Source organism: Loxodonta africana, chromosome 25 (assembly GCF_030014295.1).
Source record: "Loxodonta africana isolate mLoxAfr1 chromosome 25, mLoxAfr1.hap2, whole genome shotgun sequence".
Taxonomy (NCBI): Eukaryota; Metazoa; Chordata; class Mammalia; order Proboscidea; family Elephantidae; genus Loxodonta; species Loxodonta africana.
In genome coordinates this window covers 37,525,374-37,813,731 of record NC_087366.1, presented here as the reverse complement: position 1 = coordinate 37,813,731, position 288,358 = coordinate 37,525,374, and the positions used below count along the sequence as shown (strand labels likewise).

The following is a 288,358-nucleotide window of genomic DNA, read 5'->3' as shown; positions in this document are numbered from 1 at the left end:
GCAATGTAGAAAGAGGAAAGATCTAGAGAGTACATGGGAAAAATCCCTAGGACCTAATAACAACCACAACAGTAATAATAACAACTACTCCTACTACAATTTATTGATCTAGGCCCTGTGCTAAGTCAACTTATTAATGAACTACTTGTAGTTGGCAAAGACGAGCCCACTGGAGCCCCAAGTAATGACCAGTATTTGTCTATTCAGGATCCAGTATTGACTGGGTACCTGGCGTGAGCCTTAGCACTAGACTGAAAATGCTCCCTGCCCTCAAGTACTTCACAGATGGGGAATGGGGGTGCGTGGGAGGAGTAGAGGAGATGAAAGCCCAGGGGTCGGTGGCAGAAAGGCCCACTAAGTCAGGAACAGAGTCACAGGGGAGGTGATGTTTGACCGCGGCCTTGGAGAGTGAGTACAAATCTGCTGGGTTTTTACAGTGACAGGAGGCAGCACTGTGCATTTGAGAAATAACAAAAAGCCCAATGTGACTGCAGCAGCAGGTGTGAGGGGTGGACAGGAAGATGAGGCTGGAGAAGGAAGCTGAACCCAGAGCATAGAGTGGAGGTAGGATGGTTTGTATATCATGCTAAGGAATTGGGGTACTACGCTGTAGGGCATGGGGAGCGACTAGAGAATTTTAAATTAGCAGAGCCATAATCATCATATAGTAGCTAACTGAATCTGAACTGCCAACAGTGGTAAGATACATCATATTTTATGTATGTACCACTAAGAAAGAAAAACACTGTCAATTAAGCTATGACATGTCATCAACTGTAAGATATTTAAGAGATATTAAAATTTGAGGGGAAGTGAGTCTTAAATCAATGAGCTATGGTAATGGAAAAATTAAGAAAAGGTGAATATTTGAATTGATAAGGGAGTTAGGTCTTAAAGAGGACAAGAGATGAGCAAGGTATCCTTCTCTTCCCAAAGCCCCACATTCCACGATAGTTAGACACAGGATATAGAGAGCAGCAAAGTGTCATCAGGCACAGAATGCAGAATCAAAAAGCAATGGCCTTTCAGAAAGGAAGGGATTACATGGGGTGGGGTTAGAGGTGGGGAGATCTGAAGTAGACTAACCAGGGAGGCTGGGTGTGTTAGTCAAGGTTCTCTAGAGAAAAAGAAGCAGAGAAATCTATCTACACCCACTCCTCACTTATCAACATGGTTAGGTTCCAAAGACCAGATCGTTACATGAAAATCAGCATTATGCAAAAATGGAGGATGGCCACATCAGATCACAAAAATGGAGGATGACTACATCATTACATAAGGGCTAAATTACATTACATAACTGCCAAACCACTTAGAATCATGGCCCAGCCAAGTTGAGACATAACCTTAACCATCACAGCCACCTTTACTCTCACCTTGAATCTAAGCGTTCATTACCGCCAGATATACGTCATTAATGTGCAGAATAGTCAGATAGTAGATCTTTTACTGTTGCGAAATGTCGTATAAGGAGATAGGTGATAAGTGAGGAGTAGGTGTATCTATCTATTGAGAAATTGATTTACTTCAAGGGATTGGCTCATGTGATTGGGGGAGCTGACCCGTAGGTGAGGTAGCACGTTGAAGACTTTGTATGCTTTGTGTCCCAAGATACATATGTCAGATGACAGAAAGAGTGCACAGTGGAGACAGCAAGTTCTGAAAAAATATCTATTTATTGTCTGGAGACACAACAAACCCTAAGGAAACTCCCTTTTCAACTGATTGATACATTACATTACAATACATTACATTACATTACATCAAGTCACATCATGTCACATCATGTCACGTCACATCACATCACATCACATTACAGCAACTAGTCTAGTGTTTGGCCAAACCACTGGGAACCATAGCCTAGTCAACTTTACATAAAATTAACCATCTCTCTGGGATAATTGACAAACACAGAGTTGGGGTTGAATTTAAGTATAATAAGAGGTAGCCAGATATACCACGTTAGACTGTCTACAATAGTTCACTTAGAGATCTTAAGTCTCCTCAGTAATTCAAGTTGTTTTTCATTGCATCTTGGACGGCACATTTGACTTAGACATGATTTATTCATGATTATTTGTTCACTCATCAGAAATGTTTCTTAGATTCATCTGCACACAAAAAAAAGATTTCAATAGTCTGTTGGCATCGTGTTTGTGCATTAAACTACTGGAAAGAGAACAGATCAAAAGCTAGACTAATCTGACCCCGCAGGATAGGTAAGAGTTCGCCTGACTGGGAGTAGAGTGGGGGAACAGAAGGGATGAGTCCCTGTCATATAGAAGGGCCAGAGATGAGAAGACCCCTCTTGGACAGACTACCAGAAGAGAAGAGCAGAGGGTACTGAAAGGCTCAGCTGTGGAAGCCTTGCCTGGGCTGACACTGGGAGTTGTACAACAGCTAAGCACCACTAAAACCTTCTTTAGCGCTCACTGCCTGTCACACCACCTGTCCCTCATTATAGTGGACTGGCCTCCCCCTTCCTTGCTTAGTGTTATTGATGTCCAACAGAAGTAATGAAGGTCAGCACCCTGTGGCTTTCCACGGCCCAACTCAGTACATTTCAAACTTCTGAAACAGAGTGTGACCCTTGACTCCCAAAAAGTGGGAAAGTGGAGAGGAAGGAAAAGATCCAAAATCCAAACACAAAATAGAACTAAACCAGCTCAAAGTTCCCCCATGAACTGAGACAGTGGTGAAACAGCCCCAGACAGTAATAAGTCCTTTTCCTGTTTGAAACTTTGACAGAGCAGGAGGAACCATCATCAGGTACTTCACCTCCTGAATGCTCTCTTAATTGTTGCTGCTCATCAAAGGCAGTGTATCTTCTTGAGGATTAATGGAATCATGATGTAGAGTTTTGGTATTACCTGGGCAGCTGGACGCTTCATCAGCTCACACCCAGCATAGGCCGGCAATCTGCAAGGACTTTCCATTTCCCGCCATGGCTTCTCACTCTTCTGGGGATGCTGTTCTTTCCCACGGGCACCCAGGCCTCTCCTGACTGCCCAGAGCACTCATGGTGGTTTCCCAAATGTGATCCAATTTATTGTTGCTGACTCTTGTTATCAAAACCTTAATGGTGAAAAGTCATGCACTATGGTGTCAGTGGTTGTAATGTGTTCATTTTCTCTAAGAATACAGTATTTTAAATTGGGACACTTTAAGCCTAAAACAATTAGTTAACAAATTCTTCTGTCTACAATGTGAATAACAGGTAATTTCATAATAATTTAATTATCATTTCATTAAAAGGGCTTATTCCCTACCTCAAGAAATCAACATATCCATGGGAAGACATACACAGACATAACTGCAAATCAGTCCAGGGAGACTAAGATCACTCACTTCTGATGCCAAATTATGTGGTGGATAACAAATTCCACTTCACGTGCCAACTGCGTGCTATAGAAATATCAGCTTCCTCTCCCTGCTTAGTTTAATCTTCAGCTGCCCATGTAGCCTTTTTCTTTCTCATCCCTAGCCACCTGGGGCCAGGTCAGTGAGTATCAGCTGCAGGCTCAGGAGTTCACATGAGTCCCTCCATTTCAGACCAGCCAGCCCCAAATTTAGAGTTTTCCTCTACCCCATCAGGGTACCAACTCCAAGCCTGAGAGTCTACATGACTCCTTCCGCTTCATAGCAGCTGGCTCCTCCTGCTCCTTTGGGTCTGATAATTTGTTGGGACAACTCACAGAGTTCAAGGGAGACACCACACCTGTGATAACAGCTTTAATATAACAAAAAAAGATACAAATGAACAGACATATAGGGTAAGGTCTGAGAAGGGTCACAGTATGGAGCTTCCATGTCCCAATGGGCTGTGCTTCTTTTCCCTGTGCATAGTCACCAACCAAGAAGCTTCTCTGAGCCTCAGCGCTCAGAGGTCTTATCAGCCTCACCATGTGGCTATGACAGATTATATCACACCTTGTGAAGCTAAGTCAGTATTGGGCCCCCAGGTGGTCCCTTTTGGTCTGCTCAGCCTCCACCCATTTGCCTCAGGTATGGTCCAGCTATCAGGAACCAAGATCAAAGGCCAAATGGCTTTCTGCAAGGTGATTCCACACCTCGCAGTAACCAAATAAAAATATACAGCTGGCTAATGGATTGTCAAATGACTGATACAAAGAGTAAGTGGTACCAAGAAAAGTTCATAGAAATATAAGAGAAAGAAATCCTTTTGAGCTGGAAAGTTCATAAGAGACTAACAAGAGCTAAAAGTGTTGCAGCCTTTGAATGACTGGATAGGGGTTTTAAAAAAACCTATTGCTTTCAAGTCAATTCTGACCCATAGCTACCCTACAGGATAGAGTAGAACTGCCCCATAGAGTTTCCAAGGAGTTCCTGGTGGATTCAAACTGCTGACCTTTTTGTTAGCACCCAAACTCTTAACTACTAAGCCACCAGGGTTTCTGGATAGGGGTTAGGAGGTGAGAATAAAGATTATGCAAACAAGGGAGACAATGTGGACAGTCAATAATGAGAAATCAAAAAAGAGTGGATAGAACATTTGGTTAAAGTAAAGATTTCTATGGGAGATAATGTGGATAGACATGGAAGGGCATAACTGAAAAAGACCTCAAATAACAGTCAGAGGTCATGTTTGGCTGTTGAAGGATAACAGTCAGAGGTCATGTTTGGCTGTTGAAGGATAACAGTCAGAGGTCATGGTTGGCTGTTGAAGGATAACAGTCAGAGGTCATGTTTGGCTGTTGAAGGATAACAGTCAGAGGTCATGGTTGGCTGTTGAAGGATAACAGTCAGAGGTCATGGTTGGCTGTTGAAGGATAATAGTCAGAGGTCATGTTTGGCTGTTGAAGGATAACAGTCAGAGGTCATGGTTGGCTGTTGAAGGATAACAGTCAGAGGTCATGGTTGGCTGTTGAAGGATAACAGTCAGAGGTCATGGTTGGCTGTTGAAGGATAACAGTCAGAGGTCATGTTTGGCTGTTGAAGGATAACAGTCAGAGGTCATGGTTGGCTGTTGAAGGATAACAGTCAGAGGTCATGGTTGGCTGTTGAAGGGTAACAGTCAGAGGTCGTGGTTGGCTGTTGAAGGCAGTCAGTATTATGGGCTATGTGGTGAATTTTTTAGATAGCACATCTAGTTTCAGCATTATTTCTCTAACGATAATATGACCTGGTTTTACGTGATAACCTTTCTGTACAGCATGTGCTACTGTGACAGAAAACCTGAATCTGCAGCAAGAGCTTATGGATAGGAAAGGTAGAATTCTAAAGAGAGAATAACATCTGGGTTTACGCTATTCAATTTTAAAACCAAATGGACCATCAGTTTTTATGATGGGAATCTTACTTCATGTGAATATGTTTTCCTATTTATTTTCTATCAGGATCAGTTGTTATCTACAGTAGTCTATTATGAGTGGGCCTCTTCTTATAGATTAATAAGCCAAAAATTCTTAGCCCAAATCCCCCAATTTGGGGTTTGAAAAATATTGCCATTGTTTCTACATAGAATTTAGTATAAACTTAGATATTATCATCCCTGATACCAAGAATATAAAAAAACAAAACAAACCTAATGCCATCAAATCAATTCTGACTATAGCAATCCTATAGGACAAAGTAGAACTGCCCCATAGAGTTTCAAAGGAGCACCTGGTGAATTCAAACTGCAGACCTTTTGGTTAGCAATCGTAGCATTTAACCACTACACCATCAGGGTTTCCACCATGGTTCATGCCTCAAGCCTGCTGAAGAAATGACCTGCTTAACTAGTCACTATGTATATACATATACATATACCAAGAATATAGTTACTATATATATATATATATACACACACACCAGGAATATAGTGACTATATTATATATATACACTAAGAATATAGTGAATGTATGTGTGTATATGTATGTATGTATATATATATATATATATATACACACCAAGAATATAGTGACTAGTTAAACGGATCATCTCTTCAGCAGACTGTAGACATGAATCTTGGTGCACTTGTGTTTTTCTAGGATTTTGATTTGTTGATTTCATAAAATGTGTAAAATAGTATCTTAAAAAAAGAACACATTCTTAGTTTCTGCTTCCAGCCAAGATGGGATAACAGGGACTAGATTTATTGTCTAGCCTGAAACAACCCCTCCCCCCAAAAAACAGAGAAGTTACACGAAACAATGGCTTTCAAGATACTGCACATCATAGATGCAAAAATTCTCAACAAAATTCTAGCCAATAGAATACAGCATCATATAAAAAAATAATACACCACAACCAAGTGGGATTCATACCAGGTATGCAAGGATGGTTCAACATTAGAAAATCAATCAACATAATCCACCACATAAATGAAAGAACCACATGATCATCTCAACTGATGCAGAAAATGCATTCAATAAAGTCCAACGCCCATTCCTGATAAAAACTCTCAATAAAATAGGTATAGAAGGGAAATTCCTCAACATAATAAAGGGCACCTATACAAAACAAACAGCCAACATTATTCTTAGCAGATAGAGGCTGAAAACATTCCCCCTGAAAACAGGAACAAGACAAAGATCCCTTTATTAACACTCCCATTTAACATTGTGCTGTAAGTCCTAGCTAGAGCAATAAGGCAAGAAAAAGAAATAGAGGGCATCCAAATGGGTAAGGAAGAAGTAAAGCTATCTTCATTTGTGGATGATATGACACTATACATAGAGAAACCAAAGGACTCCACAAGAAAACTACTGGAACTAATAGAAAGATTCAGCAGAGTAGCAGAATACAAGATAAACATACAAAAATCAGTTGGATTCCTACACAACAACAGAGAGAACTACAAAAAGGAAATCAGGAAAGCAATACCATTTATAATAGCCCCTACAAAAAAAAAAAAAAAAAACAACTTAGGAATAAATCTAACCAGGGATGTAAAAGACTTATACAGAGAAAACTACAAAACACTACTGCAGGAAATCAAGAGACCTACATAAACGGAAAAACATACCATGCTCATGGATAGGTAGACTCAACATTGTGAAAATGTCAATTCTACCCAAAGCAATCTACCAATATAATGTAATCCCGATCCAAACACCAACAACATTTTTTAATGAGATGGAAAAGCGAATCATTAACTTTATATGGAAAGGAAAGAGGCCCCGGATAAGTAAAGCATTATTGAAGAAGAAGAATAAAGTAGGAGGACTCGTATTAGCTGACCTCAGAACCTACTATATAGCTGCAGTCATCAGAACACCCTGGTACTGATATAACAACAGACACATTGATCAATGGAACAGAATTGAGAACCCAGGTGTAAATCCTTCCACTTATGGTTACCTGATCCTTGACAAAGGCCCAAAGTCCATTAAATTGGGAAAAGACATTCTTTTTAACAAATGGTGCTGGCAAAACTGGATGTCCACCTGCAAAAAAATGAAACAAGACCCATACCTCACACCAATACAAAAACTAATTCAAAATGGATCAAAGACCTAAGCATAAAGCAAAAAACTATAAAGATCATAAAAGAAAAAATAGAATCAATGCTAGAAGCCTTAATACACAGCAAAAATAGGATACAAACATAACTAACAATACACAAACATTAGAAGATAAGCTAGATAACCGGGATCTTCTAAAAATTCAACACTTAATGCTCATTAAAAGACTTCACCAAAAGAGTAAAAAGAGAAGCTACAGACAGAAAAAATTTTGGGCTATACCAAATCCAACAAAGTTCTAATCTCTAAAATCTACAGGAAAATCCAACACCTCTACAACAAAAAGACAAATAACCCAATTAAAAAATGGTCAAACAAATGAACAGACACTTCACCAAAGAAGGCATTCAAGCAGCCAGCAGACACATGAGGAAATGCTCGGGATCACAAGCTGTTAGAGAAATGCAAATCAAAACCACAGTGAGATACTATCTCACCCTGACATTACTGGCATGAATCAAAAAAACAGAAAGTAACAAATGTTGGCAAGGATGCAGGAAGACTGGAACTCTTATGCATTGCTGGTGGGAATGTAAAATGGTACAGCCATTTTGGAAAATGATATGGTGTGTCCTTAAAAAAGCTAGAAATAGAAATACCATAGGATCTAGCAATCCCACTCCTAGGAATATATCCTAGAGAAATAAGAGCCATCACATGAATAGAAATATGCACATCCGTGTTCACTGCAGCATTATTTACAATAGCAAAAAGATGGAAACTACCTAAAAGCCCATTAACAGATGAAGAAATAAACAAAGTATTGTACATACATACAATGGAATATTACACCACAATAAAGAACAATGATGAACCTGTGAAACATCTCATAACATGGATGAATCCGGAAGGCATTATGGTGAGTGATATAAGTCAATCACAAAAGGACAAATACTGTATGAGACCACTATTATAAAAACTCATGAAAAGCTTTACACACACAAAGAAATAATCTTTGACAGTTATGAGGGAGGAGAGGGTGCAGAGGGAAAAACACTAACTAGACAATAGATAAGCGGTAACTTTGGTGAAGGGCAAGACAGTACACAATTCTGGGGAAGTCAGCACAACTTGACCAAGGCAAGATCATGGAGCTTCACAGACAAATCCAAATGCCCTGAGGGACTGAATTACTGGGCTGAGGGCTGGGGACCAGGGTCTTGGGGGACATCAAGCTTAATTGGCATATCATAGTTTATAAAGAAAATGTTCTACATCCTACTTTGGTGAGTGGGGTCTGGGGTCTTAAAATCTTGTGAGTAGCCATCTAAGATAGTCCACTAATTCCACTCTGCCTAGAGCAAGGGAGAATGAAGAAAACCAAAGGCAAAAGGGAAAGATCAGTCCAAAAGACTAATGGACCACAACTACCACAGCCTCCACCAGACTGAGTTCAGCACAACTAGACGGTGTCCAGCTACCACCACCGACTGCTCAGACAAGGATCATAATAGAGAGACCCAGACAGAGCCAGAGAAAAATGTAGAACAAAATTCTAACTCACAAAAAAATAAAAGAACAGACTTACTCATCTGACAGAAACTACAGAAACCCCGAGAGTATGGCCCCCGGACACCCTTTTAACTCAGTACTGAAGGCACTTCTGAACTCACCCTTTAGCCAAAGATTAGACAGGCCCATAAAACAAAATGAGTCCAACTGGGCACACCAGCCCAGGGCCAAGGACATGATGGCAGGAGGGAACAGGAAAACGTGTAATGGGGAACCCAAGGTAGAGAAGGGGGCAGCATTGACATGTCAGATGGTTGGCAACCAATGTCACAAAACAATATGAATATTAATCGTTTAATGAGAAAATAATTTGCTCTGTAACCTTCATCTAAAGCACATTAAAAAAAATATTTGGGATACACTTATACTAAAGAAAAAAAAAAGATACTGTACATCAAGCAAAGCAGAACAGTGATCCCTGAAAGACCTAAATGAAGGAAGTGAGCCCTATGATTGCCTCATCTTACTAACTTTAGAGAATTTCCAGGCCATAGCACAGGGGAGAGACCTAAGGCAGAGTTCAGCAACCTCCCTGCATTGAAGAAAGAGAGCTAAGAGTTTGGGGAGACTAAGGAAACTAGAGTTCAAAGGACAGAGTACCTGAGAGGAGAGGTCTGCACAGAGAGAAAACCTTGAAGATTTGCAGAGGGTCCTCCTTATGTACTCAGTTGAGGACTAATCACCACATGCATGTGAAAAACTGTCTAAGGTCACGAAAGAATAAACAATTACAGGAAACAGTGCCTAGTGTTCACACAGAGCTGAGAGCAGTGCCTGTTCCCACCAGCCAGACTGGAAAACCTTGTAATTCATGGGACACTGGGTAGTGTGCTCAAGAAAATTTTGTCTCAATGGTGGGGAATAATTAGTCCTTGTCTGAGCCCTGCTCTAGGCCTGCATGACAAATCTAAAACACAAGACCTGAAAATACCAGGCTGTTTCCAAGCAACTTAACTACTTATTGGAAGAAAGATCAAAAAAGATTTATAGGAATACAAAAATATTCAGCACTGAACAAGGTAAATTCACAATGTTGGGCACCCACTCAAAAATTACCAGACATGTAAAGAGGCAGGAAAATATGACCTGTAATGGGGAAAATAACAAATCAAAACTCGTCCTGAACTGATAAAAAGTCAGAATTACATTTGTTACATTTACAATTATATTTAGCCTAAATCAAAATTCTAGAGGTAAAAAGCACAATGTCTGAGAAGAATGATATGCTTAATGGGATTAAAGGGAGATTGTGTATTGCAGAGGAAAAGATGAGTGATTTTAAAGGCATAGAAACAAAAACATTCCAAAATGACAAAAAATGAGAAAAAAAATGATAATAAAGAATGAAAACAGCATCACTGAGTTGTGGGACAACGTTAAACAACTTAATATATGGGTAACTGGAGTCCCCAAAAGATGGAGGGAAGAAAAAAAATTTTTGAATAAAGGCATGTCATATTCAAATTATTTAAAACAAACAATAAAGAAAAAATCTTTAAAGTAGCCAGACAGGGGTTTGGGGACTATGGTTTCAGGGGACATCTAAGTCAATTAGCATAATAAAATCTATTAAGAAAACATTCTGCATCCCATTTTGGAGAGCAATATCTGGGGTCTTAAACGCTAGCAAGCAGCCATCTAAGACGCATCAATTGGTCTCAACTCACCTGGAGCAAAGGAGAACGAAGAACACCAAGGACACAAGGTAATTATGAGGCCAAGAGACAGAAAGGGCCACATGAACCAGAGACTATATCATCCTGAGACCAGAAGAACTAGATGGTGCCTGGCTACAACCAATGACTGCCCTGACAGGGAACACAACAAAGAACCCCTGAGGGAGCCAGAGAGCAGTGGGATGCAAACCCCAAATTCATGTAAAAAGACCAGACTTAATGGTCTGACTGAGACAAGAAGGATTCCAGAGGTCATCATCCCCAGTCCTTCTGTTAGCCCAAGACAAGAATCATTCCCAAAGCCAACTCTTCAGACAGCAATTGGACTGGACTGTGGGATAGAAAATGGTACTGGTGAAGAGTGAGCTTCTTGGATCAAGTAGACGCATGAGACTATGTGGGTAGCTTCTGTCTGGAGAAGAGATGAGAGGTCAGAGGGGGTCAGAAGCTGGCCGAATGGACACAAAAATAGAGTGGAGGGAAGGAGTGTGCTGTCTCATTAGAGGGAGAGCAACTAGGAGTACACAGCAAGGTGTATATAAGTTCTTGTATGAGAGACTGGCTTGGTTTGTAAACTTTCACTTAAAGCACAATAAAAATTAAAGAAAAATAAATAAATAAAAATTTAAAAAGTAAAAAAAAAAGTAGCCAGAGAAAAAAGATATTATATATAGCGAAACAAAGACAACGATGGCATGAGATTTCTCCCTGGAAACAATGTAAGCAAGAAACAATAGAACAACATCTCTAAAATACTGAAACAATAGCAACAATAATGACAAAAAAAAAACCCAACCCTGGTGGCATAGTGGTTAAGAGCTACGGCTGCAGACCAAAAGGTCAGCAGTTCAAATCCATCAGGCACTCCTTGGAAACCCTATGGGGCTATTCTTCTCTGTACTTAGGGTCACTAGGAGTCGGAATTGACTCGACGGCAATGGTTTTTTTTTTTTTTTTTTTTTTTATGTGCTTGGCAAAAGTATCTTTCAAAAATGAAAAGGAAATAAAGACTTTTTCAGAAATCCAAAAAGCTGAAAGAATCATCAATAGCAGACCGCACTATAAGAAATGTTAAAAGAAGGCCTCGTCCAAAACATTGAAATAGTACAAAGCATCTTCTCTGATCACAAGGCCATAAAAGTGGAAATCAATAACAGGAAAAGCAGGGAAAAGAAATCAAACACTTGGAAACTGAATGATACCCCGCTCAAAAAAGACTGGATTATAGAAGGCATTAAGGATGGAATAAAGAAATTCATACAATCCAATAAGAATGAAAACACTTCCTATCAGAACCTTTGGGACACAATAAAAGCAGTGCTCAGAGGCCGATTTACATCAATAAATGCACACATCCAAAAAGAAGAAAGGGCCAAAATCAAAGAATTATCCCTACAACTTGAACAAGTAGAAAGAGAGCAACAAAACAAACCCACAGACACCAGAAGAAAACAAATAATAAAAATTAGGCCTGAACTAAATGAAACAGAAAACAGAAAAACAATTGAAAGAATTAACAAGACCAAAAGCTGGTTTTTTGAAAAAATCAACAAAATTGATAAATCACTGGCTAAACTGACAAAAGAAAAACAGGAGAGGAAGCAAATAACCCGAATAAGAAATGAGATGGGCGATATTACAACAGACCCAAACGAAATTAAAAGAATCATAACAGATTACTATGAAAAATTGTACTGTAACAAATTTGAAAACCTAGAAGAAATGGATGAATTCCTAGAAACACACTACCTACTGAAACACAAACAGAGGTAGAACAACTAAATAGACCCATAACAAAAGAAGAGATTGAAAAGGTAATCAGAAAACTCCCAACAAAAAAAAGCCCTGGTCCGGACGGCTTCACTGCAGAGTTCTACCAAACTTTCAGAGAAGAGTTAACACCACTACTACTAAAGGTATTTCAGAGCATAGAAAAGGACGGAATACTACCAAATTCATTCTATGAAGCCACCATACCCCTGATAACCAAAACCAGGTAAAGACACCACAAGAAAAGAAAATTATAGACCTATATCCCTCATGAACATAGATGCAAAAATCCTCAACAAAATTCTAGCCAATAGAATTCAACAACATATCAAAAAAATAATTCACCATGACCAAGTGGGATTCATGCCAGGTATGCAGAGATGGCTCAACATTAGAAAAACAATTAATGTAATTCATCATATAAATAAAACAAAAGAATCACATGATTTTATCAGTTGATGGAGAAAAGGCATTTGACAAAGTTCAACACCCATTCATGATAAAAACTCTCAGCAAAATAGGAATAGAAGGAAAATTCCTCAACATAATAAAGGGTCCTTGGAAACTCTGTGGGGCATTTCTACCCTGTCCTATAGGGTCGCTATGAGTCGGAATCGTCTCGACGGCACTGGGTTTTACTGGGTTATACAAAGCCAACAGTCAACATCACCCTAAATGGAGAGAGCCTGAAAGCATTCCCACTGAGATCGGGAAGCAGACAAGGATGCCCTTTATCACAGCTCTTACTCAACATTGTGTTGGAGGTCCTAGCCAGAGCAATTAGGCTAGATAAAGAAATAAAGGGCATCCAGATTGGCAAGGAAGAAGTCAAAGTATCTCTATTTGCAGCTGACATGATCTTATACACAGAAAACCCTAAGGAATCCTCCAGAAAACTACTGAAACTAATAGAAGAGTTCAGCAGAATATCGGGATACAAGATAAACATACAAAAACCAGTTGGATTCCTCTACACCAGCAAAAAGGACATCGAAGAGGAAATCACCAAATCAATGCCCTTTACAGTAGCCCCCAAGAAGATAAAATACTTAGGAATAAATCTTACCAGAGATGTAAAAGACTTATACAAAGAAAACTGCAGTACACTTCTGCAAGAAGCCAAAAGAGACTTACATAAGTGGAAAAACATACCTTGCTCATGGATAGGAAGACTTAACATTATAAAAATGTCTATTCTACCAAAAGCGATCTATACATTTAATGCAATTCCAATCCAAATCCCAAAGACATTCTTTAATGAGATGGAGAAACAAATCACCAACTTCATATGGAAGGGAAAGAGGCCCCAGATAAGTAAAGCATTACGAAAAAAGAAGAACAAAGTGGGAGGCCTCACTCTACCTGATTTTAGAACCTATTATACCGCCATAGTAGTCAAAACAGCCTGGTACTAGTACAACAACAGATACATAGACCAATGGAACAGAACTGAGAATCCAAACATAAATCCATCCACATATGAGCAGCTGATATTTGACAAAGGCCCCAAAACAGTTAAATGGGGAAAAGACAGTCTTTTTTGACAAATGGTGCTGGTATAACTGGATACCCATCTGCAAAAAAATGAAACAAGACCCATACCTCACTCCATGCACAAAAACAAGCTCAAAATGGATCAAAGACCTAAATATAAAATCTAAAACGATAAAGATCATGGAAGAAAAAATAGTGACAACATTAGGAGCCCTAATACGTGGCATAAACAGTATACAAAACATTATTAAGAATGCAGAAGAAAAACTAGACAACTGGGAGCTCCTAAAAATCAAACACCTATGCTCATCCAAAGACTTCACCAAAAGAGTAAAAAGGCCACCTACAGACTGGGAAAAAGTTTTTAGCTATGACATTTCTGATCAGCGCCTGATCTCTAAAATCTACCTGACAGTGCAAAAACTCAACTGCAAAAAGACAAATAATGCAATTAAAAAACGGGGAAAAGATATGAATAGACACTTCACTAAAGAAGACATTCAGGTAGCTAACAGATACATGAGGAAATGTTCACGATTATTAGGCATTAGAGAAATGCAGATCAAAACTACAATGAGATTTCATCACACTTCAACAAAAAAAAAACCAAACCCAGTGCCATCGAGTCGATTCCGACTCATAGCGACCCTATAACAAGCCTGACATTAATCCAAAAAACACAAAATAATAAATGTTGGAGAGGCTGTGAAGAGATTGGAACACTTATACTCTGCTGGTGGGAATGTCAAGTGGTACAATCACTTTGGAAATCGATTTGGCACTTCCTTAAAAAGCTAGAAATAGAACTACCATACGACCCAGCAATCCCACTCCTCGGTATATGTCCTAGAGAAATAAGAGCCTTTACACGAACAGATATATGCACACCCATGTTTTTTGCAGCACTGTTTACAATAGCAAAAACATGGAAGCAACCAAGGTGCCCATTAATGGATGAATGGATAAATAAATTATGGTATATTCACACAATGGAATACTACGCATGGATAAAGAACAGTGAGGAATCTGTGAAACATTTCATAACATGGAGGAACCTGGAAGGCATTATGCTGAGTGAAATCAGTCAGTTGCAAAAGGACAAATATTGTATAAGACCATTATTACAAGAACTTGAGAAATAGTTTAAACTGAGAAGAAAACATTCTTTTGTGGTTACGAGATGGGGGAGGGAGGGAGGGTGGGAGAGGGGTATTCACTAATTAGATAGTAGATAAGAACTACTTTAGGTGAAGGGAAAGACAGCACACAATACAGGGGAGGTCAGCACAATTGGACTAAACCAAAAGCAAAGAAGTTTCCTGAATAATCTGAATGCTTCGAAGGCCAGCGTAGCAGGGGCAAGGGTATGCGGACCATGGTTTCAGGGGACATCTAAGTCAATTGGCATAATAAAATCTATTAAGAAAACACCCTGCATCCCACTTTGAAGAGTGGTGTCTGGGGTCTTAAACGCTAGCAAGCAACCATCTAAGACGCATCAATTTGTCTCAACCCACCTGGATCAAAGAAGAACGAAGAACACCAAGGACACAAGGTAATTATGAGGCCAAGAGACAGAAAGGGCCACATGAACCAGAGACTACATCATCCTGACACCAGAAGAACTAGATGGTGCCTGGCTACAACCAATGACTGCCCTGACAGGGAACACAACAAAGAACCCCTGAGGGAGCAGAAGAGCAGTGGGATGCAGACCCCAAATTCTCATAAAAAGACCAGACTTAATGGTCTGACTGAGACTAGAAGGACCCTGGTGGTCATGATCCCCAGACCTTCTGTTGGCCCAGGACAGGAGCCATTCCTGAAGCCAACTCTTCAGACATGGATTGGACTGGACAATGGGTTGGAGAGGGATGCTGGTGAGGAGTGAGCTTCTTGGATCAGGTGGACACTTGAGACTATGTTGGCACCTCTTGCCTGGAGGGGAGATGAGAGGGTGGAGGGGGTTAGAAGCTGGCGATGTGTACACGAGAAGAGAGAGTAGAAGGAGAGAGCAGCTGTCTCATTACGGGGAGAGTAATTGGGAGTGTGTAGCAAGGTGTATATGGGTTTTTGTGTGAGAGACTGACTTGATTTGTAAGCTTGCTTAAGGCACAATAAAAATTATATATATAAAAAAAGAAGCACTTAAAAGAAAGGAGAAAAGTATGAGAATAGAACTCTGGATCTACACAAAAAATGAACAGCACTGGAAATGGCAACTGCATCGGTAAATATCTAAGATTCTTTTCTTATGATTTAAATGCTTTTAAAAAGATTATTGTTTAAATAAAATTGTAACAATGTATTTTGGGATTTATAACATATGCATAAATAAAATGCATGACAGTAAGAGCATATAGTCCAGGAGGAAAGCAATGGACATATATTATTGTAAGGTTCTTATACGATAGATGAAATGGTTTAGTGTCACCTGAATGTAGACTGTGATTTAGTTAAAGAACAATTGATAGAACAAGTAAGTAGAATATCAGCAAGGATATGGCAGACTGGAACAACACTATCAACTAACTTGATCTGATTGGCATTCATAGAATACTTCACCTAACAATAGTAAGTACATATTCTTCTCAAGTCCACATAGAACATTTACTTAGATGGGTCATACTGTAGGCCATAAAGCAAGTCTCAATAAGTTTAAAAGGACCCAAGTCATAGGAAGTAGTTCTGTGATTATGATGGAATTAAAATAGAAATCAATAACAGAAAGAGTTCTGGAAAATCCCCAAATATTTGGAAATGAAATAACACATTTCTAAAGAACTTAAGGGCCAAAGGAGAATTATAAAGTATTTTGAACTAAATGAAACTGAAATATAATATCAGCGTTTGTGGGCTGCCATTAAAGTAGTTCTTAGGGAGAAATATATAACACTAATGCCTATATGAGAAAAGAAGAAATGTCAAATCAAAGACTTCATCTTCCACCTTAAGAACTAGAAAAAACATCAAGAAACAAAACACAAAGTGAACAGGAAAAAAGGCAATAATAAAGATCAGAGTAGAAATCAATAAAGAAAAACCATAGGGAAAAATCAATGAAACTAAAGCTGGTTCTTTGAGAAGACTTAAAAAAATTGATAAAGCCAGAATGATTAGAAAAATTACCTTCACTCTGAAGACAAAAATTACCAACATATAAAATGATAACTCGGACTTCATCAAAATTTAAAATTTCTCTTCAAAAGACACTGTTAAAAGAATGACAAGAGAAACCACAGACTGGGAGAAAATGTTGCAAAGCATTTATCTGATAAAGAATTTCTATTCAAAATATAGAGAGATCTCTCAAAACTTGAAAATAAGAAAACAAGCAACCTAGTTAAAAATGAGCCTAAGATTTACACACTTGACCAAAAAATACTCGGATGGCAAATGCTCATAGGAGTTGATGGTCAGCATCATTAGTTGTTAAGGAAATGTAAATTAAACCACAACGAGCTACTACTACACACCCATTAGATAGCTAAAATTTTAAAAAATGACTGGAACAACTGGGACTTTCCTATACTGCTTGTGAGAATGCAAAGTGGTACAATCACTTTGGAAAACTATTTGGCAATTCCTTAAAAAAGCTAAACATACATCTACTGTATGATCCTGCTATTCCACTCCTAGGTATTTACCTAAAAGAAAAGAAAGTACTTGCTCACACAAAAATTTTCTACATAAATGTTGATAGCAGCTTTATTTGCAATAGCCCCAAACTGGAAACAACTCAAACGCTCACCAACAGGTGAACAGATAAACCAACAGGAGTATAACCACACAAAAAATACTACTGAACAATAGATCAAAAGGAACCACTGATACCCACAGCAACATAGATGAACCTGAAAATAATCAAGCTGCATGAAAGAAGCCAGACAATGAAGAGCACATACTATACGAACGCATTTATATAAAAGTCTAGAAAATACCAAGTAATCTACAGTGACATAAAGAGTGTCAGTGGTTGCCTGGGAACTGATGGTGGTGAAGAGAAGGGAGAAGGCTGGGAAGGAAGAATTACAAAGGTTTTCGGGAAATTTTTGGAAGCAATGGGTATGTTCACCATCTTGGTTGCGGTGATGCTTTCACAAATGCATATATATGTCAAGACTTATCAAATTGTACCCTTTAAATATGTGTAGTTTATTGTGTCTATTTTATACCTCAATAAGGCTTAAAAAAAAAAAAAACCTAAAATGAGAATTTTTGGTGTGTCATTCCAGGGTCTGCTTGCTCTCAGATCCCTTCCTCATTCTCCCTATTTCCCAGGGTCCGTGCCAGCTGGCTTCTAGTTGGATTTTTTTTTTTTTTCTATAACACTGGTTATTGATCAAATAAAGGATTCACTGATATCTAAAACTTCACAAACAGCACTAAAATTCAAAATTGACATTTTACTGAACCTTTAAATTTTCTATAGTTCACCGAGACAGTTTTTACATGCATAACACACAATAGATGAAACATAACAGCAGACATCCCTAGAATACCAACGGCAAGACCACCATGATGTGTACAAAATTACCGATAAGCATTTCTTTCCCAGTTTTGTTGTGGGGAAAAACATTTATAGAAGAAATAGAAACTCAGGTGGCAAATTCCAGCTGTCATCATCTTCTTCCTCATCCCGAGAAGATCCTGCTTGATTGGGTGTACTGGCTGAGGCAGCAGCAAGCTGGGCTTATGGGGCAGCCTGCTGCATTTGAAGCCATTCCTATTGGGCCGATTCTGCTTGTTGCTGTCTAGCTTTTGCAAATAATTCCTCTTGCCATCTCAGTAATTCTTCTTCAGGAATGCCAAGGTTTTCCAAATGAGAACTGGCCTTTCTTCTTTTTAATGCTATGGTCTTGCATTCTTGTAAGAATTCTTTTACTTCACTGATATAAGAGCCAAAGCCCGAACTTTCTAGTACTTGTATGACACGCTCTGGTGATATTTGTTGCAAATTTCATCAGCTTCAGAAGATATAAGGTGAACGAATTCAGTGCAGCAGTTCGCCTCCAGTTCCCAGGCATCACTGGCCACTCAGACATTGGGGAGAGTCTCTTACTCACCTGATAGCAGCTCTGAGCTGGATGATGAAGCCATCATACATTCCTATCTCTCGTACTGGACTTTTGAAAACTCCCCAGTTCTGGTCCACTATTCCATGGAGATTTCTCAAAAGACCACTCTCGGAGAGTGACCCTGAGGGGCACTCTGAGAAGAGAGTGCAGAAAATGAGGAAGGAGAGAAAGAGCTGATTCGACAGGGCAGGGAACACCCAAGTGTGTGAGACTTAGGGCAAGGCTGGGAGGAAAGTCGGAGTGGTGAGTATTCTGGAGAGGCACTGCCCAGGCCCAGGAGGGGAAAGCTTGGCATGGTCCAGAATTTGAGGAGCTGGGGAATCACATTCATGTGTCCTTAGAGAGTTTTGGAGAGCAGGGAGAAGGGGGTCACCCCAGCAGTTCTCTCCGTCCCTCTGTGCCTTAGGCAGCGGCTGCATTGTATCTGCTCTGTGAATCCAGCTCCTGCCCGACAAGCTCAGCAAAGGTCTAGGTCTGCAGTGGGTCCACAGCCTTGGGTAGCACTGCCTCCTCCCTTGCCTCTTCAGCATTGGCTGCCTTCCTTCTCTGGCTGATCTCGGAGGAACCTCACGGTCCAGTTTGGCTTCTCAGCTCCTCTATTACCAGTGTAAAAAATTCCTGAATTAAATTTTCCCTCTTCTCAATACTTGAAGTAGCTTCTGATTTTTTGGTTAGACCCTGATGGATATATTTGGTCATCAAACAATAGTGTATACCCAAGCTAGCAGACAGATCTTTGAGTGGCCCTGGAAGAATGTCATGAGGATGCCTGTTCTCTTCTTGCAGTCTTCTGGGTGCCTGAAATCTCGACTCTAATATTACTTCTTTGTTGGCCATCTAGAGAGATGTGCACTTATTTGGGGTAAGATGTTTTTAGTGATTTTAATGGTTTTAGTTGTCAGCATCCAGCCAGTAGGGGAATTCCTTGCATGTTAATATAAATAATATATACCCGCTGCCGTCAAATCGATTCCGATTCATAGCAACCCTATGGGACAGAGTAGAACTGCTCCATAGGGTTTCCAAGGAGCAGTTTGGTGGATTCAAACTGCCGATCTTTTGGTTAGCAGCTGAATGCTAAACCACTGCACCATCAGGGCTCCAAATAATATATAAACCAAAACCAAACTCATTACCTTTGAGTCTATTCCGACTCATATTGACCCTATAGGACAGAGTAGAACTGCCCCATAGAGTTTCCAAGAAGAACCTGGTGGACTCAAACTGCCAACGTTTTTGGTTGGCAGCTGTAGCACTTAACCGCTACACCACCAGGGTTTCCAAGTAATACATAGTTTATAAAAAATAACTACATTTCCAAAAAAAAAAAGTAAGAAGGGTAACATTGTTTTACATGCTTACAAATCTTTTTGTGCCTGGTTTAAGAGAGGACAGCTGGATTTTCATATTTGCTTCTGCAGCCGATGTGTTGTGATATGTTCTTTTGGTTGAAGTACATGAAGAAGATCCAGCCTCACATAGATATGTGGTAATAGCCTTTTCAAATAACTGTGAACATTCTTTGATACTGTTGTTGTTGAGTGATATCTAATTAATTCCAACTCAGAGCAACCCAATGTGACAGATTAGAACTGCTCCATATGGTTTTTTAGGCTGTAATCTTTATGGGAACAGATCCCTAGGTCTTTCTTCAGTGGAGCAGATGCGTGGGTTCAAATCAACAACCTTTAGGCTCTCAGCCCAACACTTAATTAACTGTTTCATCGCCAGGGCTCCTTTCTTCTTTGATACCATACCAAAACTTGACAACCAAGTTTCTTAACAGTTGCAATGTGAAATGTACAACCAGGTCAAGGAAGTTTTTTTGCTATGTGACTTTAATTTCCATTAGCCTTTCTTGCACTCGGATGTATTTTTTCACCCGTGCATGATTTTGTGACATCACACACTGGTCATTTAGAAGATATAGCCTCACTGGTTTATGCAGATTTTCCAAATGCTAATACTATATTTCATTAATACAACATAAAAAAATCACATTCATTAACATCACCACCAATCTCAACAGAAAAGTCTTCTGAGTGTTAAGAAGCTGTTAGGTTCACAGTTTTTCAAAACTCTAATTTTCACTTGTAAGCTCAGGTTGAGCCACTGCCCATATTCTTGCCATGGCCCCAGCAGTTTCACCCATCACTGCTTTGGCAAATGTCAACACAGCTCAAAGGGCAAATAGTATCTTAGCATTACTTTGCAAATAGTTTTGCCTTCATGAACCCCCTGAAAGAGTCCCGGGGACCCCAGGGTCCACAGACCACACTTTGAGAATGACTGTCAGGGCGATGCCCAGGCCTAGGCTCAGGGTTAAGCCAGAGGGTCCAACAAACATAATTGCTCCAGGCAATGGCATAAACGGCTGTATTGTGCTTATCAGTGCATCTTCTCCGGGAGCAGGCTGCTTCGCTCATACACTAGTTGCTGTAGAGTCGATTTCAATTCTTTGTGACCCCATGAATTGTGTGTCAGGGTTTGCAATGGCTGATTTTTCAGAAATTAGATTGCCAGGCTTTCCTTCTGAGGTGACTCTGGGTAGACTCGAACTTCCAAACTCTCGGTTAGCAGCCAAGCACATTAACCATTTGCATCACCCAGGAGCTCCATGTTGCTCACAGGGAACCTATACTGTCCCAAAAATGCACCCTCACCCCACCCCGCTGCACCAATCTTCATCAAGAATCCAAATGTTAGAAGAACTCTGAGTTGAAAAAATTTGGAAAGGCTACTCTTGGTATCCTGAGGCAGAGTAGCTAAGCCCTGGAAAAGCTATGAAACAATTGCCTATTACTTTCTTCAGTGCCCTCCTCTCACTGATCATTCAAGTGATCTTCAGTGGCAAGTCATGGAGGGCCTGAGAGCCAGGCTAAGGAGTCAGATCAGGTGCTGTGGTCACTGATGACGCATTGATATTTCTGGGACTTTCATAAGCACAAAAGAAAGCCTGTTATTTGTAAGAGTTCAGCATACCAAAAGCCCACAGACAGAGGAGCCTTATAAATGTCCATTGACTTTGCTATGACGAAGGCAGGACAGTAATATATAAAGTCAAGAGAATGAGTGAATAGGAAGTGTAAGAATAAATGCAGATCACGTACTAGATGTATTTAGCAAAACATCTAAGAAGAAAGGTTGAAGAAGGGTAATAGGGTCTAACCCATGTATATATAAGTATTTTTTTAAAAAGTTGCTGTAGGGTGGATTCTGTCTCGTGGCAATCCCATGTGTTTCAGACTTTTCAATGGCTGTGATCTTATGGAAGTAGATCACCAGGCCATTCTTCTGTGGTGCAGCTGGGTGGATTCAAACAGTCAAGCTTTCAGTTAGTAGCTGATAGCAAACTGCTAGTGATAATTTGAGCATTTCATAATCTAGAATAAAAGAGTGGTAGAAAGGAAAAGAACTGATAAAATGAATGAAAGTGCTTTGAAAAAGATAAAAGTTGATGATAATAGAAATAAAGTAACAATATAATAATAGTAGTTACTTAGCTAGCAGCTGGAGCCCGGTGGCACAGTGGTTAAGAGCTCAGCTGCTAACCAAAAGATCAGCAGTTCAAATCCACCAGCTACTCCTTGGAAACTCTATGGGGCATTTTTACTGTGTCCCATAAGATTGTTATGAGTTGGAATTGACTCAATGGCAACTGGTTAACCAGCAGTCATTAAGGGACAACTACTTCACTTAAAGTAAATACACTAATTGTGCATCGTATTGTATCGTTTCTCACTTAGTCCTTAAAACAACTCTGTGAGATATTATTACCATTTTATGGTTGGGGAACTGCCTTAGTTATCTAGGGCTACTATAACAGAAACACCACAAGTGAATGGCTTTAACAAAGGGAATTTTATTCTCTTAGAGTTTAGGAGGCTAGAAGTCCAAATTCAGGGCACCAGCTCCTGTCAGCTCTGGGGCAAGGTCCTTGTCATCAATCTTACTCTGGTCTAGGAGCTTCTCTATCCATGAACCCCACGTCCAAAGGACATACTCTGCTGCTGGCACTGTTTTCTTGGTGGTATGAGGTCTCTGCTCACTTCTCTCTTTTATATCTCAAAATAGATTAACTTAAGACACAACCTAATCTTGTAGATTGAGTCTTGCCTCATTAACATAACTACTGCCAGTCCCACCTCATTAACATCAAAGAGGCAGGATTTACAACACATACGAAAATCACATCAGATGACAAAATGGTGGATAATCACACAATACTGGGAATCATGGACATCTTAGGCTGGGTTCTCTAGAGAAGCAAAACCACTAAAGTGTGAAGAGTGAGAGAGAGAGATTTATATCAAGGAAATGACTCATGTGGTTTGTAGAGGCTAGGTAACATCCCAAGTCCATGGGGCAGGAAAGCGGACTCTCCTGATTCACATAGCCTCAGGGGCTGGTGAACCCAAGATCAGCAGATGGGAGAGCAGGACTGTAGCAGGCTGTGAAGATCAACGAATCTCAAGATCAGCAGACAACCTGCTAGCTCAAGTCCCAAGAACCAGAGGTCAGATGAACAGAGCCAGCTGCAGGATCTAGAACAAGCAAAAGCCCCAGCAAGGCGAGCAGGAAGTAGGCAGAGAAGGGTGGAGAGATGAGGGCTGAGGGGGTGGTGACCTACCACAGGCCCTGTCCCCGCCAGTACCACTCAGCAGATTCCATCATGGGGGTGATCATGTATCAAATTTCAACAGGGAAGTGATCACATTATACAACTGCCAAAACAATGAGAATCATAGCCCAGCCAACTTGACACACAATCTTAACCATCACAGCCCACCCCTTGTCAAGCTGGCACCTGTACAAAGCTCCCCAAACCATACATAATGTCTGAGTAAAGACAATTACAAAGTCATACTTGCATCTAACATGATACAACAAGCGTACAACCAAAAATGCGCTAGCCCCATTTACATCCTGTATTTTAAAAGGGAAGGAAACAAAAATATTTGATGCACACATACAAAGCAGAAATACTCATAACAATTACGGTCCTCATTTCTGCAACTGGTCACATGGCCATAACTGGTATTTAGAACTATCTTCTTCCACCATCTATTCCGTATTCCCTTTGTCCTCAGCAAGCATCTCAGCTGGTCATGGTTCTTTGCCAGGTGGGGTGACTCAAACCTTCATTCCTGAGGGGTCTGAGCCATTAGTAGTCATGTTGGAATTGGGATGCTGTAGTTTTTCCACCGACTTTAATCACAGGGCATTGTAGTACTAAGAGACACCCTAAGGGATCTACTGCATTCCAGACATATTCTTCTTTACTTCTATTATGTAATACCAGTCCTATTTCCTTTTGGTAATCAGGATCAATTACACCAACCAGTACGGCAACTCACTTCTTTGCCTGTTGATCTGGAGGCATAAGGACCCCAAGGTGGCCAGGTGGCATCCTTAGCTTCCAGTTCAATGGAATCAGTGATGTGTCTCTAGGTGGGAGCATTTCTCCCTTTGGAACTAAGACCTCTAGACCTGCAGAGCATAAGGTCGTGGGGACAGGAAACAAAAATCTTGCAAATGGGTCACTATGGGTAATAGTGAATGGTGCCACTCCCATTTCCACCCCTTGATTTCTGGACCCATGAATGCTGGCTATGGGAGATACAGCATCATATACTGGATGCTGGTTTAGAGCATATACAGCCTCCTGGAGAACACCGCCTCCACCCTGCAAGGTATTGCCACCTAGCTGGGACCATAATTGTGTCTTTAGGAGGCATTCCATTGTTCTACCAAGCCAGCTGCTTCAGGATGATGGGGAACATGGTAGACCAATGAATTCCATGAGCATAGGCCCACTGCCACACTTCATTTGCTGTGAAATGAGTCCCTTGATCCAAAGCAATGCTGTGTTGGATACCATGATGGTGGATGAGCATTCTGTAAGTCCACAAATGGTAGTTTTGGCAGGAGCATTGCATGCAGGGAAGGCAAATCCATATCCAGAGTAAGTGCCTATTCCAGTAAGAACAAAATGCTGCCCTTTCCATGATGGAAGTGGTCCAATGTAATCAACTTGCCACCAGGTTGCTGGCTGGTCACCTCAAGGGATGGTGCCATGTCAGGGACTCAGTGTGGGCACTGAGATTGGGCACTCCGAAGTGGCTGTTGCCCGGTCAGCCTTGGTAAGTGGAAGTCCATGTTGCTGGGCCCATGCATAGCCTCCATCCCTGCCACCATGGCCACTTTTTTCATGAGCCCTTTGAGCAATGTCGGGAGTAGCTGGGTGAAGAGGATGAGTGGTTTCCACAGAATTTGTCATCCTATCCACTTGATTGTTAAAATCCTTCCCTGCTGAGGTCACCCTTTGGTCAGCATTCACGTAAGACACAAATATCTTCACTTCTTTGGCCCATTCAGAGAGGTCTATCCACATACCTCTTCCCCATAAATCCTTGTCTCCAATTTTCCAATCATGTTCCTTCCATGTCCCTGACCATCCAGCCAAACCACTGGCCGCGGTACACATTTGCACATCTGGCCATTTCTCCTTCCATGCAAAGTGAACAACCAGATGCACTGCTCAAAGTTCTGCCCATTGGGAGGATTTCACTTCACCACTGTCCTTCAGGGAGGTTCCAGAAAGGGGCTGTAGTGCTGCCGCTGTCCACTTTCAACTGGTGCCTGCATATCACACAGAACCATCTGTAAACCAGGCACTGGTTTTCTCTTCCTCAGTCAAATGATCATAAGGAACTCCTAATGAGGCCATAGGTGCAGACTGGGAGATGGAAACTAATCTGACAGGAGTGGAGACCATGGGCATTTGGGTCACTTCCTCATGCAACTTACTTGTGCCTTCGGGTCCTGCTTGGGCCGGATCTGGTATATATCACTTCCATTTAATGATGGAGTGCTGCTGTGCACATCCAACTTTACGACTCTGTGAATCAGATAACACCCAGTTCACGATGGGCAGCTCGGGATGCATGGTGACTTGGTGTCTCATGGTTAAGCATTCACCTCTATTGAGGCCCAGTAACAAGCCAAAAGCTGATTATCAAAAGGAGAGTAGTTATCTGCAGAGGATGGCAGGGCTTTGCTCCAAAATCCTAAGGGTGCTGCACTGTGACTCACCAATAGGGGGCTGCCAAAGACTCCAAAACAGCATCTCTATCTGCCACTGACCCTTTGAGCACCATTGGATCTGCTGGATCATATGGTCCAAGTGGCAGAGTGGCTCGCACAGCCTGAATCTGTTTTAGAGCCTTCTCTTATTCTGGGCCCCACTCAAAATTAGCAACTTCTTGAGTCTCTTGATAAATAGGCTGGAGTAGCATACCCAAGTAAGGAATATGCTGCCTCCAAAATCTGAAGAGGCCCACGAGGCGTTTTGTCTCCTTTTTAGTTGTGGGAGGAGCCAGATGCAATAACTTATCCTTCACTTTAGAAGGAATATCTCAACATGCCCTACACCACTGGACCCCTAGAAATTTCACTGAGGTGGGAGGTGCCTGAATTTTTGTCAAATTAATTTCCCATCTTCTGCCACCCAAATGTTTTACCAATAAGACCATAGTCATTGTCACTTCTTCCTTACTAGGTCCAATCAGCATAATGTCATCAATGTAAAGGATCAGTGTGACATCTTGTGGAAGGGAAAGACGATCAAGACCCTTGCAGACTAAATTAGGACATAGGGCTTGAGAGTTTATGTAGCTCTGAGGTAGGCAACTGAAGGTGTATTGCTGGCCTTGCCAGCTAAAGGGAAACTGCTTCTGATGGTCCTTTGAAAGAGGCATGGAGAAAAACACACTAGCCAGATCAACAGCTGCACACCAGGTGCCAGGAGATGTATTAATTTGCTCAAGTAATGAGATTACATCTAGAACAGCAGCTGCAATTGGAGTCACCACTTGGTTAAGTTTTCAATAATCAACTGTCATTCTCCAAGATCCATCTGTTTTTCATACAGGCCAAATAGGTGAGTTGAATGGGGATGTGGTGGGAATCACCATCCCTGCATCCTTCAAGTCCTTGATGATGGCAGTAATCTCTGCAACCCCTCCAGGAATGCAGTATTGCTTTTGTTTACTATTTTCCTATGTAGGGGCAGTTCTAATGGCTTCCACTTGGCTTTTTCTACCGTAATAGCCCTTACTCCATTTGTCAGACATCCGATGTGGGGATTCTGCCAGTTGTTGAGTATATCTATTCCAGTTATGCATTCTGGAACTGGGGAAATCACTAGAGGATGGGTTCAGGGATCCACTGGGCCTACTGTGAGGCTGACATGAACTAAGACTCCATTAGTAACTTGACCTCCACATGCCCCCACTCTGACTGGTGGGCTACAGTGATGTTTTGGGTCTCCTAAAATTAATTTCAGAGCCAGTAGCCAGTAATCCCCGAAAAGTATGATCATTTTCTTTCCCCCAATGAACAGTCACTTCTGTAAAAAGCCATAGATCCCTTTGGGGGAGGCTGGGAGAAAGATTAACAGTACAAGTTTTTAGCATTGTATTGGAATCCTTCCTCAAGAGGACCCAGCCTTGCCTTCAATCAAGGGGTTGTGGGTCTGTACACTCGCTCAAGTCTAGGAGTTGATTGTGGGGCCGTGACTCTCTAGTCTGGCGATTTGACTTAGACTGCTGTTCACTTGACCTAGAATTCATGCGCTTGTACTGATCAAGTGAATATTTAGTAGATTTCCTATTTCAGTCCTAGGGACACCGTGACTAAGTAGCCAAAGCCATAAGTCCATACAAGTCAGACTATTCTGATTACTGCTTTGACTCTGCTGTGCATTATCGTAACCATGCCCACCTTGTCTTTGTTGATTGAATGCCACCACTTGGCCCCTACCACTACGGGCTTGAATCAGCCCCACTGTAGTTGTGTCTTAATTCAGTTAGGGCTATTCCCACTGTCAAATCTGACTTACATAAAATAGCAATCACAGCAGCCTTCAAGATTGCTGGGGCTCCTTTCACAAATTTATTCCTCTCCATTGTGGTAAAAGGTGTGTCTTCTGGGCACTCCATGTGAGGGTCTGTGGGTCTAACCTGATAAATCCACTCTAACATGTCAATTTCCCTAAGCCTTGGATACCTTCTTCTACAGTGTACCAAGGTAGGTCTGGTAATTCCCAAGTTGGCACACCTTTGGTGGGGGACACAATTCAATCTATTATTATTTTTTTTAAGGCTCAGAGAGATTAATTAGTCCAAGGTCACACAGCCAACAAGGGAAGATGTTTTGATTTGTAGCCAAGTGAATCTGATTTCATATAATCTAGTTTTTTCCCTCATTCTGATATTTCCTCCTAAAATCACTGGGCTTATCCTGGCACTTCAATGTGTGTGAGTCATCTGTGCACAATCCAGGATTTGTTTCCTAGGTAGGTGCTGCAACACCTACTTGGCATTTGAGGTCAATGTATTATAGGAATAAATTATGGTGTGTCTAGGCTTTTAAGTACCTAAATAATTGACAGTTCTTCTTAAAAGAGGAAAATAGCAGCCTTTTAAGGCAGGATTACAAAGGCAAAGCTTATTGTCTTACGATCTTTAAGCCCTGCAACCCAGACAGCCGAGGATAAATAAATGTCTCCAGCTACAAGAGAACCAAAATGCTCCAGAGGAAAGGGCCTTTTGCTAAGCAACACCAAAAGCTGATTATCTGGTTCCTGTTCTTTGGATTAAAGGCAGAAAAGCCAAGCAATGAAAAGATGCTACCTCTTTAACAAGCATTTAAGTATTATATATTCAAGTAACTTTACCAAAATAGTCTCCATTTTAAACATCAACCTTAGTCAAACATCTTAGTCCAATATCTCCTCATGTCAGCAAGTGCCTTACCCACAGTGGGTGCCCAATAGTCATACAATCTCAGGGCTAGAAGGGTTTTAAATATTGCATAGGGCAAATCTGCTCCAAAATACCTCTTTAAAATGTTAAAAAGCAAAGGTGTCACTTTGAGGACTAAGGTGCACCTGACCCAAGCCATGGTCTTTTCAGTTGCCTCATATGTTTGTAAAATCTGGACAATAAATGAGGAAGACTGAAGAAGAATTGATGTATTCGAATTGTGGTGTTGGTGAGTATTGAATAATATACTGTGGCCTACCAGAGAATGAACAAATCAGTCTTGCAACCAGAATGCCCCGTAGAAGCGAGGATGACCAGATGCTGGTTCACTTTATTTTGGACACACCAGTCACTAGAAAAGGACATCATATTTGGTAAAGGGTCAGCAAAAACAAGAGAAACCCTCAATGAGATGGACTGATACAAAAGTCAAACAATGGACTCAAACATACCAACAATCATGAAGATGGCAAGGAACTGGGCAACACTTCATTCCGTTATACATAAAGTCTCCATGAGTTGGAAATGACTTGACAGCAACTAACAACTATAGCTGTGTGCAGATACAGAGAAGGAAAAGCAAGAGACGAAAAGCTTGCCGAAGATCACAGAACTCTTCTCGGCAGAGCTGAAACAGAACCTGGGTCTGTGTAGGTCAGAGGTAACAGCCCTGGGCTCTGAAGTTAGACTGCCTAGATTCAAAGCTGGACTCTAACATTTGGCAACCAAGTTACCAAAAAAAAACAAAACAAAACAAACTCATTGCCATCTAGTCAATACCAACTCATAGTGATCCTATAGCATAGAGTAGAACTACCCCTAAGGTTCCCAAGGTGCAGCTGCTGGATTTGAACTCCCAACCTTTTGGTTGGCACCCGAGCTCTTAACCAACACACCACCAGGTCTCCAACCAGGTTACAAGGGCCACACAATTGATCATGTCTACTTCACTGGGTTATTGTGAAGGGTCCTGTGACAATTCAAAGGACTCCCTTGTGGCACTGGCAGGTGGTGTGTTCGCCCTAAATCCACTATTCTTAGTGTTATTATTACTGACCAACTTCTCTGTGCCCTTCCACCATTGGCGCCTGCCATTGCTTTTGTTAATGTCTAATGTAAATCAACTATTTATTGCACTGACAGGAGAAACTTCTGGGCGTTTTTTCTGTACATCAGCCAAAATCAGTAGAAAGCTGCAGGCAACCGACATTTGGGATCAGAATATTTTACCAGGGCTTAAACCTGAAATGAGTTCAATCAGAGATTCTTCAATTTTGATACAATGTTGATCAAAACAAAGGTTGGGAAAAGGCAGGGATCTTCCATGCATGTTAGTGTGTTGCAGCTTCACTGGGGAGTACTTGTGAGCAAGGCAACTTGTAGGGAGGGCTTGGTGTATGTTTACAAATGCAAAAGATGTAGGCAGGTCTTGGTGTATGTTTACAAATGCGAAAGATGCAGGATGCCAGGGTTCAGAAAGCAGCCTGTATTTATGCCAGAATCCTACCAGGTTTCTCCCTAAATGGTAACCCTTACTTATATTTAACAATGTTTGTCATGATTTTTTTAAAATTTAATTATATTTGCTTGTATGTGGAAGAAGTGGTAGTAGTGAAAAGCCACAAAAGGGGTTCGAGAGTAACTAAGAAAAAGGCACCCAGAGGTCACAGTATACTTTCTAGCTATGGGTATAAGGCTTCAAAAAGACAATTCAGAGGACAGCTCACTATTTTCAGAAAACCAGTTGCCCTCCAGTCATTCAGATTCACAGTGACCCTATGTGTGTCAGAGTAGAACTGTGCTTCATAGGGTTTTCAATGGCTCACTTTTTGGAAGTAGATGGCTAGGCCTTTCTTCCAGGGATTCCAATGGGTTAGGTTCGGTATGAACCCTTGCTGAGAATTTGCTTTTCTAACAAGTCCCTACTGAGAATTTGCATTTTCACCCTAGATATATTGAATCATAATCTATATTTTAACAAGATTCCCAGGAAGTTTTTTTTTATTATTATTTTTGTGCTTTAGATGAAGGTTTAAAGAACAAACTAGCTTCTCATTAAACAGTACACCTTGTTTTATGACATTGGTAACCAACCACACAACATGTCATCACTCTCCCTTCTTGACCTTGGGTTCCCTATTACCAGCTTTCCTGTGCTCTCCTGCTTTCTAGTCCTTGTCCCTGGGCTGGTGTGCCCCTTTAGTCTCGTTTTGTTTTATGGGCCTGTCTAATCTTTGGCTGAAGGGTGAACTTCAGGAGTGACTTCAGTACTGAGTTAAAAGGGTGTCCAGGGGCCATACCCTTGGGGTTTCTCCAGTCTCTGTCAGACCAGTAAGTCTGGTCTTTTTTTGTGAGTTAGAATTTTGTTCTACATTTTTCTCCAGCTCTGTCCAGGACCCTCTATTATGATCCCTGTCAGAGCAGTTGGTGGTGGTAGTTTGGCACCATCTAATTGTGCGGGACTCAGCCTGGTGGAGGCTGTGGTAGCTGTGGTCCATTAGTCCTATGGACTAATCTTCCCCTTGTGTCTTTGTTGTTGTTATTGTTAGGTATGGTCAAGTTGGTTCCAACTCACAGTGATCCCAGGTGCCACAGAATGAAATGCTGCCCAGTCCTTTGCCATGCTCACAATTGTTGTTATGCTTGAGCCCATTGTTGCAGTCACTGTGCCAATCCACCTCATTGAGGATCTTCCTCTCTTTTGCTGATCCTCTACTTTACCAAGCATGATGTCCTTCTCCAGGTAATGATCTCTCCTGACAACATAACCAAAGTATGTAAGACATAGTCTTGCCATCCTTGCTTCTAAGGAGCATTCTGGTTGTACTTCTTCCAAGACAGATTTGTTCATTCTTTTGGCAATCCATGGTATATTCAATATTTTTCACCAACACCACAATTCAAAGGTGTCAATTCTTCTTCAGCCTTCCTTCTTCATTATCCAGCTTTCACATGCACATGAAGTGATTGAAAATACCATGGCTTCAGTCAGTTGCACCTTAGTCTTCAAAGTGACATCTTTGCTTTCAACATTTTAAAGAGGTCCCTTCCAGCAGATTTGCCCCCTGCAATGCATCTTTTGATTTCTTGACTGTTGCTTCCATGGGTATTGATTATGGATCCAAGTAAAATGAAATCCTTGACAACTTCAATATTTTCTCCATTTATCACGATGTCACTTATTGATCCAGTTGTGAGGATTTTTGTTTTCTTTGTGTTGAGTTGTAATCCTTACTGAAGTCTTTGATCTTCATCAGTAAGTGCTTCAAGTCCTCTTCACTTTCACTAATTCTTTTCAAAAGTAGACTGCTGGGTCCTTCTTCCTAGTCTGCCTTAGACTGGAAGCTCAGCTGGAACCTGTCCACCACAGGTGACCCTGCCGGTATCTGAATACCAGTGGCATAGCTTCCAGCATCATAGCAATATGCAAGCCCCCACAGTACCATGAACTGACAGACATGTGGGGGCTTGCGTCTTTAGTTTTCTTTATTCTCCCTTGCTCCAGATGGGGTGAGACCAGTGGAGTATCTTAGATGGCCGCTCACAGGTTTTTAAGACCCCAGACACGACTCACCAAAGTAGAATGTAGAACATTTTCTTTATAAACTATGTCAAGCCAATTAGTCTGGATGTTCCCAGAGACCATGGTCCCCACAGCCCTCAGCCCAGTAATTCAGTTCCTCAGGGAGTTTGGATGTGTCTATGGAGCTTTTTTTTTTTTTAATGGAGCTTACAGAAACCCTGGTGGCATAGTGGTTAAGTGCCACAGCTGCTAACCAAAAGGTCAGCAGTTCTAATCCACCAGGCCTTCTTGAAAACTCTATGGTGCAGTTCTACTCTGTCCTATAGGGTCGCTATGAGTCAGAATCCACTACACCACAGGTAGAGGTGGATGGATGGAAGGAGCTTACATGACCTTGCCTTGTGCAAGCTGTGCAGATCCCAGGGTGATTATGTATAACTTCCTGGGAACTTGTTGGAAATGCAAATTCTCAGAACGAACCGGTTCGAAGTCCTGCTTTCTTCAGAGAGACCTCTGGGTGAATTCCAACCTCCAACCTTTTGGTTAGCATCTGAGCACAGAGTCCAGGTCAAATCCTAGGGCCGCGGGGCTTTGTGTTTGCGCTGGAGAATTGACTGCATTGGAGTCTGTAGGGATGCGGTGAGAGGTCCGGGAGAAGCCGGGGTGAGCTCCGCTCCACCCACCAGCACATCCCCTCGTTTTGGAGGCCCAGATGGTTCCACCGCATTTGGAGCTCGCGGCTTTGCTCGCCCTCAGGCTCTGCCTTCCGGCCGAGGCACCACCCACGCGCACTGGGACCACAACTCCCATAAGGCTTGGCGCCAAGGGGGTGGTGTGACCGGAAGCGGAGGATTCTGGGGGCGGGGCCGCCGGGCATGAAGTAGGGGTGCTGAGCTTCTTCTCGGAGCCTCACGTGAGCTGTCCGGCGCCCGGGAGACGGTTTTCTGCCACCGGCCGGACGTCCAGATCTCTGACCCTGGAGTCGCTCACCGTCAGAGAGCGTCGCCTTGGGCGGTGCTGCATGAGCAGCCAGTGCCAAAGTGTTGGCAGGGAAGGCTAGGGGCTGGGTTTCGTCGAAGGTTCTGGTGGCCTTGCACTTCCTGGGGCGCCTTTCCGGAGTACTGGATGGCAGTGCTGGCTGGGGAACCCCTGGGGGGGTCCCGGAGCCTCTAACTGGCACCGCTAGGCGGAAGCCAACAGTAACTTTGAGAAAAAAACGCAACCGCTAAGGTGATTTATTTTTGTCTAAGAAGATGCAGGAAAAGGCAGTCCAGTTCATGGCATGTCTGTGGACCGTTGCTGAAAGTTTTAGATCTGTCCTCCATGGTCCTTGACCTCGTTTTCAGAGCTGTTGTGGTTTTATCCCTTGAGTTACCTTCTGGGAGAATTCCTTGGCTTGATATTCCAGCTGTCTTTTGCTTTTCAGCAGTGCCCATTCTGCTGTTCAGCCCATCTCTTGAAGAATTCTGGTTTTGTTTTGTTTTGTTTTTTTAAATAGCTATTTTTATTTCGAAGATCTCTGGTTAATTCTTTTCATAACTGCCTGATCTCATTTCATGGTATGATATTCCTGTTTATCCCTAAAGGATCCTAATTACACGGATTTTAGTGTTCTTTTCTAATTTTGTTTTATTTACTGTTTCATCTGCTTATGCTTTTCCTCATGGTTTGGTTTTCCTCAAATGTTAGTGATTGTTGGTATGTCTCACTCATTTTTGTACATGAGACTACGTTAGCCTTTTTTCTTACTTTCTTTGCATAGACTTGGGAGACAGGTGAGGAGAAGGGTACAACCGGGTTCTGTTTTTGTTTTTTAACTGAGAGTGGTAAAAGGCAGGATTTGTAGTCTAGAGGCTACCTGGGGCCTCCTCATTCCTCCCTAGCCTTACAACCATCAGGATTTTTCTTTTTTCTCTTACCCAAGCTCCCATACTCACTACTCACAGCTGGAAGCAGAGACTCCATTTTCTGCTTCCGGAAAGATGTATTTTGGCGAAGCTTTCTATTCCAGAATCTCAACCAGTTACCCTGTCAGTTTCCCCTGGGCCCCTTCCTCCAGGTATTCAGCTTACTTGGAATGGAAGCACATTTGGTTCTGCTTCCTCATGTATAAATGGGGATGATGGAAAAGAGTTACTGAGGAGCTCCAAGAAATTTGTTTTGGAACTTTTTTTCAGTACTAAAAAGGAAACCAAACGTCTTTACTAGGACTATCAAAGATGAATGTAAAACTTTGTTACAAAAATGACAGTATCATTCTTTGTGTTGCAGTACAAATAAGGATAAGTTTTGTTTTGCTTTTTAACATTATCTTAAGCGTAAAAGTTTGCTGGAGGTGTTCATTTGGAAATTGAAGTTTTGTACGTTTATATCTGGGCAGATCCAGGCGCTGTCGATTCATGCTGATTTTAAAACAAGTAACAACGATCATCTTAACTCACGGTTTCTGTTAAGGTAACACTTTCCTTTACAAAAAAAAAAAAAAGATGAAACTGGAACACTGATCAAGTACAATTATTAGATTAACCCCTATCTGTACTGAATTCATGCCTTAATGGGCATAATTGAAAATGCAAATATTTGTTTTTTTAATGAAGAAATCTGAGGATCAATTCTCATAAAAAAGACCAGACTTAATCGTCTGACTGAGACTGGAGGGACCCCAGAGGTCATGGCCCCCAGACCCTCTGTTAGCCCAAAATGAACCATTCCTGAGGCCAACTCTTCAGACCAGGATTGGACTGGACTAAAACAAAAACCAAACCAAACCAAATCCAGTGCCGTTGAGTCGATTCCGACTCATAGTGACCCTATAGGACAGAGTAGAACCACCCTATAGAGTTTCCAAGGATCGCCTGCCAGATTCGAACTGCCGACCCTTTGGTTAGCAGCCGTAGCACTTAACCACTACGCCACTAGAGTTTCCTGGACTGGACTATGATACAGAAAATGATATTGATGAGGAGTGGGCTTCTTGGATCAAGTAGCACGTAAGACTATATGGGCTTCTCCTGTCTGGAGGCAGGATGAGAAGGCGGAGGGGGTCAGAAGCTGGCTGAATGGACATGGGGAATACAGGGTGGAGAGAAGGTGTGTGCTGTCCCATTAGGGGGAAAGCAACTAGGAGTACAGAGCAAGGTGTGTATAAGTTTTTGCATGAGAGACTGACTTGATTTGTAAACTTTCACTTAAAGCACAATAAATAAAGAAATTTAAAAAAGAAAAAGAAGTCTGAGGATTTCATTGTCTTCAGCACATAAACACTTCCTTGACAGAGGTGTGGTTTTTGGCATTCGTTGGGCAGGTAGTAGAGCACACAAACAATTTCTAGGGCTTATGTTTAGTCATGGGCCAAAAAAAGTGATTAAATTATTATGACATATAAAGGCTTTTGAGTAACTGGGTTGGCATATTGTTCCTATTTTCAATTAGTAAGTGTTCACATTGACTAAATGTTTTCATTTCCTTAATGTATTCATCATTCACACCCTGGATATCTCTGCAGTTACCCTCACAACAGTAGGCAAGTACGAGAGTTACCAGGCTCTGCCACACTCAGCTCAGTACCGTGATGGAATCAGACTTTACCCATTTCAAAATTTAATCCTTTTGTATTTTCCATTTCCCTCTTCTCTATTAACAGGTAAGAAAACCTCGCCCAGCAAAAGTTGTGTTTTTGACCAGTTCATGAAAGACACAGTTATAAAACAGCCTAGAAATGCATAATTTCAAACCTTGGTGGAGAGGTTCATTTAGCCCAAACGTTACCATACAAAAACACAAACCAAACCCATTGCTGTGGAATCGATTCTGACTCATAGTGACCCTATAGGACAGAGTAGAACTGCCCCATAGAGTTTCCAAGGAGCACCTGGTGGATTTGAACTGCTGACCTTTAGCAGTCATAGCACTTAACCACTACACCACCAGGGTTTCCAACCCATGGAGCTGTTTTTCTCACAGCCCAGATTGAGAGGACATAAGCATTGACAGTGGAATACAGAGCTGTTTGCGCTGGAAAGTTTCCATCAATTGTGCATTGATATGATTTTAAATACTAAATACTAACGCCTTCAAAGGTTTAGAGGAGCCAAAGTTCTTAATTCTGCATAATTCTCTTATGACTTAAATTCTAGTTGAAGTCAACTATAGCCATCTCCTTTTCACAGGTAGGCATTATATGGCTTCTATGTTAAAACATTGCAAATAGATTCTGAACTTGTAAATTGGTAACATGATTTCTTCATGTTAACATGCTCTCCACTTCAGGCAGGATTCAGAGCCTTGAGTTCAGACCCTCAGTGTCAGCTTCATGCAGTACAAAAGATAGAAGGCCGCCTCCATGTCCATTCTTTATTCAGTCACGCACCCAACAGATACATGTGGAGTGCTTGCTAAGTACCAGGATTTGGATTAGGTGCTGAGGATACAGTAGTGATCACTGTAGAGGTTAAATCATTTGGATGGTTTTTCCATGTTGTACACTTTCTGCAGTTCTTATAGCTCTAAAAATGATTTTGTTTTCAGGAAGTACCATATATTGCAAATGGTCATTGGAAAAAAACTATTATTAAGAAAGGAAATGTGAGCAAAAATACCAATAGGTCAGTATCACCACATCATCAATAACAGTGCTAATTTTTTTTTTTTTTTTGTCGTGTGAGTTCATTTTATATTATTTTACCCTTGAAGCAGCCTGGCATGGTTTAAGGAGGACTAGTGTTACAGAGCCCTGCTGGCATAGTGGTTAAGAGCTAGGGCTGCTAACCAAAAAAGATTGGCAGTTTGACTCCACCACCTGCTTCTTGGAAACCCTGTGGGGCAGTTCTACATGGTCCTATAGGGTCGCTATGAGTCGGGATCAACTTTACAGTAACAGGTTTGGTTTGGTTTTGGTTAGTGTTATTACTCTCATTTAGTAAATGAGGTTATAAGGTTGGATGACTTGTCTAAAGTTGCCGGCAGTGTAGACATTGTCCGTTAATTCCAGAATTCAGGTTCCAACTCAAAACCTTTCCACCAGAGAGGACAGGGTGAGTGACTTCACTGTTCACTGCCCTCGTTGATCTGTTGTCAGTCCTTCACCTACTTCTCTTCCCAGGGCCCACTCTTCCATGCATAGAACTCCAAGCAACCCCATAAAGATCAAGTGATTTTAAAACCTGTGTTCCTAGGGCCTTTCTTATCTTGTGACCTATAATGGCTTTTCCAAAAACTAACAAATTTATGAAAGTCTGAGTTTAGGACTTTTTCCTAGAAATTTCCCCCTTGAATGGGGAAGAAAGCACAAATGGTTAAAAGAGCCTTCATCCCTGAACAGATTATATTCTGCTGTACAAAGGTCTGGTAATATGACCTACCACATACCACCCCCAGCTTACACTTCGCCCTAAGTAACAGACACTGAGCAGAGACACGCGAGATTTTATTGCATTTCTACTTCACAGATGATATATCCACATTAACAGAATTCTAAATAAAGTACAATTCCCTAACGTTACTTGAGGGAATTGCTGTTTCCTGTCTAGACTCCATGTGCATATACATATATAGATATGATATATAGTTTTAATTATGGTTTGAATTTGAAAACTGTTCACTAACTTAAGCTCTCTTTATTCTCTTGGAAGCTCTGCTGTTAATCTAAGAGCAGGAAGATCAAAGCACATTGCTTTTCATATGAACATTCTCTTAAAATAATACTATTTAAACTAATTATAAGAAATTTGTTCATTAATGGAAAATGAGAAGGAGAAGAAAAAAGATGCTATCAGATTTTCCATTCAGACATGGAATCCCTTTTGAGATTAGATTATGGGAGCTCAATGGGACTGCCTTTTTTTCTCTGGGTCTTGTAAGTTTTCTGCCTTTGCAGGTTGCTTACCACTTTTTATCACTCTCTTTATTAAGAGTTCTACCTCATAAACAAGGAGCCCTAATGGTGCAATGGTTAAGCTGTTTGGCTGCTAACCAAAAGGTCGGTGGTTTGAACCCACCCATCTGCTTTCGTAAAGATTAAAGATTACAGGCTTAGAAATCTTGTGGGCCAGTTCTACTCTGTCCTATAGGGTTGCTGGGAGTCAAGATGGACTTGATCGCAAAGTTTGTTTTTTTTAACCTCATAAACTCCCAGTGAGTTTTAATTCTCTGACAGGTTTCCACCTCATGCAGTTTCTGGCTTTTGTAGGTTTTACTGTATCATGTGAAAGTGGGACATGAACAAATTCACTGGAGGGAGCGGAGGAGATAATTGACCAGTTTAAAACGGTTCAAGTTTAAATTGGCAAATAGAAAGCGCTTTCTAAATGCCTCCTTTATATATTACAGATAATCCTATTAAAATGGCAAATCCAACAGGTGCAAAATTATTTTTTCAAAATATATACCCTTGAACTTCTGTCATTGTGTAGAAAATTACCCATTTGCCTCTATATTGGTTAGTTAAAATTTTGAGAAGGAGCTAGTGTGTAGAATCGGAGAATTTTTAACACTGAGTGCAAACAAGGCCCAGCAACTTTAAAGTTGCCTGTACAAGCTAGCAGCCACTCTCTGAGGTTACCTTCTGATTTGTGATGGCCATCCTTCCCCTTAGGGAGTAGGTGACTGTTGAGAGAATGTGTGTATTTAAAAAGAAGACAGTCAAAGCTTCTGGAGGTGTGCTTGCCAAGTCACCAAGAGGTCTACTAGCTTCACTCACTAATCAGGTGAATTAGGGCTTCAGATTTTGCACAATGGACTCTAATCAAGACCCAACTTAAGCCAATTACAAACTGCTAGAGGCGGCGGACCTTCAGAGGCCTTTGCAACAAGTCAAAATCCTGATTGTTAAAAGCATAGACTAGAACAGGGTAGTATTAGCATATACAGTGCAACAAGTTGGCCTCAACGTTCACTCAGGGTTTCTGGTAAACTGTCCACTAGATTATAAGGGTAAGAAATGTATGGAAGACTCCCAGGAAGTGGTGGATATCTTGGGAAAGGAGATGAGGTTGGGATTACCAGATTTAGGAAGTAATAAAACATGAAAGGTAGAAATGGAATCATGAGCTTTTACTGGGTTGGCAGGAGTTGAAGTGTAAGAGTGTCCTGCAGAGAGTGGCGAAGCGACTCCTGTAAAGGGAGCTAGTATTTGGATTTGGGTCTCAAGAAACCACCAATGCAATCCAGTTTGATAATCATGTTTGTAGTTTTTTGTTTTTTAAATCTCCGTGGGACCGGTTTCTTATTAATTCTTCCTACAAGGATGCTGAGTTGGATGGTTGTTGATACCCTACATTCCAACTTTCCAACAGTGTCTTTGACATCTCTGGCTGAAGCATAGGGGCACTGCTGATTCAGTGGTAGAATTCTCCCCTTCCCTGCAGGAGACCCAGGTTTGATTCCCGAAAATCAGCCGATGAAAATCCTATGGATCACAATGGTCCGATCCTCAACTGATCATGGAGATGGCACAGGACCAGGCAGGCAGCATTTTGTTCCATTTTGCATGTGGTAGCCATGAGCCAGGGACTGACTCAACACCAGCTAACAACAAGAACAAATAGAAAGATTAGACCCAGAAGCAGGGAGCACAGTGCATAGAAAACTGTACAAGGTTCTCAGAAGCCTGAAAGTGTGGGAGAAAAAACATGGAGTAAATTCCAGAGTGGGCAGATTGTGATGTTGGGAGAATAGGATGAGTGGGTACAAAAACTTTACCTCCAAGGTTCAAGTCGGATGTTAATGCTAGAGGCTGAAGGGATGGTCCTACGTCTTCCACAGTTTTGAGTTTTAGGCAGGGACAGTCCTGAAGAAAAGTTTGGGGGTCTTCTGCTATGGCTACCTCCAAACCATTGCTGCTGGTCAGTGAATATCTGTGAATATTCTGAGGTGAATATCTATCAGAACACAAGGTACTGCATAGAATCAAGAATTGGGGTTTGGGAAAGTGTGGCTCCCAAAGGTTGAGAAGTATTGTTGTATAATATAAATTACTTTGTAAATATTCCATTGAGTCAGGATATTTGAGCTCTCTTCCTTGTTCTGCTTGTAACCAGGTATGAGGCCTCAGGCAATGCCTTAACCAGGTAAATTCTGCCACCATGTAAGGGTATCACATGTCCCAGACCTCAGAGTTGGTTTGTTTTATTCATAACCAGAACCCCTGTCCTTTGGTTCCCAGTTCATTAATTTGATCGGCCATCACAACATGTAAAGTGCAAGAGCTCAGCAATTCTTCTGTTAAACCAGAGTTTGCCAACCATTGGTGAGAAGTGGCTACTCTTCCTTTCCCTTTGAGGAGGGTAGAAGGGCTCACCGCAAGGGAAGACCAGAAAGGTAGTCCAGCAAGCCCTTGGGCGGTAGACATATGGGAAAGAGGGCGCTCTTAACAAACTTGCAGAGTGAAGCAGGGCAGAAGCATTGCCGCTGGTTCTTCTTCAGTTTTGGCTGAGAGCTCTTATAAACCAAAGGAGGTGGTTGGGGGTGAAGTAGGGGGCAGTGTGGTGAGGGAGCAGCAACAGGCATAGAGAATGACTTTGTAGAGCAATAGAATGGGAGATTTTTGTTACTGTTTTTGATTTTGTGACAAGAGAGGAGGGGAGGAAGGAGCAAGAGAGGGAGAGAATGCACATAATTTTAAAACAGGGGACATAAGTACTGTAATGTTTAATTTCAGATGAGAATTTTTTTCTGAGCTATTAGAAAATTCAACATGATTGTAAATGGAGTGTCTCTGAGAGACAGCAGGCATAGGTTCAAAGAGTTGAAAAGCATTGATAACCTGGAGATCCAAGGAGCTGTGCTCTTAGGAGAGCAAGACCACAAGTCCCAGACTACACTGTGGCTGGTACAGTGTTAAACCGTTAAACAGCTACCAGTTATGGAGATTTTACTCTGTTCCAAGCACTGTACTATGACCTGGGTGTATGATGGTGAGATAAAAATAGAAATAAAAACAGTCGTGGGCTCTGTTCCCATTCTGCCTTCTCAAGGCATTGTGCAACCCCACCAACCACCTTCAGGGTTAAAAATTGTTGTCCGATTCTGTAAAATAACTGCAGTGTCCTTAGTGAGCTCAGAAGGCTTGAATGGTAGAAGAAGAGGGTGGAAATTTCTTTTCCCTTCACTGGCTGTTTTATAATCTGTTGATAGAGTCTGTCTGTGAAAGCTGGTGTAATTTTCTGGCAGTGGCCATGCTGTTATGCATGATGGAAGAGTGGAGGGGGTGAGCATGTCCCAAGTGGTCCCTCTTACTCTTGGCGAAGAAGCAAATTCCGAGACTATGGCTACTTACTGCAAAGGACAGTGATCACGTGGTATGGAGTGGTTTGGAGTTAAAAAGCAATGCTAACATCTCAGTTCTGCTACCTTACTTTCTGACACTTTGCAGTTCCGTGAAGTGCTTTGTGCTAAAGAAGACAGTCTGTGGGCAGAACGAGTTTGACCAGTTATTGAATTTGTTAAGTTTTCCATCCTGAGTATAGCACCCATTAATCTCTAGCCTACTTAATATGTTGGTTATAAAAACTACCTTTCCTCAAACGGACATTTCTCATTTTGTAACCTCTTTTACAAATGCAAATAATTCTAACTTTATAACTGCATTTATCTAATCCTGTATAGTGAAGAAAACTGAAGAGTTTCATAACTCCATAAAGAGGAACAATAGAGTCTTTCTAGTTATTTTCTAGTTACTTTTTATCCCCTTTATTTGCCAGAGAAAGGAGAAATAAATGTCAGTAAAAACCAGAAATTTTACCACCAAACAAAAATTACAATTAATCCCCAAATCAAGACGTAATCCCTTAAATAAATCATCCACCACCTCAGAAGCTTTACACACCTTGTACCCTCTCTGTCACACTGTCGTGTGGTTACCAGTGCCCGGCTGACTCATTAATCACGATTCAGCTTACTCCCAGAAGTATAAGTAAATTGTTTATTACATTTTTATCTCATTACCTTGACACTGATATAAGATCCTATAGCCGATTCCTATGTCAGAAACCCACAGAATTTTAGTAGAACAATAATATCCTTATTGTAACATGGAAACGTAAGTGCCCAATGCAATTTTGTTGATTTATACAATTGTTTAAACATTATAGTGCTAATCAAAGCCATTGTCAAACCTCTGTCAAGAAGAGTCATTAACTAGAGAAATTTCACATTGCTCTTCAGGATGATAACCCTTGAGCTGACAAGTTTCTGTTAGTTTGCCACAGCATGTCTGACAGCCTTGCAGACTTTGACAGCTGAACAGCATACTTGTGTTTAAGGTATTGTAATCCTTTTTCTTAATGGAAGACTGCCAGGCTTGTCACCTTTCATGTTATTGTCTTCTTCAGGAAAGTTCCTACTTCAAAAAGATATGAACTGGCCATTCAAAGAAATTTTCAGAGGAACCACCTCCAGATTGGCCTCCCGAGATAGTCTCCAAGCTAAAGTTGAAATTCGAAACATCAATGTTTATAAAAAAAGGTTTTCCTCCTCAACACTGTGACGCTATACATACATAAATGGAAAAAAGATAAGTCAAAATACAGAACAGCCCAATAAATTAAATTAACAGTAAATACCATAAAAATTCAGAGTGGTGACACCACTAATATAAAGGCCATGTGAGGGCAAGATCTTATTGCCCATGTTGTTCACTGTTCTATCCACAGCACTCAGAACAGTGTTGTTGTTGTGTGCTGTCAAGTCAATTCCTACTCATAGTCCCCCATGTGAGAGTAGAACTGACCGGTAGGGCTTCCTAGGCTGTAATCTTTATAGGAGCAGATCTCAAGGTCTTTTCTCCCACACAGTGTCTGATGGGTTTGAACCGCTGACTTTCTGGTTAGCAGCTCAGCTAATTAACCATTATTTCACCAGGGTTTCTTCCTGGTACGCTGTAACTGCCCCAAAATCCCACTAGAGTCCCGTTAGGATGGCTAGGATAAACAAACAAACAGAAAATAACAAATATTGGTGAGGACGTAGGGAAATTGGAACACTTATCCATTGCTGGTAGGAATGCAAAATGGTACAGCTGTTGTGTAAAACAGTGTGGTGGTTCCTCAAAAAACTAAAGATAGAATTAATGTTGTTGTTGATAGGTGCTATCGAATTGGTTCTGACTCATAGCAACTCTCAGTACAACAGAAACAGTGCCTGGTCCTGCCCCATCCTCACAATCATTGTTATGCTTATATGACTCAGCAATTTCACTACTAGGAATATATCCAAGGGGTTTTAAAGCAATAACATAAACAGAGATATGTACACCAATGTTCATTGCAGCACTGTTCACAATAGTCAAAAGTGGAAACAGCCTAAGTGCCCATCAACAAATGAATGGATAAACAATGCATGGTACATACACACAATGGAATACTACTCAGCCAGAAAGAGAAATGAAGTCTTGATACATGTTACAACATGGACGGAGCTTAAAGACGTTATAGTGAATGAAATAAATCAATCACAAAAAGACATATTTATGTCCTCACTTATAAAAAAAGACACAAACAGGTAAATGCATAGAGACCAAAGTTTATTAGTGGTTAGCAGGGGTGGGAGGGACAGAGAAAGTTAGGGGAGAGGGAGGTATTATTACTTATGGAACACTGAGTTTTGTTTTACAGTGATGGAAAACTTGCATTGATTAAGAGTAGGGTTGCACACTAATTATTGTAATCACTACCAATAAGTTCTACCCCAGCAAAAAGTTAAATTGGCAAAAGTCATGGGATATATTTACAACAACAATAAAAAGAACATCTGCTGAGGCTGCTTATATACAACCAAACACCTCATGGGATTTGATTTCTTGGTTTGGAGGTTTAGGGTCATGTTTCATGGCACATTCCAGTTAATTAGACATATATCATGTTTAGTGCTTCTGTTCTACCTCCTAGATCATTGTGTAGTGCCTGCGGTCTTAAAAGCTTCCAAGTAGCCACCCAAACTACAGCCTGGAGCAACAGAGGAAGGAGGAGAAAATGGAATGTGTAGCTAATTGCCTCCATGAACAACTGCCTCCTTTGCCATGAGACCAGAAGAACTGGAAGGTGCCCAGCTACTATTCCTGAACATTTTGATCAAAGATTCTAAAGAAGAATCTTGATCAAAAGGGGGAAAATATAGGACAGAATTTTAAATTCTTGAGGAGTCCATACTTTCTGGAGCCATGGAGGCTGGATGAGCCCCCAAAATTATTGCCCTGAGTTAATCTTTAAATCGTAAGCCTTAAATCAAAAATATGTCCTGAAGTCTTCTTAAAACCAAATAATATCTCCTTGAGAACAAGAATGAGATAAGGATGCCCACTATCACCACTCTTATTCAATATTATACTTGAAGTTCTAGCCAGAGCAAGAAAGGAAAATAAAGGGCATCCAAACTGGAAAGGAAGAAGCAAAATAATCCCAATTCACAGATGACATGATTCTACACACAGAAAATACCAGAGATTTCACAAGGAAAACTTCTAAATCTAATAGAAGGACTCAGCAAACTGGCAGGATACAAGATTAACACACAAAAATTAGTTGGGTTCCTTTATGCTAACATGGAGAACTCTGAAAAAGAAATCAAGAAAACAACATTATTTACATTAGCCCCACAAAGGATAAAATACCTAGGAACAAACCTAATCAGAGATGTAAAAAAACCTATACAATGAAAACTATAAAAACACTACTACAAGAAACTAAGAGACCTACATAAGTGAAAAAAAATTCCATGCTCATGGATCAGAAGGCTTTTAACATTGTGAAAATGTCATTACTACCCAAAGCGATCTGTAGATATAATACAATCCAGATCTAAATTCAAACAATGTTCTTTACTGAAATGGAAAAATAAATCATCAACTTTATATGGAAAGGAAAGAGGCCCCGAGTAGCCAAAGCAATATTGAAGAAGAAAAAGTAGGAGGCCTCACACTTCCTGATCTCAAAACACGCTATACAGCCACAGTTATCAAAACTGCCTGGTACTGGTTCCATGACAGACATATAAACCAATGGAATAGAATCAAGAATCCAGAAATAAATCCATCCAGCTATGGGCAGCTGCTTTTCAACAAGGAGTCGAAGCCTATTCAACAGGGGAGAAACAGTGTCTTTAATAAATGGTGCTGGCAAAACTGGATATCCATTTGCAGAAAAATGAAACAGGAAGTATGCCTTACACCGCACACAAAAACTAACTCAAAGTGCATAGTAGACCTAAATGTTACAGCTAAAACTATAAAGCTCGTGGAAGATAATATAGGGACGAAACTATAGGACCTAGTTTTTTTTTTTTTTTTCCAGAAATAGATTATGAAACACAGCTACAAATGCGTGAGCAACAGAAGACAAATTAGGTAACTGGGACCTCCTAAAAATTAAATACTTACGCTTGTCAAAAGACTATCAAAAAAGTAAAAAGAGAATCTACAGACTGGGGAAAAAATCTTTGGGAATGATATATCTGACAACAGTCTAATCTCTGAAATATACAGAAAATTTGAACAACTCAATAACAAAAAGACAAAAAATCCAATTAAAAAATGGGCAAAGGACATGGACAGACACCTCACCAAAGAGGATATTTAAGCAGCCAACAAATACATGAAAAGATGCTTGTGATCATTAGCCATTGTTTTTGCTGTTAGTGCTGTTGAGCTGGTTCCAACTCACAGCGTCCCTATGTACAACAGAATGAAACACTGCCTCACAATCGTTGTTAGGCTTGAGCCCATTGTTACAGCTACAGTGTCTATCCATCTTGTTAAGGGTCTTTCTCTTTTTCACTGACCCTCTGCTTTACCAAGCAAGATGTCCTCTGTAGGAACTGATCTCTCTTGAAAACATGTCCAAAGTATGTGAGATGTTGTCTTGCCATCCTTGCTTCTAAGGGGCATTCTGGTTGTATTTCTTCCAAGACAGGTTTGTTCATTCTTTTGGCAGTCCATGGTATATTCAATATTCTTCACCAACACCATAATTCGAAGGCATCAGTTCTTCTTTATTCTTCCTTATTCATTGTCCAGCTTTCGAATGCATATGAGGCGATTGAAAAACCCTGGCTTGGGTCAGGCTCACCTCAGTCTTCAAAAGGTGACATCTTTGCTTTTCAACACTTTAAAAGAGATCTTTTGCAGCAGAACTGCTCAATGCAACTTGTTTGATTTCTTGACTGCTGCTTCCATGGCTGTTGATTGTGGATGCAAGTAAAATGAAATCCTTGACAACTTCAATCTTTTCTCTGTTTATCATGATGTTGCTTATTGGTCCAGTTGTGAGGATTTTTCTTTTCTTTATGTTAAGGTGTAATCCATACAGTAAGTGCTTCAAGTCCTCTTTGCTTTCAGCAAGTAAGGTTGTGTCATCTGCATGATGCATAATGGAGTCTTCCTCCAAACCTGAGGCCCTGTTCTTCTTCATAGAGTCCAGCTTCTTGGATTATTTACTCAGCACACAAATTGAATAGGTACGGTGAAAGGATACAACCCTGACGCACACCTTTTCTGCCTTTAAACCATGCAGTATGTCCTTGTTCTGTTCTAACAACTGCCACTTGATCTATGTACAGGTTCCTCATGAGCACAATTAAGTGTTCTGGGATTCCCGTTCTTCAAAATATTATCCATAATTTGTTATGATCCACATAGTCGAATGCCTTTGCATAGTCAACAAAACACAGGTAAATATCTTTCTGGTATTCTCTGCTTTCAGCCAGGATCCATCTGACATCAGCAATGATATTCCTGGTTCTATGTCCTCTTCTGAATCCAGCTTGAATTTCTGGCAGTTCCCTGTGGATGTACTGCTGCAGCTGCATTTGAATGACCTTCAGCAAAATTTTACTTGCATGTTATATTAATGATATTGTTCAACAATTTCCACATCCAATATCCCCTGCTTTTCAAAAGTTCGATTTATGACACTCACTTTTATGAACGACCTACATTAGTACCTATTTTCGGTAAATGAAGAAATCCCAAGAGGATTTTTGCTTTTATGTAAAAAAATGAAAAGCAGAAATAGCATTCAACATTTGTTTTGCAGTGAACCATTAAAGAGGCAGCCTCTACCCCAAGTAGCAACAGTGGCATTGCCAAACTTCTTTCCTGGGAACTACAGCTCAGCATGTCAGCATCAAGCCGCCATAGCTTTGAACTGTGCCTGTGAGCATCTGTGCTTTATCTCAATTTGTTATGTGCATCTGTTAGCAACATGTGTCCTAAGGTGTCAGAAAGCCTAAAAGAACTTATACGATTTTACATGTTATTTGGTATGATTAAACCTGTTGCCGTAGAGTTGCATCTGACTCATAGCAACCCTACACGACAGAGTAGAACTGCCCCATAGAGTTTCCAAGGAGCACCTGCTGGATTCGAACTGCCAACCTTTTGATTAGCAGCCATGGCACTTAACTACTACTTTACCAGGGTTTCTTTGGTATAAAACGTTGGGAGTATGATTCCCATGTAAATTAATGATAATTGCTTTTTAGCTGTATGCCATTTCAGCTTATAAAAGGTTTTATACGAACACTCTACTTTCGGATAGCAGGGGAAACCTATATGTAATAAGCACACAAGGGGCACAGTCACAGATACTTCCCAGACATAACCAAACACCTTGCAGGATTTGTTTACTGGGTTTGAAGGCTTAGGACCATTGTCTCATGGAACAACTCAGTCAATTGGCACAACATAGTCCATAAAGTTTATGTTCTACATTCTAGTTTAGTAAGTAGTATCTGGAGTTCTAAAAGCTTGTGAGTGGCCATCTACAATACATCTATTGGTCTCCACTTGTCTGGAGCAAAAGAGAAAGAAGGAAACCAAAGACTCAAAGAAGAAACTAGTCTCGAGGACTAATTGCCTACATGAACCATGGCCTCATCTATCCTGAGACCAGAAGAACTAGATGGTACCCAGCTACTACTGTTGAACCTTCTGACCAGGGACACAAAAGATGGTCCCAGATAGAATGGGAGAAAAATGTAGAACGAAACTCAAATTCTTAAAAAAAAAAAAGCCAGACTTACTGGACTGGTTGAAGCTAGAGGAACCCTCAAAACTATTGCCTTGAGATACCCTTTAAACTTTGAACTGACTATCCTGGAGGTCACCTTTCAGCTAGGTAACAGATTGGCTTATAAAATAAACAATATCACCCTTGATTACTGTGCTCCTTTAAAAAAAAAAAAAGCATCATCTATATGAAACCAAACGGTAAACATTTACCCTAAAGCAAAGACAAGATTGGGGGAGTCGGAAGAAGGAGGGCAGGAAAGCGAGATTAATGAAAATGGAACAACTGGAACAGAAATTATCAGTGTTGACACAATGTGGAAAATGTAACCAATGTTACCGAACAGTATGAATAGAATTGTTAAATGGGAACCTAATTTGCTGTGTAAACTTTCACCAAAAACACAATAAAATATTTAATAAAAAGTAGGTGATCACGGAGAGAAGAAGAAGGATCGGTAGTTGGAAAATATGCCCTTGGTGATAGAAACAATGCTGGAGTCGCATGATAGAATTTTGTAAGACCAACGATTTTTTCATCGCAAATACCTTTTTTCAACAACATAAACAGCAACTATAAATGTGGACCTCGCCAGATGGGATACACAGGAATCAAATTGACTACATCTGTGAAAAAGGACGATGAAAAAGCTCAGGATCATCAGCCAGAACAAGGTCAGGGGCTAACTGTGGAACAGACCATCAATTGCTCATATGCAAGTTCAAGTTAAAACTGGAGAGAATTAGAACAAGTCCATGAGACCAAAGTATGACCTTGAGTATATCCCCCCTGAATTTAGAGACCATCTCAAGAATAGATTTGATGCATTGAACACTAATGACTGAAGACCAGACGAGTTGTGGGATGACATCAAGGACATCAAATGTGTAGAAACCAAGAGATCATTAAAAAGACAGGAAAGAAAGAAAAGACCCAAATGGATGTCAGAAGAGACTCCAAAACTTGCTCTTGAACATTGAGTAGCTGAAGCAAAAGGAACAAATGATGAAGTAAAAGAGCTGAACAGAAGATTTCAAAGGACAGCTCAAGAAGACAAAACAAAATATCATAATGACATGTGCAAAGAGCTGGAGATAGAAAACCAAACGGGAAGAACATGCTTGGCATTTCTCAAGCTGAAAGAACTGAATCAACATTTCAAGTGTAGAGTTGCAATAGTGAAGGGTTCCACCAGGAAAATATTAAACAATGCAGGAAGCATCAAAAGAAGATGGAAGGAATACACAGAGTCACTATACCAAAAAGAATTGGTTATGGTTCAGCCATTTTAGGAGGTAGCATATGATCAGGAACCGATGGTACTGAACGAAGAAGTCCAAGCTGGAACCGAAGGCTTGGGCGAAACACAAGGCTCCAGGAATTGACAGAGTATCAGTTGAGATGTTTCAACAAATGGATGCAGCTCTGGAAGTGCTCACTTGTCTATGCCAAGAAATTTGGATGACAGCTACCTAGTCAACCGACTGGAAGAGATTCATATTTATGCCTATTCCCAAGAAAAGCAATTCAACCCAATGTGGAAATTATCGAACAATATCGTCAATATCACACGCAAGTAAAATTTTGCTGAGGATCACTCAAAAGCAGCTACAGCAGTGTATCGACGGGCAGCGCCAGAAATTCAAGCCAAATTCAGAAGAGGACATGGAACCAGGAATATCACTGCTGATGTCAGATAGATCACTGAAAGCAGAGAATACCAGAAAGATGTTCACCTGTGTTTTATTGACCATACAAAGGCATTCGACTGTGTGGATCATAACAAATTATGAATAACATTGCAAAGAATGGGAATTCCAGAACACTCAATTGTGCTCATGAGGAACCTGTACATAGACCAAGAAACAGTCATTTGAACAGAACAAGGGGATACTGTGTGGTTTAAAGTCATAAATGTATACAGATGATACAACCTTAAAGTGAAGAGGACTTGAAGCACTTACTGACGAAGATGATAGACCACAACCTTCAGTATGGTTTACACCTCAACATAAAACAAAGCAAAACAAAAATCCTGATAACTGGACCAATATGCAACATCATGATAAATGGAGAAAAGATTGAAGTTGTCAAGAATTTCATTTTACCTGGATTCGCAATGAGCACCCATGGGAGCAAGAGTCAAGAAATCAAAAGACGCATTGCATTGGGCAAGTCTGCTGCAAAAGCCCTTTAAAGTGTTGAAAAGCAAAGATGTCACCTTGAAGAATAAGGTGCACCTGGCTCAAGCCATGGTGTTTTCAATCTCCTCATATGCATGCGAAAGCTGGACAATGAATAAGGAAAACCGAAAAAGAATTGATGCCTCTGAATTGCGGTGTTGGTGAAGAATATTGAATATACCATGGACTGCCAAAAGAATGAACAAAAATCTGTCTTGGAAGAAATGTAACAAGAATGCTCCTTAGAAGCAAGGATGGCAAGACTACATCTCACATACTTTGGACATGTTATCAGGAGGGATCAGTCCCTAGAGAAGGACATCATGCTTGGTAAAGTGGAGGGTCAGCAAAAAAGAGCAAGACCACAACGAGATGGATCGATACAGTAGCTGCCAACAATGGGCTCAAGCACACCAACTATTGTGAGGATGGCACAGGACCCAGCAGCGTTTTGTTCTGTTGTACATAAGGTTGCTATGAGTCATAACCAACTCAACGGCACCTAACGACAACAACAACAATCTGTATTTTATAAAGATATTTTATTTTCTGCGCAATTTTTATAAACCCAAATCCATTGCCTTCAAGTTGATTCTGACTTATTGCGACCCTATAGAACAGAGTAAAATTTCCCCGTAGGGTTTCCAAGGCTGTAATCTTTACCAGAAAAACCTGGTCGTGTAGTGGTTAAGAGCTGCAGCTGCTAACCAAGAGGTCAACAGTTCAAATCCACCAGGCGCTCCTTGGAAACAATATGGAGCAGTTCTACTCTATCCTATAGGATCTATAGAGTTGCTATGAGTCAGAATCGACTGGATGGCAATGGGTTTAGGTTTTTTTTTTTTTTTTGGTTTAATCTTTACTGAAGCAGACTGCCATACCTTTCTCCCATGGAGGGACAGGTGGGTTCAAACCACCGATCTTTCAGTTAGCAGCTGAGCGAGTAAGCACTACACCACCAGGCCTCCTTCGATTTTTATAAACAGACCAAAATTTTTGTTTTAAAAAATACATACTTTAAATATGCTAATAAAGCTAGATAGTAAGATCAGAAATCACCCGTTGATTAGGCTGGATAACTGATCTTTGGTGACAGCCTGGAAGGCAAGGGGGTAGCCTGAGTGCTACTCTCACGCTGGGGGGCACGCACATCCCAGGAATGTGGCATACCCTGGAAGTCACACACACTAGTAATACCAAGGAAAGAGAAATCCTATTAAGCGCCCCATTAGGTACCAAGTTAAAAGGATTATCTCTAAAGATCTGCAGAACATGTACTCTGCTCATCCCTCTTCCAAACAAGAGCACTGGATTTGTGTGTACCATTCCAAATACAAGCTGCCATCTTCTTAAGGAGAAGGTGAAAGTGCCTGAAAGGAAACAGAGAATAGAAACCAGTGATAAAGGGTTCTGCAAAGTCCAAAGAGACTTTAAACCTGAGTGGAGATATGATGCTGAAATGGCCACCAGACAGGAAGCCCCAAACTGCCAGGAGACAATGGATCTGACCCTTGGAGAAGAAGCCGCACAAAACGAAAATGGTGCAGCCGTATGGAATCAGTAAATGTGTTTTTTAGTGAACCAAAGGGAAAGGTACTAAAGTTGAAGAGTTCCAGGCTAGTGCAGAAACCCAATTTTATGAGGCTCCCAATGAGTTGGGGTACAGACTGACAGGAGAAAAGAACTAAGCAGAGTCACCTCTACCAGCCACATATGAACATCATGGCCATGCAGACAGCCCCCCCTGCCTTCCCCTATCTGCAGTCACCATCTTCTGTGATCTTCTCTCAGCTACTACCCATTGCTGTTCATTTCACACTGTCAAAACAGTGGTGGTCCTCACTGAGTTCCCCGGGATCCTAGGTGGTGAACTAGATTTGGAAACTTGATAAGCATTAAGAATACGGTTGTAATATGCTCTTTCTTTTACATTGCTGCCTGAGTCCTTTTGATCTCAATAAGATTTATTTGCATTATAGAAGTTAATGTGTGAAGAAATGGGGCCGAATTATGGCATGAGTTTTGCCGATTTTTAGAATATTAGAGTCTCCTAAACATGCCTAGTACCTTAAACTCTAGCCTAACACAATATATTGGTTATTTTTTAAAAGTCTTTTTTCCATACATTTAGGGTTATTGAATCATTTAGAGTTGTTAAAATGATTCTAAATTATTTCACATTTCTCTACATTGTATAGTAAAGAGAAAAACCCACTGCCATTGAGTTGATTTCGACTCATAGCGACCTTATAGGACAGAGTAGAACTGCCCCACAGAGTTTCCAAGGAGCACCTGGCAGACTCGAACTGCCAACCTCTTGCGTAGCAGCCATAGTACTTAACCACTATGCCACCAGGGTTTCCATAGTAAAGAGAAGAAAGGTTTATATTCAAGAAATATTTCAGGGAGGAAAGGATCTCTTTCACTTTGGTTGTTTTTTAATCTCTATTGGTATCAAATTCATAGGGCTGCCGAAACAACATAACAAATTGGGTGACTTCTAAGAACAGAAATGTACTGTCTCGTAGTTCTGGAAGGTGGGAGTCTGAGATCAGGGTTTTGCCTGTGTTGATTCTTTCTGAGGCTTTGAGGGAGAATCTGTTCCATGTCTCTCTCCTAGCTTTTGGTAGCTCCAGGCCTTCCTTGGCTTACAGCTACAATGTCACATGGTGTCTTTCCTGTGTCTGTCTCTCTGTGTCTCTTCTCTTATAAGGACACCACTCTGATTGGATTACAACCCACACTGGGTGGTGCAGTTGGTTAAGTGCTTGACTATGAGCTGAAAGGTTGGCAGTTCGAACCCACTAGAGGCACCTTGGAAGATAGGCCTGGCGATCCGCTGCTGGGAGATCACAGCCTTGAAAACCCTATGGAGCAGTTCTACTCTGCGCAATAGGGTGGTCATGAGTTGGATTCCACAAAATGGCAACTAACAACAAAAACCTTATGTTAACTGCTAACAATCTCAAAGACCTTCTTTCCAAACAAGGTCATGTTCACAGTGGTTAGAACTTCAACATATCTTTTTGGGAGACACAATTCAATCCATAACATGATTACTTTTACAAAGGAAGAGAAGTGTCCTTAGAAAAGGACAAGAAACCTAACATCAAGCAAATACTCATTCATATAAGTCACAGATACAAATCCTGGAAACAAATCACCTGTCTCCCCTTTAATTTGCAGTTACAGTATTTATAAGCACTAATATCCAGCTGATTCATTAATACAAATTCATTTTGCTATTAAAAGTACAAATTATGTTACTATATTTTCACCCTAATATCTTTACATTGAAATAGATAGAACTGTTCATCAATTGTTTCCTTATTCATTAAAATGACAAGTCAACCAAAACACAGTCATGGTAGAATGGCAACACATTTGCTACCCTGCTAGGGTCGTGGAAATGCAAATAATGCAATTTAATTCACACTCTCTCTCAAGCACTATAGTAATTTAACAAGGAGCTCTGAAGCCTTTAATACAAAAGACTCATTAGCCTGTTAAAATAGTGCTTCAGAGAAAACCTCCTGCTCACGAGTCCATTAATTGGTACCCATACCGTATGATACCGTATGATAACCATTTAGACAATTGGACTCTCTGATGCCATTTAGACAATTGGACTCTCTGATGATCTTCTTCGAATAAGTTGTAATCTCCTTTTTAATGAAGGACAGCCCTCCATTTTATTGCTTTTTCCAACAATACCATATTTAAGCCACCTAAAAGAAATACTCAGAATATTGAAGAAACAAGATTCCCATTTTACTTAGAAATAAATCTACTAAAATTATAAAATGTATTATTCTCAAACAGGCTTGAGAAAGAATGTCAAGACATTCTTGATGCTTTCTGCCTAGAAAGTTAATTTATGCTACATGTATACTGGTGAAGTTATAGAACAAGGTTGTAAGGTCATAGGTGGTGAGCTAATCATCATATCAATAGCGTATATATTAAAGCTTCAGTGATTAAGTTAAATTTCTACAACAAATGAATTAAAAATTATATTTCTCTATAATAAACATATTAAATACAGTATTTTATAACACACTTGTAAAATACTGTAGGTTAAGGGTTAAATACCATAGACTCAAAGTTAAGCGTTAAATTCCATAGAAGAAAGCAACACATTTTGTACTTTTAAAACATACTATTACTGGAGAATGTTTTGCCATTCATAGAAAAAAATTAACCAGAAACTCAATGTTTAGAACTTTACCCCATACGGCTAATGCTCTTTTCTCCTTTGTATTTACGGCAACTGATCAGTAAATATTTTTCGGTCTCCTTCCTTTTCTTTGTCCAACGGTAATGACAAACCCAGTGTTACCTGCTCAAAAGTACTTGCATCGTTGATGTTACCCTCTCAAGGAAGCACTATACAGGCAGCGCCCGCTTTTGCATGATACAGGAAGTATCAAGGGAATATGGAAGGTATACACAGAGTCACTGTACTAAAAAGTACTGGTCGATGTTCCGTCATTTCAGGAGGTAGCATATGATCAAGAACTGATGGTATTGAAGGAAGACATCCAAGCTGCACTGGCAAAAAACCAGGCTCCAGGAATTGACAGAATACCAACTGATGTTTCATCAAACGGATACAGTGCTAGAAGTGCTTACTTGTCTATGCCAAGATATTTGGAAGACAGCTACCTGGCCAACCTACTGGAGGAGATCCATATTTGTGCCCATTCCAAAGAAAGATGACCCAACAAAATGCAGAATGATATCTAACAATATCTAACAAATCACTCGCAAGTAAAATTTTGCTGAAGATCATTCAAAAGCGGTTGCAGCAGTACATCAACAGTGAATTGCCAAAAGGTCAAGCTGGATTCAGAAGAGGATATGGAACAAGGGATATCGTTGCTAATGTCAGATGGATCCTGGCTGATTAGAGAATACCAGAAAGATGTTTACCTTGTTTACCTGTGTTTTATTGACTAAGGAAAGGCGTTCAACTGTATGTGCCATGGATTGAATTATGTCCCCCAAAAATGTGTTATCAATTTGGCTGGGCCATGATTCCCAGTACTGTGTGGTTGTCCTTCATTTTGTGATTGTAATTTTATGTCAAAGAGGATTAGGGTTGGATTGTAACACTCTTACTAAGATCACATCACTGATTCGATGTAAAGGGAGTTTCCCCGGGGTGTGGCCTGCACCACTTTTTATCTTAAAAGGCATAAAAGGAAACGGAAGCAGGCAGAGAGTGAGGGACCTCGTACTACCAAGAAAGCAGTGCCAGGAGTAAAGTGCATCCTTTGGACCCAGGGTCCCTGTGTGGAGAAGCTCCTAATCTGGGGAAAAATTGACGGGAAGGCCAACAGAGAGAGAAAGCCTTCCCCTGGAGCTGACTCCTTGAATTTGGACTTTTGGCCGGTGAAGAAATAAATTTCTCTTTATTAAAGCCATCCACTTGTGGTGTTTTTGTTATAACGGCACTAGATATCTAAGACATTATGGATCATAAAAAATTATGGATAATGTTGCAAAGAATGGACATTCCTGATTGCTTAATTTTGCTCAAAAGGAACCTGTACATAAACCAAGAGGCAGTCGTTTGTACAGAACAAAGGGATACTGTGTGGTTCAAAATCAGGAAAAATGTGTGTCAGGGTTGTATCCTTTCACCATACCTATTCGATTTGTATGCTGAGCAAATAATCTGAGAAGCTGAACTATATGAAGAAAAATAGGGCATCAGGATTGGAGGAAGACTCATTAACAACCTGCAATATGCATATGACATGACCTTGCTTGTTCAAAGTAAAGAGGACTTGAAGCACTTACTGATAAAGATCAGAGACTACAGCCTTCAGTACGGATTACACCTTAACACAAAGAAAACAGAAATCCTCACAACTGGCCAATAAACATCATGATAAATGGAGAAAATATTGAAGTTGTCAAGGATTTCGTTTTACTTGGATCCACAATCAACGCCCATGAAAGCAGCAGTCAAGAAATCAAACGATGTGTTGCATTGGGCAAATCTGCTGTGAAAGACCTTCCTAAAGTGTTGAAAGCAAAGATGTCACTTTGAGGACTAAAGTGTGTCTGACCCAAACCATGGTATTTTTATCACCTTATATGCATGTGAAAGCCTGACAGTAAATAAGGAAGACCAAAGAGGAACTGATGCCTTTGAATTATGGTGCTGGTGAACCCATTAACCCATTGCCATTGAGTCGATTCCGAATATTGAATATATCATGGACTGCCAGAAGAAAGAACAAATCTGTCTTGGGAGAAGTAGAAGTACAGCCAAAATGCTCCTTAGAAGCAAGGGTGGCAAGACCTTGTCTCACGTTCTTTGGACATGTTATCAAGAGGGACCAGTCCCTGGAGAAGGACATCATGCTTGGTGAAGTAGAGGGTCAGCAAAATAGAGGGAGACTCTCAGCAAGATGTATTGACACAGTGGCTACAACAATGAACTCAAACATAGCAACAATTGTGAGGACGGCGCAGGACTGGGCAGTGTTTTGTTCTGTTGTATACAGAGTAGCTGTGAGTTGGAGCTGACTCAATAGCACCTAACAACAACATTATTTAACTTAAAGATGACATTCAGGAGACAGTTTTGCCTCAAAGTTTGAGGTTCAAAGATTACCTCTGGGCGATGGTTTCAGGTGGGTGGGTCATTTAAACCTCAGTGGTTCCAGAGAGTTTGAATTCCACGAGAATTTAAAAGCCTGACCTCAGTAGGTTGGATTAAGTTTGAATATATTTCAAATATACTGATTTGTGCATATTTTTACAATGTCCTTTTGTAAAGGTGAAGCCTATAGGGTTGATATAGGCCCCAGCTAGACCCACAGAGCAATTGCCCTCACTGGCCTTAGTGAAGTCACCCTAGGGCTTCTCCTCATCTTATTCTCTTTCATGTCACAGACTTTGAAGTTGACCCCTTCTCCCAGATAGTAACCGGAACCAACTAACCAGTTCGCCATTGAGTTACCCTGGGCTCATGGAGACCCCATGTATTTCACAATAGAACTGTGATCCATAGGGTCTTCAATGGCTGGTTTTTCAGAAGCAGATCACCAGGTTTTTCCTCTGATGTGCCTCTGGGTGGATTTGAACCTCCAACCTCTTGGTTAGCAGCTAAGCACGTTAACCATTTGTACTGGCCAGGGACTCCCTCTTTGTAAGGGAAACATATTAAAAAATAAGGAAAAAAATTCCCCTTTACTTTCAGAATTTACTTCAGAAAATTTGTAAATCTTTACTCTGTTTCTTTGAAACTACGTAATTCAAGGATGTTTCCTCAAGGACCTGGGAGCCACCTTCTTTGAAATGTAATCATCAAGGAAGTACGTTCAGTATGCTAACTCTAATAGTTGCATATTATTTCTAACAGTTTGCTGCTTTGGCTACTGCATACCTAGACCTACTGGTAAAAAACCCAGTACCCAAGTTAAATTATATAAGAAGATAAGAAATCCCTTGGCATAGTGTAGAGCAGTGGTTCTCAGACAATTTGGCAACATCTATAGACATTTCTGATTGCCACAGCTGGGAGGGTGCTACTGGCCTCATGGTAGAGGCCAGGGAAGCTGCTAAACATCTTAAAATAAACAGGACTACCCTTAGAAGACAACAAAGAACTATCTGGCTCAAATGACTATAGTGCCAAGGTCGAAAACCCTGGTGTAGAGGAAATACTGGATTTGAGTCATACATACGCCAGCCACTTTAATTCACTCCTTACTGTGTCTCCAATAGGAACAAGAAGATTATTTATACCCCGCTGCAGAGGAGGCTTTTAATTAAGTAGGCAAGACAACCTGCCATCTAGATGTGAGTCTCCTTTTGCCTTTGTCAACCAAGTCTGCTCATGAATAAATCAGTCTTGGTGGTAAGGCTTCAAGCTATGCGAAGCCACTACTGAATGCCTCATTCTCCGACCACCGTGACTGACACCGAACCCCCATTCTGGCACCCTATCTCAAGGTGATGAGTCAGTTACCTGATGGCATTTCAGTTACACTGGACTCTTTTCTTCTTGGAAAGGGCAGCAATTTGTGCTTCCCTAGAATTTTTCACTGAAATTTGCTTTCTACATCTGTCCTGCCTCTGCCGGCATCGTTAACTGTGGATTCTCTTTTGAAAGAGGAAATAATCAAGAGTGCATCAATGGAGCTACAAGTCATTTTGGACTGTGAAAAACAGTGGAGCGCATTAGAAAGAATGATCGAGAGATTTTAAAAGAGATTTTTTAATCAGATTTAGGAATCTGATAATTAAAAAAAAAATGTTTTATGACAGCCGAAACTTGACCACTTACGCTAATAGGAATATTATGAAATTTTGAGAGCTCTGTTAAATTGCTTAACAGCAATAATCAGTTAGCAGTTGAAGGGTTAAGTAACAAGTAAAGGAATTGTTAAGTTTCTTTTTAGTAACTTGAAAAAACAGAATTGTGCTTTGAGTAGTGTGTTTTTAAATAAATTAGAAATGAATTGCTTAAACGGGGGAATAAAAGGCTAATAACGTTATTAAATATTTAAGCTATGTTGCAGAGAAGATTGCAGACTACTTTCCCTCAAGGTCACAAGATGGCTGCTAGTAGCTTATAGTACCAAAACCAAAACCAAAACCAAACCCAGTGCCGTCGAGTCGATTCCGACTCATAGCGACCTTATAGTACAAGACACTTACGTTTCGCTTGCCTCTATCTCAATTGTAGAATAAAAGCCCTTTCCATAAGTCTAGTGGCACCAACTTTGGTCACTCTTCTATCCCTGAACTAATAGTAGTTGCCAGGGGATTGTCAAGCATTGATTGGTTCTAACTTAGGTTCCTGATTCTATTATTACAAGGCCAGTGAAATTACCAGATTTGGTTTAGACTAGTGATCAGGACCTGCTCTTGTGGCTGGGAATGGGGTTATTGTCTCTTGAATCACATGGTCTGTGAAGGGGACAGGTGAATAGTTGATGAAAAATGGGGTTCTGATGTGAAGAAGAGAGGGATGGATATGTGCTGAGGGAATAGTGTCCACACAGCAGCAATTGTATTCCCCTTGAAGACAAACCAAAAAAGCCAAACCCACTGCCATTGAGTCAATTCCAACTCATAGTGACCCTATAGGACAGAGTAGAACTGCCCCATAGTGTTCCCAAGGCTGTATATCTTTATGGAAGCAGACTGTCACACCTTCCTCCCATGGAGCAGCTGGTGGGTTTGAACCACTGACCTCTTGGTTAGAAGCTGAGTGCTTTAACCACTGCACCACCAGGGCTCCTGCCTTATAAAGAAAGTCTGGGTCAGATACACCTGGCATTGTGTTGCAGAGTATTTGTTTGGATGCTTTGGGTTTTCTGTTACTTTTTGGCCAAAACATTCAAATAGATAAACTGCCACACAGTAGGGGCCATGCAGAGAGTGGTAAGAATCTACAGAATACCCTTTTGTGAATTACTATTTCTAAAAGTAAAGTTTTGTGAAGACTACTCTTACCCTACACAAGCAGAAAGACCATGGACTCAGATCTTTCAGGAATGAAGGCTTCAGACACTCTACCAAGCACAGGTGCCTGACCAGTAGCTGGTTAGCTGTGGTAATGAAGGAGGGGAGACGTAAGTAACTGCTATATCCTTTTGGCCAACCTTAACCTTTGTCTGTATTTCCTTCTTTTCTTTGCCATTTAATTATTTATTTTTTTATTTCACTTCTCTTTCTGCTGACCTCTCCCATTATTAGCAGTTGTTTGAGCAATGGTCAAATTCACCGAGGACTTCAGAATATTAAGACAGTATTGGAATAGAAGAAGATAGAATGAACATTATTGGGATACTGAAAACTCAAAAAACATTGATTCTAAACTTAACTTTTAGATGCAAGAGGTAGGCACGATTTTTGGTTGTTTTCCATTACCAACGAAATGAGAGGGTTTAGAGTTATATGCCCACCACCAGTTATATGTCAGCTTACTGTCCTGTAGTGGCTTGCATGTTGCTATGGTGCCCCAAGCTATCCATCAGTATTTCAGATACCATCAGTGTCACGCATGGTGGACAGGTTTCAGTGGAACTTCCAGACTAAGATTAGGAAGAAGGGCCTGGCAATCTTTTTCCAAAAATTAGCTAATAAAAGCTCTATGGATCACAACAGAATATTGTCCAATAGATATACCTCATGGTGGACCCAACATGATGCTATAGACAGAAGCACCATGCTATCCCTCTGCAGAAAAGACCCGAAAAACTAAGTAAAACAGATACAAACGTCAGTCCTGGAACCCTAAGCACCAAATGAAGGAATAAAGAACTCGATCAAGCACCGAATGAAAATAAGAAACTGACAGAGAACAGAGAATGAGGAGAGCTATGGAGTGGAGGTTCCATACCAGCTAATGTGGCTGCATTCGCCATCCCTTGGGCTTCAGCCACCAAAGAACTCAGACAGGGAGTGCGGGAAGGCAACTTTATGAAGCTTCCAGCAGGAGACAGAGCACCCAGTAATCAGGGACACACGCTTTCGCACCCCCCATGCTTCTTACCTCTACGAGGACTCTGCTGCTTGCCAATGGGCCCCGGTTGCTCAGCTGGAGTGACACTAGCTCATTGCCACTGGGGCCTGCCCTGCGCCCACTAGCCAGGCCCTTCAGCCCCATCTTTTTGTTTGTTTGTGTTTTTTTTTTTTTTTTGGTTTGTATTTTTATTTTTATGTTTTGGCTTTTTGTTGTTGTTGTTGCTTCTCTAGCTCCGTGTACCATTCCCCTCCCCTTCCTGACAGGCTGTGATTGGTTTAATTGCTTTTTTCTTCCCTTTTGTGGTTTTATTTTTTGAGATTTTTTTCTTCTTTTTTTGGCTTTTTTTTTTTTTTTATTGCTTTTCTCTCTGCCTTCCTTCCCACTCTTTCTCCCACCGAGTTAGCTCTGTGTGCCATCCCCTCCCCTTCTTGACAGGCTGTGATTTTTTGGTTTGTTTGCTTTGTTCTTTGTGTGTGTGTGTGCGTTTATTTGTTTTTTTATTTTTTGGGGGGGGGAGGGGCGCTCTTTGTTGCTATTCTCTCTCCATTCCTCCCCTTCCTTCCTCCAGCCCAGCTAGCCCCATGTGCATTTCTTCCCTTTCTTGACAGGCTGTGATTTTTTCGTTTGTTTGCTTTGTTCTTCTTTTTTTCTGTTTCTTCTCTCTCTCTCCTTTCGTTTTTCCCACCTGCCTAGCTCTGTGTACCACCCCTGCCCCTTCTGGAGGGGCCATGCTGCACAGCTCAGTTGGAGAGTCACTGCTCTCGGCCTCCCCAGGTCTGTGCCACCGTCACTGACCGGCTGTCTCAGTGCCATTTCATTTATTTATTGTTTGTTTTTTGGTCGTTTTTGTTGTTGCTGTTTCTCTCTTCCTTCCTTTCCTCTCTCCCATCCACCTAGCCCCATGCAATTCTTGGTGGGCTGTGCTGTACTGCTCAGCTGAAAAGCCTCTGGCACATGGCCTCTGTGGGTCTGTGCCGCCCCCACAGGCCAGCTCCCTCAGTGCCATATCTTATATTTTTCTTTCTCTTTCCCGCTCTTCTTTTCCTTCTCCCTCCCACCTAGGCCCTTCACTGCCTCCACCCCTTCCTGATGGGCCATGCCATGCCACCCAGCACAAGAGACATCAGCTTGCTGCCACCCCAATTCTGCCCCAGCCCCAACAGCTGGCGCACCCACCACCATATTTTTTGTTGTTGCTGTTTTTTAGTTTTTTGTTCATTTGACTGTTGGTTTCTTCTAATTCCCCTCTTTTCTTTCTCCTGCCCACCTAGCTCCATGTGCCACCTACACTGCTTCTCGATAGGCTGAGCCACACTGCTTGGCTAAAGATCCACCAGCACACAGCCTTGCTAGGTCTGCCCCACCCCCACCTGCAGAATCCCACTTTACCACCATTTTATTTACTTTCTTTTTATTATTTTTTACTTCATTTTTGCCTTTGCTTCTCTCTCTTCTTTCACCCACCCATTAGCTCTGCACATCACATCCTCTCTTTTCCCTCCTGCTTATCTACACTGTGCACCAAGTGCCATGCACCTGAGCAGTACCAATGCAGTCCCCTGGACCCTACCCTGCACTGTCCCCTAGCCAGTTCTGTCGCCCCCAGTTCATACTGCAAGCTACCCATCCCTGCCTCTTCACCACCACTGGATCTGCTCTGCTGCACCATAGCTGAGTGACCAACCCTACCCACTTGGACAGGTGGTGAGAAGAATCGTAGCCTCAGGTGAGCAAGCAACAAAACACACCAAGCCTGCCTGCACAGACATAACCAAATAAAACAAAAAAGCAGAATGAAACAATCAATAAACAAAGAAAATAATTCCTGAATATCCCAGGGATACCAGACAATATCAAAACATATTTTTAAAAAAACAGGAGTGGATGGCTCCAGAAAGTGACCAAAATAAAATACCTGATGACCTTCTTCTAGAAGAAAAAGCACTGGAATGGCCTGACAGGGAATTCAGAACTCTAATATTAAAGGTTCCCAACAGATGAAGGAAAATGCAGACAAAGATAAGGAAAAAATAGAAACATCATAGATAAGGCAGACAAAATTATGGAAAAGACAGACAAAACAATGGAAGAACTTGGGAAAATAATGCAGGAATGAAATGTGAAAATAAATAAACAACTAGAAATCATACAAAAATAGCAATTGGAAATCCAAAAGATAAACAACAAGATTTTAGAAATGGAGAGCACCAGAGAAGGTTTTAGGAGCAAATTTGAAACAATGAAAGGCAAGATCAGTGAAATTGAAAACAAATCCTTAGATACCATTCTGTTTGAGGAAAAATCAGAGAAAAAAAAACAAAGAAAAATGAAGAAACCCTGAGAACATGTGGGATATAATCAAAAGCAAAATTTTTCATGTGATTGGAGTTCCAGAACAGGGGGAGAAAACGGAAAACACAGAGAGGATCATTGAAGATTTGCTGACAGGAAACTTCCCTGATATCATGGAAGACAAAAAGGCAGCTATCTAAGAAGCTCAACGAATCTCATATAAGAGACAGACCCCAAAAGAAAGACACCAAGACATATAATCACACTTGCTAAAACCAAAGACAAAGAAAGAATCCTGAGAGCAGCTTGAGAAAAATAAAAAGTCACATACAGTGGGGAAACAATAAGATTAAGCTCTGATTACTTGGCAGAAACCAAGCAGGCAAGAAGACAATGGGATGACACATATAAAATCTTGAAAGAAACTGCCAACCACAAATGATATATCCTTCCAAACTCTCACTCAAATATAATAGTGAAATTAAGGCATTTTCAGATAAGCAGAAATTAAGGGAATATATAAAAACCAAAGCAAACTTACAAGAATGATTAAAGGGAATCCTTCGGTAAGAGGAAAAAAAAATCCGACAACAACCTGCATCTAGCACCTAAGACAGCATCAGCCAGTTACCAACCTAGATAATGAATTCTCAAGGATAAAACAAAAACTAAAAAATTTACACAGGGAACCAGAGATGTCAATCTGTAAATGACAACAATGTCAAACAATAAAAGAGGGAACAAACGGTGTAGCTATAAAACGTTCAAATGGAGAGGAAGTCAAGGTGTTATTGAATAATAAAAGATGGGTTTAAACTTAGGAAGGTAGGGATAAATTTCAAGGTAACCACAAAGAAAGTTAATGAACCTACTCATCAAAATAAAGAAGAAAAACATAAAGTCTCAGTAAACACAAACTCAACAAAAATGAAAGAAATGAAAAGAATACACGAACAAAAGGATTCAGTGCAGAAGAGTAAGAGGAACAAAAAAAATGTCGGTACCACAAAAAAAGCACTATAAAATGACAGCAATAAACTCATACCTATCAATAATCACACTGAATGTAAATGGCTTAAATTCACCCAAAAAGAGACAGAGTGACAGAATGGATAAGCTGTCACATGAACTGACATATACACACCCATGTTCATTGCAGCATTGTTCACAATAGCAAAAAGATGGAAACAACCTAAATGCCTATCAACAGATGAATAGATAAACTATGGTGCACACACACAATGGAATACTACGCAACAATAAAGAACGATGAATCTGCGAAACATCTCACAACATGGATGAATCTGTAGGACATTATGCTGAGTGAAATAAGTCAATCACAAAAGAACAAATATTATATGAGACCACTACTATAAAAACTGATGAAAAGGTTTACACACAAAAAGAAACAATCTTTGATGGTTACAAGGGAGGGGAGGGGTGGGAGGGAAAAACTCTAAATAGACTATAGATAAGTGGTAACTTTGGTGAAGGGTAAGATAGTACACAATACTGGGAAAGCCAACACAACTTGTCCAAGGCAAGGTCATGGAAGCTCCATAGGCACATCCAAACTCCCTGAGGGGCCAGATTACTAATCTGAGGGCTACGGGGACCATGGTCTTGGGGAGATCTAGTTCAACTGGCATAGCATAGCTTATAAAGACAATATTCTACATTCTACTTTGGTGAGTAGCACCTGGGGTCTTAAAAGTTTATGAAAGGCCATCTAAGATACTCCACTGGACTCACCCTGTCTGGAGCAAGGGAGAATGAAGAAAACCAAAGACACAAGGGAAAGATGAGTCCAAAAGACTAATGGACCACAAGTTCTCCAGCTTCCACCAGACTGAGTCCAGCACAACTAGATGGTGCCTGGCTACCACCACTGACTGCTCTGACAGGGATCACAACAGAGGGTCCCAGCAGAGCTGGAGAAAAATGTAGAACAAAATTCTAACTCACACACACACACACACACACACACACACACAAAAATAAGACCAGACTTACTGGTCTGACAGAGACTGGAGAAACCCCAAGAGTATGGCCCCCAGACACGCTTTTAGTTCAGTAATGAAGTCACTCATGAGGTTCGCCTTCAGCCAAAGATTTTTAGGCCCATAAAACAAATGAGACTAGAGGGGCACACCAGCCTAGGGTCAAGGACTAGAAGACAGGAGGGGACAGGAAAGCTGGTAATAGGGGAACCCAAAGTTGAGAAGGGGGAAGTGTTGACACGTCATGGGGTTAATAACCAGTGTCACAAAACAATATGTGTACTAATTGTTTAACGAGAAACTAGTTTGCTCTGTAAACCTTCATCTAAAGTACAATAAAATTAAAAAGAAAATATTGTCCAATATAATGCAGATAAGCCCCTAGGTGGGAAGGCACTCAAAATACACAGTGACTGCAACACTGGACTTTAGCATGCCAAGGATCAAGAAGATGGTGCAGGAATGGGCAACATTTTGTTTTGTTATACATAAGGTTGCTATGAGGCGTACCTGACTCAGTGGCAAGTAACGATAACAACCATCCCTGCTAACTCAGTCATTGGCTGGGAGCAGCCCGTGGAGAAGCGTGGGCTCTGTGTAAACTTAGTGATGAGTTTCAGAACATAGCTGCTGAGCCTTCAATCAATTACTCCCCCTGCACTCAGAAATCTAAGTCAATTGGCTCCACAGTTAGTAATGCCCACCCCCACCCCAAGGGAACAAGACTCAGTTGGTCAATAACATATAGTACACACACAGGAATTTTAATTTGGAGGAGAAAAAAACACCAGGACTTCGGGTGTCAGGAGTAGAGTCACCCAGTGGCAGGGCCCTACTGGGAACTTCCTGCTGCTGAGGACCTTGCTGCTGCCTTGATTTTATTTCAAGCTTTTATGGTTCAGCACTTTCTTTGAATATATGAATTGCTTATTATAATTCCAATACACTGTACACCCTTGCATTTTGTTTAAAATTTTTAGACTTATTTTCTATTGCTTGTAAACTTCCAAGAGCCCAGCTGAGGTGGGGGAGGGGGGCTAGTTTTTAAAAATTAATAAATACTTTAAAGGGGGCAATGGTGGTTCAGTGGTACATGAGACCTGTGCTCTATCCTAGCCTCATGCAGAGCCACCACCCGTCTGTCAGTGGAGGGTTATATGTTGCTATCATGGTGAACAGGTTTCAGCAGAGATTCCAGACTAAAACAGTAGGAAGAAAGGCCTGGCAATCTACTTATGAAAATCAGCTAATGAAAACTCTATGTATCACAACAGTGCAATCCCTTTGTATGTGGGGTGGACGTGAGTTGAGGCCAACTGGATGTCAGCTAACAATAACAAATGCTTTTAGAGAGAAAAAAGTCGGTCATTCTCCTTGAACATTTTACAATTTTATAGGAACAAAGAAACTAAACAGAAGTACATACCAAGTATCATTCTGAATAGCTCTAGACTATAACAAAATACTTGAACTTTGCCTGGGAAAAATACATCAAAATGTTAACATTTGTTACATACGGGAATTAGATTATGAGAGACTATCACTCCTACCTTAGCTATTTTTCTTATATTCTTTCATTTTTATAAAAAGCATAAAAAAGTAAAGCTATTACAAAATATTTTACCTATAAAAATTACAAAGAACCATATGCTGAAAATTTGTGATATCATTAGCCAGAAATAAAACATCATCAATACTGTTGAAGTCTGCTATAGACTCTTCTGATTACAGACTCTTTTTTTCCCCATCAGAGGTAACAACTATTTCAAATTGAGATGTTACAATTTTCATGCATTTCTTTATAGTTTTACTCCATTTATATGTAATGTCAAACAATACGGTATAGTTATTGTTGTTGTGTGCCGTCCAGCTGATTCCAACTCACAGTGACCCCATATGACAGAATAGAACTTCTCCATAGGGTTTCCTAGTCTGTAATCTTCAGTGGAGCAGATTGCCAGGTCTCTTCTCCGGGTAGACGCTGGGGGGTTTGAACTGCCAACCTTTTGTTTAGCTGCCGAACACTTAACCATTGCACCACCGGGACACCGTAAGCAATAGCTAGTATTTGTTTAAATTTCTTAAATTGACATACATGACATCATATTGTATGTATTCTTCTGAAAAGTCGCTTTTTTGTTTAGCCTTTTAAAAAAGGGGAAAAGAATTGAGTGGGCGAAACTGTGCCCTACAGATTAGTTAGTAAGTAAGCACAAGAAAACCAGTGCATACCTTGCTTATCGGGTAATCTGTCTCTGAGTCTGAACTCCTGAGAGAGGCTACTTTCCCTTTTCTCTGGAGAAAGAGGTGGACGTTAAGGGAAGATGGAGCATTGAGAAAAGGTTAGTCAAGTCCCTAAGAGTAGATGCATGGAGTATAATATGGTGACAGAAATCTCAAAGCGGAGCAAGACAGAAGTCCCTCCACTTGTAAGACCCTAGTGTCTATTGTGACTCCTCATAAGCCATAAAGAAGGTTTGAGAGAAGAATGTGATGGTGAGGCAACAACAATCGATTTCGAGCGCTAATTCCTTGTAGGAGCTCCTGTCCTCCATTAAGTAAAACAATAGCATGTTGATTTTGTTACTGTTTTTGTTAATGTGCTAAAAATGAAAGGGAAATTTAGTCAAGGGGATGCAGTAATGAATAAATTACACATGGTTCTTCCTTACTCCTACTGAGCTTAAAGTTGCTTCATTTTGATTGTCCCGCTCTCTTTCTTATCTAAGCTCACTAGGGGCATTTAATGTAAAAAACCAAAATGGTGTTTAATCTTTTACTTCAGATGTCTGTTTATCATGATGAGGATACATACAAGATTACTGTAAATGAAAATCCTACCCCAGACCACAAACATAAATCAGTTTAGAAGGACTGACACCCTGGTTATCTCTGGAGATACTGATTAAACGGATGTAAGGGAATGGTAGTTAAGAAGTCTACTTAGGATTGTTGAAACATACCATGGTTTGTGTAATACATGTCCTATTGGTTTGTTTGCTTTTTTACTTATATATTTATTTATTTAAATTTCTGTTATTCTGGTAAAATGATCCTTCGTAATATTAAATCCTTCTGGGTATTATTAGTTACTACCCCCACAACATGTTTTGGTTCTATAACAAAGTCAGAGAAACTGAAATACCTGTGCTATTTGAGACTTTTACTGAGGACACTGTGTTGTTTTCACCCTTGCAACTTCTTTTTTTTTTCCTCCACATCGACAATATTCAATAAGTTTTATTGAGGAGCCCTAGTGGGCTCCACTACTACAATGTTTAAGTGTTTAAGGGTTACAGTGTTTAAGACCTTGCCTGCTACTATTACAAATCAGACAAAAGTCTAATCTCTAAAATCTACAAGAAAATCTAACGCCTCTACAACAAAAAGACAAATAATCGAACTAAAAAATGGGCAAAGGAAATGAACAGACACTTCACCAAAGAAGATATTCAAGCAGCCAACAGACACATGAGGAAATGCTCTCAATCACTAGCCATTAGACAAATGCAAATCAAAACCACGATGAGATACTATCTCACCCTGACATTACCAGCATGAATAAAAAAAACAGGAAATAACAAATGTTGGAGAGGCTGCAGGGAGATCAGAACTCTTATGCACTGCTGGTGGGAATGCAAAATGACGCAATCATTTTGGAAAATGATATGGCATTTCCTTAGAAAGCTAGAAATAGAAATACATTATACTTTAGCAATCCCACTCCTAGGAATATATGTTAGAAAAATAAGAGCCATCACACGAATAGGCATATGCACACCCATGTTCATTGCAGCAGTGTTCACCATAGCAAAAAGATGAAAACAATCTAGGTGCCCGTCAACAGATGAATGGATAATCAAAGTATAGTACATACACACAATGGAGTATTACACAATGTTAAAGAACAAAGATGAATCTGTGAAGCATCTCAGCATCTGGAGAACATTATGCTGAGTCAAATAAGTCCATCACAAAAAGACAAATACTGCATGAAACTGTTACTGTAAAAACTCATAAAAAGGTTTATACACAAAAAGAAACAATCTTTGATGGTTACGAGGTAGGGGAGTGGTGGGGATGGAAAAACACTAAACAGACAATAGTTACAGTGGTAACTTTGGTGAATGGTAAGACTGTATGCAATACCAGGGAACCCAGCACAACTTTACAAGGCAAGATCATGGAAGCTCCATAGACACATCCAAGCTCCCTGAGGGACAGAATTTCTAGGCTGAGGGCTGTGGGGACCATGGTCTCTGGGAACACCTAGCTCAATTGGCATAACATAGTTTATAAAGAACATGTTCTACATTCTACTTTGGTGATTAGTGTCTGGGGTCTTAAAAGCCTGTGAGCAGCCATCTAGCATACTCCACTGGTCTCACCCCTTTGGGAGCAAGGAAGGATGAAGAAAACTAAAGAAACAAGGGAAAGATTAGTCCAAAGGACTAATGGACCAAATCTACCATGGCCTCCACCAGACTGAGCCCAGTACAATTAGATGGTGCCCGGCTACCACCACTGACTGTTCTGACAGAGATCATGATAGAGCTGGAGAAAAATATAGAACAAAAGTATAACTCAAAAAGAAAGACCAGACTTGCTGGCCTGACAGAGACTGAAGAAACCCTCAGAGTATGGCCCCCGGACACCCTTTTAGCCCAGTAATGATGTCACTCCTGAGGTTCAACCTGCAGCCAAAGATTAGACAGGCCCATAAAATAAAGTGAGACCAAAGGGGCACACCAGCCCAGGGGCAAGGACTAGAAGGCAGAAGGGGACAGGAAAACTGGCAATAGGGAACCCAAGGTTGAAAAGGGAGAATGTTAATGTCGTGGGGTTGTTAACCAATGTCATAAAACAATATGTGTACTAACTGTTTAATGAGAAACTAGTTTGCTCCGTAAACCTTCAACTAAAGTACAATTAAAAAAAAGAAGAAAAAGAAGAGCTTGCCTACTAACCAAAAGGTTGGCAGTTCTAATCCACCAGCCACTCCTTGGAAACTCTATGGGGCAGTTCTACTCTATCCTATACGATCACTATGAGTCAGAACCGACTTGATGGCACTTAACAACAACAACAACATTGTAATAGTAAATAGCTAATATTAGTAGTGTACTCAACCCAGAACTGTTACTGTGAGTGGGGATACAGTACTGAATAAGTTAGACATGGTTCTTCCTTACTGAGCTTAAAGTTGTTTCTTCTTTTTGATTGTCCCACTCTCTTTCTTATCTAAGTTCACTAGGGGGCATTTAAAGTAAAAATAGTTGCCCCAATCTTACTATAAAATACTGCCTGAAGTAGTTTAGGAAACCCTAATGGCATAGTGATTAAGAGCTACAGCTGCTAACCAAATGGTTGGCAGTTTGAATCCACCAGGTACTCTTTGGAAACCCTATGGGGCAGTTCTACTCTGCCCTATAGGGTCGCTATGAGTCGCAATCGACTTGATGGCCATGGGTTTGGTTTTGGTTTGTGAACTGGTTTAATCCAGTTCAGGTGTATCTTAATACTTACTGCCTTCTTTGAGTAATCAAAGACTGGCCCTGAATTAAGAGATGGGAGAAAAGGTAGCATTGCAAATGTAACATCTTATCATGAATTTCCATGAAACATACAGACAGTAAACGGCTGCTGGTTTGCCTTGATCAGTCTGCTCCCCCTACCTGCTCCCAAATATTCTGGCAACTGCCCATCATCATCCACACAGTTCCAGTAGAAGCACCTATGTTTATACAAAGTTGATGATTCTGAGGTGGGTACCTGGCTCAAAGAGATTCTGAAATCTTGGAATTGGGACTAAGAGATTATACTCTTGGTCTGGGAAATGGTTCTTAGAGTAAATCTTAAAGAAAGAGACCGCTTTCCTGCTTATGTTGACTGATAATCAGAGACAGCTGTCAGGCAATAAGAAAGAGGCATGAAGCTGACAGAGTAGGGGCAGACAGATAAGAAACACTGAGATTCCAAGAGATCTTGGGTCCCTAATTCTGGTTTATTCCTTCAACCTGGCTGCTTCCTTGCTGTTGAGGTCTTTGAGCCGTTCCTGCATCCTTTAACAGACTCCTCAGTTTTGCTCAAGCTAGTTCAGGTGAATTTCTATTAATTTTGCACTAAGACATAACGTTGGAACAGGAAAGATCCTACAGGAAATTGTTTGCTATTTTCTAAATACTGAAAAGAAAGATTCAGACTAAAAACACTTGTTTCTGGATCAACTCTATGCTTTCTAAGAGCCATTGGCAGGCTTAGTAATTTTGACAAAAGGGGAGAGAAATGTCTGAGGAAAAAAGGTTCCAATTTTAGGTATGAAGTCCTCACCGAGAAGTTGAATTTTGAGCGAATGCCTGAAGAAGGCAAAGGAGTGAGCCATGTAGATATTTGGAGGTAGGGTATGCCAGGGAGAGGACAGTTGCAAGGGCCCTTGGGTGGGAGCTTGCTCAGTATGTTTGAAGAACAGCAAGGAGGCAAGCATTACTAAAGGTGGATGAGCTAAGAAAAAAGTAGTTGGCAATGAGGTTAGAAAAATAGCAATGGTCAGATTATGCAGGACTTGGTAGGTCATTGTAAGAATTTGGGCTTTTACTACAAGTGAAAAGGAGCCGTTGAATGGTTATGAGCAGAGGAATGACGAGATCTGATGTACATTTTAACACAGGTACTCTAGTGATTTTGTTGAGAAAAGATTGAAGAAAGAAGCAAGATCAATTAGGAGGTTGTTAGAGTAACCCATTTGAGAAACAGTGATGGCTCAACCCAGGGCAGTAGTAGTGGAAATGGTGAGAAGTGATCAGATTCTGAAGAAAAAGTTAGCGGGATTTACTTCTGATCAGATTGGGATGAGAGAGAAAGAGAAAAGACAAAAACAAAACAACACTGAGAGCTTTAGCCTGAGCCGCTGAAGAAGGCAGATGCGGTTTACTGATATGGGGCAGACAGCAGGAAGAGCATATTGGGGCAGGGATCTGAGTGTGGAGCTGAGTTGAGAGGTCTAGGCTGGAGATAGAAATCTAGGAGTCACTAACATACAGATGTTATTTAAGGTCTCTGGGTGAGATCACCAAGGGGGTGAGAATAAAGAGCAAAAAACACCATAGTTAGTGGTCATGTAGATGAGGAGGAGCCAGCAAAGGAGAAAGAGAAGAAAGAACCTAAGGGATAGGAGGAAAACCAAGGGTGTGGTATTCCAGAAGCCAATGAAGGAAGCGTTTCAGGGAGAGAATGATCAGAGATGTCAAAATGAAACTGGCAGGTCAAGTAAATAACCCAGAACTGACCTTTGGATATGGCAACATGGAAGTCAGCAGTGACCTCTGATAAAGTGTGTTGGTGGAGTGGTGATAGCAAACCTTCACTGGAGCGGTTAATGCTAGGATGGGGGGAGCAGAATTGGATTCAGTAAATAAAGAGGACTATTTCGAGGAGTATTCCGTAAAAACAAAGGCATGGCAGAAATAGGGTCAAGAAAGTGTTTTTAAAAAGATGGGAGTAGTTATAACCTGTATTAATATACTGATGGGAACAGTCTGTAGAGGGGGAAATCCATCATGCAGGAGAGAATTGTTGGAGCAATGCCCTTAAACTGACGAAAGGGAATAGGGCTGGTATATCAGGGGAGGGGTTGGCACTAAGAGGAACGACAGCATATGTTGGCAGGGGTGAGGGTAGGTGGGTGGATATGGTGGCTTCACTTTGGTTTCTGCATGCTTTCTGAAAACGAAATAAAATTTCTGGTTAACATAATTGTATTTTAGATAGAATGATAGTGGTTGGTGAGATACTCACTCTAGAATAAAAAGATTATCTTCAAAATCGGAGAGTCCTAACGTTGCTAACATCGCTGCTGTGCATGTTGACAGAAATAGCATACTAATATCCTAAGGCACTGGTGACTTTTCTCCCAAATAGTTCTTCCTGACACTAATAGCTGGGTGTTTTTAAAGTGTTTCCTTAATAATCGACTTCATCAGAATAGCTCCAGAATAATTAGTTCCCTTCAGCTAAACACCATCTTTTTGTTAGTTTGGATCTTTGAGTCAGAAACATTTTCTTGCAATTTTTTTCTAAGGTATGCTGCATTCCCACTTCCTGGGCACTATTATAGGCAGTGTAGTCTATTTTAAAAATACGGTAAAATACGGCTGCTGATTGCCACATGCTCTCAACTTGCAATTTATAGCTACTGCCCAGTTCAAACTATTGAATGTGGGAGCATAGGACACTAGCCCACTTACTGAATTGATGACATTGATGCTCATTCTCAACTTGGGAAGAGAGAACCCAAAAATGTTTAGAACGTGTTAGAAAAAAGGTTTTTGTTTGTTTTTTTTAAAAGACAGTATACAAGCTCTCTATTTTTAGGTGGAATCACTGAAAGTCTAGGTTGAAAAATCCTTAGAATTCATCTGGTCCAATCATTCATTTCATGTTTACAACTGTTTGCTCCCCCGCCTTCCATGCCACCCCTGCCAAGTCATTGTCCACCCTTGACTTAAGTCTACTGGCAGGGAAGTGACTTTTTAACTCCTCCCATCATAGACATTAATAAACAAGAAACACATAGGTAGGCTTCCATAAAAAAGTATGATGAATTATACCTAATTTTTCTGGCCATCAAGAGGTTTTTCAGTTATCACTCAGGATAAATCAGAGCTATGCTTTTTACAAATACAAAATGGGGAGCTGCAAGTGGCATAAACGCTTCCGCAGGAGGCTCAGATGTGGAGAATTCCAAGCTAGCTCTGATGCGAAGTATTAGTCATTCGAAGGTGAAAGCATAGAATGATGCAGGAAGTCTGAGCTTTTGGGTGCTCTCCCAAAGCCACCGAGGAAGGTCACTGTACCTTTATTTCTTTCCATAGACTAGCTTCACAGTAGAACAGACGTTTTTCCTGTCTCTGATTTAGATCGGTGTATCTGGATTGCTGCAAGCTTTAAAATCCTACCCTCCTGGTTCACACTTTTGGTCAGAAGATTGAGTTGAAAATAATTTTTTTTCCTCTTGTCAGCCAACCATGTACATAGAGTGAAGCCATTTAAGATTGATGGTCTGTTTTGCGCTGTTTTATTCTATACGGTTAGAATTAATCTAGTTGACATAAACTTTTTCTTTTGTGAAAAGTAATAAACCTCAGGGTAGGAAAGTTTATTTAAAAATGTGGAGGAACCTGAGACTATGGCCCCTGACACCCTGTGAACTCAGACCTGAAGCCACTCCCGAAGTCCACCTTACAGCCAAAGATTAGACAGGCCTAGAATACAAACAACACAGATGAGGAACAGTGCTTTGTAGTTCTATCAGGTATGAGAGACCAAATGGGCAACACCTGCCCAAAAACAAAGATGAGAAGGCAGGAAGGGACAGGAAAACTGGATGAAAGGACATTGAAAACTCAGGGTGCAAAGGAAAAGGGGGAGAGTGCTGACACATTGTGGGGATTGCAACTGATGTCACAAAATAATTTGTGCATAAATTTTTGAATGAAAAACTAATTTGCACTGTAAACTTTCACCTAAAACATAATAAAATAATTTAAAAAAATGGCTTCACAAATCTTTCAGGTATAATTGTAAGTTTTTCAATAAGCACAACTTAAAAAAATTTTTTTTTTATTGTGCTTTAGGTGAAAGTTTGGAGCCCTGATGGTGTTGTGGTTCAGAGCTCAGCTGCTAACCAAAAGGTCAGCAGTTCAAATCTATCAGCCACTCCTTGGAAACCCTATGGGGCAGTTCTACTCTGTCTTACAGAGTTACGATGAGTTGGAACTGACTTGAAGTCATCTAACGACAACAACAATCAGGTGAAAGTTTAGAGCACAAATTAGTTTTTCATTCAAAAACTTATACACAAATTGTTTTGTGACATTGATTGCAATTCCCACAATGTATCAGTACTCCCCCCCTCTCCACCCTGGGTTCTTAATGTCCGTTCATCCAGTTTTCCTGCTGTCCTGTACTTTTGGGCAGGTGTTACCCATTTGGTCTCATACACTTGGTTGAACTAACAAACACATTCCTCACGTGTGTTACTGTTTGTTTTACAGGTCTGTCTAATTTTTGGCTGAATGAATAAGCACAACTTTTAATTTCCAAAGTTTTCTTTTTATTGTTATTAAAACCTTGGAACCATTTTGAATACATTAGCAAATTTTATAAATGGTAATTAAAAAGTACAATGAAGGCATTTGATAAGAGGACTTCTTTGGTAAATTATTTTGGATAGCAAAGAATTACTCTAATTTAGTTGTATGATAAATCCATGATGCTTAAAAAAGGCACCACAGACTAGGAGAATCAGATTTAAAATTATCTTTAAAACAGACCCTGGAATTTGGGGAAAACATTCTCTCAAGTAATTGTAATCTTTTAAATAATTGGATACTTTTCTGTGTTATTTTGGTTGTTTTACTATCTGGTGGCAATTTCAGACTAGTGAAAATAGGCGAAATTTTCTAAGAAGCAGCCAACTGATTATATTGGATAGCAGAAGAGAGAGTGAATCCTTGTAATCATGGAAGAAAGGTGTGGAACCCAGCAAGTATATGATTCTTTTAACACCAAATGGAATCCAAATCCGAGTCACTATGTTGGGAAGTGGGAAAGAGTGTCACAGAGAAAGTTAGGATCCTGCTCAACTGGAGCTGCACAATAAAAACCAGACTCTTCACTGATCAGCAGGGTTTGGGGGGTGGGGATGTGGGAAGTGTGGGGGTGGGAGAGTATAGTAAGAGGGCAAGAGAGTATGAATGTGACCCTTGGAGAAGAATAGCCCAAATCAAGGATGAAGCAACTGAATGGAATCAATTTACATACTCGATAGAACTCAAGAATTTGGATACACTAAACTTCTTAAGGAGCCCCTGGATGGTGCAAAGGGTTATCATGCTCAAGTGCTAACTGAAAAGTTGTAGGTTTGAGTCCACCCAGGGGTACCTCAGAAGAAAGGCTTGGTGCTCTACTTTTGAAAAATCAACCACTGAAAACCCCATGGAGCACAGTTCTACTCTGACACATATGGGGTCACCATTATTTGAAGTCAACTAGACAGCAACTAATAGAATTCTTGAGGTTCTCAACGATTTGGGGTAAAAATTGACAGGAGGGAATAATTCAGTCAGTGCCAACATAAAACACCTCCACCAGCCACCAATGAACACCATGGCTGCACTGACAGCCCCTTCTGTTTTTCCCTATCTGCAGTCACCCTCTCCCATGACACTGTCCCCCACTACCTCTACCCTTGATGTTCCTTTTCACATCTTTAACATATTTGAGGTGCTAGCTCTCAGTGTGATTTGCCCTGGGCCTATGTGGAATGAACTGGATGGAGTAAGAGAGTGGGTTCAAATGAAGTAGTCCTAATGTGCAGTATGCACTAACCATGAAGACCAAAAATGAAGAAATTGAAGATTTCTACCAACTTCTGCAATCTGAAATTGATCAAACATGCAATCAAGACGCATTGATAATTACTGGTGATTGGAATGTGAAAGCTGGAAACAAAGAAGAAGGATCACTAATTGGGAAATATGGCCTTGGTGATAGAAATGATGCCAGAGATCACATGATAGAAATTTGCAAGACCAATGACTTCTTCATTGCAAATACCTTTTTTCAACAACATAAAGGGTGACTATACACATGGAAGTTGCTGGATAGAATGCATAGGAATCAAATTGACTACATGTGTGGAAAGAGATGACAGAGAAACTCAATATCATCAGTCAGAACAAGGCCACAGGCTGACTGCAGAACAGGCCATCAAATCCTTGTATACAAGTTCAAGTTGAAGCTAAAGAAAAATTTAAAAAGTCCACAAGAGCCAAAGTACTACCTTGAGTATGTCCCACTTGAATTTAGAGAACATCTCAAGAATAGATTTGATGTATCAAACGGTAATGACCAAAGAGCAGACGAGTTGTGGGGTGACATCATACACAAAGAAAGCAAAAGGTCATTTAGAAAGACAAGAAAGAAAGAAAAGACCAAAATGGATGTCAGAAGAGATTCTGAAACTTGTTCTTGAACATAGAGTAGCTAAAACATACGGCAAAAATGATGAAGTAAAAGAGCTGAACGGAAGGTTTCAAAGGGCGACTCAAGAAGACAAGGTAAAGTATTATAATGAAATGTGCAAAGACTGGAGATAGAAAATCAAAAGGGAAGAACACACTCAAAATTTCTCAAGCTGAAAGAACTGCAGAAAAAATTCAAGACTCCAGTTGCAGTACTGAAGGATTCTATGGGCAAAATATTGAATGATGCAAAGAATCAAAGGAAGATGGAAGGTATACACAGTTACTGTACCAAAAAGAACTGATGGACTTTCAACCTCTTCAGGAGGTGGCCTATGATCAAGAGCTGATGGTATTGAAGAAAGATGTACGAGCTACACTGAAGGCCTTGGCAAAAAACAAAGCTCCAGGAATTTATGGAATACCAATTAAGATATATTAACAAACGGATGCAGTTCTGGAAATGATCACTTGTTTATGCCAAGAAATTTGCAAGATAGCTACTTGGGCAACTGGCTGGAAGAGATCTATATTTGTGCCCATTCCAAAGAAAGGTGATCCAACAGAATGCAGAAATTATCAAACAATATCATTAATATCACTTGCAAGCAAAATTTGCTGAAGATAATTCAAAAATGGTTGCAGCAGTACATTGACAGGAAACTGCCAGAAATTCAAGCCAGATTCAGAAGTGGACATGAAACAAGGGATATCATTGTTGATGTCAGATGGATCTGGGTTGAAAGCAGAGAATACCAAAAACATGTTTACCTGTGTTTTATTGACTATGCAAAATTATGGATAACACTGCAAAGAATAGAAATTCCAGAACATTTAATTGTGCTCATGCAGAACCTGTACATAGACTAAGAGGCAGTTGTTCAAACAGAACTAGGGGATACTGCCTGCTTTAAAAACCAGGAAAGGTATGCATCAGGGTTGTATCCTTTCACCATACTTATTCAATCTATATGCTGAGCAAATAATCTGAGAGCTGGACTATATGAAGAACAAGACATGAGGATTGGAGGAAGACTCATTAACAACCTGTGATACGGACATGATACAACCTTGCTTGCTGCAAGTGAATAGGACTTGAAGCACTTACTAATGAAGATCAAAGACTACAGCCTTCAGTGCGGATTGCACTTCAACATAAAGAAAACAAATATCCTCACAACTGGACCAATAAGCAACATCATGACAAAAGGAGAAAAAATTGAATTTATCAAGGATTTTATTATTGTACTTGGATCTACAATAAATGCCCATGGAAGCAGCAGTCAAGAAATCAAATGATTTATTGCATTGGTCAAATCTGCTGCAAAAGGCCTTTTAAAATTGTTAAAAAGCAAAGATGTCACTTTGAGGATTAAGGTGTGCCTGACCCAAGCCATGGTGTTTTCAATGACCTCATAATCATACAAAAGCTGGACAATGAATAAAGAAAACTGAAGAAGAATCGATACCTTCGAATTACGGTGTTGGCGAAGAATACTGAATATGCCATGGACTATGCCAAAAGAATGAAAAAATCTGTCTTAGAAGAAGTACAGCCAGAATGCTCCTTAGAAGCAAGGATGGCAAGACTTCATCTCATGTGCTTTGGACATGTTATCAGAAGAAACCAGTTTCTGGAGGAGGACATCATGCCTGGTAAAGTAGAGGGTCAGAGGAAAAGAAGACGACCTTCAATGAGACGGATTGACACAGTGGCTACAACAATGGGCTCAGACATAGCAATGATTGTGAGGATGGCGCAGAACAGGCAGTGTTTTGTTCTGTTGTACACAGGGTCGCTACGAGTGGAAAAGAACTCGACAGTACCTAACAACAACTACAATGTGCAATAGTTACACAGAATTTAGGGATTAAAAAGCAAGACCAAACCCGTTGCCGTCAAGTAAATTCTGACTCATAGTGACCCTACAGGACAGAGTAGAACTGCCCCATAGGGTTTCCAAGGAGGGCCTGGTGGATTCAAACTGCCGACCTTTTGGTTAGCTCTTAACCACTAGGATGCCAGGGTTTCCACTTTGGGGTTAGGTATAATCTTTAACATTTTAAAAGCTAGTCGATAAAGGAAATTGGCAGAATTATGATTTTAATTTTCCAAATTATTTATATTTCATAAAGTTTTCCCCTTAATTGCATCATATATGAACTTCTAACCTAGTACCATAATATGTTTGTTATATAAAAGAAAGTTTTATCTAAAACTGCATGTATCACCGTGTAAACTCCTTTAGAAATGGAAAGAACCTAATCTTTTCAAGTTTATCAGCATTAATGCTGTTTAGTTAAAGCACTTGGGAGAATCACAGCTGAGTAAATATTAAAGAAAAACAATGAATACTTTAGGTGGAAAAACTAATATAATAACAAGCCACGGGCTAGCCAAGTATTTTCACTTTGATCACTTTTAATCCCTATTGTTTGTCAAAAGAAAAGGGGGAGAAATCCCCTCAGTAAAATTCAGAAATCCTATCACCAAACAAAAATTCCCTTTATAACTAAGTCATAGGTGAAAATCCAGTTAAAAAAAATTATGGCTGTCAGTTGTTAACACACCAGTGCTATCTACAAACACAGTTGTTTAAACACAAAGATTGCCATTACCCAGCAGGTTCATTAATCCCAATTCAGCTTGCTATTAGGAGTAAAAATTACTGATGTTATTAAATTTCCACCCCATTACCTTGACTTTTATTTAGAACCATTCATCAATGATTTCCTCCTTCATTAGAAGTCACAAGTTAACCAAGCCATAAATCCATCACAGAATAACAATACACTTGGTGATGTCTTGAAAATGTAAATGCTTAGTACAGTTTTGTTAATTCACAAAGTCTCTTCCAACTCTCCAGCAGTGGGTCTTAAGCATTAAAGAAATCTATTTAAAGCAATTCTCAAGTCTTTGCTTCAAAAACCCCTGGCGTAGTAGTTAAGAGCTATGGCTGCTAGCCAAAAGGTCAGCAGTTGGAATCCACCAGGCGCTCCCTGGAAACTCTATGGGGGCAGTCGTACTCTGCCATATAGAGTCTCTATGAGTCAAAATCAACTCGACAGCAAGGGGTTTGGTTTTTTTATAGCTATTTCAAGGAGCCCTGGTGGTGCAGTGACTAAGTGCTCGCCTATTAACCAGGAAGCTGGCAGTTTGAACCCATAAGCTGCTCTGTGTTTTTTTTTTTTTTTTTTGGAGCGGGGTTAGCTGCTCTGTGGGAGAAAGATGTTGCAGTCTGCTTTGGTAAAGATTACAGCCTTGGAAACCCTATTGAGCAGTTAGTTCTACTCTGTACTATAAGTTCACTATGAGTCAGAACCTACTCGACAGCAATGGGTATAGCTATTTCAGACAGTGCTTGAGAAAATCTCTTAAAGTAATGGTTTTCCTGCAATTGACCACAACCAGTTTGAAAGATCTGATACTCCCTTCAATCTTTTTGACTTCTATTTAAGGAAGTAAATACTTTGCCTTAAAGACTGCTAGTTGCAGCTTACTACCTTCTCCAGGAATATTCTTGTTCAACAAAACCGTTTCCCAGCCCTCCAAAGAAAACGTTCAGGGGCATCACATCCACGACTGGTTCTGAGATAGGTATCTTCTAAGTTAAATAGAGATTTTAAATAATATTAACCAGTCAATCAACAAATATATATTGACTGCTGCTCCTGTAAAGATTACAACCTAGCAAAAACCCTATGGGGCAGTTCTATGCTGTCACATGAGGTCACTATGAGTTGAAAATCGACTTGACAGCACCTAACAACAACATAGGAACTAAGATTGCCACTAAAGCTATCTGAGGAATATAGTACAAGAAATAGGGTCTTCCAAAATGTTACACTCTAGATGGGCTATAATATAGTATACATATGAAAAGATAATTCCTAATACAAACCAGCAGATTGCTGGTGTTAACTGAATGATGTGGGTAAGCCCTGCCGGAGGAATCAGGATGACCTACCGTGGACCAAGGGGGTGAGATAACTAGGCCACTCTCTCAGAGATGGATATGGAGTGGAAAAGAGGGGAAGGGAAACAAAGTGATAAGAAAGATGGGTTGGGGGAAATAATTTGTATTTCAGAACGAGACAGAGTGAATCTGCAATAAATATGTTTTTGTGCATGGCGTCAGTGTGACTACATTTCAAGTATTAATAACATTAATCTTGATTGAAGCACATTTTGACACTATCCATTTGAAAAAGTGAAGCACATTGGGGTCATCCAAGCTTGGTTCTGTTTGGCTTCATTAGAATCATAAGAAATAGGGTCATGCCTGGCCATAGCAGAATCACCATCAATACTAGGATTTTTCCCATAATCTATCCCAACTGAATAAATTATCATTGTTTGCAGTGATGGAGTTGTACTGATTGACTTCACAGCTAACCCTAAACCTTCTTAGGATAATCAATCTGGGAGGCACATAAATTCTTACAGCCAAAAAATGTGGCTGGTTTTTTCACCTTAGTTCCAGGGAATTAGGTTCATCTAATCCAGGTGGTGTTAGTAAATCATAAATTACAGAAGCTACAATATATTGTTGCTATTTCTAGTTGGCCAGTGTCCTGATGTGTGCTTTTTTGGTATACCACATCCAGGACATCTGTGATAATTTAATGAATGTAAGACTGCAAGCTGAGGTAAAGAAAGTGAGTACTGATGGAGTGCTCTAATAAAACACGACCTCCTGAAGGCGACATCTGTTGTTTTTGTCTGACAAGCATCCCTTCCCCCTTCTACTGGTAATAGCATTCACTGTTCTTTGTACAACCACCTCTTGCTTATTCTATGTGGTCTTGCGGGGTCATCAATCAAGGTGTTTGTCTCCTTTCCCCAAACTAAACTCCAGAAGAAGTTTGTATTTTGATAGGAGGGACAAGGAACAAAAAGCGAATGGAATTGAGTCAATCTAATGGCAGTGCCCTGGAAAAGACTGCCCATTAGTTTCTACTCCTTAGATTCCCTAATGTTGTCCTGATGGACTGTCCATTCCAGAGGCCTGAGTTGTGAAATCTTCCTCAGTACCATAAGCTACTCTACATTTTGTTTTCATTTTCTATTCTTTTTAAAATTTAGCTAGAGCTGATTTTTGCATGAAGGGGATTGGTGTATGCACTTTCCTTCTTCGTTTCAACTTCCACCCATAGTGTTAGGGTCCAGGGATGGTAAGACTCAAAATGGCCATGACTGTGGGAACCTGTAAGAAGCATGGGTGACATCACTAATGCCTCTCAAAATGCTGGTTACACTGTATTTGATTTCAGAGAAAGGAAAGGTAAACAAAGAAGCCAAGGGAAGAATTCTCTTTTAACAGGGAAAGTAAAAAAGATCTCTATGGCCATTACCATTGAATTTTAGTACCCTGAGTCTCATGACAAACACCCGCAATTTCCAATTCCACTAACCAAGGAAAAAAATCATACTTACCCAGAAGTCATGTGTCAGGTTTCTGAGCTGAAAACAAACAGGAGGTATTGCTGTTGTGCAGTGACTCTCTGGATTATGTAACCAAGAGGATAAAAGACATCTGCACTACAGTTCTGTGCCCACTCTCCTCCTCCCATCAACTGATCAAATTGTTCTTCAGTGACAAAGCCTGATGGCTCTCGATTTCAGGCCATGAATTCTGGGCTTGATATCACAGGCACAGTTGTTGTTGTTAGGTGCCATTGAGTCAGCTCAGACTCACAGCAACCCTACACACAATAGAACAAAACACTGCCCAGTCCTGCACCACCCTCACAATCATTGTTAGGCTTGAGCACATTGTTGCAGCCACTGAGTAGATTCATTCTTGTTGAGGGTCTTCCTCTTTTTCACTGACCCTCGTCTTTACTAAGCATGATGTCCTTCTCCAGGGACTGATCCCTCCCGATAACACGTCTAAAGTACGTAAGACGAAGTATCGCCATTCTTGCTTCTAATGAGCATTCTGGCTATACTTCTTCCAAGACACATTTGTTTGTTCTTCTGGCAGTCCATGGTATATTTAATATTCTTCACCAACACCATAACTCAAGACGTCAATTCTTCTTCAGTCTTCCTTATTTATTGTCCAGCTTTTGCATATAAGGCAATAGAAATACCATGGCTTGGGTCAGCTGCACCTTAGTCCTCAAAATGATATATTTGCTTTTTAATACTTTAAAGAGGTCTTTTGCAGCAGAATTACCCAATGCAATGTGTCTTTTAATTTCTTGGCTCTTGCTCCCATGGGTGTTGATTGTGGATCCAAGTAAAATGAAATGCTTGACAACTTCAGTCTTTTCTCCATTTATCATGATGTTACTTATTGGTCCAGTTGTGAGGATTTTTGTTTTCTTTATATTGAGGTCCAAACCATACTGAAGCCGTAGTCTTTAATCATCATCAATAAGTGCTTCAAGTCCTCTTTGCTTTCAACAAACAAGGCTGTGTCATCTGCATGTCAGAGGTTGCTAATGAGTCTTCCTCCAATCCTGATGCCCTGTTCTTCTTCATATAGTCCAGCTTCTCAGAGTATTTGCTCAGCTTATAGATTAAATAAGTACAGTGAAAGGATACAACCTTGTTGCATATCTTTCCTGACTTAAACCATGCAATATCCCCTTGTTCTATTTGAATGACTACCTCTTGGTCTATGTACAGGTTTCCTTATGAGCACAATTAAGTGTCTGAAATCCCCATTCTTTGCAATGTTATCCATAATTTGTCATGATCCACACAGTTGAATGCCTTTGCATAGTCAATAAAACACAGATAAACATCTTTCTGGTATTCTCTGCTTTCAGCCAGGATCCATCTGACATCAGCAATGATATTCCTTGCTCCACATCCTTTTCTGAATCCAGCTGGAATTTCTGGTACTTCCCTGTTGATGTACTGCTGCTACCAGTTTTGAATGATCTTCAGCAAAAGTTTACTTGTGTGTGATAACACAAACTTCCTGGGATTTAGTTATACAATGTATTAAAAATAGTGTATTATAAATTTTCTTATTATAAAATCCCAAGTTTTTTAATGGTTCTGAGTCACAGACACTAGGCAGCCATTAAAGGACATGGGATTTTATAATAAGAAATTTTGTAATTCACTATTAAAAATATATATAACTAAATCCCGGGGAGTTTATTTTATCAACAGCATCAAATGCAGTCCAAGGAATCTTGAGAAGGGCTCACTGGATTTGATTAGAGAAAAAGCTTTAGCAGAAGGATGGGGACAGAATCACGTTTATAATGAGGGAAGGAGGAGAATGACTGGATAGGAAGCAGAAGTTTTTCAGAGAGTAGACGAGTGATGAAAATGTAGTTGGAAGGATCCAGCCAAAATTCTTTTTGTTTTTAAACTAGGGAAGATCTTACATGTGTTATGGATTGAATTGTGTCCCTCCAAAATGTGTGTCAACTTGTCTAGGCTATGATTCCCAGTATTGTGTGGTTGTCCTCAAATTTGTGATCTGATGTATTGTAAATCCTAACCTCTGTGATGTTAATGAGGCAGGATTAGAGGCAGTTATGTTTACGAGGCAGGACACAATCTACAGGGTTAGGATTATCTTTTTTGAGATATGAAAGAAGTGAGCAGAGAGGAGAGGGATCTCATATTACCAAGAAAGAAGAGCCAGGAGAAGAGCGCATCCTTTGGACCTGGGGTCCCTGTGCTGAGAAACTCCTAGACCCAAGGGAAGATTGATGACAAGAACCTTCCCCCACAGCCGACAGAGATAGAAGGACTTCCCCTGGTGCTGGTGCCCTGAATTCAGACTTCTAGCCTCCAAAACTGTGACAGAATAAATTTTTATTTGTTAAAGCCATCCACTTGTGGTATTTCTGTTATTGTACCACTAGATAACTAAGACAACATGTTTCAAGACAGAAGAGTTACTGAAGAGAAAAAGTACTGACAGGGCTGGATTCGTGGGCGTAGGACCTGTGTAGTCACACAGGGTCCTGTGTTTGGAAAGGCCCCACTCTGCTGTCACTACATTGACATTCTTAATAATGTTTGAACCAGGGGCTCTGCATTTTCATTTTGCACCAAGCCTTGCAAATTATGTTGTACAAAATGGCATGGTGGGGGTGTCTGACCTCTAACTTCACAAGGGGGAAAGAGAATCAACAGCCCAAGGCGGATTCCTATGAGGGAGAGGTCAAACATACCTTCACCCTCCAACTTTTTTTTTTTTTTTTACCAATTCTGACACCAGCTGTCCCTCCCATGGCACTCTACTTCTCCGCTGGGTTTGATAATTCATTGCAATGGTCACACAGAACTCACAAAGCATACTCACGATTATGAAGTTTATTAGGGAAGTAACAGAATTCAGAATCAGAAAGGACTCAGGATACAGCTCTTTGATCAGGATAGCTTCTTCTCAGCTGTGCCTGCAGGCAGGCTTTTCCCTGGCCCTTGATCCCTTGGCCCCTTGGCCCCTTGGCCCCTTGGCCTGGCCTCTGCTCTGCTCAGGCAAGTGCAACAAAGATCTTTAGCTCCACCGATAGTTAAGTACCTGGAAGCACCCCACTCCACCAGGAACCATCCAGCCCAAAGGTACTTAGCTCTCTCACTGTGTAGGTCAACAAGCCTAGCTCCACCAACAAGTGCTCAGAGGCACCCCACTCTGCCAGGAAGCCTCCTCCCTGAAGCTCTCTCACTCCATGGGTTGGCATACCTGCTGTAACTGCCTTGTTCAATGAGCCAGGAAGCCCACTAAGCCATCTCACTCTGGTCTTCTGGTTCTGCTGCTGCCATTTCTCTGCTGCTGCTTCTCAAAGTCTTATGTCATCTCCGGTATTACAGCTCTGTCTCCTGGGTCTAGGGGGTTCTCAGTGTCCTGGGTCCAAAGGACACGCTCTACTTCCATCTCTTTCTCTTGGTGGTAGTCAGGTCCCCCCTCTGTTCTGGGATTGGCTATTTTTCAAGCCCAGCAGATGGCAAAACTAACCAATTCCCTTATTAGGATTTCATACACTTTATTTGCCTGGTCCCACCCCCACAAGGGTGTCATGCACCCTATTTGTATTATCAGCAAGCTAAGCTTTCCAATCCTGCTGATGGGCCACAAGCACCTTGTCTGCATAAACCAAAATCAATTCCATTGTTGTCAAGTCGATTCCAGCTCATAGCGACCCTGTAAGGACAGAGTAGAACTGCCCTACAGGGTTTCAAAGGCTGTAAGCTTTATGGAAGCAGACTGCCACATCCTTCTTCCGCAGAATGGCTGATGGATTCTAATTATTGACCTTTTGATTACCAGACGATTACTTAACCACTGCACCATCAGGGCCCCTTATTTGCATAGTCCCACCCAACCATTCGGTAGGAGTCACAAGATTATGGCTCAAAAGGCCACGTAAAAGCAATCCATCACAGTGCAATCCCAAGGACTGATATACATGAAAGCACTTTCAAAGATACTAAGCACTATGTGGTAGACTGATTAATGGCCCTCCAAAAATATCTACCTCCTAGTGCCTGGCATCTGTGACTATGTTACTTTAGATGGCAAAAGGGACTTCAAAGATGTGGCTAAATTAAGGATCTTGAGATGGGCAGATTATCCTCGATTATCTGGGAGTGTCCTTCTAAGAGGGAGGCAGTGAAGTTAGGGTCAGAAAGTGAAGGCAATGTGACAATGGAAGCAGAGGGAGTAAAGGAGATGCCACAATTTGATGCTGGGCCATGAGTTAAAGAATGCAGGGAGCCTCTAGAAATGGAAAAGGCAAGGCAACTGTCTCCAGAAGGAACACAGCTATGTTGACCCATTTTGGACTTCTGACCTCTAGAACTGTAAGATAGTACCTTTTTTCTGTTTTAAGCCACTAAATTTGTGATATGGTGCAGGAGCAATAGGAAATCAATATACACTATACAAACGTAAGTTAATGTATTGCTAATTTTGTGGAAATCAAAGGTATTATTGATAAAACTAATAAACTCCTTGCCATCTAGTCGAATCTGACTCATAACACCATATGACAGAGTAGAACTGCCCGTTTATTGAGCACTCCGTGTATGCTGGGCACTATACTAAGCCCTTTATGGATATTATCTTATGTAATTCTAGAACAATTCTTGAGGCATTATTATATTCACTTTATGGATGAACAAACAGAGGCTCAGAGAGGTGAAGTGACGTGTCTACGGTCACATAACTAATATGTGTTGGAGTTGGGATCTGAACCCAGTCTGTGTCACTCCAAATTTTTCTGTGTTTATCCCATTCAAAAACTACAAAATATTTTGTAATAAAATTTTGGGTTTGTCCTAATTCTTTAAAAATGTACATTATAATTGCACGTGTGAACACCGGAGTGGGGGTAGGGTGAAGCAGAGATGAAATTCACTCAGGGATCTATAAAAGACAAGCTGGAGTCTCCTCTAGAAGTCACAGGTGGCACCAGCAGTAGACGTGAGGCTACAGAAAGTAAATGAAAGTAAGCGTTTCAGACTGAAAGACTCCACACTATTAGTGCCTAACTTATAGTACTAGGCGAATCCTGGAGGCTCGGCTGTACGGTGTCAGGGGATGACATGCGTGGCCATCGCTGTAGGGACCCAAGGAGGGAGGCCCCCAGCTTAGATTGCTCAGGGGAGCGGAGCTGCGGCGACCGCGGGGCGGGCCCGGAGAGGAAAACCTCCGCTCTGCCCGCAGGCACCTCCTCTTGTTTTGAAGGCCCGCTTGGTCCCGGCTCATTGGCCTCCGTGGAGCTCGAGGCTCGGGGGGAGGCGGGGCTGCCGCGGCAGTTGTAGTTCCCGGGTTTGCTCGCCCGCGGGCTCCGCCTTCCGGCCGAGGCGCTCCCGCGTGCCACCAGGACCACAACCCCCAGAAGGCCTCGCGCTTCGGCAGGGGCGTGGCCACGAGCGGAGAACGCTGGGGGCGGGGCCGCCGGGCATGAAGTGGGGGCGCTCAGCTCTCCCAGCCTCACTTAAGCTGCCCGGCGCCTGGGCGAGCGTCTCCCGTCGTCGGACAGGCGTCCGGACCTCTGACCCTGGAGTCGCTCGGTATCCGGGAACCGTCCCCTTCTTCGGTCGTCGCTCGGGCCGCGCGCCGTTCCCCCGCCCCCAGGGGCTCGGCCGGCCGCGGCGGGGGGAGAGGTCAGCATGAGCCGGGGGGTCCGCTCGGCCGGATCAGGGCAGAGGGCGGCGGTGGGCGCCGTGCAGCTGCTGGTCGCCCTGAGCTTCCTCCCCGCCGTCGTCGAGGCTCAGGTAAGCGCAGGTGATGGCGGGGAGTGGGGATGGGGAGACCCCGGCCGAACGGCCGCGCAGCTGCCAAGCGGCCAGTGTGGTGGCGCGCCGAGTGCCGGGGCCGGACCTCGAGGTAATTTCTAGTGAGCGGAAAAGACGAGCGGAAAACGACAAGAGAGCAGAGCCCAGGAAACGTCTGCGAACCGCCTGCGGTGAACAAGGATGGCAACACTCTGGGGCAGTGGCAATAAAAAGAGGAAGACGGCGACGGTCCCCTGAGGTGTTTTCATTGATATTTTTCTGATTTTTTTTAAAAGCGGCTAGGAGTGTGGCGGCAGATGGGACGGGAGTGAAGACACTGGCTGTCTTTTGCGAAGAGAGCACAGATAGAAACGGTGAGGCCCTAGGCTTCAGGAGCTGAGGAGGCAGGGAGCAGAGGCTGAGAGGAGGTGATAGACCCCCGGGGTCAGCAGAAGCGGGGTGGCTTGAGAGAGGGGAGAAGACTCAACTTTCTGGAACTTTTCAACTAGAGAGTCCCTCGTCTTTGACCACCTTGCTCAAACACCTTCCCTGGCTCAAGCCTGCTTGTTCTTTATCCACCCTGTCCTATATCTGCGAAGTGGCATCACCAGGTGAGTAGGACACGGGGGTTCTGTCCCTGGCCTCGGGGCTCCTGTGACTCCTGGAGGGAGGCTCTGGCTCTGTGAGGACTGAGGTGGTGGCTGGAGGAGAGTAAATTCGGGTATGAGAGTTGTCTTTGTGAACACTACACAAGTGTCCTCAGTATGCTGGCAATCTGAGGGTTAACTGGCCAGAGCCTTTGCCTTTTAGAGGCACTGCTGAAGAGAGGTGTTTGTATTTTATTCATTAGGTTTTGAATAGACTGCCAGGTGCTGCTGTGTCTTGTCTGCACCTGCTGCAAAATGGCAAAACTGCTAAGGAAAAAACTAAAAAGTGTCTCGGGGCCAGATAATGAGGGGAGATGTCATTTGAAGCAATTAATGCTAATTGCTATGAAAAATTGAAGGTCGCTATGAGTGTAGCCATGTAAACATGTTTTTCTGACTTTATTCAGACACTTTTTTCATGGTTTTATGGTGTTCTGCACTGAATCCCAGACAACCTGATTATTCAGTTTGTGTTCATGTTTGAGTACTCTTTTTATTGAGTGATTTCATAAAAATAAAAGTAACAATTTAGAATGAATAACGGTGATAGTTGTATAACATAATGAATTTCATCAGTGTTGCTGAATTATACATGTAAAAAATGTTGAATTGGCATGTGTTTTGTTATATACATTTACACAATACAACAATAAAAGGGACAAAATTCGATTGTGCTTTTGGGGAGCATGGTAAGAATGCCTCATTTCTAGCCCTACTTCCAGATGTTCTGCCTAAGTGGATCTGGGCTGTGATACAGGAGTCAACGTTTTAAATAAGCCTTGAAAGTAACTATTATGTAGTTATCCTTGGGACTACCTTTTGGATCAAAGTTAGAGAAACACTTAAATAGATAGTGGAACTCTGGGCATACCTGCTGATAACAACCCTATAGGACAGAGTAGAACTGCCCCCATAGAGTTTCCAGGGGACGCCTGGTAGATTCGAACTGCCAACCTTTTGGTTAGCAGCCATAGCTCGTAACCACTGCGCCACCAGGGTTTCCTGGGCATATCAGCTAGATTTATGAAAAGTAAAATTTTCTAGTTAAAGCTGGGTGTTTGTTTTTGCATTAAAGTTACATTTAGGTATTGGTTTTTCTCTTTTTCATATTTTTATACCGTGTCACCTATCTAGAAATTTTCTTTTAAGTTTCTTCACCTACCACTAATTATGTATATTAATGCTTTATAACTGCATGTGTACTTTTAATTTTGTTATATCAAAATGGATATATATAGTTCAACAGTTTAAGATTGGTGTATATCTAAAGTTGCATGTGTATTTTTAATTTTGTTATATCAAAATAGATATATGTAGTTCAACAGTTTAGGATTTGTGTATATCTAAAGTTATGTGGTGCCAGACAGTCCTCAAAAGTGAACCCGTTTGGTTTTTATTTCCAGTGGTACTTTCTAATATGATGTTTGATCATATTTTGGATTATGTACATGTCTGTAACATGCTTAAATATACTTTATTTCATTTTGCTTGATAACATCTATCAGAAGTGGAGCCAATGAGGTAAATGAAGTTTAAAGAGCTTAAATGACTAATATCAAGAGAGCAGGATTAAACTGGAGCCCTAGGATTAAACTGGAGGCCCCTTTCTAGTCTTACATAGCACAGTTCAGTATACTTGCATCTCTGTAGTATGAGAAATAAAGCAGAGGGAGACTCAGGAAAATCGGAAAGTGAAATTAAGCCAATTCTTTCACTTCTCTTCCATGTACTAAATTGGTAGAAAAACAGTAAACTATAAAGGGTAGAATTAGGTTATTTGAAAAATTCCCCTATTAACAAGAAATCAAGGAGCTCTGGTGGCACAGTGGTTAAGCTTGGCTGCTAACTGAAAAGTCTGCGGTTCGAACCCACCAGTGATTCTGCAGGAGAAAAGACTTGGTGATCTGCTCCCATGAAGATTACAACCTAGGAAACCTTGTGCAGCAATTGTACTCTGTCCTGTAGGGCCACTATGAGTGGAATTATCTCAGCAGCGTACAGTAACAAGAAATCATTTATTAAAGAGAATATGTATTTTGACAGTATCTTGTAATAAAAGGAGAAAATTACTTTTGAGCACATAAAACGATATACTTTTGTCTCTCTCATGACCCTATATATATATGTATGTATATATACATATTTTTTCATACGTATATATACATACATATGTATATGTGTGTGTGAAACTCTGTGGGGCAGTTCTACTCTGGCCTAAGGGTCACTATGAGTTGGAATCAACTAGGCGGCATTGGATTATACATATATCTAAAACTTACTGTGTTTTTGATGAAAGTTGACACAGCACATTAGGTTCACATTTAACAATTTCTATACAAATTGTTTAGTGACACTGGTTACATTTTTTCACCGTGTGTCAATATTCTCATTATTTCCATTCTGGTGGTTTCGTTTACATAAATCTAGTTTGCCTGTCTCCTTTTACCTTCTCATCTTTGCTTTAGAGTAAATGTTAACCATTTGACCTCATATATATAATTTTTTAAAGCTGCACAGTACTCACGGATATTGTTTATTTTATGGGCCAATCTGTTGTTTAGCTGAAATGTGATCTCCAGGAGTAGTTTCAGTTCAAAGTTTAAAGGGTATCTCAGGTTAACTGTCTTGGGGCTGGTAGTCTGAACTGGTACAGTGAGTTGGACTTTTTAAGAATTTGAGTTCTGTTCTACATTTTTCTTCGGTTCTATCAGGATCTGTTTACTGAGGCCCTGGTCAGAACAGTAGGTGGTAGTAGCTGGGCACCACCATCTAGTTCTTCCGGACTCAGGGTAGATGAGACCATGGTTCATGTAGACTGTTAGTCCTGTGTAATAGTTTCATCTTTGAGTCTTTGGTTTCCTTCTTTTTCTTTTGCTCCAAATGTGTAGAGACCAATAGTTGTATCTTAGATGGCCACTTGCAAGCTTTTAAGACCCCGGATGCTACTCACTAAGCTAGGATGTAGAACATAAACTTTATGAACTATATTATACAAATTGAGTTGTCCTACAAGACTATGGTCTTAAGCCTCCAAATCCAGTAAACCAATCCCAGGTTGGTTTTTGGTTATGTCTAAGAGGTGCGCTGGGTTATGTCTAAGAAGTATCTGGAACTGTGCCATTATGTGCTTTATTATGTACATATGAATATATATGCAGCACACACGAACATGTATATATATGTGCCCATAGATACGCCTGTACATGCACACGTATATACACAGATGTACCTAACTAATGACCCATTTTCTTACACAGGTAGCCCCGACTTACGATGGAGTCCCAGCCCAACAACTCTGTCATAAGTCGGTTCTGGTGTAAATGGAATGCTTTTTTTTTGTTTTCTTTATGATTGCCTTTTATTATGAGTATCTTTATAAGTCTGATCTTGGAACATTTCGATGAACATTTGAGGATAATAATGTCAGCAAATTATGTGCTGCAACATTGTATGTAGTGTACATATTACTAACAATAAGATGTACCAAAAAAAAAAAGAGGTTGTGATTCAGCATGACTCGAATACCTGATAAGTCAGGAACTACTTGTAAATGAAATGCTTTGTAGTATGGCAAAGCACTAGGAACTGAAGGTATAGTGAGTACAAGCAGTATAACAAGTTAATCTTTCTGTAAAGAAGTAGTTTCAGTTGGATATATTTTTAAATCTTTTAAAATGCATTTCTGAGGTGGCATAACATCAGGGAATACACAGAGCTCCCAAACAAATAGAAAGCCAGAAGTTTGGATTCAAACAGAGCTGTACTAGTCCATTACTCTGAGGGTTTCTCCCAAACCCTGGAGATCTTGAATTTCTGCTTAAGGAGTGGACAAAAAAGTAAAGCTTGACCATGGAGAGGAAACTAATAGGAGAACCCACCATAAAGCAGGGACTTGAGTGCTGCCTCGTCAATGTAAGAGTAAGTGAAAACTGAACCCAACTGTGAATAAGGAGAAGGTAAAGAAACTTGCTGGTTGAAGGGGAGGAGGGGAACCTACCTTGAAAATTCATACCGTGAACTACCCCTTATGCAGATTTACAGGCGGAATTTATGCTACCTGTGATAGGAAAAACTTCAAGTGAAATATCTAACTTTTAGCAGTCTCAGGTCGATAGGCCACAGGCTAATGGTGAAAGCAAATATTGATCCACTTTGGAGGAATTTAGTTCAACCCAGGTCTTAAAGAATTCTCAAAAATAAAGTGCGAAGAAGAATAAGCAGCCAAAAGTCAAAAATCACAAACACATAAGGAAACAAGACCCCATACAACATAAACAACAACCAGACTTGTAATGACCTTAACCCACTGCCCACTCCTGTTCAGTAGATTCCGACTCATAGCCACCCTATAGGACAGAGTAGAACTGCCGCATAGAGTTTAATGACCTTAGATTCTGAAATTACCAGATAATTAAAAAAATCATCATTCTTAACATTCTTTTGTGGTTACAAGAGAGGGAAGAGAGGGAGAGGGGTATTTACTAATTAGATAGTATTAAGAACTACTTTAGGTGAAGGGAAGGACAACACTCAATACAGGGGAGGTCAGCACAACTGGACTAAACCAAAAGCAAAGAAGCTTCCTGAATAAGCTGAATGCTTCGAAGGTCAGCAAAGCAGGGGCAGGGGTTTGGGGACCATGGTTTCAGGGGACATCTAAGTCAATTGGCATAATAAAATCTATTAAGAAAACATTCTGCATTCCACTTTGAAGTGTGGCATCTGAGGTCTTGAACTCTAGCAAGTGGCCATCTAAGATGCATCAATGAGTCTCAACCCACGTGGATCAAAGGAGAATGAAGAACACCAAGGACATAAGGTAATTACAAGCCCAAGAGATAGAAAGGGCTACATGAACTAGAGTCTACATCATCCTGAGAACAGAAGAACTAGGTGGTGCCTGGCCACAACCAATGACTGCCCTGACGAGGAACACAACAGGGAACCACAGACGGAGTAGGAGAACAGTGGGATGCAGACTCCAAATTCTCATGAAAAGACCAGACTTAATGGTCTGACTGAGACTAGAAGAACCCCGGCAGTCATGGTCCCCAAATCTTCTGTAGCCCCAGGACAGGCACCATTCCCGAAGCCAACTCGTCAGACATGGATTGGACTGGACAATGGGTTGGAGAGAGATGCTGATGAGGAGTGGGCTACTTGCATCAGGTGGACACTTGAGACTATGTTGGCATTTCCTGTCTGGAGGGGAGATGGGAGGGTATTAGAAGCTGGCAAAATGGTCATGAAAAGAGAGACTGGAAGGAGGGAGCGGGCTGTCTCATTAGGCGAAGAGTAATTGGGAGAATGTAGTAAGGTGTATATAAGTTTATATGTGAGAGACGGACTTGATTTATAAACTTAAAACACAATAGAAATTATTTAAAAAATCATTCTTTGAAGTCTCTTGTACCCTTTTCAAACTTTAATTTGTTTAAATTTTAAAAAAGAGACACTTGAAAGTATGAAAAGAGAATCAGAGATTTTAAAGATGACCAGACAGATTTAAAAATAATGAAATGTAGCAGTTCAAGTAATGAGAAAATAATCCAACAGAATGCGGAAATTACCGAATAACATCATGAATATCACACCCAATTATGCTGAAGATCATTCAGAAGCAGTTGCAGCAGCACGTTGATACGGAACTACCGGAAGTTCAAGCTGGATTCAGAAGAGGACGTGGAATGAGGAGTATCATTGCTGTTGTCAGATGGATCACAACTGAAAGAGCATACCAGAAAGATGCTTACCTGTGTTGTATTGGCTATGCAAAGGCTTTCGACTGTGTGGATTATCACAAATTATGGATAACGTTGTGAAGAATGGGAATTCCAGAACACTTGATTGTGCTCATGCAGAACCTGTACGTAGACAAAGAGTTAGTCATCCTAACAGAACAAGGGGATACTGCGTGGTTTAAAATCAGGAAAGGTGTGTGTCAGGGTTGTATCCTTTCACCACTCTTATTCAATCTTTAGGAACCCTGGCGGCACAGTGGTTAAAACCTCGGCTGCCAACCAAAAGGTGAGTAGTTCGAATCCACCAGCTGTTCCTTGGAAACCCTATGGGGCAGTTCTACTCTGTCCTATGGGGTCACTGTGAGTTGGAATCGACTTGATGGCAGTGGGTTTGGTTTTTTTTTTTTGTTATTCAGTCTGTGTGCTGAGCAAATAATCTGGGAAGCTGTACTATGTGAAGAAGAACTCGTCATTAGGATTGGAAGAAGACTTATTAACAACGTGCAATACGCAGATGACACAACCTTGCTTGCTGAAAGTGTAGAGGGCTTGAAACACTTACTGATGAAGATCAAAGACTACAGCCTTCAGTATGGATTGCACCTCAACATAAAACAAAAATCCTCACAACTGGACCAATAAGCAACATCATGATAAACAAAGAAAAGATTGAAATTGTCAAGGATTTCGTTATTTTGCTTCAATACACAATCAACGCCCATAGAAACAGCAGCAAAGAAATCAAATTATGTATTGCATTGGGCAAATCTGCTGCAAAAGACATCTTTAAAAAAAAAAGCAAAAATGTCACTTTGAAGGCTAAACTGCGCCTGACCCAGGCCGTGGTGTTTTCAGTTGCCTTATACACATGTGAAAGCTGGACATCGAATAAAGAAGGCCAAAGAATTGATGCCTTTGAATTATGGTGTCGATGAAGAATATTAAATATACTATGGGCTGCCAAATCTGTCTTGGAAGAAGTACAGCCAGAATCTCCTTAGAAGCAAGGATGGCAAGACTTCATCAGGAGGGATGAGTCCCTGAAGAACATTGTGCTTGGTAGAGGATCAGTGAAAAAGAAAAGACCCTCGATGAGATGGATTGACACAGTGGCTGCAACAGTAGCCTCAAGCATAACAATGATTGTGAGGGTGGCACAGGACCAGGCAGTGTTTCATTCTTTTGTACAAAGGGCCACTATGAGCTGGAACTGACTCTGTGGCACCTAAGAACAACAAAATACCCAGATGAAAAAATGGTTATTGAATAAGACAATCATTTCACGCATTTTTTCTTCCGGCTTAATTGTCTAGCCCCTCCTTTCCTATCCTCACTCTCGGTTTTGTACTTCACTAAAAAAATTGAAGCAATTTGAAGAGAACTTCCACAGAGGAATCTATGTCTATCCACCTACTAGTCTCTGTACCCACATATTCTGACTTCCTGTCTATATTTGTACATGAGCTGTGTATGCTCTTATCAAAGGCCAGTCCTTCCACTTGTCTACTAGTAGATCTAATTCCTTCTTTCTCACTCAAGATGGCTCTAGCAGTCTTTTCTTTCTCTCCTGGATCATCAAATTTTCCTTTTTTAATGGATCATTACTGTCATAACAGGTGCTATTCTACTATATTAAAGTTCTCTCTTGACCCACATATCTCTAGCTTCTGCTCTATTTTTCTTTTCCCTCTGTAGAAAAATTCTGCAAAAGAATAATCTTTATTTTATCTTTCCTACTGTATTCCTCTTTTCTCTCTCCAGCTGATTCCAATCAGACAGTTCTTGTCACGGTCGCTAATGTCTTCCATGTTGCTAAAGCGAATGGTTGGTTCTGTTTTTTTTTTTAGTTGTGCTCTAAGTGAAAGTTTACAGCTCAGGTTAATTTCTCATTCAAAAATTTATACACATATTGTTTTGTGACAATGGTTAGTTCTTAAACCTCAGCTTTACTGATTGGCAGAATTTTTTCACAGCTCATTACTCTTCTTCCTTGAAATAATTTCTTCCTTTGGCTTCCAGGATACTAACTTCTGTGGTTTTCTTCCGATCTCACTGGCCATTGAAAAACACCATGGCTTCGGTCACAAGCACCTTAGTCCTGAAAGTGACATCTTTGCTTTTTTACCACTTTAAAGAGGTCTTTTGCAGCAGATTTGCCCAATGTAATGCGTCTTGTGATTTCCTGACTGCTGCTTCCGTGGGTGTTGATTTTGGATTCAAGTAAAATGAAATCCTTGACAACATCAGTTCTTTCTCCTTTTATCTTGATGTTGCTTGTTGGTCCAGTTGTGAGGATTTTTGTTTTCTTTATGTTGAGGTGTAATCCATACCAAAGGCTGTGGTCTTTGATCAGTAAGTGCTTTGATCAGTAAGTGCTTCAAGTCCTCATCACTTTCATCAAGCAGGGTTGTGTCATCTGCACACCACATGTTGTTAATGAGTGTTCCACCAGTCCTCATGCCACATTCTTCATATAATCCAGCTTTTTAGATTATTACTCAGCATACGGTCAGAATCAGTATGGTGAAAACCACAGTACCTACCACAGTTAAACTGTTTTAAAGAAATAAAATACAGTGGTTTACAAACTAAAAGACAGTGATTTAAGGAACATTATTAGAAAGACAATCACTGGATAATATTTTTTGAAAAGCTAGAAAGTGTTTTGGTTTGTATTTTTTTGTAATGTTACTTAGGGGGCTAGAGCTTGAAGTTTTGGAAGTAGTAAGCTAGAGTAATGGAATAAAAGTTGATGGAGTTAGTTACCGGATCCTAGTAAGTTGGATTAACAAAGCCAAAATTCTTGGTGAGGATTCCTTGTTCTTTATCTCAAGATAATATAGTTCTGACTCTATATTGTAGGGAATTTGGGGGCACATTTATATGCCCAAGGAGAAAGAATGAAAAGGAAACAGCTAGTAGGGACTGGTTCAATTTTCTGCTTATTGTTTACTTCTGTTTTTCCTATGGACCACATGAATAACCTTTAATAGTCTTAAGTCCCATTTTTTAAATTTTAAATTGAATTTTTTTATTTTAATTAGTTGTAGGTTCACATGCAGTTGTAAAAAAGAATACTGAGAAATTCCATGTACCCTTTACCCAGTTTCTCCCAATGTTTTAACCTTGATGAGTCTAATTTTCTCATATGTAAAATGAGAATAATAATAACTATTTCATAAATTACTTTCAAAGAGTAAATGAGATAATATATCTAAAGTTCTTAGCACGGTGCCTGTCACATAGACATTCAGTAAATTGCAGCCTAAAAGGAAGATAAGGGTTACTATACATTATTATTCTAGTCTGTGACTTCTAGGTTAATATGGGAAGAGATTGCCTTAACATTCCAACAGCTACCTGGATTTTATATATGTTTAGGCAGAGGAGGGAAAATTTAATATCTTTCTTTTTCACTACTAGACAAGAATGTTCTTCAGAATGGGTGTATCTAACCCTTTTTCAAAAAAAAATAGTAAGTGACTGCTTTACCATTACATATTTTGATCAGAAAACACTGGCTAATTTGGATGAATGAATTGTCTTTTTTACATATTAATACATATTTGTTAAGGTTGAGACATCACTGATTTGCATTTTTTTAAATTATATATGTATTTTTTTCTAGGTCACTGGAGTCCTGGATGATTGTTTGTGTGATATTGACAGCATTGATAACTTCAACACCTATAAAATCTTCCCCAAAATGAAAAAATTGCAAGAGCGAGACTATTTCCGTTATTACAAGGTAAGGTTATAATTTTGGTTGTTGTTGTGGCTTTGACTGAATATTTATTTATTTTGTTGTTGTTTAGAATATACACAGCAAAACATACAATTCAATAGTTTCTACATGTAACATTTAGTGACATTGATTACATTCTTTGAATTGTGCAACCATCCTCACCCTCCTTTTCTGAGGTGTTCCTCCCCATTAACATAAATTTATTGCCCCCTAAGGTTCTTATCTAATCTTTCAAATTGCTGTTGTCAGTTTGATCCCCATATAAATAGTTCTTAAAAGAGCATATACTCAAGGCAGATTTTTTTTTACTGGTTAAGCTAAAATATTGTTTGGTTTTAAGAAGACTTGAGGAAATATTTATGGTTTAAGGTTTAAAGATTATCTCAGGGCAGTAGTTTCAGAGGTTCATTCAGCCTCCATCGCTCCAGAAAGTATGTCGTCCATGAGATTTGAAATTATGTTATAGATTTTCCCCCTTTTGGTCAAGATTCTCCTTCAGAATCTTTGATCAAAATGTTCAGTAATGAATGGAGGGAGAGAGCAGTCTGTCTCATTGGGGGAGAGTAATTGGAGTGTGTAGCAAGGTGTATATGGGTTTTTGTGTGAGAGACTGACTTGATTTGTAAACTTTCACTTAAAGCACAATAAAAATTATTTAAAAAAAAATGTTCAGTAATGGTAGCCAGGCACCATCTAGTTCTTAGAGTCTCATGGCAAAGGAGGCAGTTGTTCATGGAGGCAGCTACCAACACATTCCATATCCTCCTTCTGTTCCTAGTGCTCCTTCCTCTGTTGCTCAAGGCAAATAGAGACCAGTTGTTGTGCATTGGATGGCTGCTTGCAAGCTTTTAAGACCCCAGGCACTGTACGACAAACTAGGAGGTGAAATAGAAGTGCTAAACCTGTCCTTAGGCCAATTAACTGGGTTGTCCCTTGAAACCATGACTCTAAGTCTCCAAACTAAGAAACCGAATCTCCTGAGGTTTTTGGTTTTACATAAGCAGCCTCAGCAGCTACTCTTTTTTTTTTTTGGTCGCTGTTGTAAATATATCTTTTGCCAATTCAATTTTTTACAGGCATACAGCTTACTGATAGCATTTAAAATAATTGGCTGTGCAACCTTTATTAAAATGCGATATTTCAATCACTGTTAAAAGGTTGTAATTTTTGATTCAGCTGGTACCAAAGATGTCTACGTAGCTGTCTATAGATGTGATTTTTATGACCCTTTTGAAAGCCAATTTTGACTCTTCCCACAATATGTATATCTTTTATCATCTGCGTGTGTTAAGTCTAGTAATGAAAATCTCTCAGTCTTTTTTGTGCATGAATCTGAACCCCCTTCCTATGTTTGGGGAATTCCTCGCCTTAAAGTCAAGGTGTTGGCTGGAGCTGCAGTTACTTGAAGGCTTGACTAGGGCTAGAGGATCAGCTTTCAAGACGGCTCACTCACATGGCTGATGGTGGGAGGCATCAGTTCCTCGCTATGTGGACCTCTCCACAGAGCTGCTTGAGTGTCTTCACAACAAGGCAGCTGACTTCCTCCAGAGTCAGTGATCAGAGAGAGAGAGAGCAAGGTGAAGCCACAATGACTCTTATGTCCTAATCTGGAAGTCAAATATCGTCATTCCACCACATTCTACTAAATGGAAGTAAGTCAGTAAGTATAGTTCACATGTAGGAGAGGGGAATTAGGCTCCACCTTTTGTGGGAGGAGTACCAAAGAACTGTGGACGTATTTTAAAACCACCATGCACTGCTTGGACCTTCTTTGTCATATAAGTTTTGGGAGTAATTTCTCAAGGATTCTAATGGGCCTCTCTTCCTGGGGGACACTTAGAAGAGGAAGGTTAGTGAGGCAAGGTACAGACCCTATTGTTTCATCTGGTCTTAGCGTCACAACGAATACTCATCATTTCCCTCCTCTACTATCCATTCTAGATTCACCTTACCCTCAGCTAGCATCTTTGCTGGTTTTGGTGGCTTACCTGGTGGCAAAATCCAGGCCCTTGAGATCTGTGGGGGATGTGAGCCTCTGGTCAATATGCCTTTCTCAGGCCAGGATGGGTTACACTTGTCCATTTATCTTAGAAAATGGTCAAGTGAATTACCTGGGTACCAAACAGTTTCCTCCCTGCCCCCATTGTGCATCAGCAGCCCTACCTCCTCTTGTAGATCAGGGTCAGATACCTCTGCCAAAATAGTGATTTCTATTCTTGTTGCTGGCCCCTTGACATAAGAAGTCCAGGTCCAGGTAGCAGCTATAGTTTATGATTATAAATGAGACTTTTATTATGTCTCCTGGTGAAAGAATTCCCCTTTTGGGAACTAAGACCTCTAAAGCCACAGAACCTGAATTTGCAGTGATGGGAGGCACAGATTACTCAGGTTGGTTACTCGAGGGATGGTGGGTAGAGCCACTCCTGCTTCTGCCCCATGGTTCCTAGACCCATGTATTCTTCCTCTTGGGGACATGGCACATAATCAAAGGTTGTTGATTAAAAGTGTAAATTGTGTCCTCGATCCTCACAGTTGAGCTGGCTCATCAGCTGTGCCTTCAACAAACTGTTTAGTCATTCTTTTAGGCCCACAGCTTTGCAGTGATGTGGCATGTGATAAATCCAGTGGATCTCATGGTCATGTGCCTACTTCCATGCCTCTTTTGTTATAAAGTAGTAGATCACTGGGTTTGATGCTGATGGAAAAAATATTCTTTTGAATTCCTTCAGTAGTGTTTGTTGAGGCCCTTGGGCAAATCTGTACTCAGAATATGTATCTCTTCCAATCAAAATGAATCATTGTGCCTTCCAAGAAGACAGCTAATATATTTAAGTTGTCACCACATGACTAATTAGTCTCTTAAAGAGCTGGTACCATTTTGGGAACATATCATTCATCTTGGTTGTTAGTAGGCTGAACACTTCTGTAACAGCAGTAGCTAGATCAGCCTTGGTAAGTGGTAGTCTTTGCTGTTGGTCCAATGTATAACCTCCATCCTTGCTACCTATTCCTTTCATGCACCTATTTTGCGAGCACTGGAATTATTGGTGACAAAGCCTGACTGAGGTCAACTGGCCAGGTAATTTTATCATCCTGGTTGTTTGCTGCCTCTTCCGTGGTGGTTGTTACCATGCGATATAAAGATCTTCACATTTTACGTCCTCTCACATAGGTGGGCTAGAAATTATTCTCCTTGTGGAACTTACACTCCAGTGGGTAGGGACAGGCATAAACAACGAGCAAGATAAATAAGTAAAGTGTACGGTGTATTAGATAGTGCTAAGTGTTAATGAGAAAAATTGAGAAGAAAAGAATAATAGGGAGTGTTGGGAGATGGGAAATCTAATTTAAGATAACATGAGCAGGGAAATACTGAGAATGTGGCATTTGAGAAAGACCTCAAGAGGGTGAGAAAGGAAGCCACGTGGATATCTGGGGAAAGAGCATTCTTGGCTGAAGGAACAGCAAGAGCAAAGGCTCTGAGACCATTGTGTGTCTCATGTATTCGAGGAACAACAAGGAGCCTTTGAATAAGGGGAGGAGACTAGGGGGAGCAGACCATGTAAAGCATTATGGGCCATTTCAGGGACTTTGATCTTTAATTCAAGTGAGATGGGTTGGAGGGTTTTATTTATTTATTTATACTTTAGATGAAGGTCTGCAGAACAAACTAGCTTCTCATTAAACACTTAGTACACATCTTGTTTTGTGACATTGGTTACCAACCCCATGACACGTCCACACTCTCCCCTTCTTCAACCTTGGATTCCCTACTACCAGCTTTCCTGTCCCCTCCTGCCTTCTAGTCCTTGTCCCTGGGCTGGTGTGTCCCTTTAGTCTCATTTTGTTTTGTGGGCATGTCTAACCTTTGGCTGTAGGGTGAACCTCAGGAGTGACTTCATTACTTAATTAAAAGGATGTCCGGGGGCCATACTCTTGGGGTTTCTCCAGTCTCTGTCAGGCCAGTAAGTCTGGTCTTTTTTTTGTGTGTGTGTGAGTTAGAATTTTGTTCTGTGTTTTTCTCCACCTCTGTCCGAGACGGTCTATTGTGATCCCTGTCAGAGCAGTAGGTGGTGGTAGCTGGGCACCATCTAGTTGTACTGGGCTCAGTCTGGTAGTGGCCATGGTAGTTGTGGTCCATCAGTCCTTTGGACTGATATTTCCCTTGTGTCTTTAGTTTTCTTTATTCCCCCTTGCTCCCGACTGGTGAGACCAGTGGAATATCTTAGGTGGCCACTCACCAAAGTACAATGTAGAACATTTTTTTTTTATAAACTACGCTATGCCAGTTGAGCTAGATGTTTCCAGAGGCCATGGTATCCACAGCCCTTGGCCCAGTAATATGGTCCCTCAGGGAGTTTGGATGTGTCTGTGGAGCTTATATAACCTTGCCTTGTATGAGTTGTGCTGGCTGGGTTGGAGGGTTTTAAAAGGATCACTCTGGTGGTTATGTTGAAGAGAAACTGTATGGGTGTAATGGCTGGGCAAAACCAAACCAAACCTGCTGCCATGGAGTTGATTCCGACTCACAGTGACCCTATAGGACAGAGTAGAACTGCCTCATGTAGTTTCCAAGGAGTATCTGATGGATTTGAACTGCTGACCTTTTGGCTAGCAGCTGTGGCTCTTAACCACCACACCACCAGGGTGGGCAGGGAGACCGTTAAAAGGCAATTGCAATAATCCAGGAGAGAAAAGATGGTGGCTTGGACTACAGTGGTAACACTGGAAGTGCTGAGGAGTGCTGAATTCTGAATATATTCTGAAGATAGAACTAATGGGATTTTCAGAGGTATTGTGTGGTCTCGATGAGAAAGAGGTATCAAGGACAATGCCAAGATTTTGGCCCGAGGAACTGTAATAATGGAGTTGCTCTTTCAAGCTTCTTTGTTTTTAGACGTCCTGACCCCTATGTCTAGAAATCTCTTTCTCTAGGAAACTCCTAGTCATACCCATTTTACATGTTACCTGAAGGAGGCCTTCCCTGATCTCTTATAGCCAGAGTTGACCACCCTTTCTGCTGTGTTATCAGTCTCTCTACTTATCTTCGCCAGTCTGTGTCCCTTTTGTACCTGCTCCTCTGTAATTAGGTATTGTTTACTTCGTTTAACACAGGTATTTATTGAGGTGCCTGTTATGTATCCTGGGTGCTGGTCTAGGTACTGGGAATAAAATAATGAATAAGGCAAAATCGTGATCCTTACAGTGGGGGATGTAAATAAGCAAACAAATAATATAATTTCAGGTAATGATAACTGCTATAAAATAATATAAAGCAATGCGTGTAGGTGCATGTTGAGCACTACTTTAGAGAGTATGGCCAGGGAAGATTTCTCTGTTGAGGTGATATTTAAGCAGAGATCTGAGTTGCGTGAAGGAGTAAGCCATGAGGAGATTTTGAGGAACAGTAGCACAGGCGCAAGGAGAATAGCCAGTGTAAAGATACTGACACAGAAAGAAGCTTGATGTGTTCTCAGGAAAAAAAAAAAAAAAAACAGTATGGCTGAAGGAGAGTGGTAGGAGAGGAGGTCAGAAATGTGGGAAAGAGGCCAGATTATGAAGGTTGGGGAGCTTGCTAAGGAGCTTGGACTCAACTCTAAGAGTGATGGGAAGCCACAGGAATGTTTTGAACAGGGATTGATGCAATCCAGTTTTTGTTTGAAAGAGATAACTCTGGTTGTGTGGAGGATAGATGATATTAGAAGCAGGGCGACTATTGCGGTAGTCCAGGCGAGAGATAAGTGACGACAGTGGAGGTGGTGAGAAGAAGTAGGTAATGAATTGTTTGAAGGAGATGAAGAAAAGGAAGAAACAAGAATAAAACCTTAATTTTTGGCTTGGGTATTCCATTTGCAGGTCTTATTGAATTACCTATTGCCCGTTATGTTTAGAATATGAAAATCTGGAGTTTTTACAACATGGTTAAAGTATCCTACATGATCTATCCCTTACCTACCTTTTCTCTCATTCCCTTGCACCCTCCCTCTTGCCCACTAAGCATCAACTAAGTTGGTGTTTTCCAATTTCCAGAACTGTCCAGTTACTTGATATCATCTTATCTAGGCAAATGACTTCCTCCAACTTTCATCCATCCTTTTTCAGCGTAAATATTACCTCCTCAGAGGTCTCCATCCCACCATTCCATTATTTTCTGTCACAAATCCCTGGATTTTCCTTTGTAGCACTTGCCACAATTTTTAATAAAGAAACACACGATTAAAATATTTCTGTTCCCTTCAGTAGGCTTAAGTTCCAGGGGTGGGAAGTGCTTTTTCTGCCTCTTTTTCCTCTAGAGTCTAGCACAGTGCCTGACATATAGTAGATGTTCAGTACATATTAAATGAGTGGATGCTTAAGAGAACCCTGATAAGTGAAGTAACATTAAGAAACTGATACATATTAAATAAATAAATAAATAAATAAAGTAGCCCTAAAATGCATTTTAGTGTTCTTCATATCATCAGTGTACTTGAACTTGTATTCCTTTTTTGAAGAAATTTGGATGTCCCCAAAACTGCGATCTTTTAAAATTCTGAACTATATAGGTACAACAAGGACAGGGAGCTTTTCCTTCTTAATCACCACCAAATTACTATTGCCTCACACAGTGGAGCTTTAGAGAGCATTCCATAACTATAATACATGTTTACTAACATTAATTTGTTCATTCTCTCTCTTAAGGTTAATCTAAAGCGACCATGCCCTTTCTGGGCTGAAGATGGCCATTGTTCAATAAAAGACTGTCATGTGGAACCCTGTCCAGAGGTAAAATAAATAAAAATAAGATAAACAGGGAAAGTGTTCAGTTCTATGTGAAAATTGCTTTCTCTTGGACTTTAGGTAGGCATGAACTCTGTAGTTTTGGCTAATATTGATGGGTTTCAGACTTGTCAACAAATTCATATGCTCTCAGCTCTCCTTTTTAACCAGATTATTGAAGATTTATTCTATTCTTGCCACCAAAATGGGTTTGAAGACACTCATATCTGGTATATTGGTAATTCGATGTAGAAATGTAGTCCGATGGAAAATCAGACCAATTCCAGGATTGAATGTACAATTGGCCAGCTCTTACTGAATCTTCAGCATGTTCATTGGCAAATAAAATGATATTGAACTCTGAAGTTCAAACATATTTCAGGCTTGGAATTAGGTCTTCACTTGATCTTGTTAAATTAAAAAAAAGGGAGGGCGCTATGCTTATTGCCAAGGAATGCTGCATTTTAGACTTTTTACATCTGGCATAACTAATTAAATTCTTCTCCTTCAACAGTAATTAGTTGTAAGCTATGATTTCATTTCACTTTTTACCTTTCTTACCTAGTCAGTTACTCCTAGTGTGATTGTCCTTAAAAATAGGAAAAGACCATCTGGATCAATATCTTTCTTAAAGGGAAAAAGTGGGGAAAAAAAAGAAAAATTGTTCTTATTTTTATTTTCCCTCAAGAATAAAAAAAAAGAAAAAATTTCTTTTTTTTTAATTCTTGATAAATTTGCAAAAATATGTACATGCATACCTCGTTATTATTGCACTTTGCTTTATTGCACTTTGTAGATAATTGCATTTTTTACAAATCGAAGGTTTGTGGCAACCGTATTGTCAAGCAAGTCTATAAGCACCATTTTTCTAACAACGTGCTCACTTCATGTCTCTGTGTCACATTTTGATAACTCTCGCAATATCTCATACCTTTTCAATATTATTGCATCCATTATGGTGATCAGTGCTCTTTAAAGTTACTGTTGTAATTGTTTTGGGGCACCGTGAACTATGCCCATGTGAGACTGTGAACTTTATCAGTAAACGTGTGTGTTCTGACTGCTCCACCAACCGGCCATTCCCCTGTCTGTCTCCCTCTCCTTGGGTCTCCCTATTATTCACTGAGATACAACAGAATTGAAATTAGGCCAATCAATAACCCTGCAATGGCCTCTAAGTGTTCAAACGAAGGGAAGAGGCACAAGTCTGTCACTTTAAATCAAAAGCTAGAAATGGCTAAGCTTAGTGAGGGTGCCATGTCGACAGCTGAGGTAGGCTGAAAGCTAGGCCTCTTGCGCCAAACAGTTAGCCAAATTGTGAATGCAGAGAGAAAGTTCTTGAAGGAAATTTAAAGTGCTACTCCAGTGAACACACAAAAGATAAGAAATCGAAACAGCCTCATTGCTGATATGGAGAGAGTTTTAGCGGTCTGAATAGAAGAGAAACCAGCCACAACATTCCCTTAAGCAAAGCCTAATCCAGAGCACTGCTCTGTCTTCAATTCTTTGAAGGCTGAGAGAGGTGAAGAAGCTGCAGCAGAAAAGTGTGAAGCTAGCAGAGGTTGGTTCATGAGATTTTAAGGAAAGAAGCCGTCTCCGTACCATAAAAGTGCAAGGTGAAGCAGCAGGGGCTGACGTAGAAGCTACGGCAAGTTCTCCAGAAGATCTGGCGAAGATAATGGATCAGGGTGGCCATGCTGAAGACAGGTTTCCAGTGTGGACAGAAGAGCCCTGTACGGGAAGAGATGCCGTCTAGGACTCCAGTAGCTGGGCAGAGGTCAGTGCCTGGCTTCAGAACTTCACGGGACAGTCCGACTCTTTGGGAGGGGCTCCTACAGTGGTGACTTTTAGTTGAAGCCAGTGCTCATTTACCATTCTGAAAATCCTGGGGCCGTTAATAAAATAACTATGCTAAATCTACTCTGCGTATACTCTATAAACGAAACAGCAAAGCCTGGATGGCAGCACATCTGTTGACAACAGGGTTTCTGGAATATTTAAGCCCACTGTTGAGCCCTACTACTCAGAAAAAAAGATTCCTTTCCAAATATTACTGCTCATTGCCAAGGTACCTGATCACCCAGGAGCTCTGATGGGAGATGTGCGAGGAGATTAATGTTGTTTTCATGCCTGCTAACAACATCCATTCTGCAGCCCATGAATCGAGGAGTAATTTTGACTTTCAGGTATTATTATTTAGGAAATATGTTTCATAAGGCTATAGCTGCCATAGCTAGTGCTTCCTTTAATGGATCTGGGCAAAGTAAATTGAAAACCTGGGAAGGATTCACCATTCTAGATAACATTAAGAACATTTGTGATTCATGGGAGGAGGTCAAAATATCAACATTAACAGGAGTGTGGAAGAAGTTGATTCCAGCCCTCTTGGATGACTTTGAGGGGTTCAGGACTTCAGTAGAGGAAGTAACTGCAGATGTGGTGGAAATAGAGAGAGAAATAGAACTAGAAGTGGAGCCTGAAGATGTGACTGAGTTGCTGCAATCTCCTGATAAAACTTTAACAGACGAAGAGTTGCATCTTATGGATGAGCGAAGAAAGTGGTTCCTTGAGATGGAATCTATTCCTGGTGAAGATGCTGTGAACTTTGTTGAAATGACAAAAAAGGTTTAGAATATTACATAAACTTAGTGATAAAGGAGTGGCAGGGATTGAGAGAATTGACTCTAATTTTGGAAGAAGTTCTGCTATAGGTAAAATGCTATCAAACAAGCATTGTATGCTACAGAGAAATCTTTTGTGAAATTGATGCACCAGACTTCATCGTCATCTTTTAAGAAATGACCACAGCCATCTCAACCTTCAGCAACCACCACCCTGATCAGTCAGCAGCCATCAACATCAAGGCAAGACACCCCACCAGCAAAAAGATTATGACTTGCTGAAGGTTCAGATGGTGGTTAGAATTTTTTAGCAATAAAGTATTTTTTAATTAAGGTATGTACATTGTTTTTTAGACATAATGCTATCACGCTTAATAGACTACAATATAGCGTAAACACAAAAAAATTTGTTTGACTTGCTTTATTGAGATATTTGCTTTATTGTGGTGGTCTGGAACGGAACCCAAAATATCTCCGAGGTGTGCCTGTATTTTTTGTAACTTTTCATTTTGAAATAATTTCAGACTTAGAAAAAGTTATAAGAATAGTATGGAGAATTCCCATATTCCTGTATACTTTCATCCAGATTCCCTAAATGTTAATGTTTACCTCGTTTGCTTTGTTATTCTATTTATCTGTAACCCAAAAACCAAACCTGCTGCCGTCTAGTCGATGCTGCCTCATAGTGACCCCACAGGGTTTCCAAGCCTGTAAATCTGCCACATCTTTCTCCTGTGGAGCCACTGATGATTTCGAACTGCTGACCTTTCCATTAGCAGTTGATGGCTTTGACCACCTTGGCACCAGGGCTATTTATATATGCTTATTATTTTCTGAACCATCTGAGTGTAATTTACAGACATGATTATCTTTTACCCATGAATACTTCAGTGTATAATAATCTTAAAAGCAAGATTATTCTCTTACATAACCACAGCATAATTAACAACATTAGGAAATTAACATTAATATAAGACTAATGGGCATCGTGAGTTGGAATTGACTCGTTGGCGGCTGGTTCATATCTAATTTATAGACCTTATTCAGGTATTGCCAGTTGACTTAATGATGTCCTTTATAGCAAAAGAAAAAGGTTTCTAGCCCAGAATCCAATCTAGGATCATACATTGCATTTGATTGTCAAGTCTCTTTAGTGTCTTTTAATATGGAACAGTTCTCAGTATTTCTTTGTCTTTTGTTATCTTCCTTTTTTGTGAATACAGCCATTTGTTCTGTAGATTATCCCTCTTTTAAGGTGTTTCTGATGATTTCTAATTATTAGATTCAGATTGTCATCATTTTTGGCAGGCATGCCATATAGTGATGTTATGTCCTTCTTCAAGTGTCCTGTCTCAGGAGCCACATGATGTCATTACTGGTGATATTAATTTTGATCACTTGATTAAGGTGCTATCTGCCAAATTTCTTCACTATAAAGTGGGAAAATTCTTTGAGACTATGAAAATATATCCTGTTTTTCATTGTACCTTTTACTTAGTAGGTTTAACATCCTTGGATGATTCTTGTCTGAATCAATGATTTATGCAATAGTTGCCCAATGCAGGTAGTCCCTGACTTAACGATGGGATTCCGTTCTGACAATGCCATCCTAAGTTGATTCGTCTTTGCCAGCACTTGTCTTTTTATTTTAGCCATCCTAGTGGGTGGTATATCATTTTAGTTTTGTTATGCATTTCTCTGATGCACAATACTGTTGAGTATCTTTTCATGTGCTTGTTGTGATTTGTGTATCTTCTTTGGAGAAATGTCTATTTGGATACTTTGCCCATTTTTTAAGTTGAGTTATCTTTTATTGTTGAGTTGTTAAGAGTTCATTATTTGGCTTTGATGCACAGTATGCATTTCTGCAGTGAGTTATCCTTCCTTAGTCTTAAGTTTCTAATAAGAATTAATAAAGGTGTTTATTTGTTGGATTTTTTTAATGGTATACAAAAAAGTATAAAGGTTAATATGAACCCCCAAATAGCTCTACACCCAACTTAAATAATTTTCATACATTTAAAGACCTGTGTTACTTCCTTCTCAATCCTATTCCCTTTTCTTTCTGTCCCTTCATGTTGATTCGTTAAGTAATGTGAGGATTTTTGTACTTGTCTTTCTTTGAGGGAAAAATCATTAGACATTTTATATTGTAATCGAACTTTTGAGGATACGGAGTTAGAATTTGCATTCTGTGAGTTGAAGTCTGGTTTAAACATCAGAGTCACTTTACAAACTGCCTCATATTATTTGTATTAGAGGCAACAACCAGGTATATTCCATACTTCATTTTAGTTATTAGCTCAGTCTTTCTCCTCAGCTTCAGGGGATATAAGGATTCTAAAGGATTCAGGTTCAAGAACAAGAGACTCTCTTACACCTTATTCTATGGCTTTGTAATGTATGAGTTCTTTATGATAGAACATAGATTAGAGCTGTCATTTTATCATTACTTTTTCATAATTCTTTTTTTGTGATGTTTTTTATATTATGATGTTCACCGGTGGTACCCCAATATTCCTAAATGGCCTGTATCTAAGATTTAAGTCAAATTATTGCATTTAGTATCACACTTTTAAAAAGCTGGTAAGGATTTTCATTTTGGCGCACTATCCTGTACTATTAACAGTAGTCAGAGTGTACTTTCGAGTAGTACTTACTCTGGGTTCCGGGTTTACTCCACATTGTTAGTTGAGAGTGTTTTGATTGTGACTGTCTAGATTTAACATATGTTTTATATTTTTTTCCCTTCTGCCCTCTATTAGAGGTGGTAGAAAACATTGAAATGATAAAATTTTGGCAGGAAGTAACATTTTTTTCTATATGACCTTTTTATTAGGAAAAAAATCCCTGTTATTATTATTTATATTCTTCAGCCTGACAGGAAAATATTTATTCTGAATATTTGGTTAAAAAATTTCTATGAAATGTAGAAAGTTTTTAATAGGTAATTTGCTATTACTTTTATAGCCCATAAATTCAAATATTGGAAGTCACTTCCCTGGGTTGATCAGAGGACCAACCAGGGCTTGTCTGCTCTAGGTATGATTTTTTTTTGTTTAAAATTACATATGATAAGCCACTAATAATAATTCATATATTTGATTTTTGAAGCCTAAAATGAATTATTGGCTCTGTGGAAAAGAAAGTTGGACTTATGTGTACTTCTTCATTAATAAACCCTAGAGTTTTCAGAGGTTAATTGTATGGGCAAAAAAACTGACTCTTCCCTTCTAATGTGAATCCAAAATTGCCAAAACTTTAAATGTCATCTTAGAGCAAAAATTAAAATTAAGTATAAACCCAAATCCAAACCCAGTGCTGCCAAGCTGATTCCTACCTACAGTGACCCGTTGTAATCTTTATGGAAGCAGACTGCCACATCTTTCTCACACAGAGCGACTGGTGGGTTCAAACCACTAACCTTTCTATTAGCAGCTGAGCGCTTAACTGCTGTGCAACTAGGGGGTCCATAAGTATGCCTGTGTGTATGTGTGTGTGTATATATATATATAAATTAAAAAATTTTGAATTTGTAAAAGCTTCCTTTCTGGTGGTAAGAAGGTTTATGAAAATAGTCATTTTTTTTAAATCTGAAAGTGATACAAACTATTTGAAAAAAAAAAAAAAATACTTCATTGGGAGTTACTAGACCTGATTTTGACTCTCTGACTTTTCTATACTGTGATTTACAAGTCTGTAAGTTGGGATAATTCTTTACCTTTTACTTCAAGAGGTAGTGTAAAACAGAATCTGAATGTTAATTTGTTCCTCATGGAATAAAATACTCTGTGCGTGAAAAAAGAGGTTTTTTTTAGTGCGTTAGGCAGTGGCATTACAAATTTGTGAAGAAATCTAAAAAAAGAAAAAAACTTTTGTGTTGTTTTTCTTTTAAGAGTAAAATTCCTGTCGGAATTAAAGCTGGGAGTTCTAATAAGGTGAGTCACTTTTCTTCCTTGAATATTTTTGCTTTATATAGTAAAGCTTACCATTTACTCCTTGACAACGGTTGCAGTAGAGAACCATAATATGGTTAGCCGGGAATTGAGACGTTTTGCCTCAGAATCCCAAATCCCTAATTTCTTGCAGCAAGCAGAGAGGTTGTACATTTTTGCTCCTTTACAATTAAATTATATAGCTTCTTTTAAAATTACTTCAGTTCTGTTTTGGGAACCTCTAGAAAAGCTATGAAGTGTAATTATAGTGTCAGATGAACAGGTGTTTCATCACCCAGGTATTTTTAGTCTTCTGTTTCGACTAGTCAACCTGTTATTTTCAGGATTATATTTTATAGGTAATAACTAATTATAAAGATATTATGAACAGAGTTCTTTCAAATAGTATTAAAAATATTCCTTTATTCAAGACTACCCTTTCCTATTATGAATATATCATGATTTACTTTGCCAGTAATGTATTTTTAGATGACAGTTTACTTGTAGTTTTTCACTATTGTATGTAGTAAAGATCATCGTACTGTCTCCCTCTACCTCCTTCTCATGCATTGTCTCTCCGTTTTCTTTCTGTCTCCCCATGTGCCCTTTTTGTTTGTGCTCTTCTGTGTATTTTTATTTCAGATCCACAGTAAATAAACAGTGTGAAGACAGTTGAAACCCCCTCTGAACCTCTTCCCAATTCCGTTCTACTTCCTCCCTCCCCAGAGCTAACTACTTTTGTGAAGTCGATGTTGATCCTTACGTGGTTTTGTACCTTTATTACACATGGTATCCACAGTAATATATAGGTTGTTTTGTGTAAAATCTAAACATTTAAAAAATGATACTGTATTTTTTTTATTGCTTCAGGTTAAATTTTTTTAGTTTGTATTTTTACTCAACGTTATGGTTTTGGAATTTTTATCTCTGTTGACATATACAGATCTTGTTCACACATCTTAACAGCTCTGTAGCATTCAGTTATATGACCACGTCACAAGTTAGCCATTCCTCTTTTGGTGAACCTTTGTTTCCAATATTTGCCATTACAAACAGTGCTGCACTAGCATCTTTGTCCTTTGTGCCCTTGTGCACACATGTAGCAGTTTCTCTAGATATCTATCTAGAAGTAGAATTGCTAGGTCATAGGGTAGGTATGCCTATGTCAGCATTACGAGACAATACCAAATAACTTACTAAAGTGGTTGTACCTCTTTTTGTTTTTTAATTGTTGCTTTGGCATATGGTCTCAGTTGTGGGATTGCTGGTTCAAGGGTTTATGCATTTTTAAAACCTTAGATATGTATTGTCAAATTGCTTTCCCAAGAGGATTTTCTCAGTTTACAACATCACCGGCACACCAATACTAATTGTTATATTTTTAATGTCTTTGCTTATTTAGTAGATGAAAACTTGTGCCTCATTTTAGTTTGCATTTCTTATATATATAAGGGATTTTGATAACAGGAAGTGTCTGCATTTAGTGTATATATCATCATTGACAGATTATTCTGCCAGTGGATCCTGAAATAAAGATAATAATAATAATTTTAAACTTACTTATGAACTTCCTTGCAGTACTTGAAAATGGCAAATGATACCAAGGAATTAGAAGATTGTGAGCAAGCTAATAAACTGGGAGCAATTAACAGCACATTAAGGTAGGTTTTAATCTCACAGTAGTAAGAAAATATTCTCTTACTTCGTTTATTCATATCAGAATTCTTCTATTTTCTTGTAATTTTTAAGAAATTTATTTTTCTTACAATTTTGATAAACCTTTTACAAATCATTAAATTTTCAACTAATACATTTTTTAAAGGAGAAAAAAGTTACTTTTTATCCAAAGCCCCATAATAGCTTTGCTCCCTCTTGGCTGATTTGCCCTTATATTTCTAGAATGTATCATCAGTAGTAAATCTATTAAAAAATAGAAATTTAGGAGATTTTTCAGCTAGCAAGGCTTTTTGGCTCATTTTTTCTGAATATTGTGGGAAAAGGGGCTTGAACCTCTGTGTCTTTTATAAATTATAATTCAATCTCTGTGTTACATTTTGAGTGATAAAAGTTGACTATTAATGTAACCATTACATTTCATAGAGCTTTTTTCTATTCGCTTTTCCTCATTAGTACTAGACAGAAACCTGATTTTGAGGCTCAGCATAAATAATTTATAAGTGATCTCAGATTATGCAATGTAAAATGACTGAATATATCTGTAGTTGGGGGTACAGAATAATACAAAAATTCTTTTTAATTTCCCTGTTTGTTTAGAATTGTTTTTGTGTATTATAATTGCTGAAGAATTATAATAAAATTAGCAGTCTTATGTATTATTTATTGAAGAAGAATTTTAACGTAGAAAAGTACAATGAATAGTAAGTACCCACATATCCGCCACTCGGATGATAATGTTGTTCACCATGTCTTTAGGAAATTAGAAACACTGCAGATAAATTTGAAGTCTCCTGTGTCCTGTTTTCCATTTTTATTTTCATCCCTTCTTCCCCAGAGGCAACTGTTGTCATGAATTTGATATATATCCAGTCCATGTGTTTTTTTCTTATACCACATATGTATATTTATAAATAGTACATACTTTTATTTTGTATACTCTTGTATAAATGATAAATAACCGTACTTAACATTCTGCAGTTTTCCTTTTTTCAGTGCACGTTTTGCTTTCCAGATCTATTCTTGTTGAAACATAGAAATTTGTCTTATTCTGTTCCCTTACCAATGGATATGTAGATTGTTTTCAGTTTCTCACTTCTGTAAACCTTGCTTCCTTGAGCACCCTTGAATAATTTTTTTTTTGTATACATTAGAAGAAAAATTGCTGGATTTTAAGATTGTCCATTTGCAAGTGCTTGGTTGTTGTTGTTGTGTGCCGTCGAGTCAATTCTGGACAGGGTAGAACTGTCCCATAGGGTTTCCAAGGACTAGCTGGTGGATTCAAACTGCCAGCCTTTTGGTTAGCAGCCTGAGTCTTAACTGCTTCGCCATCAGGGCTCCTGTGCTTGCTCTAGATACTGCCTAAAGGCTTGCCAAAGTACTTGTGTGAATGTATATGTGTATTGCCTCCAGCACTGCGAGTTTGTTTTGTTTTCTAAATTCTTGCCAAAAGTTGATAATTTTTGATGGATGTGAAAAAGTTTAATTTGTTAAGTTGTTTTTTTGTGTGTGTAATTGTTTAATTTCTATTTTGTTGCTTACTAGTGAGGTTGAACTTTTTTGCATCTATTTATCGGACACTTGAGTTTCTTATGTATTTAGAAATGTTAGAATGCCTATAATATGGCAAGCACTATTCTAAGGTACTAGGAAACTGTACCATGGATCAAGAGGCAGTCGTTCCAACAGAACAAGGGGATACCGCATGGTTTAAAGTCAGGAAAGCCGTGCATCAGGGTTGTTATCCTTTCACCATACCTGTTCAGTCTGTATGCTGAGCAAATAATCGAGAAACTGGACTGTATAAAGAACAGGGCATCAGGATTGGAGGAAGACTCGTTAACAACCTGCGTTATGCAGATGACACAACCTGCTTGCTGAAAGTGAAGAGGACTTGAAGCACTTACTGATGAGGTGGATTACACCTCGATATAAAGAAAACAAAAATTCTCACAACTGGACCAATAAGCAATATCAAAATAAATGGAGACAATATTAAGGTTGTCAAGGATTTCTTTTTACTTGAATCCACAATTAACGCCCATGGAAACAGCAGTCAGAAAATCAAAAGACACATTGCCCTGGGCAGATAGGCTGTAAGAGATCTCTTTAAAGTGTTAAAAAGCAAAGATGTTGCCTTGAGGACTGAGGTTCACCCTGACCCAAGCCATGGTGTTTTCATTCGCCTCGTATGCATGCAAAAACTGGACAGTGAATAAGGAAAACCAAAGGAGAATTGATGCCTTTGTGGTGTTGGCGAGGAATATTGAATATACTATGGACTGCCAAAATAACAAACACATCTGCCTTGGAAGAAGTACAACCAGAATGCTCCTTGGAAGCAAGAATGGCGAGACTACGTCTCACATACTTTGGACGTGTTATCAGGAGGGACCAGTCCCTGAGAAAGACATCATGCTTGGTAAAGTAGAGGTTCGGCGAAGAAGAGGAAGACCCTCAACAAGATGGATTGACAACAATGGGCTTAAGCATAGCAACAATTGTGAGGATGGGGCAGGACCAGGCATTGTTTCGTTCTGTTGTGCATAGTAAACAAGTAAAGTACGTGAGAAATAAGTAAAATGATGATGAGTGCTAGGGAGAAAAATTAAGCAGGGAAGAGGGATAGAGAAAGGGCTAGGAGTGAGGGGGCTGACAGTGTTTTAAAGAGAGTGGTGAGGGAAGGCCTAAGTGATAATAGGACATTTGAGCAGAAAGCTGAAGAAGATGAAAGCTTGAGTCATATGACTATTTAGGGCAGTATTCCAGGCACACGTAACTGTTAATGAAAATGCCCTGAGACAGGGGCATGCCTAGACTATTTGTGGAACTATAAGAAGGCCATTGTGGCTGGAGTACAGTGATTAAGATCAAAGTAGTAGAAAATGCTAGGGGAGGGGGTGAAGTAGAAATCTTGTAGAACCTTGAAAGCAATTATAATGAGGATTGCTTTTAAACTGAATGGGATGAAAAGTTATTGGAGGATTTTGAGTAGAGGAGTATAGGGTATGTCATGGAAGCCTGGTTATGTGATTACTGTAGTAATCCAGATAAGACATGATGGTGGTTTAGACCAGGGTGGCAGTAGTTGAAGTGATGAGAAGTGGTCAGGTTCTGGATATTTTGAAGACTGAACTGACAGGATTTGCTGCGAGATTAGATGTAGGGTTTGAAAAAAAAGAGGGGCTATGGATGACTACCAAGTTTAGGCCTGAAGAACTAGAAAAATAGAGTTACCATTTACTGAACTGAGGACAACTGCAGGAGTGGCAAGTTTGATGGAAACTTAGAGTTTAACTTTGAACTTGTTAAATTTGAGCTTCTATGAGATCCAAAGGAGCCCTTGTGGCACAGTGGTTAAGTGCTTGGCAGGTAACCAGAAGGTCCGCGGTTTGAACGTGCCAGCTGTTCTGTGGGAAAAAGATATGGCAGTCTGTTTCCGTAAAGATTACTGCCTTGGAAACCCTATGGGGCAGTTCTACTCTGTCCTGTAGGGTTACTATGAGTCAGAATCAACTCAGTGGCAATGGGTTTGGGTTTGATTTATGAGATATAATTGGAGATATTGAATAGGCAGTTGGATATACAGTAAAAACTGAGAACCAGAACTCGCTGAAATAGCCTTGTTTTTCCGAGTCTCGCAAGTTTTCTGCCTTTGATAGGGTGCGGTCTTACCACTTTTCAGTTGTTCATTTTAGTGGAAAATGTTTGAGTTTTTCTTCTCACCTTATACAGGTTCCCACCTTATACAGGTTCTGGTTTCCACATGTTTTACTGTATTAGTCTGAAGTTCAGGGGAGAAGTGTGGGCTGGAGATAAAATGGGGGAGTCATTCAATGAACAGATGATATTTAAAAATCATAAACCTAAATGAGATCACCAGGGAGAGTGTACTCCAGAAGTAGAGACTCCATGCTTCTTTATTTCATCCTTCTGATAGATTAATAAAATTTCTGATATTTTCCCACTTCTCACTTCCTTCTCCCCACTGCCCTTCTACTTCACACCTTTTGGTTTGGAAACTATGGGTTTTCTTTCTGTTCTTATACATTACATTCTGTTCCACATTACACCTTAAATATGAATTCCGATTATAAAATGTTCTAGTGAAATCTACAAGCTTTTGGCGTTACTACTCTTCTGTCAAACATGACAAAGATCTCAGCATCCTTAAATACCCATTAAACATCTCTCACCCTACCCTTTACCCAGCTTGTTGATCGAATCTAGTATTTTAGTACTGTCTTAAAAAATTGGTTTTTATAGTCAATAGGTAGTAAAAGTTACTGACGTTTTATCAGTTTCTGTGGAGTCCCTGGGTGGTGCAAACGGTTAAGAGCTTGGCTGCTGACTGAAAGGTTAGTGGTACAAGTCCACGAAGAGGCACCTTAGAAGAAAAGACTGAGTGATCTACTTCTGAAAAATCAGACCGTGAAAATCCCACAGAGCACATTTCTACTCTGATACACATGGAGTCGTCATGAGTCAGAATTGACTTGATGGTATCTGGTTTGGTTTTGATTTGATGCCCCCCCCCCTTTTTTTTTTTAACATCCCACACCTTCAAACTAAGTTCACTTTTCTTACCATAGTATATCTTATAATAATCTTTCTGTAACAATTTCTGAGTGGTAAATTTTCTGTCATTATATTCATTTTCTATTGCTATTATCATGAATTACCACAAACATGTTGGCTTAAAACAACAGAAACATATTATCTGATAGTTCTTTTAGGCCAGAAGTCCAACATGGGTCTGACAGGGCTAAAATCAAGGTGTCAGCAAGGCTGTGTTCCTTCTGGAGGCTCTGCAGCAAAATCCATTTCCTCACCTTTTCCAGCTTCTAGAAGCTGCCCACATTTTTTCATTTACAGACCCCTTCCTCTGTCTTCAGAGCCAGCAATCAAAGGTTGAGTTCTTCTCACATTGCATCACTCTTCATCTCCTTTTCTGCCTTCCTCTTCTAAGAATCCTTGTGATTATATTGGGCTCACCTCTGAGATAATATCCAGATTATTCAGAATCCAGGATAATGTACCTGTTTTTAGGTCAACTATTACAAGCTTAATTCCCTCTGCAATCTTAATTCCCTTTTGCTATGTAATCTAACATGGAAATCTTTGGGGGGCTATTATCCTGCCTATGATAGTCACTGTATGCCTGTAAATGTATTTATTTTTTCATTAACCTTGGAAGGTAGTTTATTTAGCTGGGTGTAAAATTCCAGGCTGATTTTTATTTTTCCTCAACATTTTGAAGGTTATTTCTCCATTGCCTTCTGGCATCAGTGGTTGCTGGCTAGAACTCTACTGTCAGTTTGATTGTCATTCTTTTGTAAGCTCTCTCTCCAGTCTCCTAAGATTTCTTTTAAACTAACACCCCTGACAAAAGAAAAAAAGTGTTTCTAGGGGTTGATTTATTTTAATTTATCCCGCTTGGTTCCTTGGAGTGTACTTTTAATTTTAGAGTGCCAGTTGTCATCCTACTCTGAAAAATTCTCTAGTTTCTCTTTGAGGAACCCTACTGCGCAGTGGTTAAGCACTCAGCTGCTAACCGAAAGGTCAGTGGCTCTAATCCACCAGCTACTCTTTGGGAGAAAGATGTGGCAGTCTGCTTCCATAAGGATGATACTTTGGAAAGTTTATGGGACAGTTCTGCTCTGTCCTGTAGGGTCACCGTGAGTTGGAATCGACTTGATGGCAATGGATTTTTTTGGTTTTTTAATTTCTCTGTAGAAACTACTTGTCCACAATTCTCTATTTTTTCTGAAATTCCTGTTTGACCTATGTTGGAGTCTTTCTTTCTTATTTGAATTTACCTTTCTTTTTTGACCCATATCTTAATTGTACTGTCATACTTTTAATCTCTCTCCCTCTTAAGGTTCTCAGTGAATACTTTCACCGAGAGTATCTTCACCTTCTACTGCATCTGTCAGGTTTTTTTCCATATTAAAATGTTAAAATATATCATTTATTCTTTTTCAATTCCAAGAATTCTAATTGGTTCTTTTTTATATACTTACTCCTCACTTATCAACTGCCTTGTTATCTGACATTTTGTATTTTTGACAATAGTAAAAAATCTATCTGACTATTTTGCACATTAAAGACCCCACTGACCGGAACACCCTCACCATGCACAGCTTGTCGAGAGTGTACAGAGGGAGGGACGGCACTGCCCCCAGGGTATTTAACCCTAGTCTGGAACCCACATGGCATCCCATGCTTCAGCTCCTGCCGGCTTGTATTGCCTCTCCCTCCTCTCAGCTCTCTCCCGACACGCCTCACCCTCTGCCCTGTGCTCACCTCCTCACCTCTTGGCAGGCACTGTTCAGGGGTGCTGTGAGTGGGCGTGGGCGGCGGGTGGCACTCACATCTGCAGAGCTGCCCCCTGGTGGAGGCCGACGCATACCACCCAGCCCACCTGCCCTGCTTCTCATACTGAGTGTACCGCAAAGCCCAGCTGGGATGCCAGGTGGCTGAGGATGCCCAGATAGCAGACCACAGCATGGATTCAGTTTCTGGCAGGCAAAGCAAAGGCGAGTCCGTGACCACTGCAGGTACAGAGTGGCCAAGGCTGCCCAGGTAGAAGGGCTAGGCTAGGGAGGAGTGGAGGCAGGAGCAGTAAATCATGAGTATTTGGCATAATGTTGATTTTTGCATAATGGCCCGGTCTTTGGAACCTAACCATGTGGATAAGTGAGGAGTGGGTATTATGTGACTTTTTTGCTTATTTTTCTACATAGTTCTGTTTCCATAATTTCTTGCTCTTTTTAATGGATGTTTTTCCTTCATTTATCTCTTCAACTGTCCTGCATATATACTCATTTTAAATTTTGGGAGACTCTTCTAAAAACTAATTTCTCTGGAAGGAATTAATATTTATTTTTGGTGGCCATCTTTTTAGCATTAGATTTCAAGTTTTTGAGTTTTGATTTGTAGTCTCATAAAGTCAGTGATTTTCATTTTTGTTTCTTTCATTCCCTCTTTCTTCTGTGCTTACTGTCCTTGGAGTTGTTTCAATCTGTATCCAGTGTACAGTGCAGACCCAGGTCACTTTGGGTGCCCTGCCCGTTAGTAATAGGAGGACTTTGCATACATATTTTAGATATTGAACATTAGTCATTTAGTCACCGAGCCAACAGGCAGCTGCTTCACTTTTTGGTCCCAGGCTGAGTCTTTGTCTTTGAGTCTTCCCACCTTCTTAAGCATACAGCTTGCTATGCCTATAGCTCCAGTAAGTGGCCCAGAACATTTGTTTTTTTCAAGCCCACTTTTCCTGGCTTTAAGAGAGAACCTGACTCACATCTCTGTTTTACTCAGAGCACTTTTTGCCTGTTGCCCTGCAGGAACCACATTGTCAATCACCATTGCTGAATTCTGGACTTAGGGCCCCACCACATCTGTGGCTTCAGCCTCATTCAGTATTTTGCGTTTCAGTCTCTTTTCCATGGAGATGTTTATTTTGTTTTTTTGAACCCAGCCGTTTCTTTCTGGCGGTCTGTTGTATCATGTACAAGTGGGAAGTTAAAAAATGAAGTTCCTAGGCCATTTTGCCTAGCTACTTCTCTCCTTGAGGATTTTATATACGTATGTTTAAGTGATTTTCCAATTGGTCTATTAGCTGTAATTTTTGAGAACCAAGTATTGAGAATAGTTGAAAAGAATTTTTCACACTTAAATATGTGAAGAAAAGTTGTATTTATATTCAATTTTTTTTTAACCTACACTCTCTTTGCTTTATTCTCACCAGTTTCTTTATGAAGAGAAATATATTCTTTTACACTAGTTAAGAGATGAGGTCATTAAAGTTGCCATCACTTCCTCTGTCTAGATTATAAAATATATCTAATTTCAGAACATTCTAACAAGAATAAAAATAACCTATTTCTAAAGCCATGGTTAAGGAATTAAAGATTTCTATTTTGAAATAAAAGATTTTTACCAACTTCTCCAAACTGAAGTTGATCAAACATGCAATCAAGATGCATTGATGATTACTGGTGATTAGAATGCCAAAGTTGAAAACGAAGAAGGATCAATATTTGGAAAATACGGCCTTAGTGACAGAAATGATGCCAGACATTGCAAGATAGAATTTTGCAAGACCAATAACTTACTTTTTGCAAATACCTTTTTTCACCAACGTAAACGGTGACTATACACGTGGACCTCACTGAATGGCATACACAGGAATCAAATTGACTATATCAGCTTAAAGAGATAATGGAGAAGCTCGATATCATCAGTCAGAACAAGGCCAGGGGCCAACTGCAGAAAGGATTGTAAATTACTCATATACAAGCGCAAGTTGAAGATGAAGAAAATTGAAACATGTCCTTGAGAGCCAAAGTGCAACCTTTAGTATATTCCACCTGAATTTAGAGACCATCTCAGAAATAGATTTGACACATTTAACACTAATGACAGAAGACCAGGTGAGTTATGGGATGACATCAAGGGCATCATACATGAAGAAAGCGAAAGATCGTTAAAAAGATAGGAAAGGAAGAAAAGACCAAAATGGATGTTGAGACTCTGAAACTTGATCGTAGAGTCGCTAAAGCGAATAGAAGAAATGATGAAGTAAAACAGCTGAACAGAAGATTTTGATTTTAAAGGGTGGCTTAAGAAAACAAAGTAAATTATTATAATGAAATGTGCAAAGACTTGGAGTTAGAAGACTAAAAAGGAAGAACATGCTCAGCTTTTCTGAAGCTGAAAGAAAGAAGAAAAAATTCAAGCTTCAAATTGCAATTTTGAAGGCTCATATGGGCAAAATATTGAATGGCGCAGGAAGCATCAAAAGCAGATGGAAGGATGAGCTTCTTGGATCAGGTGGACAGTTGAGACTATGTTGGCATCTCCTGCCTGGAGGGGAGATGAGAGGGTGGAGGGGGTTAGAAACTGATGAATTGGACATGAAAAGAGAGAGTGGTGGGAGAGAGCGGGCTGTCTCATTAGGCGGAGAATAATTGGGAGTGTGTAGCAAGGGTATATGGGTTTTTGTGTGAGAGACTGACTTGATTTGTAAACTTTCACTTAAATCACAATAAAAATTATTTAAAAAAAAAAAAGCAGATGGAAGGAATACACAGAGTCACTGTACCAAAAAGAATTGGTTGACGTTCAGCCATTTCAGGAGGTAGCGAAGGAAGAAGTCCAAGCTGCACTGAAGGCACTTGAGAAAATCTAGGCTCCAGGAACTGATGGATTACTTCTTGAGATGTTTCAACAAATGAATTTAATTCTGAAAGTGCTCATCTATGCCGAGAAATTTGGAAGATGGTTTAGCGGTCAACCCACTGGAAGAGATCCATATACGTGCCCATTCCAAAGAAAAGTGATCTAATGGTATGCAGAAATTATCGAACAATATCATTAATATCACATGCAGGTAAAATATTGCTGAAGATAATTCAAAACCGGTTGCAGCAGCACATCAACAGGGAACTGCCAAAAATTGAAGCTGGACTCAAAAGAGGACATGGAATGAGCAGTGTCATTGCTGATGTCAGATGGAGCTTGGCAGAAAGCAGAGAATACCAGAAAGTTGTTTAACTGTGTTATATTGACTGTGCAAAGGCACTCAACTATGTGTATTGTAACAAATTATGGATAACATTGTGAAGAATGGGAATTCCAGAATGCTTAATTGTATACATGCAGAAACTGTACATAGAGGCAGTTGTTCAAACAGAATGAGGGAATACTGCATGGTTAAAATCAGGAAAGGCGTGCATCATGGTTGTATCCTTTCACCACACTTATTCAATTGGTATGCCGAGCAAATAATCAGAGAAGCTGAATTATGTGAAGAAGAATGCGACATCAGGATTGGAGGAAGACTTACTAACAACCTGTGATACGCAGATGACACAACCTTGCTTGCTGAAAGTGAAGAGGACTTGAAGCACTTTATTGATAGAGATCAAAGAGTACAGCGTTCAGTATGGATTACACCTCAGCATAAAACAAAAATTCTCACACCTGGACCAGTAATCAACATCATGATAATCGGAGAAGAGATGTAAGTTGTCAAAGATTTCATTTACTTGAATCCACAATCAACACCCATGGAAACAATAGTCAAGAAATCAAATGATGTATTACATTCGGCAGATCTGCAGAAGACCTCTTTAAAATGTTAAAAAGCAAAGATGTGACTTTGAGGACTTGCACCTGACTCCAGCCATGATATTTTCAGTCGCCTCATGTGCTTTTGAAATTTGAACATAAGGAAGACTGAAGAAGAATTGATGCCTTTGAATTATGGTGTTGGCAAAGAATCTTGAATATTCCATGGACTTCCAGAAGAATTAACACATCTGCCTTGGGAGGACAGCCAAGATGCTTGCTCCTTAGAAGTGAGGATAATGAGACTTTGTCTTACATACTTTGGACATGTTATCAGGAAGGACCAGTCCCTGGAGAAGGACAGCATGCTTGGTAGTAGAGCAAAAAAAGGGAAGACCCTCAATGAGATGGATTTACACAGTGACTGCAGCAGTGGGCTCAAACATGGCAAGATTGTGAGGATGGCGCAGGACTGGGCAGTGTTTCATTCTGTTGTACATAGGTTTAGTATGAATCAGGACTGGCTCGACGGCACTTAACGATAACAAAGTCATGCTTCACCTCTAACTGAAGAATTATATGTAAGAGAGGGAAAGGGTGAAAGGAAAGTGGGTTTATGGCGCCTTGATTAAAGGAGGCTTCTCCAAAGCAATTCTGGAATTACTGCTTTGTTTATGCCCCGGAGGTTTGTACAAATTCAGAGCAGTTCATAATTGGTTGAGAGAAAGGTGTGCTTTTCTTATGTTAAGTGAGAAAAGGGCTTTGTGCAAGAAGTAGACAAGGAGACCTATGTGGTAATAGCAAACAGTACAAAGAAAAATTTAGGATCTGAAAATTGATGCCATTAAAATTTTTTATACCTGTGTACCCTTGGAAAGTATTCAAGCACCCTCTTGGATAATGTGTTCACAGTTTAAGATTACAACTTTAGCTCACAGCACTATCTTGATAGGAAGTATTATGTTAAGCCCAAGAAATTCTGTGCAAGTAGCTTGGTATCCATCCTCAAACTGATTTTTAGAAAAAACTGGACTAGATGACCTCTGAGATCTCTTCTGACTCATTTATAAACTAAATTGGGACAGCTGTATTAGCAATAGGTATCTTTTCAGCTAGCATGGCTTTAGGCAAGGGTTGAATAAAATAATCAACAAAGCCTCATCAAATAAAGATGGTCAAAGAGAAAGGTTCCTAGAAGTCAGTCATATTGTTAACCAGATAGGATTTTGTGTCACAACTGACTTGTTTTTCACTGTTTTCAACATAAGACTTAACTGGTTAAACATAACTATTTATTTTAACTGTAAGTAGAACTTAGGCATGCTTGTTTAATGACGTCATATATTTCACTTGAGCCAACTATGATAAACATTTTCCATTAACATTTATTATTAGGTCAATTATATATTCCCATAAGTTGAAAAAAAAAATCCCATAGTAAGTTGAATTGGAAAAATGTGTTGATATGGTTCATACAGTACAGTCAGCCTTATAAACTTGAAGAAAAGTCACAGTTTCTCAAATACAAAATCAGTTCTTGACTGTGGCAGTGCCACATTTAGGAATTCCCTAAACAACTTTATTTTTCACCTCATTTATTTCCTTTTGTGTAGTGAATAAAGAAGGGTAGAAGATGATACTTCTCTGCTGGATGCTGCCAACATATAGTCAAGACTGAGAAAGTCAGACTATAGGGGGTAGTGAACGTAGGTCAGGTTTATTTGAATGAATGTAGTTGTTCCTTACCAGTTCTCCAAGTTAGAACTTTTGAACGTAGATTTTGTTAAATGCAAAACGTCAGTATATAAAATACATGTTATATAATGATAAAAGTGACTTTGATGTTACCAGTAAATACCACATTGAATGGGACATTATAGGAGTGCAGTTCCTGACATTTTGGGTCCTATAAGTATAGAAGCAATTTATATCAAAAGAATTCTGAAAATAAATTTAGGTCCCACCTCAGGGAAAAATAAAAATATTTACTACAATTTCTAAGTCAATTCAAAAGGCCAGTTTGATTTTTGTGTTTACATGTTATATATATTTGTACATAATTTTCTAATCAAAGTACTTATTAATAACTAAGGCTAGTAATAATTTTAATGTAGTTAGGAAATACAAATCTGTTGTGAAATTTTAATGTTTTTCATATAACTTGTTTTCATCGTTTCATGTAACCACTGATATTTGAATTTGTGACACCATCTAATTAATAATTGCCCTCAGATTATCTTTTTAAATTATACTAGAATACGATGTTAAATTTTTCAACTCCAAATTTGATCATTTTTCTTTTTTATTTGTCCTCCCATAGTAATCAAAGCAAAGAAGCTTTCATTGACTGGGCAAGATACGATGATTCACAGGATCACTTTTGTGAACTTGATGGTAATAAAATAAACTATTGTAATTAAATTGCTTGAACGTTAACACTTTTATAAGACATTTAAATCAGTGGAAATATAATCTTGTATAGCTTTAATAAACTGGATTTTGCTGTGTGGGTCTTCTGTCCATAATGGCATTTATTGAGAGTCTACGTTCCAGGCCTGCACTAAGTGTCTTAAATACGTTATTTCTGAACTTTACTGCCACCTTAATTAGATGTGTATTATGAGGAAACTGAGTCTCAAAATGACTAAATAACTTGCAAGAGCACACAGTAGGAAGAGGAAGAGCCAAGATTCAGTCCTAGATCTGATTGAATCCAAAACCTATATTCTTTTCCACTATGACACACCATTTCCTGTGGACTTTCGATTCAAGCCACTTAGTTACAGGTCTGTGAACATTTTATAAAAATGTTTACACTGGAACTTGCTGAAGGTCTTAACAAATTAACCGAAAGATGCCTTCCAGCACTGGAGAGGGCTGATTTAAATTCCCCACTGCCTGCTTTCCAAGAATCTCCTGTAAGGGTATACAGCAGAGTAACTATTACTCTTAATAGAAGATAATTGCTGTGACTCAAAATTTTGATCTAAAGGAGAATGTTCCCAAATAGTTCTGCTGAATAGGCTTAAATCAGTCATTTGACCTCCCTTCAGCATTTACCTTGGTGTGGTTATATTTTGGTGGTGAAAAGCAATTTGGAGTTCAAGCAGACATAGTTGGAAGCAGACAACGGAAGTTCTTTTGAACTAATAAAGCATCTAGAATGATCATACTGTTTTTTTAATGATTTAAAAAAGATCCAAATGTAGAGTTGTGCTGTTAATCCAAACTATAATGGAATCAGTTACAGTGAGTACCTACTTACGGTGAATGAAGAAGACTGTGGGAATTGGGCATGTTATTACCATGGTTTATATGATTTCAGCAAGGAAATGTTTTAAATTCTTGGGTATCTAGATGTAATAATGGGCAGTTAATAAAATTACCCCCATTATGATATTTAGCACTGGCAAAGGTTTTAGCAAAGCAAACCGCTGTACCTAAGTTAAGTGTTCACAACACAGCTTACTCTTTGATTTGATGTTTGGATGTCATTCTAATTATATTTGGTGCTTAACACTCATAGTTACTTCTTTCCAGCTTCTCATTTTACCTGTTCTTTTATTAAAATAAAAAACTTTTAGTAGTGCACACTTAACCAGTTTTCAGATTTAAAAAATTATTTCTGTCAATATATATTACTCTTTTAGTACATAGAAATCTAATGCAAAATATTACTCATTTGTAAGGAATCACTTGCTATAAATAAATTGAAGTGCTAGAATATTTGTCATTTACATAAATAATGTTAACTCCTTTTTTAACATTAGCTTCTTAAATTGTAAAAGTGACATATCCTATGAGAATTTATATAAAATGATCCTTTAAGACTTTTATGATTACATAACTAGAATAATTAGTAATTTTAATATTTTATGCAATTATTATATAACCATGTAAGTAATTGGATTACTGCTGCTTTTATGAGTAGTAAAATTCATATATGTCCCAATGACTTATACCTACAATTGTTTTTTTACTGCCAGGATAGTTTTAGAGTCAATGTTTAATTATTTCTGTTACCTAAATTCAGTGGATTAAAAAAAAAAAATCTAAAGACTATTCACCCCAGGTTATTAGGGAATATATCCACACTGCCCTGCTTCCTGCTCTTTGGTGGTTGGTATTGTCTTTGTCTGAAAGGAAGATGACCCCTATAGGTCAAAACAATAGGTTCCTAAATAATTTAACATTTAATATCCTTTCAGTTAAGCTACTGTCCCTTCCCTACTTTGTTTTTTGTTATTGTCTTTATGCATAGCTTGTTTCTGCCCTCCCTCAGATTCTGCTCAAATATCACCTATTCATAAGAGAAGCCTGCACTGAACTTCCCTGTATAAAATAGTAACCGCTGTCACTGTTTCTCCCTTTGCGCTGCTGGGGTTTTTTCCCTAGAGTACTAACAATTACGTGACAGTGTATGGCATATAATTTAGTTTATCTGTTTGTCATCTGTCTTCAACTAAATTGTTAGCTTTTTGAGGGCAGAAACTTTGACTTTTTGATTCACTTCTGTATCTCTAGTGCTTATAACAGTGCCTAGACATGGTAGATGCTTAATAAATATTTGCTGAATGAAGTAATTAGTTAATAAATAACCTAAATTGCGTGATAGATTCTTACTTTTATTTTTCCCCTTAAAACATGTTCATTAATAAATTAAAAATATTGTTTAAAACAGCAGTTTTTAAATCTGGTGTATCAAAATTACTTGGAAGCTTTATAAACTATAGATTCTCTGGCCTTTGACTTACTAAATCATGTTTTCACAGTGAGTTGGTAGCATTTGGGCTAAAGTTGGCGATGGAGGACTGTAGGCTCAACACTGAGTCATGACATAACATTTTTACCTATGACCATAAGCAGAAAGCCTGCACACTGAATTGGCCTGTGCTACCATTATGTTTTAAGAGCTATATGGGTTAGAAGGCAGGGAGGAGTATCCATCCACCTAGAGGATGCAGTGTGGCCCCTCGTAACATTGATATTAAATTAGGAAAGTGAAAAGAAAGCTCAATTGGGAAAATGGTATACTTGAGCAGGAGGAAGAAAAAACAGTTCAATTTGATGAATTTGCAGAATCAGGGATTTTGATCCAGTGGAAATCGTTTGAATCCTTAGATAATGGTTAACATGGTCAAATAGATAGAACGGCTTTGGAGCATTGTTGTAGAGGGAAGAAGAAGAGAAAACATTTTGCGGGGAGGACATAGTAGGATCCAAAGAAAATTATCTTGAATGAATGATGTGGCTGTACAAATGGAGAGAAATTATAGTTTAGGAATTAAACTCAGTGTCATAGGTGGCACATGGGCAAGGATGGGTGCCACCACTGTTGTGTTTATGACGACAGCTCAACCTGTATTTGCTTTCTCTCACACTCTTCACTCTGAATTCCATGAAACTATTCTTTATATAGGTCGGGGTCGCCAAACTTCCTGTAAATGGACAGATAGTAAATCTTTTAGGCTTTCTGGACCACATGACTACTCAACTCTGCCATTGTAGCATGAAAGCAGCACATTACACGAATGAACATGGCAGAGTTCCATTAAAACTTCTGTTAAAAAATAGGGGCGCGCCAGATTTGGCCCCTGGGCTGTAGTTTGTCAACCTCTTATGTAAGTTAAAAAAAAAAAAAAAAACACTCTTATCATAATTTGAAAATTAAAAAAAAGTATTAAAAGATTTTAAGCATTTTTAGAAACAACTTTTGATTCAATTAAGGAAATAAACATTGAGAATGTAAGTTTCACTTAAGAAAGTAGTTATAAAAAACTGATACAATGATTTTTAAGCTCCCTTAAAATGTATTTTAAATGATGGTACTTTAGTATTTGAAGTAAGTTTTTTTTTTAATTGTGTTGGTTAGTTGGTTTTGTTGGGACGAGGGGTTGATACTAATCCAGTATGCACATTCATAGATGATCGTACATACATGTAGGCTTACATGTACACACAGGCACATGCATAAATTCTTCATTCTTCTCTCTCTCTCTCTCTATATATGTGAGTTAGTGAATATATCTTTATGTTGTATCTAATAATAATTGTAGAGTTTATATAATACAATTACTGCAAATGAGTTTATTCAAGGACAGATCAAATAAATTAAAAATATATAACTTAGAAATTAAATAATGAAATGTAAAACCTTTTATTGGTTTTTAGTAAAAGCCATACTTTTATTAACTTTATGATTTGTATTTTTAAATTAAGATTTTAAAGCTTAAATTGTTGTTTTTAAGTCTCAAGTCAGCCTTTGTTCTTAAGTTGGACAGTTTCTATCTCTCCATCTTTAAATTAGCCATTTTCTGTTTAACTTGTAGACTCTCTTTATAATTCTAGGGCTGGAAATATAGCCAGTATTCTTTCTATAAGGAAACCCTGGTGGTGCAGTGGTTAAGTGTTACTGCTGCTAACCAAAGGGTTGGCAGTTCGAATCCGCCAGGCGCTCCTTGGAAACTCTATGGGGCAGTTCTACTCTGTCCTATAGAGTTGCTGTGAGTCGGAATGGACTCGACGGCACTGGGTTTTCTTATTCTTTCTATAGACTGATAAAATCATGTTTTCAATGTCCATAATGATAATTTATAATTTCTTTGTACTCTTCCTATATCATGAAAGTACCAGGTAACTCTTGGAAGGCATGGATTAGCACTGTATTTTCCCCTTATGATTATGGACATTTCCTATCTATGCTCATTGAATGTCCAATGAATATAGTTGCCTGCAGGAAAATATATTATCAGGTAATAAAGGGACGAAGATGTTTAATGACCATATTTGGCCCCTGTTTTAAGCCAGGTGCCTATGTACTATTGATTTACTCCCGTGACACCAAAAGACAGTAAGCATATAAATAAAGGAGTTAATGTATGTGGTACTTGAGCTTGTATACATTACGATCATACCTGTGTGTAGCATTGTTATTGCAGTTTTTCTTTAGTTATGAAAGCATGTGTTTCCCTCAATAATTAAGCCTCAACATGTGAGCCTTAACAATTAGACCATTTTTGTTTGACTTTTGTGTCTGTCAAAGATCTTTGTTGCAATGCTGTCCAAATAATAGAGATCTAATAAATCCTCATTTGGGTTTCAGCATGGAAAATTATTATTTAATTTGCAATATTTTAACAAGTTTTTGAAAGTTGTGCCTACTATGTATTGTTTGGGGGGGGGAGCTCTTTAGTGTGTTAATATTGGTAAACATAAATTGACATTTTTTTTTAGTAGAGCATATGAAGCTCTGTGAAGAATCAGTTTGAATCACAAAGCTATTGAGCCATTTATTCTTAAATTTATAATTCCAAATAGAGAGTGGTAGGGAAATCTCTATAATATAGTATATGTTAACAAAATAAATGCTTCTAAGCATGTCTTCAGATAGCTATATACTTAGAGAATAAATCATATAAAATATTAAAAAAGGTTATGATTCTGTTAGATCTTTTCAGTCCTAGGTGGCTGAAACATGGAAAATGATTAATGCCTCTAATGAGGTGAGGAATGTTATATTACTTAGACAAGCACCATGTATCCAAAGGAAAAGGAGGGGTTATTTTTCCTGTCTCGTAAGTAATTTGTCCAAGTTGTTAAAAATCCTGGGTGAAGCAGATTCACAAATGTGCTAACTACGCTACCATTTTAGCTGGAGATTACTTAAAAAGCATAGCATTTCTCTGACCTTCTGGTAGTCATGTTTGCTTTGCAACGCTGAATTTTAGATAAATGGTGAAATACGGATGGTTTTTATGAATTGTTTCTTGGCAGATGAGAGGTCTCCAGCTGCTCAATATGTAGACCTGTTGCTGAACCCAGAGCGTTACACTGGTTATAAAGGGTCTTCTGCATGGAGAGTGTGGAACAGCATCTATGAAGAAAACTGTTTCAAGTAACTGAAGGGGGTAGGGGAAGGAGGAGGAGTAAGTAAGGGAAGGGGAGGCTGGAGAGCATTTTTTTCTGTTGGTAAAAATTACATATAAAAGTTAAACTATTTTATATTCGAGTTTTGTGCTTTGTTTCAGGCCCCGATCTGTTTATCGTCCTTTAAATCCCTTGGCACCCAGCCGAGGTGGGTTTTCCTTATATTTTCATGCTTTTAGGGGTTGTTTACAAAATGCCTTTGTAACTAAACTTGATATTGAAACAGTAACGACTATTTTATGTTTTGCTTAATTTGAATTATCAAAAGTGTAAGATAGTCATAGTTAAATCTCAAGATTTCGTCTCAAGATTATATACGTTTTATATAATTCCTGTCATTCTGTGTGCCTAATTACTGTCCTGAGTGCCATCTATGTGCCAGACCCTAAACTAGGAGCTTTCTGTAAAATAAATTAGAATATGTGAGTAATCCAAATGTATCAGAGGTTCCTGGGGAACTCTTAAAAATCTGGATGTACAGGCCCTACCCCATACCAATTAAGTGAGAATCCTTAGGGATAGGACCCAGGTGTCATTATTTTTCAAACTCCCCAGATAACACCAGTATGCAGCCAGATTTGAGAACCAATGGCTAATAGCAGTGTTTCTCAAACTTTGGCATACGAATCACTTAGGAGCCCTTTTAAAATAGGATATCAGCCAGTTGTAAGGTTATAGAGAAGGTTTAGACAAGATAGGTTGCCTACAGCAGTACTCTAGACTGTGCTGCCCAGTAAGGTAGCCAGTTGCCACATGGGGCTAACAAGCACTTGAAATACGGTTAGTATGAAACTATCTTAAATTTTTTTTAATCTTAGTCAATTTAAATTAAAAAACAGAAGCAGTGTAGATTTTTTTTTCCATTAAGCAACTTTATTGTTTTGATAGGACTACATTTTACTTTAATTAACCCTTGTATCATTTAGAAATTGTTGTGTTATACTTTTATTGTATGTACATGGATTGAATGTGTATTTTTTTTTTTCAGTGTGGCTATCAGAACTCTTTAAATTGTATCTGTGGCTCACACTGTATTGCTGTTGCACAGCATTGCTATAAACAGTTGGAGGTTATTCAGTATAAAACTTCTGGACACATCCTCAGTCTGTTCTCAGTGAGGAACCCTAAAAGTGACCTGCCATTTCAGTGTTTTCTTTAGACCAGGATTGATTTAAGAAATTGAATTTTCTGGACTAGGTTTGTATCTTTAGGCCTTTCCAAGATACACTTGGAAAGTCTGGATGGATGGACTAGTCCTAGATGCTCACTGTATTACAATGTGGCAAATATTCTTCAAATTCGTGCTGAAACTGCTTGGAGAAGGGAATTGGGGCATGGAAAAGATGTGCATGGCTTTGTAGCTTTAGCCTCTTTTGCTACATTTACCTCATAACGACTTTTTAAAGAAGTTAATTGTATTAATTTTATAATATTTTTGCTTGTCAGAAATCACATCATCCTGTCCGAGATGAGGTGTGTGTGTGTATAAAAAAATACAAAGATTTTTTTCTTATAAAAAATGGAAACACAAGCTTTTGTTGTTTACTTCCTACCATGCATGTTGTGTCCATTTTCCAGGTCATCAGGTATTCTTCCCAGCATGCTCTTTATGGCCATCATGTACATGTATCATAATTTCTGTAAACAGGAGCCTATTGTTGAACATTTAGACTGTCCCAGATCACAGAGAACATGGGGATAAACGGCCTCGTAGTTTTTGTTTTCGCACACATCTCTTTTCATCACTACTTTTAATTAATATAAATGCTTCCAATGAGTCTTTTTTTTGAAGCTGGTTTTCTTCCTCATATAAATCAAGGTTAGAAAATCTTTTATTTCTTATACTGAGCCACTGATTCACAGGGGGAAGAAATGGAATGTAACAAATAAGTAGAAAAAAGGGAACAAAGTTAAATGTTCAGTTTAATCTTATTAAGGTCTCTTTGTTTTCAAAATAATAAATTTTTGTTACAAAAAATCAAACAGTGAAATTTTATGAAGTAAAAAGTCTGTTGTTAGCAGTTTGCTACATACTGCTCCAGACATTTACATGAAACTATAGGGGACATGTTTATGTATGTGTCTCTATATTCCATGTACACACTGTGTTTTACATAAGTGGGGTTATGTTGTTCCGCAGCCTGCTCTTTTCTCTAATAAAATATCACATATAAAGATATTTATATCTCAGAATATCACCTTTTTCTATTTTTAGTTTAAATGTTTTAATTATACAAAATTTTATAAAATTTTAAGTAATACAAAAGTTACATAATGTAAAAAGGGAAAGTTCCCCTTTCCCCTCCCCCCAGCATCCCCACTCTGCCTCCACACACTTCATGTTCCATAGTATGGGTTTGGAAGCCATTCTTCCAGACCTTTTCTATGATCACTTACTTTTAAAGCAGAAGATATAATTGTTCACTCAATAAAACCAACAAATCCTAGCAAATAGACTTTCAGAGACATGAGACTGCTGGAAAGATGAAGACAGGAAGGAAGGCACTACATAGAAAAGTTACCATATTTTTACACAAATAATGTGTGCCTTCTCGACTGCAGTGGGTTTTTTTTTTTAAATGTGTGCCTTCTACGTTTGTTTGCCAGCCACACCTTCCCCCTGCAAGGTATACCATAAGTGCCACTATGCTAGTTTTTTTTTTAACATTTTGCTGTAAAAAAAAAAAAATTAGCGTAGTACTCTTACAGAAATACCTCCTCTGGGGAGGGCACAGTTGGCAAACAAATGCAGAAGGCCTGCATTATTTGTGTAAAAATATGGTAGTGGGAGGGAAGAGGAGAAAAGAAGAATGAAAGGGAAACAAAAGACTAGGTAAAAGAGAAAGAATGAATATTCCATGAAGTAATTAAATGACACACTGTTAGTTGTCAATTAACATCTCTTCAGTCATCTCAACTGTGTTTCTTCCATACTATTCTTGAGCCATACAGGTTAGGCTTCTAGAACTGTTTTTTTCAACAGTTTTTTTCTAAAAACAAAACCTTAGAAACCCACATATAAAGCTGATAAAAAGCAGAGCTGCTGTGGAGCCTCCAAGCCCAGCTCCTTGGCTTCTTCCTCACCTCCAGGAAGTCTGGAAGCTCTGCAGTGAGGGTTTCACCAATTAGAGTTTGGAAAACACTCTTATTAATATATATGTACTGAAGAGCAGTAATTTAAAAAGGAAAACGTATTCCAGCTTAGGACAGTAGTGTTCAGAGAGGATTGTGTGATTGTAATAATGCTTAAAATAGTGGCTTTGTATATGTATTTGTGAGTTAACTATTGAAATTAGTAGTCTTCATGGCTGTTTTTAGTTTTTGGATATTTTATTATTTATTGTATAAAACATGTAAAATCTGGTACTCTTTGGCCTGTACTCTTATTATGAAGTCTCATTTTCAACATAACTATACACTGACCAAGGTTCATGGTAAAAATTAATAGGCTAACAGTTAATTTTAATACATATTAAATAGAATTGGAATCTGAACTGTGTAAGACATTTTGTAAAATCCTTTCTATTATTCTCTCTTTCAGGAGAAGATGATGGTGAGTTAAAACTCTTGTATTTGTGTTTGCTTCAAGTGTACAGGAAGTGTTTTTAATGATCAAAATTTGATTTTTCCTCTCCTTAATTGAAAGGAAAATATTTTTCCTATTTTTTTCAGAGAATAGCTACCAATGAATGGTGACAATTTAAAAACAAGAACTTATTTTAATATGTAATATAAAATTAGCCTATGTTAAAAAAGAATATAAACTCCCTTTTTCCTAAGTCTTTAGTACAGGTTTGCATTCCAGGTTCCCTATTTTCTGGTTTTTATAATCTACTTGATACATTCTGAGGAAATGGAGAGAAATTGATGAAGACAGTTTTATCAGATAATTTGCTTTGTAACCTCTTTGTTTTCTTACTGACTGAAATTTATAACCTGTTATAAATGTATTTGTTGTATGTATCTGTATTCTATGTGCACACTGTGTTTTACATAAATGAGGTTATTATGTACTGCAGCCTGTTATTTTTTCTAACAAAGATTAAATATAAAGATCTTTATGTTTCAATATATGTAGATAATCCTTTTTTTTTTCTATTTTCAAAGAAATTAGAAAATTTATCAACAACTTATCAATGATTGGTTACTGAGTGAATAGGGATCATAGGGTGCTCCCAAAACAGACAAAATAATTATTTCAAACGGGTATTTACTTACCTGTGTTCAAGGGCACTCTGATGGGATTTGTGAAGGACAGAAAAAAGTATGGAACGTGATAGGACAGCTTAAGAGGAGGTGGCATTTAAGATGAATTTTGAATAATGGGCAGCTTTTTAGGTCAGTAAAATTGGATAGTACATGCTAGTTCGAGGAAACCTAGGAGTTGAGAAAGGAAAAGTCAAGTATGTTTGAGAGTACAGCAAGTAAGTAGATCCATCTAGCAGTAGGAAAGACTTTTATATAATAAAACAAAAAATATCCACTGCTCTTTTTTTTTTTTCTTGAGTCCATTCCTACTCATGGCAACCATGTCTGTTGCAGAGTAGAACTGCTTCATAGGGTTTTCTTTGCTGTAATCTTTATGAAAGTAGATCACCAGGCATTTCTTTTGTAGCAGTTCTGGGTGAGTTTCAGCCGCCAACTTTTAGGTTGGTAGCTGAGAACAAACTGCGCCACCTAGGGGTCTTCAGCTATTTAGGAATAGTTAAAATTAGAAAGATGGGTAGAGGTAAAATTATTAAGGACCTTGGGAGTTAGACTTACCCTGTTGACAGTTGAGGTTTTTTGAGTAAACAAGTTTTATAATGATGAATGATCCTTAGTGTATGTTGAATGAATGAATCAACAGGAAGATGTTTATGTTGTTTTGCAAAGTGTTTTCCTCTCAGGAGGAAAAGAAGTTCCCCACTATCTAATTTATCCCCTAGACTCCTTGCTAAGCTCATCTCTGTGTGGAGTTTTTCTTAGTTAAAACAAGTATTAATAAGATAAGGATAGGTAAATTAGGAAATCCATTAAGGGTATTGGTTTTTATTGACTGCCATCTTTTTTTTTTTTTTAACTCAGAAGAACAGTATCGGGCCAGGAATAGTTCTTTTAAGATTCATGTACAGATAAATCAAACCCCTCCTTATTTTATTCAACTTTTCTGAAGGATTGTCTTGCAAATTAAGGGATTTCTTATCATCCTTTGAAACTCAGTAAAAAAAAAAACAAACCCACTGCCGTCGAGTCAATTCTGACTCATAGCGACCCTATAGGACAGAGTAGAACTGCCCCATAGAGTTTCCAAGGAGCGCCTGGCGGATTTGAATTGCCGACCTCTTGGTTAGCAGCCGTAGCACTTAACCTCTACGCCAGTCTTAGATAATTGAGGGTACCTACTTTTTTTTTTTTTTAACCTAGCTGTACTGGCTCAGAAAACATGGGATAATTAATGATTGAAGTTTTGCATTATAATTCACTATCTGGGGAATTTTAAAAAAGTGCTGTGGTTATTACCATCAAAAGCAAATTTAAGATTATTGAACTGTTATCCCCCCATGCATTTACATATTTAAGCCTTCTAATGGATAAGATTTACTTAATATTTTGACTGAATATAGCATTTTCTCAAATATTTTAATAGTCAAAATATAATAAGAATGTTCTCTGGAGAGGGATGCTGGTGAGGAGTGAGCTTCTGGGATCAGGTGGACACTGAGACTATGTTGGCTTCTCCTGCCTGAAGGGGAGATGAGAGGGTGGAGGGTGTTGGAAGCTGGCGAAATGGACACGAAAAGAGAGAGCAGAGGGAGAGAGCAGGCTGTCTCATTAGGGGGAGAGTAATTGGGAGTATGTAGCAAGGTGTATATAAGTTTTTGTGTGAGGGACTGACTTGATTTATAAACTTTCACTTAAAACACAATAAAAATTATTAAAAAAAAATGTTCTCCCAGTATTACTTAAATTACTTGTGGGTTCTGTTTTCTAAAACCCTATGCCTATTTTTCCACTTTACACAAATCAGTGGAAACTTCTACAGATACTCCTTAATATGTCATAATAGGAAATATTTATTCTAGTTTATAGATGACCATTTTAAATATTTTAATTCAATTCTTTCTCTGATTTTTAGGAGAATCATTCTACACATGGCTAGAAGGTAAACTTAATGTTTGCATTTTAGATGTATTGGCTTCTTGAAAAAAAAAACTGATTTATTTAATATATATTTTTTAAGTTCTAGGATTTCATTATCTAGACAATAACTTAGTGTTTGGAAGAAAATAACATTTGCTTTAAAGGTTGTTATATTTTGGGCTAAAATTATTAGAAAATTTTGAGGATACTGACTAGCTAAAAACCAGTGTTATAAAAGTATACAGGCCAGGTACTGTCCTCAAGTGTTCACAACTGCTCCCAGTCTTGTTTTCATTCTGTATGCAGTACTCATCCAAACTACTTTTCTGGTAACCAGCATGCAAATCTATTTTTAAAGTAGAGACATTCATTTTGGAAGGAAGTCCTTTTTTTAGATGTAAAATTGAGGGAACGTAAATTTGAATTCAGAAGGTTTTAAACACGTTTGCACATGTTAATATAATCTAAACTTGGTTAACTAAAGGATAAAGCTATCTTAGATCCCAATGTATTATACAGTCACATGCCACATAAAGTCCTTTAGGGCAATGTTCGACCGCACATAGTCTGCAGTCCAAGGTGCGCCCTACAGGGAATGCCCACAGCCAGACTCAGCCCCGAGCCTGCCCTGCCACACCTACCTACAGGAACAGGTGCCCCTGCCATTGGGAGGAGTGGTCACCCGATCCTGCTCCCAAGAGCCTGAGGTTGGCATGCTTGTGCCCAGAGCTTCTCTGCCATGACCTTCAGGGGGCTGCAGGGCTGTGCACCAGGCTGGCTGAATGCTCACCCAAGGTGTCTGTAGCGGGAGCTGCCCAGGCCATACACCACATACCAGTCCCCTACCAACGTACCTGGAGCCCCATAGACCCAGATGTTCCTACAACATCCAAATCACGTAACGTCCTGTTTCACAGAATGTATCGTGAACATTAAGTGACATATGACTATACTTTTGTATTCTCATATTTTCCAGTGTTGAAAATATCAAATGTTATCAACGGAAAGCTGAAATACCCTAGGATTTTTACAACTTTTGCTAATAACTGGATAGCTATTACTTTATAAAAATTTACTTTAGCAAATTGCCATTAGTTCCTGAAACGAAAAATTAAAATATATTGATGAAAGACAAGAGAGTTGAATGATATAGGAAAATTGATATCTCATAGCCATAACTACAGATTTCAATGTTAAATAGTTAATCCTATTTTATGTTTGTTAGTCTATCATGTTATTTTATGAGCATGATTTCTCTTTGTTTTTAATGAGCTATGTGCATACATTGGCCATTGTTAAGGTGAACATTTTTGATGTACAAACACTGTTAGGAGTTACATTGATAAATGCCCTACGTGGAAGAAGATCTTTAACTTGGTTTAATTAGGTTTACTCTAAAGATACAAATTGTAAAAAGTAGCAGGTTAAAAGAGGTAGTCAGAGTCTCTGATTACTGATAATAGAGGATGAGAATGAAGTTTAGGGTCAATATTGGATTCTGGGATATACTATATCAACCATGTTCCTTGTATCTTATTCTCGGGAGTCCCTGAATATTGTGGTTCCAGAGAGCACTCTTATTTAGAGGCAACTCATTCAGCCTTTTCTGAGTTTCCCTTTGCTCCTCTGGGACATGAGAGTCGCAGTAGCCATCCTACTTGCCTACACTGTGAGTGTAGATGTTACCTGTAAGAATTCCTCCGAAAATCATTAATCAAATGCCAAATAATACTATTAGAGTAAATCTAGCCCTTTTATGAGAGCAGAATTATATGTATAGGTGGAATTTAATGAAATTCAGAAGAAAAAGAACTTTCTAAACTTTCTAACTGGGTAGTTGAATTTGCACTGTATTGTTATAAATAGAAGTTGGTGGATTTCACCTTTGTAGATCAGATTTTGCAGATACTACTTCAGACTATGCCTATGAAGACTTCTTCCAGACATAAGTTCCTTTCAAGTTGAGTCTGACTAATGGCAATTCCATGAAATCCCCCGGTGGTGCACATGGTTAACGCACTCGGTTGCTAACCCAAAGGCTGGAGGTTTGAGTCCACTCAGAGGTACCTTGAAAGAAAGTCCTGGTGATTTACTTCTAAAAAATCACCCATTTAAAACCTTGTGGGGTGCACTTCCGCTGTGAAACACACGGGGTCACCAGGAGTCAAAATTGACTCAACAACAACTGGTAAAAAGTAATCAGAGAAAACAAGTGCTGGGAGCAGACTGCAGGTGGGGAGAAGCTCTCCAGCAATTTACAGCGAAGTGTGGTATGTGCCTTGTTGGTACACTCAGTTGGCACACTTTTTATTGTTACCATTTTGCTTGAAGTTAGCTACTTTTTGCAGTTTCTGGAAGTACACTTCTATTCCTTCTTCCTCAAGTACCACTCATCTCTATTTCAGTTAAGGGACTTTGTGGGTTTTGCAAATTAGAATTACCTCCCAGGTTTTCAGGCTCTGATGTTTAAAAACCAAAAAACCAAACCCATTGCCGTCAAGTCAATTCCGACTCATAGCGACCCTATAGGTCAGAGTAGAACTGTCCCATAGAGTTTCCAAGGAGCGCCTGGTGGATTTGAACTGCTGACCTTTTGGTTAGCAGCTGTAGCACTTAACCACTATGCCACCAGGGTTTCCAAAGGTGTGGGAATTTCCATGAACTTGGCTTTGTCTGTTGTCCCTTCTGTAGTCTTTAGCCATTTTGCTGGCCATAAGCACTGCTTGGAGAGGTAGATTGGAAGGAACAGAGAGTAAACTTCAAATCTGATTTTTTTACTACTTGATAGCAGATTTGATTAAAAGTTTTATTAGGGAAGAAGTTAGTACTTAATGTTTTATTAACCTTATTCATATTGTTTTTATGCCATATTATCATAAATATTAAAAATTGGCCATGTAATTTTAGGAGGAAGCCACAAAATAAAATTTAATTTCTATCTTTTGTTCTCTTTCATGACAATTAGAATATGATAGCAAATATTCTCAATCGAGATTGCAAAAGAATTCTTTTGCCCTATTAGAAGCTGCTTGCTTCAGAGCCTTCTGTGGTAGGACTTAAATTGAAGATCTAAAAGATCTTGAAAAGATGCAAAAGGAGGTTTTTTTTTTTAGTTATACTTTAGATGAAGGTTTACAGAACACACTAGCTTCTCATTAAACAATACACATATCATTTTGTGACATTGGTTACCAACCCCACAATATATCAACACTCTCCCCCTTCTTGACCTTGAGTTCCCTACCAGCTTTCCTGTCCCCTCCTGCCTTCTAGTCCTTGCCCCAGGGCTGATGTGCCCATTTAGTCTTGTTTTGTTTTATGGGCCTTTCTAATCTTTGGCTGAAGGGTGAACCTCAGGAGTGACTTCATTACTGAGCTAATGGGGAGTCCAGCAGCCATACTCTCGGGGTTTCTCCAGACTCTGTCAGACCAGTAAGTCTGGTCTACAAAAGGAATTTTTAAATTCTTGAACTTTTAAAATTCCCTCAGCATGTAAATGAGATTATTTCTTCCTTTCTAATATGAAAGCCCGTTTTCCCCCTTAGGGAGAAGGTAAAAATAAAACTGTAGAGTGATGAGGGAGGAAAAACATTAATTGATCTGTATCCAATAATTCTTAAAATTTACTTTTCCAAATTTTTCTTTATTTTTAAAAATTTTTATTTAAAATATGTACTACTTCTCTAATAAGCGAAGACCTTTTTAAATGGAGGCAAGGGTAGTATAAACCCACTGCCATAGAGTCGATTCTGACTCAAAGCGACCCTATACCCCATAGAGTTCCCAAGGAGTGCCTGGTGGATTTGAATTGCCGACCTCTTGGTTAGCAGCCATAGCACTTAACCACTACACCACCAGGGATTAGTATAGGATAGTGGTATTAACTTGATCTCTGTCATAAGTTTTGAGCAAAGCCTGTGGATTAGAAAAGCTCTGTAAAATTTTTCTTCATATTCCTCAATTCCATGTGACACGCTCCTAATCATGTAGTAAATAATAAACTTAACATTTTGGTATTAGTTGAAATTTCAGAATGTCTGTTTTCCAAGTTTTGGCTCCTTAACAGTGGAACATAAACCTAAATAGAATTAGGGAATTTCAAAACAGAGTATTAGTAAGACACAATAAATAATTTGCAAGAAGGAATCTGAATTTAGTCTCTTACGAAAAGTAGAGATAGTAGAATCTGTCAAGTAGGATCGGAGAAAGAACACAAATAGGCAAAGGAAAAGTTACATTTGTTTTAGTATGTTCATAGCTTTAACCATAAAAAAATCTGTGCTGTTGCCTTCTGGGTGACATGGGAGCTTATCAGCTGTCATACATGGTGTTTGGACTTCAGTAGCCCAGATCTTTCTGTCTTATTCTGCATTAAGTTCTTATCCTACTCAGCTAACTTCATTCTGAAGCCAAAATCATCATTTACTTTCTAGTGAGAGAATCTTAATTTAATGTTTTATGTTATTTTTGTTTGTTTTTAATGTTACTGATTTTTAACTTCAAAAATAAAGCCTGTGTACTAAATCTTTTTGATTCACTATTTCTGTTGTTTAAATGGGGTGATTTCTCTTTCAATATTTTTCCAAACAGGTTTGTGTCTGGAGAAGAGAGTCTTCTATAAGCTTATATCAGGACTTCATGCTAGTATCAACTTGCATCTGTGTGCAAATTATCTTTTGGAAGGTAATCAGACTTCTAAATAGAAATTTTGTCTTACATTTGTGTGAAAATTACTGGGGGAAATACATATTCTTCGTAGAGAAAAAAAAATCTTATTTACTTAATGTAATATGTTTCTCTTTCTCTTTAGAAACCTGGGGTAAACCTAGTTGGGGACCAAATATCAAAGAATTTAAACGCCGTTTTGACCCTGTGGAAACCAAGGGGGAAGGTCCAAGAAGGTTAAAGAATCTGTACTTCTTATACTTGATTGAGCTTCGAGCTTTATCAAAGGTGGCCCCGTATTTTGAACGCTCAATTGTTGATCTTTACACTGGAAATGTAGAAGAAGATGCTGACACAAAAACCCTTCTACTGAATATCTTTCAAGATACAAAGTAAGAATTGATTATTAGTGATCTGAAATTTTCCAGTATGTATTTGAATGAGGTAGCTCTTGACATACAACAAAAACTGACCCTAAACGTTTGAAAAAGGAGAATTAGGGCTGAGAAGAAAAATGATCAACAGAACATTTTAAAATATTTTTTAAATGCCGACTGAAAAGCATCTATAAAACTTTGCTGTAGAATAGCATGTTTTTTAACTGTCATAAAAATATATATAACATAATATTTGCCAACTTCACGTATACAGTTTAGTGACATGAATTACATTAATCATGTTGTGCAGCCGTCACCAATATCCATTGCCAAATTTCCGTAAACATGAACTCATTGCTTCTTAAACAATGACTCTCCCTTTCTCCCTCCCTCCCGTTCCTGGTAACCACTAATAAAAATTTTTGGTCTCTGTATGTTTACCTAGAATAAGCTATTTTTGTAAATATAAATATAAATTTAAAACTTTATGTGGCATCAAAAAATTTTTTTTGTAGTATCAAAATTTAATGCTACTTTTAATGTTCTTCCTACCAATTTTTAACATGTAATTTTTCATTACGTTACTACAGATTAGTATGTCAGCACAAATAAGTCTGTGTTTATCTTTCTTATTGGGTCATCCGCCCCTGTCAGGGATTGTAAATGTGAAAAGAGACTTTGATTCTGTAGGAAGGTGCTATGAGGTTGGAAGAGAGACAGATGCCAGCCATACGTAGAAACAGAGTCCTTAGTGTGGTGAAAAAATGTGAAATTGTTTACTACAGATGATCTGGTAAGCAAGGTCAGCACTCTATCAGAGCTTAGTACTTGAATTGTCATCTGTAACTTATTGTCATTTCATCAGGTCCTTTCCCATGCACTTTGATGAGAAGTCCATGTTTGCAGGTGACAAAAAGGGAGCCAAGTCACTAAAGGTAAGTAGTTCTTGACTGGGGACAAGACAGGGGAAGCTTACTAGTTTTGTTTTAATCCTATTTGTCTAAAATATTTTCCTTCCCAGTTCTCCAGCTTGTTGAAGTCGGTCTGATTGGATTTTACCGTAAATGATACACAAAGCCCTATCCATAATTCCTTCTCAGTTCCATTGTCCTAGCTAGTGTGACCAACTGCTTAGCAAAACCTCAGTCATGACTTTGTCCAGTGATTGTGACACCTTCATAAATGTCTTTCTAAAAGATAACAGATTATTTTGAGAGGAAATGCTTTAGAATTTTAGTTTTCTTTAAAATCACAGTGGCTAACATAAACCCACAAAAAACTCGTTACCATAGAGTCTATTCTGACTCGTAGTGACCCTATAGAACAGGATAGAACTGCCCCACAGGGTTTCCAAGGAGCAGCTGGTGGATTTGAACTGCTCACCTTTTGGTTAGCAGCCAAGGTCTTAACTACTGTGCCACCAGGGCTCCATGGACTAACATAAAAGGCAAAAATTACCTGTTAACCTGTGGTACCAGAAAAATAGTATATTTTAGGAACATTGCCAAATTTCATGTTAGGGTTCTTTAATTTTTTTTCATTTGCTTATAGTAAATTAAGGAGTTCCTGGGTGGTGCAAAGTCCTTAAGTGCTCGAATACTAGCCAAAAGGTTGGCAGTTTGAACTCACCCAGACGCACCTTAGAAGACAGCCCTGGTGATCTGCTTTCAAAAGGTCACAGCCTTGAAAACCCTATGGAGCAGCTCTACTCTGCACACATGGAGTCACCATGAGTAGGAATTGACTCAATGGCAGCTAACAGTACAGCTTATTTCATTTTGGGGGTGGTTTTGCCTTACAGTTGTCATAGAGACATAACTGCTATTTGGTATTTAATATAATGTTAATTCATTTTTATGGTGCCTTCTATTTTATAAGTACTTACAAAAATATATATATATATTTTACATAAATATTATTTTGATCTTCACAACTCCCTTGTGTAATAGATAGAACAACTATAATTGTGTATGTTTCTATAGATGAGGAAAGTGAAACTGAGAAAGGCCCAGGGTCTCAGAACTAGCTTTCAACCGCACAAGGCCGCAAGTATTGTTTGCTGTTATTTAAGGGTGTATAAAGGAGAACCGAAGTCCATTTTTCCATCTGCTCCAGAGAAAATGAATTACGAGAGCAGAGAGCAATGGAAATTGTGTGTTGTACTTACATTCTTTATTTTGGCCGAGGTATTGATTCCTCTCAACCCTTTGGGTATCTGGGAAATGCTTTTGGTGGCCAGATTTTTCATGGTGCTTACCTTCAGCTTCATGCAGTAAAATATTTACCTTAGTGCAATAAAATAATTTTTATTTTCCATCCTGTGAAAAAGATGAGGAAACTTTTTAAACCCATGTGAGCCTCAGATGAGGTGAAACTCACCTAAAAGTCATGGGAATCCATGCACAGATACAGGCAGAAGAGCTGCACACACACAGCCCCTTCCCCCTGCCTCCCGCCAGTGCAGGGAAACATCACAGCAAAATACAGGATCCAGTAAGCACCCCTGTAGAACCTGCATCAGTGACTGTTTGCGACTATAAGATCAGACAGCTGGTACAGCCCTATGGTCATCAGTGTTGACTGAGCACATTTTACATGCATGATGGGGTACTGAGAATAGATATAAAAACTGGTAGTTTTTCTGGAACTCGCTTTCTGATTTAGGCCTACGCAAAGCAAAACATCAAACAAACAAAATATATTTACCATTGGTTGTATGCAGATATCAAATAGAAGTAACAGTTAAACCAAAACCAAACCTGTTGCCGTCGAGTCGATTCCAACTCATAGCGACCCTATAGGATAGAATAGAACTGCCTCATTGAGTTCCCAAGGAGCGCCTGGTGGATTCGAACTGCTGACCTTTTGGTTAGCAGCCGTAGCACTTAGCCACTATGCTATTAAGTTCCTTAAAAGTGAAAAAAAAAAAACCCACTGCTGTTGAGTCGATTCCGACTCATAGCGACCCTAAAGGACAGAGTAGAACTGCGCCATAGTGTGTCCAAGGAGCACCTGTTAGATTTGAACTGCCAGCCATCTGGTTAGCAGACGTAGCACTTAACCACTACATCACCAAGGTTTCCCCTTAAAAGTAAAGACCATGTCGTATTTACTTCTGTGTGCCCCATAGTGCATATCTTGGTGAATTGTACATGTAGAGCAGTTCCTCAATAAAAATTCATTTGTTGAATTAATATGTGGAGTGAATTTTATAAATTTGCATTAATGTCCATTGTTTTATCTGCCGTGTTATGCTATACAAATTCAAATATTTAAATATTTTTCTTATTCACTATAGAAAAATACAACCCATTAATGAATAAATTTAAAATATTTTCTTTCTTATAGTTAAGCCAAGCTTAATTTAATTTTAAAAGTCTAATTAGAATGAAAATATTTTCTGCATGTTAGGAGGAATTCCGGCTGCATTTCAAGAATATCTCACGTATAATGGACTGTGTTGGATGTGACAAATGCAGATTATGGGGGAAATTACAGGTGTGTGTACTTTCTGTTTTGAAATTATTAGTAACCTTAACCTTTTTCGTTGAGAAGTTCAGTAGTTTTTATTAAAAAGTCTTCATTGCTCATTGAATTAGAGTTAGAAACAGGCAAATCCAAGGTGTGGTTTTTCCATTTTATTGATGAAAAAATCAGTATTATTTAGGTCTGTGTGTTATATGTGTATGTGTAATGATATTTTTTATATTACCCAAAGTTAATGGTTTTGGAAGTTTCTTTGTATCATTTTATCTTGGTACAATCTCAGATTCGTTTCTGAAGTTGGTGGTTACAAATAAAATGTATTAGTATATTATATATTTATATGTAAGTATATACTTATATAAAATATGGTTGGAACCAAAGACACAAGGAAAAGATTAATCCAAAGGACTAATGGACCACAACCACCGTGGCCTCCACCAGAATGAGTCCAACATAAGTATACGGTGTCCGGCTGCCACCACCGACTGCTCTGACAGGGATCACGTAGAGGGCCCCAGACAGAGCTGGCGAAAAATGTAGAATAAAATTCTAACTCACACACACAGAAAAAGACCAGACTTACTGGTCTGACAGAGACTAGAGAAACCCTGAGAATATGTCCCCTGAACACTCTTTCAACTCAGTAGTTAAGTCACTTCTGTGGTTCACCCCACAGCCAAAGATTAGACAGGCCTGTAAAACAAAATGATTCCAACGGGGCACACCAGCCCAGGGCCAAGGAAGAGAAGGCAGGAGGGGGCAGGAAAGCTGGTATTGGGGAACCCACGGTTGAGAAGGGAGAGTGTTGACATGTCATGGAGTTGGCAGCCAGTGTCCCGAAACAATATGTGTATTAATTCTTTAATGAAAAACTAATTTGCTCTGTAAACCTTCATCTTAAGCACAACTTAATATATATATATGGTTGTAAAATACAGTTGGGAAAAGGTAAAATATAACTATGTAAAAAGACTTAAATGTTGGTGATTGACATTCTTTCAGTGATCAAGAGAAGACCTCCTAGTCACAAAATAGGAAAGCTCTCCCAGGCAGGTCCATTAACCTTATGTTTGGTGTAAAAAGGATTGTTTGATATCTCATCTCTTATTTTCTTACAAAAATGAGAAGTCACAGAAAATGAAGAGAGAATTATTTTAATGGAGGTTACACTAAAAACAAGGCCGTTGGTGGTTCAGTAGCAGAATTCTCGCCTTCCATACAGGAGACCTGGGTTCCATTCCCAGCCACGGCACCTCATGCATGGCCACCACCCATCCGTCAGTGGAGGCTTATGTGTTGCTAAACAGATTTCATCGGAGCTTCCGGACTATGATGAACTAGGAAGAAAGGCTCAGTGATCTGTTGTTGTTAGGTGCCGTTGAGTCAGTTCCCACTCATAGCAGCTCAGTGTACAACAGAACGAAACACTGCCTGGTCCTGCACCATCCTCACAATTTTTGGTATGTTTGCTATGTTTGCGCCCATTGTTTGCACCCACTGTGTCAGTCCCTCTCGTTGAGGGTCTTCCTCTTTTTCGCAGACATGCTACCTTACCAAGCATGATGCCCTTCTCCAGGGGCTGGTCCCTCCTGATAACATGTGCAAAGTATGAGAGATGATGTCTCACCGTCCTTGCTTCCAAGGAGCACTCTCACTGTACTTCTTCCAGGACAGACTTGTTCGTTCTTCTGGCAGTCCATGGTATAGGAAGAAAGGTGTGGCGACCTACTTCCTAAAATTAGCCAGTTGAGAACCTTATGAATGACAGCAGTCTGATCCCAACCAATCATGGGGATGGTGCAGGACTGGGCAGCGTTTTGTTCCGTTCTGCGTGAGGTCTCTATGAGTTGGAGGCTGACGGAATGGCAGCTGACACCAGCAACACTGAAAACAGATCATTCTTTTTCCCTTGGGCTTATAGCTGAGAAATTATTAAATGTTCACATCTGAGGTTTGAATTGCTGGGGGCAGTGGGAAGTGCTTTTAAGATTACATATAAAAAAAAAAAATTTTTTTTTTTTTGAAATTCTAACCTTTTCTTAAAGGTTGAAAAACAAAGACAAGCTTTAAACCATTCAAGTTTCCTTCACAGCATAGATAAATGTATCATATGCGTAATCTGTGAGGAGGTAGAAACCATAATGACTTATTTCTTACTGGGAAATCCATACTTTTTGTTTTTAAAACTAATTTGAACTGTTAAAGCTTGCAAAAGAGTCCCTAGGTGATGTGTCCAGTTAAGTGCTCGAGTATTAGCTGAAAAGTTTGTGGTTTGAATGCACCCAGAGGTACCTTGAAAGATAGTCCTGGCAGTCGGCTTCCAAAGGGTCACAGCCATTGAAAACCCTATGGAACACTTCTGCTTTGCACAGTGGGGTCGCCATGAGTAGAAATCTATGTGATGATAACAAGCTTTTAAACTTTGTCTTTTTACAGGATATTTTACATAGTTTAACATTTTGGTGAATAGCTCAGTATATATGAATTTCCTGACTGTCATCACAGTACTTAATATTCTTTAAAGCCTTTCTTGTAGTTATTAGTAAATAAATTTAATTGTAAGTTTATTGCTGTTTTCTTTAGACTCAGGGTTTAGGAACGGCTCTGAAAATATTATTCTCTGAAAAAGAAATCCAAAAGCTTCCAGAGAACAGCCCATCTAAAGGTTTCCAGCTCACTCGACAGGAAATAGTTGCTCTTATGAATGCCTTTGGAAGGTAAGAACCGTTTTCACAGGGAAGAGTTTTGATTCTCCTTTTGGCTCAACAAACTGCAAAGATCACCTTCTCTCCTCATGTGGGAATTTTGTTTTGTTTAAAAGAATTATCATATATTATCATACCTGTGCTTATTTCATGGAGCCCTGGTGGCACAGTGGTTAAGTGCTTGGCTGCTAACCAAAGGGCCAGTGGTTGGAACCCACCAGCTGCTCCAGGGAAAAGATGTGGCAGTCTGTTCCCATAAAGATTTACAGACTTGGAAACCCTACGTATGGGGCAGTTCTACTCTGTCCTATAGACTCAACGGCAACAGGTTTGGTTTTGGTTTACTCATTTGACTTTAGAGTGTCATTAATGCTGACAAGTCAGTTTCTCTGGGGGCCATAGGAAAAATTAATTATTTCCAGTCACCAGTGTTCCTCAACTTGCCTCCTCAGTTCTGTGGGTAAAATACTTCCCCATTAATATTCACTTTAGCTAGCTATAATGTGTTCTAGTCCAACAGTGGAAGTAAGGAAAGCTGGGTTGAGAAGATGATAAAAGAAAAAGAGATTCAACCCTTCAACTGCTCTTTCCTTATTTCTTAAGCTGAGGAGACATTTATTCTTTCTGTACATTTTTTATTAAGTATTTCCTTAAAGAATATCATAGTTTTCCCTGTAATTGTTAATGGGATCTATTAACTTCATTCTGTCTTCCAGCTGATCATCAGTCCATTTAAATAGTGAATGATCCTGGCCTCCCTAACACAAAATTAAGGAGCCCTGGTTGTGCAGTGGTTAACCGAAAGGTCAGCCGCTCTGCGGGAGAAAGATGTAGCAGTCTGTTTGCATAAAGATTTACAGCCTTGGAAACCCTATGGGGCAGTTCCACACTGTCCTATAGGGTCCCTATGAGTCAGAATGTGATTTGACGGCAGTGAGTTTGGTTTTCTGGAACACAAAACTATTGTGTTCCTTTTTGAGGAGTTTATTTGGTAGTTTTTCTTAATTGAATTCCTTGGTAGCTTTCTCTGTGTGACAGCGCATTTAACGCAGTTCTACCTCAGGGCCGCCCAGCACAGCATTGCCTTGTGGTGTAAGGCTAGTGGGCAGAGACATGGGATGATCATTGTCTTTGGCCACTGAGTTCTGGAAAATGTGACTTCTTTATCTTGAGTAGTGCTAGCCAGTCTGTTTTGTTTATTCTGTAGGTGCCTTTTCTTCATAAAAAGCCAATTTTGATACCAATTCAGATCACATGGTTTATTTTCCAGTAGACAAATAGATATGACATTAATGTATCTGCTGGATGTTAAAATATATTTTACTGCCCTGCTAAAGAGTAAAGCAGTAGGTGGATGTAGGTTTTGCTTTGGGCCTTGCTGTGTCTATTATTCAGATAATAGTAATGTGAAAAATATATATTGGGTAATAAATTATGAGGTCTGGACTGCATCTGGAAACCCTGGTGGTGTGGTGGTTAAGTGCTACAGCTGCTAACCAAAGGGTCAGCAGTTCAAATCTACCAGGTGCTCCTTGGAAACTCTATGGGGCAGTTCTACTCTGTCCTATAGGGTCGCGATGAGTTGGAATCGACTCGACGGCAATGGGTTTTGGGGACTGAATCTTCACAGAGACTAAGCTATAGTGGTTCTGTATAATACTGCTGATTTTGTGCTCACATTTCCGGTAGAGTATTCCCAGGGGGGAAGGAGTGTACCTGTAGTTATTTTCTATGATAATCTTTTCGAGGTCTCCGATCCTATTTTGTGTCACAGTCAGGCTTTGAGCTTGCTGTTTTTCATTCTGAACACATCTGCTGTTTACTAAGATCTCTTTTCTTTAGTTACAGGTTTAGTCTCATTACCCTACCTTCATATATATTATGGTGGAGTGTGGTATTTGTTTGTTTTTTGGGTTGGTTAGTTTTTTTTTTTAACAGATATTTGAATTATAGCATATATTTTTATACATTTGTTTAATAGTAAATATGTTCTTTTTCTAATAACTAAGAATGGTTTACAGCCTTCAATATTTGGGGAACTAAAGTAAGATTACATTTCCTGTTAATCCTGCACAACTTGTGAGGGTTGGAAGAAAAATGATTGAGACCATAGAAAGCATAAATTTTTTGAAAGACCGTATGTCATAATAGAGTATATGGGCTTTGGAATCAAATGAACCTAGTTAGAACCCACCTACTAGCCAGATGACCCTGGTAAAATTACTTGATTTATTTGAGGTCCTGTTTCCCTAAAATGTAAAATCAGGGTTAATTATATCTACCTTTAGGATTTTTAACAATTAATGAGGTCATGTAAGTGATGTGCTGAAAACATTGTCTGGCATATCCTAAACTCTCAATAAATAGTAACTGTTCTTATTTCCAGTATTTAGAGTAAAGAAAGGAGCTTAAAACTACATATTACATCATACTCACTAAATTCCAGGAAAGAGAAATATTAGATTTTTATCATATTGACCCTGGTTTTACATAACAGTAATTGAACTTACAGATTATTTTGTGTGATTTTCCATTCAGGTTTTACTTCTGAGCCTGAGCTCAGAAACACTTCATTCATCTATTTAATAATAATTTATTGAATGCCATAAAAGTCAATGGGTTCTGGGCACATGAATTCAGAAACAGACAAACAGAATCTTTACCCTCATGGAGCTAACAAATTAATGTGTTTGGGGAGCAAGGAAAAAGGAGTGGTAACTTGGAGAGGAATGTGTAAAACGAATTTATAAGAAGACCAAATGTAAATGATTTAAGATGCTTTATTGTTATATCACTGTTTCCATAATTAATCTAGAATCTGTTAATAGTAAGAACTGTCTTCCTTTGCCTCTTTTAAACCAGGACTAAAGAACTATACCTCTGTGTTTCATCAATCTCTAGGGAGCAATACTCATTTAAAAATGTGTTGTTTATACCTTTTCATTTCAGATTTTGGTTTCAAATTATAGCCTATGTAAAAATATCAATAATTTGATACATGTATAGCTGTACTAATATGGTTTTTTTTCTTTTACAGGCTTTCCACAAGTATAAGAGAATTACAGAATTTTAAAATTTTATTGCAGCACAGTAGGTAATACCGGCTTTTACATGTTTCTTTAGAGACATAAAGGGACCACGAGAAGCCTTTTAATCTTGGACCCTCAGCAGATTAGAGATAATCTCCTAAGACTTCAAAAATTTTGAACTCTTTAAAGGGAAAATTCAGGTCCTCACTTGAATATTTATGATCCTTAATAGATTATCAATTGGAGATATTTATAAATGAAGTATATACTTTTAAAACATATAAGTTATACCAATTCTGTGTTTACTTCCACTTGTTTCCACCCATTGAATATTCTGCTATTGCATTTGTTTAGAATTAGTTTTGTTCTCATTGTATTATCCTTTACTTCAGTTGTCAAACATTAAATGACTATGTCTCCATCCTAATCACAATGTTAACAGTCTGCTTTGGAAAAAGAGAACTGGGGAACAAAATGTTGCTTAGGGCTGGTATCAGTGATAAAAAAAAACTTATCAATAATTTTTTAATGTATAAAAAAAAAAGCCCTTCCCAGCTCTGTCTGCATCACTTTCTATAATATGGAATTGTCAGTGTGACGAATGGTCCTTTAAATGTATATCGGTAGTTTACAGATGTTCCTTAAGAATCCCCAGGGCTTCAACTTCAGTTTCATTGGTTTTTATTTAAGATTTTTAGTTGCTGTTGTTGCTGTTTTCTTTTGCGCTAACATATCTGCCTTGGTAAAAATGAGTGAGTACTCTTCGTGTGCTATCCAGCCAGGGTTCATGTATGGCTGACTCAAGAAATTCTTTTACTTAGAATCTATCAGTTTCTCTAGATTTTGTCTTTCTTTGTTCTCACCCCAAATTTAGAAACTCATTTTCTTTAAGACAAAAAAATAAAATAGAATAAATATTTATTTAACAGATTACCTCTCAATAAAATCTGAGTGGAACTGTATGTACTTGTAACACCAATTGAAAACATATACACAAAAGTTGCTATTTAAAAAAAATTTTTTTTGCTATTTTAAATTGAAGGTAAGCATTTTTAAGGATTTTATCTTAGAATACAATCTATGCAATCCTGTTAACTCTCATCCTTATTTTCCTTGGTAGAGAACTAATCGACTAAGCAGGTCGATTAGTTCAAGCCTCCTTATAAGCCCCCTTCCCACCTTTTCGTTTCGTTTTAGTTCATTGTATATAAATGGTACTTTGTGTGGCTTGTACCAACAGATGACTCATAAGTACTAAACTGTCATTTCCTAAATCTGGGACTTAGATATCATTAAACAATACTTAAAATATTGATTCTCTTAAAAGGTGTCATAGATATAATGTGATTAATTTGGAAGGTTGCATCTGTGTAGAAGTAATGCGGGTACAAAATATAGTCTCACTTTAGACTCTTCAGTCTTTTGCAAAGTAAATAACAAGTGCTCTTAAACCCTTATCCTGCCAAAGTCTGAAATGTGTTTATTGGCGATTTAATGCAGTAAGTTATTTTAAGTTGTATTTAGTTCTTCCACCCCTCTTTTAAAAATACTTAGCTGTCCTTTGAAGAGGGATGACTGAGGGGAAGTAAGGTTATCACTAGAATTGTTTTTCTCATCTAATTTCTCATTTTCATAAACTCAGCTTTTTGTTGTTGGTGGTGGTGTGTTAAGTTGAATAAAAAAGGCTGACTTGATTGAAGCCTCCCCCACTGTTCTTCTTTAGGGATGCAAATATAGCATGGTGGGGGAGGAGTCTTTAAGGCAAATTTGTCTAGAAAGTGAATATCTAAATTATCTTGCTGGTAAATTAATAAGAATTATTCATAACGTAGCGTTCAGAGTTTAAGAAAATGTGAAAATTTTGCACTGTCTATTATTATGACTGTATGTTTAAAGATCTTTTTGGTAGTGTTACTTCACCATTCCTTCAGTAAAAGGAAAAGACTTATTTAAACTCTACTTACTTGAGAAATTCCTTGGTCATTTCCATTTGTTGCTTTTTATCTTTACTGTGATTTGTTTCAAGCATAGGAAAAATGTATATTAGAGTCAGTTTTAGGAAAACAAAAGGTCTACTTAGGGTAAAGAGTTCTCTTCAAAGTTTTAGCATGTTATCCCACTACTAAGAAAATAAATGAAGTATTCTTAAGCTGCAATTCATTTATTTTACCATAAATTCAATTGGGGGTGGGGGGACACTAATTTTTGTGTATGTGTGTATTTTTTAAATGATTGTATAAACCAGGAATCTTTGTTTTGTGAGCCTGGTGATATTTGATGATCCTTGTGATATATAAACTGTTTTCCAATTCACATACTTTTTGTTGTGAAGTGATTTACAGAGTACTGATTGCATTGTGAAAATCTTTGGCTGGTAAATAACCTCTTGGCATTTTGTCTTTATCTCATCACAAATTTAAACAGCCAGCACTTAATAACTGACCGAAATGATTGTACCAGCTGATGAAGTACTGAAAATGAAGAAAAGGAAAATATTCTTTCCTTTAACAGCTTGACTTTACTCTTTAAGTGGCATCTATGTAAAGTAGAAAAACTATTAAAATTGGTAAACTTTCAATGTTTCTTCTGTTTTGCTTCTTAGATTATGAATAGGATCAGACAAATTTTAAGATTTCAGTTTTGGAATTTGATAAGTGAGAACATTTTATTTTGACATTTAAACATTGTGAATTACTCAGTGCTTGTAACATCTTTATGTATATGAAATGCTGTGCCGTATTTTCCAACTTTGTCAGGTGCCATTGTGTATAAGAAAGGACAGCTGTTTTGATCTTCATCAGCATTGCCTTCAGCTGGAAATTTGGGAACAGCTCACAGTAAGCCTCTCAGCAGTTTACAAACTGAAGTACCTGCAGAAACCATAGCTATTCACCAAAATACACAGATTGGGTGCGTGGTATTATGGAAATTATTTGGTAAAAACAAAACACAAATTCAAATTCATGTGTACTCTAAGTAACATTTACAGGTGCAGCTTTGATTTTGAACAAAATTCCAAATAATTTGCTAATGTACCCAACAGATTCTAGAAAATGCGAATTAAATGTTTCTGCAATCTTTTCCTGCTTTTTCTCCTCCTAAGTGTTCCTTTTATGAGGATTTGATTATAATTTGTGAGAAGGGAGAAAATGTATTTGTAAGGAGTCTGATATTGCTTCTTCTTATAGTCATAGTAGCAAGCATTTGCTGATACTATATTAAGGGCTTTACATACAAAATCTTATTTAATCTTCACAACAGCACTAGTAAGTAGGTAAAATTACTTCAATATATAAATAAGAAAAGTGCGAATAAGAGAAACCTGTAACTTGTCCACGGTCACAAATACTAAGTTGTAGAGCTAGAATTTGACTCGAGCCTCTATTCAGAATGTGGTGTATTTGTGTAATTTCATAGTTGGCCTATTACCATTCAACTTTTAATATCTTTTCATTCGAACTGAGTCATGTGGCTTTTTTAAATATACTTATTTTTATTTAATGTTTTGAATACGTAATATATTCACATGGTTCAAAAACCAAAAAATATAGAAAGTTATATAATGTCTTCCTTCCATCTTTGTCCCATCTTCTCAGTACCGTCCCCACCCCATCTACTACCATCACAAATAACCTCTGTCTTGGTTTCTTATGTTTCCACTATTCAGAGTTTTCAGGCATATACAAGCAAATACAAATGTAAAGTCTTATTTTTTCTCTCATTTTTACCCAGAGAGTGGCATCATAATACAGTCTGTCACTTTGTTTTTCCCTTAATATTTCTTGGTAACCTTTCTGTATTACTAGGTAGTGTTCTCATGTTTTTAGTGGCTGCTTAGTATTCCACAGTATGGAGGTATCATCATTTCATTAGCCAGTCCCCCTGTACACTTGTCATTTCACATGTATGTAGGTGCCTGTAGGATAAATTCCCCAAAATGGAATTGCTGCTCAAATACCATATGCATTTGTCATTTTGGAAGGTACTGCCATATTGCTTTCCATAGTTACCAGGTCATAAACCCACCTGCAGTTTATCTCGGTGTCTGCTTACCCGCAACCTCACCAACACAGGTGTTATCAGACTCTGAGATTTTTACCATTCTGACTTATGAAAAGTTATCTCTTGATATATTTTTAGTTTTTATCTTTCTTAACATGCATAAGGTTGAGCACCATTTAATATGTTTAAGAGCTATTTGTATTCCTTTTGTGTTCATATCTTTTGCCCATTTCTCCACTGCGTTGTTGATCTTACCTAGCAGTGCTTTAGGTGTGCGAGTAAGTTATAGATCCAACCTAATTTTTTCCCAGATGACTACCCAGTTTTTCCAACACCACTTATGGAACAGCTGATCTTTTCCCTAGTAGTTTGGGAGGCTGCATTTATCATATGGAAATTCCTTTATGTATTTGGCTGTCTATCTGGGTTCTCTGTTTAATTGATCTATTTGTGTACCAGTACCACGCTGCTTTATGTTTCACATCTGGTGTGCTGGGACTCTCATTCCTCCCGTGACTTTTTATTTTTTACTATTTTCCTAGCTGTTATTTTTTTTCTATATGAGCTTAAAAAAATCCTTTAACATACGGATTACGCTAAAGCTCTGTCCAACTCAGTGTTCTCGAGTGTTATACTTTTAACCATTTGATCAAGCACTGTTCTTTTAATTGGATACTTCACCTGATAGTGGTCTACTTTTCACTACCTGCTGTGTTTTTCAGTAGTGTTTGTCAGTGCCAAACAGGGAAGGACAAAGAGGCAGGATGCAGTACTTGTGCAGAAGGAATTTCAGTGCTTCTAACACTTGGCCCCAGAAGTGATTTAGGGACTATTTATATATAAAATCCTTTTTTTGTTTTTTAGCCCATTATGAATCTTTTCTCCAAAAGTTGGATATTTTTCAAAGATTCATAAAGCAACAGGGAGGTGCCCTTAAACAAATGAATATTAAACTTGTAAAATAAATATACAGTAACTAAAAGTACAAGTGTAAGAAGTTACCTAAAAAAAGAAAGAAGAAAAAAATATATATCTACCAGAGGAACAGGATTTGACTATTCATTCATTGTTCTAGGAGCTGGAAATACAGCAGTGAACAAAACAGACAGAAATCCCTACCATCATGTAATTTACTTTCTAGAATATAACCTAATTACATGATATATAGTTTATAGTGAAAAATGTACCCAAAGAAAGAATATGGGAACCAAAGAGGAATAGCTAACAGAAACCTGTCTAGTAGAGAAGATACCCTCAATATAAATGAATTCTAGTGTCTTCTTGACAGTGCCATCAGGCTGCCATAGATTGATGCCATTAATCAAGTAAAATCATCCACCCAGCACCCCTTGATCAGATTAGAGGCAGCATTCACCAAGCAACATTCAGATATATTGTAATTTTCAATGTGGCTTTCCTTCATAGAATATACTTTCAGATGGGTTTGAGTGTTCTGGTCTCTTCAACAGTTTGTATTTCTCAGTATGCTATATAAATTGGTATTATTTTGTAAATTAGATTAGCATAAATCAATTCCAGAGAAGTTCATGGAGATTTTTAATATGCAGACTTGAAGCCAGACTGGGCTAGTGAATTCACCAAGGCAATAAAGTATTAAGATATATAAATTTAATGGACCTGGTAAAGCAATTCTTGTTTATCCTAAACAACCCTTTTTATACTTCAGTTAATGCCTTCAAGGAGCACCAAGACCTGGGACTGCATAAAGACTGGTGGGACTGTTGTGGGTTAGTAAGATACATGCGAAGTTGAGAATCAAGAAAAGTCAGCAACCATCAAACCAAAACTTGTTGTTGTACAGTCAATTCCGACTCATAGCAGCCCTATAGGACAGAGGAGAGCTGCCCCATAGGGTTTCCATGACTGTGAATCTTTATGGAAGCAGACTGCCACATGTTTATCTCCCATGAAGCAGCTCATGAGTTTGAACCGCCAACTTCTTGGTTAGCAGCTAAGCACTTAACCACTGCACCATCAGGGATCCTTTATCAGAACAACAGGGGTCAGTATAAAAAGGAAGGGCTTTTGAGGATCACATAGGCTAACTGAAGAGATCTAACTGAAGAGAGCATGTGTCTGATCTCTAGTTCGGACCCAAGTTCAGAGGCAGAAACTCCATTCTGGGTGTAGCATAATAGAATGGTAAGGTTGCCAAGGTCAAAAAGGCAGACCAGCTTTGGAAGGGTAACTAATTACTGTTTTGCCAAGGTATTAATCAGTTTCTGGGAAGACAGGCCAGGACCCAGCCATACGTCAAGGAATCCAGATTTGGAGGAACTAGGTAGATACTATTTTTTTTTTTTTTTTTTTAGGTAGATACTATTAGGGGTGGCTGGATCTCTGGACTTGGATTGAAAACATCAAGACCATACTTGATTAGCTGGCAACCAGTCTTGGAACTCTAGACTTAATAATGAGTGCAATATCAGTGCTTAGGCCCAGAGGAGCTGGGTAATAGGTGTAAGAATCACACACAGAGATCCTGGTTGGGTGTACAGGGATGTCATTGGTACCGTTCGCCCTTCAGGGTATTTTGACCCCTTGGTGCAAGGGCTCTCCATATGTCCCTGCTCAGAGCCATAGTCAAGTGTATGTATGCATCGCTGAGTTGATAGGCTGGGACCCACAGGCACGTGACATCTACCTCGCTGGGTGTCCACCTAGCACATAATAGGCACTCAGTAAACATCGATGGAATTCCACTCCGTTACGCTCATTTTCCCATTTTTAATAAAGAAGTGTTTCTGGCTTTAACAGAATGGTTTATTATATAATGCTACTATTTTAGCCTGCTCCTTTTCCAGCAGCTCCTCGCCTGGACCATGAGATGTGTTAAGTAGCATTATGCCCAGTTAGAAACTTTTTTAACTAATAAAATTCTCACTTACATAGGCTCAAAAATGGGGACCCATGTTAGAAGTGTCTGATCAGACTTACACTAGTCTGTATTTTATGTGAAAGCAGGGTATTTTGTTAATCACGTATCTTTAGTTGGAAATCTTGATAAAGTTTCAAATACTTAGATCCATTTAGTTTTAATGTAAGTTTGCCTTTATTGTTAACAACAAAAAACAAACAATACTCTAGTAATATCCACTGTGTAATATAAATGAGAGCTTTTGTAACAAAACACTTCTTAAGCTCTAGAGTTTAATAATGCTTATTTTTTCCCTTGTTTTAGGGGTTAAGTGTTGAAGTCCAACAATGAGTAATTCTCATGGATTTTGGTGGAAAAAAAAAAAAGTCTGGGATGCACTAGTGAGTGTGCCTTATCTAAGTAGCTAACCCTGACAACCAGCAGGTATTAAGAATGTGCCTGATACATTCAAGAGATAATTGGCATAATGTGATTTATGTGTATAATAGTAAAAACTTCTTACAGTCTACGATTTGACGTGTAACACACTCCAGATGTTTTAATCATTGGCTCAATTAAACAGGTTGATTGTAAAAAGGAAAAAGACCCAGTGAAAGATATGTACACAAATCAGTTGGAAGTCCTAGACACTAACTGCAGAGATAGAGACCTAGTATGCATATTTCCATGGGTTAAACAGAAACACACGCAACCTTTTGGCATGACATTAGACTTAAATAATAGTACCAAACTTTCAGTGATATTCCCCATACAATTTTCACTTTCAAATTGTATGCTTTAAGAACTAGAGGTTACTGAGATATTTTAGAACGAGTAATCACCATTCTATTCTCTCTCTCAGCATTTAATAGTTTACATCAGGACTAGCTTCACTAGTGTACTTGGCACATATCAATTAGGAAGCTAGAGGAAATTTTGATTTTTCTTCCCGCACAGTTCCTCCAACATTTCACAGGGTAGATCATGTATTAAGAGAGAAAGTTAATTTGATACATACATAGTTTTTTTATATTCTAGGATAAGTCTACAACACTTAGTTTTAGCACTTGTTTTAAAGTGGGGCAAAGAGAAAAATAGGCACTTACAACATTTTTAAAATCCTCTCCAACAAAAAATGTTGTTCAAATAAATACTAGCAGCTTTATCATAAAAGTGGATTGTGGCATTCATCAGTTAATGCTGGCTATTTCAAATTTTCCTGCCAGTAATAATTATAAACAGTGTTTGTATATCATAGAATGAATATAATTGCATGATTTTATTGATATTTTTTATCAAAAACCAAACCAAACCAGTCGCTATCCAATTGATTCCGACTCGTATTGACCTTATAGGACAGGGTGGAACTGCTCCATAGGACTTCCAAGACTGTAATCTTTATGCAAGCAGACTGCCACGTCTTTCTCCTGTGGAGCCGCTGGTAGGTTTGAACCGCTAACCTTTCAGTTAGCAGCTGAGCACTTAACCAGTAACAAAAATATATATCTATCCCTCTGTTGCTGTCGAGTCAATTCCGACTCATAGTGACCCTACAGGACAGAGTAGGACTGCCCCATAGGGTTTCCAAGGAGTGCCTGGTGGATTCGAACTGCCGAATTTTTGGTTAGCAGCCATAACTCTTAACCACTACACCACCAGGGACATATCTGTCTTTAGCTGACCTAGTGAGGATTTGCAGGACTTTCTACAGGCATGATTTAAAGGATTTTTTTTTTAACTACATATATTAAGCGCATGCTGAGTCTGCTTCTAAACTCTCTTAAGTATTAGTAACAAAGACAGTATGGCCATAATAGGGTGTTCCTAAAGCTTTTTAGAATAACAACTTGTAATATTTTATTATTTTAAGGCAACCTGAATAATAAGTGCAGATTTTGCATCAGTGTGGAATTTTCCCTGACACATTAACTATTTTAAATATGTGACCCAAATTCTTCCACAGATTGAAAGGCAAGAATGTTGTTATGTGGATTATGCAGAGTAAACATATTCTATACAAATGAAAAACCCAATCATGGCCCATTTACAACTTGATATCCCAATTTTAAATACCATGAAATAATATAAATAGACTTGATCTTTGTGAAGGCGGCAGCAAGAGATAAACTATTCATGAAGACCAAAATGGGAAAATTAGTCATTTGAAATAGGTTTTACCATGTAGGTAGGACTTCTTAATGGAAGTTCCTTTTCATTTGCCCCCTCTCTGTCCTGAGATTTGAGATTTCTCAGGGAGAGCGAGATGGCACTTTCTCTCTGGTAACAGTCCCTCCTCTAGTACCTTACATCTGTTTTGTAGAAAATCAGGGCATTTAACCTCTCTGACAAAGCCATGTACCACTGTCTCCCATTATAGGCTGTTTTATGGCTGCAGAATATATGTAGTGGAGGTTTTAGAACAGCACTTCTGGTTGGGGAAATAGCATTTCATGACAAGTTTTTCACTTAAATGAAAAACAACTTATAAAGCAATTGTCTGGAATGTGCCCTTTAACATGGATAAAAGACGGGCATTATCCTATAGGATGCTGTGATGCTACGCCCATCTTAAACATGTAGTTTAAATAACTCTGCTTTTAAAGTTATTTAAAGATAAAAGGCACTCTTTTCAATATGGCTGAAAATTAGAGAAAAAACAGGATTCCACATAATCATTCTGCTCAAGGGCCGGGGTATTTATTATTAGTCTCCCTTTTGGAATCTCTTTTTACCTTGAATGTAATGAAAATTCAGCTAGCTGTAGTCCTGAGTTAATGGATTTCATTGGGCTGAAAATTATGCAATCTCCATTAATATAGCAGACCAACTGCCACTGAGTAGATTCCAACTCATAGTGACCCTATATGGTTTTCAAGGATGTAAATCTTTACGGAAGCAGACTGCCACATCTTTCTCCTGCAGAGCAGCTGGTGGGTTCAAACTGCTGACCTTTTGGTTTTTAGCAGCCAACCACTTCAATCACTGTGCCACCAGGGCTCTTTATGGGGTTTAATAGTGTAAGTCAGCTCTATATACATTATCAACTTATCCTTAAATTGTATATATTAGTGCCCTACTGGAAGGAACTACCAAACTTTTGGCAAAATGTAAGAGATTCTTTGAGGACCAATCACCTGAGCCTTAAAAAAGCTCTACGGAGCCATCTATCTTGTTGTTGAGGTTGAATCAATTCTGACTCGTGGCAACCGCATGTGTACAGAGTAGAACAGCTCCATAGGGTTTTCAGGGTTGTGACCTTTCAAAAGCAGACAGCCAAACCTGTCTTCCAAGGCACCTCTGGGTGGGTTCAAACTGCCAACCTTTAGGCTAGCAATCTAGCACTTAACCATTTGCACCACCCAGGGACTCCCAGTTACCTTATAAACCAAAACCAAGCCCACTGCTGTTGAGTCGATTCTGACTCACAGCGACCCTATAGGACAGAGTAGAACTGCCTGATAAGAGTTTCCAAGGAGTGCCTGGTGGATTCAAACTACAACCTCTTGGTTAGCAGCCATAGCACTTAACCACTACACCCCCAGGGTTTCCAGTTACCTTATGGTCCACCAATATTCCATTACATTTTAACATTCAGTACTGGAGTTGCAATTAGCTCTACAGATGTCAGTTATATTTTAGGAATCTACCAATGTAGAGCTCAGAATGTGAATGACCGGAAGAGGTAAGGATTTGAGGAACACTGCAGTCTAAAAGCCTTTAAAAAAACTATTAGACTGTATATTGTATTGTTTTAAAGTGAATTATGCATAAAAGTTTGTGCAAACTAAAACATATATTGCAATAACATTCTCAGGAAAAAACCCTAGTATACTTTAGCATTATTATTTAAGTTATATAAAATCCATCTTTATAAAAGTACAGTTAAAAAAAAAAAGTTTAAATTATGCCCACTGAAATAGCCAGGCTCACTTTTTAGTACTAAAATAAGGTCTTATAAGTCTAAATTATTGCTTAGTCCTGTGGAGCCACTAGAAACCTATAACAAATAAAAATCAAGTCCTATTTCTTTACGAAAAGTGCCTTAAGAGTTCAACTGTCATTAAGTTTGTCTTTCTGAAGCTTTTCAACTGAGAAATCTTCCATAATACTGAGAACTGATGCTACTCATGGCTTGGTTTGTCAGGATCCAAAGTTGAGTCTTGTGGCAAAGTTCCTACTTGTGCCGTGAAGCTGTTAGTTTGTTGTCCCCAATCATAATAGTCCGGAGCAAAACTTAAAAAGAAAAAGAAATATTTCAGTGACTTGAAAAATGCTTACTATGTACAACATGTCTATTTGAGGTAAACAGTTGGGATTTTCTATAAATTAGACAATCCCCAAATTCCTTAAAGTTTTGTAGCTTACTGAAACCCATTTTCCCACAAAACAGTGTTACGCACAGTGATAGGAAGCCTGCCCACAAAACCAAAACCTACTGCCGTTGAGTCGATTCCGACTCATAGCAACCCTATAGGACAGAGTAGAACTGCCCCATAGAGTTTCCAAGGAGCGCCTGGCAGATCTGAACTGCCAACCTCTTGGTTAGCAGCTGTAGCACTTAACCACTACGCCACCAGGGCTTCCTGCCCACAAAAGCCTATTGAATTTATATAGTCCAAACCCAAAACCCACTGCCATCAACTTGATCCTGACTCATAGCCCAGAAGTATAGTATTAATAGAGCCATTAACCAATTACTGTGTCTAATAAATGTTTTTAGCAAATACTAACTTGGAGTATAGCTCATTACCTGTGTGTCTTTGGACAAATAATTTATGTGCCTCAATTTCCTCATGTGTAAAATGCAGGGCTCTGAACCAGTTCATTCTTGTTTGAACCTCTGCTGATAATTTGCATTTCTAACATGGTCCCAGGAAGTTATAAATAAGAATCACCTGGGGATCTTGTTAAACTGTAGATTCTGATTCAGTATATCTGAGGTGGAAATGTAAATTCTCAACAGGGGTTCGAACTGGAAGGAGCCAGCTGGAAGCCCTGGTAAAATGGGGATAATATTAGTAACTACGTTGTTGGGCTATTTTGGGGATTAAGTGAGCTAATACCTATGAAGTGCTTAGAACAGTTATCTAATACATAGTTAGCACTCAAAATATAAGTTGCTTTCATGTTTATGATTTTCTTCTATGTAGTGGAAAAGGGATCTCTTCCCCACATAACTAGTGATGACTCCCTCAGCTCTGGCAGATGAGGGGCTAGGACTGCTCTAGCAGGGTATGGGATTAAGGGGCACATATGGCTAATAGGAAGTGCAATGGGGGTAAGTGGATAAGAGAACAGCTTTAAGGAAAAGGATCTGAACAACTGCTGACTTCTGAAGTACCTCTTGCCTCTTGGCTAGCTTCCAGGTTCCTGTGTTCTTTACATCTGCTGGCCCCAGGGACTGCTCTGTTTTCTTCTTTTTTCCCAACCACCATCTTTAATTCTTTTTGACTAAAACTGATCTCCTCCCTGATCCACTGGGAGTCACTGGTGCAAATGGTTAAAGCACTCAACTGCTAACTAAAAAGCTGGAGGTTCAAGTCTACCCCAAGGAGCCTCAGAAGAAAGGCCTGGTGGTCTGCTTCCAAAATATCAGCATTGAAAACCTTATGGAGCACAGTTGTACTCTGACACACATGGAGCCACCATGGGTCAGAGTTGAGAGGTCAGCAACTGATCTGATCCACTGAGAAAACAATCTTCTCCCTGCTTTTCGTCAGTTCTGTTCCCTAAAACAAGTGTTTCTTTTCAGAGCTTTTTAAAAGTTTTCTTAAGGACTTTTACTACTAGTACTGATAGAAAAATAAAGAGTAAAATAGCAAGCATACCTTTTATCATTTTGTCCCGAAGGAAAAAAAATGAGTTTATATTAAAAGGTTAATGCTAAGTCTTTAAATTCACAAAGGATTGGATAAGATTAGCCATAACTTTTGAGAAACACTTAAGCTTCACCTTCATGGGAACACTATGGAGGGAGGGGCCTGGGAAGACAAGCAGAAAGAAGAGAGGGGCTCAGCAAGCACTAAGTCAGCCCCTTATTGGCCTTTTTGCCCCTGCTGTCCCAGATCCACAGACTCAAAGAAGGTCATGATGGTCATGGGACACTGACATGTGACTGAAGCAACAGGAGGCTGAGGAAAGGGGAAAGGAATTCCAATAGCTACCAGCCTCCTGGTTGAATACTACAGCCCGTGGCTGAGGAAGTGAAGCTTATCATTCGGGCCCTGGGTCTCTGCTATGGTCCATGTGTGGATGCTGTAGTTAAGTCTCACACGCTCAGGTGCTTCCTTCCTCTATGTACCTTCCTACCTCCAAATCAGGTGATGGGGGACTGGGTGGTAGCTCATTTATTATCTTCACCACACTCTACATGCTGATTTTAACTCTATTATTTAACTGTTATCTCCTGAAAAGTAGAAGCTTAAATATTATGGGCCAACTTTGCAACTGGATTTTCAAGAAGGGACTCTTCTGTTGAAACTCACATGAAAAAGGGGGGATAAAAGGTGTAGTTACACAACTTCCATATGGAGAGGAAGTCAAGGCGATTTCAAGATATAACAAGCTGTCTTCAACTTAAGAGGGTAAGGGTAAACTTCAGGGTAACCACAAAGAAAATAGATCTACTCACCAAAACAAAAGAAAAAAAGACTCAGTAAACACAAAAATAACAATGACAAGAAAATCCATATACAAAAAGAACTCAGCACGGGAAATTAACAGGAACAAAGAAACCATTAACACCACAAAAAAGGTATAACAAAATGACAGCAATGAATCTATACCTATCATTAATTACACTGAATGTAAATGGATTAAGTGCACCAGTCAAGAGACAGAGAGTGGCAGAATGGATTTAAAAAAAAAAGACCCATCAACATGTTGCCTACAAGAGACACACCTTAGACACAAAGACATAACGTTAAAAATCAAAGAATGGAAAAATATCAAGCAAACTAACCAAAAGATAGCAGGGATAGCAATAATAATGTCAAATAAAACAGACTTTAAGTCAAAATTCACTATGAAAGATAAGAAGGGCATTATATAATTAAAGGGTCAATTCACCAAGAAAATGTAATAATGCATATTTACACCCCAATGACAGAGCCCCAAAAGACATAAAACAAACAAAATTGAAAAGAGAAATAGTTCTACAATAATATTAAGAGACTTTTAACAGACCCCTTCTGACAATGGACACAACAATTAGAAACTCAATAAAGATACAGAAGATTAAATAACACAATAAACCAACTCAACCTCATAGACATATACAGACATGCCATCCAATGGCACTAAAGAGCACATTCGTCTCCAACACACATGGATCATTTTCTCCGGAGTAGATCATATTTCAGGCCACAGAGCAAGCCTCAATAAATTAAAAAACACTGAAACAATACAAAGCATCTTCTCTGACCATAATGCTATAAAACTAGAAATCAATAACAGAAAGTGCAAAACAACAACAATAAAAAAACATGAAAACTGAATAACACCTTACTTAAAAACTACTGGATCAAAAAAAAAAAAAAACAGAAGAAATTAAAAATTAAATTCTTAAGAATCAAATGAGAATGAAGACACAACATACTAAAATCTCTGGGACACAGCAAAAGGAGTGCTCAGAGGAAAATTTATAGCAATAAATGCACACATCGAAAAAAGAAGGCCCAATGGAGGCGGGGCCAAGATGGCGGACTAGGTAGACGCTACCTCGGATCCCTCTTGCAACAAAGACTCGGAAAAACAAGTGGATCGATCACATACGTAACAATCTACGAACCCTGAACAACAAACACAGATTTAGAGATGGAAAACGAACAAATACGGGGAAGCAGCGATTGTTTTCGGAGCCTGGAGCCAGCGTCCCAGTCAGCGGATTTTTTTGAAAAACTAGTTTCCCAGTGATGGCTCGGAGACAGCAGTCCATATCAAACCACATAAGGAAGCAGACCATGACAGCTTCTACAACCCCCCAAATAAAAGAATCAAAATCTTTCCCAAATGAAGATACAATTCTGGAATTATCAGATACAGAATATAAAAAACTAATTTACAGAATGCTTCAAGACATCAGAAACGAAATAAGGCAAACTGCAGAAAAAGTTAAGGAACACACTGATAAAACTGTTGAAGAACTCAAAAAGATTATTCAAGAACATAGTGGAAAAATTAATAAGTTGCAAGAATCCATAGAGAGACAACATGTAGAAATCCAAAAGATTAACAATAAAATTACAGAATTAGACAACGCAATAGGAAGTCAGAGGAGCAGACTCGAGCAATTAGAATGCAGACTGGGACATCTGGAGGACCAGGGAATCAACACCAACAGAGCTGAAAAAAAATCAGATAAAAGAATTAAAAAAAATGAAGAAACCCTAAGAATCATGTGGGATTCTATCAAAAAGGATAAATTGCATGTGACTGGAGTCCCAGAACAGGGAGGGAGGACAGAAAACACAGAGAAAATAGTTGAAGATCTCCTGACAGAAAACTTCCCTGACATCATGAAAGATGAAAGGATATCTATCCAAGATGCTCATCGAACCCCATTTAAGATTGATCCAAAAAGAAAAACACCAAGACATATTATCATCAAACTCGCCAAAACCAAAGATAAACAGAAAATTTTAAAAGCAGCCAGGGAGAAAAGAAAGGTTTCCTTCAAGGGAGAATCAATAAGAATAAGTTTAGACTACTCAGCAGAAACCATGCAGGCAAGAAGGGAATGGGACGACATATACAGAGCACTGAAGGAGAAAAACTGCCAGCCAAGGATCATATATCCAGCAAAACTCTCTCTGAAATATGAAGGCGAAATTAAGATATTTACAGATAAACACAAGTTTAGAGAATTTGCAAAAACCAAACCAAAGCTACAAGAAATACTAAAGGATATTGTTTGGTCAGAGAACCAATAACATCAGATACCAGCACAACACAAGGTCACAAAACAGAACATCCTGATATCAACTCAAATAGGGAAATCACAAAAACAAACTAAGATTAATTAAAAAAAAAAAATGCTCGTAACAGGGAATCACTGAAGTCAATATGTAAAAGATCACAATAATCAAAAAGAGGGACTAAATACAGGAGGCATAGAACTGCCATATGGAGAGTGATACAAGGCGATATAGAACAATACAAGTTAGGTTTTTACTTAGAAAAATAGGGGTAAATAATAAGGTAACCACAAAGAGGTATAACAACTCCATAACTCAAGATAAAAGCCAAGGAAAACGTAACGACTCAACAAACATAAAGTCAAACACTACGAAAATGAGGATCTCACAATTTACTAAGAAAAACGTCTCAGCACAAAAAAGTAAGTGGAAAAATGAAATTGTCAACAACACACATAAAAAGGCATCAAAATGACAACACTAAATACTTATTTATAATTACGCTGAATGTAAATAGACTAAATGCACCAATAAAGAGACAGAGAGTCTCGGACTGGATAAAGAAACACGATCCGTCTATATGCTGCCTACAAGAGACACACCTTAGACTTAGAGACACAAACAAACTAAAAGGATGGAAAAAAATATATCAAGCAAACAATAAGCAAAAAAGAGGAGTAGCAATGTTAATTTCTGACAAAATAGACTTCAGACTTAAATCCACCACAAAGGATAAAGAAGGACACTACATAATGATAAAAGGGACAATTGATCAGGAAGACATAACCATATTAAATATTTATGCACCCAGTGACAGGGCTGCAAGATACATAAATCAAATTTTAACAGAACTGAAAAGTGAGATAGACACCTCCACAATTATAGTAGGAGACTTCAACACACCACTTTAGGAGAAGGACCGGACATCCAGTAAGAAGCTCAGTAGAGACACGGAACACCTAATTATAACAATCAACCAACTTGACCTCATCGACTTATAAAGAACTCTCCACCCAACTGCTGCAAAGTATACTTTTTTTTCTAGCGCACATGGAACATTCTTTAGAATAGACCACATATTACATCATAAAACAAACCTTTGCAGAATCCAAAACATCGAAATATTACAAAGCATCTTCTCAGACCACAAGGCAGTAAAACTAGAAATCAATAACAGAAAAACTAGGGAAAAGAAATCAAATACTTGGAAAATGAACAATACCCTCCTGAAAAAAGACTGGGTTATAGAAGACATCAAGGAGGGAATAAGGAAATTCATAGAATGCAACGAGAATGAAAATACTTCCTATCAAAACCTCTGGGACACAGCAAAAGCAGTGCTCAGAGGCCAATTTATATCGATAAATGCACACATACAAAAAGAAGAAAGAGCCAAAATCAGAGAACTGTGCCTACAACTTGAACAAACAGAAACTGAGCAACAAAAGAATCCATCAGGCACCAGAAGAAAACAAATAATAAAAATTAGAGCTGAACTAAATGAATTAGAGAACAGAAAAACAATTGAAAGAATTAACAAAGCCAAAAGCTGGTTCTTTGAAAAAATTAACAAAATTGATAAACCATTGGCTAGACTGACTAAAGAAATACAGGAAAGGAAACAAATAACCCGAATAAGAAACGAGAAGGGCCACATCACAACAGACCCAACTGAAATTAAAAGAATCATATCAGATTATTATGCAAAATTGTACTCTAACAAATTTGCAAACCTAGAAAAAATGGATGAATTCCTGGAAAAACACTAACTACCTAAACTAACACATTCAGAAGTAGAACAACTAAATAGACCCATAACAAAAAAAGAGATTGAAACGGTAATCAAAAAACTCCCAACAAAAAAAAGCCCTGGCCCGGACGGCTTCACTGCAGAGTTCTACCAAACTTTCAGAGAAGAGTTAACACCACTACTACTGAAGGTATTTCAAAGCATAGAAAATGACGGAATACTACCCAACTCATTCTATGAAGCCACCATCTCCCTGATACCAAAACCAGGTAAAGACATTACAAAAAAAGAAAATTATAGACCTATATCCCTCATGAACATAGATGCAAAAATCCTCAACAAAATTCTAGCCAATAGAATTCAACAACATATCAAAAAAATAATTCACCACGATCAAGTGGGATTTATACCAGGTATGCAAGGCTGGTTTAATATCAGAAAAACCATTAATGTAATCCACCACATAAATAAAACAAAAGACAAAAACCACATGATCTTATCAATTGATGCAGAAAAGGCATTTGACAAAGTCCAACACCCATTTATGATAAAAACTCTCACCAAAATAGGAATTGAAGGAAAATTCCTCACCATAATAAAGGGCATCTATGCAAAGCCAACAGCCAACATCACTCTAAATGGAGAGAACCTGAAAGCATTTCCCTTGAGAACGGGAACCAGACAAGGATGCCCTTTATCACCGCTCTTATTCAACATTGTGCTAGAAGTCCTAGCCAGGGCAATTAGGCTAGACAAAGAAATAAAGGGCATCCAGATTGGCAAGGAGGAAGTAAAATTATCTCTATTTGCAGATGACATGATCTTATACACAGAAAACCCTAAGGAATCCTCCAGAAAACTACTGAAACTAATAGAAGACTTTGGCAGAGTCTCAGGTTATAAAATAAACATACAAAAATCACTTGGATTCCTCTACATCAACAAAAAGAATATCGAAGAGGAAATCACCAAATCAATACCATTCACAGTAGCCCCCAAGAAGATAAAATACTTAGGAATAAATCTTACCAAGGATGTAAAAGACCTATACAAAGAAAACTACAAAGCTCTACTACAAGAAATTCAAAAGGACTTACTTAAGTGGAAAAACAGACCTTGCTCATGGATAGGAAGACTTAACACAGTAAAAATGTCTATTCTACCAAAAGCCATCTATACATACAATGCACTTCCAATCCAAATTCCAATGTCATTTTTTAAGGTGATAGAGAAACAAATCACCAATTTCATATGCAAGGGAAAGAAGCCTCGGATAAGCAAAGCATTACTGAAAAAGAAGAAGAAAGTGGGAGGTCTCACTCTACCTGATTTCAGAAGCTATTATACAGCCACAGTAGTCAAAACAGCCTGGTACTGGTACAACAGGCACATAGACCAATGGAACAGAATTGAGAACCCAGATATAAATCCATCCACGTATGAGCAGCTGATATTTGACAAAGGCCCAGTGTCAGTTAATTGGGGAAAAGATAGTCTTTTTAACAAATGGTGCTGGCATAACTGGATATCCATTTGCAAAAAAATGAAACAGGACCCATACCTCACACCATGCACAAAAACTAACTCCAAGTGGATCAAAGGCCTAAACATAAAGACTAAAACGATAAAGATCATGGAAGAAAAAATAGGGACAACCCTAGAAGCCCTAATACAAGGCATAAACAGAATACAAAACATTACCAAAAATGACGAAGAGAAACCCGATAACTGGGAGCTCCTAAAAATCAAACACCTATGCTCATCTAAAGAGACTTCACCAAAAGAGTAAAAAGACCACCTACAGACTGGGAAAGAATTTTCAGCTATGACATCTCCGACCAGCGCCTGATCTCTAAAATCTACATGATTCTGTCAAAACTCAACCACAAAAAGACAAACAACCCAATCAAGAAGTGGGCAAAGGAGATGAACACACACTTCACTAAAGAAGATATTCAGGCAGCTAATAGATACATGAGAAAATGCTCTCGATCATTAGCCATTAGAGAAATGCAGATTAAAACTACGATGAGATTCCATCTCACTCCAACAAGGCTGGCATTAATCCAAAAAACACAAAATAATAAATGTTGGAGAGGCTGCGGAGAGACTGGAACTCTTATATACTGCTGGTGGGAATGGAAAATGGTACAACCACTTTGGAAATCTATCTGGCGTTATCTTAAACAGTTAGAAATAGAACTACCATACAACCCAGAAATCCCACTCCTTGGAATATACCCTAGAGAAACAAGAGCCTTCACACAAACAGATATATGCACACCCATGTTTACTGCAGCTCTGTTTACAATAGCAAAAAGCTGGAAGCAACCAAGGTGTCCATCAACGGATGAATGGGTAAATAAATTGTGGTATATTCACACAATGGAATACTACGCATCGATAAAGAACAGTGAAGAAGCTGTCAAACATTTCATAACATGGAGGAACCTGGAAGGCATTATGCTGAGCGAAATCAGTCAGAGGCAAAAGGACAAATATTGTATAAGACCACTATTATAAGATCTTGAGAAATAGTATAAACTGAGAAGAACACATACTTTTGTGGTTACGAGGGGGGGAGGGAGGGAGAGGGTTTTTTTACTGATTAATTAGCTGAAAAGAACTGCTTTAGGTGAAGGGAAGGACAACACTCAATACATGGAAGGTCAGCTCAACTGGACTGGACCAAAAGCAAAGAAGCTTCCAGGATAAACTGAATACTTCAAAGGTCAGCGGAGCAAGGACGGGGGTTTGGGAACCATGGTTTAAGGGGACTTGTAAGTCAATTGGCAAAATAATTCTATTATGAAAACATTCTGCATCCCACTTTGAAATGTGGCGTCTGGGGTCTTAAAAGCTAACAAGCGGCCATCTAAGATGCATCAACTGGTCTCAACCCACCTGGAGCAAGGAGAATGAAGAACACCAAGGTCACACGACAACTAAGAGCCCAAGAGACAGAGAGGGCCACATGAACCAGAGACCTACATTATCCTGAGAACAGAAGAACTAGCCCGGCCACAATCGATGACTGCCCTGACAGGGAGCACAATAGAGAACCCCTGAGGGAGCAGGAGATAAGTGGGATGCAGACCCCAAATTCTCATAAAAAGACCATACTTAATGGTCTGGAAGTGACTAGAGGAATCCCGGCGGTCATGGTCCCCAAACCTCCTGTTGGCACAGGACGGGAACCATCCCCGAAGACAATTCATCAGACATGAAAGGGACTGGACAGTGGGTGGGAGAGAGATGCTGATGAAGAGTGAGCTAATAATATCAGGTGGACACTTGAGACTGTGTTGGCATCTCCTGTCTGGAGGGGGGATGGGAGGATAGAGAGAGTTGGAGGCTGCCAGAGTTTTCATGAAAGGAGAGACTGGAAGGGCTGACTTATTAGGGGGAGAGCAAGTGGGAGTAAGGAGTAAGATGTATATTAACTTATATGTGACAGACTGACTTGATTTGTAAACGTTCACTTGAAGCTCAATAAAAGTTAATAAAAAAAAAAAAAGAAGGCCCCAAGTCAGTAATCCAACAACTTGAACAAATAGAAACAGCAAAAGAAGTCCACAGTCACCAGAAGAAAGGAAATACTAAAGACCAGAGTAGAAATAAATGAAATAGAGAAACAATACAATCAACAAAACTGGAAGTTGACTCTTTGAGAGGCTCAATAAAATTGACAAACCACTGGCCAAATTGACAAAAGAACACAGAAAGAAACAATCTTTGATGGTTACTAGGGAGGGGAGAGGTGGGAGGTAAAAACACTAACTAGATAATAGATAAGTGGTAACTTTGATGAAGGGTAAGACAGTACACAATACTGGGGAAGTCAGCACAGCTTGACTAAGGCAAGGTCATGGAAGCTTCATAGACACATCCAGACTCCCTGAGGGACCCAATTACTGGGCTGAGCTGAGGGCTGGGGACCATGGTCTCTGTGGACATCTAGCTCAATTGGCATAATAACAGTTTATAAAGAAAATGTTCTACATCCTACTTTGGTGAGTAGTGCCTGGGGTCTTAAAAGCTTGTGAGCAGCCATCTAAGATACTCCACTGGTCCCACTCCACCTGGAGCAAGGGAGAATGAAGAAAACCAAAACTCATGGGAAAGAATAGTCCAAAGGACTAATGGACCACAACTACCACAACCTCCACCAGACTGAGTTTAGCACAACTAAATGGTGCCCAGCTATCACCACCAACTGCTCTGACAGGGATCACAACAGATGGTCCCGGGCAGAGGTGGAGATAAATGTAGAACAAATTCTAAATCACAAAAAAAAAAGACCAGACTTACTGGTCTGACAGAGACTGGAAAAACCTTGAGAGTAATGGCCCCCAGGCAGCCTTTTAACTCAGTACTGAAATCACTCCTGAGGTTCACCTTTCAGACAAAGATTGGAAGGCCCATAAAACAAAATCAGACTAAACGGGCACATCAGCCCAGGGGCAAGGACAAGAAGGCAGAAGGGGACAGGAAAGCTGGTAATGGGGAACCTAAGGTCGAGAAGGTGCAAATGTTGACACATCGTGAGACTGGCAACCAGTATCACAAAACAATATGTATATTGTTTAATGAGAAGCTAATTTGCTCTGTAAACCATCTAAAGTACAGTTAAAAATAATAATAAAGCAAATTGACAAGGGAAAGAAATAAGAAGATGCAAATAACCAAGATAAATGAAACATTACAACAAAACCAACTAAGATAAAGAGAATCATAACAGAATATTATGAAAAATTGTACTCCAACAAATTTGAAAACCTAGAATGGACAAACTTCTAGAAACACACTACCTATCTAATCTAACACAAATAGAGGTAAAAAGAAAATAACAACAAAAGAAATTGAAGATGCCATTAAAAAAAAAAAAAAAAAAGCCCCCGCCCAGATGGCTGGCTTCCCTGGATAATTCTAACATTCAGAGAAGAACCAACACCAATTCTACTCAAACTATTCCAGTACATAGACAAGGAAGGAATACTCCCTAAGTCATTCTGAGAAGCCAGCAAAGATACCACAAAAAAAGAAAGTTACAGACCGACATCCCTTGTGAATATAGACAAAAACATTCTCAACAAAAGTCTAGCCAACAGAATATAACAATTTATCAAAAAAATAACACATCATGATCAGACAGGATTCATATCAGAAATGCAAAGGTGGTTCAACAGTAATCAACACAATCTACCACATAAATAAAACAAAGGAAAATAATCATAAGATCATCTCAATTGATGCAGAAAAGACGTGATAAAGTCCAACACCCTTTCCTGATAAACTCTCAACAAAATAGGAATAGAAGGGAATTCCTCAACATAATTAAGGACATATATGCAAAGCCAACAGCCAACACTCTTTTCAATGGAGAGAGATTGAAACCATTCCCTTTGAGAATAGGAACGAGACAAGGATGCCCTTATCACCACTCTTATTCGGTGTTGTACTGGAAGTCCTAGTCAGAGCAGTAAGGCAAGAAGGGGAAATAAAGGGTATCCAAATTGCAGATGACATGATCCTATATGTGGAAAGTCCCAGAGATTCCACAAAGAAGTTACTGGAACTAATAGAAGGGTTTGGCAAAGTGGCAGGGTATAAGATCCATGTACAAAAATCAGTTGGGTTCTTCTACACTAACAAGGAGAATTCTGAAAGGGAATCAATAAAACATACCATTTACAATAGCCCTCCAAAGGATAAAATACCTAGGAATAAATCTAACCGGGGATGTAAAAAACTGTATACAGGGAAAACTACAAAACACTACTCCAAGAAACCAAAGGAGACCTACATAAATGGAAAACATTCGATGCTCATGGATTGGAAAACAACATTGTAAAAATCTCAATTACTACCCAAGTGATCTACAAATAGATCCAAATCTCAACAACGTTCTTTAACAAAGTGGAAAAGCTAATTTCCAACTTCATATGGAAAGAAAAGAGGCCCTACATAGTTAAAGCAATATTGAAGAAGAACAAAGAAGGCCTCACACTTCTGTTCTCACGACCATAGTCTCGTGGGACAACTAGGTCAATTGGCATAACTTAGTTCATAAAGATAATGTTCTACATTTAGTTTGGTGAGTAGCATTTAGGGTCTTAAAAGCTTGTGAGTGGTCATCTAAGATACAACTCATGGTCTCTTCCTGTCTGGAGCAAAGGAGAGTGAAGGAAACCAAAGACTCAAGGAAGAAATTAGCCCACAGGACTAATCGCCCACACAAACCACAGCATTTTCTAGCCTGAGACTAGAAGAACTAGATGGTACCTGGCACCACTACCAACCATCTGACCAGGGACACAATAGAAGGTCCTGGTTAGAATGGGAGAAAAATATAGAACAAAACTCAAATTGATAAAAACAAACAAAAAAAGATCAGACTTAACAAGACTGATAAGAGACTAGAGGAACCCCCAAGACTATCACCCTAAGATACCCTTTTAACCTGGAACTGAAGCCACTCCCGGAGGTCATCTTTCAGCCAAATAATAAATTGGCTTATAAAATAACTTACACCTGTGAGGAATGTGCTCCTTTAAACAATCAACTATATGAGACCAGACAGTCAACATTTACCTAAAAGCAAGGTAAGAAAGCAAGGAGGGGCAGGGAAACTTAATGGGTGAAAACGGGGTAAGCAAGGTGAAAATGGTGAGAGTGTTGACACATTGGAGGGGATTGTAACCAATGTCACAGAACAATTGGTATATGGATTGTTGAATGGGAATCTAATTTGCTGTGTAAACTTTCACCTAAAACAAAGCATAAAAAAAAAAAACGCAAAAGCATAAGTACACATGCAAAAATACAAAAACTTAAAAGTATAAGCATAAAATAAGCATCGTGAGACCAAGAGGTGGAGTACTAAAATATATACCAAATATCTGCACAGTGTACTGATTCATAGCAACCCTATCGAACAGACTAGAACTGTTCCATAGAACTTCCAAGAAGCGCCTGGTGGATTTGAACCGCCATCCTTTTGTTAGCAGCCATAGCTCTTAACCACTAAGCCATGAGGTCTGACACATAGTAGGTGCTATATGTTTGTATATAAGAAATAAATATTTGTTAGAATTAAGACCAAAGTAAATACCCTTAACTTAAATGAAATTTTCAAGTCCGAATTGATGACATAATTCAAATTTGAAATTTTGGTCCTTATTAACTACAGTTTATCCTAATAAGTGAATACTGTACCATTTAATCTCTGGCTTTAGAACTTCTGATTAAAGAAGTGTTCCAGTATCTCCCACATCATGTTCCACTGAATGATTCCATGGGCAAGTACTATATTTCCCTCTTGGAGATTCAGAGTACATATTACAGGCTTTAAGAAGTCTTGCAAAAAAAAAAAAAAAAATGTTGAATTTTGTTTAAACCATCATTTCCTTTTACATGGCATGCCTATTAAAGAAATAGTGTTCCATGGAGTACCATTTAGGAATCACTACTATATGTAATAAACTATGGTGCTTTTCCTCCACATGTCTGTCAGTTTGTCATGCTGTGGGGGCTTGTGTGTTGCTGTGATGCTGGAAGCTATGCCACTGGTATTCAGATACCAGCAGGGTCACCCATGGAGGACAGGTTTCAGCTGAGCTTCCAGACTGACAGACTAGGAAGAAGGACCCGGCAGTCCACTTCTGAAAAGCATTAGCCAGTGAAAACCTTATGAATAGCAGCAGAACATTGTCCGATATAGTGCTGGAAGATGAGCCCCCCAGGTTGGAAGGCACTCAAAAGATGACTGCGGAAGAGCTGCCTCCTCAAAGTAGAGTCGACCTTAATGACGTGGATGGAGTAAAGCTTTCGGGACCTTCATTTGCTGATGTGGCACGACTCAGAATGAGAAGAAACAGCTGCAAACATCCATTAATAATAGTAACCTGGAATGTACGAAGTATGAATCTAGGAAAATTGGAAATGAAATGGAACGCATAAACATGGATATCCTAGGCATTAGTGAGCTGAAATGGACTCATTGGCCATTTTGAATCAGACAATCATATAGTCTACTATGCTGGGAATGACAACTCGAAGAGGTATGGTGTTGCATTCATCGTCAAAAAGAACGTTTCAAGATCTATCCTGAAGTACAACGCTGTCAGTGATAGGATAATATCCATACGCCTACAAGGAAGAGCAGTTAATACTATTATTCAAATTTACGCACCAACCACTAAGGCCAAAGTTGAAGAAATAGAAGATTTTTATCAGCTGCTACAGTCTGAAATTGATCGAACATGCAGTCAAGATGCATTGATAATTACTGGCGATTGGAATGCGAAAGTTGGAAATGAAGAAGATGAATCAGTAGTTTGAAAATATGGCCTTGGTGATTGAAAAAATGCCAGAGATGGAATGATAGAATTTTGCAAGACCAACGACTTCTTCATTCTAAATACCTTCTTTCACCAACATAAACGGCGACTATACACATGAACCTTGCCAGATGGAACACAGAAATCAAATTGACTAAATCTGTGGAAAGAGATGATGGAAAAGCTCAATATCATCAGTCAGAACAAGGCCAGGGGCCAACAGTGGAACAGACCATCAATTGCTCATGTGCAAGTTCAAGCTGAAACTGTAGAAAATCAGAGCAACTCCATGAGAGCCAAAATATGACTGAGTATATCCCACCTGAATTTAGAGACCATCTCAAGAATAGATTTGATGCATTGAACACTAGTGACCCAAGACCAGATGAGTTGTGGAATGACATCAAGGACATCATCCATGAAGAACGCAAGAGGTCACTGGAAAGACAGGAAAGAAAGAAAAGACCAAGATGGATGTCAGAGGAAACTCTGAAACTTGCTCTTGAGCATCGAGCAGCTAAAGCAAAAGGAAGAATTGATGAAGTAAAAGAACTGAACAGAAGATTTCAAAGGGTCTCTTGAGAAGACAAAGTAAAGTATTATAATGACATGTGCAAAGAGCTGGAGATGGAAAACCAAAAGGGAAGAACATGCTCGGCGTTTCTCAAGCTGAACGAACTGAAGAAAAAATTCAAGCCTCGAGTTGCAATAGTGAAGGATTCCATGGGGGAAAATGTTAAACAACGCAGGAAACATCAAAAGAAGGTGGAAGGAATACACAGAGTCATTGTACCAAAAAGAATTAGTCGATATTCAACCATTTCAGGAGGTGGCATATGATCAGGAACCGATGGTACTGAGGGAAGAAGTCCAAGCTGCTCTGAAGGCATTGGCGAAAAACAAGGCTCCAGGAATTGATGGAGTATCAATTGAGATGTTTCAGCAAACAGGTGCAATGCTGGAGGTGCTCACTCATCTATGCCAAGAAATATGGAAGACAGCTTCCTAGCCAACTGACTGGAAGAGATCCATATTTATGCATATTCCCAAGAAAGGTGATCCAACCAAATGTGGAAATTATAGAACAATATCATTAATATCACACTCAAGCAAAATTTTGCTGAAGATCATTCAAAAATGGGTGCAGCAGTATATCGACAGGGAACTACCAGAAATTCAGTCCAGTTTCAGAAGAGGACGTGGAACCAGGGATATCATTGCTGATGTCATATGGATCCTGGCTGAAGGCAGAGAACACCAGAAGGATGTTTACCTGTGTTTTATTGACTATGCAAAGGCATTCGCCTGTGTGGATCATAACAAACTATGGATAACACTTCGAAGAATGGGAATTCCAGGACACTTACTTGTGCTCATGAGGAACCTTTACATAGATCAAGAGGCAGTTGTTCGGACAGAACATGGGATACTGATTGGTTTAAAGTCAGGAAAGGTGTGCGTCAGAGTTGTATTCTTTCACCATACCTATTTAATCTGTATGCTGAACAAATAATATGAGAAGCTGGACTATATGAAGAAGAACGGGGCATCACATTAACAACCTGTCTTATGCAGATGACACAACCTTGCTTGCTAAAAGTGAAGAGGACTTGAAGCACTCACTAATGAGGATCAAAGACCACAGCCTTCAGTATGGGTTACACCTCAACATAAAACAAAAATCCTCACAACTGGACCAATGAGCAGGATCATGATAAACAGGGAAAAGATTGAAGTTGTCAAGGATTTCATTTTACTTGGATAAACAATCAACAGCCATGGAAGCAGCAGTCAAGAAATCAAAAGACGCACTGCATTGGGCAAATCTGCTGCAAAGGACCTCTTCAAAGTGTTGAAGGGCAAAGATGTCGCCCTGAAGGCTAAGGTGCACCTGACCCAAGCCATGGCATTTTCAATCGCATTATATGCATGTGAAAGCTGGACAATGAATAAGGAAGACTGAAGAAGAGTTGACGCCTTTGAATTGTGGTGTTGGCGAAGAATATTGACTATACCATGGACTGCCAAAAGAACGAACGTATCTGTCTTGGAAGAAGTGCGGCCAGGATGCTCCTTAGAGGCAAGGATGGCGAGACTGCGTCTTACAAACTTTGGACATGTTGTCAGGAGGGATCAGTCCCTGGAGAAGGACATCATGCTTCACAGAGTACAGGGCCAGCGGAAAAGAGGAAGACCCTCAACAAGGTGGATTGACACAGTGGCTGCACCAATAAGCTCAAGCATAACAACGATTCTAACGATGGCACAGGACCAGGCAGTGTTTCGTTCTGTTGTGCATAGGGTCGGTATGAGTCGGAACCAACTCGACAGCATCTAACAACAACAACATGGTGCTTTTGTTTACTTGATGTCCATCTGTCTTTTCTCATTCCTGAATATTTCACATCTGAAAAATGATCCAATACTGCAAGCCTTCACCTCCATGATTTTTTAGTAGGAATTTTGTTTTCGTTTGAACCCATTTTACTGGTGCCTAATCATGCCTCTCTAACATGAGCTAGGGTCTTACCTTCCCTGAAGTCCCTGAGGGGCAATGTTCCAGGCAAGGTCATCATCACTGTCATATCTTCGAGGGTTGTCAAAGAAGTAAGATCTGGGACTGAATCCATGGCTGGGAACCATTCCAGGGTTAGTCTAGAAAGATAGTTACGTGTTCAGCACACTTCCCAGACACTTTGCCTCACACTAGACAAAGATAAGTAAGATCTCTTTCTTGCAGGAGACTTAAGATGATCGACTCATCTGCATGGAGGTGATACCTATTTGTAAGAGCTCAGCCCAAGTGTTCATTTCCATTATTTTTATGTTTATAAGAGACTTACATTTATCATTATGGATAAAATCTTTTATCAGAGTCTGGCTTGCTAAATATGCAACAATGAATCATCATTGTTTTAATCCCCTATAGAAAAGCCAGACGGTGCCTAAATTAGCCACACTAAGGTAAGGATAAGGATAGTCCCAAATTGGATATACAGCTATGTAATAATATGGACATTCAACATATTAAAAATGAGATAATAACGATGAAATCATTTTGTGAGAGTTTCTCATCCAGTTTTCATATCTTGCCTCTATAATCAATTCATCCCGTTTGAGCCCCCGCGCTAAGTCTACCTCTCAGAAAATTGCCAGTGACTGGCCTCAAGTAGATCCTACAGGTCACTGCTTACTTTCAGGATCATACCTACCCTGGAGCAAGAGAAGCTTCTTGGCCAGCAACTACCAAAAAAGTAAAATCCTCTATCAGGAATGATTTCAAATAAACACAAGAACAGAACGGTATTATATAAAATTATATAGAAGCCAAATATATATATTTATAAGCCAATTATATATACATTTTTTAATCCACCATTGGTTTGAAATCCTTGTATATATCACTGGTGGTCTATTTAAAAGTTAACCAGCAGAGTATGAGACTCCACATGTGAGTTCCTGCTTTTAGAAAATAATCTAGCCAAAATAAGAAACAAAGGGGAACTGACACAAAGTGGGATGCCTTAAAATTGGCTATTTTAAAGGTTCAAGAATGCTTATTAATTGGAGGGAGATTCTCAAACCTTGCAGTTAATTCGAATCCCTTGGGCTGCTTATTAAAAACGTAGATTCTTAGAACCTACCCCAGCGACTCTGATCTGGGCCTAAGCCAAGCGCCCTGTGGGTTCCGAGGCAGACGGTGAAAAGCCACACTGAGTATACAGTCTCTGAAGTTTGGCTGTGATGAAGCCAAGTGCAGAGACTTGTTTGTACCAACAGAACTATGAACACAGATGGTAGATAATATCGTAAAGGGCATGTGCACTTCTAAGTCAATGACTATGAGCTACATTATAAATTTTCCCCCAAAACGGTATTAGACTGTTCTTTCTCCAATTACAAAAGTTATAGATAGTAATAGGAATTATTACCTGTTGCCGTCAAGTCGATTCTGACTCAAAGCCACCCGCCAGGACAGAGAAGAACTGCCCCGTAGGGTTTCCAAGGAGTACTTGGTGGATTTGAACTGGTGACCTTTTGGTTAGCACCTGTAGCTCTTAACCATTATGCCACCAGGGTTTCCAGGGATTATTATTAGGGGATTCCTATTAGGAATTTAGCTGCTTCTCCAAACCTTATGATGCCAGTAGAGCACAATATAGCAGAGTAATTAAAACCATGGATTCTGGAGCCAGACTGCCTTAGTTTGTGTCCTGGCTCTGTCTCTTGCTAGCCATGCAACCTTGAGCTTTAGTCTCCTCATTAAAAATAAGTATTAACAAGTTTCTAGATCTGAGTGTTACTGTGTAGATTAAATAATTAAAAAATGTACAATGCTTAGACAGTGCCTATTATATATAAGCACTGTATAATTGAAAGCTATTATTACCAAATTCCATATGTAACAATGGCATTAACTCTGGTGGTCTTGCTCAAGGATATTTCGTGTACATCAGTGCTTCATCAAGCCAAATCTGCCAACCCAAATTACCTACTAACGGTGCAAACGCAGTGGCGAATAAAACTGTGCTGGCGCCTTAGCACAAATCAAAGCAGCGGTACCAACTCTACTAGCAGTTACTGTGTTCCTCACCACCACGCACTTATGGTAAAAACCAAAAACAACCAGTTGTACATGGGTATAAGAACTGTGAATTATTTGTGGACTTTATCTATGGTTTCCTTACCACCCACACTTGAAGATTTGAGCCTTGACTTTTTGACTACTTGAGCCGTGATTTGCTTGGTTCAAATACTAGTGAGCCTATGTCAAGTTCATCACTTTTTCCCAGCCTTGAGATGCAACTTATTTTTGTTTCGTTTGTAAAATAAAGCTAAACAGAAAAATACATTTCACACCAAAGAGAATTAAGCCAAAAGAAACTTCTTGATAAAATAGACAAAGGGGATTTTAATATCATAACAGGATAGAAGAGAGACTTCTTTGTTAAAAGGCTAAAAAAGATTCTAATTTTATATTTCATGATAAGAATTAGGAGATATTTTCTGCAAATATAAATATGAATGGCTTTACTTACAAGGTCCTTTATAGGATTTCTAACTCGGAAGAAATAAACTACTAAGGTAGTAGGTAAAAGTTCCCACACAAACAGGACCACTCCAAATACAACATATCCGGCATCTCCCAGCTGATTCTTCAAATCTGCCTGTTAAAAAGAGAGGGGAGAGAGGGAGAGTCAGTAGGCCGAGGGCAGAGAAAATACATCTGATTTGATTCTATTTAGTGCGAACAGAGGAAAGTTCTAATATAGTGTAATTCCTTCTCCCCTAAAACATGCTTGTTACAATCAGGTAATAGTAATGGTCCAACCCCAGGTGGAGGGTTATTTACACCACAGAGGAGAGATGATTATCCTCCTCAAAATATTCAAAGAAACTCCCAGTCTGATGTTTTATCCCTTTACCTCCAAATATCTCCCTTATGTCCAAATGAAACCTCTCACTTAAGCTGATTTTCTTTCCTTCAAAAATCTATGAATAGCAAAAATGTTTTGTTGTGTCCTTCTAAATTCTTGAGAGTGGCATGTAACTGTTACCCCTCAACCTCATCCTAGGGACAAACATGTCAATTTTTAAACTTTCCTTCACATAGCCCATATCTGATTCTTTTACCCTTTGAAGTTTACTGCAGGCTAGCTTTTCTTGGAAGCTTCTACAAGGTAGGGAATAAGTCTGCTCATTTTCATATCCCCAGCACTTTGTACATGAGCCTTTGTGAGCGTGGGTGCCAGATGTTGTTTTGCTACCTTTGTTCATCTTCTTTATAAGTAACTTTGTTTATATTTAGAGTATTATAGAAATTATTTTTGTACCTTATGCTTAATTTTTTATAGATTATCCAACAAGGAAAACTCCAGGCCTGGATGGCTTTGCTGGCAAATTCTACCACACATTTAAGGAAGAAATTTCCTAGGAATTTATAGAATGCCTTTTTTCAAAAGTATCATATTGAGGCTACTGGTGAAATGAGCTTTTACTAAAATCCAAATACCGTCAGTCACCTTTTATCCAGATTTCCTTCAAATGCTGTTAGCATGCATACTCCATTAAAAAAAAAAATTCTCAGAACTTCATAGTGGTATGTATTTCCGAAATCGATTATCTTTGCAAATTTCACCCCTTAATAAAATCTTTATATGCAAGCACTTTAAAAAAAAAAAAAATCTAAGTACTGCTTGAGAAGAGCTTCAGAGAGTGGGAATGGTGTGGAAAGGAGAAGCATTCATTTATATATGTGTGGCGTGTGTATGCACGTGGTATGTGTTGTGTGTGTGTGTGCATGGTGTGTGCACGTGGTGTGTGTGGGGGGGGTGTGTGTGGTTTGTGTGTGTCTCCTAGTTTTTTTGGACAACACGTGATCCCCATTTTACAGACGAGGACACAGATATCACAAAGGTCAGTGAGTGACCTCAGGTCACACAGCTATTCAGCAGCAGAAATAGAGCTGGCATCCCTCTGCAACATGGAACGTCGAAAAGCAAGTGGTCACTGTGCAGGTAGTACCCTCACTGGTGAACCCACCAACCTGGTCTGATACGTTGTACCAGTCGTAGTCAAAGGAATGGACATTCTTGTTCTGAGAAAATGATAAGATGAACAGGTTGTAGCAGGCTCGAGACGTATACAGCAGGATGACGGTCACACCAATGGCAGTGACTTGACACACGGAGGAGCCCTGGAACGGAAGGACCATGAGGGATGCGCCCATTCAGGGTCTAAGACAGCAGCCTCATTTCAGGCTCCGTTGGAGCGGGTAACCCCTCAGGGATCTCCGAGTCACTGCAGCCTTATCTGATCTTCTGTCAGAGCCCCCACCTTCACTCCACTCCAAACCTCACCTCATTCTACACCCCTTCCTGCAGGCTCAAATTAGCTTCACAGAGACACTTCAAAACTTGGGGCTTTGGTTTTGAAAAAAAAAATGGTTTTTTTTTTTTTTTTTAAATCTGTAGCCATCACCGCTCAGCTTCAGAGTGGAACCCTCAGCTTATAAGCACAGCAAGCGAGCCAAGCGCCTGGGGCCTCTGGCTGCAGGGCAACAACTACAGTATAGCAGAGGGAATGGCAGCTGGGAGGGACATCTGTGCTGCTGAGCTGACTGGCTCTGGGCAGCAGGCACTTTCCCAAAGTTCTGAGACTTCTAGGCTGGGGATATAGGAGCACTGATGTGACTCAGGAGTCCCTGGGTGGTACAAACATTTAACTCGCTCAGCTGCTAATTGAAAGATTGGCTGGTGGTTCGAGTCCACCCAGAGATGCCTTGGAATAAAGGCCTGGTGATCTACTTCTGAAAAATCAGCCATTGAAGGCCCTACGAAGCACAGTTCTACTCTGACACACAGAGTTGCCTTGAGTCAGAATCCACTCAACAGCAACTGATTTGGATGTGACTCAGGACTTGGGATTACTTGGAAATCAGTGATTTATGCCCCAATTTCTGAAACTATCAATTTCCAAAGTCAGTTAATGACCACTACCTAGAAACAGACAGTTAATGTAACCAAAAGCTAAAACTGATTTTTGAGTTTTACATATGGAAGTCATTAACTAAATCTAAGATATTATTTTATTTTACCAGTAGTGCCCAATTATCTTGTTTGCCATATGGGTGATCTAAATGGTATCTTAACAGTCTACAATTTAACCCCTCCTGTTAAAACCACAGTTCTCTTTTTTTTTAAAGCCTTGAATAGCCCTCATATGGGAAACAATATAACGAAGAAAGGTAAGGTAAAATCAAGTCTAAAAGTTGTCAAAATGTATAAATGAAAAAACTACTCTGCCCCACTAACTTTAGGGATTCTGCAAGAGCTCAGCCAAATCACAGGATGCTCTGATTAAGGCTTTAATCTACAGAGCACTACTGAAGACACAACACTGCGGGAGATCATGCTGTCCCATTATTCCTGCCACATGGCAAAGGCAGCGGAAAAGAACATGCCACGGGACACGCAGTCACCGCAGCTTAGAGAGGAGCCAGAGACACCACTCAGCCACTTCCCAAGTGAGAAAACCAAAGCCAGAGAGTCCAAGCAACTGTTGGGCCAGGGTCACATAGCAAGTTAGAACCCTAGACATCTGCTCCTCGACTTCCACAGCCCCCCTCCGCCCCAGTCTCTCACTACGCTTCTGGGCTCAAGTGCAGAATTTGTCAATGAAGGAACAGCTGGGGGATCCAGCCAATGAAGAACACTTCAGTACCCAGTTCCAGACAACATATCTGCTCTTTTTTACAACGCTGGAGAAAGGGAAGGAGATAGATTCTAGGATGTGAGGCATAGCAGGGAAAAAGAGAACGGGCCAGGGGCTTCCCCCCAACACGTGTGGCTCCGTGTCTGTAAATGAAAATCAACATGGGAGGAATACTGTCTGGATCTCCAAGGAGCAGTTCCCACCACTGAGAACGCTCTCTGGGGCACAGCCAATCACGGACTGAGTCTGAATCTCTGTAGCAGCACAACGAGGTGGCTGGGACCACAGGCCCTGGAGCCAGCCTGCCTCATCTCAATCCTGGCCCTGCCATCTACTAGCTGTATGAACCGGGGCAAGCTACTCGGTGTCCTTGTGCCTCAATTTCCTTATCTATAAAGTGGATGTAGTAATACCATCTACTGCTACAGGGTTGTAAAGATGAAGTAAGTTTATACATGTAAAGTGCTTATAAAAGTGCCTGAAAACATAGAAACATTAGATATATGTTTGCTCTTAATATCATTGGTACAACCAATTCCACAAGTCCTTTAAAATGTAGGTTAAATGGCTGCATCTATAAAGCAGAGATTTCACCCTCTGCAGCAATTCTGCACACATCAGTACACTTTACAGCATCTGGATGGGAACTCTTCTTGCACCCCAAGTTCAAGGAACTACATTCCTGTGTTGTAGCTCACAGCCACAATATGGCCAATCCTTCCTAGGCCATCAGGTGGGAAAGACGGCTCTTGTGTCCTCTTTCCAAACCAGAAAAGCACATTTAGGACCGACTTTAATGAAGGGAGCTTGATGACATTTCCACCCTACCTTAGACTCCAGGTAAATGTTGGCTAAAGACATCTTGGAAATTTTGTAGAGACAGAGTGAGAGAGAGACGGCACACAGCACGAAGAGTGTGTCATTGATGGCCACACGCACTGAGACAATGGCCTTCCTCTCCCAGGTCCCCGTCTTCACTAGCACCGCACAGGTCAAGTTCACCAGCAGGAACACGAGGCTGACAAAGAGTGACGCCAGGTAGAGCGGCAGTCTGGGAAGGATGAGAGGCATGTCAATCACCATTCCCTGCTTGTTCCTGCACATTAGAGGCAAATTGTGAGTTTTGGGTTAACTGCTGAAAGCAGACACAACCCAGTTAACAACCACTTAAGAGCTTGGGCTTCCAAGACAAACGATTCGTATTACAAACAGCCTATAAACTGTGACCTCAGCAAGGTGCTTACCTCTCTGTGCCTTAATTTCAGGTGTGTGAGGGGTTGTAAGGATTAAACGAGGCCACAGGAAGCACCCAATGAATGTTCATAACGAGCAGCTAAGAGCAGAGATCTGGCCTTGAATGTCCGCTCTGACAAGTCTGCACCATGGGAACCTGGGCAAAATGTAACCTCTTTAAGCCTCAGCTTCTTCATCTGAAAATAAGACTAAATAATACCTACGTTATGAGGTGTTTGTGGGAATTAAGTGGGAGCATGTTCATAAAGCGTTTTAACCCCAAAAAGTCACCAATGAAAGGGGAGTCCAGTTAGCACTCACTTTACCTGGGAACACTGTTTTACCTGATAAACGACTAAGCGGCTGCAGCAACTCGCCTGGGCTAAATGGATACAAACAGGCTGTTGATTGGCCATGTTTAACCTGCAGTTTCTCAGGGCTACAGAAAAGGGACCTTTGTAAGGTCTACATAAAGACTTTCTCAGGTCAGCAGCCTCAGGTGTCCCTTTGTAATTGTCCATGTTTTGTTTACTTCAGAAGACATCATTCAGTAGGCATCCAAATAAGGAACAGCCTGGTCTGACTCCAAAGTAGACTTGGGTTGACTATGTTTGCATCTCACGTCTGAGAGCAGAAAACCATCAACTAAAAGTGGTTTTGAAGCTCGAAAGGGATGTTAATGTCTTCAACCATCATAGACAAGGGACATTGGAAACCCGGGAGAGAGAGAGAGAAAGAAAACTCCTGTTGGGCCTGGAGCACAAGGTGGGAGGCAGACAGGGACCAGGGAGGGAAAGGAAGGGTGAGAAAGAGAGTGCCCAGCTGCGGTTTTATTTTCTGCCCTCAGATGTCAGTGCGCTAATAAACCCCCACTCACTCAAGCTAATTTGAACAGGATCTCACGTCTAGCAATTAAATGTGCCCTGACTAAATTACCGCCCCCTGGCAAAGTCCCTCACACAATTTTGAGAACCCCAAAAACTGTGTGCCTGGCTCCTGCTCAACCTTCAGCTCAAACATCACCTCTTTAAAGAAGCCTTTCCTGGCCCTCCCCTCCCTCTCCCCAGACTGAGCTGGTTTCTCTGGTATCTCTGTCCTGGCCCCTGTACTTTGACTTCAGAGATTTGTCACAGTTTAGAGTAAAATACATGGACGATTACTTGCTCAATGCCTCCTTCTCCCTAGGCAGTAAATGCCATGAAGACAGGGACTATGTCTGTTTCATTATCCCCCCGAATCCATGTTGTACTTAGTAGGGACTCAATAAATATTTGTTTAAGAGGGAGGGAGGGAGGGAAGAAGGAAAGAATCAACCCAGGTTAAGATGTACATTCTGAATCCAGAAAACATTGCATTACTGTCTAAACAAGGGCTATTGTTTGTAGACATTAATTCCTATTGTTGTTACTGTCCATTGCCGCGGTGTTGGTGCTGACTCATGGTGACCTTACGTGTAACAGAATGAAATACTGCCTGGTCCTGCACTATCTTCATGCTCATTGTTATGTTCTGAGTCCATGGCTGTGGCGCCTTCCAACCCAGGGGGCTCATCTTCCAGCACTGTATCAGACATGGGTTGTGATCCATGGGTTTTCATTGGCTAATTTTTGGAAATAAGATTGCCAGGCCCTTCTTCCTGTCTGTCTTTATCTGGAAGCTCTGCTAAAACTTGTCCACCATAAGTGACCCTCCTGGTATTTGAAATATCGGTGGCATAGCTTCCAGCATCACAGCAACACGCAAGCCCCCATGGATGACAAACTGACAGACAGGTGGTGGTGAACTCCTACAAGCACTCTATGTCACAGCAGCTACAAGATCTCCTTTCTTGTGGGGTAACAACTTAAAATTAAGGAACTACATCTCTAAAGGCAGAGAGAAAACAACTGCAAGCACTTCATTCCACAGCCCTGTGCTTCCTCACCAGGCTGGTACAGAGACTCAGTGATGAAGAAGACAGAGCCTAGGCCCTCCAGCATCTCCGGGTGTTGGAAAGATGTATGCCGCATTAGAGGGAGGAACGCAGCGCACCAGACGAGCAGAGAAGAGTATAACAGGTAAAAGTCATAATTGGACAACAGAGCATGCTGTCTCTGGGGCTGGTGCGCTGTCTGTCAGGCCTGGAGCACAAGGAGGGAGGCAGACAGGGCCAAGAGACAAAACTGGAAATGGGAATGGGCCGCAGACACCGGGGGGCATGCCAAGTCATAAGCAAAGGAATGATAAGTGTGAGCATGGCTGACTTTAGAAGACGATCCAGGGGACATGGGCCAGATGAGGAAGACTGCAGTCAACACAGACCCTTTGAGAAGCAACTGGGACAGTTCTGGGAAGAAACTATGGCCCAAACCATAGGGTCGGGATCAACAGCTCATTTTAGCATGATGAGAGGAAACGCTAAAGGGGAAAAAAGCCAGTGAGGCCCAGCGACTGGGAGGCCACTTCTACTTGTGAGACCAGAGGGTCAGCGTGGCTATGGCAGAGCCAGAGTGATCACCTGAGTCTTCAGGCAGCCCCTTACATAGACACTCTCCCCAGTCAGCATCCAGACAGGAAGCACCTGGATTTGGGTGCTGCCAGCCTTTATGATGTCATATTGTCAGGGAAGGAGTCCCTAAGCAGTGCAGTTAACATGCTTAACTACTGACTGAAAGGTTGGCAGTTCAAGTCTACCCAGAGGCACCTCAGAAGAAAGGCCTGGCAATCTACTTCTGGAAAAATCAGCCACTGAAAACCCTATGGAGCACAGTTCTACTCTGACATACATGGGGTCACCATGAGTCGGAGTTGACTCGATGGCAACTGGTTTATCGTGAGGGGATAGTATTAGGATTATAAAGGTTGTTTTTACATTTCTCTTCCAGTATCTTAGAATTCTTAAAGAAAGAGAAAAGCAAGGCCTGGCTAATTATACTTCTCACTTCATTAAAAAAATGTGGAGGGAAAATAGTTGAAAATGTTTAAAATCAAAATACTCTCGAGCAATCCCATGCCCAGTGATCACACTTCCTAAGCCAAAAATATATTTTAAAAATATACTGGGAAAGACAATATCAACCCCAGCAAAACTCAGGGCTACCTAATGTGCTGGTAAAAAGGAAATTTAAGTGAAAAATAAAGTGGTTCTTGGTTGGCTTGAGTATAAATTATGTTCAAAACACAGAATTGCTATAGGAATAGCTTGGGGTCGGATGCTGCAGCAGTTCTAGACTAATGGCTTATGTTTCATTTCAAATGAATCGTAATTAAATTAGGGAAGCCAGCCTATTTAAAAGACAACATATCAAAGCATCTCAAGGGATAAATCATTGCCTGAAATGCCTAATGCCATCTGGCTTAGGAGAGATGGGGAGTTCAACAGACAAGATTAAGGGTATGCCTGAACATGAGTAACTCCTAGGATTTCTTTACACTCGGCAACGAAATTATTAGATCTGGCGCTTCTCCCATTGAAACTTCATCCTCAGGCTTCAAGACACTCTCCACCATCTCTGGCTCAAATATCTCACTCCCAACACTGGGATCCAACTATATTTCTCCCCTTCTTCTCCCTTCATCTCTGTAAATTCCCTCCCCGTGAAGCAGTCATACACATTGTGATGGTTAAGGTTGTGTGTCCACTTGGCTGGGCCATGACTCTCAGTGGTTTGGCAGTTACATAATGATGCAGTTTGGCAGTTATGTAATGATGTAGTTATCCTCCATTTTGTGATATCATGTAATCACCTCCATTGTGTGTGCTCGCTTCTGTGTCTAATCTGCTCTTTTTATAACTCTGAAGTGTTTAGTTTTAGGACACATCCCACACTAATCTGGCTTCATTAACCTAACGTTAGATTGCATTATGGAAAGTAATTACATTTCATTACATTACATCCACAAGTATAGGTGTTAGGATTCCAACACATTTTTGCGGGGGGGCGGGGGGCGTGAGGCGGAGACACAACTCAATCCATAACACCCAGCCTCAACCCACCAGTTCCAAGATAAAATGAGCTCCGTGATCCAATCAGAATACTCTTCCTCCACCCAGTCTTCACTCATTCTTTGCTCCCAGCTTCCCAATCCCGGCAGCTGATCTGTGGTTCTTGTCAAGGGGGTGGACACAAGGACTGAGGCAGAGGAAAGGCTAGCTATTTTGTCATCGCGGGGGAGAGAGAAAATCATCTGCTTGAACTTTAAATTGTCCTCCTTGGGACCAACAGCATGTGATGGATGCTGAAGTTCCAGTTGAATAATACCCTGGAGGAAACAGGAATTAACACTCCCTCCCAAAACATACAGAGTCCCTAACCCATTGCCCTCCAGTCGATTCCAACTCACAGCGACCTTATAGGACAGACAGAGTAGAACTGCCTCATAGGGTTTCCAAGGAGTGGCTGGTAGATAAGAACTGCCAACCTTTTGGTTAGCAGCTGAATGCTTAACAGGTGTGCCGGTGCCAATGGTAAGTGCTCAGCTGCTAACCAAAAGGTTGGTGGTTCGAACCTACCCAGAGGTACCTCGGAAGAAAGCCCTGGCAAACTACTTCCAAAAGGTCACAGCCATTAAAAACCCTACGAAGCATAGCTCTACTCTGACACATTAGGTCAGAATTGACTCGAAGTCAAGTGGTCTGGTCTGACCTGGTCCCCCAAAAAGTAGTGCAGGGAAACAGCATGATCAGGTGAAAAACAAACATGGGGCTCTGCATTACTTGTATCCTGACCCAAACACTGTCACAAGTTCTGACCGTCAAAGAAACTGTCTCAACTTTAGTTTCTTGGATATGAAATTGAGATTAAAATATACCCTTTCAATTTAGAAAAAAAATTTTTACATTAATTTAGGATTATGTGTATATAAATAAAATATAATATGTATGTATTTCTACATATGATAAGGTAATTTTTGACCCAAGAAGGTAACTGGAATGTAGCCTCTGCAGAGATGGTTGCCTGTGGCAGCAGAGACCCCAGGACCTTGGCTCATGCTGCCCTGTGCCCCTTCTGGAGGCATTTCCTCCCTTTCTCCCTCTTGCCAAATGTGACAATTCTCTAAGCTTCACCTTTGGGGAGTCACAGACATCTCCGAAAATTTAGGGGAGGCTGTGGACCCTCTCTAAAGGAAAAACATGGGTATCCACCTCTTCACATACAATTTAACATATAATTTAAGGGGTCCCCTTCTAGACTCTCCTATACACCCCAGCACGAGCCTCTCTTCCGCAAAGTTCTCACGATGCCCACAGCCCACAGGGGCCCACAGTAGGGACTGTTCATGCTGTTGAAAGCCTTCCTGTGCAGCTTTGCCCTACTCTGCGAGTTTGTGTTCTGTAGGACATCTTTTCAAATACAGTGTGTACTTTTCAAGACCACAGACTACATTTTTGCTTCACAGTGCCTGAGTACTAAACAGTCAAAAATATATTTGCTGGTTGGATATTCAATAAACATCTGCGTAGCAAGTTATTAAATATACCACGGATTACCAGAAAAATTAACAAATCAGTCTTTGAAGGAATAAGCCCAACATGCCTCTTAAAAGCAAGGATGGCAAGACTTCAGCTTGCTTACTTTGGACACATCAGGAAAGACCAACCGCTAGCAAAGGACATCATGTTTGGTAGAGGGTCAGCGAAAACAGGGGAAACCGTCAGTGAGATGGATTGACACGACAGCTGAAACAACGGGCTCACACGTGCCAACGATCATAAGATAGTGCAGGACCAGGCACTTTTCCAGTTTGCTGTACATGGGGTCACCGTGAATCAGAGCTGACCCACCGGCAACTAACAACAGGAAGCTGTATGGTAACTCTCTGTAGCGAAACCTGTAACTGTACAGTGGACTATGGTGTGCAGGAAAACAAAGAACCTAACAGCAGCCTGCAAGTGTAAACAAGGTGGGTCAGGCAAGCTGGTGGGAGGGCAGGGCTGGGGGGACAACAAGGCCCTCCTGGCCGTGGCCTGGGGTCCTGCCACCTGCCTGAACACCCAGAGGGTAGGGTGGGGAGGGGAGGAACACTGTGGTCACACACTGACGTTTTCAGGGAATGCTTTTTCCTTCTGCGAATCACCAGTTGCCACCAAGTCTGTTGAAACTCACGGCAACACCACGTGTGCCAGAGCAGAACTGTGCTCCACAGTGTTTTCAATGGCTGGCTTTTCAGAAGCAGATTACCAGGTCTTTCTTCTAAGGCACCTCTGGGTGGAGTCAAACTTTCAACATTTCGGTTAGCAGCTGAGTGGGTTAACTGTTGGTACCACCCACCATTCTGTGAAGGGCTCTTTATTTCCTCAGCGCCCCAGAGCGGTTTATGTGTAACCCACATCTATTTTACTCCAGCCTACTTCCTCCTGGCTCTGGAAGGACAGGGCTGTTGTGGCTGAACAAGGCAACAGTCAAATATGTTGCAAGACGGAATAAGTAATGATTAAAGGAGCTGACTCTTCTGTGTAATGGATATGACACTGTGGTCAAACACTTCCCAGCAGGGCTGTTCCAGGCAATGGCCAGCTCTGGAGAAGTCACGTGCTCTAACAGGGTAATGTGTGACCACTTTCACCATCTACCACAGGGACAAATGCCCAGGGTACTTACCGGTATTTGAGTAATTCTGGGGAATATTTTGACTTTGCTTTGAAAATCACCTGCAACGACAGAAAAACATTGTAGGTTGACTCTACAGTATGCTGACACCAACAGACATATGTCATCACTTGGAATTCCCCTCTCCCTTTATACACGGGCACCCGGTCCGTTTTCTGAAGTTGAAAGGACCGCATTTTGTGAGAAGGTGTATCAGGCTAAATATTTTTTACATTGTACACACAATTTCAAAAGTAAAGGTATTACTGGTCTACTACTACCACGGACTTCTTTTAAGATCCTTTTTTGAGCTGTTACATCCCCTAGAGATGAACGGCCTGCCCTCATACTTTCATAGAATTCTCACTGGCACCAAATTAGTGTTGTTTGAACTTAAGTGTTCATGTGCTCATCTACCCAGGCCTCAAACTTTGCAGCGCACTTAAAATATCAAATGTACTTTGGGCTATAGAAATATCAAGTTTGAGTGTGTTCTACAGGAGAGATGTTGCGTGTTGGAATTCCTCAAGGTCTCTAGAAGCCTGCACAATTGCTAAATGCCCACGCGCTGTGGGGCTGGACAGCCTGGTGGAGACTCTGAGGTCAGGAAGGCAGACAGAGAGTAGGTGTTAACTCAATCCCAACCCCAACAGAGTGGCCGTGGCTGCTACTGCCACAGTGTGTGGACGGAGATTCAGGGCCGAGTGCGGGCTCAGTGTGACATGCCATGATGGATCACTGGGGCTCTGTGGGCTGCCGGGGAGGAGGGGAGGGGACCTAGCTCATGCGGCCATATGCTATGGGACAAGCTGTGACCTGTGGGGACACAAGATGGGGTAGATATTGTTGCCCCTCATCTGCAGGGGAAGCAGTGAGAGATTTGTTTCCTTGAGACATATTTGAAAGTAACCCCAAGAAAGCCTTTGGCAGGTCTCAAATGCCTGGCAACACGTGCAGATGAAAACGTCACATGAGGAGGAAATCAAGATGGTGAATCTACGGGCCAGCTTCCAGAATACACATGCAATGGGAAAAGCCATTTTTCTTTGGGAACCGTTTAAAAGACATTCTTCTGACAACTTTCAGTAGTAGTTCTCAGACTTACCAGTGCCCAAGAATCACCTGGGAGCTTGTTAAAAATGCAAATCCAGGGCCCCACCTTCTGAGGATGGAGCCTAGGAATCTGCATTTTAATAAGCTCGCATATGATTCTAATAGGGCAAGCCCAAGGACTACCTCTTGAAAAATACTGATCTAAAGAAAATGAAATGACCTGACCTAATATTCTTGAATCACTTTGTAGTCACTTATTTAATACACACTTTAAAATAAATAAATAAATAAATAAGTGGTCACAAAAATCACATGGCACCAAAGAATCAGCTTATGGTGCTAAGAACAGAGATCAGAGGAAGGCATGAATTCACAGGCAGCCCCCTTTTTCAAACTTCTAATGCTCTGTTGGCTGCACAGGACTCTAACTCCATATCTGGAGGACATACAGGTGTTTCTACAGAGTTTAAAATACTAAGCACTTTTTTTTTAACCTCTCTTAGAGCTTCACAAGTAAGTCTTATGAACCATGAAAGAATTATTCGATTTCTTACATGACTTTTGTCTCTGTCCTAAATCCTTATGAAGTGGGTGAGAGGAGGGGGATTACAGCATAAATAAATTAAAATGACTGGTAACAGCACCGTAGTTGGCGTGGGTACAGTGGTCCTGATTTAATGGAGTCCTAGATCAGCTCTACCTGACAACGACCGATCATGGAATTTTAAGCAAGTCACATCACCTTTGGTATTTCTTCGGCAACCCAGCAAGCAGAGGTAAAATTACAAAACCACCTCTTATAGGAAAATGGGATAGATTGATACATGATTCCAAAGTGCTGATATAATATGGATTCATGCCATATACAAAAATGCTCTTGTATTAAGTAGTACTTGGGAATCTTCCTCTTGATAACCACAGATGTCAAAGTAAGGGGAAGAAATTGCAATATGAAAAAGTTTTGAACTTGTCGAAAAATACGCAAATTTTGTTTTAATATTTTGTCATACATTTTACTTATTCTGTAGTAGGTCATTTCGGTTCAGCTCACCCAGCTTGCATGGCACTGCCCTGGCACCATTCACAGTGCACTCAAGGTGAACGGCAGAACCACCCCACCTGGGCACAACTAGGTTGCTCCATTCCTATGTAACAGCTCTGTGCAAGTGTTGTCAGGAATGTGGAAGAAATACGGGATCAATCCTGCCCTCAAGGGCTTATAGTCCTATTGGAGAGGTAAGACTGACATCTGGAACTATAAGAGAAGAAGCAACCAGAAACGTCAGAGCGTAAGTAGCTGATTTGCAAGGCATGGATTCAGCCACGTGGTGGGCATGTCAGCTGGTCTCGTCCCTTGGCCACATGCTGCCCACCTTGCACATAGAGCTCCTGGTTACAAACGGACCACATGAGAGAGTACAGAACAATCAATTCACTCCTGTTGTTGTTAGCTGCCACTGAGTCGCCCCAACTCACAGTGACCCCATGTACAACGGAGCAAGACACTGCTTAGTCCTGCACCATTTTCACTTTGCCATGTTTGAGTCCATCAGACAATATTCTGTTGTGATCCGTAGGGTTTTCATTGACTAATTTACGGAAGTAGTGCACCAAGCCTTTCTTCCTAGTCTGTCTTATTCTGGAAGCTCTGCTGTAACCTGCCTGCCACAGGTGAGCCTGCTGGTATTTGAAATACCAGTGTCATAGCTTCTAGCATCACAGCAACACACAAGCCACCACAGTACCATATTGACAGTGGTGCACTGCACTTGAAGTGATGGATTTGGCCATCTAAAGTCTTCCTAATGAGTGTCCCAGGGAATGTGGTCTGGGAAACACTGTCCCATGGGAATAAGCATGGATGGACTGTTCACTGCAGCCTTAATAATAATCATCATCGTATTTATAACAACTAATTGTTATTATTATGAAAAATGAGAAGCAACAACGTTAAAATGATGCTCAGCCTTTACCCCAGCAAGCACAGACACAAGTGGAATGATGTAGTGAGCACGAGGGGGAGCCCTGGGGAGATCTGTTCTGGCCCCAAAGGGGAACTTGAATCCCACTCGGTAGAATGGCTTACACAATAAAAGACGGGACTAACTTAACAAAACCCAAACTCATTTCATCATTACGTCTACATCCCTGCCTGGAGGAGAAAGAGTAATCACCAGAAAAAAGGCACAGTCTGATATGAAATAAATCATCTTGATCTTCTCTTAAGCTGAAAGCAAACGTGATGACAACGTCAAAATAAAAGCCTGCACCATGATTTTTTAAAGCTCTATCCACTCTTTATAAAGTGTGGCAATTGTATGTCTTGAATTTAACTGGGCCTATTCACGCCGTGCTTAGAAACGTGCTCCCTTAATTCTGAAAGTTAAGCCTTAAGTTCCTTAAAGTTGTATTGAAGCTCCTGACATTTTCAACTTCAATATAAAAATATATTTATTATATTATTTTAGTACAGCTTTTACTCTCATAAATTAAAGGGCATAAATGTCTAGACCAAGTTTTCAAAAAAAAAAAAAAAAAAAAATCAACCCAAGCTCTCCCACTCACCCCGCCCCCACTCCTGTCTGGTGTTCTGAGAGATGTCATTAAAGATTGATAGGCCCTGAGCTATGGCTAAGCCTCCGGGGTCATTTCTGCTCCCTGGCCAGGCTGAGCACTCTTATCCTGCCACCCATCTCCACCGTCTGCATTTGCTCCAAGTGACCTCGGCAGGACCAAGAGTGAGAGCAGGGGGAGGCAGGAGGAGACCCTGGCTCCTGGAGGGGAGGAAGCAAAGACTGATATAATATCTATTACCTTTAATATTTTATAGTGCCATTGACACCGTGGGCACTCCTTGCTCAGTGCAAAACTAGACCTACAAAAATAACAACAAAGGAAGACTACGCACCTAGACAACAAATAGGGCCGGATATAACTGCGAAGTACCCTGACATTCAGGTGCAGGGGTCAGGTAGGTTCACTTGGCAATAAGCTCCAACTATGCAGACACTCGGAAGGACTCAGGATTGTGGGAAATGAGGAAAACAGATCCCTGACGTCAAGAAACTCACAAACCTGTCCATAAATAAGCACCAGGCAGGCTGAGGAAGGGGAGGCATGAAGTGGTTTTTGAAAAGAGTAAACACAACTAGAAATTCCATCTGTGCTTTAAGAAAGAGGGGTTGGGGACCTGGAACAAAAGGCCAGGACTATGTGTTGGCAGGAGTCCCTGGACGGTGGAAATGATTAACACATTCAGCTGCTAACCAAAAGGGTAGAGGTTCGAGTCCACCCAGAGGTGCCTCAGAAGAAAAGCCTAACGATCATCTAAAGTAAGCTATCGAAAACCCTACAGAGCACAGTTCTTCTCTGACACACATGGGTGACCATGAGTCAGAGCTGACTTGATGGCAAGTGGTTACTGGTAGGCATTGGCAGAGGAAGTGAAAACAAAAGGGTATGTTTAAAGGCTATGGAAGTGAAAAAAAGAGTCCTAGGCACTGACTGGCTGTGGGAAGCAAAACAGGAGAAACGGGCTACTTCTGAGCAGCCATTTTCAACCTTAAATAAAATCGTCCTCATGAAATCTAACTCAGAACCCAAAAACCAAACCCACTGCCCTCAAGTCGATTCCAACTCATCATGATCCTATAGGACAGAGTAGAACCGCCCCAGAGGGTTTCCAAGGCTGTCATCTTTACAGAAGCAGACTGCTACATTCTTTCTCCTGTGGAAGGCTAGTGGGTTCAAACTGCCAAGCTTTCGGTTAGCAGGCGGGTGTTTAACACTGCACCACCAGGGCTTCCCCTACCAAATAAAATAGAGAACACAGATCAATGGAAATTATATTACTTTAGTACAGCTTTTGCTCTCATAAATTAAAGGGCATAAATGTCTAGACCATGTTTTCAAAAAAAACAAGCTCTCCCAACCACCCCACCCCACTTCTGTCTAGTGGAAGCCAGGTGGAGGAGGGGTGGTCCTTTATTCTCTCTTCCCATCCCTTCCCTACTCTCTCTGTGACCATCGTCAGAGCACAGGTGGGAAACAGTGGTTGGATAGTTTTGGAGCACGTACCTGGATGGTTGAGGTCTCAAAGAAAGTACTCGCGGTGGGGGTGGGGGCAAGTCAGGGGTGTCAGGGCTGCCCTTGGCTTTGGCCAGCAGGAAGTCTCTGGGTCCCTTGGCGAGAGCCCTGCATGGGGAGGAAGTGGCAAACAGTGGACTGCAAGACAGGGGGAAGTGGGAAGATGAGTCACTTTTAGGGCACATCTTTTAAAATGTGAGGTTGTAACATGAAAGAGGGAGATTATTCAAGGGTGCTAGGACCTTGTTTTTAAGATTAGAAGACCCAAGCACGTCTGTGGGCGAACAAGGAGTTGAGGCCAGAGAACTGCAAAAGGGAGGTGAAGGAGGAGGAGCACCAAGGCTAGATGGGGAAACCGAGGCAGCACGGAGGGAGGCAGAAGGGGTGTCATGGGGGCAGCAGTGGAAGAAATGCCACCTGCCCAGAGATGGGCTGATGGGGAAGCTTGGGAGGTTCCATTAGCTTTTTGAGGGAATTTGATCAGGAAATGAGCAAGGAATAGAAAGAAGGTCCAACTTTAATCCAGAGCCTCCGGTCTGTAAAAGCAATGTAAGAGCTAGAAGTATTTCTGGACCCTCACTTCTATTCTGTTGATCTGCATGTCTATCCAAGACTTTCACCGTAGTCCCCACAGTCATAAAAGGGACAGGAGACAGGAGAGAAGCAGCTTGTGCATTTTCTGTGTATAAGGACGGAGAAGGGGGCGGTGGAGATAAGCAGTGCTTTCACCAGGAAGTCTGAAATCTCATCATCTCACAGACATAAAGCATTTTTCCCCAATAGCAAGTTCCTTTTGGCTTTAGGGTCCTTTCCACTGCTTTAAAAATGACTACCTGGAAGTCAGGGAGTCCGTGAGTGGCGCAGTTCATGCACTGGGCTGCTAACCAAAAGGATGGAGTTTCAAGTCGCCCAGAGTTCCCTCGGAAGAAAAGCCTGGAAATCCACATCCCAAAAAACAAGCACAGTTCTATTCTGACACACATAGGGTTGCCATGAATCAGGGTCGACTAGGTGGCAATCTTTTCTTTTTTTTCTTTAACCTAGAAGTAATGCCAGTATCAAGAAAGCTAGATGAGTTTTCTGAAGGTCTAATTCAGGGTTTGGGGGTTATTCCGTGAGTGAGCTTAGTGTCCCTAATTATTTTTTTAAGATTTAGTTCAGGATCAGCATGAGATGAAGAAACCCTAGTGGCACAATGGTTAAGTGCTTAGCTGCTAACCAAAACAGCGGTGATTCAAACTCACCCAGCAGCCCTGCAGAAGAAAAACACCTGGTGATCTGCTCCCATCAAGATTACACCCTAGAAAACCCTACGGGGCAGTTCTACTCTGTCCCGTAGGGTGGCTGTGCATTGGAACGGACTTGACAGCACACAATAACAGGTGATGAAGCTGGAAGATGTCCCCCAGAGTGGTGTGGGCATATGGGAGGGCATTTGTTTCCCAGCTCTGCTGTCTCTCCTGAAGTGGCCCAAGGTCTCCTCTGCCCTGTGTGGGCGAGCCTCATGCCCTCTCAGTGACCCCCGAGCCCTCACATCCCCCTTTACAATGACGCAGGAGGGCCCCAGGATCTATGACGTACTTGTCTCAATAGAAGCAGAAATGCTTCAGAAGCAGCTCCTGAACTCTGCCTCCCCCCTTAATAAATTACAGTCTGTTAACCTGTCACCCCGTTGGTTCCCACCCTTTGAACTCCTTCCTGCCCTTTTTTTTTTTTCTCTGTTAGCTCAAGTTGCCACTGCTGTTTTAGAATCGCTCTTTACCTAATGTCAAGCTGGCTGCTTCGGCAGAAACACCCCATGCCATTCTTCGTGGGTATGACAGTGTCCCTTGTTCACTCAGAGAAGCTAAACAGAAGTGACCTCTGCGTCACTAGAGGCAGTGTCTGCAGTGACTAAAGGCAACACTATGCTTCTAAACTTTTCCGTATTCAAAATCTCTCTATGTGGCCATTCTGTTTATAAGTCTCCCATGAAACACGGCCCATGTCCCGACTCCACTTCTGTGCCCCACTCCCTGAAATGTGGCCCCAAGGACACAGTCAGAGCAGACAATTCACAATCCCCCACCTTCACAGCTTCGGGTCCCCAGGCCCAGGCTGGACCGTCAACTTCAGATGCCCGAGGATCCCTGCGGAGCTGCAAGGTGTGCTGTCCCTAGGTGACGCTGTCCCTAGGTGACGCTGTCCCTAGGTGTGCCCAGCCCAAAAGGGAGTCTACAGACACCAGCATGCTCATACTCACACCACTGCTCAAACATACAGAGGTGTATGAGGAACAAAATGCAAGTTCAGTTCAAAATGCTCTGCATTTATAGTAGGTTTTTAGCTTTTTATGATCAAATATTTCACATAAACACAAAGAAATAACCTAGCAAATGCTCACGCACCCACGACACGGCTCAGGCAGCTCTACACACTCTGCCACGTTTGCTCCACTTTAGTTTTGCTCTGAATAAATAGAAGTGACACATTTGAAGCTCTCCCTCCGCACAGCCCTCCTGGTTCCAGGCCCTCCCCGCTCCCCAGAGGTAACCACAATGTGAACGTGGTGAGCTGGTGTTATTACACCCAGTTCTACTCTGCCCCATAGGGTCCCTATGAGTCAGAATCAACTCGATGGCAACGGGTTTGGTCTTTTTGGTTTGGTATATACCCAGTCAAGTTTATATTTTTACTATGTAAAAGTACACACAACACGTTAATACTACCAAAAAACCCAAAAAAAGCTGCTATGGAGTTGATTCTGACTCATGATGACCTCGTGTGTGTCAAAGTAGAACTGTGTTCCACAGGGTTTTCAATGGCTGTGATCTTTCCATGCCTTTCTTTCAAGGCACCTCTGAGTGGGTTCAAACCGCCAACCTTTCAGTTAGCAGCGGAGCCCATGTTACACTGTTTATACCACCCAGGGACTCCAAACAGTGCTACATACAATTGATATGATATGATATATTAATATAATACATATAATGTAATGTAGTATGATATAATACATATAATGTAGCGTAATATAGCAACCCTAGTAGTGCAGTGGTTAAGACCTCGGCTGCCAACCAAAGCATCAGCAGTTTGAATCTACCAGCTGCTCCTTGGAAACCCGATGGGGCAGTTCTACTCTGTCCCACAGGGTCACTATGAGTCAGAATCAACTCAACAGCAACAGGTTTGTTTTTTTTTTAACAATGTAATACACATCATGTCATGTAATATACTACAATATACATAATGTAATATATAATACATATAATGTAAATAACATAAATAAGAATATATATAATAACATATACATGCATTGTTTAGTCATAGTTACATACCCTTCTGTAACTTGTTTATCCTCCCATCGTTACGTTTGGAATGTATCCATGCTGAAACACACAGCCCTAGTTCATTCATTTTCCCTACTGCACAGTGTCCCATTGTATAAACAGACCACAATTATTTATCCATCTCCTGCAGAGGGACATCTAAAAAGGGTTAAGAGTATGTACTCTGGAGCTAGCTTACCTGGGCTCGGATCCTGGCTCTACTAATTATCAACTATGTGACTTTGGAATAGTTACCTAACCTCTCTGTGCTGTAGGTACCCATCTGTAAAATGAGAATAATAACACTCCCTCCCTCACAAGTTTTTTTGTGAAGATTAGATGAATTCATACATGTATGCAGCATTATGGGTCACTTTTATATGGCCTTTCATGTCGTGGTCTTGTAACTCCCACCAAATGACTGGGTAGGACTATGCAAATAAGACTTTTGTGGCCCACCAATGGGATTGGATAGCTTGCTAATAATGCAAATAAGGTGCATGGCACCCTTGTGGGGATGGGACCATGCAATAAGGACCATGCAATAAGGTATACAGAACCCTAATAAGAGAATTGGTCCTTTTTGCCATCCCGCTAGGTTTAAAATGAGCCACCCCAGACGTACAAAGTGGGGACCTCACTACCACCAAGAAAGAAGAGGCAGGACTGTAGTGCGTCCCTTGGACCTGGAGACCCTGCGCTGAGAAAGTCCTAGACCAGGAGACAGGGAGCTGTAACACTGGCAACGGCACAAGGCGGTGAGAAGCAGCAGCAGAGCAGTGGCAGCAGAATGAGGAGACTGGTGTGGGACAGTGCAGTGAGCTTCCTGGCCCAGGACTAAGGTGGTTACGTGGGTGTGCCAACCCCCGAACGAGCGAGCTGAGTGCCTTTGGGCCAAGGCTTACTGGTGGAGTAAGTTGCCCCGGGGCACTTACTGGTGGAGCTGAAGAGCTTTGTTAACACTTGCCGAGCAGGGCAGATGCTGGGCTAAGAGACCAAGGGCCATAGAGAGGCCTGCCTGTAGGCATGGCTGAGAAGAGCCTGCCCTGATCAAAGAACAGTATCCTGAGTCCTTCATGATCCTGAATGGTACTGTTACTTCGGTAATAAACCCCATAGCTGTGAGTATGGTCTATGAGGTCTATGCGGCCATTGCAATGAATTAGCAAACTCAGCAGAAAAGAGAGCACTATGTGAGGGACGGCTGATGTCAGAATTGGTAAAAAGGATGGAAAGAAGAGCTATATCTGACCTCCCAGGAAATCAGCCACGGTCTGATGATTCTCTCTCCTTCCCCATTGTGAAGTCACAGGAGGTCAGGCATCCCACCACTCATTCTTACAATGTCACGCACGTGTACACACGCCTGCCACCTGGTACGTGCTGTGTAAGTGTTTGCAGCTGCTGAGGTGGTTCTTATATATGTTGCCACACCATGGCTCTAAATGTACAATTACTAAAGAAAGTATGCTGGTGCATGTTGTCTTGACCATAAAAGGAACTTTCATACTAAAAAGGGCTAGGAACCACTGACATTTAGTATTTGCTCTCATGGTCCCTTTGGCTGCCCACTTCCTGATATATTGGGGAAATTATGCAAACCCCTAGGCCCCAGCCTCCGTGGCAGCAGTCAGCAGTCAGCTACTTCTGTCTGGGTTCTCCATCTGAGCACCTCACTGCTCAGAGCAGGGGCTCCTACAGAGGCATGACAATCAGAGCCCCTGGAGCCCAAACGTGGGACTCTTTCTTCAGCCATCCTTGAAGAAGAGTAAAAGACGGTCCAAGGGGAATCTGCCCTTGAGGTCCAGTGTCTAAGAAAGCTGAGTCCCTGGGTGGTACAAATGCTTAATGTGCTTAGCAAAATGCTGGAGGCTGAAGTCCATCCAGAAGCCTCAAAAGAAAGGCCTGGCAATCTTCTGAAAAAATGAGCCACTAAAAAAACCACGAAGCACAGTTCTATTATAGTACACATGGGGCTGCCATGAGTCGGAGGTGACCTGATGGCAAGTGGGTCTAAGAATCAAGGGCGATGGAGAGGGTCTCTATACTTGTTTGCAGTTAGAATTGTCTTTCCTTTCAAATTTCAAATAAAGCATTAAGTCCAGGAAATCAGGACCAGATTAACTCCTGCAAGCTCATCTCATAATCCTGTGTTCCACGGCAGTGGGAACAGAAGGGTTTGCAGTCTCCACATGGTGCTCCCCGAGGGAAAAGGGCTGCCACAATTGAAGAAGGGGTAGTATGAGGGACAGTGAGGACTGACGCGCTCTCTCTCCTCCCCGCACACCTGTCAGCTCAAGGAGACCTGAAGGGCTCTCTCCTGAATAAGAGGAAACAGTGAGAGAGGCTAATTTCTCTATTTACATAGAAGTGGTTAGTAAAGAACTGAGATAACAATGTCTCTGACAGCAAGAAACAGCAAAAGATGACTAGGACAGTTTAGTCAAAAGACATTTACAAAAAAAAAAAAATCAACTTTGAATGTCTGAGAAATGCTGATCAATTTAAAGAAGTATCTGGTGATGTCAAACAGCCTATGGCCAAGGGTGGTCCCTGGGATCATGAACACACTTCCAAAGGAGGAAAATCAATAAGGGCTTATATGGAGAACAATTTTTTTCTTGATCATCTCCTCAGAATGGGGATAGTTAAGGGGGAAGTGGTTATTAGACAGACTTTCAAGTAGTGTTGGAGAGCAAAGATGTCACCCTGAAGACCAAGGTGCGCCTGACCCAAGCCATCGTATTTTCAATCGCATCATATGCATGTGAAAGCTGGACAATGAATAAGGAAGATCAAAGAAGAACTGATGCCTTTGAATTGTGGTGTTGGCGAAGAATATTGAACATACCACGGACTGCTAGAAGAATGAACAAATCTGTCTTGGAAGAAGTACAACCAGAATGCTCCTTAGAAGCAAGGATGGTGAGACTGCATCTCACATACTTTGGAAATGTTGTCAGGAGGGATCAGTCTCTGGAGAAGGACATCATGCTTGGCAAAGTACAGGGTCAGTGGTAAAGAGGAAGACCTTCAACGAGGTGGACTGACACAGTGGCTGCAACAATGGGCTCAAGCATAACAACGATTATAAAGATGGCACAGGGCCGGGCAGTGTTTCGTCCTGTTGTGCATAGGGTCGCTATGAGTTGGAGCCGACTTGATGGCACGTAACAACAGCAGCCAACTAATATCCAAAATGTAAATATTTACAAGACTGCATGGTAGACAATCTTTGCTCTTTGACATGGGGTGGCCCTGGCAGACACTGCCAGCTGACCACCAACTAACATCCAAAGTGTAAATATTTACCATATAAGACTGCATGGTAGACAATCTTTCCTCTTTGACATGGGGTGGCCCTGGCAGACACTGCCTGCTGACCACCAATATCCTTTCTTCCCTTGGGCCTATCTAAAACACCAGATGCCATTGAGTCAACCCTGACTTCTGATATGCCATGTGATTCTGGCCAGTGAGACATAGCAGGAATCTGCTAGGGATTTCTGAGAACGTTTGTGCCTTCCAGAAAATCACTACCTTTCTGCCTTCTCCTTCCTTCTTCTGCCCCTGCCTGGAATGTGGGGTGACCCAGGAGCACCTATCTGCGGCCATGTAGCAGAAAAGGGAGCACCACCTTGAGGAAGGCAGGGCCGCTGCACCGGCCCCGGGCTCTGTCCACGTTGGTGAGGCCACTGTCTTAGTTGGGCTCTGTTACAGGTAGCCAAGCACAGTCCCAACCAGCACAGGACCTCCCCCAGCCAGGGGGCTGGCATTCAGCACAGACTTTCACAGAAGATACTCGCTAGGGGCTTCCATTCTACTGGACATGTTTTAAATGGAGCCAGTGTTATTGTTACATATAAAAGAATTTTGTGTAGATGAAGCTACATCTTCCCCTTAATTTCCTTGATTCAGTGCTGTAGGCAACTACGGAGCTGAAAGGAGTCCAAAATATAAACCAATCCAGCGATCTCCCATTTTTTTAAACCTGTGGAGCCGCCTGAAGGAAAAGGGAATGTGACTTCTGCGCGGTGGCATTCTGGAGCGCCTCCAGGTCTCCTCAGTCTGCGTCCCAGGCTGGCCAGGTGGAGAGGCCCCCAGGGAGGTAATCGGGCTGCTGGTCGGCGTCTTCACTACGTCAGCTCCTGCCTTTGCAAGTGATGAGTACTCAGCCCAAGAAATGAATCCTGCTCTACCTCCTGACCTCATGCTGACCCTGGAAACACGGAGCCCCCTGCACTTGGGTGAATTTCTTTCATGCGTGATCCCTGGAGTCCGTAAACTCCAGGATCCCTCTTAAGCCCTGCTGAGAGCCTGCTGTACTGGGGTCCTGTCTAGCTGGTGTGGCATGGAGATTCCTGAGTTTCCCATCTCCACCGCCAGGCTGTGAGCCCTCAAGGCAGGAGCCCAGTCTCGCACTGACAGTGTTCCTACTCCCAGGCCTCAGAAAGCCTCCTCATTTGTTGTTGTCAGCCGCCACGAGTCAACACCTGACTCTTGACAACCCCATGCACAAGGGAACAAAACGCTGCCTGGTCCTACGCCAACCCCATGATCAATTCGTGATCAGACCATTGTGATCCACGGGGTTTTCACTGGCTGACTCTTGGAAGTAGAACACCAGGCCTTTCTTCCTAGTCTTAGTGTGAAAGCTCTGCTGAAACCTGCCATGGGTGACCCTGCTGCTACTTGAAATACCAGTGGCAGAGCTTCCAGCATCACAGCAACATGAATGCTTCCACTGACAGACAGGTGGTGGCCGTGCCTGAAGTTCACTGGCAGGGAATCGGACCCAGGTCTCCCCACCGGAAGGCAAATTCTACCACTGTCCCACCAGTGCCCCTGCTCCTCATTTAGTAAGTGAAAAAAAGACAGAGATTTCAGATATGAAATGAGTCTTCTTTGCTTCCTCCTTCCTGCCAAGGGCTCTGTAGTGCTCTCTCCAGCACTCAGTTCCTCTTCTGTCCTCTATCCCTCCATTGGCTCAGAGAGCTTTTCACCCTCCCCCCTAACCTGAAGAGCCACTCAGCCAGCAGTGCTCAAGGCCCTGCAGACCCAAGAAGGCAAAGGGCCCCAGGAGCACCCAGGAGGGGAGGGTGAACTACCGCAGGGGTGCTGGGCCTGAGACCCTCTACAGAGCACCTCCCATGAGAGATTCCCAACTCTCAACCTCTACCAACCCAAACGCTAGCCTTCAGTCACCCTTCTCTGGTCACCTGAGCAGCTGGAACCAGGGGCATGGCTGACCGATTGCCAGTAATCTGCTTTGCTTGCCCTGATTAACTCTGTTTACCTTTCTAGACCTCAGTGTAAGATAAAAGGGTTGGTGCAAATACTCACTCAAGTGCCTTCTACTTTTAAAATACTATGGCATTAAGTGCCTTCCAAAAGGAAAGCTCACGTCTACGCCTATGAGGCTCTTAGGTGGCTTTACCTCTCTGTAGGCCCCACCTGTCGTGGCTAATAAGTAGAGGCTGGGCCCAGCAACCCCAGGGCAGCCTGGGTTACAGACATCCACTGCGTGTGTGCCTGCCCCACTGCTGCCTGGGTGGAGGCCGGCTGGGGAGCACCTCCCTCTCCCTGCCTCCCCAGTTCAGGCACAGAAGTAGAAACTAATAATTGAGACCAGCTGCCCTGGCAGGATTCTCTCTTTTCAGTCTCATGGATGAAAAGGGCTGTGGCCACACAAAGCACTATCATCACTATTATGATTCTTAACTGCTCCTGTCACCATTTCAGTTCATAATTTACCAGTCAGGGCCCTGCCCATAATTCTTTCAAATATACTTAAAGAAGATGACACAATAAAAGCACAGAGGATACATTTCTCTCCAGTGGGAACCTTCCCAGAAACCCAGTGCTGTCGAGTCGATTCCGACTCATAGCGACCCTATAGGACAAAGTAGAACTGCCCCATAGAGTTTCCAAGGAGCGCCTGGCGGACTGGAACTGCCAACCCTTTGGTTAACAGCCGTAGCACTTAACCACTACGCCACCAGGTTTTCCGTGGGAACCTTAGTTGTGGGTTTTTAGCCAGCCAGCCCCAGATACCTCATGAGGGGGACCGTGTCCTTGCTCTGCTGGGGCATCTCACCCTTCAACCCATCCTTGTAGTAAAGCCAAAACAGCTACCTTCAAGTCCTCCACATCAGAGTAGAACTCTGCTCCACAGAGTTTTCGATGGTTGACTTTTGGAAGTAGATTGCCAAGCCTTTCTTCAAGGCACCTCTGAGTGGACTCAAATCTCCAATTTTTTGGTTAGTAGCCGAGCACTTAACTGTTTGCACTACCCAGGGACTACCCTTGTACGTAAAGTATGCAAAAACCACAAAGTTAAGTTAGCAGTGAAAATTCCTCAACTCTTTTCCCATAAAATGGCTTTCTGCCTCAGAGGTCAAGAGAGTTCTGAGGTTTTAGATTTCTCTGGAAGCCATTTTGATATTAGCTGGTGCTCCTGGGGTCCTGCTGCTGAGAGAATGGGTGTGGGCACTTCCTGAAGGGCAAGCAAAAGAAGCTCCCTATGGGAGGGGGAAGCCTGAGATCTGCTCTTGGAATTGACACTAACTCCCCCAATAAGCCCGGCAGAGACTGTGACCAGGAAGGCTAGGGCCAGGCCCACATCATACAGGATCAAGGACAGGAACCGGAAAATGTCTCACCCTACAAAGAGATTACCCGGGGGAGTTTACTGCACATGCCTTCAAATATCCGAGAGGCTGTCACTATGGGAAGCCCTGGTGGCGCAGTGGTTAAGAGCTCAGCTGCTAGCCACAAAGTCCGCAGTTCAAATTTACCAGTTGCTCCTTGGAAACCCTATGGGGCAGTTCTACTCTGTTCTTACAGGGAGTCGGAATTGACTCGATGGCAATGGTTTTTTTTTTTTTTTTGGTATCATCATGGGGAAGGTGGGCTACACTTGCTCTCCATGGCCCAAGGAGTACAACTAGAAGCTACCCATCTGTTATGAACTGCATGTCTCCCTAAAATACGTGCTTAAATCCTAACCCTTTTACCTGTGGGTGTAATCCATTTGGGCGCAGAGCTTTCTCTGTTGTGTTAATGAGGCCATGTCAGTGTAGGGTCTGTCTTAAGCCTCATCACTTCTGAATTATAAGAAGCAGCATGGACAAGGACTAGCAAATACAAATGGAGGACGGCGGGTGCCATGTGAAGACTGTCCAGGAACGGAGGAATGCCGGGGGTGGAGACACCAGGCTACAGGCACTAAAAGAAACAAGGACCTTCCCCCAGGGCTGACGGAGTGACAGCCCCCCTACAGCCAGCGACCTGAATTAGGACTTAAGGCCTCCAGAACAGTGAGAAAATAAATCTCTGTTCTTTAAAGCCACCTATTTGTGGCATTTGTGTTACAGCAGCAATAGGTGGCACGAGCAGTTCTGCACTCAACAATACCCTAAAGGGTGGCAGTTCGAACCGACCCAAGGGTACCACAAAAGAAACCAAACCAAACCCATTGCCATCGAGTCAATTCCAACACACAGCAACCCTATTGGAGAGAGCAGAACTGCCCCCTAGGGTTTCCAAGGAATGGCTGGTGGATTCTAACTGCCGACCTTTTGGTTGGCAGCTGAGCTCTTAACCACTACGCCGCCAGGGCTCTGCCACAAAAGAAAGGCCTGTAGTTCTGCCTGCATAAAGATTACAGCCAAGAAAACCCTCTGGGAGCAGTTCTACTCTGTCACGTGGGGTCTCCATGAGTCAGAACTGACTTTACGGTACTGGATTTTTTGTTTTGTTTTGGAGCACTGGGAAACTAAGATGCTACCCTTCTTTAAGCACTACCTTTCCATCCAAGTGCTGGTTTGGACACCAGGAAGCTGCTGGAAGCAAACCCGGGCAGGCAGAGGCTGCAGATTAACCTGGAACAGGGCCCACATGGTCCAAGACAGGCAGGGAGCCAACTGTCACCCCAGGATCCAGCCAGAGGACGGCCCTTATGTTAACCCATGTTTGAACCTTCACCTGACAGTGACGTGCAAATATTGCCATGGCTTCTGTAGTGGGGTCAGGGTGATGGAGAAAGGGAAACTCAAAGACCCAAACTACAGGCAGCAGCGTCAACCCAGAGCTCTTCCTTCCACCAGAGTACCGGCCCCTCGTCATGTGAATATTTCAGTCTGGAATTATTTTTACTGAATTCTAACAAGGTTTACTGCAAATGGATTTCACCCACACTTAAATAGTAGCAGGAGTCCCTGGGTGGTATAAACAGTTAACGTGCTCGGCTGCTAAACAAAAGGTTGGAGGTTCAGGTTCACCTAGAGGCACCTCAGAAGCCCTGGTGATCTACTTCCAAAAAATCAGTCACTGAAGATCCTGTGGGCTCAGTTTCTCCTCTGACACACACGGAGGCACCCGGAGTCGGAGTCCACTCAGTGGCAACCGGTTAAACAGTAACAAACGCCACTAGTTCCTATTTTTAAAAAAACGTATCCCAGAGAGAAAACCAGAGATAATGAATGAAGCCCCCAGCCCTCCAGTAAAGACACCTCACAATTAGTGTCACCACTAAAGTGATATATTTTTTAAATGACTTTAACTAAGTGAAGTTGACCGATGGCAGGACAGAGATATTGTAAATTCCGTGAAGGCAGAAACCATGTCTGACTGACCTTTACCCAGAGTCTACTCGGTGCATAAAACCAAACCAGGCCCGTTGCCATCGAGCCAATTCCAGCTCATAGCAACGCTACGGGACAGAGAACTGTCCCATAGGGTTTCCAAGGAGCGGCTGGAGGATTCGAACTGCCAACCTTTTGGTTAACAGCCAAGTTCCTAACCACTGTGCCACCAGGGCTCCGCACAGGGCATAGCAGGCACTCAGAACCAATTGTTGAAGAAAGGAGCATGGCTCTGTGTTACTCTGTAAAAGCTGGGGAGACCAGGACCGTGAAGTGGAAGACATGCGAGCATCTTAGTAGAAAGGCAGGGTGCGACCAGACAAGGCCCAGCTCTCAGCACAACAGCCAGGGGCAGATTAGCCAGTAAGCAAGGTGCATGGGCTTAACTGTGTCTACTTACCATCTGTAGTGTACAATTTCACCTGGGTTTCCCCGTGAGTACCTTGCCTTTACGTAATCCATCCCTGACGACAGCATACAACCTACCCCCTCTCTTGCCCTCTATGGGACAACATGACTTTTGACAGCTCTTCAGTCTGGGAAGCCGGGTTCCCATCGCAGACAGCAAAGTCACTCCAGGGACAGGTACGTATGAGGTAGGGTGCAGCCGCGGGAGCGGACGTCCTTGTGTGTGTGAACTGTGGCCCTGCGCTTTACAGGCTGTGTAGCCTAGCAAACGGGGTCTGCCATTAAACAAGAAGGGGGCAAGAGTGTTACTGCTGAAGGGGGGCTGAGTTTCTGTTTGGGGAGAAGCAAAACTTGTGGCAATGGAGAGTGGTGACAGTGGCACAATATGTTGAATGTAATTAATGGCACTGAATTGTATACTTAAAATGGTTAAAATGACAAGCTTTTTGTTAAATATATTTTAACACAATAAAATTAAAGAACAGGAGGAGGAGGATGGAGGGGGGAGAGGAGAAGGCGGTGAGCTACCGGGGAATGAGTTGATAATGTCATACAACTTCAACAGTCAGACAGCCCCTCAGTGTGTCTCCCCGTCCCAGCAGACAGGCAGTGGCTCCTTTCTCTGAGCTGTAGGTGGCGTGTGACTCACAGGACTCTTGTTTCTGTTTATGTCAGTCCCTCCCTTAAGGGCAGAAATCACAACCTACTCATCTTCTGATTCGGCCACCTCAGGGCCCAGCACACAGCAGGTGCCTGATAGGGTTTGTCCCAAGTGAAGCCATGGACACTGTAAACATCTTGTCCACCCTAGACCATTCAAGGAGAAGCCACGGCCTGTCTCCAGCTTGCCTGAGAGACTTGCCCCAGCTCCAACAGCTGAATGATGGTGGGTGGGATCCTGATGACAGACACTTGGTTTGTCCTACCCCAGGGACTGGCAGTGGGGCAATGTTAGAATTCTTGCCTTCCAGGCAGGAGACCCAGCCAACAAGCCTCATGCACAACCACGATCTGTCTGTCAGTGGAGGCTTGAGTGCTGCTATGATGCTCAACTGGCTTCAGGGGAGCTTCCAGACTAAGACAGACTAGGAAGAAAGGCCTGGTGATCTACTTCCAAAAATCAGCCAGTGAAAACCCTGTGGATGACAACAGTTCGATCCCCAACCAGTCATGGGGATGGCAGAGGACCAGGCAGCATTTCGTTCCGTTGTGCACGGGGCCACCACAGTCAGGGACCAACTTGACAGCAGCTAACAACAAAAGGGGTTGGCAAACTATAGCCTGCAAGCTGTCTAGCCCACAGCCTCGTTTTGTATGGACTGAAAGCTAAAAAATGTTTTTACATCTACAAGGATTGTTTACCAAAAAAGAAAAATGAATACACAACAGGTCTGTATGTGGGTCAAAAGGCCTAAAATATTCACACGTGCTTACGTTGCTCGTTTCTTTCTTGCAACCCTCTACAAGCAAGTCTGAAGAAACCAACCTGCTTGAAGAGTAAAACTGCTCGACTTTATCTGTCCTCATCAGTTAGCAAGGCTCTAAACTTTAGTCACAGGATAAATAAAAGGTAAAATATGGACAAAGCTCTACAGACTTCAGGGAATGCCTGAGTCCCAGGTGTTATTTTCACTGAGGCCAGTTCTGCCTTCTGAGGAAACTGACCGCCCAACGTGTTGGAATGGAGACAGGCCAGGAAAACCCTTTCTCCTCTCACTGGAAATGCAGGCTGAACAGGAACTGGTTTACGAAAGCACCCCTTGGGATCACATGATTTTGTTGTTTTCAAATACCCAAGAATATCCAGGTGGTATTATTTTCACAAGCAGCCCATGATTCTATTAATGGTCAGCCCTTTCTTCCCCTCCCCTGTCCTCAACTACCTAGCACTCAGAGCTCACAGTCAGCCAGAGACTAAAAGTCCTGAGTGTTAGACTGTGACAATCTAAGCACGTCTGGTGGGGAAGGGCAGCTCCTGCCACACTCACAGTCAAAGCTGGTGCCTGGGAACTCAGAACTAGTTTGTGGAGCCACCAAGTCAACTACACAAACCCAACTGTCTCCCACCTCGCCTGCCAGTGTTTGCTTGTCTGACCCATGGAAAGGCAAAACAAGACATCACAACACCCTATGGGGAATCAGGGCCACAAGTGATGAACTCTGATAGAATGAGAGAAAAATTTGGAATAGAACCTCAAATTCCTATTTAAAAAAAAAAACAAACCAAAAAACCAGACCTGCTGGACTGGTTGGGACTGGAGGACTCCCCACCGCCGAAACTACTGCCCTGAGATATTCTTCAAACCTTGAACCGAAATTTCCTGAGGTCACCTTGTAGCTAAGTAACAAACTGGCTAAAAAATAATGAATATCAACCATAAGTACTGTGCTCCTTTAAAAAAGCACTTATATGAGACCAAATGGCCAACAATTACTTTAAAACAAATATAAGAATGTAAGGGCTTAGGGAAACTAGAATCATGGAAACAGAACAACCAGAATGGAAATAATGAGAACACTCATACATTGTGAAGAATGTAACCAATTTCACTGAACAATTTGTACAGAAATTGCCGAATGGGAACCTAAACCGCTGTGTAAACCTTCACCAAAAGCATAATTAAAAAAACCTTCAGGGGCTCCAGTGTGTGGAGCCAGAGGCTGAGGGGGCTTCCTGACGGGGTACGGAGCCATGCAGAGCTCAGCCCAGCCTCTGCTGTTGTTCAAGTCTTTGTGGGCAATGCAGTTGTATTTTGGAAAGTGCTGTGGAGGGTCTGGAGTCCCTGGGTGGTGCAGTTACCTGCATTTGGCTGCTAACTGAAAGGTTGGAGGTTCAAGTATACCTAGAGATATCCCGGAAGAAAGACCTGTCTGTCTATTTCTAAAAAATCAGCCATTGAAAACCCCGTGGAACACAGTTCTACTGAAACACATGGGGTCACCGTGAGTCAGAACTGACTTGACAGCACCTGGTTTGGTGGGGAGTCTAATTGTTCCTAAGAATGCTAAGGTCACTGTCTAAACTTGGTTCCCCCTTTAGGCACTGAGGCAGCAACCAGGGGGAGGGGGAAGGTGTGGGATGAAGCTGTAGTGCTTTGATGAGAGATCTTTGGAAACAGGGCTGTAAAATTAGAAAGCTTCTTCCCCGAAGCAATTTTTAGAAATAAAACTAAGACGCTATTTCCTGGGAGATGCTGGTGGTGGATGGTAGACCGAACCTGAATAAGGGAACTTTTCCTGGGTCCCGCGTGCTCGTGCACACACAGGTGCGCGTACACACAGGTGTGCACACAGTTACACCCACATGTGAACGCACACCTACAGGTGCACATACACATAGCCCTGGCTAGCTCTGAGCCCACTGAGTGACCACAGGCCATACGTGTGATACACCAAGGTGAGGCTAAATGATCTTCCGGCCCCTGTGCAGTCCTAGCTTTGAAATAAAATACTTGGGGACTGTCAAAGGCTTACCTGGTCTGTTTCCTAAATTTGTTCTTCATCAAGGGCCTTGAAGCTTCCCTCTTCACCACCATGTCCCTGACTTCTAGATTAGGGCCCAGCACACCATACTGGCTAAACTGGCTGCCAACAGCCATAGTGAAACCCACTTCTCCCTAAAATCACCCACCTCCCTGTTCCTGGCAGAGGTGGAGAGAAGGTGCTGGGTTCAATTTTCAGTTCCTCCTAGTTACATGTGGCAGGACACAAGCCACGATGCATCTCAAGTCGGGGGTGACTTCAGCAAGCACAAGACCCATAAGGAGACCCTGGCTGCATCCTGGCTCCATGCGCCTGCTATGTGAGGTAAAGAGGTCACTCAACTCCTCCAGGCCTCGGAAGCTTGTCTGCAAATGGGGGGCTGGGCCCTGGGGTCTCCCCTGACCCTGTGGTTCTCAATTTCAGAAGCTGCAAATGTTAGGAATTGCGATTTCCGCACTCTCCCTTTTGTTGTTGTTAGGTGCCAACGAGTCGGTTCTGACTCATAGAGACCCTCTGTACAACAGAATGAAACACTGCCCAGTCTTGCGCCATCCTCACAATCGTTGCTATGCTTGAGCCCATCATTGCAGCAACTGTGTCAATCCATCTCGTTGAGAGTCTTCCTCTTTTTCGCTGACCCTCTACCAAGCATGATGTTCTCCAGGGACTGATCCCTCCTGATAACATGCCCAAAGTACCATCCACACTTCTAAGAACATTCTTGCTGTATTTCTTCCAAGACAAATTTGTTCATTCTTCTGGCAGTCCATAGTACATTAAATATTCTTCAACAACACCATAATTCAAAGGTATCAATTCTTCAGTCTTCCTTATTCATTGCTCATTGTCCAGCTTCCAAATGCATATGAGGTGACTGAAAACGCCATGGCTTCGATCACGTGCACCTTAGTCCTGAAAATGACATCTTTTTTTTTTTTAATTTTATTGTGCTTTTTTTAGGTTTAAGTTTACAGTGTGAATTAGTTTCTCACTCTAAAATTTACACACAAATTTGTTTTCTGACATTGGCTGCAATCCCTGCAGTATGTCAGCACTCTCCCCCTTTCTACCTGGGTTCCTTGTGTCCAGTCATCCAATTTTCCTGTCCCTTCCTGCTTTCTTGTATTGCCTTTGGGCAGGAGTTGCCCATTTGATTTCATATATTTGAACTACGAAGCAGTTTCCCACATTTTCCATAGTGATTTTACCATTTTACATTCCGACCAGCAGTGCATAAGAGTTCCAATCTCCCTGCAACCTCTCCAACATTTGTTATTTTCTATTTTTTTTTTGACTAGTGCCAGTATTGTCAGGGTGGGATGGCATCTCACTGTAGTTTTGATTTGCATTTCTCTAATGGCTAACGATTGCAAGCATTTCCTTACGTGTCTATTAGCCATCTCGAGTTATCTTCTTTGATGAAGTATCTGTTCATATCCTTTGCCCATTTTTAACTGGATTATTTGCCTTTTTGGTGTTGAGGTACTGAAGTATTTTGTAGATTTTAGAGATTAGACCCTTGCCAGATACATCGTTACCAAAAATTTTTTTCCAGTCTGTAGGTTCTCTTTTCCCTCTTTTGGTGAAGTCTTCTGCTGAGTCTCAGTGTTTAATTTTTGGGAGCTCCCAGTTATCAAGTTTACCTTCTGGTGCTTGTGCATTCTTAGTTATGGTTTGTATTGTATTTATGCCGTATATTAGGGCCCCAGTGTTGTCCCTATTTTTTCTTCCACGGTCTTTGTTGTTTTAGGTTTTATACTTAGGTCTTTGGTCCATTTTGAGTTAGTTTTTGTGTATGGTGCTAGGTATGGGTCCTGTTTCATTATTTTACAGATAGACATCCAGTTTTGCCAGCACCATTTGTTAAAAAGGCTGTCTTTTCCCCACTTAATGGACTTTGGTTCTTTGTCAAATATCAGCTGACCACAAGTGGATGGATTTACATCTGGGTTCTCAATTCTGTTCCATTGGTCTATGTACCTGTCAGTGTGCCAGTACCAGGCTGCTCTGACGATTGGGGCTGTATAGCAGGTTCTCAGATCAGGTAGTGTGAGGCCTCCCAGTTTGCTCTTCTTAATCAATAATGTTTTACTTATCTGGGGCCTCTTCCCTTTTCACATAAAATTGATTAATTTCCCCATCTCATTAAAGAATGCTATTGGTATTTGGATCGAGATTACACTATATCTGTAGATTACTTTGGGTAGTATTGACATTTTCACAATGTTGAGTCTTCGTATCCACGCGCATGGTATGTTTTTCCATTTATTTAGGTCTCTTTTGGTTTCTTGTAGTAGTGTTTTGCAATTTTCTTTGTATAGATCTTTTGCTTCCCTGGTTAGATTTATTCCTAAGTATTTTATCTTTTACGGGCTATTGTAAATGGTATTGATTTCCTGATTTCCTTTTAGATGTTCTCTTTGTTGGTGTAGCGGAATCCAACAGAATTTAGTATGTTAATCTTGTATCATGCTACTTTGCTGAAAACTTCAATTAGTTCCAGTAGTTTTCTTGTGGATTCTTTGGGGTTCTGTATAGATAGGACCACGTCATCTGCGAATAAGGATAGTTTTACCTCTTCTTTACCAATCTGGACATCTTTGCTTTTTAACATTTTAAAGAGGTCTTTTGCAGCAGATGTACCTAATGCAATACCTCATTGTTTGATTTCTTGACTGCGGCTTCCGTGGGTGTTGACTTTCCACACTTCCCTTCCCCACCACCTCTTTAAAAAAAAAAAGGCATGTCAAATCACTCCCATTTTAACAACCACAAAAGCTCCAACTTGGCGGTGGAAGTTATTCTGATGACACGGTGAGTGGGCAAAGGGCACAGCCAGTTCAATACTGGGGCCTAAGGCTCAGGACTGTGGTCTGGTGGTCTAAGCATGAGCCTGGGTTTCAGGGCTGGTATGAGATGTGTATGAGGCAGTGGTGGTTCAGTGGTAGGATTCTCACCTGCCATACAGGAAACCTGGTGTCCATTCCCAGCCAACGCACCTCAGGTGCAGCCACTATCCTTCTGTCAGGTGAGGCCTGCAGGTTGCTATGATGCTGAACAGACTTCAGCGGAGCTTCCAGACTAAAGCAGGCTATGAAGAAAGGCCTAGTGATCGACTTCTGAAAATCGGCCAGTGAAAACCCTATGGATCACAATGGCCTGATCCACAACTAATCGTGGGGATGGCGCAGGACCGGGCAGCATTTCATTCTGTTGTACACCGGGTTGCCATGAATCAGGGATTGACTTGGCAGCAGCTAACAACTATGACAACATAAGATGTCATAGTTGCCCCGTGTGCCCTACTTAATGAAGGGAAGAAGAGGCGGAAGGGAATTCAACACACAGTATCCTCTTTACTCTTTACTACAACCATGGGATAAATATCATGATTTCCATTTTCCTGTCATGAAGTTGCCTCAGAGATGTCAGATGGGTCATGGGTAACATCATGGTAAAGGACAAAGCCAGGATTCAAACCTAGCTCTGACCACAAAGTCCTGCTCCTCCCCCGTGCCCAGTACCTTCTCCTGACCACACACCTCTGCTGGCCCGGCATCCACAATGAGCCTCCAACACCACCTCACAGGGCAACATGAGGAACCACAGTCTCTGCTGTAGACGAATGGGGGGAGGAGCCCATGTAGGATTCCAGTGGAGCTACAGAACACAGCAGCCCCTTGGTAAACACCAGTGTCCAGTGCCCTTCAAAGCATGGCCAGGTCCCCACTCCTGAGTCTGCATGTTATGTCATACCACCTCTGCCCCCACTGTGAGGGTCCACTTCTCTACTGTTTTCCTCCAACTATCTCTGCTGTAATGGTAGGAACTTCTTATAGGGCTCAAGAGGGGCCAAACCCGTTCCTTTGTCCAGAACTCAGGGATCTCAAGAGTCTGAGTTCCGGATGTAATTCCTGGCGAGAATGGCTGGGAGGCACAGCTGCCTGGTACAGCCGAGTCTGCTGCCACACAGTAGCTCGCCGCCCCCCTGCTCTGAGGCAGACCTGCCTTGCCCTGTAGCTGCCCTGACACAGAGGTTGCCTTCATTCTAGAATCTAGCCTTTGCTACTGAACTTCCGTGCTAAATCTGGCGGCAGAGGGCACCACGATACCACAGACCCCCAGGCTTCAGGCTGCGAGACCAACCCTGATGTAAAAAAAAACAGTAAAACCAGTGCCGCTGAGTCAACCCCGACTCATAGCACCCCCATGTGTGTCAACTGTGCTCCATCGGGTTTTCAATGGCTGATTTTTCAGAAGTAGATCACCAGGCCTTTCTTCCAAGGCACCTGTGGATGGACTCAAACCTCCAACCTTGCAGTTAGCAGTCAAGCACATTAACGGTTTGTGCCACAATTAAAAAGCCAATCTGACATGGTGCTTAGAAAAACAGACTCTGGAGTCAAAAGCCCAGCATCCAGCCTTGGCCCTACCTCTTACTGGTGTAGCAGGGACTGACTGTGAGCTTAGCTATACCCCAGATGTGGCATTAGGGCCCATGGCTGGGAACAAGAGACACTCAATACCCCATGTTCCAGAAAGAGCCACAAACATCTGGGGACAAACGCACATGCACACATACGGCCTGGTTCTTCGCAGAAGCAGCCCTACGACTAGCCACCTCCCCAGCCTGTAGAAAAAGGTGGAGAGGGGAGGTGGGAGAGAAGGAGCTGCTGGCTTGCTGGTGGGAAGCAGTGTTCACGGTAGGAGGTGATAGCCTCCCCCTGGACTAGTGCCGAGGAAGCGCCAGAGGAATTGCTCACAGGGTTTTGAAAGAAGGGAGCCTGGCCTCCCAAACCCTGGACAGACGCTTGCTGAGATGGAGACCCCAGGCCCCTCTGCTGTAGACGTATACCACAATGGATTGTGGAGGGGCATTGCTGGAGTGTCCGGCATGTGTCCTGGGGGTCTAAGGGTTCCAGGAACTGGGAATAGGGTGCAGCTCTCTCCTGGGAGTTCTGCAGGTGGGAGGGCCCCTGGAGCAGGGAGTGCAAGGGACTGGGGAGGTATGGCTGAGAGAAGTAGGGGGTATCCCAACCCTGTCACCATGTGGCTCAGAGAGAGTGAAAAGGGGTCTCAGCAGTTCTCATGGCTTCATGACAAAGGTCCTGGAGACTAGGAGAGGGGACCAAAGTCATGCCACTGCCCCACCTGACAGCAGCCGCAGGAGGAGGCAGAATGACATGGAACCACCCATGTAGAAACAGCCACATCACAGAGTCACCCACTAAGGCAATGCCAGAGTCAGGCCCCAAGGCAAACAGCAGAGAGCTGCAGAAGACAGCCAGTGCCCCTGTTGTCCTGCCCCTCCACTACCAGGCCCGCAAGAGGCAGAGCCAGAAGACAAGGGGAGAGGTTGAGATGCTGGACCCTCTTGACGCCAGGCACTGAGGCTCTTAAATTGATTTAAATTGGATGTGAGATTAAAGTTTTAATAATCTTCACGCAAGCAGACTGCCACATCCTTCTCCCATGTAGTGACTGGTAGATTCAAACCGCTGACCTTTCGATTAGCAGCCAGGCGCCACTGGGGTGGGAAAAGAGACTTAACCCAGCAGGGTTTTAAAACAGCGATTTGGGGCAAAAGTAAACCAATTAGCAGAGGTTACCCTAAAATGAAGAAGCCCTGGTGGTGCAATGCTTAAGCACTCAGCAGCTAACTGAAAGGTTGGTGGTTTGAACCCATCAGTGGCTCCACAGGAGAAAAGACCTGGTGATCTCCTTCCAGAAAGGTGACAACCAGGGAAATCCTATGGGGTAGTTCTTCTCTATCCCACAGGGTCACTATGAGTGAGAATCAACTTCATGGCACACAACACCCTAAGAGAATGGGGGCAGTGATGGTTCAGTGGTAGAACTCTCACCTTCCATGCAGGAGACCCAGGTTCGATTCCTGGCCAGTGCACCTCACGCACAGCCATCACTCATCTGTCACTGGAGATTTTCATGTTGCTATAATGCTGAACAGGTTTCAGTGAGCTCTTTTAGACTAAGAGAGACTAGGAATAAAGGCCTGGCAATCTACTTCCAAAAATCAGCCACTGAACACCCTGTAGATCACAATGGTCCAATCCACGGCCAATTATGGGGGTGTCAGCATTTGTTCTGTTGTGCACTGGGTCACCATGTGTCAGGGCCAACTCAGGGCCAATTCTATGGCAGAGAACAATAACACCCTAAGATGTGTGACTGAGGGCAGGCAGCACTGCACAAAGTCAGTACACGAGGGTAGGCCACACCCACCTGGGAAGGGCAAACCTCCCCACCTCTCTGAACCTCAACAGGGAGAGAACAACTCTCTCTTCACAGGGCCATCAGGCTTCAAGGAGATGAGGAAGAAAGTCTGGGGACACAGCCTGCATCTAGAGCTCCCTCCACCTCCCAAACCCCTTCCACTTCTACACGTTAGTCACACTGCTCCCTCCCTCTGTGTCCAGTGCTTTTTTCCTCCTCACCTCTCCTCCCAGCCTGCAAATCCACCTCTCTTCTGAGCCCTCTCAGCTGTTTTCTTCCATGTGGCCCTTCTTGCTAACACTTAAATATGCACTCCTTTACATCCCTTGCATTATTACAGAACTGTGCCATATGTATATTTTGTATCTTCTCAACTTGACTTAAACTCTTGGAGAACAACGTGTTACATTTTAGAGTATATTTTTCCACGGTTGTCCTTGTTATTACATGCCTAGTTGGTTCCAACTCATAAAGACCCTATGTACAACAAAAGGGAACACTGCCCGGTCCTGCACCATCCTCACAATTGTTGTTATGCTTGAGCCCACTATTGCAGCCCCTGTGTCAATCCATCTCGTTGACAGTCTTTCTCTTTTTCGCTGACCTTCCACTTTACCAAGCATGATGTCCCTCTCCAGGGACTAGTCCCTCCTGATAACATGTCCAAAATATGTGAGATGAAATCTCGCCATCCTTGTTTCTAAGGTGCATTCTGCCTGTATTTCTTCCATGACAAATTTGTTCATTCATCTGGCAGTCCATGGCATAGCCAACATTCTTCGCCAACACCATAATTCAAAGGTATTGATTCTTATTAGGTCTTCTTTATTCATTGTCCAGCTTTTGCATGCATATGCATAAAACACCATGGCTTGGGTCAGGCACGCCTTAGTCCTTAAAGTGACATCTTTGCTTTTTAACACTTTAAAGAGGTTTTTTGCAGCAGTTTTACCCAATGCAATGCATTGTTTGATTTTTTTTTCCACAATAAGAGGCCTCAAATGCTGTACCATTTGTCATGCTCAGATGTCACGGATGTGGGTGTGAATCCTGGCTCCACCATGCACTGACAGTGTGACCTTGAACAAGTCATTTAACCTCTCTGAGCCCCAGTTTCCTCCTCTGTAAAATGGGGACACAATCAGTACTTTCTTCAGAGACTGGACATAAACAGTATTCTAGTAAGACCAGCTGCTTAAAACTCGGCTAGCACAGAGTACATGCTTCTTAATTGCTAGCTGCTACCACTTCCCCTACAAACCTGGTTTACTTGCTCCAAGAAGGGGCCCAGGAATCCGTAACTGTAAAGCTCCCTTGGTGATTCCAATGTGCAGCCCAGGTTGGGCACCCTGACTAAGACAATGAGTGTGTGTGGGCAAAGGAGGGAGCAGTGTAGAGCTAGGAGTCAAAGGAAGCACTCCTTCATAGCTCCCCAGCACTATAAGACTATTTGTCAAGAAGCCGGGAAATGGCTTTGCTCCGCCTGGGTCCAAGATACCAGTGCCTCAGTGCCACCTTCTCCTGTCAGCCTTCTTGTGCCCTCAGGAGAAACACCCTTTGCTGTAGGGCCCCCAACCTGGAGGATACAAAGGAGGCAGGGCCGTGGCTTTGGGTCTCTGGGCTGAGTGGCCCTGTTTCCCCGGTCACTCTTTCCCTTGCTCAGCATTTACTCACCAGCCAGCAGATGGTGCAGAAAATGTGCAGCCCTCCCCCTAATCCGGCTTCAAGTTCAGTATCTGCACGTGATTAGAGGGCAATAGCCGCTTCCTGTGCTTTCCTTTCATTCTCAAGGAGGGACAACATTAAAGGCCTCAATGTGCGAAGTGACTCTCATCAAAGTTCTTAAAGCAGTATGTTTACCTAACTTGCATCTTCCTAGAACCTTCCCTTGCATTCTAATCAAAATGCCAGAGTGCAGGGTAGCTAACTGCCAAAACTGGTTCGGGGGTTTGAAAGTAGTATTTGGACAGACATTATGCATTACTCGTGGATTGGAAAATATGCTGAAACCTGGACTGACAAGAAGCCTCTGAGGGTCATCCCATTTTGGTAAGATTTTAATACGTAACAATATTACATACGCTATTTTTTCTACCCAAAAGCATTGCGTCCAAGTTTTTAGTCAGTGGCTCCCACTACACCAAGGCAACCCCCCCGCCCTTTTTTTTTTTTTTTTAATCAATGACACTTTCTTTTGAGAAATAGAGACACGGTTAAAAGGAGCCCTGGTGGCGCAGTGTTTAAGCACTTGGCAGCTAATCGAAAGGTCCGAGGTTCAAACCCACTAGCTACTCTGAGGGAGAAAGACGTGGTAGTCTGCTTCTCTAAAGATTTACAGCCTTGGAAACACCATGGGGCAGTTCTATTCTGTCCTACAGGGTCGCTATGAGTCAGAACCGACTTGACAGCAGTGGGTTTGGTTTTTGGCTTTTAAAAGGACTAGAGAAACCCTGTTTGCACCTGGACTCTGCCCATTAGATGCTTCTTAAATTACCCGAAGCCAGAGACAGAGATGGCACACTTCCCCCGGCCAGAGTCCTAGTGAAAATATACATTTTCATGCTTGCAAAGTTAGTGGAATCAGAGATGATGATGATGATCACAAGGTTGAGCTATTAAACCTTTGTGTAATTCTTCAGGCAGTATTTGCAAAGTGCTTTACAATTACTGTACTTTCATTAAGTCAACCATCATTTAAAAAACAGCAGCCAAGTTATTTGCATGTTCTATTAGCTTATTATCAATATGCCTCATAAAAAGAGCCCCAGCAAACTTTTATGGGTTTTTCTCTGGGCCTCTCAGATGAGCTCAGACAGTGAGCCTGGCTCCTGTTGCAGCAGCCAGAAGCTGGGTGTTACCCCAGACAGCTGTTTAGCAATCCTGTGGATTGACTTAGCAAATCGCAGGTCAGTAGGGTTGCTAAACCGGGGGTTCAAAATACCTCATCAAAACCATGCAGGTCCTAATCTGCCATCACTCAAAAAAGCCAGAGGTGGCCCAAATCTGGAGGCTAAAGCGCACGTGCCCTTTCAAGGCTGGGATTACTAGGTGCTTTGGAACGGGGGGGATGGACAGGAATTTTAGAGTTCAGGTTTCCCCCGTGGGCACCTTCCCTCGGTCCCAACTTTGACGTGTGTGCAAAAAGATGCTGATGTTGCCCGCCTGTGTGCTGTCGCGCCCAGTGCACATCGGTTGAGCTGAACTAAGGGCAGTGACTGGCGGTGCCCTCCAGCCCTCACCTTTCCTCCCGGTCGCCTCTTTTGGGAATGGGGTTACCCGAGAGAAAGGCCTGCCGGTAGGACCGAGCTCAGCCAACCCCAGAACCAGTGCCTTTGCCCACCCCCGCGGCTGCCATCTCCACTGTGTCGGGCGCTGGTCGCCCTGCCAGGTGAGCCCCCTCCAGGTGCCTCCCGCCCACCGAGGCTGCTTCCTGCGACTCACCTGCGTGAAGTATAAGTTCATCAGCGTCAGGGTGAAGAACTGGAGGCACACGGGGAAGCAGTAGAGCAGCCAGAAGACGAAGGGGCTGAGCGAATTGGCCGCCACGAAGTCTTTGAAGTAGAAAGAGAAAAGGACGGTCCGCAGGGAGGCCCAGAAGAGGCAGAGGAAGAGGAAGACGCTCTGGTAGCTGAGCCGCTTGTGGCGGTAGCGCAGCACCAGCCAGAGCTGCACGTAGATAAACAAGAAAAGCAGGGAGTAGAACACGGTGTAGACGATGGTAAGGCCGAGCTTCACGTAGGGGGGTACGGCCGGGGTCAGCGTGGGCGGCAGCGAGTCATTGCGCAGGGGGTCCCACGGCGGGGCCGCCATCAGGGCGCGGGGCGCTGCGACGCGGCCGGCGGCGCACTGGCCTCATCGGGCCTCGCGGCCACCTCCGCCGCCCGCCCCGCGGGGGTCTCGGCGCATCGCGCTGCGCCGGGAGCCTGGAGACTGGAGTGAAGAAAACAAGCCGCACTTCCTCCCGCCGCACCACATGATTCACTGGGACGGTCTTTGTCTGCGATTGGCAGCGCCGCGCCCGCCGCCCCCGCGCGCCCGGCAGCCCCGCGCCGCCCGGCCCCCCGCACTGCCCCGCGCGCCCCCCGCCCCGCAGCCCTGCTCGGCGCGCTCCCGCGCCACGCGCCCCCCGCCCCAAGGGCCCGCTCGGCGCGCCCCCGCCCCACACACCTCCCCGCGCCGTGCGCCCCCCCACGCGCCCCCCGCCCACGCGCCCCCCCCGCCCCGCGCGCCCCCGCCCACGCCCCCCCTCCCCGCGCCCCTGCTCGGCGCTTCCCGGCCCCCGGCCCCCGGCCCCCAGCTTCTCGCGGACCTGCGCTCCGGGCTCCGCGCTTTCTGCTGCTGATTCCTTGTTTTGCAGGAGTTATTTTATTTAAAAACAGGCACTTTGCAAATTCTTTTTTACTTTAAAAATAATACGTTACCACTCTGTGGCTATGAAGTGCCCAGTGTTTTTCTTTGAAAATTTCATGCCGTGGTGATGTTTATTTCCAGAAACGCAGAAGACACGATTTGTGTTTCTGAGGTCAAGTTTGTAGAATCGTAGTGAGGAAACGGAGGTCCTGGGCTGCTGCCTCCATCTCGGGTCTCAGCAGGGCTGGTTTCTCCCAGAGGCTCAGAGAAGGCGCCCGGCGGGCCTGCAGCTTCCTCCTTTGGCTGCCCTCACCGCTCGTCCCCTGCCCACCCGCCCGCAGGTCAGCGATGAAACCAAGAGGATGTTAGAGCGAAGTATGATGAACCGCTGCACACAGCCTCCCGTTCACCAGAGCCCCTAAGATGGGCTGTCCCTGGCCCAACGAGCCTCCTCAATCGCTATTGCTGAACGGGCCGCTCCTCAGAGGCAGTGAAGTTGATCTAGTTTACACCGACGGCGCCTTGCTAGCGTTAATCCCTGGGATGATGGGAGCTGTCTTCTGGGCAGTGTTCTAGGCAGAGTGGGAGCCAGGCCGCCTTCAGGAGGCATGTCTAGGCAAGCAATTCAGATAAACAGAAGAAAGAGACCGGAATTTCCAAAGCCCCAGTAATTTGTGATTTCTTTTCTCATTCTAAATCAATACTCAACTGGGTGTTTAATTGCGCGTCCTTTTTTTAAAGAGGGCCCCACAAATTGTATAAGCTTCAGGCCCCCACAGAGCCTGGGTCCATCCCTGCTTTTCCTAAGAAATATTTAGTGTTTCTTGGTAGTTACTCCTTGAGTTGGCTGGAACTGACAGCGACCTTATGTGTAACAGAATGCAATGTTGCTGGGTCCTGCGCCACCATGATCTTTGGTATGTTTGAACCCATTGTTGCAGCTGTCTTGTCAATCCATCACATTGAGGGTTTCCCTGTTTTTTACTGACGCTCTTTTACCAAACATGATGTCCTTTTCTAGCGGTTAGTGTACACAGGCTCTTGGTGCTTCATCAGGGCCAAGCGTACCTTTTGGTGTCAAGCCCTTTTCCTCTGTCCCTATCACTATTTAAAACCCTTTCAAGACCCAGTTATTTTCTGCTGTGAATTTTTTGTTGATAACGTGTGTTTTCATTAATGGAATGCATACTGAATCACTGAGTGTTTGCATTTTTGAAAGGTACTATGGCTTACACTCAGAGTCCAGAGGGACATATATGCCCCACTAATTCCACGCCCCCCCAAAAAAGTCCAGTGGGACATGTGTGTCCCAAAAGCTTTTTATCAAAATCCATATTTTTCTTACCAAAAACATTGATTCAGTACCACTTCATACAATATAAAAACAGTAATTTGCAACACATGCCCATTTTTTCCATTTCAAACTGTTGCAAAGGTCTTTGCTTGCATGCAGTATGGACTGTCTGTGGAAGAGTAGCTTCCCAATAAACCCCAGAGGTGGAAAAAGTATGTAGTACCTGTCATGGATTGAATTGTGTCCCCCCAAAACATGTGTCAACTTGGTTAGGCACGATTCCCAGTATTGTATGGTTGTCTTCCATTTTGTGATTGTAATTTTATGTTAAAGAGGATTAGGATGGAATTTTAACACCTGATTCAATGTAAAGGGAGTTTCCTTGGAAAGTCGCCTGCACCATCGTTTAAGGGAGTTTCCTTGGAATGTCGCCTGCACCACGGTTTATCTTTCAAGAGATAACAGGAAAGAGAAGCCAGCAGAGAGGGGGGACCTCATACCACCAAGAAGGCAGCACCCGGAGCAGAGTGTATCCTTTGGACCTGGGGTTCCTGCATGGAGAAGCTCCTAGTCCAGGAGAAGATCAACGACAAACACTTTCCTCCAAAGCCGACAGAGAAAGTCTTCCCCTGGAGCTGACGCCCTGAATTCGGACTTCTAGCCTACTAGACCCTGAGAGAATAAACCTCTGTTTGTTAAAGCCATACACTTGTGGTATTTCTGTTATAGCAGCACTGGATGACTAAGATAGTACCTATATGGACCATGGGTGACCAAAGGGTTTTAAAGAGAAAATTTGTATATGGAACTAGTCTCTCTCCCTGCCTCTGATCTTGTCCACTTCAGTCCATCCTTCATAAAGCAGCTGGAATGATCTTTCTGAAAAATAAATCTGAATAAATGCTACTCCCCTGCTATTCCCTTCACTTGCTTCTCAGTGTTCTGAGAATGAAGTCCAAACTCCTACCCCAGCTTACCTCCCTGACTTCATCTCTCAGTACACCCGTTTCAAAGACATTCTTTCTTACATGGACAATTCTCAGAACAGACTCAGATACCTGACCCCCAGGTGAAAGAAAGGTCTTTCCACTCCTTCCTCCAACCACTGGCCAAATCCCATTCATCTGTAAGGGTGTTACTTCCTCCAGAAAGTCTTCCCCAACCACTTGAACAGCCATCAGCTCAGGATTAGGTTAAGTGCTCCCCCTGTGTGCTTCCACAGCATAGTTGTCAGTCACTCTCACACACTCGTAAGTTTCCTTAAGATAGAAACTGTGACTTGTTTACCAATGCTTCCCTTGTGCTTGCCTGGCACATTCAGAAATATCTGTCTATGGTCCGTTACCAGCGCCTGTCGGTTTGCCGTACTGTGGTGGCTTGCATGTTGCTATGATGCTGGAAGCTATGCCACTGGCATTTCAAATATCAGTAGGGTCACCCATGGTGGATAGGTTTCAGTGGAGCTTCCAGACTAAGACAGACTAGGAAGAAAGGCCTGGTGACCTACTTCTGAAAATTAGCCAATGAAAACCTTGTGGATCACAACAGAATATTTTCTAACTCACTTGCATTGGACACGTCATCAGGAGGGATCAATCACTGGAGGAGGACATCGTGTTTGGTGAGGTGGAGGGCCGGCGAGGGTGAGGGAGACCCTCAGTGAGATGAATTGGCACAATAGCCACAATGGTGGTATCTTAGTCATCTAGTGCTGTTACAGCAGAACTACCACAAGTGGGTGGCTTTAACAAACAGAAATGTATTTTCTCACAGTTTAGGATTCCTAATTCAGGGTGAACTCTAGGGGAAGTTTCTCTCTCTGTGTCCACTCTGGGAAAAGATCCTTGTCTCTTTTTAGCTTCTATTCCTAAACTCCTTGGCAATCATGTGGCATATATCTTTTCCTCCATTTGTGTTTGCTTGCTTGCTTAATCCACTCTTTTATATCTCAAAAGAGATTGATTTAAGATGCACCCTACATTAATACTGCCTCATTACCATAACAAAGAAAACCCATTGCCAAATGGGTATACCCAAAAACCCATTGCCATCGAGTCATTTCCAACTCATAGCAACCCTATAGGACATAGTAGAACTGTATCATAGAGTTTCCAAGGAGTGGCTGGTGGATTCGAGCTGCCGACCTTTTGGTTAGCAGCCAAGCTCTTAGCCACCGCTCCACCAGGGCTCCAACCACAGGTATAGGGGTTAGGATTTACAACATGTATTTTGGGGGAACACAATTCAATCCATAACAGATGGATTTGAACAAATGCCAGCAATCATGAGAATGACATGGGACCAGATTACGTTTCATTGTGCTGTATGTAAGGTCACGGTAAGTTGGGGTTGACTCGATGGCATCTATCTATCTATCTATCTATCTATCTATCTATCTATCTATCTATCTGTTTTATTACACTGAAAGAGTATACTTTGTCATTAGGGCCCCAGGTTCTGATATTTTTCCTCCATCATGCATGGCATCCATTCAGAAGACTACCTCAGGATCCAAGTTGGCTGCTAGCTCTCTAACCATCACATCCACATTCCAGACTGGCAACAGGAGGAAAAGGGGAGAGGAAAAGATACTCGGAGCCCTGCTGGGCTCAGGCTGTAACCAAAATGTCGGCAGTTTGAATCCACCAGCCACTCCTTGGAAAGCCTATGGGGCAGTTCTACTCTGTCCTATAGGGTTGCTATGAGTAGAATCTGCTTGATAGCAATGGTTTTTTAAAAGATACTTGCCCCCTCCTGCTTATGGAGCCTCCTCAGAAATGCCACACAACACAGTCACTTTCATCTTAGTCTAAGTTAGTCAATATTTAGTGACCTTAGTAACCTAGTACAAAAGAGTTGGAAATGATAGTCTTTATTCTATATAGCAATATACACAGCTAAAAGTGTTATTAAAAATGAAGGGGAGAATGGATTTGGAGGGGAATTATCAGTCTTTTTAATCACATCTTCAAAGCAGCCAAGAAGAATGCAAAATGTCTACAACAGTTTATCCCTTTGACTACCAGTTGCCGTCAACTCGACTCTGCCTCATGGAGACTCCATATATGTCAGAGTAGAGCCGTGCTCCACAGGGTTTCCAATGGTTGGGTTTTCAGAAGTATATTGCTAGACCTTTCTTCCAAGGCACCTCTGGGTGGGCTTGAACCTCTACCCTTTCAGTTAGCAAACGAGCGTGTTAACCATTTGTGCCACCCAAGGACTCCTCCCTTTGACTACCCTGTACCAAATGGGCTTCTTGCCCTTCTTACAAATCTGGGTAAATAAATAAGTGAAGGAAGGAAGGAATGAGTATGCTCCCACTTAATATAACACAACATCCCTTGTACAACTGAAAATCTCACTTATTCCTTCTCTCAGAGAGCTCAAACTAAAAGATGATCATTTACACTGTCCAGCTCCAAGTCTAGGATCTCTGGGTGATATCCATTCCTCTTTTAATTCTATCACAATTCCGTCTCAATATTCTGTATCTGATTAGCTAAATTATTAAAATAGCTGTCACTAATTTTTTCTATATAAAATAATAGAGGAAAAGTAATTGAAAGAAGAGGACAAGTAGTTCAAATAGATACAGATGTACACATGAAACAGCAAGGAAGAAAATATAAGTAGAAGTCAGAATCCTCGTTTCTGCAGTGGGCCACAAGGCTGTAGTAATTTATGATTCCTCTCCTCGCTGCACATTACATATTCCCTTTCACCTTTATCAAACATCTCAGCTAGTCAGAGGTAAACCAAGACTTCTTTTCTGAGGTATCTGAGTTTATTAATTTTGACCACTGGACCTGCCAGAACCAAGGAGCGCCACTCTGGCTGGATTCTGTCCATTCTTTCCTTGTGCCCACAATATGGCAGCAACCCTATTTCGCCTGATTGTCAATGTCATCACAGTCAACCCTATAAATGCAATTGCACTCAGTAGCATGAGGAACCTGGAATATTAAGGTCTCAAATTCAATGAAACCATGCTTGAATTTACTGGTGGAAGAGTTTTTGCTTTGGACGTTAAGACCACCAAACTAGTAGAGCCCAGGATTGCAGGGAACAGAAACAAAAATTTGTAAACGGATTATTGGGTGTACTAATGAGAGGTACAATTCCCTTGGTTTCTGTACCCATGTATCCTGGCTATTGGAGAAACAGCACCATATATGACCTTGGGTTTAGAGGATATTCTACACAAGCATATGCTGTAGGACAGTGCTACCACCTTTCCAGGTGTGGTCTTCAAAAAGCATTATAACTAAGTCTACCATGGGTCATTCCGGTCTTCTATAGATCCAGCTGCTTCTGAGAAACAGAATACACGGAAATTAGCCCACACAGTTCTTCTGTGGTGTAAAGTGAACTCCTTGGTCAGAAGCAATCTTTTGTGGGATACCATGATGGTGAAGAGCATTCAGGAATTCAAAGGGTAATGGTATAGGCACGGTGGGCAAGAAAAGTAAACCCAATTTCAGAAGCATTATCTATTCCAGCAAGGACAAATCATGGATTCCCTCCATGATGAAAGAGGTCCAAGTATATAGCCTGCTTCCAGGTGGCTTTCTTTGGCCTCCCTGAGTTTAGTACCTTTCAGAAGACTCAGAGTTGGCTGGGGCTGCTGGTAAGAAGCCAGGTCAGCCTTGAGAGAGAAAGTCCAGGTTGTTGAGAACTGGGATAGGCTCAGACCCTGCCCCCACAGTCACTTCGTCCATGAGCCCATTGAATAAGCATTCAATAATCCAGGGAGAGAAATTTATTTACATCCACAGGGAAAACCAATTTGTCCACATGACAAGTGAGCCTGATTTGGGGGCTTGATGGGTCAAAATAAATAACATTTGTCTCCAGATGGGCAGCTCAGACGTCATGGTAATCTCACTTCCTTGATTAGGCAATCAGTCCATGGCCCAGTAGCAAGCCAAGTCTTTTTCTGAAAAGGAAAATAGTTAACTTGACAAAGAAAACATGTATTTTCTCCAAAACCCAAATAATTGTCACTGTAATTTGGCTAACAGGGCTCATCACAGGCACCATAAGCCTCTCCAATTTGCCAATGACACTTTGAGCAGCACTGGATCCGCTGGGGCATAAATGGCAGAACAAAGTGCACTGCAGCCTGAGCCAAATGGAGAGTCTCCTTTACCTCTAGGCCCTCCCTCAAAATTAGCAGCCTTTTGAGTCACCCAGTAAATGGGTCAGAGACGTACACTCTGATGTGGCAAACGTTTCCAAAAATCTAGAGAGCACGTCCAAGCATTGTGCCTCTCTTTCATACTGAAGTAAATGTTGGGTGCGACAATTCATCTTTCACTTTGGAGAGAATATCTCAACCTTTCCTGGATCACTAGACCCCCCTAAAAATCTTCCTTAAGATTGCATGTCCCTGTAGTTTCATTGGGATTGATTTTCCACACTATGATTTGTGTGTTTCTTACTAGCGTATCTAGAATAACTGCTATTCCTGCTCTTTGGGTCCTAGTACTTGATGCCATTAATATAGTAGTCATTGTGATGTCCTGAAGAACAGTGAGATGACTAGGGTTTCTGCACACCAAATCGTAGCATGAAGCCAGAGTTGACATAACTCTGAAGCAAGATAAGAAGGTATACTCTGACCTTGCTAGGTGAAACAAAATGGTTTTTGGAGTTCTATGTATATTGGGAATGAGAAAAAAATCATTTTCCTGATTTGTGGCTACATAGTTGGTGCCAGGAGCAATGTGAATTTGACGTATTGAAGTCACCACCTATTAAGCTTATGATAATACATTGTCATTCTCCAAGAGTTATCCATCTTCTGTACCAACTGGACAGTTAAGTGGGAGTATGATAGGAATTTACCATTTGTAACACTCAAATTCAGGTCTAAGAATTAGATGCACATACAAGACTCTTGAGATGGTTTAAGTCAAACACAGAAAGTTTTCGCTTGGTCTTATTTTCTGGTAGCAACCACTCAGTTTCTCAAAGCCTGAGCTTCAGTGTGGGTGGCCACAAGTGATAATTTGTAGCCAGAGCTCTCTTAATGCTATTTGAATTCCCACTGTCCTCAGATCCAACTAGAACAGGTAATCAATTTCAAATTCCCCCCATTCTCTGAAGGTATGTTTCCTTCTACCAAGCCTGGTGTCAAATATCTATATTTCCCAGGGTTCTTAGATGCAAGCAACAGAAAGAAACTTTGGTTAATTTAACCAGGAAAATAATTTATTAAAGGCATGTTATGTAGCTCATAAAATCTCCAGGAGAGGTGGAGGAGCTTGAAGACTAAGAAAGAGGAATGACACCCAAAATAATGCCACAGAACTGGTTCTATAACAATGTTACTTCCACCACCACCGGCTCTGAAGTGGTAGTTTGCACTACAAACAATACCAGTGCTGGACACTGGAAACTGCTGCTATCAGTTAGGAATGCAGGTAGTTGAAAGCAACAGAAAACCTGGCTCGCAATAGTTTAACAATAAATGTTTATTTTTCTTACGTATCTAAAGGTCAGTGGTTGAAAACATGGCTTCAACTGCCCAAAACAACAACAACAAACCTCCAAGCTCTCTGGCTCTTTCTATCTTTCTGAACCACTGCCCTTAGCATTTTGGCTCTAATTCTGAGAGCTGTCTCTTTACGGCTCCAAAATGGCTGCTAGGATCCCAGCCATCACATTTGCGTTAAAGGTAGAAATTGAGAGAAGGCAGAAGAGGTGGCTCCTGTAACAGGAAGGCAAAGATTTTCCCAGAAATCCAAGTCAGACCTCCACTTACGTCTCCCTGTCCACAAGTATGTCATGTGGCCGTGTATAGCTTATAAAGAGAGTTGGGAAAGCATATGTTTGGTATGACCAGGCTTTATAGTAGGGGCAGGCAAAGGAAAGGCATTAGAAATGGCTGTTGGATGGGTAAATCCCTCTCTAGAATGGCTTAAATATGGCTCATGCTTCTCTGAGTCATGAGCTTCCATCTCTGGGACAGGGACCTCTGATTGGCAGACTAGGTCATATGCTCACATCCTAGCAGCAAAGTGGCTGGAAGCACAAGAATTGCCCTCTTCATCTTCAGCTTCTATGGTGGGAGGAGAGTTACACTCCATAAAGCAGGGATTCCCCAAATGTAGAAGGGAGTTCAGATGCTAGAAGGCCAAGATGGTAACAAGTAGCCACCACCCCTGTAATCCTCCCGTCTTGGTGTAGATCTTCCCAGATTATTTCATGCATGTAGTTAAAATTTTAGAATTCACTTTTTGGGAAATGGGTATAATATTTGCATGCAATTATCTTTTTAAAATTATCTATCAGCTCTGCTCAGAATTCTTTTACCAATATATGCTTCCTTTTAATATTTAAAGGGTGAGAAGAAGGCAGGCCAAAGAAGAGGCTTCTGTTGTGCCCTTAACCGGTCCCTGAGATACAGCTACTCCCAGGCATCTCTCCCAGCTCTGAACGTCCTATCTTGTCCAAAGGCCCCAGTGTCCAGGACCCCCCAACTATAACACTGCCCCAGGCCTACTGCCCACAGCGTGCCCATCCTCCAGACTTTGCCCACTCCCCCCATACGCCCATATCTATCTCTTGTTCCACTTCAGAGGACTAGAATTTCCAAGGTGAGTCTCTCATTCCAATAAGTAAATCCAAGCTGGCATTTGCCTGGGAAAGAACACTGTGTACTAATTGGTATTGCTGATTCCAGCACAGAAATGTCTTATAGTTAAGAACGACGTAACCAACCACAACCTGTTCAATCTAGAACATTAGTAGAGGTCCCTAGAAAGAACATACTAACTAGGAGTATCAGCCAACTAAGAGGAGAATGGAAATCTTTGTCTAATAAGAGAGGACCTCATTATCAGACTATGCTTATTTGTATTAATAGAGGCAGATTGCTAGATGAAACTTCTTCAGCAGTTCCAGTAGCCACAGAAGTGTTGCATTGTGTATATCTTTTCATTCAACATCAGAAAGTTTAGTGTCATGTGGCTCTCAGTCTTCAATTTCCACCCCTAAAACACTTTTCCTTTTGCTTTAAGTAATGAATGGTGTGTCCTGCTTTACCAAACCTGCATTGATGGAAAAACGTGGTGATTCCTTCATTTCCATGATGAGTACATACTAGGTGTTCGGTTCATTACTGAGTGAACAACTCAGTAATTGGCTATATAGTTTTTTTCTTAGCTATTCACAACGAAGTTAAGGTTTCTTGGAGTATTTTTTTTTTTTTTTGGCTTTAATTGTAATTTCAAATTTTGAATGCTAAGGTTTCAAATTTATTAGGAGGAGTAGGTGAGATAACATAAGTGTTAAGGATTTTGCCAGCTAAGATTATTTGGGGTAAAGACAAGAAGTTCTTTTGTTTTAAAAAGTCCTACTTGAACCAATAGATCTTATTTTTTATGAACTATGAGTGGTTTTCATACCTATTTGTTGCTCTCATGCTTGTAATTCCCTAAATTTAAAGACCATTAAACATATCAGATTTTTAAAACAACTTTATTGACTTGTAAAGTTCACCCACTTCAAGTGTACAATTCAATGATATTTACTAACTTTACCAAGTAGTGCAACCATCACTATACATCTGTGGCCACTATGTGTTTGGGGAGGAAAGAATGTTTTCATTCCCCTAATGGTAAATATGTCCAACGTAATTCAACCAGGAGTCTCAATGGTATTCTGCATCACAAACTCCACCTAAGAACACCCCCTGCCCGTGTGTTGGGAGACCCAGGAAATGGGGGCAGATGGTGCACACTCATAGGGTGGCTCAGATGTTCTCTTTAATGATTCAATCATCTCATTAAAACTTTGGCATTAGGTGAATCTAGGTTAAAAAGGAGAAGCCATGGTGGTGCGATGGTTAAGCACTTGGCTCCTTACCAAAAGGTGGACAATTTGAACCCACCAGCTGCTCCACAGGAGAAAGATGTAGCAGCCAGCTTCCATAAAGATTACACCCTCGGAAACCCTATGGTGCAGCTCTACTCTGTCCTATAGGGTCACTATGAATCAGAATTGACTCGACAGCAACGGGTTTGATTTTTGGTTTAGGGTGAAAGGGGAACTTATTGTATAAATTGGGACTCACAAGGATCAGGGGCATGGAATGTTTCATACTTGCCTCAAAAGAGAATAAAATTTTACTACAAATGAATCCCAAGAAGCAACTGACTGACTGACATCACTTTTTGTTCCAGAGATGTTTTTTTGAATGGTTTGCTCTCGTTTCAGGGAAAACGAAATTCAGTTCTTACCATGAGTTCTTGGAAAGGAATTTTAGCTGCCTACTATTGTTCAAAGGCAAAGGCCACCTGGGTGGCATACGTGGCTAAGCACTTGGCTACTAAATGAAAGATTGGCAGTTTAAGTCCGCCCAGAGGCTCCTGGGAAGAAAGACCTGGCAGTCTCTACTCCCGAAAAATCAGCTACTGAAAACCCTGTGGAGCTCAGCTCTACTCTGACACACATGGGGTCACTATGAGTCGGCAACTGGTTTGGTTTTGGTTTTACTATTGTTCAACATTCTTCTTCATTGGTTCCCATTTTCATCTCCAGGAAAGGTAGCGTTTGGAGTAGCACATGCTGGAAGCTCCACCCAGAGAACTTCATGACATCCAAGGGCCTTGTAACTGACCACGTCTGATTTCTCGTGATATAAGATTCATGTACCTGAGGGAGACCACAAAACTCAGGGAAAATTAGCAATTACAAGCGCACCACAGATCTTCCATGCACACAACAAGCTTAGCCACTGATGAACCTATTTCGGCCTAGAGTTGAAATCTCTAGGCTTCAGTGAATTGTGCCCGAAAGCCTTGCCAACAAACAGCTGCAGCGCAGGGCAGAAGGGAGCCAGGTGAGGGTCATGTTCTGAGAAAGCGGGTCAAGAAGCCAGGCAGGTCCAGTGTTGGTGGGCCTGAAGCTCATCTAATGTCGGAGACCCTCTTTTAGGAAAGAAAAAGCAAAATTACAAATGCAAAATTAGTACTAACACAAATATTTGTTTAGAACAAGAAATTTATTTAAAATTACAAATTTTCAGAAGCTGATCAATATTACGAACATGACAAAATCCAGCAGAATACCTCTATACTTTTACTTATTAACTGCCAGAAGCCCAGTTAAAGACCCTTTTCCCTATATTTTTTGGCTGCATACTCTTTGATCTTCTTCTTCACATAAGGATGACTCTGCGATGTAATTTTCTATAATTTTAGCAAGAATAGAAAGATAATTTCTTTTTTCTCTGACATGATTGATCAAATTTTCTTTTTATTATTGGAGTTCAGGAGAATTTCTTTCAGCTTCACAACTCATTTTTTATGTCATGGAAATTTTTACGGTTGTTGTCAATTTTGGGAAAACCTTCATCAGATTTTCTTTCATTTATGATCCAAGGCTTTCAGGCTCCTCCAGTTTCCCTGTGCTGTGAGTCATCCGAGATCTCCTCGGGAATAATGACCCCCGTTACCCGATTTGTTGTGCTGTGTAATGGCGTAGGGTGGCGCAGGACTGGGCAGTGTTTTGTCAGAACTGACTTGGCAGTACCTAACAACAACCACAAACGATAAGCTTTAAGTTAGCTCCATATTTCAGGCCTAGCCTGCTGAAAAGAAAAACAAAGCCCCCAACAAAAAATGCAAGCCAGAACTTGGGGCCACAGAGGAGCAAGTTCTCCTCCCCTCAGAGGCTCATTTGCATTTTCTGTCACACTGGCCACTTTGTGTTTGGGAAGGAAAGAATGAACTCTGCCCACGGTGCCAGTGAGATGCCTCCTGGACAAAAACCATTCCCGCCCTCTCATCTGAGACCAGGGAAAGGGGGAGAGAGGAGAGGCAAGGAAGGCGAGCCAAGTGACCTTTGGCCACTTCGGGTGGAAGTTTCTAGGCTCCTGAGGGTCATTTGCTAGAGGCCTGGGCTGGCAGGATTTACACATCAAAAAACCAAACCAGTTGCCATTGAGTCAGTTTTGACTCATGGCGACCCCATGTGTGTCAGTAGGTTTTCAATAGCGGGTTTTTCAGAAGTAGATCTCCAGGTCTTTCTCCCAAAGCACCTTTGGGTGGGTTCAAACCAGCAGCCTTTCAGTTAGTCGTTGAGTGTGCTAACTGTTTGCTCCACCCACAGTCTCCTAGATTTACGCACAGACCCCAATTTGAACAGATCCCCTGGGACCTGATGGACCGTTCTAGACAGACAGGGAATTTAATCCTGGCCCAACAATGTAAGTGCTTGCTAGTTGTGCTTTCAAGATGTGAAAACAGCACCAAGGATGATAATTCCAGCAGTAATAATGTTTGATCTCTGTCTTGGACAGGGAACAGGGAATGTAACTGAAAGGAGTTAGCAAAGGGGGAAGGGGAAGTCCCAGGGGAATCCCAAGACTCAGGAAAGTTGGGGAGAAGTGGCTATATAAGCTTTGAGAGCAGTGTGGCGAGTCGGTGGGTGGGTGATCTGTTGCACCTTTGCCTACACTGAAGGCATAAAGCCACACCATGGCTATGGCAGCCTGCACACGTCTGGGTTGTGAGGTTGCTGCCACGCCTATGCTCTGAAACCCAACGCAACCACACTTTAAAGCAGTCATCTGTGGCAATTCGAGTGAGCCACCCCAGCTAAAGGCAGGGAGACTGAACTGTCTCCTCTCAGGGAGCTGAGGGGATGTGCTAAGCTGGACGTGTTCTGCCGCAGGCTGGGGCCCTGGGGAAGTAGGCAGGCCTCTGGCATATCAAGTGCAAGGTCGGAGATGGTCCCTCTGTGCTCTTTCTGGGATGGACAGATGCTGTGCTCCGTTGATTTACTTTAAACACAGCCTTGCTGAAAACCACCAAGCTTCCTGTCCAGACTAGGCAACTGACCTCCTAGAGCTATGAGAATTAGATAAAGTAATATATTCAGTGCTTAGCCCTGTGTCTGGAACATTAAAAAAAAAAAAAAAAAAAAGCTGCCATGTGTGTCAGAATAGAGCTGCACCATAGGGTTTTCAGTGGCTGATTTTTTGGAAGGCCCCAGGTGTCTCTGGGTGGACTTGAACCTCCAACCTTTGGGTTACAGTCCAGTGCTTAACCGTTTGCACCACCCAGGGACTCCTCTGGAACTAAGACTCCATTAGTTGGTGGTGACAAAGATAATGCTGATGATGACAATGACGATTCAATGATGGCCATGCTGACTTTTTGCTCTTGTTTTTTGGTGCTGGAATCCGGGGCAACTAGCAATGAAGAGTTTGAGCTGTCTTTATGTGAGTGGTGACAGGTGTGCACTGATTGTCTGTCTTCTTTAATCTCTTCCCCATAGTGGTAAAGTGACTCAGCCGCATGAGCCTGGAGCCGACCAGTCACTGGGTGGTTATGTAATTCCCCAGGCCAAGCCTGAGGGTCACAGGATTGAGACCTAGAAAGAAGGAATTGCAGACTGAGGGGAGGCTAACGGACAAGTAGGAACTAGAAGTATAAAAGGAAGGGAAAAAAAAGGCTTAGTAAGTGGAAAAGTAGAAGGGTCAGGTCCCACAGGCCGTGCGAGCTGTGAGGAGGGCCAGCAAGCAAGTTTGGGATAACCCTAAGGAGGTCAGAACGTGAGAAGGCAGGGGGTGAGGGGAGCCAGGAATTAGAATCAACTGTTGTTGTTATGTGCTGTCAAGTAGATTCTGACTCATGGAGACCCTATATGGCAGGGTAGAACAGCCCCATAGGGTTTTCTAGGCCATAATTTTTACAGGAACAAATTGCCAGGTCTTTTCTCCAATGGAGCTGCTGGGCGGGTTCAAATCACCAACCTTTTCAGTTGACAGCCTAGCGCTTAAATGCTGCACCACCAGGGCTCCTTTAGAATTAAATAGGCTTGAGGAAAACCAGACAAACAAGCAACAAATGACACATTTCGTGCACAGTGTTTTATTCATCCCTTCCTGTGTCCCAATGAATTTATGACACTGTTCTCTCTGATTAACAGATGGTAAAAGGAGGCTCAGAGAGGTTAGAGGTCACCCTACGGCACACAGCTAACTGAAGCTACTGTACAAAGTGCCCAGAGGCTGCAGTGGTAAAGAGCGCACAGTGGTGACCCTGCCCTAGGCGGCGTGGCCACGTGGATACGCTGGAGCTGGATGACTTTACAAATTGCCCTCCCCCAGTCGGGCCTGCTTCCTGCAATATGCAGCGAGCCCCAAGGGGCCGGAGGGCAGTCAGTTCTGCTCTGCTCCAATGATAGCTGCTACAAGTGACTGCTTGGCTGTGGTAATTTATTCTGAGCCTTTGTGTGGGCCTGGTCTTTGTCTGGATCTCTCCTGACCGGCAGTCTCAAGCTGTGAAAGAGTCAGTGGTAGACTATGGCTGCCCACCTCTGTGAACACTGTGGGACCCCTAAGAACCAGGGCCAGACCACCACAGGCTAAGTGCACACGCAATCAGCTGACAAGCGCAGCAGCCGGGTCAGACACTGAGACGAGCTCTGAGATGTTGGTTACAACACAGGCCTTGGCCACCTGGAGCCTGAGGCAGACAGACAGACAGACAGACACATGTACACATACCTGTGGACTGGAACTTAAAAAAAAAACATAGCAGGGGAAGCATCAGACTCTCCCTGGGGAATCACAGCAGCCTTCACAGTGGAGGGGAGGCCATTCTGGTTACAGGCTTGTACAGAGGCCCATTGGGAATGGGACCCCTACCTTGCAGCACTCCCTCACTCCTGGGGCGTAGTGAGAGGAAGGCTGGAACTCAGACAGGAGCAGTTGACCAGGAGGTGCTGGAAGTCAGGGTTTTATTCTCTACAGACTGGATTAGTCATGACCCTCTGAGTGGAGCCCGGGTAGCACAGTGGTTAATTGCTTGGCTGCTAACTGAAAGGTCAGTGGTTCAAAACCATCAGCTGTTTCTCAGGAGAAAGATGAGGCCGTTAACTCCCATGAAGATTTGGGGATGAAATTCAAGTGGGAAATATGCTTCTTGGCCCCAGGAAGTTTACCACCTAGTTGGAGGGATGAAAGTAATCCAGAGAGTTATGGGATCAGAAGAGAAAGAATGAGAATTGGAAAAGGGTGTGATTTGTTTCAAAGATTTGAAATGAGAGGCCTGATGGGGCAGAAAATTGAGGTGGACAGATGGGGAGGTGGTGTATGGGGAGGAAAGAGTGTGGTCCTTGGGGTCAGTGAGGTTTGAATTCTGGCTCCATACATCTTGGGCCAGTGTGACATTGGGCGTGCTATTTTTTCTCTCTCACCCTCAGTTTCCTAACCTGGAAATGAAGGCTTATGTTTTTGGTTTTTTTATTTTGGTATGTGATTGTGAATATTAAATGAAGTAAGGTATAGGAGAACTTGGAAGAATGAAACTCCTGTGACCCACAGCAATCTAGGACATGGGAGGTGGCCCCTCTCTCGGGGCAGCCATGGCACTTTTCCAGCATCTGCTACAGCCCCCAGCTCAGCCTCACCAGCTTCTTCCTGGTTAATAACCAGCTTGGCGCTACAGACTGCAGTCCAAATTTCTGCCACTAATTAACAGTCTTAACTAAATGATAGGTGGGTTTTGTGGAAACCACATACAACCACTAAGGAAGCCCTCTAGAGTCTGTAAAAACAAACAAGTGTTTGTTTGCAGTTGAATGGATTCTGACTCATGGCTACCCCATGTGTTGCAGAATTGAACTGCCCTCTGCAGGGTTTTCATGGCTGTAAACTTTTCAGAAACAGATCGCTAGGTCTCTCTTCCTAGGCACCTCTGGGTAGACTTGAACTAGCAACCTTTCAGTTAGTAGCAGAGTGCTTTAGGAGTCCTGGTGGCACAGTGGTTAAAGCACTTGGCTGCTAATCAAAAGGTTAGAGGTTCAAACGCACCATCGGCTCGGTGGGAGAGGGGATGGGAAGAGAGGCCTGGAGGCCTGGTGATCTGCTCCAGTAAAGATTACAGCCTAGGAAACCCTATGGGGCAGTTCTACTCTTCTGTAGGATCTCTACGAGTCAGAATCGACTCGATGGCAGTGGGGTGTTTTTTTTGTTTGTTTAGAGTGCTTTACCATTTGCGCTACCCAGGGACTCCCAGACTTTGTAAAAGGGAATATCTTTTTTTTTTTTTTTAATCTATCTGCTTATCTATCTGCCTGCCTGCCTGTCTACCTACCTACCCAGCTTCTGCAGTCTGAAATTGATCACACTTGTAATCAAGATGCCTTGATGATTACTGGTGATTGGAATGCGAAAGTTGGAAACAAAGAAGGATCAGGAGTTGGAAAATATGGACTTGGTCATAGAAACGATACCAGAGATCACATGATAGAATTCTGCAAGACCAAGGGCTTCTTCATTGCAAGTACATTTTTTCAACAACATAAATGGTGACTCTACACGTGGACCTCACCAGATGGAATATGGAGGAATCAAATAGACTACATCCGTGGAAAGAGACAATGGACAAGCTCAATATCATCAGTCAGAACAAGGCCAGGGACTGACTACAGAACAGAACATCAATTGCTCATATGCAAGCTGAAGCTGAAGAAAATTAGAATATGTTCATGAGAGCCAAAATATGACCTTGAGTATATCCCACTTGAAATTGGAGACCATCTGTAGAATAGATTTGATGCATTGAACAGTAATGACCAAAGACCAGACGAATTGTGGCATGACATCAAGGACATCATACATGAAGAAACCAAAAGGTCATTAAAAAGACAGGAAAGAAAAAAAAAGGCCAAAATGGTTATCAGAAGAGACTTTGAAACTTGCTTTTGAACGTAGAGTAGCTAAAGCAAATGGAAGAAGTAATGAAGCAGGAGAGCTGAACAGATTTCAAAAGTCGGCCCCAAGAAGACAAAGCAAGGTATTATAATGAAATGTGGAAAGACCTGGAGATGGAAAACCAAAAGGGAAGAATACACTCAGCATTTCTCAGGCTGAAAGAACTGAAAAAAAAGTTCAAGCCTCAAGTTGCAATACTGAAGGATTCTATGGGGAAAATATTAAACGACGCAGGAAGCATCAAAAGAAGATGGAAGGAATCCACACAGTCATTATACCAGAAAGAATGAGTCAGTGTTCCACCATTTCAAGAGGTAGCATATGATCAGGAACCGATGGTACTGAAGGAAGAAGTCCAAGCTGCACTAAAGCCATCTTCCAAAAACAATGCTCCAGGAATTGACAGAATACCAACTGAGATGTTTCAACAAACAGACACAGTCCTGGAGGTGCTCACGGGTCTGTGCCAAGAAATGCGGAAGACAGCTTCCTGGCCAACCGACTGGAAGAAATCAATATCCATACCCATTCCAAAGGTGATCCAACAGAATGTGGAAATTATAGAACAATATCAATAAGATCATATGCAAGTAAAATTTTGCTGAAGATCGTTCGAAAGCATTTGCAGCAGTACATGGACCGGGAACTGCCAGAAAGTCAAGCCAGATTCAGAAGAGGATGTGGAATGAGGGATATCATTGCTGATGTCAGATGGATCTTGGCTGAAAGCAGAGAATACCAGAAAGATGTTTACCTGCGTTTTATTGACCATGTAAAGGCATTCAGCTGTGTGGGTCATAACAAATTATGGATAATATTATGAAGAATGGGAATTCCAGAACACTTAACTGTGTTCATGTGGAACTTGTATGTAGACCAAGAGGGAGTCAAATAGAACGAGGGGGTATTGTGTAGTATAAAATCAGGAAAGGTGTGTATCAGGGTTGTATCCTTTCACCATACTTATTCAATCTGTATGCTGTGCAAATAATCCCAGAAGCTGAATTATATGAAAAAGAATGTGGCATCAGGATTGAAGACTCATTAACAACCTGCGATATGCAAAGGACACAATTTTGCTTGTTGAAAGTGAAGAGGACTTGAAGCACTTACTGATGAAGATTAAAAAAACTATAGCGTTCAGTATGCATTATACCTCAACATAAAGAAAACAAAAGAAATTTCACAACTGGACTAATAAGCAACATCATGATAAATGGAGAAAAGATTGACACTGTCAAGGATTTCATTTTACTTGGGTCCATAATCAACACTCATGGAAGCAGCAGTCGAGGAATCAAATGACATGTTGCATTGGGCAAATCTGCTGCAAAAGACCTCTTTAAAGTGTTGAAAAGCAAAGATTTCACTTCAAGAACTAAGGTACGTCTGACCCAAGCCATGGTTTATTCAATTACCTCATGTGCACGCAAACGCTGGATGATGAAAAGGAAGATAAAGAAGAATTGATGCCTTTGAGTTATGAGTATTAGAGAAGAATATTGACTATACCATAGACTTTCAGAAAAACTAACAAGTCTGTCTTGGGAGCAAGGATGGCAAGACTTTGTCTCACATACATGTTTTCAGGAGGGACCAGTCCCTGGAGAAGGACATCATGCTTGGTTATCGAAAAAGAGGAAGACCCTCGAAGAGATGGATTGACCCAGTGGCTGCAACAATGGGTTGAAACATAGCAATGATTATGAGGATGGCACAGGACTAGGCAGTGTTTTGTTCTGTTGTGTATAGGGTCACTGTGAATCAGAACTGACTTGTCAGCACCTAACAACACAACAACATGGATCATAAGCAGTGACTGCACCCATTTCCTCATCCCTGGGAGGTCCCTCCATAGTACATGTTTACATTTCACAGACGCTGCCTGACATAGTGGGAATAGGGACAGGACTTCTCAAGATCTGTTTTCTGTTCCCAGCTACTCCTTACTGATACTGAAATCTCAATGAAAACGTTGATCACCTTCCTAGAGTTACTCAACACATATTTATTGTCCAACTATAAGGTATTATACAAGGCACTGAAATATAAAGAGGACAAACAAGATCCCTGCCCTCAAGGAACTTAACTGACAGACAGGCACACAAGTAGTTATAATAAAGTAAGTTCTAGAAAAGAAACACCACAGGGAATGTTTTCTAGAGGAGTCAGGCAGCTTCACAGAAGAGCAGAATCGGATTTGCTCTGCTGGATGAACAAATAGCCTGTGTAGAGATACTGAGGCACAAGACAGCCTGGTTTTCCAATACTGAAACTATGAATGGTTCTATACAGTTGGTCCGTAAAGGGGTGACGGTTAGAATAATGTTAGAGGTTGCTGGGGGCCACATCACAAGGAGTATTCTCTCACAGAGGAGCTTAGACTTTATCCTGTGAGTTCAGGCCACACTTGTAGACTTTGGGGCAGGATCAGACTTCCCTGTAGAAAGGCACACTGGTTGAGTTAGGGAGGCCAGAGGCGGGGAAACCAGTCAGATGGTTCTTGCAAAAGTCCGAGGGTGGGGATGGATTCCTGACCTAGGGAAAGAAGCCTGAAGAAAAAACCTGACAGGTAGGAGGAAACTCAGGCTGTCACGGAAACTGCCAGAGGAGAAAATTACAAAAAGTGATGGAAAAGAAAATTGTCAAATGTTGCAGACCGGAGGCAAGATGCAGACCAGGAAGCAGCCATGGGAATCAGCATCCAGGAGGTGGCTGCCAGCCTGAGAGAACCAGTTCCAGGGCTCGGGGGGCAGAAGCCAGACTGCTGAGTGTTGAGGAGAAAATAGGAAAAGAGGTGAGGGAAGAGGGAGACAGCCTCAGTTTCCTCACCTGACCTTGAGGACAGTCGTAAAATGTCTTGTGGGACTACTGACTCGTTAGAAATGTATAGTGGTGACGGTTGTACAACATGGTAAACGTAACTGATGTCACTGGATCGCACCCATAAAAACGGTTGAAATGGCAACTGTTCTTTTAGATCTATTTCACCACAACAATTTTTTTTTTTTAGGATAACAAACAGAAATTTATTTTCTCACAGTTTAGGAAGCTAGAAGTCCAAATTCAGGGTGCCAGCTCTAACGAAAGGCTCTCTTTCCCTGTGTTGGCTCTCGGGGAAGGTTCTTGTCTCTTTTCAGCTTCTGTTCCTCAGCTTCTTGGCAATCTTCATGTGGTGTGTGTCTTCCCCTCTGAAAAATTTTTTTTAAAGTTCATTGAAAACCACAGCATTCTGTGCACGTTTTGTTTATTTATTTGGAAGGCTTAGCTGGAGAAGCATGCACTGACCTTCAGCTAAAGATGTGGAAAGGAGAAGGGCTGAATGGCCAGGCATCTGGAAAGTTTAGAAAGCTCCGAGGGAGGGCGGTGACTCCCCTCTCAGACCACACATCCCTAAATCCTGTAAAGAAGTGAGAACCGGAAAGGTGGTTGTACCATCTGCCTTTCAAGGGGGAAGGCAGCATCTTCTCAGAAAGGGCCCAATGTCTTCACCTGTCCATAGGGTCCTTTTGAAGATCAAATGAGAAAGTACGCAGTGTTTTGAGGGAAGTGCCTCACATTAAATAATCACAAAGTCTATTATTATTACTCCATGATCTTAAGATTTTTATATTGTAGGACTTAATATAATTAAAAACAATTTCTACTGAGAAAATTTTGGAAAACTATAAAGGAAAATGAAAAGTAACGGTTGGCTTACCATCTGAACATACTGAATGCAGAATTTTATAACCTGATTTTTAATAACTCCTCTTATTATATTTGACGGAGTCCCTGGGTAGTGCAAACCATTAACTCACTCAGCTGCTAATTGAAAGATTGGAGGTTTGAGTCCCCTCAAAGTCACCTCAGAAGAAAGGCCTGACGATCTGCTTCTGAAAGGTCAGCCATTGAAAAGCCTATGGGGCACAGTTCTACTCTGACACACATGGGGCGAAGATGAGTCAGATCTGACTTGGTGGCAATAGGTTTGGTTTATTAATATTCATATTCATGTTGAAAACCTGGAAAATACAGAAAATATAAGGAAGTAACTATAAATCACCTGTAATCCCAGAGTCAAAACATACTTCAGTGTATTTGTTGATAGCTTTTTTCAATGCCCTGAAAAAATTAAGCTATATTATTTTGTAAACTGTTCCTTCCACTAACTATAGCATGAACATTTTGTCATATTTTGAAACATTATTCTAAAACAGTGTTTTACATTCATCATATGAATGTAAAATTCCCATTTGGGACGATTAGGTTGTCTCTGATTTTCAGGAAAAAAAATTTTTTTTAATTAATTATGATAATTCCATGCAGCAAAGAGAAAAACACGGAAACAGAGAAAAAGTCACTTATAATGCCACCGCCTACAGCTAACCACTGTGAGCATTTTAACCTGGACTCTTTTTCTAAATACACATGCGTATATATTTTTTTTAACTTAGAAATCTATCCTGAGTATTTTCCCAAATCAATAAATATTCTACAAGACGATTTTCGAAGGCTCCTGGCTGCACAATGCTCATGTTAGGAACAAACCACAGTTCACTCAACCAGCCCTGATGTTCCATGTTTCAATCATCTTTCATTTTTCAGTATTAGAAATTATACACCATATGATGGGACACCCACTTAAATAATGTTCTAAAGTAACATTTCATAACTTGAGAAAATAGTCACACTCCCTTGTAAAGGGGGAAAGAACAGGCTACAAAGTGATACCGCCATGATGGCAAGTATATGCACATGTCAAAACTTACCAGATTGTACACTTTAAAGGTGTGAAGTTTATTTCATGCCAATTACGACTTAATAAGACTGTTCAAAAAGTGAAGTAAAATAAAATACACTTCTTGTTTTAAAAAAAAAAATTGTCATATGGGTGTGATGCGCATCTTAACGGATCTCTGTGTGTTCTCAGGTTCCCGGAAGTGGAATTACTGCATCTGGGAGCAGCAACCTTTTAGAGCTTCTCAGTATCAATTGCCGAACTGCAGAGAGATAAATACTGTGTATTATGAAAGCTCAACAGGGGATGGAGGAGTGAAAATAAAATTTTAATTCGCCAAATTGTTAAACAGAGAAGAGGATAAGATGATTTATTCCACAAGTACAAAAATATTTTAAAATAGATTTTGACTCTACGTTAACTGATATTAAAGAAGGAGAGAAGGCAGACCATGTGAAAACGGACACTGGGGTAGGGGCACAACTGGAGCAGGAGAATCCCCCACCTGTCTGTAGCTCAGTGCCCTCATCTGTTAAATGGGAGGGAGGGGTTGGAGGTGATGCCCTTTCATCTCCGATCTTCTGACAAGTCTGCTCCCCTCTCCCATCATTGAATAAAAGAAGCGCGGTTCTACTCTGGCACACATGGGGTCACCAAAAGCTGGAATCCACTCGCTAGCAACTGGTTCTTTGGTTATGTTGCATTTAATGACAAGGGAAATAATCCCTTTTGGATGAAATGAGCACAACCCTGAAATTATCCACTTCAACAAACCTTCAGCAAACGTTTATGAAAGCTTTCCTATGTGCCTAACATTTCACTGAATGTTGGGCATACAAATATTAATATTAACATGACATGATCTCCGTCCTCGAGCAGTATACAGCCCAATGGGGAATGCAGACACCTGAACAGAGAGTTGGGACATAATTTTCTGTGGATCACATTAGTGGTAGGCTGTACCATTGGCCCAAGTTTCACCCTTCTGGGAACATTTAATGCACATATTGTTCTGATCTAAATGTGATGGGGTAAAAAAAAAACTGAGTGTACGAAATTCAGCAGGTCAGATTACTTGAATGACGCAAGCCTACTGTAGCAGGGCACTGTGACCTGTCCTGTGTGAGTCTTCATATAGAAATAATACTTATGCTCATCAAAAGACTTTATCAAAAGAGTAAAAAGACAACCTACAGACGGGGAAAAAATCTTCAGGGATGACATATCTGATAAGGGTTTAATCTCTAGAATATGTAGAAAACTTCAACAACTCAGCAACAAATAAATAAACAATCCAATTAAAAAATGGACAAAGGACATGAACAGATATTTCACCAAAAAAGATATTCAAGTGGCCAACAAACACATGAAAAGATGCTCAGGATCAGAGAGGTGCAAAGCAAAACTACATTCACCATTCACCCCTGCAAAAATGGCATAGATTAAAAAAAAAAAACCCAGAAAACAACAAATGCTGGCAAGGGTGTGGGGTTGCTGGAACCCTTATCCACTGCTGGTGGGATTCTAAAATGCTATAACAATTACGAAAATCCAGCAATCCCACTCCTAGGTATATACCTTAGAGATCTAATAAAAGAGACATAGACAGACATGCACACCTATGTTCATTGTAGTATTTATTCATATTAACAAAAAGATAGAAACAATCTGTATGCCTATTAACAGATGAATGGATAGACAAAATGTTGTACATACACACAGTGGAATACTACACAACAAGAAAGAATAATGATGAGTCCTTGAAACCTGGAGGACGTTATGCTGAGTGAAATAAGTCAACCAAAAAATGACAAATATTGTATGATTGCACTTTTATAAGAAGACAAGAATATATATGTATATATAAAATGATCATTGTGGTTACCAGGGATGGGGGTGGGGGAGGAATAGGGGATGCACTATAGAGATAGTAGACAATTGTTATTTTTGGTAATGGGAAAAGCAGTGTTGAATGTGGGTGGAGTGCACACAGCTTGATCAAGGTAAATGACGTCATAAGAAGTACACAAGAGAAAATGATGTTTTTGGTAAAGGATACGACAAATATAATTTTGTGACACCACCAACAATCAAAAATTATGTGTGCGGTTACACAAATACATATATAGGCATATATGTGTACGGGTATGAATATGTGGGTACATACGTGCGCACAGATAGATGCATCTATAGGCACATGTACCTACAGGTAATTGTGTACATGCATGTATATCCATATATATAATAAACCACATACCCAAACCCACTGCCATCAAGTCAATTCCGACTCAGCGACCCTATAGGACAGAGCAGAACTGCCTCATAGCATTTCCAAGGAGCACCTGGTGGACTCAAATTGCCGACATTGGTTAGCAGCTGAACTCTTAACTGCTATGCCCCAGGGTTTCCAATAAACCACAAGGGGACACTTTTTAGACATAACCAAATGCCTCGAGAGATTGGTTGTCTGAGCTTGAAGGCTTAGGACCACAGCCTCATGGGACAACTCAGTTAATTGGCATAATATAATTCATAAAGTGTATATTCTACGTCCCATTGTGGTGAGTAGTGTTTGGGGTCTTAAAAGCTTGTGAGCAACCATCTAAGATGCAACTATTGATCTCTACTCATCTGGAACAAAAGAGAAAAAAGGAACCCAAAGATTCAGAGAAGAAACTGTTCTACAGGACTAGTAGTCTACACGAACCATAGCCTCATCTACCCTGAGACCAGAAGAACTAGGTGGTGCCTGGCTACCATTACCAGCCAGTCTGATGAAGGCCACAACAGACAGATCCTAATAGAATGGGAGAAAAACATGAAACAATTCAAATTCCTAAGAAGTCCAGACGTATTGAAACAATTGAGACTAGAGGATGTCTCAAGACTATCATGCTGAGAGACTTTTTAAATTTTAAACCAAAAGTATCCCCTGAGGTCACCTTTTAGCTAAATAACTGATTGGCTCATAAATTAAATAATATCGCCCGTGGGTAAAGAGCTCATTTAAAAAATCCTCTATATGCGTTCAAATGATCAAAACTTACTCTAGAGCAAAGGTAAGAAGGTGAGGGGGCAGAGAAACTAGAGTACTAGAAATGCTACAACCAGAACAGAATGAATGAGAATGACACATTGTGAAAAATGTAACCAGTATCGCTGAGTAATTTGTGCAGAAATTGTTAAATGGAAATCTAATTGGCTGTGTAAACTTTCACCTTAAACACAATAAAACATTAATTAAAAAAAAAAATACTAAGAGCTAACAGTTTCCTCACTCCTACAGGCAACCCATCCCCAACTTCCATCCATTCCTCCCCCATATGCCTCTCAAGTCCCTCCCCACCCCCATCGCGCCATGTTCACCACTAACAATGCAGCACTATTCATGGTCTCTTCTCTCTCCCCTCCCGACCCAGGAGCCACAGCTTCCAGATGGTTCTCCCGCTTCTGTTCTCACTCCCTGGTGGTCAGCAATCAGAATGGTTTTTAACCCAGCAATAAATAAATAAAAATAAACAGAAATACCTCATCATGCCATCCCTGCCTACAATACTCACCTCCCACTTTTTAAGGCTAAAGACCTCATGATGGACTCTGGGACCCAATGTTCTCCCCTGCCTACTCCCCTTTTCCCCCTAGTCACACTGACATTCTTCCAGGCCCTCTGTCACAGGGCCTTTTCATAGCCCATTGTCCCACCCAGAACACACTTCCTCTCCTCTTTGACTCAAGCTTCAGGTCTCAGCTCAAACATCACTTCCCAAGCAAGTCATTCTCTTTTCTTTCTGACTAGACCTGTTATGTGCTGGGCACGGAGCTCTCCTCTGAAGCTCTTGTCATGCTACCCTTATATATTATTGTGTTATTTAATTAGCACCTGTCTCCCCCACTGGGCGGTAAGCTCCGTGAGGAGAGGAACATCTTCCCCTCCCCAGCCTAGCACAGTGCCAGGTCGTACCATTAAAATAGTTTAGGAATGAATCACTGAGTGTTAGAGCAGTCATCCTGGGCCTGGCCACATGCTGAAGTGCAGGTGACATAGAAGGCCTTGTGTGCCAATATCTATCAGCATCCTGAAAACTGCCATGAGGCTGTCTTGGTGGCAATAACATTATGGGAACAGTTTATTCACCATGGGGCATGGACCAGACACTGTGCTGAGCACTTGGCATTCATTGTTTCATGTAATCCTCACAGCAATCTTATCGGGTTGATCCCTGTATTATCCCTATGAACAATAGATGATAGATAGGTAGGTAGGTAGGTAGGTGGGCGGGTGGGTGGGAGGATGGGCGGGTGGGCGAATGGGCGGATGCATAGATAGATAGACAGACAGATTGATTGATTGATAGATGGTAGATAGAGAGAGATGATAGCTGCTGTCAAGTTGACTTCAACTCATGGCAACCTTACATACAACAGAACGAAACACTGCCTGGTCCTGCATCATCCTCACAAACGTCAGTGTGTTTGAGTCCATCACTGCAGCTACTGTGCCAATCCATCTCACCAAGGGTTTCCCTCACCCTCACTGGCCCTGTACTTCACCAAACATGGCGCCCTCCTCCAACGATTGATGCTTCTTGATGACATGTCTAAAGCAAGTTAGTTGGACAATATTCTTTGTGATCCGTAGGGTTTTCCTTGGTTAATTTTTAGAAATAGATCACCAGGCCTAATCCGTCTTAATCTGGAAGCTCTGCTGAAACCTGTTCACCATTGGTGACCCTGCTGGTATTTGAAATACCAGCAGCATAGTTTCCACGTCATAGTAACACACAAGCCACCAGAGTTTGGCAAACTGACACATGAGTGGTGGATCTCTACATTACAGATGCAGGAATCAAGACTTGGCCAAGGTCACACAGCTGGAAAATAAGACAGCCAGAACTTGCGTTTAGGCCTGACCCCTAAGCCTGTCAGAGCTCTGGCTACAGCTCTGTTGACCAGACCAGGGCCTAAGGTATTGGGGTTCTCATGTTTGGTTAATTGAGTAATTGAAACTTATTAAGGAAAGTGCACATGGAATCATTCCCGGACAGGGTCACTTAGGTGCCCTCTACTCCGCATGCAGGGTGCGTATCCCCTGAAACAATAAGTCCCTTCATGTCAACCCTTTGCTTCCACGCATCTACCACAGTTCGCCCTGGGCCCTATTCTAGCCACATGGAACTATTTGCAGGTCCCCCAAGGCCCACATGTCACACCTCCCCTCAGTAGCTCTCTACTCCTCGGTCTCCAGGCTCAAGCGCGGGAGGCACCTACTCCAGGGAACCCTGTCCTTTTTCTGGGTTCTCACATCAGCCTGAGCAACCTTATCACCTGGACTTTTGTTGCTTGTCTTCCAGCAGAGACCCAGGACATCTGTGAGGTTGGAAAATGGGGGAAACTTGAGGGTATTAGGGAGGGGAAGCCTCTGGGCTCTGGCATCAGACAGGTCTGGGTTCAAATCATGACTGCTCCGCTTGCTAGCTAGAAGTGTTTGGCCAGCCACCTATGCTACCTGAGTTTCATCTTCCTCATTTGTAAAATGGGGATACTCTCACTAATCTCATGAGTACTCATAACAGTTGCCATTGAGTTGACTCTGCAGGGGTGGATTAACCAGCAAGTGTGGTACCCATCTACTTGCATTGAGCAAGATACATACGGACTTAATTGTACTTACTTGCTAATTTGTGGTGAGCAATTTTACATGGGTTTCTTTGATGTGGTGAAAGACAGGTGAAAATTGTGCACTGCAGATTGGTAGGAAGGCACAATTGAGCCCATGGTAGCTTGCTTATTGGGTAATCTGGCCCTGACTCTGACTCATAGCGACCCCATGTGTGTCAGAGTAGGACTGTGCTCTATAGGATTTTCAATGGCTGATTTCTCAGAAGTAAATCACCAGGCCTTTCTTCCAAGGCACCTCTGGTGGATCTGAAACTTTTGCTTGGCAACAGATCACATTAACCATTTGTACCACCCACAGAGTACTAAATCATATGCAAAAATAATGGCATATATTGATAATGCCAGGCACATAGTGAATTTTCATCCCCTTCATCCAATTCCTTGTAATGGACATCTTTAACCAACAGATTGAAGTTCACAGAGAAGTTCCAGGCATGGTTTTATTCTCTTCTCCATTCTATAAACCTTGGCAAGTTGTGTGGCTGCACCTAGGCCTGCACTGTCCTGTACGGTAGCCGCTAGCCACCTTGGCCGGGGAGCACCTAAAGTGCCTTCAGTCGGACTGAGACGTATCCTCAGTGTAACATGCACATTGGATTTCCAAGACTTAGGAAACCAAAGAATGCAAAACATCTCCATAAGAACTTTTAAAATTGATTACAAGTGAAAACCACAGTATTAAAGGTAAAAATAATAATAATAATTTTTTTAAAGGTAGATTGGATGAAATAAAATATATTATTAAAATTACCTTCACATTTCTTTTTAGTTTTTTTTTTAAATGAGGCTGCTAAAAATTTTTATATTATGTCCGAGGCTCACCTTTGCGGCTTGCATTATATTTCTATTAGACTCTCAGAACTTGGATATTTACATTGATTCATGCATTGTACGTGTGTGTGTGTTTGAAGCCTGGTGACTGTCACTATTCTTGGGGTTACAGATAAGGAGCCAATCAGGCTGCACGCACAGCACCCAGAGCAGAGTACCTGGGTGTGGGCTATCAGTTACCGAGCAGGCTTTGTCCAAGAGAGGGGTCACATTCACTTGTTCTGAGGTTTGCTCTGCCCCTCTGGGCTCAGTGAATGGGTGCTGCTCGAGGCTCCTCACCATGGCAACAGCTTGGAGGCTTGGCTTCTATCACCCACTCTGACCTCAGGCCCATTCATTCACGTTCAATGGAAGTGGTCACGTGTCCGTGCAGCTCGGGGCTGAGAGGGCTTCCGATTCCCAACGATGTTATCAGTAAGGAGACAGTTATCCTGTGAGTTGGGAAAACACCCACAGGGCAGACAGATACACTGAGGCCCAGCGGTGAAAGCCCTGTGGTTTGGAATCCCAGCCTTTGGTATTAAATAATAACACTACGTGTACAAAAACTCCTGCTCCATCCTACGTGAGGTAAGGAACAACTAATTTCTGATTCCAGGGATGATGAATAAGGGCTTTAAGGGCTGCTGATTCACCCTTGGAAGTTTCTGAGAAAATTAGTTGGTAGAGACCAAAAGGCAATTGTGAGAAGAATATAATTAAAGAGGCCACTGACTGGGATAAAAACACTTATCTCAAGAGCTTTTCAAAGAGTAATACCAAAAAAAGGAAAAGAAAAATATTAGAAACAAGCCAAAGAAAAATTAGCATACTAGAATAAGTAAACCCAGAAACTCAGTGCTGTGGACTCGACTCCGAGTCATATCAACCCTATAGGACAGAGTAGAACTGCCCCACAGAGTTTCCAAGGAGAGCCTGGTGGATTTGAACTGCCCACCCTTTGGTTAGCAGCCATAGCACTTAACCACTACACCACCAGGGTTTCCCTAGAGTAAGTAGGTACATCAAAAAGTCAGAAAGATCATTAGAGACAAGAATCTAATCACAGAGCATTCAGTTTAGAGTACTAATCAAATGCTCTGCCAACGCATTTGGAAAGATGATGGCAAATTTAAAGAAAGAAGTCCGACTGGTTGAGTTCCTTCTATCCTGGGGCCTCGGTTCTTATCTATGAAACCAGATGATTCTATGGCCTCTTTCAGACGCAAACTTATGATTCTATAAAATAAATATTTAAATGCAAATCTTTTATGTCTTTATTTGTAACACAAAATTTACATAGGTAATTTTTCTAGAAAAAAATGTTTAATTACATATGAGCAAAAACAAAAAATTAAAACCATCAATAATCTTACCACCCAGAGGTGGTCCCTGGGAATATTTTGATGTATATTCTCCCAGATTCATAGATCAATAAACATAGATGATGTTTTGCAAACTTTTTTGTTTAATAAAATATTGCAAGGATATTTTTCTTGTCATAGCTTTATTTCCACACCATTTTGGGTGATGGCTGCCATGTATCACAGTTTAAATGAAGGCATCAGAGTATAATATTAATCGTACTGATTTTAGTATAAATGTAAGTATGTCCAGATTGGAAAATATGAAGGAAATTGAGAAAAATAACAATGCTCTTTTTTGTTATTGTGCTTTAAGTGAAAGTTTACAAATCAAGTCAGTCTCTCATACAAAAATTTACATACGCCTTGCTATATACTCCCCATTGCTCTCCCCCTAATGAGACAGCCCGCTCCTTCCCTCCACTCTCTTTTTTCTTTTCCATCCCACCAGCTTCTGACCCCCTCTGCCCTCTCATCTCCCCTCCAGGCAGAAGATGCCAACATAGTCTCATGTGTCTACTTGATCCAAGAGGCTCACTCCTCACCAGTATCATTTTCTATCTCATAGTCCAGTCCAATCCCTGTCTGAAGAGTTGGCGTTGGAAATGGTTCCTGTCTTGGGCTAACAGAAGGTCTGGGGGCCATGACCACCGGGGTCCTTCTAGTCTCAGTCAGACCATTAGGCCTGGTTTTTTTTAATGAGAATTTGGGGTCTGCATCGCTCTGCTCTCCTGCTCCCTCAGGGGTTCTCTGTTGTGTTCCCTGTCAGGGCAGTCACGGGTTGTAGCCAGAAAAATGCCCTTTTCTATACGGCACTTGCACATAGGACTTTACACATAAAGTTTTGTAATCTACAAAGTTTTCCCATCGACTCCATGGCAACGGGTTCGGTTTTTTGGTTTTCTGTTATGACTGTTCAACTAGCACACTGCCTAGCATATAGAAAACATCAACAAATATTATTGGATGCATGAAAAAGTAAAGATACATCATCTTGTTTGTGGCGGTTGTTAGCTGCCCTCAAATTGGCATGGGTGTTTCCATGTGCAATGGGTTTTTATTGACTGATTGTTTGGAGGTAGATCACCAGGCCTTTCTTCCTAGTCTCTCTTAGTCTAGTAGCTCCGCTAAAACTTGTTCAGCACCATAGCAACAAGCAAGCCTCCAGTGACAGACAAGTGATGGCTGCACATTAGGTGTACTGGCTGGGAATCGAACCCAGGTCTCCTGAATGGAAGGAGAGAACTCTACCACTGGACCATCACTGCCCCCTTTATCTTATTTACTCCTCATAAAACTGAGATTTGATAGGCATCATCATTTTCCAGATTTTACAGGCTGCCTTTGTTACTTTGGTAAAAATCCATTACAATTTATGCAGTACTTCACACAAACCCTGGAGCCCTGGTGGTGTAGTGGTTAAGAGCTCAGCTGCTAACCAAAAGGTCGGCAGTTCCAATCTACCAGCTGCTCCTTGGAAACCCTTTGAGGCAGTTCTGCTCTGTCCTATAGGGCCACTACCAGTCAGAACTGACTCAATGGAAATGGGTTTGGTTTTTCACACAAACCTGTCTCACTTGACCACACTAACTGAGTAGGGTAGATAGATAGCATCAGGCACATTAAAGAGAGATGGAAACTGAGCCTCAAATAGACACTAAATAGGAGAGCTTGAATTTGAATCCAAACTCAGGAGACTTCCCATTGCTTCCCAGCTGTGAAAGGGGTCCTGCTCACGTTTATTTAAGTAGTAGTTTGTCTTGTGTTGGGAGGGAATCGATGTTGTGCTGGAAAATGCTTAACATTCAGCTTGGGGGCCGGGGGAGGTGGATCCCTGATTGCATTGTTTGCCGATTTCTCTGGTGTAAATGCTACTACTCTGGACAATTTGAAGCTACTGAGGTGTCGTCATTGAACACAAAGATGGGAAGAGGAGCACGCAATTAGTGCACTGGCTGACCCCAGCACACCATCAGGTGGGATACACTTTCCACCTGATTATTAGTTCACAAAGGACAGGAATTTTCTATCTTCCACAATGTCAGGCACATAGAAAACCAAAAACCAAACCCATCGCCATGGAGTCAATTCCAACTCATGGTGACCCTATGTATTACAAAGTAGAGCTGCTCCATAGAGTGTTCTTGGCTGTGATCTTAAGGGAAGCAGATCATCAGGTCCAGGTCTTTTTTTCATGGTACCCCTGGGTCTATTCGAACTGCCAACCTTTTGGTAGTAACTAATAAACAGACGTTTTGGCTTGACATAAATGTCTAGCCTGGATTTGTTATTTATGTTCTCATTCTCTCTGGTTCCCTCTCCTGGGGGAGTGCTTAGAGATAATACAATGCCTCCACCATTTCCCTTTCCTTCTCCTCCTTTGTGTCCTGCTCCCTGCCTGGGGGCAGAGGCCCAGGTCTAACAGACAAGGGGAGGTTTCAGGGGCCTCAGGGTTTCCAGCACCTCACTGATTCCCAAAAGGTCTGTGGTGTTGTTTCCGCTGGAGTCCAGTCTGTGTGATGGATGGAGGTGGCAGATGGGAGGCGGGGCTAATCTTAAAAAACAGAACTAGGGCAGAATCAGTAAGAATCAATCTGGAAACCTGGCTGTTTGTTATATTAACCGGGACCACAACCCTTGGGAGTTGTTCCCCCCCCCCGCCCCCAAACATCTTACTGGAAATTTTTTGCTGTGGCTCTTAACCAGTGTTTGTACTGATCAAGAAACATCATTTTAAGAGACTGGAGAAATTCCAAGAGTATGGCCCCCAGATGCATTTTTAGCTCAGTAATGAAATTACTCCTGAGGTTCACCCTTCCGCCCATAAAACAAAGTGAGACTAAAGGGGCACACCAGTGCAGGGGCAAGGACTAGAAGGCAGGTGGGGACAGGAAACCTGGTAATAGGGAACCCAAGGTCAAGAAGGGAGTGCTGACCTGTTGTGGGGCTGTTAACCAATGTCATGAAACAATATATGTACTCACTGTTTAATGAGAAGCTAGTTTGTTATGTAAACCTTCATCTAAAGTACAAGTTTAAAAAAATGTCAAAAAAGAAACATTTTTTTGAGGGCAAAATGCCTTGACTGTGGAGTAGTAAAGCAGCATCAGGAAGGTGGAGAAAAGACAGACTTTGGTGCCACCTTCTGGAAGTTACTGTTCTTGCATGACGGAAATGAATTTGATAAAATTGACAAAAACAGAAATTTTGTATTTTGTTCTTTGGTACACGGTCGATTTTGAAAATCTCTTACGAGAAGAAATATGGAAAACATACACTTAATAAAGCATTAATTAAAAACTAATTCTTCCCTATTAAAATTTTTATCAAATCTGCTATCAAGAAGGAAAAGGTTGAATTTTAGTTCCACTTCCTTCTCCCCTCCAACCCACCTTCCCTTCCACTGCCACCGCCATTTGATGTCAACTCCAACTCATGGCAACCGCATGTGTACCAGAATAGAATTGCGCTCATAAGGTTTTCAAGGGCTTCCAGATTTTTGGAAGTCGATCGCCAGACCTTTCTTCCTAGAAGCACCTGGATGGACTTGAACTTTCAACCTTTCAGTTAGCAGCTGAGCACATTAACCGTTTGCACTACCCCAGGACTCCCACCCTCCCTTGCAAGTACTAATATCCAGTAAAATGGCCAAAGAGTAGAGAAGGGGCAACAGGCAAAAATCAAAGGCTGTGGAAGTCCAAAAAAATAAAAAACTCATTGCCATTGAGTCAATTCTGACTCATAGTGACCCTACAGGACAGAGCAGAACTGCCCCATAGTGTTTCCAAGGACAGCCTGGATTTGAACTGCCAACCTTTATGTTAGCTGTGTAGCACTTAACCACTATGCCTCCTGGGTGGAAGTCCAGTGGCCTGAAAAATCAGGCCTGAGAAACTGGGAAACGATCCTATTTGCAAAAGCAACACAGTCCCTTCTCGGAAGAGGAAAGGCAGGTGAGGAGGAGGTGGAGATGTACTTCCAGCAACTTCTTAAAATCAGGTAACTGCATGCACCAGCCAGCTGCTCGCTTAGCAGCACTATCCGCTGGGGAGCTTCTCCTGGCTGCCTGCAGTCTGGGGCCACAGTTGAGGACACCCGGCCACCTGGGCAAACGCCTTCCCGTTTGCACTGGGCCAGTTACACCCGTGGAGCTTGGTCTGCAGGTACCGAGGCCCGCAGCTTCATCTCCAAATCAAAGAGGAAATCAACCACTGCCTCAGGATGTTCTTCTTTTTCTTCCTTTTTTGAGTTTTATTTCATTCAAATTCATTTTTAGCAACTCATTTGTAGGACACTGGTATGTAATTTTTTCTCTCACCATAAAGACTGGGCCTAATTTTTACAGAGATATTACTTGGTACTTGCAGGCCATTTAAATACCACTGGTAGATCATTCAATGCTTTTCAAAGATTCTCATAGCTATCACCTCACAACCACCCTGGGAGGTGAGCGGAGGCAGCTGCTACTTGAGCCACAAATGAGAAAACTGAGGCTCAGAGAGGGCAGTGAGTCATTCAGTTAATCACAGAGCCAGCTCTTCCACTCTCAGGCCAGGCTTTCAGTCACTCTGAGGTGCGGTGTAGGTATCTTTTAGGGATTAAATTGTGTCCCCTCAAAATATGTGTTGGAATCTTAATCCCTATATCTGTGGATGTGATCTAATGTAATGCAGTGTAAATACTTTACATGTAATTTAATGCAATCACGTTCCATAATGTAATTTAACATGATGTAATCACCATCTATGATGCAATTTAATATAATGTTATCAATGTATCAGCTGAGATCATACCAGTCTGACCTCTGCCTCATAAGAATCAGCCTTTTGCTGTTGATTTTTTTTTTTTTTAGCCTCATCATAATTTTATTCCAATGGCATTTGTTCTCATTAATTGTACACCCTTCTGAGTAACGGAAAATGTCATCACATTTCTAAAGAAATTCTAGCATAGCTGCATTTATTACTGATCCTCTAAAGCATGCCAAAGTTTATGTTGATTAAATAAAGAATGGCCCACGTGGACATTACAAAACAGTGTGAAAATTCTATTAAGAAACTCAAGTCAGTTACTAAATGACAGAAACCTTTAGTGAAGGCTAATGAATGTTTTGAAGCTATACATACGCATTTTTATTTGCCTTTCAACTGGCTTTTCTAACTTCTCTGTAAAGAGTTCGACACAGAGTAGAAATTTCTTGGTTTTCATGTGTCTCAAGGGGACTTGGGAGGTGGTATGAAAGAGTGGGTAGAAGCCTATTTCTAAAGTCTTTTGGAATTTCAAACTGCAAAAAATGTGAATGAATTGGCATCATTAATCATCAGCTTCCAGTAGTCAAGCGTAAACCATTTGTACCACCTAAGGACCTTTCTACCAATACAGATAAAATAAATGTAAATAACCTCAAGAACTTATATAAAAGCAACATGTAGTAAAATTTTTAGGAAGAGGTGAGTTACACATATTTCATACCTTTGTTTTTGTGTGTGTATGTACTTTAAGTGAGAGTTTACAATTCCAGTCAGTTTCTCAAACACAAACTTATATACACATTGTTATATGACCCTAGTTGCTCTCCCTACAATGTGACAGCACACTCCTTCTCTCCACCCTGTATTTCCTGTGTCCATTCAACCAGCTTATATTGCCCTCTGCCTTCTCATCTCGCCTCTAGTCAGGAGCTGCCCACAGTCTCATTTGTCTACTTGAGCTAAGATACACACTGCTCACCAGTATCACTTCACGGGTTATAGTCCAGTCTAATCTTTGAAGAGTTGACTTTGGGAATAGTTTTAGTTTTGGGCTAACAGAGAGTCCAGGGGCCGTGACCTCAGGGGTCCCTCCAGTCTCAGTCAGACCATTAAGTCTGGTCTTTTTACTAGAATTTGAGGTCTGCATCCCACTTTTCTCCTGCTCCATCAGGGTTTTCCTGTTGTGTTGCCTGTCAGGGCAGTCATTGGTGTAGCCGGGAACCATCTAGTTCTTCCGATCTCAGGCTGGTGGAGTCTCTGGCTTATGTGGCCCTTTCTGACTCTTGGGCTCATATATTCCTTGTGTCTTTGGTGTTCCTCATCTCTTTTGCTCCAGGTAGGTTGAGACCAATTGATGCATCTTAGATGGCCACCTTCTAGCTTTTCAGACCCCAGATGCCACTCACCGATGCCACTCCCCGAAGTGGAATGCAGAACGTTTTCTTAGTACTCTTGTTATGCCAATTGACCTAGATGTCCCCTGAAACCATGGTTCACCATTGATCTTGATCCTCCTTCTCCCTTATAAAGTTAGAGGAGGTCAGACACTGCCCCTATGCTGTTTTTACAGGAAAGAAGAGTTAATTCTGCCTAGGAGAGCTGGAAGATCCTTAGTGGTAAAATGGTTTGCAAGAACCCACCCAATGTCCAAGGAAGAAAAGCCTGATGATCCACTTTCGTAAAGAGTACAGCTAAGAAAACCCTGTGGAGCAGTTCTACTGTATAACACAAGGTCACTGTGGTTGACTACATAGCTACTAGAAACAATATCAGAACAGGGAAGTCTTCACAGAGAAGGAGCCATTCAAGCATAGTTTCAAGGGACAAGTGGAATTCACAGATGGATAGAGAGGCCGGTCCCACCAAGGGAACAATATGGCCAAAGGCACTATGAAGTGAAAGACCTTGACCATAGTGTAATGGACAGAGACACAGGGAAATGATGCAGAAAATCTGGGCAAAGAGATTTGCTTTCTTTTTGCCATGGTTAGAGGTTCAGAAGGGTTTTAGAACTCACTCTGCTAGCAATATGGAAATATTTGGAGGAGGGAAGGCTGAAAGGAGACATTGATAGGTTTATGTGAGAAATGATGCGACTACTAAAAAGGCTGGCCTGGGAGATGGAGAAAAAGAGGCAGAAGCAAGAGATGTCTAGATGTGTGACCAAGGTGCACTCTGACCTGCGGAAGAAGGAGTACGGTGTGGTGGGAAAGAGCTCAAGCTCTAGAGTCCAGCAGATCAGAGTTTCAGTCTAGCTATCTATTCATTAGCTCTGTGACCCTGAGCAAGCTCTCTGTGCCTCATCTTCCTCATCTATAAAATGTTTCTATAACAGTTGTTAGCTGCCATGGAGTCAGCCCCTGACTCATGGTGACCCATGCACAATGTAACAAAACGCTGCATGGTCCTGTGCCATGCTTATGATCGGTTTGGTGGCCAGACCATTGTGATCCACCAGGTTTTCATATGCTAATTTTTAGCAACAATGAGCTCAGACATAGCAACGATTGTGAGGATGGTGCAGGACTGGGCAGTGTTTCGTTCTGTTATACATAGGGTAGCTATGAGTCAGAGCTGAATCAACGGCATCTAACGACAACAACAATTTTCAGAAGTAGATCAGCAGGCCTTTCTTCCTAGTCTTCTTAATCCGGAAGTGCTGCAGAAACCTGTTCAGCATCATAGTAACACGCAAGTCTACAATACAGACAAGTGGTGGCTGCACATGAGGTGCATTGGCTGGGAATCGAACCCAGGTCTCCTGAACCAAGTGAGAACTCTACCACTGACCCACCACTGGCCCTACCTGCCCAGTACAATTGGTTTATCAAGTCAGGATGTTAGGGATTAGTGTCCTATCTGGCACACAGGAGGCACTCAATTATTTTAGCTATTAAGAATTAGTACTGATGAAACATGAGGGAGAGAGAAAAGGCAGAAGTCAAAGAAGACTCAGGCCTCTAGACAGCGCAACTAGGAGAGAGCTGGTGTCGGACCTCAAGGAGGACTCCAGGTGCAAGAGCCCGCAGGGTGAGACCCATTACCGTCGAGTCGGTTCGGACTCATAGCAACCCTATAGGACAGAGTAGAACTGCCCCATAGGGTTTCCAAGGAGCGGCTGGTAGATTCGAACTGCCAACCGTTGCTCTTAAATGTCGATTTTTGGATGCCCACGGACAACCAGCAGACAGGTCCATGGGGCATTCAGCAGAGGGCCCCAGGCACAGCACGTGAAAGGCAGCGTAAACCAGGGGAGGAGAGGCAATCGTTTGGAAAGGGACCGTGGAGTAGGGAGAGGAGCGAGCTCGGAGGACTCCAGCGTGCAAGGTGGCCGGAAGGAGGGAAGCCCAACAAGGGTGCTGGGACTGTCGCAGGCCGAGGGGGTGGTCACCCGGAAAGGATGCTGCTGAGGAAGAAGAGACCACACTCACGCCACCACCCGTAACCCCTCTGCCTTTCCACCCCTCACCCCATCCCTCCATGCGCCTTGATGTCTACTGAGCAGCCACAAGGAAAGGCCTTCAAGAAGCTCACAGTAAGACTCCAGGAGCTCCGAAAACCTCATTTCAAAAGGGTGAGATTCTGTTTGAATTGCCTCTTTTCTTCCCTCCCACTTCCTTAGGAATAAATAATCTTCACTTGCAAGTTCTCTGCCAGGCTCTGTCTTTGCTTATAGGAGAGAGGCTGCATGCAAGCCCGGAGGCTCAGCACTGGTGGGGAGTGTGTGTGTGGGGGCGGGAGGGGTGCCGGTCTGCAGACGCCTTACGTGGTGGCCTGGTGGGCTGGCCAGGCCAGATGCCCCCACAAGGCCTTCCCTCCCCGCAGATCAGCCTCCACGCGCGGGCTGAACGCTCCACCCCTGACCAGCAGCACTTTCAGAAGCGAGTTAAATCCTCTGGCCCGGAAGGAAGGAAGTATTGGGGGTCTCTTGGAATGCAGTGCAGCTGCTTTGCAGTCTTAGCATTTGCCACAGATACATGCATTTCCTATTAACTTTAAAGCAACTCTGGTTTTACAATGCCTACATGTCTAGAGCGGGCAAGAGGCTATATCTGTGCAGTTGGAATGGTTATGTTTTTAACTGCATGTTAGAAGGAGCCTGCCTGAGAACCACTGAATGGGAGCCCTCGGTCTTTGCTTCCATCCTTAGCCGGTTACTGCCAGCTGTACCACACCCGCTGCATTTGGCCGGTCAAATTATGCCCCCCACCACGGTGAAAGGGCGCCCTAGGGCAATCTGCAAAAGGCGCTCCCTATAGATCCGTCTCCATCCCCAAATCCAAGACTGCGGTGCTGCAACCTGGGCCCCCCATCTCGATGATGGTTCTTAACCCCATTCTGCAGAGGGTGCACAGACTGTGAATATAAACTGAACAGTTATTTTAACATTGTGCAAGGGAATCTTCAGGTGCCAAAGAAGTCCAGTTTAGTTAATTTATAGGCACATAATGATGATGACGATAAAAGAATAACAGCAAACAGGCCTCTAGTGCTTAATGGGCCAGTCATTGTTTTCAGCACTTCACATGCAATAACTATCCTTACAACCACCAGGTGGAGCAGGTGCTATTGTTAGCAAATTCGACAAAGGAGGAAACTGAGACACAGAGAGGTTAAGTAACTTGCCCAAAATTGCACAGCTAGTAAGTGATAGAGCCAAGATTTAAACCCAGACCAGCTGCCTCACAGACCATGCTCTTAGATGCTATGGTTTGCTGGAGTTCTGCATAATCTCATGTCATTTATTTAGCTTTGCACGGCTTTTTTAATTTTTTTAATTGATATCTCTCCTATCTTGTCCTTATTCCTACTTTCACTTCTTACTGATAATTAGCTCCTTCTCTAGCTCCTACCCTTGTAATTTCACAAAAATTCTACCTTCAGGTCTGCCTGTCCCCATCTCTCAGAAGTTCTCTCTTCCAGCTGTAACCTGGCACTCACTTCATGTGGCTGTTCTTTCCATCTCCGTCAGTGTGAGGTGGGTTATGTCTAAGACCATCCCTCAGGAGGAAAGGCCAGAGAAGCCATGTTTCCTGGGTCTGAGGAAAGATAGTGAGCAGGAAGGGAGTCAGAGAGACCAAGGACAGGCTGGGGAGCCATTAAAATTGGTCCGGACCTGTAGTTTGGTTTGGGCATTAATGAATGATGTAGGAATGAAAGGACTATTTGTAATAGGCCAGTCATCAGCTTGGGGAACAGCCTGGGTCAGAGGCTGCCTCCCAGCCTTCAAGCTTCGTCATTTCCTGTTCTTTCTTGCTGTTATTGATTTTCTTTAAGGTTTATTACCCTCTCTGTTCCTCCAGACCTAGTTCATCATAGCTTCTCCACCTTTCTAATCCCTAACCAAAGGGCATTGAACTTTCTGTGGTTCATAGGCCAGGAGATAAAGGGGCCCATCTTCTACCTACATTTGACTGGAGAAGTGGAATCTCTTTACAGAAAGAAAGAATGAGGCAAACTGTAAACATTATGCAGCTAATGACAGAGTTTCAAAATATAAAGTAAAAACTGACAGAACTGAAGAAAGCAATAAAGAAATCCACAATCATAGTCCTCTCTCAGGAGTAGAAAGAATAAGTAGGCTGAAAATCAGTTAGGATATGGGACAGTTGAACGACACTATTAATCAACATCTTTTTATAGAACATCCCACTGAACTACAGTAGAATACACATATTTTTTAGGCACCCACAAAGCAACAGACCATATTCTGGGTCATAAATCAAGCCTCGATGAATTTAAAAGAATTAAAATCATACAAAGGATGTTTGCTGACCACAATAGAATTAAACTAGACATCAATAGTAGAAAGACATCTGGAAAGTATTTGGGAATTAAACAACATGCTTTAAAACAACTCAAATATTTGGAAATTAAACATCATACTTCTAAATAAGCCATGTGCCAAAAAGAAATCACAAAGGACAGTAGAAAATATTTTGGACTGATTGAAAAATGAGAACACAGCATAACAAATTTTGTGAAATGCAGCTAAAGCAGTGCTTGAAGTGAATAGAGCAATAAATACTTATAAAAAAAAGTCTTGTATCAATTCTCTAAGTTTCCCCCTTAAGAAACTAGAATAAAGAAAGAAGTGTACACTAAACCCAAAGTACAAAGAGAGGAAGAAAATAATAAAGAGCAGAAATCAATGAAATAGAAAACAGAAAAACAATAGAGAAAAAATTGATAAAATCAAAAAGTTGTTCCTTAGGAAGATCAATAAAATTGAGGAACCTATAGTCAAATTGATCAGGGAAAAAAAAGAGAGAGAGAGGAAATGTAAGGTGCCAATATTAGGAAGAAAGAGGGGACATCACTGTGGACATTACAGATATTAAAATAATAATAATAAGGGAATATTATGAACATCTTTATGCCAATACATTAGACAACTTAGATGAAACAGACAAATTCCTTGAAAGACACAAACAGACTTGAGAGGAAATAAATAATAAGAGTAGTCATGTATATATTTAAAATTGACTTTGTAGTTCAAAACCCTCCACAAAGAAAGCTCCAGGACCAGATGGCTTCAATGGTGCATTTTATCAAACATTTAAAAAAAGAACTAATAACAATTCTACCCAAACTCTTCCAGAAAATAGAAGAGGAAGAATGTCTCCCACAACTCATTTTATGACGCCAATATTACCCTGCTGCCAAAAACAGACAAAGACATTACAATAATGAAACAAAAATAACCAACAAGATCTGACAAACCAATACCCCTTGTGAATATAGTCACAAAAACTCCTTAACAAAGTTTTAGTAAATTGAATTTAGCAATTTGTGAAAAAGATCATACATCATGAGCAAGTGAAGTTTATCAGAGGAATATAAAGTCAGATTACATTTTTTTAAAAAACAATGTAACTCTCTTTGTTAACTAGTGTTGCTATAACAGAAATACTGCAAATAGATGGCTTTAATAAACAGAAATTTATTCTCTCACAGTTTAGGAGGCTAGAAGTGTGAATTCAGGGTGCCAGGTCCAGGAGAAGTCTTTCTGTCTTTGTTGGCTCTGGGGGAAGTTCCTTGCCATCAGTCTTCTCCTGGTCTAGGAGCTTCTCAGCACAGGGACCCTGAGTCCAAAGGACGAGTTCCCCTCCTGGTTTTTCATCTTGGTGGCATAAGGCCCCTCTCCCCTCTGATTCTCTCTTTTATATTTCAAAAGAGATTGACTCAAAATACAACCTAATCCTATAGATTGAATCTTGCCTCATTTCCATAACTACCTCTAATCTTGCCTCGTTAACATTAACATCATAGAGGTCAGGATTTATAACACATCGGGTAATCACATCAGATCACAAGATGGCGGACAACCATACCATACTTAGAATCACGGCCTAATCAATTTGACGCACATTTTAGGGGGACACAATTCAATCCATAACACCATATGTACAATCTAAAAAGGAGAAATCATATAACCATCTTAATAAATGCAGGGAAAGCATTTGATGAAATTTAACACTCATTAAAGATAAAACCTTTCAGCAAATTAGGAAGAGGAAGGAACTTCTTCCGTGTGTAAAGGTGAAAACCAAAAGCAAACCCATTGCTGTTGAGTCAATTCCAACTCATGGTGACCCCATGTGTTACAGAGTAGAACTACTCCACAGAATTTTTGTGGCTATAATCTTTTTGGGAGTATATCTTCAGGCCTTTCTTCCATCTAGCTGATGGATGAGTTCAAACCACCAACCTTTAGGTTAGTAGTCCAATGCAAACAAAAGATGTATGGCTAACATCACTATCGCTAATGGAGACATGAATGCTTCTGCCTACAGTTGGGACCAAGGCAAGGATGTCTAGTCTTACCAGTTTTCTTCAGCATTGTACTGGAAGTTTTAGTGAGTACATCAGGTGAGAAAAAGAAATAAAAGTTATTCAAAGAAATAAAAACTGCCTTTTTCACATACACCATGGTTGTACATATAGAAAATCCTAAGGAATCTACAAAGAAGTTAACAGAACTAGGGAGTTTGAACAAAGTCACAGGATACAAAGGTCAATATACAAAAATCAATTGTATATTCTAGAATAGTTAAAAATTAAAAAAATACAATTTTCACATTAAAAATGTGAAATATGCAGGGATAAATTTAGCAAATTATGTGTAAAATCTATACACTAAAAACTTTAAAACATTGTTCAGACAAATTTAGAAATATAGATTAAATATTCATACCATGGGTCAGAAAACTCAATATTGTTAAGTAGTCAATTCTTTCTAAATTAACCTATAGATTTAAAGCAGTCCCACACAAAATCTCAGTAGCCTTTTCTGTAGAAATTGGCAAGCTGATTTCAAAAAATCACTGGAATTCAAAGATTTGGGATAGCCAAAACAATTTCAGAAAAAAAAAAAACAAAGTTGGAGGACTTATATTACCTGTTTCAAGATTTATTATAAATCTACAATTGATAAGACGATGTGGTATTGGCCCAAGAATAGCCATATAGGTTAATGGAACAGAATAAAGAGGTGAGAAATAGACCTACACATACGGTTGATTAAGTTTTGGTGGATACAAGATAATTCAATGAGGAAAGGATAATCTTATTAAAAAAAAATAGAAGATGCTGAAACAAGTGAACATTCATATGCAAAAATAACCTCAGCCTTTACTTCACTTGATTAAAAAAAAAAAATGACTTAAAATGGGCCTTGCACTAGCCCAGGGGCAAGGACTAGAGGGTAGGAGGGGACAGGAAAGCTGGACAAATGGAAACGGGGAACCCAAGGTCAAGAAGGGGAGAGTGTTGACACGTTGCGGAGTTGGCAACCAATGTCACAAAACAGTATGGGTATTAATTGTTTAACGAGAGACTAATTTGCTCTGTAAACCTTCATCTAAGGCACAATAAAATAAAAATAAAAAGGGGCTTAGATGTACAGGAAACCCTGGTGATGTAGTAGTTAAGAGCTGTGCTGCTAACCAAAAGATTGGCAGTTCGAATCCACCAGGGGCTCCTTGGAAACTCTGGGGCAGTTCTACTCTGTCCTATAGGGTCATTATGAGTCGGAATCGACTCGATGGCAACGGGTTTGGTTTTTTTTTTTTTTGGTTTTTAGATGTATATGTAAGAGCTAAAACTCTAAAACTTCTGGAACAGGATTCATTAAACTTTTTCTTAAAGGGCCAGGTAGAGACTAAGTTTTGTGTGCTACGTGGTCCCCGTTGTAACTACTCAGTTCTGTCACTGTAGCACAGAAACGTCCACAGACAATACATAAATGAGTAGGCATGACTGTATTCCAGTAGAATTTTATTTAGAAAAACAAGAAACTGGACCACAGGCTTTAGTTTGCTGACCGATGTTCTAGAAGAAAATGTAAAAGAAAATTTTTGTGACTTTGGTTAGGCAAAGATTTCCTAGGTATGACGCCAAAAGCATTATCTACAAAAGAAAAAATGGATAAATTTTAACTTCTTCAAAATTGAAAACTTTCGATCTTCAAATTACACTGTTAAAAAGATTTAAAAAAAAAACACGGCTGGTAGAAAATATTTGCAAAATAGACACCTGTTAAAGGACTTGTATGCAGAATATATAGAGAACTCTTACAACTCAATAAGATGACAAATGACCTGATTTTTAAAAAGAAGAGCGGAGGAAAAATTTGAATTGACACTTCACCAAAGAAAATATTCAAATAGTTATTGAATAGAAGAAAATATGCTCAACTACAATAATCAATAAGCAAATGCAATTAAAACTATAATGAGATAATGCTACATACTCACTAAAGCAAAAAAAAAAGACTCAATTCCAACTCACATCGACCCTAAAGGATGGAGTAGAACTGCCCAATAGGGTTTCTGAGGCTGTAATCTTTATGGAATTAGATTGACAGATCTTTTCTCCCAAGGAGCAGCTAGGGGGTTCCAATGGCTAACCTTTCAGTTGGCAGCAGAGCGCTTAACAACTGCCCCACCAGGGATCCTACACACTCGCTAAACCCAAAACCAAACCCATTGCCATCAAGTCAGTTCCAACTCATAGTGACCCACAGGGTTTCCAAGGAGTGGCTGGGTGCATTCGAACTGCCAACCTTTTGGTTAGCAGCTGTAGCTTGCCTCCGCTCTTCCACTGCACCACCAACTCTCCGCATACTCACTAGAATGGTAAAATTCAAAGAACTGATAATATCCAGGGTTGGCAAGGATGTGGAACAGCTGAAGCTCTCCTACGCTGCTGATGGAAATGCACAATGATACGCCCACTTTAGAAAATAGTTTGGCAACGTCCTATAAAGTTAATCATACTTTATAGCACATAGCAAACAACCCAGCAATCCTGTTGCTAGGTATTTGCCCAAGAGAAATTAAGACCTACGTTCACACAAAAACTTCTACTCGAATGTTCACAGCAGCTTTATTTGTAATAACTGAAAACTGGAAACAAACTAAATATCCATCAAGTTGTGAGTGAATAAACAAACTTTGACATTTCTGTACAATAAAATACTATTCATCAATAAAAAAAGAGAAAAGAATGAACTTCGGATATACGCAACGACACCAATGAATTCCAAAAGCAGTGTGCTAAGTGAAAGAATCCAGACACAAAAGACTACATACTCTATGACTTCATTTTTATAAAATTCTAGAAACAAAATTGTGGTGATGAAAAGCAGGTCAGTGGTTCTCAGGGCTGGCGGTGGTGGCAGGGGGTAGGGAGGATTGACGAGGGGTATTTTCGAAGTGATGAAAGTGTTCTGTACTATGATTGTGATGGTGGTTACAAGACTGTGTACATTTGCTAAAACTCACCAGGTTACATACTTAAAGTTGATAAATTTCATTATATGTAAATTTTAACTCTAAAGCTGATTCCCCCCGCCAAAAAACCCAAAAAAACAAAAAAACCCAAACTGGTTGCCGTTGAGTCAATTCTGACTCATAGTGACCCTATAGGACAAAGAACTGCCCCATAGGGTTTCCAAAGAGTGCCTGGTGGATTCAAACTGCCAGCCTTTTGGTTAGCAGCTGAACTCTTAACCAGTATGCCACCAGGGTTTCCAGAGCTGATTTAGGAAAAGAGAAAACAAGAAAGGCTTCCAAAAAGAAGCAGAAAAGACAGGGAAGCCAGGCCTCCAGGGTTTCCCAGACCCCAGTTTTAGGCCTTTCCAAATGACCAGTTACACGGACACCCTTGCATCATGGTCAATTTGTTTGACTCAAGCTAGTTTGAATGAGTTTCTGTCACCTACAACCAAAGAGCCATACATTGTGCAACTTTGAAGCCAAATAGACTTGGATTCAAATCTGTCACTTACCAGCCGCGTGAACTGAGAAAATCATTTAACTATTTGGTGCCTCCATTTCCACACTTATACGGTAAGGATAATAACCCGAGCTCTCAATAACTGTCAGGTTTCTGCCTTTCTTTCTTTCTTCCTCCCTGCCTCACCATCAGTCTGGGCCAGCTCTAAATCAAGGATGTCATTTGTGGGCAGGGATGGGAATTATTGCCACAGCCCCTCTCCCCAAGGTCTTCACATGGGAATGGTAGTCTCTAAAGGTAGTCTCTTATCTGTGAATGAGAAGGCACGAAGACTCTAATATGCTGTGTGGAGGCACAAACTCATACAATATTTTCAGAATGGAATTTCACAGTAACTATCAAAATTTTAAATGCACATACCCCTTTCCCCAACAACCCATTTCTATAAAACAGTTATAGAAGTCCTGGCAAAAAAAAAAAAAAAATTTTTTTTTTTCAAAAAAACATATGTAGAAGAAAGTATGTACATTGCTGTTTTGTTGTGGTAGAGAAAATTGAAAACAACTTCAAGGTCCATCAGTAAGGATTGGTTAAGTAAATCAAGGGACACCATTCCACGCACAGACAGTGTAAGAGGGCTCTGTATATACTGACATAGGGAGATGTATCCAATACATTGCTAAATGAAAATCAATTTGTAGAACAATATGCATAAAATGATCCCTTTTTTAAAAAACGTGAGGCAGAGATTGCTAATTGTCCCTCAGTATCCTTTCTTTCTTTCATTTAATAATAGAAACTTGGACCCCACCCCACCCCTTTTAAGTGGGCTGCTAAAGACCACATTAGCCCATACCTACGTTTAAGGAAACACTGGTGGTGCAGTGATTAAGATCTGAGGCTGCTAACCAAAAGGTTAGCAGTTTGAATCCACCAGGTGCTCCTTGGGAACCCTACAGGGCAGTTCTACTCTGCTATGGTATGAGTCGCAATTGATTTGACGGCCACTGTTTTTTTTTGTTTGTTTGTTTTTTACCTTTAAGTGGGCAGCTCCCTTTTAACTAGGTTTGGCAAAAGGTCTAAATTCTGGCCACTAGTGATAAATGCGATAACAGGGTCACATCCTTAAAGAGGAAGCCAGTTGTCATTCACTTCCTCTCTCCCCTTCCTGCAGGCTGGTACCCAGAAGTAACGCTTTGATGCAGACAAGGTTACCATGCTAGGGAATGAAACCTCACAGAACAGAGCTAACCAACCCACCCTGTACCATTCCTCCAACCACTTCTAGAAAGAGAAATAAACTTAATCTTGTTTGAGCGGCTGTTGTTTGGGGTGCCTGTTACTGCAGCTAATCCTATGGCCTAAGTAATAAATATGGTGTGTGTCTATAGTATTACCATAATGATAATAACCACATTTATATAGTGTTTATTATGTACCAAGCATGTTCTCAGCACGTTACATGTAACAACTCATTTACTCCTCATAACAACCTGGTGAACTAAGTACCATAATTATCCCCATTTTACAGATGAGAAAGGAGGCCAAGTGGTGCAAATGGGTAATGGTTGCACAAAGTTTGGAAGTTCAAGTCCACCCAGAGCCACCTCAGAAGACAGGCCTGGTATCTCCTGCCAAAAAGTCAGCTACTGAAAACCCTATGGAGTCCAGTTCTATTCTGACACACATGGGGTTGCAATGAGTCAGAGATGACTTGATAGCAACTTATGCTGGCGACAGACGAGAAAACTGAAGCACAGGGAGGTCAGGTAACTTGCTCAGAGTCACACAGCTAGGAAGGGCACCGGGCCAACTCCAGGGTATGTGTTTTTAACCACCAAACCAAAAAAAAAAAAACCCGAACCCACTGCCGCCGGGTAGATTCCCACTCACAGCGACCCTATAGGACAGAGTAGAACTGCCCTATAGGGTTTCCAAGGCTGTAAATCTTTACGGAAGCGGAGTACCACACTATTCTCCCATTCTTAACCACTTGACATACAGAAAACAGTTCTGGGGGGATAAATCCTAAACTACCTCTGAAGTGTGGCATGGAGGGAGGGGAAAGAGAAACTTTACTCTTTACTTGCTCTATTTCTGAACGCTGGAATGTTTTGTCATTCATTATTTTTATAATTTAAGAAAACAAAGTTTTTCTTTAAGGCTAGGTGTTTTAGTGAAAAACAAACGTTAACAGGGAGTGGTAACTTTAGCTTAAAAAAACACAATTAAAAAAAAAAATCCTCTTCTCAGACTTAGTCACTCCCTCAGAGCCTCAGAGAGAGAGCACGCGCAGGAAAGCCCTGCTTTGGTGAGCCCTGGTGTCTAGCACCACAGGCCTGCAATGTGGAATTGATGCCGAGAAGAGAAGAATGGGACTGAAAATGCTTCACTAATGGGTCAAAGGAGTCAGCTGAGGCTGCGTTGGTCAAATGACCACTGAACACATTTCTCGTTTTTCATTTGTTTTGCTGCAGTGTAGCTTCAGTGTAAACTCAGAAAAAGGGAAAAAAAAAACCTCTCAGGCAACTGCTCCTCAGCTGAGTGAGCCTCCGCACATTGTCTCCCTTGGCATTTGTAAATATTTAGCACTCTGTTTCCTGGAAGTAGATAAGTCCTTGTCTTCCCTTCGACCGAGCCTACAGCCCATAAAGCATCTTGTGCTGTGTGACAACCCTGTTGGTGTGTGTTCAAAGTCAAAATGAAGCACCATATTTGGACTGAAACGAGCGGGCCGATGTTTGTTTTAGTTTCAGAGCTTCTAGCTGGTATGAAGGGCGTTAGGTCAGTCGAGTTACTGAGTCAGCAAAACTAGAGATTCAGGGGTTTCTAGCCATTTATGTATCTGCAGAGCTTCACGGCAAGAGGGAACGCGTGCACATGACACAAAACTGCAAATAAGCACCAATGCGTGTGTTTGAGTGAAAAGTGCATTTTGCACCTCAGTTAGGCTGTTAGGAAACTGTCAGAAAAAATAATGTTCAAACAAATTTTAGTTAGAAAAAATCCACCCACAATATTTTTTTTCCTTGCAGATAATGCTAGTAACAGCATGTTGACCGTATTGGTAATTCAGTGGTGGACTTCTCACCTTCCATGCAGGAGACTGGGATCAAGTCCTGGCTAATGTGCCTCATGTGGTGGCTTTCGTGTTGCTATGATGCTGGAGCTTCCAGACTAAGACAGACTAGGAAGGAAGGCCTGGTGATCTACTTCTGGAAATTCTTCTGGATCACCATGGCGGGGATGGTACAGGACCTGGCAGCCTTTCCATCCATTGTCAATGGGGTCGTCATGAGTCAGGGGAAGACTTGATAGCAGCTAACAACAGTAGCATCATTGTTTTATTCATTTGCTTTTTTTTTTTTTTTTTAACAATATAATAATCAGTTGTGTTTTCTCCTTAAAATTATCTGCAGAATAATGTTATCTGGACAAATGAAGACTCCATTTGTGTGTGATAATTTTTTAATTATATTGTTTTAAGGGCCACATAAACCAGAGACAACATCAGCCTGAGACCAGAAGAACTAGATGGCTACAACCAATGACTGCCCTGACAGGAAACACAACGGGGAACCCCTGAGAGAGCAGGAGAGCAGTGGGATGCAGACCTCAAATTCTTGTATAAAGACCAGGCTTAATGGCCTGACTGAGACTAGAAGGACGCCGGGGGTCATGGACCCCAGGCCTTCTGTTAGCCCAAGGCAGGAACCATTCCCAAAGCCAACTCTTCAGACAGGGATTGGACTGGACTACGGGGTAGAAAATGATACTGGTAAGGAGTGAGCATCTTGGCTCAAGTAGACACTTGACACTATGTGGGCAGCTCCTGTCTGGAGGGGAGATGAGAGGGCAGAGTGGGTCAGAAGCTAGCCAAATGGACATGAAAATAGAGGGTGGAGAGAAGGAGCATGCTGTCTCATTAGGGGGAGAGCAACTAGGAGTATATAGCAAGATGTATACAAATTTTTGTGTGAGAGAATGACTTGATTTGTAAACTTTCACTTAAAGCACAATAAAAATTAAAAAAAAAAAGACATTAAATGCCCCCCCCTCCAAGTTATATCATTTCTCTCCTAGGGCCTTTCTGAACACTGAACCAATTACTTTGCTCCCTGTGTGGTATTCCACATCAACAGCAAGGAGACCATTACGTCATTGGTTCACGTCTGAGGAATTCTTATTAAGTAAACTTTCCTTTGAACAGGATAGTTTCTGCTCAAAGTCAGTTCAGTTTGGTAAACCTTTCATGAGTACCTATTATGTGCTGATTTCTGTGGTAGGAGCTAGAGATAAATAAGGAACTCAGAATCCAGTGAGAAAGATAGCTTAAGAATACAAAGACAGGAAAATAAAAGTAATACCATGCTAAGGAGTGAGTGATCAAGTCTATCTTCTTGGGATAAGGGAAGGACAAAGAAAGCTGGAGAGAGGAGAGAACAACTGATTAGGGTTTTGAGAGAATAGATCACAAAGGACACAGGAAGGAGAAGGGCATTCCAAGCAGAGGGGACAGGCAAAGACAAGGAGACATGAAACAACATGGGGGGCTCAGGAAACTCTGGGTGGTGCAGAACGGCTAGAGCATAAAGCGTGAAGAGGAAGTAAGGGGAGGAGGACTGGAGAGGAGGCAGGGCCCATTGGGGAGGGCCTCATGTGCCCCATTACTATGCTGGGATTCCATCAATGGGCCACTGGTTCTAAAGCACAGTCCTTGGGCCCGTTTTGGTCTGTGACAAACCTTTCATTAGTCTGTGGTAACATTTTTTAAAACTTCACTTATATATATATGATGCCGGAAGCTACACCACTGGTGTTTTAAATACCAGCAGGGTCACCCATTGTGGACAGGTTTTAGTAGAGCTTCCAGACTAAGACAGACAAGGAAGAAGGACCTGGTGATCTACTTCTGAAAAAACTGGCCAGGGAAAACCTTACAAATAGCAGCAGAACATCGTCTGATAACAGTCCCAGAAGATGAGCCCCTCAAGTTGGAAGGCACTCAAAGTACGAAAGTAGAGGGTCAGTGAAAAAGAGGAAGACCCTCAACAAAATGGATTGACACAGTGGCTGCAATAATAAGCTCAAATACAGCAACGATTGTAAGAATGGAGCAGGACCAGGCACTGTTTTGTTCTGTTGTACATAGGGTCTCTGTGTGTCGGAACCAACTCCGTGACACCTAACAACAACAATATGTACGTGTACGTATACATCCCGTTGCTATCAAGTTGATTCCAACTCGTAGCAACCCTATAGGACAGAGTAGAACTGCCCCACAGGGTTTACAAGGAGTGGCTGGTGACCTTTTTTTTTTTTGTTTAATTGTACTTTCGTTGAAGGTTTACAGAACAAACTGGTTTCTCATTAGTTAGTATACATATTGTTTTATGACATTGGTTAACAACCCCACGACATGTCAACTCTCTACCTTCTCATCCTTGGTTTCCCTATTACCCAAACTGCCAACCTTTTGGTTAGCAGCTGAGTTCTAATATAGACATATAATTATGTATTTTATATGTAATTACATACACACATAATTACATATTATATAACTATACCCACACCCACACGTGTACAAAAAACAGACCAGTTGCCGTTGATTCAATTCCAACTCATGGCATTCCATGTGTTTCAGAGTAGAATGGTGCTCCATAGGGTTTCCATGGCTATGACCTTTTGGAAGCAGACCACCAACCCTTTCTTCTGAGGCACCTCTGGGTGGCTTTGAACCACTAACCTTCCAGTTAGTAACCAAGTGTTTAACCACTTGTGCCACCAAGGGACTCCTACTAGTTGCCATAGAGCCAATTCTGACATATGGCAATCCCATGACTGTCAGAGTAGAACTGTGCTTTGTAGGGTTTTCAATGGCTGACTTTTCAGTAGTTCATCAGGCCTTTCTTCCAAAGCACCTCGGAATGGACTTGAACCTCCAACCTTTCAGTTAATGGCTGAGTGCTTAACCATTTGCACTGCTCAGGGATTCCACAAATATGTACTCCAAAGGAAACAAACCCATTGCCGTGGAGTCCATTCACACTCATAGCAACCCTATAGGACACAATAGAACTGTCCCATAGGGTTTCCAAGGAGCGACTGGTGGATCTGAACATGCGACATTTTGGTTGGCAACCAAGCTCTTAACCACTTGGCTGCAACAGTGGGCTCAAGCATAACAATGATTGTGAGGATGGTGCAGGATCGGGCAGTGTTTCCTTCTCTCGTACATACGGTTGCTATGAGTTGGGACTGACTGGATGGCACCTAAAAACAACAATATGTGTGTGTGTGTATGTGTATATATATGTATATAAACCCGTTGCCATCGAGTCGATTCCAACTCATAGCGGCTCTATAGGACAGAGTAGCACTGCCACATAGAATTTCTAAGGAGCGCCTGGCGGATTTGAACTGTAGGTGCTTTGGTTAGTGGCCGTAGCACTTAAACACTAAGCCACCAGGGTTTCCGTATATGTATATATACATACATAAAAGAGAGTTCTTTTCATTAGAAGTGGTTAACTCTATAAAAAATTCAATATATATATATATATCTTGTATATATATATATATATTGAATTTTTTATAGAGTTAACCACTTCTAATGAAAAGAACTGTCTTATTCTGACATGATGTCTTCTCTGTATTTTGGTGTTTAAATGTCCTGACTTTATCAAATGATGGTGACAATAAAAGAAGTTGGTAATTCAATGCTGATCCCCTCAATTTTTGCCTAAAATTTCCTCAGGCCAGGGATTGCAAAATTCTAGGAATTACTGAAATAGACGATAAGGGACACGGAAGGGTGGTGTGGGGTGGGGCTGACAGGATCAGACTTTCATTTCCGTGAGCTCAGTCCTGCAGTGGTGAGGAGAATGGATGTAGGTGGCATACTGGACAGGATCTCAGTTGCTGTTGCAATCATCAGGCATGAATGAGGGCCCACATTCCCAAGGCTCATTTCTGTTTATATTTGCAGCATATGACCCACCCTTTTAAGCCTGAATGCAAGCTACCCAAGTCATAGCAGGCCTGGATACAGCACTGGGGAGATCCTGAAACAGAGGAAATGCCTGCATCCTCTTCCTCTTGATATACATGGATGGGGGTGTGTGTGTGTGGAGGGGGCAGGGGTCTTTTATTTCCAAGGAAGTTGTTAAACTTCCCCTCTCTATTAAAGATCCTGAAAAACAACCACCAAAAACACCAATCCCTTCTCCACTTGGTTCTTTCAAAGCCAGAACCTTCTATGTCTAACAGGAAATCTTTTATTTCCCCCCTTATTTCAAATTTGAGAGATTACCTGAATGTTCTAATGGAGCTTTACACTCTCACTGAAAGCTGAGACCCCTCTAATCAGCCTGTATTCCTACCTTAGTGCCATGCCTGGGTCCAGTCAGGCAAAGATCTGAGAGAATCAGGCAGAGTAATCCTGGAGAAGGATATGAGATCCTTTCTGGTTAAATTGGGCTGAGCAGGGTGGCATTAGGCTCAGGATATGGGAGAGAGAGTTCAGGGACCAGGTGATGCCCAGGACAATCTCCTTTCAACAGCTGCTCCTCTCCCTACCCCTAAACACACACACACACACACACACACACACCCATACACACAAATACAGTACATACACCACACACACATATAATACTCTACACACACATACACACACACGCCATACACAAAACACACAGGTAGTCTCCGACTTACAGAGTTCTACTCTGATGACTCCGTCATAAGTTGGTTCTGACATAAGTTGAATATCTCCCTTTTTTTTTTTAGTTTGCATTATTACTGCTTTATATTATCAGTATCTTTATAAATCCAGTCTTTATTTGCCTTTGAGGGTTCAAAACATTATGTATAAATTTACAGATATATTTTAATACATGCATGTATGTACAACCAAAACTGATGTCAAAAGAAACTCTGAAACTTGCTTTTGAATGTTGAGTAGCTAAAGTAAATGGAAGAAATAATGAAGTACAAGAGCTGAACAGAAAATTTCAAAGGGTAGCTCAAGAAGACAAATTTAAGTATTATAAAGAAATGTGCAAAGACCTGGAGTTAGAATACCAAAAGGGAAGAACACACCTAGCATTTATCAAGCTGAAAGAACTGAAGAAAAAACTTGAACCTTGAGTAGTGATATTAAAGGACTCTCTGGGCAAAATATTGAGTGATGGAAGCATCAAAAGAAGATGGTAGGAATACACAGAGTCACTGTACCAAAAAGAATTGACCTACGTTCAACCACTTCAGAAGGTAGTGTATGATCAACAACTGATGGTATTGAGGGGAGAAGTCCAAGTTGCACTGAAGAACTGATGGAATACCAATTGATATGTTTCATGTATGCTTTCACCATACTCATTCAATTTGCTGAGCAATTAATCTGAGAAGCTGGACTATATGAAGAAGAATGTGACATCAGGATTTGAGAAGACTCATTAACAACCTGAGATATGCAGATGACACAACCTTGCTTGCTGAAATTGACTTGAAGCACTTACTGATGAAGATCAAAGACTATAGCCTTCAGTATGGACTACACCTTAACATAAAGAAAACAAAAATCCTCACAACTGGACCCATAAGCAACATCTTGATAAACAGAAAAAATATTGAAGTTGTTGAGGATTTCATTAGTTTACTTGGATTCACAATCAACACCCATGGAAGCAGCAGTCAAGAAACGAAATGACACATTGCATTGGGCAAATCTGCTGCAAAAGACCTTTTTGAAGTGTTAAAAAAGCAAAGATGTCACTTTGAGGACTAAGGTGACACTGACCCAAGCCATGGTATTTTCAATCACCTCATATGCATGAAAAAGCTGCATTGTTGTACAAAGAGCCACTATGAGTTGAAACCAACTCGACAGCACCTAACAACAGCTACAATTATTATACTGTGGTTATAGAGAGAATGTCTTTGTTGTTAGGAGATGTATGCTGAAAAACTTAGGCATGATATCTGCCACTTACTCTCAAATGGTTTAAGCAAATAATAACAATACTAGAGAAATTGAGAGAGACAAAGCAAATGTAGCCAAATGTTAATAGCTAGTGCATTTCAATGGAGGGTTTATAGGAGCTCATTTTACCATTCTTAACCAAATATTCTCAAGCTTTGAAATTTGCCGAAACAAAGAACTTTTAGAAATGACCAACACTATAATAGTTGATTCTGGGAAGAGTAATCAATGGAGTTGACACTGTGGGGTAATAATGACCATCAAGCACATGAAAAGATGCTCAACTTTAAACCCAAACTTAGTACCCATTAAAAAAAAAAAAACCAACCAAACCAGTTGCCATCGAGTGGATTCCAACTCATAGCGACCCTAAAGGACAGAGTAGAACTGCTCCGTAGGGTTTCCAAGGAGCGCCTAGTGGACTCAAACTGCAAACCTTTTGGTTAGCAGCCGTAGCTCTTAACCACTACGCCACCAGGGTTTCTACTTATTCCCCATTAAGGAGATGCCAATCAAAACTACAAAGAGATACCACTTTATACCCACTGTTGTTGTTGCCAATGAGTTGGTTCCAACTCACAGGGACCCTATGTACAACAGAAGGAAACACTGCCCAGTCCTGTGCCATCTCACAATCGTTGTTATGCCTAAGCTCATTGTTACAGCCCTCTGCCGTCAATCCATCTCCTTGAGGGTCTTCCTCTTTTTCACTGACCCTCTACTTTACAAAGCATGATGTTCTTCTCCAGGGACTGATCCCTGCCGATAACATGTTCAAAGTATGTGACACGAAGTCTCGCCATCCTTGCTTCTAAGGAGCATTCTGGCTATACTTGTTCCAAGGCAGACTTGTTCATTCTTTTGGCAGTCTATGGTATATTCAATATTCTTCACCAACACCATAGTTCAAACGCATCAATTCTTCGGTCTTCTCTACTCATTGCCCAGCTTTCGCATGCATATGAGGAGATTGAAAATACCATGGCTTGAGTCAGGTGTATCTTAGTCCTCAAAGTGACATCTTTGCTTTTCAATACTTTAAAGAGGTCTTTTGCAGCAGATTTGCCCAACGTAAGGTGTCATTTCATTTCTTGACTGCTGCTTCCATGGGCATTGATTGTGGATCCAAGTAAACTAATGAAATCCTTGACAACTTCAACATTTTCTCCATTTATCATGATGTTGCTTATGGGTCCAGCTGTGATCCTTGATCTTCATCAGTGTGTCAAGTCCTCTTCACTTTCATGAAGCAAGGCTGTGTCATCTGTATATCTCAGATTGTTAATGAGTCTTCCTCCAATCCTGATGTCACATTCTTCTTCATATAGTCTAGCTTCTCGGATTATTTGCTCAGCATACAGATTGCATCAGTATGTTGAAAGGATACCACCCTGAGACATACCTTTACTGATTTTAAACCACACAGTATCCCCTTGTTCTGTTCAAATGACCACCTAATGGGCTACATACAGGTTCCTCATGAGTACAATTAAGTGTTCTAGAATTCCCTTTCACTAGGGTGGCTATTATCAAACAACAAGGTGTTGATGAGAGTATGGAGAAATTGGAACACATACATTGCTGGTGGGGATGTAAAATGGTGCATCCGCTCTGGAAAACAGTTTGAAGGTTCCTCAAAAAGCTAAACATAGAATCACCATACCAAAAAACCAAACCCACTGCTGTCAAGTTGATTCTGACTCGTAGCAACCGCATAGGGTTTCCAAGGCTGTAAATCTCTATGGAAGCAGGCTGCCACAACTTTCCCCTACAGAACTGCTGGTGGCTTTGAACCACCGGGCTTTTGGTTAGTAGTCAATCACTTTAACCTCTATAACCTCTATATGACCCAGCAATTCCACTTCCCCAGGTAAGTACCCAGGAGACTTGAAAGCAGTGTCTCAAACAGACACATGTATATCAATATCCACTGCGGCACTATTCACAATATTCAAAAGTGGAAACAACCTAAATGTCCATTAACTGAAGACTAGATAAACAAAATGTGGTATACACCTACAATGAAATATTATTCAGCCTAAAGAGAAATGAAGTTCTGATACATGCTACAGTGTAGATGAACCTCGAGAATATTATGTTAAGTGAAATAAGACAGACACAAAGAACAATATTATATGATCCCATTTATATGAACTATCTAGAATAGGTATAGCTAAGGTACAGCAGGTAGGGCACATGCCCCAGGTGCTGCATGCATGCCCTGGGCGCTGCTCAAGGCAGGGCGCCAATGAGCATTTTCTTATTGGCTATCCCACTTTCCATAGCCAGCTGTAAGAGTCATTCAGCAATTTAATACTAATTGCCTTAGGTGTTTTTTTCTGTAGATAGGCCCCTGTCTTCATCACACCCGTTTTGCCACCTCTGCAAGAAAATAGGATGAGATTACTTTTACATAACAGAGAAAACACTGTACAGCATACAATGGTTCATTTTTTTCTTCCCAATTCTGTATTAAGGTATAATTTGGATTTGATAAAAATGCACAAATCTTAGATGTAGCTTGATGAGTTTTGACTAATGTATACACCTGTGTAGCCATCACTTGGACAGAAAGACAAGAACAAAGAAATAATATGAAACAAAATAAAAGGTAAGGGGTAAAAGTTTAATGAAGAATAGAATATTTACGTAGTCTCAAATTATCTCCCCACTACATATTCATTAATTATAAAAGAAAACACAGTAACTTTATAGTGGAGAAATCTAGGAGACGTGAATGTACCAAGTGATCAAAGTTAACATCACCAGTTAGGACGAATTGACACCATGTGCCTCCTGATATGATGCTCCAAGAAGGATACAACACACTTCTGTGGGATTCCTGACAAAATATATGCAAAACTCCAATCTAATTATAAGAGAACCATCAGACAAACCCAAATTGAGGGGCGGTCTGCAAAACTATTGGTCTGTACTCTTCAAAAATGTCAAGGTCATGAAAGACAAAGAATGACTAAAGATTCACCCCATCTGGAGCAAGGGAGAACGGAAAAACCAAAGACACAAGGGAAAGATTAGTCCGAATGACTAATGGACCACAAGTACTACAGCCTCCACCAGACTGAGTCCAGCACAACTAGATGGTGCCCAGCTACCACCACTGACTGCTCTGACAGGCATCACAATGGACAGAGCTGGAGAAAGATGTAGAACAAAATTCTAACTCACAAGAAAAAAAAATAAAGATCAGATTACTGGTCTGACAGAGACTGGAGGAACCCTGAAAGTATGGCTCCTGGACACCCTTTTAGCTCAGTAAGGAAGTCACTCCTGAGGTTCACCCTTCAGCCAAAGATGAGGCAGGCCCATAAAATAAAATGAGACTAAAGGGGCACACCAGCCCAGGGACAAGGACAAGAAGGCAGGAAAAGACAGAAAAGCTGGTAACAGGGAACTGAGGGTCAAGAAGGGAGAGTGTTGACATGTTGTGGGGTTGGCAACCAATGTCATAAAACCATACCTGTACTAATTGTTTGATGACAGACTAGTTCTGTAAACCTTCATCTAAAGTGCAATTAAAAAAAAAAAAAAGAACCCCCCCCCCACTCCAAAGAATGACCAAAGAACTCTTGCAAATTAAAGAAGATTAAAGAGACATGACAACTGAATGCAATTTGTAATCTCGAATTTTCTTTTGCTATCAAGGGACAAGGGACATTATTTTGACACTTGGCGAATTCTTAATAAGATTTTTAAATTAGATAATAGTATTATATCAATGTTAATTTCCTGATTTTGGTAATGGTATTGTGGCTTTGTAAGGGAATGTTCCTGTTTTTAGGAAATATATACTGAAAGTATTTAGAGGTAAAGAGGTATCTTCACAACTTATCCCCAAATGGTTCAGATGACAATGAGTGTGTGTGTGTGTGTGTATATATACATATATACACATACATATATATTGTATATATATAGACATATATATGTATATATGTAAGTACCTGTATATGTATGTATGTATGTATGTATATGTTTTGGAGAGACAGAGAGAAAGCAAATGTGGTAAAATGTTAACATTTAGGGAATGTGGGTTAAAGGGTATATGGAAATTTTATATTATTGAAAATTTACATAAGTCCGAAATTACATATGTCAAGAGAAAAGGTTAAAATAACAACGTAACAAGAGACAAGTGGAAACTCAGCAGTTTCTCCTGGAGGCCTGATGATAATGAACAACAAAGGTCCAGTGGAAAACAGGATGTAGAAACAGAGGGATTAAACTTTATCTTGAAAACCTTGCCATCTTCCAAACCAAACACATAGATGGACAGAACTGTGCTTCCCAAAGTACCTTGTATTCAAATCCCCTTTGAAAGCACAATAAATTGAGTACCCAATCCTGCCTAATTCTTGTCCTTTACAGGAATGGTGGTTGCACTTATGATCAACCTTATCTGGGATAAGAAAGGAGTTTAAAATAAATAAATAAATAAAGGAGTTTAAGTTGCTTAAAATTCTCCTGGAATTGAAACTGTAACATGTTTAACTCTATATGACATCTGGTAAATAAAGAAATAATAATAAAAAAATTCTTCTGTGGCTATATGTGGTCAGTGACAAACCTCACAGGAGCACAAGGTTATAATTGGCGCTTCCTCTGTGAAACAGCCAATCGTACTAATGTTTTTTTTTTTTTTTTTCCCACTCAGTTGCCTGGACTTTTGTCTGAAAAAATCAAATAGAAAAGCTACATTGGCTTCTCACAGATGCAGCCAGAGACCTGCTTCCTAGATTTTGTCTTGCTGCCTCATGAAGACGACAACAGACTAGGAAAGAGCACAGGTCTTGAAAGTGAAATGTTGAACTTTTCCTTTTAAACTGGCAAATTATACATAGGGTCACTATGAGTCCGAATCTACTCGACAGCAACAGGTTTGGTTTTGGTTTTATTATATAATGATGGGCAGGGTTGTTTTTGCTACTGCAGATATCAAATGATTCTTAAAAGCATTATTGACTTTCTTAAACTGTTAACTTTTATTGGGCTAGGCTCTGAGAACTTTAGAAAAAAAAAAAATTTGAATGTGTGGTCCTTGCCCCGAAGAGCTTATATCTGGGAAAAACACGTGAAACAGCTAGAATAAAATGCTCTAGAAAATTATCACGTGCATGTAGAAAAATGACCAGGGTACAATTATTCTATGAAGGAGATTTTGGGTACACGCAAAATGCATTTGAAAAGGTGAATCCTAAAGGAGTAGCAGGGACCTGGCCCACACTGTCCTAGTAGGAGTTGTAACATCAATATCACGTTCCAGGAGCACCAGGCCTGTGTAGTGAGGGCAGAGCTATAAATAGTTAATGACAGATAGTTTACAGTATATATGGGACTTCACTTGAGCAAGACATTACTGGTGGAATAAGGGAACACAAGCATATATAAATAGATCACAGACAATATGCATAAACAGAGAAGCAAATACATCTTGGCGGGGGGATGGAATTGAGGGAGAAGTCACTCCTTCCCTAGAGAGGCAGGATGATGTGGTAAAAAGAATATAAGCTTTGCTTTCAGGCCCCAGAAAAACCCAGTGCCATCTCAGACCACTGGAATTCAAATGCTAGCTCTTTCACTTACTACGTGAAACAGGGCACACTATCTAATCTCTGGAGCCCTGGTGGTGCAGTGGCTAAGACCTTGGCTGCTAACAAGAAGTCAGCAGTTCAAATCCACCAGCCACTTCTTGGAAACTCTACAGGGCAGTTCTTCTCTGTCCTACAGGGCTAGTCTGTCCTACAGGGTTGCAGTGAGTCGGAATTGACTCCGCTGCAAAGGGTTTGGTTTTTTGGTTTGGGTATCTAACCTCTGCATGCCTCATTTTCCCCACATCTGCTATGGGCTATTAGCTTGTGCAATTGTTATTAGTATGAAATTTGATGCTATATGAAGCATCTAGCAGAAGTAGGTATTCAACAAGTGTTGTTGGTCTTCGTGTATTTGTTCGAACACTGCACTGGGCGATTGCTGTTTCTGTCTGTCTCCCCCAGTAGGCCATGAAGCTTCTCACAAAAGGGATTGTGTCTTAATCGTCTTGGTATTTCAAGTGCCAAATACAGTATCTGACCCATGTAGATTCCCAATAAGTGTTGAAATAATAAGAATCATGAAAACTGTAAATTTAGATAATCATAGGGGCTTAATTTAACTGAGCACTTACTTTGTGCCAGTCTCTGTGCTAGAGGCATTTCATGGATCACCGTATTTAATCCTCACAACAATCCTTTGATTGTAGGTCTGAGCATCCCATATAAATGAAGAAGATATTGAGGCTTAGAAACCGACCCAGGCTTACATGGCTAACTAGTGAATAGCGGAGTCCGGGCCTCAGCTGGGCTGTCAGGCTCCAGGAACTACACTCAACCAGTTCTCACTCCCTCTCGCTTTTGTATTAGCTGAGGAAATTTCCACGGACCAATAGGAGTTTCAGAAGCTGTCTGAGTACCAAAAAGGGAGAGGATTTTGAGAGGAGCGAGCATTCCAGCCTAAGGAATAGCTTCAGAGACAGCTCTGATGTGTTACAGAGGAAGGGATGGGGGATTCTGAATCAGGAGGGTCTAAGGCCTAGGCAGAGAAAGGCCATGTCGAGCTCAGGTTCTCCCTAATCCACAGAGCACTGGACCGGGGGCAGGGGAGCCCAGAGCCTGAATGTGGAGCGCTCAGCAGCTGAAAGGCAGCGCTGAAGCCCAGAAGCCCAGCCATGGATGGTGCAGGAGTTGAGGCTAGGGAGAGCATGAGGCAGAGTCAGGAAGAGCTTTTTGGAGGGGTGGGGGGACTCAGAACTCTGCAATTCTAGGAAAGAACTGAAGGAAGGGACATCAGATTCAGCAACAGACTGTAGATAGCATTAGTTACTCTTTAACAAGAGAAAAAATGTAGCAATAAAGAGGCCATTTAATGTAGCTAGTGGGTAAGAATGCGGCCTCTGGCCAGAACTAGAGGGTGCCAGGCTACAAATACCGACCATTCTAATCAGGGCCATAATAGAGGGACCCTGATAGAACGGAAGAAAAAATGTGGAACAGAAACTCAAATTCCTAAAAAAAAACCAGACCTACTGATTGAGACTGGAGAGCTGAGACTACTGCCCTGAGATATTCTTCAAACCTTGAACGGAAACTAACCCCTGAAGTTACCTCTTAGCTAAATTACAGACTGGCTCACAAAATAATGAATATCACCCTTAAGTATTATGCTCTTTTAAAAAGTCATCTATGTGAGACCAAACAGTCAACAATTACTTTAAGACAAAGAATGTAAGGGGACAGAAACTAGATTAATGGAAACAAAACAACCAGAACAGAAATAATGAGAATGTTCATCCAATTTCACTGAAAAATCTGTGTAGAAATTGTTGAATGGAGAACTAAACTGCTGTGTAAACCTTCACTGAAAACACAATAAAATACCATTAAAAAAAAAAAAAAAGAGTGGGGTCTCTGGGACTGAATCACCTTGGGTCACATGCAGGCTCCTAGCTGTGTGACCTTAGCAAAGTGATTAAACCACCCTGGGTCTCTATCTGCGCCATTTGTAAAATAGGGAAAGATAATAACCTCTGTCCCTGGTGGGTACTGGTTAAGAGCTACAATCGCAACTAAAATGTTGGCAGTTTGAATCTACCACGTGCTCCTTGGAAACCCTATGGGGCAGTTCTACCCTGTCCTTTAGGGTCACTATGACTTGGAATGGACTCGATGGCAATGGGTTATGGGTCCTAGAGTTATTGTGAGCATGAATTGAACTACTTGTAGAATACATGTCACTAGTAAGCGCTTGATAAATGTCTCTGATGACTAATGAATTTAAAAGAAAAAAAGATGTCATGAGTGTGCCAAAGAGTTTCTACTTAGAAGGTGTGTTTCATTTGCTTTTTCTTCATGTTTTCTGCTGGTGCAGTACTCACAGCCCATAAATATTGTATAGAATTTTCTGTTTTCTGGCAGAATTATTCCACACTAGGCTCTGAGTCCTTAGTTTTAGCTGCTGACAGGAAACAGGTTCTGGCACCAAACACATTCCTCAACTCCTGCTCCCCTCAGAAGGCAACATGCTCAAGGCTCGAAATCTTGCACCCAAATCTAACTTCTTTTCTCCTCCTTCTCAATATCAAACTTACAACCAGATTTTGTTCCTTCTTTCATTGCAATGTCTCTTAGATGCGTTTCTTCTCAATTCCCACTTCTTCCTTTCTCACCCTGGTTTTCCCCCCATCAACAGATCCCTGATGACCTTCCTTTA

The 288,358-nt window shown here is 41.1% G+C and overlaps 2 protein-coding genes across 3 annotated transcripts; one reads left to right on the top strand and one right to left on the bottom strand.

Moving 5' to 3' along the window:
* The first annotated feature begins 88,218 nt into the window (after positions 1-88,218).
* On the top strand, positions 88,219-160,463 carry ERO1B (endoplasmic reticulum oxidoreductase 1 beta). Of its 2 annotated transcripts, none has more exons than XM_023549303.2 (17): positions 88,219-88,541; positions 98,558-98,677; positions 105,356-105,439; positions 111,951-111,992; positions 113,568-113,650; positions 126,061-126,134; positions 131,514-131,634; positions 131,768-131,814; positions 135,208-135,219; positions 137,785-137,811; positions 142,380-142,472; positions 142,600-142,846; positions 143,697-143,766; positions 146,243-146,329; positions 148,901-149,034; positions 152,060-152,116; positions 154,476-160,463. In XM_023549303.2, exons 1-17 carry the CDS (start codon positions 88,437-88,439, stop codon positions 154,513-154,515), a joined length of 1,443 nt encoding a protein of 480 aa, XP_023405071.1. In that variant the 5' UTR covers positions 88,219-88,436; the 3' UTR covers positions 154,516-160,463. The 2 variants fall into 2 exon arrangements, with proteins under 2 accessions (XP_023405071.1, XP_064132774.1); XM_064276704.1 differs by having other exon boundaries at positions 88,220-88,915.
* Positions 159,464-225,024, bottom strand: GPR137B (G protein-coupled receptor 137B). The gene is given in 8 exon segments (XM_003411004.4): positions 159,464-163,164; positions 180,469-180,593; positions 182,978-183,106; positions 184,486-184,635; positions 186,981-187,203; positions 193,967-194,016; positions 224,610-224,978; positions 224,980-225,024. Coding segments are annotated over 8 exon segments (1,203 nt in total). The 3' UTR covers positions 159,464-163,052.
* Between the last annotated feature and the right edge of the window lie 63,334 nt (positions 225,025-288,358).

Coding starts and splice junctions, on each gene's coding strand:
- ERO1B (XM_023549303.2), top strand. CDS start 88,437: ATGAGCCGGGGGGTCCGCTCGGCCGGATCAGGGCAGAGGGCGGCGGTG. Junction 113,651..126,060: donor GCAATTAACAGCACATTAAG/GTAGGTTTTAAT, acceptor GTCCTCCCATAG/TAATCAAAGCAAAGAAGCTT. Junction 143,767..146,242: donor AGGGAGCCAAGTCACTAAAG/GTAAGTAGTTCT, acceptor TCTGCATGTTAG/GAGGAATTCCGGCTGCATTT.